The sequence below is a fragment of the Bombyx mori genome, chromosome 17, assembly GCF_030269925.1.
Source record: "Bombyx mori chromosome 17, ASM3026992v2".
NCBI classification, from domain to species: Eukaryota; Metazoa; Arthropoda; class Insecta; order Lepidoptera; family Bombycidae; genus Bombyx; species Bombyx mori.
The window spans coordinates 713,495-916,132 of NC_085123.1; the positions used below are offsets into that span (position 1 = coordinate 713,495).

The 202,638-nt window shown below is 39.7% G+C and overlaps 12 protein-coding genes, 2 long non-coding RNA genes and 1 other non-coding gene across 26 annotated transcripts; 7 read left to right on the forward strand and 8 right to left on the reverse strand.

Moving 5' to 3' along the window:
* Positions 1-11,798: 11,798 nt before the first annotated feature.
* LOC100862708 (ecdysone oxidase) lies at positions 11,799-26,453 on the reverse strand. 3 transcript variants are annotated; one of them, XM_038016629.2, is made up of 4 exons: positions 26,310-26,453; positions 16,282-16,413; positions 15,058-15,191; positions 11,799-13,971 (listed from the first exon to the last, which is right to left on the reverse strand). In XM_038016629.2, exons 2-4 carry the CDS (start codon positions 16,409-16,411, stop codon positions 12,229-12,231), a joined length of 2,007 nt encoding a protein of 668 aa, XP_037872557.1. In that variant the 5' UTR covers positions 16,412-16,413; positions 26,310-26,453; the 3' UTR covers positions 11,799-12,228.
* Positions 21,818-23,451, reverse strand: LOC134200398 (uncharacterized). The gene is made up of 3 exons (XR_009975294.1): positions 22,998-23,451; positions 22,481-22,558; positions 21,818-22,050 (listed from the first exon to the last, which is right to left on the reverse strand). It is a non-coding gene; the product is annotated as an uncharacterized LOC134200398 (long non-coding RNA).
* A 3,685-nt stretch (positions 26,454-30,138) lies between the features above and the next one.
* LOC101738110 (uncharacterized) lies at positions 30,139-38,091 on the reverse strand. The gene is made up of 9 exons (XM_004921962.5): positions 37,595-38,091; positions 36,802-36,950; positions 36,148-36,296; positions 35,873-36,021; positions 34,620-34,785; positions 33,529-33,792; positions 32,147-33,033; positions 31,649-31,754; positions 30,139-30,340 (listed from the first exon to the last, which is right to left on the reverse strand). The coding sequence occupies exons 1-9, from the start codon at positions 37,918-37,920 to the stop codon at positions 30,326-30,328; spliced, it is 2,211 nt and encodes a 736-aa protein (XP_004922019.1). The 5' UTR covers positions 37,921-38,091; the 3' UTR covers positions 30,139-30,325.
* Positions 38,092-39,927: 1,836 nt separating this feature from the next.
* On the forward strand, positions 39,928-48,322 carry LOC101737980 (beta-1,4-N-acetylgalactosaminyltransferase bre-4). Its single transcript, XM_021348318.3, has 4 exons — positions 39,928-40,276; positions 40,494-40,904; positions 42,532-42,888; positions 43,334-48,322. Exons 1-4 carry the CDS (start codon positions 40,251-40,253, stop codon positions 43,518-43,520), a joined length of 981 nt encoding a protein of 326 aa, XP_021203993.1. The 5' UTR covers positions 39,928-40,250; the 3' UTR covers positions 43,521-48,322.
* A 1,008-nt stretch (positions 48,323-49,330) lies between these two features.
* On the reverse strand, positions 49,331-64,160 carry LOC101737846 (DNA polymerase nu). The gene is made up of 14 exons (XM_062673237.1): positions 63,959-64,160; positions 62,345-62,411; positions 60,861-61,844; positions 60,504-60,617; positions 59,562-59,688; positions 58,518-58,752; positions 57,264-57,505; positions 55,964-56,094; positions 55,245-55,354; positions 53,946-54,090; positions 53,286-53,440; positions 52,057-52,230; positions 50,327-50,476; positions 49,331-49,637 (listed from the first exon to the last, which is right to left on the reverse strand). The coding sequence occupies exons 1-14, from the start codon at positions 64,110-64,112 to the stop codon at positions 49,519-49,521; spliced, it is 2,907 nt and encodes a 968-aa protein (XP_062529221.1). The 5' UTR covers positions 64,113-64,160; the 3' UTR covers positions 49,331-49,518.
* A 1,215-nt stretch (positions 64,161-65,375) lies between these two features.
* Positions 65,376-70,814, forward strand: LOC101737708 (vacuolar protein sorting-associated protein 41 homolog). Its single transcript, XM_004921959.4, has 2 exons — positions 65,376-66,033; positions 67,401-70,814. Exons 1-2 carry the CDS (start codon positions 65,601-65,603, stop codon positions 69,473-69,475), a joined length of 2,508 nt encoding a protein of 835 aa, XP_004922016.1. The 5' UTR covers positions 65,376-65,600; the 3' UTR covers positions 69,476-70,814.
* Positions 70,815-74,908: 4,094 nt separating this feature from the next.
* Positions 74,909-105,912, forward strand: rptor (regulatory-associated protein of TOR). Of its 3 annotated transcripts, none has more exons than XM_038016625.2 (27): positions 74,909-75,243; positions 75,831-75,933; positions 76,327-76,448; positions 81,049-81,168; positions 81,916-82,062; positions 82,462-82,688; positions 84,036-84,218; positions 84,569-84,774; positions 85,038-85,279; positions 85,470-85,544; positions 85,786-85,866; positions 85,965-86,141; positions 86,795-86,957; positions 87,182-87,260; positions 87,607-87,829; positions 88,343-88,448; positions 88,843-88,962; positions 89,873-90,040; positions 90,599-90,722; positions 94,824-94,970; positions 95,057-95,160; positions 97,348-97,434; positions 98,186-98,495; positions 99,040-99,156; positions 99,230-99,358; positions 100,327-100,445; positions 102,301-105,912. In XM_038016625.2, exons 1-26 carry the CDS (start codon positions 75,061-75,063, stop codon positions 100,391-100,393), a joined length of 3,810 nt encoding a protein of 1,269 aa, XP_037872553.1. In that variant the 5' UTR covers positions 74,909-75,060; the 3' UTR covers positions 100,394-100,445; positions 102,301-105,912.
* On the reverse strand, positions 100,517-107,288 carry LOC100101159 (Prpk-binding protein; the record flags this gene model as incomplete). Its single annotated transcript, NM_001099615.1, is given in 2 exon segments — positions 100,517-100,946; positions 106,485-107,288. A coding segment is annotated over 1 exon segment (534 nt). The 3' UTR covers positions 100,517-100,946; positions 106,485-106,691.
* A 1,687-nt stretch (positions 107,289-108,975) lies between these two features.
* On the forward strand, positions 108,976-111,730 carry LOC101737137 (enoyl-CoA hydratase domain-containing protein 2, mitochondrial). The gene is made up of 3 exons (XM_004921955.5): positions 108,976-110,657; positions 110,756-111,091; positions 111,303-111,730. Exons 1-3 carry the CDS (start codon positions 110,366-110,368, stop codon positions 111,566-111,568), a joined length of 894 nt encoding a protein of 297 aa, XP_004922012.1. The 5' UTR covers positions 108,976-110,365; the 3' UTR covers positions 111,569-111,730.
* Positions 111,731-113,627: 1,897 nt separating this feature from the next.
* LOC101737280 (phosphomannomutase 1) lies at positions 113,628-114,415 on the reverse strand. The gene has a single exon (XM_062673247.1). It carries the CDS (start codon positions 114,413-114,415, stop codon positions 113,663-113,665), a length of 753 nt encoding a protein of 250 aa, XP_062529231.1. The 3' UTR covers positions 113,628-113,662.
* Positions 114,416-114,534: 119 nt separating this feature from the next.
* On the forward strand, positions 114,535-123,882 carry LOC101737423 (N-sulphoglucosamine sulphohydrolase). 2 transcript variants are annotated; one of them, XR_009975305.1, is made up of 11 exons: positions 114,535-114,677; positions 115,959-116,088; positions 116,448-116,584; positions 118,444-118,600; positions 119,076-119,250; positions 119,566-119,629; positions 120,468-120,776; positions 121,574-121,746; positions 122,552-122,681; positions 123,159-123,403; positions 123,680-123,882. XR_009975305.1 is itself a non-coding variant. In XM_004921957.5 (10 exons), exons 1-10 carry the CDS (start codon positions 114,581-114,583, stop codon positions 123,329-123,331), a joined length of 1,545 nt encoding a protein of 514 aa, XP_004922014.2. In that variant the 5' UTR covers positions 114,535-114,580; the 3' UTR covers positions 123,332-123,882. The 2 variants fall into 2 exon arrangements, 1 of the variants encoding a protein (XP_004922014.2); XM_004921957.5 differs by having other exon boundaries at positions 123,159-123,882.
* A 1,199-nt stretch (positions 123,883-125,081) lies between these two features.
* On the forward strand, positions 125,082-125,881 carry LOC101736911 (28S ribosomal protein S33, mitochondrial). 2 transcript variants are annotated; one of them, XM_004921954.4, is made up of 2 exons: positions 125,082-125,204; positions 125,276-125,703. In XM_004921954.4, the coding sequence occupies exon 2, from the start codon at positions 125,289-125,291 to the stop codon at positions 125,643-125,645; it is 357 nt and encodes a 118-aa protein (XP_004922011.1). In that variant the 5' UTR covers positions 125,082-125,204; positions 125,276-125,288; the 3' UTR covers positions 125,646-125,703.
* A 1,608-nt stretch (positions 125,882-127,489) lies between these two features.
* LOC101745506 (tuberin) lies at positions 127,490-167,718 on the reverse strand. 6 transcript variants are annotated; one of them, XM_038016689.2, is made up of 39 exons: positions 167,464-167,718; positions 167,236-167,369; positions 165,020-165,277; positions 164,532-164,668; positions 163,726-163,900; positions 162,520-162,711; positions 161,858-161,999; positions 160,884-161,029; positions 159,828-160,000; positions 159,286-159,454; positions 158,281-158,508; positions 156,592-156,765; positions 155,095-155,280; positions 153,182-153,362; positions 152,956-153,111; positions 152,693-152,889; positions 151,988-152,101; positions 151,610-151,749; positions 151,409-151,534; positions 151,167-151,317; positions 150,602-150,684; positions 148,910-149,017; positions 145,436-145,529; positions 144,611-144,751; positions 143,663-143,833; positions 142,762-142,868; positions 142,037-142,133; positions 141,322-141,455; positions 140,511-140,656; positions 139,019-139,134; positions 138,245-138,378; positions 136,509-136,678; positions 136,074-136,189; positions 134,870-134,946; positions 133,738-133,882; positions 133,196-133,336; positions 132,546-132,728; positions 131,215-131,454; positions 127,490-130,912 (listed from the first exon to the last, which is right to left on the reverse strand). In XM_038016689.2, the coding sequence occupies exons 1-38, from the start codon at positions 167,534-167,536 to the stop codon at positions 131,242-131,244; spliced, it is 5,628 nt and encodes a 1,875-aa protein (XP_037872617.1). In that variant the 5' UTR covers positions 167,537-167,718; the 3' UTR covers positions 127,490-130,912; positions 131,215-131,241. The 6 variants fall into 6 exon arrangements, with proteins under 6 accessions (XP_037872617.1, XP_037872618.1, XP_037872616.1 ...); XM_038016690.2 differs by having other exon boundaries at positions 139,019-139,104; positions 155,095-155,292; XM_038016688.2 differs by having other exon boundaries at positions 155,095-155,292.
* Positions 133,262-134,219, forward strand: LOC134200407 (uncharacterized). Its single transcript, XR_009975311.1, has 2 exons — positions 133,262-133,397; positions 133,705-134,219. It is a non-coding gene; the product is annotated as an uncharacterized LOC134200407 (long non-coding RNA).
* Mir2774a-3 (microRNA mir-2774a-3) lies at positions 156,814-156,886 on the reverse strand. The gene has a single exon (NR_107346.1). It is a non-coding gene; the product is annotated as a microRNA mir-2774a-3 (primary transcript).
* Positions 167,719-202,638: the final 34,920 nt, after the last annotated feature.

The following is a 202,638-nucleotide window of genomic DNA, read 5'->3' on the forward strand; positions in this document are numbered from 1 at the left end:
AGCTAAGCAACAAAAAAAAAAAGATAGACGAGCATAAGGCCCGTCCTGTTAGCAATGAAAGGGCCACAGCTAAATCGTTGCCTTCTACTTAGGACTATCCGCAAACCTCGGTTGTAGAAAGTAATGTCATAGCGCACGGGAAATACCGTGAAGGGTTGGACACATTCCGGAGCCGGATGTCCATGGCAGAAAATATCTCTGGAAACGTACTGTGTATGAACGTAGCAGTCCCACATAGTATGGAAGTACTCTGCTACCAGATACCAGAAGGTGCGGTATGATACAGAGTTGAAGGCATCATCTCTAACAGTTCTTGAGAGCACCATTTATTGATCATCTGTTAAAATAACGCTTATTAATAAAATTCACAAGGTCTAGACTGGCTACGGAAGAGGTCAGTTTTTTTTTTTGTAGTTAGAAAGGTACATGAACTTTAGTTGTGCTTCTGATCTTTAACAAAGCATAGTCATTATGTGCTGGTGATAGAGGGAGCTGCGAATTACCATTGGTAGATAGCACTAATTTACCTGTTTCTGTGCTGATGCAGTTTACCTATAGACACAGCCCACTGAGTTTCCCATCCGGTGGTAAATTCTGCGAAGCACTGCTCTTCCTAGGGCCAGTGTTGCTACACTCCCGGTTTGAGCCCCGTGAGCTCACCTACACGTCAAGGAGAAGCTGAAATAGCCTCTCAAGCCTATCAGCATAGGTAGGAAAGAAAAAACTGTCTCTGTCGTATATGACATTGTCGTACGAGTGTTCATGTCTATATGCTTCGGTAACTGCGTAATATGAAGGATGCTGTGCTCAGCTATGTGTATTGTATTGTAAGTGTATTGAATGTATAAATTCCAATACATCTTTAGATCGTACACAGCGCACATCTGAGCACGCGCAGGTGAAAGCGCGGCCGACTCTCCGTTGCGGAAACCAGCCTGTCTCCGACACAACGGACATACCTTTCCAGTCTAAATATATTGTAGTAAACACATTTGAAATTTCATCTTCTTAGCTTAACTTTGACTTAATTAACTTTGCGTTTTTTTCGGAGGTGCATAGTTGATCGAAAGATGGATTCCCATTTTTTATCAAGCTTTTCCATTATTTTAGATTTGTCGTTAACTACTATTATAATACTATTATAATGACATGATTTTCAGTATATTTTAATAAAGCCCACTGCCTATTTTGTGGCAAATAAAAACGATAATTTACCTACATTTAACTTTAGAAGAATCATTCTTTGAACTCTGCGCTCAGACCACCACTTAACACCAGGCGGGCTGTCATCCACCCATCTAAGCAATAAAAAAAACACTATTTTGTAAATGCCCTACTTTAAACGTAAGGAATTACATATCGTCACGCATTAAACCTACTGCCACGACTATGCACTAGTTCATCGACGCCGCGACGCGACGTGCGTAACATAGATGTCACTCCACGCGGACTGTCAGTCACATGCTAGAAGTAAATAACCTGTCATTTGCTTTCTTATCAATAACCAACCGGACACTGTAAAAGGAAATTATAAATATGATATTTCAAATTACTTTTTGGCGGGAACGCGAGGAGTTAAATTGTGTGATTTGTTTTATTTTGCCTATTTAGTGTTTCTGCAAGTTTAAATGTGTAATAGCGGTGGTTTATTAACCGTTTAATATCTGTGAAAGTGCAAAAATGTGGGAAAATGAAACAAAGCTGCTGGATGTAGCTTCTCGGGACCCTAAAAAAGCCTTCTGAAAAACTCTCATTAAATAATCACCATTTTACTGAGATTATATTTTATCCCATATCATCTCATTTCACTTCATCTCAGTTGATTTTCACAGTCTCAAATTAATCATCTTCTTTTCATTTCACTCCATATTGTCATTCATAAAAATAAAAATATAAATTAAAATAAGACTTGACCTAAAGGTCTTAGTTACTAGGTCATAAAATCCCTTAAAAAAAAAGTATTTCAAATTATGGATATTTATTGTCCGTCCGTCAAGAGTTTGTATGTATGTCATCAGTTTAACATAAAACTTTATTTTTAGCTGACATAATGATTTATTTTTATTAAACTATCCGTTAGTGGGACAAATAAACAATAAAATTGTCTGATGTCGTATCCAGCTTATACTTATATATCAACTAGAATTTTTTTTAAATACATATTGTTCATCATATGAGCTCTTTATTCCGTTGCACTAGATGAAAGAGTTTTTTTTTTTTTTTTTTTTTTTTTTTTTTTTTTTTTTTTTTTTTTTTTTTTTTTATTGCCCTTGTAGGCAGACGAGCATACGGCCCACCTGATGGTGAGTGGTTACCGTCGCCCATGGACTTCAGCAATGCCAGGGGCAGAGCCAAGCCGCTGCCTACCGCTTAATACTCTCCACAAGCCTCGTTTGAAGAAGGACATGTCATAGCGCTCGGGAAACACCGTGGAGGGGAGCTCATTCCATAGCCGGATGGTACGTGGCAAAAAAGACCTCTGGAAACGCACTGTGGATGACCGCAGTGGCTCCAGGTAGTATGGATGAACTCTACTCCGGTGGCGGGCGGTGCGATGGTAAAAACGAGATGCCGGTATCATCTCGAACAATTCCTCAGAGCACTCCCCATGGAACATACGGTACAAAATACAGAGGGAACCGAAGTCCCTCCGCAGACCCAGAGGTTCCAAACGATCCGTGAGACCGGGATTATCGACAATCCGAACGGCCCTCCTCTGTATGGAGTCAAATGGAAGAAGCTGGTATTTGGGAGCCCCGGCCCAGAGATGGGAGCAGTACTCCACGCGAGGCCGGACTTGTGCTTTATAAAGCAAAAGCCTTTGTCCAGGCGTGAAGTACCGCTTCGCTCTGTTGAGGACTCCCAGCATTTTGGACGCCAACTTGGCTTTGCCTTCCAAATGACTCCGAAACTGGACATCGCTCGAAATGTCGACCCCAAGTATCCCAATACTCTCGGAAGGTTGCAGGGATACTCCTTGGAATTGCGGCGCCATGACAAAGGGGTCCTTCTTCGCAGTGAACGCGCAAACTTGTGTCTTTAACGGGTTGAATTGAACCAAGTTCAATTCACCCCATTTGGAGACTCGCCCCAGAGAGTTCTCCACTTCAGACACAAGTTTTGATCGTCTCTCTTGCACCAAGCTCCGAGAGAGACTCTGATGGCCGATATATCGCGCATCCCCCGTGCTGTCATCCGCATAGCAATGCATGCCATCAATAGACAGCATGTCATTGATATACAGGATGAAAAGCGTGGGGGAGAGCACCGAACCTTGTGGAACGCCAGCGTTAATGGTCATGGTATCAGAACAGTCACCGTCTACAACGACCGTGATGCTCCGCCCATCCAAAAAGCTAGCGATCCACTTGCAGAGACCCTCGGGGATTCCGTAAGATGGTAGCTTCGACAGAAGTGCCCTATGCCAGACCCTGTCGAAGGCCTTCGCAATATCAAGGCTCACAGCAAGAGCCTCGCCCTTGCTCTCCAAGGCTTCAGCCCACCTGTGAGTAAGGTATACAAGAAGATCGCCAGCTGAGCGACCGTGACGGAAACCGTACTGTCGGTCACTGATCAGCTGGCGATCCTCCAGATACTTCAGGAGTTGTATATTAATTATTCGCTCCATCACCTTGGAAAGCAAGGAAGTTATCGCGATAGGCCTGTAGCTCGATGGGTCCGACCGGTCACCCTTCTTGGGGATAGGGTGGACGTGGGCAGTCTTCCATGAAGACGGAACCCTGTTAGCGCAATAAGAGAGGCGATACAAACGCGTTAGCGCAGGCGTCAGCTCAGGGGCGCACGTTTTCAGAACCACTGCAGGGATGCCGTCTGGCCCGCTCGACTTATGGACGTCCAGGAGTCGGAGTTCCCGCCTGACTGCACACTGTGTAAAGCAGATCTCCGGCAGGGAACTATCACACCGGAGGATGTTCGGTGGTGTGGCACCCCCGTCGTCCACAGTCGAGTTCGAGGCGAAGAGTTTGACCAGAAGGTCAGCCTTCTCTTTCGCACTATGGGCCAGACTGTCATCGGACTTGCGTAGTGGTGGGAGACTAGACCTGCAAAAGTTACCTTCTGCAGCTTTGGCGAGCGACCAAAAAGCACGGCTCCCAGAGGGATAGCTCTTCAGTCGCTCGCCAATTCTAGCAACGTGCTCCGATTTCGCCCTGGCAATAACCTTCTTGTAGGACCTGGAAGCGGCGTTATATTTCCGCCTTTCCTCTGAGATGTTAGGATCCCGACGTCTCCTAGCATCATCCCATGCAACGTATGCGGACCGCTTGAGGTGTGCAGCATCCCTGCTGGCATTGTTATACCAGGGTCTGCTGCGACCCCCAACGGGCACTTCAGAGGAGGGAATAAACAATTCCATCCCCTGGAGCACCACGTCTTTAAGACGGTCCGCACAGACGTCAGGATCAGCAGAGGAAAAGCAGAACCGCCCCCATGGGTAGGATGCGTAAAACTCACGCAATCCATCCCAATCTGCTGACAAATGCTGCCAAACTCTTCGATACCTGGTCGTCGTTCGACGACTAGGACGAGAGAGTGGTGTGGCAGCACGGATAAGGCAGTGATCAGACGATCCAAGTGGAGCGTCGACCACCACATTGTATCCGGCTGGATCGGTGGTCAGCAGAAGGTCCAACAGAGAAGGCTCGTGCCCCTCAATATCTGGGACACGGGTGGGCTGTGTCACCAGCTGGGAGAGGCCGTAGGCCAAGGCGAAATCGTAGGCAGTCCGACCCGGGAGGTCAGTGGTTCTGGACCCCAACCACTCTTGGTGATGAGCGTTAAAGTCTCCAAGAACCACCACCTCCGCAGATGGGTACTGCTCAAGCACGCGGTTAGTCCCCTCTTGCACATGCTCTATCAGAGCTGAACCTGCATCACTGCTGTGGGACCTGTACAGGCACGCGTAGACTCGGGTACAGCCCCCGTGATCTACGCGCAGCCACAAGAGGGACAGGTCCCGTTGTTCGAGGCTTCGTAGACGGCGACAACAGACATCAGCCCGGACGAATACACACACCCCGGCTTTACGCAGGAAGTTGTGCTCCAATACGTAGCCGGGGTATTCAAGGTACGAAGTATCATCCGGAGCAGATATCTGCGTCTCCGTCAGAAAAAGAAGGGCAGGCTGCGCCGTCTCAAGATGGTGGTGTACGGCGTCGAGGTTGCTATGTAGACCCCTTACATTGCTGAAATCCACATTAAATGTGGAATGGGGAGTCGCCGACAAAACCCTTTTCCTTTTTCGAACTTTCATTTTTTAATATATTTTTTTATTTGGAGAGTGGGATTGGGCGGGGTAGGATGTTCGAGGCGAAATCGTGACAATACCTGAATAAAGCGCGGAGCACAGTACGTGCTCGACCACGGGTTGCGTGAGCGACTGACGCAGGGCATGGAAGGGCCCCCAGTCCACCCTGCGTGCGATCGCCGGGATCCACTCCGGTCTCCGACTCCGGCACGACGACCGCACGACAGGATTTTACACCGGTTGGCGGGACAGCTTCCCGGGGCGGAGTTTAGTAGTGACACCCGGGTTCAGGTCCCCAACTGACCGGCGGGCGGCGGCGAACACCGTTTCACTGGGTCTCCCTATACCCCCGTCAAACAATCACGTCCCGCGAGCTCACACGCACGTCTGCTCCGCATGTTCCAGGTATCGCCAAGATTCACCCCCAACAAGGAAGAGGAAAGGGTAGGAATAACACTGGCTCTCCAACCCACACGCCGGAACACAGCTAGGCTATTTGGCGGCGGACTCTAGTTGGAGGGTGGTCGCCAGCCAGTCGGACAAGTCCTACCACCGATTATGTATTCGGCTCCCGTTTTGCACCACCCAGGGGTTACTTGTAGGGAATCGCGGGTTAAACCTACGGAAGCGGGAAGCAATCAACCCCCAAAAGAGTTCATAGCGCATAACTCATACGTAGCGTGAAGCGGTTACCGAAGGCCATACATATGCCGCAATGTATGACTATAAGAGGTCTCAATTGCAACGGATACAATCGGAGCGTGGCCTGCGTGCTTAGTGCTAGTTTCAAATTTGTATGGAGTTGGAACAGCGCCCCTAGCGGCAAACGAAAGGAAGCTGTTTCAACTCCATACAAACTTGACTTAACTTTTACGCGATCGAGAAGTTAAAAAACTCTCTTTTTTATTTTATCGCCCTTGCAGGTATAGCATAGGCCAGAGGAGGCCACGACCCTCAGCATTGAGGATTATCGACGCAAGGAGGAGGCAGGCATACGAGCATACGGCCCACATGATGGTGAGTGGTTACCGTCGCCCATGGACTTCAGCAATGCCAGGGGCAGAGCCAAGCCTCTGCCTACCGTTAAATACTCTCCATAAGCCTCGTTTGAAGAAGGACATGTCATAGCGCTCGGGAAGCACAGTGGAGAGGAGCTCATTCCAAAGCCTAAGCACACTCGCACTAAACACACTGTTCGCGCCAGATATATATTGTTTAGATGGGTGGACGAGCTCACAGCCCACCTGGTGTTAAGGGGTTACTGGAGCCCATAGACATCTACAACGTAAATGCGCTACCCACCTTGAGATATAAGTTCTAAGGTCTCAGTATAGTTACAACGGCTACCCCACCCTTCAAACCGAAACGCATTACTGCTTCACGGCAGAAATAGGCAGGATGGTGGTACCTACCCGTGCGGTCTCACAAGAGGTCCTACCACCACTAATTATGCAAATTATAATGTGCGGGTTTGATTTTTATTACACGATGTTATTCCTTCACCGTGGAAGTCAATCGTGAACATTTGTTAAATACGTATTTCATTAGAAAAATTGGTACCCGCCTGCGGGATTTGAACACCGGTGCATCGCTCAACAACGAATGCACCGGACGTCTTATCCTTTAGGCCACGACGACTTCGAAATTCAAAATATCGAGATACGAGTACGTTTCTTACTTCGCAACTAGCGACCTCGCTATTGAGAAACTCGTAAGACACAACCACACCACGAGTGCAGTGGTTTTTTTCAACAATACCACAACACAACCGAATATCGCAATAGTTTCGCTGCTGCAACCGCTAGTTATCGTTCGAACAAAGTTCACGGAAATATCACAATGCTTTCAACGTTCTAAAATTAACCGTGGGTTGTAGAAAGGCAACATAAATAAATAAAACAGAAACATTAAAAAAAAAAATTACATACTGGATGAACTTCAACTTAAAATATTTCACACTGTGTACCCTTTTAGGAAATATGTTGTCAACTGTCGTCGTTGCGGATTGAACTCAAACTGCAGTATAGGAAGCACTTATTTATTCCACACGCACCTTAAAATCGTATACATTAACAATCAATTAGCTTTTTATCTTTGAACCTTTTAAAAACGTAGAACACAATTTCTTATCCATGACATTTTATCCTTCAATCCGACAGCCTGTCTTTTTTCTTAGGGATGACTCCCGTTGCTAGTGCTGTGTGTGAAAAAACCATTCACCACACCCTGTACCCTATAGTATGTCATCAAAAAAACCTGCTTTGCCAAAATGTATTTTAGAAAACATATTAAACATTTTAGTACCCTAGTTTTCTAAAATTTGATTAGTAGACGAGCACATTCACTTTTCTTAATCATAAACATGTTATTTATTAGACACCGTATCGATTTAGGCAGCAGTAGACGTTTTAAATCTCAAGCGGCCCAATATTTCCAGTATAATAATTTTAATATTACACTACCATTTACTATATTCCAAAAGAACTCAATCATTTTAAAAATGATTAAGTATATGTTTAATATTTGGTTAGAAGTTTCTAACTTGGGAAGTTTTAAACAAGGAAGTTTCCTTGAATCTAATTCTCAAAGATTCATTGGAGTGCATTTAATTTCAGGTTATGGTTTACTTCTGAGAGGACGAAAAACTTATTTAAGAATAAAAGGTTGCTCATACGTTTTATTTCAGGTCCGTTAATAATAATAAATACCACATCAGTGTACCTTATATAATCTATGTAATGTTTTATTTAGTGGATATTTTGGTAAACTGAATTTCTGATTCAATTCAAAAATTAATTATTTAGATTAATCCTTCGATGTTCATTGCACATCACAATATTTCGTATATTTATAACGACTATAGCTGAATGCACTGAAAGTGACGGTTTTATTTACGTTCTTTTTAAGGTTTAAAGTTGAAATCAAACCCGTAAAATTATAATGTGCGTAATTATTGGTGGCAGGACCTCTTGTGAGTCTGCACACGGTTGACGCCGGTGGCCACCACATGTTACATATACCACCACCCTGCCTATTTCTGCCGTGAAGCAGCAATGCGTTTCGGTATGAAGGTCGGGGCAGCCGTTGTAACTATAGTGAGACTTAGAGCTTATATCTCAAGGTGGGTGGCGCATTTACGTTGTAGATTTCTATGGGCTCCAATAACCACTTGACACCAGGTGGTCTGTGAGCTCGTCGACTAATCTATGCAATAAAAAAAAGTGTACTTGTGGATCGTAAGACCATCTTGCTGTAAACTTGCTTGTTTTAATGGAAATTTACAACAAAGTTGCAGCCTAAGAGAACAAACAGCAGTAGGTTGGACCGTTATCTACGGTGCGCGTCTAAATGTGTCATCTAAGCTCCAATTAGTCAAGATGTTAATACAAATTCACAAGACATGGTTTTTTTTTTTTTTGGTCAGGAGGAAATCGTTGGATTTCCGCCCTCCCCTGGGGATGAAGGGCGGGGCATGTCGGAGTCGAACTGACTAAAACCTCCTGTCGCTCAACAACCCGCGTCCGAACCTCGCATGAGACAGAACCCATGAAAAGGCAAAGGGGGGAAAGTGAAGCGTTTAGTGCGGAGCACATCTCTCCCATCACCCTCCCCCTCGGGACGCCGGACCGGTGGTCGTCGGCGCCACGACCACCAGCCCTCTCGGTCAGCAGGCTATCCGGAGCCCGCCTAGATGGCGCCGGTTAGAATGGGTTATCCTACGGAATACCCCGCTGGGTCAAAACCAGCGTGGGTCGAGGATAGCCGGCCTTCCATCACCCGGATGCTCTTGCGTAAAACGCGTGCAGAGCAGCTTGCACGTCGTCTTCTTAGGCCCCCTTTGCCGGTCCCCAGACCGACGTGTAAAGGGGCCCGAAACACTTAGAGGGCCAGGGCTTGGGCGAAATCCGCCTCCCTGGCCCCCGCTCGACGGCGGCGGGCTTGCGCGTCTCTCACGCGCCCCGCCGCCTCCTTCTGCGAGATGGTGCACTCGCAGAAGTCGAGCATCGCCTTCCACGACTCGTCGTCGCCGAGCATCGATGCCACAACACTTGGCAACGACAAGTCGTTTCCTATTTTTGCGACGAGGACACGGCGCCACCCCTCCCATGCGGGGCAGGCAACGAGCGTGTGCTCTGCCGTGTCCAAGTCGCAACCACAATGGTGGCACTCTGCCGTCGGCTCGGCTCCGATCCGGTGCAGGAACTCACCGAAGCAACCATGCCCAGCACAAGACATGGTAGGGCATATCTTACGTTGTTACTTCTGTAACCTAGAACCGTACTGCTTGTTTCTGCTGCTAAGCAGTTTTGTTCTCCGTTGTGAAGGTTATGATTATAATTGAGGTCTCTACTTTATGAGAACGACGGCATCTATGCCGTATAATAGACGGCGAGTCCCAGAAATCAAAGGGAAGACAAAAGGTAATTTCTGTAGGCAGCGGCTTGGCTCTGCCCCTTGCATTGCTGAAGTCCATGGGCGACGGTAACCATTCACCATTAGGTGGTCCGTACGCTAGTTGGCCAACTAGGGCAAAAATTTTTAACTGCCAAGAATTTTATTTCATAAAAACTGCTCATAAAATATGTAAATATTTTCGAACGAAGATGGGAGTAGACAGAAAGACAGCTGATCGACATGTGCTAATTTCCGTTCGCTTAGGAAGTCTGGGCTATAGCTTTATTGAACACCAAATGTTTTGATGTCTAAACAGTATCGATTACCAAACTTGAAATTGTTGATATTTGATACGACTCAGGATTATATCGACATGGATGGATGAATTAAAACTGTTCATAGTAGCGGCAGGGAATGTGTAACAGTTTCAATTGAAACTTACTGGTCTACTATATTATATTATCAAATATTTTTTAAAGAATACTGATGAGTAAGCAGTATTTTTTTCTACTTGTTTTAAAAAGTTGTTTTATCAATTTTCCTGCTCCTGTAAGCATTTTAATAGCAATGCTGCAAACGATGATTTCACACTAATTCCTTAACTAGGTACCTAAAAATAGCAATTGGTAACTTTTATCCCTTATTATGCACAACTAACTCTGAATTATGGTCTCGTTAAATTTATACAAATACTTTTTTTTTCAAAGAACACATAGGTATTTACATTTCATAATTGTAGCTCACGAAAAAAAGATCTTCAAACAAATTTGAGGAGGCGCTTTTTATCCTTTTAGGTGTGGAATTGTAACCCTCATTAGGAAATCTCTAATGATTTATCTTTTATTTATTTGTGATTCCGTTACTTTGTTCCGAGTTTAAAATGAATAACATTAAAACGCGAGAACGGTACCAAAAACAAAGACGCTAGCACCACGTTTTTTGGGCGCTGCTATTTACAACTCATAATATCTAGGGGTTAAAGCTTGTTTGGTTTATGCTACATTTCACTTAATACGCGACATTTATCTTTGTAATTAAAGGTGTGTTTTATTTGGTATCAGTACCAACAATATAACAATACTTTCTTTCGATGTTTTTAATTGAACTTCAATTAAGTTTAATCCATTTAAATACCTGAAGAAGTTATTTTATTATGTATTTTTTCCAAACTTTAAACTTGTAATGGCTCTCCTATAAAGTTGCAAAAATGTCGCTTTAACCTGTAAAAGTCTGTCACCCCTCAACATGTTTCGTATTAAACAAATGATTGTACAAGTCACGTACCTTGCTGTCTAATGTACGGTATTACATTACGATTACGTCGCGATTGTGTCGTAATATATAACCGGTGTTTTGTTCGCCATAGAAGGGGTGAAATTTAAACATATCAAGTTCCTTTTACTAATCATGCTCTGTAATAAACGGTTCGTATCAACGTGCACCTCTATAATTATCTATACTTATAATATTATAAAGAGGAAAGATTTGTTTGTTTGTTTTGAATAGGCTCCGAAACTACTGGACCGATTTGATTTCTTTCACTGTTTGGAAGCTACACTATTCCCGAGTGACATAGGCTATAATCTTTTTTGAAAAAAATTAGGGATCCTTCCTAAAACTCCAAAAATGTAACCCAAGGTGTAAAAAAGTTACCTAAATTATTCTTTACATCGCTTCCCCTGCGAAAACTATTGATGATGAATAAAATAATGTACTACGACTTTGTAGAACACATTATTCATTACAAAAAATGTCGCGACAACATATCTCTAACTATTGTAGTTATGCCGCATGTGTTCTTTTATTATAAAAAATAAAACACATCTCTGCCAGCGCAGTGGTAATATTTCAATGTCCTTCGTGAAGAAGTCAGGTCTGCGGTAGCCAATAAAATCTTCAAAAGCATTTTGTACTGCCTCTCGAGTATTGAATAATATAGGTATTTTCCCTACCAAGAAGTTGTTCAAGCTTTGAACAAGTCTGTCAGCGCAAGGTCTGGTAAGTACGATGGACAGAGCTAAGCTCCCAACCCTATCTCTTGTAACTCAGAGACCGTCTGTTGCCCCGTATTAGGTCGAGCTGTGTCGCGTTATTTTAGACCAATTAGTTTAGAGGTCGCTACAAAAAAAAAACTTAATTATCTTAAACTTTTATTCAGTCTAACAGTCATTCACTTATTTTATAATAATAAAATTCTAATAATTTTCTATTAAACAAAAACTCAGCTAAAATATACATTATTTATAATAATATTAATTATTTACAAAATCGAAAGCTCAATGTTGTTATAAAAATATTCTTAAAAACTATAGTATTCTGTAGCACGATCATTATTTTAATTAATTACCTAATTAAATAATAACAATTTTACTTATCAACTTTTGAAATTGACGAGTTCGTCAAAAGTGGTCTTGTCAAAAACGTGTCAAATTTTCAATGTCTCCAGCATTTTTTTCAATTGTTTACAACTTCTCCATTACTTCAGTCACAATATAGATATAACCATCACTTAAATTCAATATAGTTATTTTCTTGTCTTCGTTCAAATCTACGTCTGTTACATCACCTCATGCGACATTGACAGTATCATCTATGTCTGACTGCCTATCAGTAGTAGTGATAATTTCTACATTTGTTATCTCAACTTCTATCAGGCTAGAATTTATCATATCATTGTTTTCAATAACATCTGCTAAATTAATATTTGGTTGACTTATATTTGGCATGCTACTGGCAGTTAAATTACCGATTGTCATATTATTTAAATTTGTCCCTGTTCGACTAACAGAATAATGTTCTTTAATGAGGTCGGCTGCTATTTCCGCGATCATCACAACCGGTGCATTTGTGTTCCCTCTAATTATTTTTGGCATTACACTCGCGTCCACAACTCGTAAGCCATTAATACCTAACACCTTCAGGTCACCATCTACTACAGTGCCCATAGCGGCAGTACCCACGGAATGCCAAGCGGATGTCACCATCGCCCTTGACATACATTTAATCCATGCACTCTCTGTTAAATTACTGCAAGCTTCAACCCAAGGTTTTATCACTCGTGCATTTTTGCTTCTAAAGTAATTCGTATCAGCAATAGACCAAGCCATTTTGATCAACCGAGGAAAATGATCTAGATCTTGTTCTTCTGAAAAAGTACCGGCATATATTAGAGGATCGTCGAATGGATTTATGGAATTCAATTCCACTTTACCCCTGGATTTGGGTTTCAGCAGGACAGCAGCAATTGTAACCAGTTCATATTCCTGATTTAGATTGTGTAATTCCGTGCATAAATCTTCATTCAGGCCCAAAGTCAGACACCCGCTGCGAAACGGCGAGAACTGTGGTATACAAGTCGGGTACAGAGCAAACTCAGGTACGGTGGGCTCAGAGCTAGAGAGTGGCAAATACGCGGCCATGTTGTCGGCCTTGGCAAGAAAACCAGTTCTGTCGTAAAGATATTTTATTGCTTCCATTGAATTCTCTGCCTCATCCGACACGCATGTCCCGTTATCGGCGACAAGAAACGCCAATACCATAGCGTGGTCGTGGAGATTGCTCCCAACCGGCAAATCTGCAACTACATCGATTCCTAACGATCTCAAGTGCTCTGAGCGACCAACGCCAGAGAGCATCAGCAACTTCGGGGTATTAAATGTTCCGGCTGATAAAATGACTTCACGATCAGCGTAAAATAAAAACGTTTTGTCGTCTTTTACCGCCTCAATACCGATTGCAGTTCCGTTCTCGATAATAATCTTCGTTACAAAGGTATCCTTCAATATGTGTAGGCTTGTACTATTTGCGTTGTTAAGGAGAGCCCTCAGAGAGCTGTCGCGTTCGCCATTTCTGATGGTGTGCGAAAAACATCCTGCACCGATCGAGTTTGGGTAAGTCATATCAGGAACTGTCTTGAAACCAAGTTCCTCGAACGCCTGTAGAAATTTCTTAATGGAGAACATAACTTCATTCGTTCCAGAAACTTCTATAGCACCTCCTCGACCGTGGTACACCATCAATTCTGGATTGTTAACAATGTTCGTATCCGTCATGTGCTCGGTTTTCATGAAATATTTGAGCACGTTGGTCCAGTTCCAAGTTTCTCCGGCGATTGAGGCCCATTCGTGGTAGTCTGAAGGAAAACCCCTGGCATAGACCATGTGATTCAAGGAGCCGCTTCCACCCAGCATCTTCCCTCGAGGTTGTTGCTCTATTCCTCTTTTTAAGGCTTGGCTTGTAATATTGTTTTCCACGCTGGTAAAATTCCAATCGACCGAACTTGCTTTTAGAGTTTCTCTGAACGCTGGTATCTGAACAAAATGAAATTCGCTTGTAAAACTTGCATTTTTTGTCCTACGAAATGCCTTAATCTACAACCAACCTGATCGTAAAGCATCACTATTTTTAATGAGCACAGTTAAGTCATTATATCTCACTAGCACAATAGTGCTTTTGTGCAATTGTGTTTTATACGCCATGGTCCATGGGGAATGCTCTGAGGAATTATTCGAGATGATTCCCTCATCTCCTTTTTATCATCGCACCTTCCGCCATCGGAGCAGAATTCATCCATATTATCTGGAACCGCTGCGTTCATCGACAGTGCGTTTCCAAAGATCTTTTTTGCCACGTACCATCTGGCTTTGGAATGAACTCCCCTCCACGGTGTTTTCCGAGCGCTATGACATGTCCTTCTTCAAACGAGGCTTGTGGAGAGTACTTTATGGTAGGCAGCGGCTTGGCTCTGCCCCTAGCATTGCTGACGTCCATGAGCGACGGTGACCACTTACCATCAGGTGGGCCGTATTCTCGTCTGCCTACAAAGCCAATAAAAAAAAAAAAATTGTCAATTTTTTTTATTGCTTAGATGGCTAGACGATATCACCCACCACCCATCTGGCGTTAAACTGAGCCTATATACATCAAGAACGTTAATGGCGCCACCATTGAGGCGCGAGACATGAGTTCAAGTCTTAGTTTTACAGTACAACGGCTGCACCACCCATCAAATCGGAAAGCATTTCTGCTTTACGGCAGAAATGAGTGGTTTTACACCCCCCATGCGGACTCACAAGACGCCCTGACACCAGTAATTACGCAAATTATAATTTTTGTCGGTTTGAATTTTAAAACACGATGTTACTCCTTCACCGCGAATGTCATTCGTGAACATTAAGTACGTATTTCGATTCAGCCGTATCGCTTGATGCGAATTCACCAGGCTTAATATCCTTTAGGGCACAACAACTTTAAAATCTTAAATGGGCTAGAGCACTGCGGAACACCGTGGGGATATTAACTCTTCTCAGGGTAACAGAAGAGAAAATGGGACAGGAGAGTTTGAGTCTAGTTCGCGTCTTTTAGCACAGATCAAAGAACCCATGTTCTATACTAACAATAGCCTCTATCGGTGGATCTCCGCCCGCCTCCAGTAGGAGTACGCTGAAGTTGGCAACCTCGGAGAGTCTGGCGGCGAGCGCAGAGCCAGCGGTACCGGCACCCACGATGATGAAGTCGTATCTAGAGCCATCTGGGAATACACCTTATTGTTACTTTCCCTCATTACGTCACACGCATTACATTAGTTTCTACGGGTTTATTATAGTTAATAATTAACATAGTTTATGTAAGGAGTGTTTGGGGCTTACGACAAAGGGAAGATCTTCCACCGAGCCGGTGATATTGCTCGGTAGAACGACGGTCCGAATGTTGTTGTTCGGAACTTGTATATATGCGCTTTATCTTAAAAATTTCGCAAGCGAGATTCAGGCATCTGTCAATTATCTTGCGTTGTATGATGGCTACCCGCCACATCACTCCCCTCCGAGACCGGAGGTCGTGTCATTTTTAGTTAGCGTTGTCCGTGCTGAGATTAGCTTGCAAGGGCCAGTGCTGCTCGAAGTTTGCGGTGAGTCGAAACTGAGCTTGAATGCTGCGTGATTGTCGAAGTTCTTGATGCGCAGATGATGAATCAGAGGGTTGCGTGTTCACACCACGTCGGGGTCACCAGTTTGGTATTCCAGATATTCTCAGAATAGAGGTACAATTAAAAGAAAAATGTTTAGAAATCATCTTATTTGAATATAGTGGGCTTAAATTTATCCGTTCTACGGAGATCTACCACGAGTATGTATCTGCTATAAGCAAATATATGGAAAACAATTAAACACTGGTGGACTGGTGAAATATCTAACGACGGTGTATACGGACGGCCGGTGTGTTATGTAACCAGATTAGTAAATTGCGATTGCAGATCCCGTACAAAGCATAAGGTTAAAGAAGTTCAGTTATAATTTTAAAAACATTCTATCTTTACTCGTCAAATTAAATTTTACTTACACATAATCGCGAAAGCAACTACTTCTTACTGGTGGTAGGACCTCTTGTGAGTCCGCACGAGTAGGTACCACCACCCCACCTATTTCTGCCGTGAAGCAGTAATGCGTTTCAGTTTGAAGGGCGGGGCAGCCGTTGTAACTATACTGAGACCTTAGAACTGATATCTCGAGGTGGGTGGCGCATTTACGTTGTAGATGTCTATGGGCTTCAGTAACCACTTAACACCGGGTGGGCTGTGAGCTCGACCACCCATCAAAGCAATAAAAAAGAAAAAAAATTACTTTGCAGCACAGAATCTTTTGGCCAAGTTTCCCCGACCAGGCACTGCGTCGCCGCGAAGAACTGAACGGCGGATGAGAATAGGCCGCCGGCCGCGCCACTCCCAAGACACGAAGTCAACCCGCAAACCATTTCTGTAAACAAAAATATTAAGTATTTACGATACAGGGTATCGAAGATATCGACTTGGCCTTGTCTCTAAGCCACTTGATGTAATCGAAATGATAGTGGCTGTGCTCAAAATAGACACATTTTAATCTTCCTTAAAAATAAAAAAGTGTGTGCAAGTACCACACGGTAGAAGTGAAACTAATAAAAAATAACCGCAAGGGTGAACCACTCCACAATGCAATGGAGCAGCATAACTCTGGCTGGGGGGACCACCTGCATGATCACGGTATCCCTATTTCAGGAATTGTTGAATTTACGTGCAGCGACATCTGTTGTTAACAAACTATATATAAATAAGATATATGGACTTATTTTTTCGTTTCATCGAGTTTGAAATCACAACGATTCTAAAGAGGTTTCACTTCAATAAAGAGGTTTCTAGTTTCTATTGAAGAGATTCCACCCCCAGCCCAAGAATAATATTTAAGTAGCCATGATAGGCAGTTACGTGCCCCGCCAGAGCACGTGGTTCCCAGTGCCCACCTCCAAAGAAAGATAAAATTGTTTTCTCTTGCTTATACGATGTTATTCCTTCATCTTGGAAATTGATCATGAGCAACATTAGGTGCATTTCCTTACAAAAATTGTCTACGCGCTTAAAAGCTCAGCAATAGTCCTAGCTTCAGGACTTCAACATACCAGTATAAAACAAGTTTATTTTATAGATCTATATAAAAAAGGGTTGTCCAAGTTAATACCGTCATTTATTCTAAAAATCGCACCCGTGATCGAAGTTTGGTTCATTCCCATTTATTACCTAGAGCCATTCTTGTTATCTACAGCTCACTTCTAGACTGTCCTTTGTGGTAGACAGTCACCACTTACCTTCAGGTGGGCTATAAGCTCGTTTGCCTACGATATAAACTAAAAAGCTCGTCTGCAATCGACAACAAAGATAAGAAAAACGCACTGTACGGTCTGATATCAGCCAGGTAAAATATATATGAACCTAATTAATTTCTTATCTAAGATGAGTTCAGTCAACTCTCGCACCTTGAACGATAATTACTTGTCGCTAAGTAATTATCGTTCAAGTCGGTCAATGATACATATGCTATCTACGTGAAAACTTTGATTTAAATAATGACAAGCAATTGAACTCTTCGCCAACGTGCACGGAGTCTGATTATGATTCCCATTGTCCACCTTGAGGGGAATTGAGCGAAGAACCCTCCAAAACAAAACACAAAATTACTTCGTAGTATTAATGGGAATTGCAATGCTGGCTAATTCGGCTGTTTTACAAGTAGGGTATCTATACTAATCTATACTTCTATCTATACTAATATTATAAAGAGAAACGATTTGTTTGTTTGTTTGTATTGAATAGGCTCCGAAACTACTGAACCGGTTTGAAAAATTCTTTCACTGTTTGGAAGCTACATTATTCCCGAGTGACATAGGCTATAATCTTTTTTGAAAAAATTAGGAATCCTTACTAAACCTCTAATAATGTAACCCAAGGTGTAAAAAAAATACCAAAAATATTCTTTACATTGGGAGCACCGCGAAAACTATTGATGATAGAATAAAATAATGTACTACGACTTTGTAGAACACATTATTATTTACAAAAAGTGTCGCGACAGCATACGTCTAACTATTATAGTTATGCCGCAATAAGTGTTCTTATATTTAAAAAAATTAAACAACGTGAAATATCGTTGAAATTTTTGTTAACGACCCGAGCGGAGCCGGAGCGGGCCGCTAGTATAATATATTCCAATGTTGACATATTTTATTTATCACTGGTAGCACATAGAAATACAATTTTAAAATATTTTGGTAAGGTAGGTTAGATCCGACGCGTAGTGTCAGTATACAGTAAGTAGTATTTTGTTAGCTTTTTACGCTGTAAGCTTTAATTTATTAGACATTTATATGTAATCAGGGGTAATGATAATCGTGGAAACTTGTTCGATTTTTGTTTACCGCTTAGTGTTGTATTACGGACTTGGATAACAATTTTACATTAAGAGGGCTACGACACTCGTTCATCCAAAAAAATAACTATATAAAATAACACGTAAAAAAATAACATGTATAATCCCTCATTCATAGGTAACATTCATACAAAACAACTAACTAACACTAAGAAATGAAGATTAAAGTAAAAAATTAAGTATAAATGAAAAAATATTTTCAAATAAAACCGAATGCAGATTATACGAGGGTATTCGCAAGTTTTGTTTACCGCTTAGTGTTGTATTACGGACTTGGATAACAATTTTGCATTAAGTGGGCTACGCCACTCGTTCATCCAAAAAAATAACTATATAAAATAACATGTAAAAAAATAACATGTATAATCCCTCATTCATAGGTAACATTCATACAAAACAACTAACTAACACTAAGAAATGAAGATTAAAGTAAAAAATTAAGTATAAATGAAAAAATATTTTCAAATAAAACCGAATGCAGATTATACGAGGGTATTCGAGTAAAACTGCTGAAATCGCTTAGCTTAGGTGGGGGTCGCTGACGTCTGAGCTCGTCCCAACTGTGCCAATAATACAATTAATTCTATTTACCATTGTTTCTATTCAAATCGGTAACAACAATATTTACAAAATAATTCTTCTTGTTCAGACGCTAAATAAAGTAGATTATAGTAGTCTTTAAGAATTTTATGATATTACTAGCTGACCCGCAGACTTGTACTGCCTGAATCGATAAATAAAAGACCTAAGCTTTTGTATAAAATAAACTTCAAACAAACAAAAGGAATCTGTCCGACGGGGTGGGGGGGGGGGGGGAGGGGCTGGACATCAAAGGAAAAACAAAATTGTTATTTTTATTTAACTCCGAGCATTTTCATATTTATCTTTACCTTTTAAACCTTCTCTGGACTTCCACAAATAATTTAAGACCAAAATTAGCCAAATCGGTCCAGCCGTTCTCGAGTTTTAGCGAGACTAACGAACAGCAATTCATTTTTATATATATAAGATTTAAAAAAGAAAAAAATCGTTACACTTTATTGTATTAAGCTTTGTTGTATTTTGTTATTCTTTTATACAGAATAATCTTTTATACTGTCTGAATACATAATCGGACAACTAAAACTTATTTGAATAGAGGGTAATTAATAAACGATAAAAAAAATTATCAATAAAACAAATTACTTACCATGAATTCCTTTTATACGTTTACAAATAGCACCTTTGAATAATTGTAACAATTACTTTAAGTTTTATTTTTCTTTAACCGAATAATTGTGATTAAATCAAAGTGTGCGGCCGGCGTTTGTGACTGGGAATGCAGGTCTGGTATTGTGGACGTCAAATTATGAACTACCCACATAAGTAATGATCAATAGCCTTTGCAGTAGGCACTTGGAAGGAGAAAAAAAAAAAAAAAAGGTATAAAATGTATATAATGATAGTTATGTGTTAGTTTTTTTTTTTTTTTAGTTTACTAACATAGATTATAAGTAATTACTACTAACAAAATGTTATGGTTTAAAAAAAAAAAAACTGAAATAAAGTGTTAATAATAATTAATAATAATAAGTTAGTTGTAATAATTAAGGCTTCTACATCTATCTAACTGTTTAGTTCAAGTGCTAGTGTTTAGTAATTGCTGATTAAAATAATTAGTATTAAAAGTACAGTCAAACTAAGTTTCTATTGACTACGTATATTTCGACCAAAAGCGTCCCATTCTTGGACAAGCCTTGTCACAGACGATAACAATTTAAAAAGTATATTTCGGTAAATTATATTTGATCAACTATCCGATTTTGAACTGATCGTCAGCTCTAGCTCCGTTTAATATTTGAATGTTTATATATATATCTATTTTTGCCGTGAAGCACTTTTTTTTTTTTTTTTGGTCACGAGGAATTTGCCGGACTTCCGCCCTCCACTGGGGATAAAGGGCGGAGCATGTCAGAGTCGAACTGACTAAAACCTCCTGTCGCTCAACAACCAATGTCCAAACCTCGCATGAGACAGAACTCATGACGCCTCCAACCACGATATGGGCATCGACAGGTGGCACTCTCCGGGGCCTGTGGAACCACATGGCCTCGGATTTACTGAGCGCCACGTCGAGGCCCAATCTCCTGATTTTGCCGACGACATGCGCCACCCCAGCGGTAGCAAGACGGGCAGACTCAGCAAAACTCCCCCCCCCGGGCCACGACCAACGTGTCGTCTGCGTAACAGATTACGCTTAGGCCCGGGAGGAGGGCACCCCTCAGTACCCAGTCATACCCGATATTCCACAAAAGGGGGCTGAGCACCGACCCCTGTGGAACACCGCGCAAGACCGGGAACCGGTGCACGATCCCACCGTGTCCGGTACACGTGACGCCGTGAAGCACTAATGCGTTTCGGATTGAAGGGTGCGGCAGCCGTTGTAACTATACTGAGACCTTAGAACTTATATCTCAAGGTGGGTGGCGCATTTACGTTGTAGATGTCTATGGGCTCCACTAACCACTTAACACCAGGTTGGCTGTGAGGTCGTCCACAAATCTAAACAAAAAAAAAAAAAAAATATGTATATATATATATATGTTTCCCACTTTGTCGAGGCAAAAATCGAAATTCCTTCGCTTCGTGCTCGTGACTGAATCCAAGACTAATTAGATTCCCTTCGGCTCACGTGAACCACATCGTTGAGTCTTTGTTTGGCCGGCCGTGTGGATCTTGACAACACAGGAGTTATAGCAATGGGAGCGCATGGCAGAAAAATACCCAAAGAAGTGCAGATTAACGATGAAGGTTTGGCCTTAGTTGTAGTAGTAACATTTAAAGACTTGCGTGTTTGTGCGTGTAAAATGAAGGAGCATTAGCAACGAAATCTGAAACGGATTTTTAAAAAAGTCCTTTTTTTTTTTTATTGCCCTTGTAGGCAGACGAGCATACGGCCCACCTGATGGTGAGTGGTTACCGTCGCCCATGGACTTCAGCAATGCCAGGGGCAGAGCCAAGCCGCTGCCTACCATTTAGTCTGCCAGTCTAGTCATATTTAATAAAAATTTATTAGCTACTTTTTAACACGTTCGCTGCGGCAAGTAAAATCTTAAACCTTTGTCTGGTGCGGCGGCGGACCAAATTGTGCCCCCAATGATTTTTCCGCCAGTGCGTGGTAGGTCTTTTTCGACACGTCAGCACAAGGTTAGATTAAATTGCTATAACTTTGCGAAAACATAATGTAGGTGAACAGTTTTTGGACTTTTGGAAAAACCTTGAACCCAACTTCTTTAGATTTGATTCGCCCCGGGATCTGCCGAACAGAAAATGAGAAATAAACCAGGGAAAGTGGCGGGTCGATATCGACCAGAACCGCACTAGAAAGTATTTTTAGTAGTGATGGGAAAGACAAAAATAAGGGGATATCGAAAATAAAACAGAATTAAAGTAAAGAAATAAAAATTGTTTATTTAATTATTTATTAATGGCTGTCTTTAAAACATTTCGCACAAAGATTTTGCTTGCATATTCTGCAGTATGTTTTAATTTTTTTTACTTTCCTTTTCACCTCGGAACTCTTCATGGTTTCCCGCAGTTTTTCATAGCACCCTACACAATTTCGCCGTTTACCGCTCATCTCAAGGATATGATCGGCCGTAGGTGTTACTTGATTTCCTGAAATGATTTTTTAAATTCTGTTATTCATTTACCTTATGAATTTGACTACAGGGCTCTCTGTGTATTAAATAGATTCTCAAATAAAATGAAAAAGTTAACATAGGTCTTAAAATAGTCAAACAAACACATAAAAAAGTTACATGAAATTTTTTCAAATAGTCGTAACTTTTTGACAGCTTATTTTTTTTTTGTTTCATAATGAAAGTTGCTCTCTACTTAGTGGGCTACAAGTCAACATAGGTCTCGTTAGTAGTGGACATTTGGAACACTTATGGTCACTCTTATGGATGATTGTTGCTCTGTCACACAAAAACTACTGCACAGATTTAGATGAAACATTCATGTCAAAGTAAAAATTTAAATTTAACAGATGCTCAGCTTTTACCTTAACACTAAAAGCAAAAAACACACTTAAAGTAAGACCTACCGGTATTAGTTTCATTTAAAGACGAGACTGGTTTGAGAATATGAAATTTTCTTCCAGTGGGGCAACTGTAAATATGCTCTGTTGACAAAAAAAAAGTTTATTGTAATTTACTGCCATATTTATTGTGACTTACTCAGCGAGAATACCTAAACTTACACATGATTCGATGCCAGTGCACGGGAACCCACTGAATTCCTCCGCTTCTATTTTGATAATTGTTTTTTATTGAATAGGGTAGGTATACTTTGAGTAGATTAAAGTCACAAAAAAGAAGTTTTTATTATGTAAGAATGGTTCATTATTTTTGGTTTTTCAATATTCTTAAAAGCCATTTTATTGGCTAAAAATAACAAAAATAACTTGAGGTGATTATGCATGCAAATACGCGATATCTAGTGATAACGTGAAAGTATTCTTTAAAAACTTAATTTATAAATAATCGACCGTACATTTTCTAATATAATTGTAATAATATATTATACTGTAATAGTGTGTTTAAATAGCAAACAAAACTCACCACTTGTGCTTGGTTTTTTTTTTCTTGAAGGAAAATATCTCCTGACTGCTGTCACTATCACTATCTGCACCGCAAATTAATTTATTTTCCAAAATATTTATCTTTCTTTTGTTGCCTGACATCGTGCCTTTAATTTTAAGGAATAAAAAAAACGTGACGTACGTCAGTTCCGATAGCTTGCCCAACACTAACTGGCGAGGCGGGCGCTCTGTGCGGTATCGGGCCGCCAACAGCCTGTTGGGACGGCGGGCCACAATAGGCCTCCTCCCGCACCGAGTTGATATTTTTTACCGTCAGTGCGTGATAGGCCGATAAAGGCCTGCCGTGATATTTTTATAGGGAACACCTATACTTTTGACCACAATCTCAAATATATATTTGTCTTTGTCGTACCTTTACAAACACCTGAGATAATTGTTCCGCACCAGCGAGAGGGACATAGTTTTCTTCGTCCGCACCAGGTGAAATTCCGCGGCAGGCTGATTTGGGCCTGTTCCGCAGTGAACGTGTTAAAATGCTAATTATTCTTTATGTAAGAGAAATAAATGGAATTTTATAAGTTACTAGAAACTAAAGTTGTGGAAATTAGTTCTTTTCAAACGCTGTCTGGTACAGTTTCGGATTCTGTTTTGCTGTTATCAGAACTATTTTGCAGATCAGTCGCAAACTCAAAATCCAGATCAATATTTCAAGTATTCCTTTTCAATTTTTCCAACATAACCTGGGTGCTTAGTGCGAGTATTTTAACGTTCTCGAGTGAGCTCAAATTTGTATGGAATTGGAACGTTTGCCTACGTTTGCCGCTAGGGGCGCTGTTCCAACTGCATACAAATTTGAGTTAACTTTTACTCTATCGAAAACGTTAAAAAGCTCGCACTAAGCACACTGTTGCCATGTTGTTTTTTTTGTACTAAATTGTTTTCAAACGTTGAAGCAATTTTAAGCACTTACGAGATTATGATGTAATGTAACTTACCTTTCTACTTCAGCATGCCGACTTTTTCTTAGATTACCACCGAACGTATACATTTTAATACGCTTTTATTAGCTTCAGACGTATGTCATGTATGTTTGTAACGGAATCTTTGAAAATGATTTTGACCCCCTTCAAACGTCGGATTAACTCGAAATTCGGTATACTTATTAAGGACCGATGACAATTCAATATTATATATAAATTAAAAATAAATAATAGTTTAAAAAAACTAACAAAATACGCTTTTATGGAATGGTTTCAGTAGTTATAAATACTTAGTCTGGCCATAAATACTGTTACAAAGGAAAACAAAAAAAAAACTATGGCAAATAACATTTATTACTTTTACAGTGTGTTGGTTTAATACATAAATATAAAACAATTTAAAAGCTTATTCGAAGTGGTCTCCATTGGCTGCAATACAGTCCTTTAAACGTTGAGGCCAGTTATCAATAGAAGCACGCACTCTTTCCATGGGAAAAATTTTCACTGCCAATCGTACGGATTGATATAGGGACTCCAAATTATCATGGCGTTTAGAACAAGCCGTACTCTCTAAAACTGACCATAAATCATAATCCAGCGGATTAAGATCGGGACTAGACGACGGCCAGTCTTCAGCTCTGATGAAGTCCGAAACGTTCGTTTCCAACCAAGACTGCGTAGACCGAGCTTTATGACCTGGCGCCGAGTCTTGCTGGAAGGACCATTCTTGATTATTGAACATGGTGTTATTAAGGGGCTTCACTACCTTCTCAAGAATGGTATCTTGATACACTTGTGCCGATGTTTTGATACCTTTTGTACAAAAGTATGGCTCAGTCACTCCTTCATAGCTAATACCCCACCAAACCATCACTGAAGTCGGATAGTGCCCACGTTGCACTCTGTCGACTAATTGGGAAGCTTCCTTAGAGCTTTGAGCATAAACGGTCATTTTGTTTGTTAAAATATTGCTCAATTGTAAACATTTTCTCATCCGTAAACAAAATTTTTTTATGACCTCCCTTTGCGTACCGCTTCAGTAGTTGTTTAGATTTTACCACCCTATTCTCTTTTAAATTATCAGTTAAGAAATGACCAGTACTTCTCTTATAGGCTGCAAGTCCTAAGTCATCTTTTAAAATACGCGACATGGTTCTAGGTGCTATCTTCATCTCCCGAGATAAAATCTTTTGCTTTCGGACAGGATTTCTTCGAATTCTTTCCCTTACTGCTTTGACCACCTTTTTCGTACGAAAACTACGTGGGTGGCCAGATCTGTTTTCTGTCACAAACAGGCGGCAATGAGGTCTCATTGCACCTATTAATTGCCCGGTACACAAACATTTTACTAATACCAAGCATATGGAGTTTTAAAAATTGCATTTGGCTCCATACCTACTTTGTATAATGCAATCACAGCGATTCGGTTCTCTTTATCACCCCACTCCATTTTAATATCGCAAAATATTGTACAATGTATTGGCGCCAAAATGAGAAAACTCAATGACCAATCATATAAATCTGACAGATTCCAAATTCAAATGTAATATTTTGTTTATTTTTAATTGTAACAGTATTTATGGCCAGACTAAGTATTTTATAAGGGTTATAATATCCTGAAAAGCACCCCACGCTTTTTTACAATAAAAATATTTTTCCTTACACTATTTCTAATTAAAATTTATTTTCTATTTTTTAGTTGGATTTTCGATAAAAGCGTATTTTGTTAGTTTTTTTAAACTATTATTTATTTTGAAATTAATAGTAGCTGTAAATATAAATTGACGTTCTTTTTCTTTTCGCCCTAGGTGGCAAAGCATTAGTCTATGCTTTATGAGTCCCGGCATTGCGAAAAGCGATGCGTGGGGAAGGAGGAATATGAACCATGAGCATTCGTGATTACACTTCGTTTTGCGAACGAAAACAAATGGAGACGCTGATTTTAGTACGTACCGTAGTGCTAAACGATAGTACTTTGTTTTAGGTCGTCATAGAATACCCATCAACACGAAATATAGTTTGATTTGAAATAAATAGATAACTTACACTTATGGTAGGTAGCGGTTTGGCTCTGCTCCTGGTATTGCTGAAGTCGATGGGCGATGGTAACCACTTACCATCAGGTGGGCCGTATGCTCGTCTGCCTACTTTTTTTTACGAGTGTACATGCGCGAAAGTTCACCTGCGGCTATATTCAGACTCGCCAAGTTACGTCGGTCGTATTGTAATGAGCGATTTAGTGGGCAACTTCATTTCTGTTAATTTTGTGTCACGGTGCGCGCGCATCGTAAAATTTCACTCTCATCAATTTTTCATAACGCGTCTAAAGATGTATAACTTCAAAAACTTACATGCAGACGCGGGATGTTATTGGCGTCAGTTACAGAGACTGGCGACGACTGAAGATTCTGCGTCGGGCCACTTCACCTAATCTGTACGCTTTATCAGGTTTTATCGCGTTTTGCATAACATCTGAGTGTCTTTGTTGTGTCGTAATAATAGTAACATATTTAAAGGTAAGGCTTCTGACAACTTTTTTATCCCTGTCTTGTTTAATGTTATTTTTTTTCAATTCTTCTAGTAACTTCGAGGGGTTATACTAGATTCACCGTATTAGTAGATGAGCTCACGGGGCTCAAGCCTGACGACGTTGCTAACATTAAACATAGCAAGAGCCGTGCTTCGCAGAATCTACCACCGGTTCGGAAACGCGACCCACTGAGAAGATCCGACGAGAAATTCAGTGGGCTGTGTGTGTGGGTTAATTTACTCGCCGAGCCCTACGTCGCAAGCGACGGGTTCGACGAGAACGATGACCGGAGCTTGAGGTACCTAAAAGCATCGTTAGTGGATCGGGATTCAATGTTCAATGTTATAACTTCTCAGTGAACACAGAAAAGAATATGAATATATTAGCTACAGCGAAGACAGTCCATTGCAATTGTTTTAAACTGCATTACATGAAATCTAATATGTATTTATTATGTATTCGAAAGAAGATTGGAGAAAAGTGGCGTTCGTCTATCTATATATAAATAGATGTCGATGTGTGTGTATAATACAGCATGCTTTATTGTACACAAATATAAAATAAACACAAATGCAAAACTTCAAATATGAAAGTGCAGTCGGCGTTGTGATCGCTAAGAATGATCGCTTCCAGGCAGCCATCAGGTGGATAAGAATTATCTAAGAAAAGGAATCAACTGCGGTTTACTTGTTGATTGAAAATATCTTTATGTAGTTTTTTTTTTTCGGGCCGGGGGCCGAACCTCATATGAGGTCCCCGCGCCTAGGGGGCGCGCGGGGTATGTGGGACTCAACGATCTGCAGGTGTCGAGAGCAGACCGCGGGCCCAAGGAATTTTAGGGCCTACCCACTAAACGACTCCCCTGCACTCTTACACCCGACGTCCAATCTCCGTCCGGGGTCAAAACCCGGTCAGAGTAGGGGGGTTCCCGCTGTCAACACTACAACCAGACACGCGGCGTCAGCGCCACCCCGAGGACGCCCGACCGACGGGTCGTCGAGGTGTGGACTTCACTTAAGGTGAATTTTGCCGCGCTTTCGCTGTTTGAATGTCAATAAAACAGCGGTGACAGAGATGAATAAATATGAAGTTGTAATAGTAGTAGTTTAATTTTTCCAAATGGAAAAGCAAAGGCACCATACAGCCTAATATTTTATATATATTTTTTTAATGAAATGTGATATTATGAAATGAAATGAAATCAGATGATATAATATGGGATATTTTTATGAAAAATGATAATATGGAGTGTAATGAAATGAAGTATTTGAGACATTAATCATATGGGATGAAACACAGCACTGTGTCCATAAACATCGCAAATTTTTTTCGCGGCTTGCGTTGCATTTTTACCTTTTTTGTAGTAAAATTTTAAAATATATCGAATTTCTTCATTAGATTCACTCATCTTGACAGTACGAAAGATATATAAAAATCACACATTTTCCTAATTTGAATTTGGAATTATGTATCTTCTTTAAAATTTTAACTTTTAATGATACCAAAACCAGCCAGATACAAATAGTATAGCCAAAGAGATTTTATTACAAGTTCATACATACTATAATGCGAAAAGACTGTTCCCCAACCTATTATATATAGAAATTAATTTTGTAACAACTTCATACACTTTACTAAGATTATATTTCATCCCATATCATATCATCTCATTTCATTTAATTTCATCCCAGTTGATTAATGTCTCAAATTAATCATCTTCATTTCATTTCACTCCATATTATCATTTTTCATAAAAATAAGAATATAAATTGAAATAAGACATGACCTAAAGGTCTTAGTTACCAGGTCATAAAATACCTTAAAAAAAACTGTACTTTTATGCTATTAGAATACAATGAGAGTGATTTCAGCAGTATACACATTGGAACTACTATTGGTGACACACTAGCACGACAGCGGGCCAGGTCTATCCTCGTCATCGTCTACACAGACCGTTTTTTTTTTTCTTTCTTCCTACCTAAGCTGATAGCCTTGAGAGGCTATATCAGCGGAACCTTAACTAGTAGGTGAGCTCACGGGGCTCAAACCTGACGACGTTGCTAGCGCGAACCCTAGCAAGAGCCGTGCTTCGCAGAATCTACCACCGGATCGGAAACGCGACCCACTGAGAAGATCCGGCGAGAAACTCAGTGGGCTGTGTCTGAGGGTATAGACCGTGACATTTCGCCTCCAACCCTGTCATTTTGCATAATGATAATGTTGAAAAGAATGATGTGAATAAGCCTTTACGATCTACGTTACATTCGACACGCGTCCAACGATAAGGGATTTCGACGTCCTTTATTAGTTCCATGGTCGTTTTCCAAATGCGTTTTTAATCTCCCTCGATAGATAACACGAATACTTCGAAATTGTCATTCGATTATGTAACATTACCATCGCCTGCACTGTATACCGGTACGGTACCAGGATACTTTTCAATTTGACCACGCACTTCTAAATCTTACTATCGAAATAAATAACAAAAAATCTGGGAAAACCTCCTTATATTAAACTTAAGTTTTTAAGCTATTGCATAGATTTTATCGCGGGCTTTGAGCGCGTCGACCGAATCATGAAATTCCGTAACGAAAAAAACCTTACACCCCTCACTCCGCCTACCATGTAGCTCGCGTTTAACACATTTACACGTTGCGCTTGAGTAGTGTTTGTGAATAAGCGCGTGGCGTGACGTCACACTGCATGCGCATCATGAAATTATTGATTTCTTTTTGTTTTAGATATTTGATTTTTTTAAATTTTGTACCAGTGGTTGGATTCTTTGCCTATGCCGACTTCTTGAACTAATTTATACTTTTTTATTTGCATAGATGGGTGGACGAGCTCACGACCCACCTGATGTTAAGTGGTTACTGGAGCCCAGATACATTTACAACTTTTTTTCTTTGTTTTATTGCATAGATGGGTGAACGAGCTCACGGCCCACCTGATGTTAAGTGGTTACTGGAGCCCAGATACATTTACAATTTCTTTTTTTTGTTTGTTTTATTGCATAGATGGGTGAACGAGCTCAGGGCCCACCTGATGTTAAGTGGTTACTGGAGCCCAGATATATTTACAACTTATTAAAGTTTAATATAGCGTGGTCTTGTTTTATTATTGTTTCAATATTAAATTATCATTGTCTAATTATAATTGCATAAGTTGATAAAGAATGCTATGCAATAGCTTTACCGCGGCAGTTCCCGAGTGCCACGCGTTTTTTTAACAGAATGTTTGTGCAAAGCAATATAAAATAGGGGGGCTAAAAATAGTGTTATATTAAACGAATTAGCTAAACGAATTCTTTTTTATTTATATTTTTCTTCTACATTTATGAAAGTACAATAATTAATATGCTACGTTATTACTGCAAATTTCTACGAGTTGAAAGCATTTAAATATTCTATTTGACTAACACTTATTTAGAATTATTAAATATGTGTCAATTCAAACATTCAAACATTCAAAAGAAATAAAGAGTAAATTAAACAAAATTCACCCCAATCGGTTATTTGAAAATAAAGCTACTATCTAATTATAGATTGGCTTATAGTTGAAGTTGAGTTAAATACCTCAACTTCAACTATATACATTCTTGTTCTTTTAACCATATCTATTTTCATAATTTTATAATAAAAAAACAAGGGTAAGGTTAAATAAATTTATTTGCTCAGATATTAAAAAAATAATTATCATTGTGAGAATATTTGTCAACGTAGCGAACTACACTAAGTTCTAACGATATATTATTTTATATTTTAATATAATATTAGGTACATAACATGTTGATGTCTGTAAATCTCATGAGCTCTCAACTAGCTCACAAACGTGATCTCAAAGATCCGATTTCTGAAAAAAAAAGTAAATAGATCAATTAACAATTAGTTTAATAACATACATTATGGAGATCGTGACATCCGAGTCAAGGACTCTTGAGGATCTTATGGGTTCAGTTTGGAATAGTAAGATCGTGTATGCTAAAGAAATTACTTCTGATACTAATCCGATACTTGTCTCAATTTTGGACTCCGATGAGCAGGCAGTGCTGTGTGCGCCGTGAACTCTCCTACTTAAACTTAAACTCCTCGCTAAAAGTAAAACTAGATGGAGTAGAGACAGTTAGCATCTTTTGAAGCACAGTTCAATCTTCCCGAGTACAATGTACGTGCAAGTGACGTGAAATGTCCCGTGTTTAAAGGTTTGAAAAGGTTTATACTCTATTCCACCAGCTCACCGTCCTCGTCGAGCGAATTAACCCAGAGACACAGCCCACTGAGTTTCTCACCGGATCTTCTCGGTGGTAAATTCTGCGAAGAACTGCTCTTGCTAGGGTCAGTGTTAGCAACACTCCGGTTTGAGCCCCGCGAGCTCACCTACATGTTAGGACGAAGCTGAAATAGCCTCTCAAGACTATCAGCATAGGTAGGAGAAAAAAAAAACTATTCCAATTACGAAGTCCCTTTTGACACTTCTTAGAACGTAACTCTTCACGTTTCGCATACTTTGAAATAATAATAATTATTTTTTGGTTCATGGTCGTAAACATTATTTAAAAAATACACAATCAATCTAATCATTATAAAATTAATTAACACACAAAATAACATAATAATAACATCTGTCTCATGGAAATTCGTAATTGGAATAGAGTATAGTTGCATTCATTCAACTATACTGGTCTACAAATATAGTGGTCTTGTGAGCCCGCACAGGTACCACCGCCCTGCCCATTTCTTTCGTGAAGCAGTAATGCGTTTCGGTCTGAAGGGTGAGGGGGGCGGGGGTTCTACTATAGAACTGAAACTCAGGTCAGGTCTACAGCTAAGCGACGGCATTCACATTATTCCTGTCTATGGGCTCCGGTAAACACTTAACAACACCAGGACAGTGAGCTTTTTAAGACGTCTAAGCATTAAAAAATAGCTTCGAAATGCGATATCTACCCTACACCGATATATACACCCCAAAGATATTGAAACTTCACTTCAAAATACAAAACCTTAAGTATCGTATAACTTAAAACGCGCGTTGCACGACTTTTTTGTTGAGACTATCGCGGGATCGAAACCGGACGCGAACTTTGCTATATTTCCATTCCCGGAACGTCGCGCTCAGCGCCATGAGGCGACCAGCGCGGCGTCAGCCGTACGTACGTACCCTCGCGCAGAGCCCGAAGTGTCCCAGCAGAATGGGTCCCTCGGAGAAGGTGGTGCGAAGGTTAATTGAAGTTATCCGAGTGCCGGGTAACGATATTTCATAGTACCTTAAAAATGTTACATCAGGAACAACTTTAACCATAGCAATGAAACGTTTTTTTGAGTTGGAGATCACAGATTAACCAGAAGCAGAGCGCGTTGCGAGACCTCACGGGTTAGTACCACAATCCTGCCTGTCTTTGCTGCAAAGTTCTCATGTGTTCCGGTCTAAAAAGACATATCGCTATTATAAAGACTTCAGATTCATGTTGCGACCACATAATGTCAAGCAAGCCGTGAACTCATCCATTTACTTAAATAAATAAATGCCTTACAAGACTAACATTCGTCCTTTGGGTCCTGAAATTTCTGTTTAGTATGTATGCCATACCCATAACCCAGGTGAAGATGACAGCTTGCGGCCGTTTAATATAGAAGATTTATCATCACAAGAACCTACCTTACTCTCCAATTGTAAGCGTTATCCACTGGAACATAGAACTCTGGTTCGTTCAGCAATATGTACTTCTGAAGGTCCCTGAACCCCTCGTCCGACGACCCGTTCACGGGGTACAAATTGACTTTACTGCTTGAAGCAACACTCTGAGCAGCACGCGACAGACTTCGCCCCACCAGCACCACTTTCAAGTCCCTATCGTTTTGATCTTTCATAAACAATTTGACATTTAAATTTTGTTCTGGGTAGTTTTTCAAATTTTTCGTGACCACGCAAGCTATCAACTTTTCTTCACATGTGAAATCGCAATGGAACAACCTTATAAAGCGATGTTCAGACTGGGCTGCATCTGAAGGATTGACCTTCAGACACGACCCTCCTGTGAAACTGTCATCTAGGTACAACTCTAAGCATTCTAGCTCGCCAGGGACACAAGCTAGCGCGTACTGAGTCTTATCTACGGGCTTATTTATTTTTAAAGTGACAGTTGAATGGCTCGAAGAATTCACCGCGTTTTCTTTGACATCATAAAGTCTTGAAGCCTTCGCATTCGACTTCGAGGAGATCTGCAGTTTCCTCTTTATATCTTTAGAGCCGTTATCGGTATCGTCAAATTTCTCATCAGAAATAACATTGTCATCGTCATCTGTGAATTCGTCTATTGGTACATCGTCCCGCGCGTCGTCTGGTAGGTCCATACTCCTCACAGCCTCATCATCGTTTAAAAGTTTCCTCATTTTTTTCAGAGCGTCAGGGTCTTTCAGGAGATCATTTTTCGACATTCGTAAGATGTGCGGTAAAGCAGAGATGAAGTAGCCGTGGGCCCCGTGAGTTGAGTTCGGTTGGTACTGCATATGTCGCAGGTTGTACCACGGAACTGGACCAAGAACCTATATTTTTCAGTAAATATAATTTTGTATTACAACTAAACGTCTATAAAAGAGCATTGAGACTTCAATCTTTTGTCTTGATGTTGCCAGCCTTCTTAATGTTGCAAACATCTAACCATAGTCACAAAATATAATAAAATACTGAAAGAGGAGTTTATTGGGAGACAAACAATAATGAAATTATTGATATTGGTACTGGTAATATGTATTATAAATATTACTGGTGGTAGGACGTTTTGTGAGTCCGCACGGGTAGGTAGCACCGCCCTGCCTAATTCTGCCGTGAAGCAGTAATGCGTTTAGGTTTGAAGGGTGGGGCAATCGTTGCACTGTAAAAACTGAGACCTCAAAACTCACATCAATAAGGTGGGTGACGGCATTTACGTTGTACATGTCTATGGGCTTCGGTAACCACTTAAAACCAGGTGGACTGTGAGCTCGTCCACCAAAATATGCAAAAAAAACAAACCTTATACAGATCAACATCTCTCTCACCTCTCCATACAATCTTCGTTTTAATCCTTGCCCTCTGCAAAAGGAAGTTCGAAATGGTAATTCGCAAGGGAGCCTCGTGTTCAGATACGGCCAGATGGTGCCCCACAGCGCCCTGTCCCTGAGCAAGAACTGGCGGTACGTGTCCACGCCCTCCGTCATAGCCACTCTATTGATGTTGCAGTCTTCCAGACTCATGGCCTCGTGTGACCAGGCCGGAGCGAATATAGCCATGGAACAGCCATATTTATGTGCTATTTTGACGGCCTGTAGATTAACAACTAGTCGTTTAGTACAAAAGGATAATATCGTTTTTACCATCGCCCCAGCAGCATCGGAACAGAGTCTATTTGTACTTTTAGCAACTGTTTCATTAGACACACAGTTCGTTAGAGTGAATTCCCTTTTGGAGTGTTTCCTGGGTGCTATGATATTGCTATCGTCAAACGGAGTGACAAAAGAGTTCATAACGGCACAGAATAGCTTCACTAAGTCCCTTTTCTTAAGCATTGTTTATGATTATAAGCAATAAGTGATTCGACCTTTCAAGACCATAATAATATGAAAAAGTGAAAATGTTATTGTGACAGAGCGATGATAATCGTGTCATTTAGGTAGGTAGGAGCTTGCGGAGACCAGTGCCATTTATGCACATTTATTTCCGGAACAACAGCATGACTATACTATTATCATTCAAGACAATCCAACAGTTTATTTATTCAAATAAATGTGAATGACAAAACAGCATGACTTAGAAACAGTGCTTCATATAGCAACTGCTGCAAAAAGATCTTTTGTCTGTGCTCTGCAGACCTGTTTCTGCTAAGTGTGTCATTAATTTATTCATTTCTTATTTTTAATGTACATATTGCTATATACAAAAAAGAGCAATCCCTGAGTTGCCCTAAGAAAAATTTTTTTAACAAAGTTTTATGTCTGGTATTTTTGTCTCTTTTCCTTGGGGTCTCCGCTTCCCCTATCCTGCACCTTCTACCTGGCTACCTAACACACTTAGATAATTTACTTGAAATGTACAGTATGAGGAACAGAAATGACAGGCAAACTTATAGCTCCATTATTGAGAAATTTATTACCGATTGTGTATTCAACTGTCCCCCGCCATAGAAGTTCCTGCCCCACACATCGATCCCGATGTAGAGGTCTGTGAGTCGATCTCCCGCCTCCACGGCGCTAGAGGACACGTTCGCTTCTGACCACGAGTAATTCGTGAATATGCCGTCGCAGGCGTCGAAGAACGGCCTGAGAGATCCAGTTTAGCAAGCGTCACATTTACGTATGTGGTAAAAACTAACCAGATTTTTTATTACTGAGCAAAATTAAGTAGAAGCTTCTAATTTAGTAAGTAAGGGTGTTAGGTACCAAGAAATCATCCACTTTGAGACATGAGGTTGAAGCCCCAAATGTGTTATAGCTCATGCTAACTTTTAAATTGGAACGCATCAGTGCTTCGTGATAAAAATAGCCAAATTGGAACATTTCGCTTTACCAGTAATCACGCAAATTTATGAAATTTTTACGAGTACATTTTTAATTGCTTATTTAAAAGGACTATCTCAAGGCCCTCCTGATGTTATGTGGTTATCGAAGTCCATAGACATCGACAATATAAATTCCTCCACCCACCTTGACATTATTATGAATTCTGAGTCTCATTTTTTAGAGTACAACAGCCGCCCCACCCTTCAAACCCAAACGCATTACAGCTTCGCGGCAGAAATAGGCTGGGCAGCGGTGCCCACCTGTGCGGGCTCACAAAATGCCTTAACACCAGTAATTACACACTTTAGAATTTTTGAGGTTTTGATTTTTATTAGCCTGCTATTCGTTCGACGTGGAAGCCATTCGTAAACACTTGTATAGTACGTATTTCATTAGAAAAAGTTGTACCTGTTGGCGGGATTTGAACACCGACACAGTCGGATCGCTCGATACGAATGCACCGGGCGTCTTATCATGTACCTAGGCCACAACGACTTTAATATTTTAATTAATACGATATTTTAATAAACGATATTCTTTAATTGTGGAAGTCGCTCCTAAACGTATGTCTAGTGTGTATTTGCTTAGAAACATTGATCGATTTGAATCCCGGAGTGGGCACATCGCTCGATACAAATATACCGGTCGCTTACTCTTCAATCCACCAGTGTTTCTTTTCGTAAATGTGTTGTAATGTACGCGCAAGCATACTTTTGTTATATTGCGTGCAGTGAATAAATTAGGTTTTTTATCGATCAAAATAGTAAGATGACATTGATGATGTGCTTTTCAAAAAAACAAATACTAAGTAAATAGGGTACTTTTTTTTTAAATACTATCAACTAACCTATTCTTATGATTGAGACCATTCTGCCAGATTAATGTCCCTTGTATCGTCACACTGTCGTACCAGATCAGCACCGGATCGTCCAGTTCTTGGTGCAGAATTCGATGGAAATAACGGACAAAGTCCAGTAACATCTCCGGTTTGGCTATCTACAAGAAGAAAATGTTATTTTTAAAGACATAGATCATTAGAAGTACCAGACCTCACACATTACGAAACGGATTTATGTAGTTACTGATCATACCATGGGTTAATCATCTAAATAACCTTCTTACTTGATTCTCTATATTGAGAAGCCATCCATCAAACTTAAGGACCTTGGCGACGGAGACCAGAGCACTGGCGAAATATCGGTACACTGCTTCCGAGGCCAGCATTTTATTCCAAAACGCAACCCCATCGTTCCACTCCGTTATCACTGTACCTGCAATCGAAAACGTTAGTGTCAATCGTCCTATGTCTAAGTTGGGTTTTTTTACCTATTCTAGTGACCTCAAAGGGTCATACTAGATTTACCGGGTGAGTTCACGGAGCTCTAACCTGGCGAAGTTGCTAACATTAGCCCTAGCAAGAGCAGTGCTTCGCAGAATCTACCACCGGATCGGAAACGCGACCCACTGAGAAGATCCAACGAGAAACTCAGCGGGCTGCGTCTGAGGGTTAATTTACTCGCCAAACCCTTCGTCGCAAGCAACGGTTTCGACGAGAACGGTGACCGGTGCTTGTGGTACCCAAAAGCACCGATAGTGGATCCCGAGGATCCGAAACGATGTGAGGCTTTGTTAATGTACGAGTAAGAACCACCATTCTGCCTATAACTGTCGCGATGCAGTGCGTGCCAGTTTGAAGGGTACGATAGACCTGTCTGGGCGGCCTCAAATAGCACCGTTCCACTAATAGAATGAATTTAATTTCACGTCGAAACAAACCGATAACTTTGACGCCGTGCGCGTGGCCAACATTGATCCAGCTCAAAGGGGGTATCGTTATGAGATGATGACTAAAATAACAGAAGATATCGACAGCTGCCCAGTTGTAGAAAGTGTAGGCATGGTGACACCCCGTGCCGTCTACGGTACTGAAAGAAAAGTTAATACAAATGAGATTAGAGGGTTTGACTATCAGCGATGCGATCTAGTATGATAGTGGCCCCGTATACATCATTACTTCGCAGAAATGGACTAAACAGAAGTGCCAACTTTTTGCCTACTTAATCTTTTTTTTTCGGGCAGATGGCCAAACCTCCGACGAGTTTTCCGTGCCTAGATGGCACGCGGTGCATATGGGACTTCACGGTCTGCTGTCTGTTGTTGGGTGCAGACCGCGGGCCCAGGATATTTTAGGCTTTACCGCATCAAACGACTCTCCTTGCACCCAACGTCAGAGTAGGATGGTTCGGGCGGTAACCTAAGAAGTTATTCCAATTACGCGCGGACAAGTAGATGAACTCGCAGGGCTCAATTTGACAGAACTTGCTACCCCTAGAAAGAGGAGTGCTTCGCAGTATCTATCACCGCGGCATCGGATCATAATCGAGAAGATTCGGCGAGAAACTTAATGGGTTATATCGATGGTTACACGTCGAAGACTTCGTCGAAAAAAATACGTTTTTGGAACTTTTGCTGAAATTTGACGGAAATTACTGTTTTGCTCAAAGTGCTAAAATTATTAGGATTATGGAATTGGAATTGTTAAAACGGCCGTAAATTTTCTGACAATTACCTGTCATCGTGGTACCCGTTTGCCATATCATGACAAACTAAAGTTTTCGGTGTTTTTTTTTTATCGTGTCGCAATGTTTCGTTTTCCGTATCCGGGTTGAAATGACAGAAGTCTTCCGTTGTTTGGATTTGGAAAGAGGCTATTGTTGAATGAGGTTTACTTTTGTTTACCTCTGTGTTTTTTATCAGTGCTTTACTATGCGGAGTCATCTCTTTACACAAGGTGCTCCAAGCTGGAGGGTCCTCCAAAAATGATATTAATTCTTCATAACTATCGAGCGGTTTGCAGGTTAATTCACTGTCTGTTGAAATTGTTTTACTATTCATTTTTACTTCCTAAACAATTGCACACCACTACTTTAATATACAATAGAAAACAGTTATATATATACTAATTAATTACAATTAAAAATAATATTCGTCCCTCAGTATTAAGTCAAATCACAATTGTAGGTTATGTTTTGTTTACGTCCGCTTCTATCAGCTGACTAACTTTGACAATCAAAACAGCGCGTAATTTCAAACGAATGCAATTTATTAATTTAATAAATTTATTATCAATCGTAAAAACTAGGTTGCAGTAACATGTCAAGGCTGTAATTGCTTCATCAACTCAATTATTAGTACCCCTTTATCCAATAAAATTCAACAATGCGTTTGAAATATATACCACAAAACATTTAATCAATTTTTATTTTTATTCAAAAGTAAGATTTTATTAGCTAACTAGCTGACCCGGCAGACTTCGTAGTGCCTCAATCGATAAATAAAAGACCTAAGCTTTTGTACAAAATAAACTTAAAACAAACAAAAGGAATCCGTCCGACGGGGGACACATCAAAGGAAAAACAAAATTGTTATTTTCATTTAATTCCGAGTATTTTCATATTTATCTGCCTTTTAAACCTTCTCTGGACTTCCACAAATAATTCAAGACTAAAATTAGCCAAATCCGTCCAGCCTTTCTCGAGTTTTAGCGAGACTAACGAACAGTAATCATTTTTATATATATAGATAGATTTCAAAAATATGGGTAATATGTTCAATGAGTGGACAATTAAAGTCGATTTTTTATTCTTTAATTCAACGTTTTTCGATAAATACATATTAGTTTCTCAGCTTCGGAAAAAGTAACAGAACTTATTTTGAACCTAATATAATATATTGGGTATATTATGAGCACACATAAATTAAACGCTAAAAGAATGCACTTTGGAATTACATACTTTTAGTCAATAAATTATTAAACAACGGAATTTTTTATTCTGCGGTACTATTTTGCCCTATTTACTTCGATAAGCAAACGGAAATTCGACGATATCACAATTATTCAATTGACCCCAATTTCTGTGTTCTATTAAAATTAAATAAACAAATTATAAATACTATAAATTATTTAAGTTTTACATTAGCCTAGTGAAATACGGCCATACTTTATTTTGAGTGTAGCTCTTAAATAATTAGCTCGTGATTTTCGGTAAACATTCATTAGATAAAAGTGTTTGCACGCCATGTAGTGTATATACTTTGGTAGTGGTGTATGGTACTAACAAATCTACCCTCAAATTGGAAGTAATAATTATAAAAAGATATTTTACCGTCTACCGGCTAACCCGGATGAATTCGATACTTCAGAATCGCTGCTTAACAAAATTATCTCTAATGCCATTCAAACTTCATAAACTACTAGCTGTATCCATCCGCTTCGCTGAGCATTTAAAATTAACATTATTATTTCTCGCCCCTACAAAGATTCTCATCTTGAACGCCCCCGCAACTGGTGTAGGGAGTCCAACACTCATATAAATATTAGCCTATCCATTAATTACATGTATTTTTTACATGGATACCAAGTTATAAGTCAATCGGATGCATGGTTTAGTAATTATAACGGTACATCCGTAAAAACCACGGTAGATTTATATATTAGTATAGATTATTAAACATAAATTCATAGAACAAATTTAAGTAATACCTATTGTATCATCTACAATCAAATTATGTTATTTAAATAAAACGGTTGATTAAAACCGCATTTAGTTGCAGAAGTACTTAACGAAACTTTGGTTGGGTTGTTACCTATTAAGCGTACATTATGAATAAGACCATCGTTATCCGGCTTATTTGTATTTGTTTTACTTGAGTTTACGTGTTAATAGGATAATAGAACTTATGGTATTACGCAATTTGGCAGCTCACCGTACATAAAAAGCTAAGTGTTAATGTCATTCCTCGGTTTCAATTTCAGATTAAATTCTAATTAGTACCGTACATATCTGAGATTCTATGAAAATGAACTTATGCTCATAATTCCTACCGACTTGAAGATGTCAATTCATTCAGATTTGTCAATGTCATCCATAGGTTTTGGTCAAAGCTAGGGTAAACACTAAACAGTTTCTGCATTACAACTACAACATTTAATTTATATAAAATCTTATTAAATTTGCAGGATACATATAAAATAAGTTAGAGAAATCGTACCACACTTACTTAAAACACATGATAACCTATAAATAAAACAATTATGTGCACAGAGAGATATCTAAAGTAACATTAAAGACATTAAAAGTTTGATTTATATAATCAGATCTAAATAAGTACCATTCTGATGTACGTAAACCTTTACTTTTATTATAAGCGGTAACACTATCCAAATGCCCAAATGTTCATTGAAAAACCGGTGAGTATCCTTTTTAAAGATCAAATATTGTTTTGCTTGCAACGTGTACTGTGCGCCTAAATATTTACTCTGTAAAATATTTAAAATAACATTACTTGTAGTGAGCTTGTAAGTTTTATAAATAAGAAATAAAATTTGACATTATTTAGGTGAAACACATTGGGTATTTTAATCAATTTTATTAAAATCATCTAAATGATTTCCTATTGTCAAACAGACTACTGCAACTACGGCTGAGCACTTGTGTAACAACAGTACTATGTTTAGTGGCAATTATAAATTTCTTTTCATTCTACGGAAAATACAATTACTCTCATATAAATCCACAAGACATACCCAATCAATTGTATAAAGAAATAGCTTCAAACATAGTTTTGAAAAAGTCGAAACCAGACTGTGAGTTTGAGAATATTTTGAAAAGTACAAAAACTACAGACAGCTGGGATGCGCCGAAGAAGAATGAAAACTTCAAAGCCAACAATATTGTTAACGGTAGCTATGTTCCTGAAGAATGCAACCCAATGTTCAGTGTGGCCGTGATAGTTACATACAGGAACAGACAAAAACACCTGGATGTCTTTCTACCATACATGCACAACTTTTTGAGGAAGCAACAATTGCATTATAAGTGAGTAGAAAATATAATTATTATGTTTTATTATGAACTAAGCACACATCTTGGGTAACAAATCAGTTGAATGTATGCCTAAATTGTTTATATTGATAATTTCTATATTTATACACTTAGCAATCCTTTTATTAAAAGGAAAACAAATACCCTGACTAATACATTACAATAATGAAGATTTTAGATGAGGATTGAAACACTTGATCTAATCCAAATATTTTTGGCCAAATCGCTGTACTATAAATATGTACCTAACACATATATGTACATGAACAATTTCCTTGCAGAAGGAAATATTTCTCTAGATCAGAAAAGTAGTGGTGCCGTTGACATCATGTTGTTTTAGATCTCGAATAACTTACCAGTAGTAGAACCACAAACTCGTCTACCTATGTACACTGTAAAAACACCTAAAAGCTATGATTACGTAAACAAAATGTGTCTATGAGTAATTGCCATTCAGGTTATGTCAGTTGGGTGTTGTTAATTGTCATATTTATGGCAATATACTAGCTTATGCCTTATGGATCTTTCTGATGTCTTTTGGGTGCTGTTGGACACTGCCAATACTAACACTCGCAGGAGCTAAAGCATATGTCACTGTACTGGTCAAACTTGTCAAAGTGTTTGATGTGACACTTAGCTCATAGCCACTGTCATAGTACACTGAGTTTCTCGTAAGATCTTAGTGGGAATAATTGCTTTCAACTTTTAGGCCTCCATCAGCTGCGCTCATGTAGTTTCTAACAAAGTCTTCCCTCCCACCTCGGCCCTCAAACTCGTCTCTCTGTCTGGGTCATCTCTTGGCCACAAGCATGCTAAAACTAAACTAATAACATTTTTTATTTTCAGCTATTTTCCCATAAACTTGGTTTAGTAAAAAAACAATAAAATGTGTCAGAAAACCAAGAAATGATTATCGTTAGTAAATGTTCAATATAAATTTGTAGATTAGATAAGATATCCTGCAATTAAAGGCCGGTTTATGACTTTCTGTAAAAGTTTGATTGAGCGATTAGACTTTCCATTGTATTTAGTGTTAGAATTATGATTTGATTTGTACTGTATCATTATCTTGTAAGACAAAACCGCACTAGATCTTAGTTTGAATTTAAAATGTGTATTCAGATGGTGAAAGGAGGGACTTCAACTGTCCTATTTTATATCTCATACATTATATACCTTGTACAAAGATTTACCTTGTACTATTTAACTTTGAAATTAACTCAAAAATTTCGAAACCATATTGGCTCAGCTCTATGTCCCATAGATCCCCCCTCTATGTCCCATAGTACCCCATATGGAGGTAGAGCAATACTTTGAAGTTGTAAGAAGTGACTATCAGTGGACAGTGACCTCGCCATACTACTGGCATTTCTTCTCAGCGTCTGTCGCCATTTACTAATGACTGAGATATTGAAACAGAAATCATTTTAGATTATAAAATTTATAAAATAATTTCACACCATCATCTGTCACTATCGGACCTGAATGTGGTGGTAAATATTCGGGTTGTAGCAATATGAATAAATGAGGCAAGTTCATTATTCTCAGAATTTGCAATAAACTCCATTGTTTCTTATCAAATTACCTTAATTATGTATAAACCCGATAAATATTTTTCCAGAATATACTTAATTGAACAAGAAGATAAAAAACCATGGAACAAAGGCTTGCTTTACAATATCGGTGCCAAAAGGGCCATAGCCGAAAAATTCCCCTGCCTCATATTGCACGATGTGGATCTTCTACCATTAGATGAAAGCAATCTCTATGCCTGCCTGAACAACCCGCGACACATGAGCGCCAGCATAGACAAGTTCAGATACGTCCTGACTTACGATTATCTAGTCGGTGGAGTGTTGGCGATAACGGCGGACCAGTTCGTGAAGGTTAATGGGTTTTCTAACAGATTCGAAGGATGGGGCGGAGAAGATGATGACTTTTACGAAAGACTGTCTGCGCACGGATTCAACGTTGTGAGGTGAGTCGGAATTTGTGGCCGATTTGTCTCGTCACCTACAACCTAGCAGAAAAAAATTCAAACCGTCAAGCAGGTGCTGAGTTGGAATCAATCCAACTCAGCACCTGCCGTGACACGTCAGCCGCCAAGCAGTCATTTCTTTTGATTCAAGGGTCGGACAGCCCATACACAATACCATTGAGACAGACCTCACGTACCACGGAAATGAGCGGTGGTCACGTAGTGATGTCTATGAGCTCCCGTGACCACTTCACACTGCGTGGACCATGAGTTTTATCACCCACCTACTTACTAAATTAATACTTTTACCTTGGATTGGATTTCTGCAGAGGAGACTATGATCAATATAATAAATGTCTTTGCTAAATCTTGAAGTCACAATTTGAACAATGCATAACGCGAAACAATGCAAACTTTATGATGATGAATAGAATGAATGTTTCAGGTTCCCACCTCGCATGTCGCGATATACCATGTTGGTTCACCCTCAGGAGCCAAAGAACTCGAGAAGACATCAAATTATGGCCGAAAATCTCCATACGAAAAGTCACGACGGCTACGACTCCGTGCACTACCAGACTGTAGACGAAAGACAACAGAAACTGTTCACCCAACTGCGAGTCAAGTTATGATAATAGTTTTACATAATCGTAAATAGATAAATAAGTTAATGCGCGCACGAAGTGGCGGGAATACATTCAACTTTAAAATAAATATGTAACGGGGTTCGTGGTGATGCGTAACGCGAAATCCTTAAAAGGGGCGCAAATCAATAATTACTTTTTTTTCCTACCTATGCTGATAGCCTTGAGACGCTATTTCAGCTTCGCCTTGTGCAAAATGCACAAATGTGGTAAAATGACACAAAGCTGCTGGACGTAACTTCTCGGGATCCTCCAAAAAGTCCACTGAAAAAATCTCTGTAAATGATCACCATTTTACTGAGATTATATGTCATCCCATATCATATCATCTCATTTCATTTTATTACATTCCAGTTGATTAATGTCTCAAATTAATCATCTTCATTTCTTTTCACTCCTTAATATCATTTTTTTATAAAAATAAGAATATAAATTAAAACATGACAGTGAGACATCAAGACATGACCTAAAGGTCCTAGTTACCAGGTCATAAAATCACTTTAAAAAAAAGCAGTTTGGTTGTAGTGCGGGGTCAATGCCCCCTTGACACGTGCGATGCGCGCGAACTGCCCCGCTTGCAATACGACCGACGTAACTTGGCGAGTCCGAACTTCGCGCAGAAGGCTGCGCACAAACGTTTTTAGGAACCAAATGGTGGTATGAGCAACGTGCGCGGGGCGGAGGTCTAGGCTAGGGATTGACTCTATGTAAACTCAATCGTCCCTTTATTCAATCAAATATCGCAATCGATTTTTATCGATTTGGAATTTATTGATTTTTGTTTATATGATATACTGAATCAAATAGATTTACAAACATATTAAATGTTTAAACGAGATTTCGACTTTATATAAAAAAAAAACGAATAACATTTTATTTTCTTGGTTGAAAGACATGATTTAGTTAAATATTAGTTAGTTATATACGACTACTACAATAGGGACTGTTTGTGAATATTTTAAACCTCTTAAAAAATGGAACATAAATATATATTTTTATTTCAATTTCAACCATTTTGAAAATTAATCGATTAAACAATATCCTCAGACACGCATATTGTACATCCCTTTTTCTTGACATCGTTTATATTCGTGCATATTCGGTAATTCTCGGCATGCGGTAATGCATCTCAGTTACACGTTAGCATTGGTGTCGTGTTCGTGTCGCTATCTCTGTCTTGAGTACGGGCGGTTACAAAAGGTTTCATTGATCGTTGTTATTTGTTATTATTTTACTGTTAAGTTTTGTTTAGTGTTAAGTTTTTTGTTTAGTTTTAAGTTTGTTTTAGTATAAAGTGTCCCTCGGTATTTATATTATTTCGCAACAAAGATGCCACCAAAGCATAATAGTGTTTTAAATCGTCAGGCGAGAAAAAATATTTTTGATTTAACTCAGTATTTTAAAAAAAGAAAAAGAAGAAGGCGTAAAAGACGTTGACAAAGTTTTTTTAAAAGTTGCTAGCGCAACTGGTGTGTCGCAACGCACAGTACAGCGGATCGCAACTGAAGGCAATATTTCGGGCTTACTTTCGGTATTCCGCACGCCTGGCAAGAAAAGGTCTAAATCAAAGCCTATTACTGATATTGACAATTTTGACCAAGGTGTAATTAAAAGATGCATACACAAGTTCCACCATACCGAAAAAGAAATGCCAACAATAAATAAATTATTAGCGAAACTCAAACAAGACGTGAATTTTCAAGGAGCTAAAACGAGCTTACAGGCTATTGTTAAAAACTTGGGTTTCAAGTGGCGAAAGACCGAAACCAATAGAAAGATCCTTATAGAGAAGACCGACATTCGCCTAAAGAGGATATTGTACTTTAAAGCAATAAAAAAATACAGGCATGAAGGGCGACCAATCGTATACACTGACGAGTCTTATGCCCACTCATCTCATACAAAAAGTAAGGCATGGTCAGATGGTTCCGCTAAAGGACTAAAGTGTCCTATATCAAAAGGTCAGAGGATAGTTATGTTGCACGCTGGATCAGAAGCAGGATTTGTTCCGAATACCCTGCTGATGTTCAAATCTGGGAACAAAACTGGAGACTATCATGATGACATGAATTTTTCAAACTATGAGAAATGGTTACGGACTAAATTGATTCCAAATTTGAGCCCTAACTCGGTGGTTGTTATCGATAACGCTCCATACCACAACAACATTTTGAATCCTGCCCCTACATCCAATGACAAGAAAGCAAAAATGGAATCGTGGTTAGCAGAAAAGGGTATACCATATGAAAAAGACATGCGTAAACCGCGACTTTATGATTTAATAAAAAAAAACAAAGACGGGCATAAACAATACGTGATAGACGAAATGTTTAAAAAATACAACCATGATTCGATTACCGCCTTATCATCCAGATTTAAACCCCATCGAGATGGCGTGGGCTGCTATTAAAGGGCACGTAGCGGCTAAAAACGTCGGCTGGAACATAACCCGGACAATGGAGCTCATCCAAGAAAAAGTAAATTTAATGGGTCAGGAACAAGGGAGTGCTCTATGCAGAAAAGTGCAAAAGGTCGAAGATGAATATACGCAGAGCGATCATATTATTGACGAAATGACGGAACAATTCATCATTAATACAGGTTCAGACTCAGAAAATGAATCTGAAAGTGAGAGCGACGACAATTACGATGACGAACCTATATGCCTAGTACCTCACAAAGGACGCAAGAGGCAGATGACTTTATGTTAGGCATTTCCACCTTCAGCGATAGTGATAGTGAATAGCAAAACGTTTGACTGTAAATACTATTCCGTGTGATTGTGATGAAAATCTACTACTATCGAAAGGTGAGTGAATCCTTAATTTATTACGTTATTTTTATAGATTTGTGTCTCATAGCGTTATGATATTCATTTTATTTGTACTTGGTCCCTGTATAAGGAAATTTTAACTCGTATTTTAATTTTAAAAAATGAATGCCATTATCACTTTTTTTACGAGTGTACATGCGCGAAAGTTCACCTGCGGCTATATTCAGGCTCGCCAAGTTACGTCGGTCGTATTGTACATTGCGCAGTTCCGCCGTATGAACGAGCATTTTAATGCTTAGTTTATGAAACAGTACCGTTTCCCAGACACTGGGCGATTAACAAGGTACCATTATTGAAACGTGATAAACCCATTAAGGTATGATAATAAAGCCACTCACATAACTAGTGTTTCCCATTTGAGATTGCTATCGACTAGTGTTGCAGTTAATCGAAATTGTCTCGCATTCATTAATCAAAATATAAATTATGAATTTATTTTCAATTTTTACAAATATGTTATTGTACCTATATCATTTATTTTCAGTTGATATTAAGATGATAAAAGCACCTTATTGATGCTAAAAAAAAATTATACTGATGTACATACTTAATCAAATTTACTTACATTACTTGTGGTACGACTACATTGCTTTATTATTTTTAACATAAAACCATATTAAATTTGTGAACATGAAATGAGATATATTTATTCTTGTGAAATTTGAGGCTACAATCATTTGCGTAATTAATACTTTCCAATGCCAACAGCTTTAAATATAGTCACCTCTAGTAGTATTTTATAGAGGAATAGAGGAGTTGCAAAAATTAACCCAAAAATACGTGGCGAAGTCATCGTGACCTGCAGGATAACACGCCCGGTGCGTTTGTGCCGAGCGATGCGACGGAGTCGGTGTTCGAATCCCGCATATATAATTATGCATACCATGCACCCCACGCTTTTTTTACAATAAAATCTTTTTTTCTTACATTATTTTTAATTCAAATTTATTAAAATTTATTTTCTATATTGGTAATTTATTTTAAACTATTATTTAATTTTAATTTTTTCATTATTTTTTTTTATTTTTTTTTTTATTTTTTTTTAGTATTGAATTGTCATCGGTCCTTAATAAGTATACCAAATTTCTAGTTAATTCGACGTTTTGAAGGGGGTCAAAATCATGTTCAAAGATTCCATAACATACTATAATACATACGTCGGAAGCTAATAAAAGCATATTAAAATGTTCACGAGTGACCACCACAAGGAAGAAATAACATCATGTAAAAAATCAAACCTGCAAAATTATAATTTGCATAGTTACTTGTGGTAAGACGTCTTGTAAGCCTGCACGGGTAGGTACCACCGCCCTGCCTATTTCTGCCGTAAAGTAGTCAGTTTGAAGGGCGGGGCAGCCGTTGTAACTATATAAGACCTTAGAACTTATATCTCATGGTGGGTGGCAGCATTTACGTTGTAGATGTCTATGGGCTCCAGTAACCACTTAACATCAGGTGGGCTGTGAGCTCGTCCACCAAACTAAGCAATAAAAATAAAAATAAAAAAATACTAGAGACCGAAACTTTTTGTTTGTATTTCTGTTGTATACGTTCATTATTCAAATCCTTTATAGTAAATTGTTCGATTAAATATTATTAAAAATCTTATTAATTATACAATATTTCAAAATACATTATAAATTATTATTTATTATAACACGGATCAATGTATTTGCTTGCCGCTGACGGCGGTATCCGCGTCGAATCAGCCGACCTTGTTTTGTCGTTTATAATGTAAATTATAAATTAAAGACAATAGAAAAGTGAAAAGAGATTACATATTACAATTTAAACTGATTCTGTTAGATTTTACTCTAAGTCCAAATATTACAGAAGATAAATCTTGTACCGTTATAAGATAAGATATATGATGCTTCAATGCACCTATTTTTTTATAAATACAAGAAAAATGCCTTATGACATTTTTTTTTTAATAAAACGTAATTTTTTAATGTAATATGATTTTTTTATTCGTTCGTTATCTCCGAAATTACCGTTTAGTATACAGAAAGTGAAAATCGTTATACACAAAATATTTTTTATTTCTATCAATCAAAATATGCACCCTCGGTCTTCAAAGGCATTTTGGAGTGCCTCTCAACCATCGGAACTATTTCGCTGCTAAAAAGTTGTTTAAACTTGCAAAAAAGTAAGTCTGTTGGTGCAAGGTCTGGTGAGTACAGTGGTTGTGTATTATCTGTGTGCAAAACTTCCAACTGTAAGTTTTTGTAGCTTAGAGACTGTCCGTAGCGCCGCAGGAGGTCGAGCGTTGTCGTGTAGGAGGCGCGGGAATGAGCAATGCTATTTCTCAAGAAGCTGTCTGTGGTGAATTAATCCGGCACTAGACGACCAAACAATGACCATGACTTTTTTAGGGGTAAATTTTCGCTTAGAGCCTTGTTTAGGTGTAGCACTAGGGCTAACCAACATGATGATCGCTTACGATTATTAGATTAAAAGAATAACAATTTTTTAACAAAATTGACAACTTGGAAGAGGAAAAATATAGGGATATTTATTGAAAACTAGCTGACCCGGCAGATTTCGTAGTGCCTCAATCGATAAATAAAAGACCTAAACTTTTGTGTAAAATAAACTTAAAACAAACAAAAGGAATCCGTACGACGGGGGACATATCAAAGGAAAAAAAATTATATTTTTATTTAATTCCGAGCATTTTCATATTTATCTACCTTTTAAACCTTCTTTGGACTTCCACAAATAGTTCAAGACCAAAATCGGTCCAGCCGTTCTCGAGTTTTAGCGAGACTAACGAACAGCAATTCATTTTAAATATATATATGATTTAATAGAAGTTTTGGTTTATGTTCCAAGCATTGAAAATACATTGAAATTTTAATTAAAATGTACCTACGTACATACAACGGGCACCCTTCCTTAAATTAGTAAGAATTTGTAGTAACTCTTATTTATTATTAATATATGTACATTAAAAAAAAATATGTTTATGTTATAATAAAATTTATTTTATTAAAATTAACAATTAAATCAGACTGACTGTCGCATTGGCTTTGACGTTTGAAAGATGTTTACAATCTTTAAGTCACAAACATTCGACAATCAGTGGATATTATCCGAAAAGATATCCAATAGTAGTACACAGCAATAGTCTTGTCCACACATAATTGGATCTTAAAAGTCTTCAAACTCACTCATCTCGCCCCAGTTTTTCCCAACGGAAATTGACACCGGGAGTCTGATTGTTAAAAAGCAGTGTCGCCCACAATCTTCCATCACTTCTTTAATTATACCTAAATGGTAAATGAATAGCTCCAAGTATAGTTTTCGCCCAAAATAATGTGGAAAGATCACGTTGTACAAATTGTTAATAGGTAAAAATGTAATCGGTGCTTCTCAACTTTTTTATAGAATAGACTTTGATTAGTATACCTAGTATAGGTATATAATGGTAAACATTTGACATGATTTGATTTACATTCATCCAGAAATAAATGATTCATTGTCAGAGAATACGGAGAATAAAAATATATACTTAAAGACAAATTAATGTTCTCAAATATTTTTGATCGTGTAACGGATCACAAATGACAAAAAAACATAAATTGCTGTTTTACGAATAAAATATCAAATATTAATTAGATTGACGCATTAAAACAAGTTTCATTTACGAATCGTTCCACATAATTATTTTAACACTGTTGAATTAAAATAAGCTTAATTCAAAATCTTAAAAACATAAAAAACGAAATAATTATATAATAATATATCAATCGCGATGGCAACCCTTCGCTGTCCATGCGTATGAAAGCATCCACAAGTTGTCGATCTGTGTGCTGGTTGGAACAGCGCCCCTAGCGGCAAACGTAGGCAAACATTTCAACTACATACAAATTTGAGTTAACTTTTACGCTATCGAGAACGTTAAAAAGCTCGGACTAAGCACACAGATATCGCCTTTGTATTGTTTCACAATCGTTACCGGCTGCTCTTTTGATATCTTCATCGGCCACCTCCCAAACCAGCTCGTCGTGTATTTGAAGTAACAGTCGGGCTGATACAGGAGGGACCGCAGCTCGAAGCCGAGCTTCCGTCAGTACCATTGCCGTTTTGCATATGTCTGCGGCTGATCCTTGAAGCAATACAATTGAAACATGTTATTAGTCAGTGAGGTGCTATTTGATCGGTGGTTCGTTTCGGTTTGACGGCCTTGAATCGCAGTATTAAGATCTTGGTCGCTTGCTTTAGGGCAACCGTCGGCAACCCACGTCTCTCTGACCCCTCGACTCTATGACCCCTCGACTCTATGACCCCTCGACTCTATGACCCCTCGACTCTATGATCCCTCGACTCTATGACTCCTTGACTCTATGACCCCTCGACTCTATGACCCCTCGACTCTATGACCCCTCGACTCTATGACTCCTCGACTCTATGACTCCTTGACTCTATGACCCCTCGACTCTATGACCCCTCGACTCTATGACCCCTCGACTCTATGACTCCTTGACTCTATGACTCCTTGACTCTATGACCCCTCGGCTACGGCTCTTCCGAGAAATGCAATTCAGGCACGAAATATTACTCATTATCTTGCCTTATAAAGGACGAATACATTTTTGAAACACAAGACTATAATAAAATATTGTTACCGAGTCCTGGCAACCCCCGACCGAGAGCCAGCGCTAAAACTATAAAAACGATCCCTCGCTGCGCCTTGGCCTCTTTTTTGTGCGTGGCGTTCGTGTGTGCGGTTCTTGTTGAAACATGTGGACTTGTGTAATTTTAACAGTTTTCGTTAATAGTAAATTGAAATCATTTTGTTAGAAGTTTTGTTAATTCAGTGAAATGTAATTAGGCCAGTTCTGTGTTATTTATTTCTTTTTGTTAACTACCTCACTTCTGGTCGATAATAATATGTTAAAAAGAATGAAGAATTGAATCAATTTTAATTGTGTAAAGTATATTTGGCTCTTTTGGCTGACAAGGTTGCCGACCACTGCTCTAAGAGAAACATTTAATATCGTTATGTCGGGGCTCATATACAACACGGTCAACTTCCAACTCACCGAGCAATTTTAGCTGGCCTAGAATAAAGAAGAGATTGTGGTATTTTTTTTATTCATTAGATGGGTAGGTGAGCTCACGGCCCAACTGGTGCTAAGTGGTTACCGAAGCCTATAGACATCTACAACGTAAATGCGCCACCCACCTTGAGATATAAGTTCTAAGGTCTCAAGTATAGTTATAACGGCTGCCCCACCCTTCAAACCGAAACGCATTACCACCATTTTAACATTACAAAACTTCTGCATGTGTTTACCAATAAGCAATGCGACTTTGCTACAAATTTGCGTTGTAACTTTTCACTTTTTTTTTTTATTCCTACCTAAGCTGATAGCCTTGAGAGGCTATTTCAGCGTAATCTTAACTAGTAGGTGAGCTCGCGGGGCTCAAACCGGAGTGAAACTAGCACTAGCTAGGGCTAGAGCAGTGCTTCGCAGAATCTAGCACCGGATCGGAAACGTGACCAACTAAAAAGATCCGGCGAGAAACTCAGTGGGCTGTGTTTATGGGTTAATTCGCTCGTCCAGTCCTTCGTCGCAAGCGACGGGTTCGACGAGGACGGTGACTGGAACTTTTCACGCCACATCCCAAAATGTACCAAATTGAACTCCAAGCAAAAAATGGTGCTTAGTGTTAGAATCCAACCTTGTACTACAAAATTGACCGCCTGCCTCTCAGCCTGCGACCTCAAAGTAAAGTCTGCACTGCTGATGTTTCTGAAGTGCCTGACGCGGCCGCAGAGCGTGGCCAGCTTGCCGCCGTCCTGCGCGCAGCGGGACACTACGGAGCGCCCGAAACATTTCAAAGCGGGAAATGTTCCTGACAAAGGGATTAGATTTTATTTATTTATTGCTTATATGGGTGGACGAGCTCACAGCCCACCTGGTGTTAAGTGGTTACTGGAGCCCATAGACATCTACAACGTAAATGCGCCGCCCACCTTGAGATATAAGTTGTAAGGTCTCAGTATAGTTACAACGGCTGCCCCACCCTTCAGACCGAAACGCATTACTGCTTCACGGCAGAAATAGGCAGGGCGGTGGTACCTACCCGTGCGGACTCACAAGAGGTCCTACCACCAGTAATTACGCAAAGTATAATTTTGCGGGTTTCAATTTTATTACACGATGTTATTCCTTCACCGTGGAAGTCAATCGTGAACATTTGTTGAGTACATAATTCATTAGAAAAATTGGTACCCGCCTGAGATTCGAACACCGTCGCATCGCTCAACACGAATGCACCGGACGTCTTATCCCTTAGGCCACGACGACTTCAAAAACCGTGTATAGTTACAACGGCTGCCCCGCCCTTCAAACCGAAACGCATTGCTGCTTCACGGCAGAAATAGACCAGGTGGCGGTACCTATCCGTGTGGACTCACAAAAAGTCCTACCACCAGTAAGATATTTATGAACTGATGATATTTGTCCTGAGTTTTCTTATCTCGTGTTTTCCGCGCCCTTAACACAGGTGAAACACCCGATTCGAAGCGGCTTAATGTGAATGGTTGTTCGTTTCAACTTATTGTAAACATTAATTTTAAAAAAACATCCCAAAAGATAGACGGTAATGTCACAGAAACATCTGCTAACAAATAAATTAATTCTGGTTTGAAGGTGAAGAGAATAGTCTAGAATAGAACAGAGAATACAAGGAAGTAGACCGGAGGCATCACGTAGTGGACTGTGCGCTAGGGTTTGGTTATTGAAGGTATCAACAAGCAGGATATTAAACTGCTTTATGTACAATTTCACAATTAAATCTTTTAGATATATCGTAATCTGCGGTGCATGTGAATCCTGTGTAAGGAATGACAAATGAATGAGAACCGTGAACCCATGTCCACCCGAAAATTTAATTCAGTGACTTACTGTTGAAGCTGGCCGTGACGGTGAGCGTCTCCTCGTAGCTGATGTTGAGGATGTCCATCAGCTTCTTGGAGCCGGCTCCGTACAAGCTCGCGTACACTATACGCTTGGTGCGCTCTCTGTCGTCTGAGTTCACCTCGCTTTCCGGTTTATTTAACCTTCAAATCATATGAAAACTCACTTTTTTATCTTTTGTTAATGCACTGTCGATTGCACCTATTATTGAGGTGACATCTGCCATGAACTGCGCGTTTGGGATGATATGGACATGTGATGAGACGAAATGAAGATGAGGTTGGTCAGAGAGTGTTAACTATGAATGTGGAAGGATATAGAGGAAGAGGTAGACCTAAGAAGAAATAGATGGATTGCGTGAAAGACGATATGGGTAAGAAGGGAGTGAGTGAAGAAATGGTATATGATAGAAGAGTATGGAAGGAGAAAGCATGTTGCGCCGACCCCAGGTGATTGGTAGAAGGGCAGGATAATGAATGATGATGATGAATGATAGAAATAGGCAGAGTAGTGGTACCTATCCGTGCGGACTCACAAGATGTTCTACAACCAGTAAATGACACCAATGAATAAGGTATGACTTATGAAGATAATATGGTTAGCTAACCGCCTATCTGCCGATTCAATTTGGAGGCCCACGCGACTCACCAGCTGGCGGCGAGCACCTTGAACAGGTCCCTACTATTGAGTGCGCGCGTGAGGGCGGCGTCGGCGGCGGCGTGCGCGAACACGCGACACTCGACGTGCCGGAAGTCGGCGCCCAACAACGACCGGTCCGCGCCAGACACGTACACTGAACGAAAGCTCAGGGACGGACCGCCGTCGGAACAAAAGTTTTATTTAAATTATCTACATATACATACATACATACATACATACATACGTATGTGAAGCAAAAACTTTGAACCACTTTTTACGAAAATTGCGTCGGAAGCAGTATGAAATTCCTCACTTATAGTGTATATAGAGAAGGATAGATACGAGGATAGAATCGATCATAGAGTGGAATCGATTCATATTGTTTGTCTATCTATAGTGTAGTCTTGGCGAAAGCTGCGATTGTGGAAATATAATACCTAGTCTTTGAAAATAGGATTATAATAATATGCAAACTTATAATTTCGATTAATAATAGTCGAATTTCGACTACCGGGGGACCACTAGTTATTATAATATTGTGTTATCCTACTTTTAGTATGCTGTTCAGAATAACAAAAATAACGAACATTTTAAATATATTCAAAATGATTAAGTTATTGTTGCCTGGGAGCGTGCAATCTAAATGAGATTATTGCCACAGACGTCAAGTTAGTATTTTCTAGATCAACCTTAATTATTTAAATTCTAGACAAAAAAATTCAATTTTAATGAGATAGGTATTTATGTAGGCAATCAAACCAAATAATACTCAAATATTAAATGTATATCGAAGAGTGAAAGGCTTAAGCGACATTTATCGTTATAGTTAAAAGTGCGTTTTATTAGCATCGACAGTTTGATGTTTTTATTTGAACTTCAATTAAGTTTCAGAAGAAGAAGAATATCAGCCCACAGACGTCCACTGCTGGACATAGGCCTCCTCCAAGCCTCGCCACAAAGATCGGTCCTGCGCTGCCTGCATCCAGCGGATCCCCGCGAACCTCGATAGATCGTCGGTCCATCTTGTGGGAGGGCTACCCACGCTACGTCTTCCGGTACGCGGTCACCACTCTAGAACTTTCTGGCCCCAAGGGCTATCCGTTCTAAGAGGAATGTGCCCTGCCCACTAACACTTCAATTATTAATTAAGTTTACTCCATTCAAATACTTCAGGAAGTTTTTTTGTTATGATATTTTTTCCAAATTTTAACCTTTATATGGCTCTTCTGTAAAGTTGTAAACGCTAAATAACCTTTCACCTCTCGATATATTATATAATTCATTTAAATACCTAGTAGAATAGACTACCTTTTTTCGCATCATCCGGAAACATTGAAAGACTAAACGGTGTTTTAGGTATGGCTTGTAAATTTGGGTTATTGGAAGCTATGCGCCCCGTGGCCGCGGCTGTCTGCACCCTGGATGGAATCGTCAATCAAACAGGAGACTTTGACTTAAAAAAGTAATTTAGTAATCTTCATATCAGTTCAAGGCTTTTTTTATTGCTTAGATGGGTGGACAAGCTCACGGCCCACCTGGTGTTAAGTGGTTACCGGAGTCTATAGACACCTACAACGTAAAATGCGCCACCCACCTTGAGATATGAGTTCTAAAGTCACAGTAGGTATAGTTACAACGGCTGCCCCACCCTTCAAACCGAAATGCATTACTGGTTCACGGCGGAAATAGGCGGGGTGATGGTACCTACCCGTGCGGACTCACGCGAGGTCCTATCACCAGTAATTACGCCAAATATAATTTTGCGGGTTAGATTTTTATTACACGATGTTATTCCTTCACCGTGGAAGTCAATCGTGAATATTTGTTAAGTACGTATTTCATTAGGAAAATTAGTACCCGCCTGGGATTCGAACACCGGTGCATCGCTCGACACGAATGTACCGGACGTCTTATCCTTTAGACCACGAAGACTTTGACTTTTTGAAGACCCATAAGAGCTGCGTAGTGGCCATCAGGTGGTATCGCGTTTGTCGCGTGCGTATATTTTACCAGCAAGTAGGGCTCACCAAGTGGCGCGCACGAGCCCGTGGGCCGCATGCTGCGCCACCCCGGACAGGAACGTTGCGTGCGCCTTGTGTAAGCGCCGGTACTCCAAAATCAGCCTCGGGAGTGGGTGGACCGAAACTAGACTCCGTAACTAGAAGACACAGTTTAGCTTTATACAGATAATGTCATCATCTCATATTTTCACCTCAGCAGCTCAAACATGCCGCTTTTGCTGCGAGACAACAGTGAACAAAACGCGATTTTGATTCGAGCGTGGGTCAAAGTAGCTTTTTAATTTTTCAATCTTCAGTGCCACGAATTCACATTGTTCAGCCATAAATTTGAAACATTCTAATTTTACGGTGCTCTGTCTTTTTCACATCCACACACACACAAATCCGATTTTAGAATTGGACCACAAAGAAAACACGTTCGGAAACGCGTAATACCCTAAAATTTTAAGATATTTGTAATAGAGAAATAACGCTTTTTTTTTTTAAATAGTTATTTCAATCTATTCCTGTTCATTTCTATGACTCCTAAGTAATATGTGTTCTCACTGCTGAGGTGAAAAGTTATGTATGCTACACGAGAACAAAGCTTTTTGCTTCTCTTGCTGTTGAGTTCCGAGCAAGCGAAGGATTCTATGATTCATTCACGAGCGTAGCGAGTGATTCAATGTTAGAATCCTGAGCGTAGTGAGCGTAATCAGCACTCTAAACAAAAAACAACTTTGTTGCGCAAATAAATCTTGTATGAGTTATCGGCACACATCGACAGAACAGCTTATATCATTGACTTTCTTTGAGCCGAGGTCTGAGTCTCCAAGCGACCGAAAGCCACTGTCGCAAGCAGCCCCAGAGCGAAATAAAACAGTTTTATGCCAATGTCGCTACCAACATCGCCAAATGTTCATCCTCCTCCCGCTTAAAGGTGGATGTCGTGTGACTATCCTTTGATCTTTACTGTGATGTTTACTGACACTTGCTCGGACACTGGTGCACGATACCTAAATCGGCACCAAAAAGTCCCAATTCTGTCACTAATATTTATAACAAAGTAGCTGTGTGTATGTATGTATCTATGTTCCTTAGACTCTGAAGAAATGTCTCACTCGATTTCGATTAAAATACCAAGAAGTTACTGTAGGGTGGTCCAATATTAATAGCGATTAGGTTAAAGATTGACGACCAGCAAAGAATTCTGAGTTTGCTTTTCCGTATTGAAAATTAACCACAAAAGCAGACGAGCACTTGACACATTAACAAAACCTGTCAGGAACAAATATTATTGAATGAATAGATAGATGAAAATGTGTACCATGGCTTCAGATGTAGATTTAGCACCCTTAGAAACTGTCTCCCTGATCTTAACATGGCATTTCGTGTCTAGACCCAATTCGTCGTACAATATAGCCCGGACTTGCGCAGTGGAATTAATCTGAAACGACTTCCCGGCTGCGCTGTGACACTCCGCCTCTACTTCTTTGAGTTTATTCAAAATGACATCCTCCATGGATTTGAGCTTAACCATGTCTACTTTGATGCCATTGTGTTCCATTCCTACATGTGGTATTAATAAAAATAATGACCTAATTAAAATTCTATTTATTTTAATTTGAGGTAAATGAGCAGGTTAGCTGAAACCCGATTTGGTGATAATCAGCATCCGCGGCTCCTAACCACTATAACTGGGACAGCTGCCCGTCGTCGGACGTCGAAGTTTCCGTTATATTGGAATAAACGATATGAACCTTCACTTATCCTAATGATGGGGCTAGTTCGTCGCGAAGTACCCTTTTTTTTTTGGGCTGGGGGCCGAACCTCCTACGAGGTCCCTATGTGGGACTTGACGATCTGCAAGGTGTTGGGAGCAGACCGCGGACCCAAGGAATTTTAGGGCTCTACCCACTAAACGACTCCCCTGCACTCTTCGCCCAAGCGTCCGATCCCCTCCAAGGTCATAACCGGGATGAGGTAGGGGGGTTACCGCGGAGTACCTGATATAGTGCGTGGACATTTCGCTTGGAGGTGAAAGTTAGAAGCTTTAACAACACCTGTTGCTGAACACATTTCAGAGTTGGCTGTGCCCCGGACATTGTCCATGTCTATGCCGGTGACTGCTCACCATGAGGCGAATCGTATGCTTATCTGCCTAAAGTGACAATAAAAGTCCCTTAATGACGGTGCTACGTGTATTGTATCCGATTTGTTCCTCTGTGAGCAGACGAGCTCACGGTCCGGGCCATGCAACAGTAGGGCCGTAATGACGCTCTCCTGATGATGTCCGTGGGCTCCGGTATCCACTTAGCACCAGATGAACCCTGAGCTCATTTACCCCTTTATTCAGATATGGCATCATTATGTTAGATTCTTCTCCGCACTGAAACTGCATCCCCATCCGTTAGTAGTCATGATGCTTTAAAAGCTCCCCTCTGCAGGCCCGATCAAAGAAAAACCTTTTGTTATTTGAATGTTAGTGTAAAAAATCTATGTAGCAGTTTTATTCGTTAACACAAATTAACAATAGATTGTTAAAATTTAATAGGAACAAAATAAACTGTTAGTTACTTACCAGCAATAATAGGCAGAAGCTTCATTTCTATATTAACAAAAAGATTCCATAGGTCAGCTTTTGTTAAAGCTTCTAACAGCAACTCGGCTGACTCCTCTAAGATAGTAATGTACCAAGCAGCTTTTTGCAAGTTGCATTCCGTAGCTACAGTGTAGGTAGGTTTGAAAGAAAGAAGTTTTTGCACATCGGAAAAGTTTTCCGGTGGGTTATCCGGGTCCAGGAGACGTGACCCTATCTGTAATATTTTTGTGTTTCTGAGTACAATTGCAGGATCTATTCATAACATTCTGTTGTTCCCGGCATGCCGTATTGCAAGGATTTCTGCGCAGCTAAGGGAGGTATTTTTTCATACCGTCCGCGTTGTTCTTATTGAGAATTATCACACGGAAATTTGAAGTAGGTACAATTTTTAGTTTCACTTATATAAAATGAGGGAATTCTATTGAAAAACACAGCTATAAAATCAAGTGTGGACGTTGCGTTAAGGCAACATACTGCACTCCACGTGAATTATCCGAGCGCATTATATTGAATTTCACTGACATGAGATGGACAGTCTCACCGCCGTGGCCCAAAAGAAGTCTCATCTTACCCTAACACCAACCAGCTCTGTATTGAATTTCTAACCAGAAACAATGAACTTTATTTACGGTGCCTCTGCATGACCCTAACATTGCTGACACCCAGGGAAGGTGCTAGCCACATCACGCACAGGCGGGCCGCTTCCTAGTGTATGGGCATGCGCCACACAACAGTCTAGACTGTTCGCGGTTCGATAATGGGTCGACGTGAATGCGACCCTCCTGTGTGCTTAGTGCGAGTTTTTAACGTTCTGGATAGCGTAAAAGTTAACTCAAAGTATGCAGTTGGAACAGCGCCCCTAGCGGCAAACTTAGGCAAACCTTCATACAAATTTGAGTTAACTTTTACGCTATCGAAAACGTTAAAAAGCTCGCACTAGGCACTGAAGCTTTAGTTACGCAGAAATCCAATAGGACAGTAGCTACTAATTACATTATGAAGATAAAACACTATTTTCTTTACCTTCACATCTATAATATTGCAGTTTGTACATTCTGTACATTCGATCCCGTCATTAGCAAGATAAATAATTATGTCCTTGCCATCATAGCAGATTAGTTTGTTATTATTAAAAAAATCTTTTAAAATCCTATAGAAAAAAGTCTCAAGTTAAAAGTTTGAAGTCTCAAATATGTGTAATGTGGTTATGACACAGCACAGGTGGACCGACGACCTGCTGAAGGTCGCGTGGGTGCGGCCTGCACAGGACCGGGCGTAGTGACGACCCTAGGGGAAGGTGGTGCCCCGTGGTAGGCTGATGACGATGATGTCAGCAGGGCGACCTACTACACGTACAGAATCGTACCCGTTAATATTCTTGGACACGAGCGAAGCTGTGGTTTAAAAGAATTAAGATGTACATTTTACTCCAGAGTCAAACTATTTTATTACGATCTTGATTCGCGTGCCTCTCCCAAAAATTAAATGCTCATGTTGATCTTTTTACGATAGGTGTCCCGACGAGGTCTTCGTTCAACTAGTATTATGTGATTACTGGAGCTCATAGACATCACAAACGTAAATGCCGTCACCCACCTGGAGACATGGGTTGTAAGTCTCAGTTTAACAGTACAACGGCTGCCCCGCCCTTCAAACCGAAACGCATTACTGCTTCACGGCAGAAATAGGCAGGGTGGTGGTACCCACCCGCGCGGACTCACAAGACGTCCCAGCATCATTAAATATGCAAATTATATTTGTTCCGTATTTCATTTTAATTACAGGATTATTATTATTCTTCCTTTAACGTGGAATTCAATCGTGAACATTAATTAAGTACGTAATTCATTAGAAACATTGGTACCCGCCGGCGGGATTCGACCACTGCGTCAGTGGGACCGCGCGTCTCATCGAGGACTTCAAGTTTGAACGTATTACTATTGAGTGCCTAAATCTTAAACTCACTTTACGCCGACCTTTCTTTTGAAAACGTAAAATTTATCAACTAAATGGACTATAATACCAGTGGGCTGGCAAGTATCGTCTGTATAATGGAGGCTTAGCTGACAAAATCCGTTGCTGAAACAAACCATTGCAATTTTGTAATTAATTGTCATTTAATTCAGTTGGATTTAAATGTGTTAACACTGTAGGGGAATGCTACCCCGCCCCGCTTAGCTTACTATGCAGTTATTGTGACGCGAATAAACATGTAATTATAATACGACCGTTTATAGCTAATTGGTCTTTAAAAGTTACCCCCTGTGCCTACGAATTCCCTACGCTATTGTGATTGCGTTGAACTGCTTTCCTAAAACCTACCTGTAATACAACATGACCGTAGCTGTTTGATTATTAACTTCAGATAATTGAGTAATATCATTGGTGTTTTCATTGACATCAATCAGATTATAATAAATTTCTTTGACCGGTATCTGGGATTTAGTCGGAGCTACAAATTTCGATTTCATTTTTTTATTGTTTAATTCAGAATCCATTGCTTCTTCTTGATTATGTATATCTTCAATCAATTCTGTATTTAGCGGCTTACTAAATTTCATAATACCGTCTTTATTTGCTAGTTTTGCTTGAATCACTTTCTTCTTTGAATGTTTTTTTGAATCGATGTGTTCAATTTCACTTTCAAAATGATCAGGCTTTTCAGCAATCTCTACCGATTTTCTTGTGTTAATTAAATCAGTTATTCCTACATCTGAAACACTAACATTTTCAAGCCAATTCTTGACTGCCTTCGTATATTTTTGTTTTCGGAGATTAGCTTTCTCTGGTAAATATAAGGATTTTCTTTCTTTCTTTTTAAGCTTCATCTTAGATTTCGTTTTCTTTAGTGCAACTTCATCTTTATAATTTTTTAAATCACAGACAGCTCTATCAGTGTAGTCAAATGATCTTTCTTCCACTTGTTGATCCAGTGCCATTACCATATCACTTGTGGTGAGTACATCAATATCGAACATAGCATCCCAATTATTACAGTCCCTCGAGTTATTGTCTACTTTAGTAGAAACGCAACTATCCTTGACAGGTGTCCGTTTGGGATTTTCATAGACAGGACCATCAGTATAAGCTGCCTCGTTGACAATATTATTGTTACTGTCAGCAATTGAATCAATACTTATTATTAAAGATTGTTCGAGTTCATTGTGGTGAGTGCTATCCAAAATATTCCGTGTTGAAATTTCTTGTGGAAAACTAAATTTATTACTATCTGAATCGTTTTGAACACCTATAGTTGTGTCATTGTTTTGTAATTCTTTAGGTATTTTTTGGTTGTTTGTATCAAAACTGCAAAAAAAATACAATATGACAAGCTGTAACATGTTTGTTGTTATTTTTTTACATCAACTTCGCTAAAGCGCGAGACAATATGGACAGAAAACAGAATATAAGGTACAGTAATGCAATGCTAAAAAATCAGATCTAAGCTACGATGATATAGATATGATGTAAGTATAATTTGCTAATTGTTAATATTTTAAACTACCCCATTAAGCTTTCTATACGAAGTGTGTTATGGGTCACTAATCTTTTGAATCGATATTTCAAAAAGGTAAAAGTCGTGTGAACTTTAAAAAACTAATATAACGATACAAAGATCTTCCGCCGAGCGGGTGATATTGATCGGTAGACCGACGGTCCGAATGTTGTTGTTCGGATCTGGTATGTATCCAAGATTATCTTGAAAACGTCGTAAGTGAATTTCAGGCATCTGCTAATATCTTGCGTTGTATGATGGCTACATCTTCATAGACTATGTAATGGTAAAAACATAAGTGTTGACTTACTTTAATACTTTTTTGTTTTGAACGGGCTTACTTCGGCGAGTTACGTTGAGAACACCACGCTGACGCTCTGAGTAAAAAATAAAAATGTTATCGAACGTATAAAATCCAATAACAGCAGAATGGCGGGTTTTTTTTTTTGCTTAGATGGGTGGAGGCGCTCACAGCCCACCCGGTGTTAAGTGGTTACTGGAGCCCATAGACATCTACAACGTAAATGCGCCACCCACCTTGAGTGAGATATAAGTTCTAAGGTCTCAAGTATAGTTACAACGGTTGCCCCGCCCTTCAAACCGAAACGTATTACTGCTTCACGGCAGAAATAGGCAGAATGGTACCCTACCCTTGCGGACTCACAAGAGGTCCTACCACCAGTAATTACGCAAATTATAATTTTGCGGGTTTGATTTTTATTACACGATGTTATTCCTTCACCGTGGAAATCAATCGTGAACATTTGTTGAGTACGTATTTCATTAGAAAAATTGGTACCCGCCTGGGATTCGAACACCGGTGCATCGCTCGACACGAATGCACCAGGCGTCTTATCCTTTAGGCCATGACGACTTCAAAGTAACTTTAAGTTTACCGTTATGCATTTTTTTTTTAAACATTGAAACCACATTGAATAAACCACAACGATCGCTAAGCGCGATCGACATATCCACCTTGCTTAAGTAGCGGCCTCTTTGGAGAGAGTTCAGTTTAGTATGAAAATAGCATATTCACTAATTTTGTTTATATTCATTAATTTTAATCAATATACATATCGTTAGTAAACAACATTTAGAATAGATTCTATAAAACCGATGTATTTTTTCGATTTGAACGAGAGAACAAATAGACAAGTATCGAGTCACTAAGCGACAAGACAGGAAGGCGGGCAATGATAGCCTATTCTGAGTATTATAGGAGCAAAGTACGATCGCGAACCACTGGTAGGACGTATTGTGACTCCGCTTCACCATCTTTGCTCGTTCTGCCACGAAGAAATCTTACCATCTAATTTGAAAACTAATTTAAAGTGCTTTGGTCACATCTCCAAAAAGAGGACTCGGTGGAGGAGAGACTAGTGGTTCAAGGCCAGGTGGAAGGCAAGAGGTCACACGGTCGATCACCAACCCGCTGTACTGACCTAATGAAGAAAGTAACTGAGTCCAGTGTCCTCGAAACGCTCGAACCGCCAGATCTGAAAACGCATCGCCTGGACGACAATCCTTGAAACTAATGAGGACCTAACGAATGCAACACGTCTACATCGTCAACGCAACCACGACCACTCGGACAAGAATGTCGGACTTAGAAGTTTGAAAACCGGAACAACGCCTTCGCTAACAAACAAACTTCGAGTTCATGTTTAAAGTTAGGTGGCAGCATTCACGTTGTGATATCTATGTGCTCCGGCATACATTTAAAATAATTAGGAGGACTGTGAGCACGACCGCTAAATGAAGGCGACAAAGAAAATACCGTGGACATAAAAGTAAATGTCACAACCAACTTACCCTGAAATAGTATGTCTAGACTCAGTCGTATTGCATTAAAAGAGCTGCTTGCAAAAAACAGAAAAGAGGATATATCAACAACTATTTCAACAATAAATAATAAAAAATATACCTGTTGTGTATAAACATATTAGTGTTTTAAGAACTTTTTTACCAAACGATGTCAAATGCTTTTCATAAATAAAAGGATTAAATCTATTAATTCTATTAAATTGAGACTGCATGTTTACTGCTTTTCGGTTTCCCGCCAAATGTTTTTTTTTCATTCAACTGCTTTTTTTTAATTAAGACAAAAAAAATTTTTTGGAGCTTGTGGCCTGGTATAGCCTCGTTACCTTTAGGCCAAATTATGACAATTCTGGTGATGCTATTATTGCCAATGTCTATAAAAAATTTAAATGTTAAGTTTATAAAAATCTTCAATTAAAAAATAGATACATATTCTGATAAATGGAAAATGAAATGATGAAAAAATGAATTAAATTTGCTTTATTTGAAACTGTAATTAATTGGGATGAAATTAATTAACACGAAAAGAGAAGAGATGAAATAAAAACTCAGTAAAATAGTGGTTATAAGACTATTTTATCTGATCAATGAGAATTCAGTGGACCTTTTGGAAGAACGTGAGACAACGTCCAGCAAGTTACCATTATTATCGTTTATGCTTACAGAAACATTTTTAAATAATACAATTCACACAACCTCGCACCTTACGTATCGCTAAAAAGCTAATTAGATTCGAACCAAATAATATTGACGGATCTTATATATTCTGTTGATAGCGGTAAATACACATTTCATACTTTTCTAATACATATATAAATATATAAGTTAGACAACCAAATGATTTTTTAAATCTTGATAGGCTCGCTATGAGCGATGCTAGGTGAATTGTTTTATTTGTTTATTTAGTGTTCCTCTAAGGTTAAATGAATTACAATAGCGACTTAAAAACCATTTAGCATTTACGAAAATACATGCAATATATGTGCTGTAAGAGGTAATTTCCGGTTCTTCCATGAATTGATGTACTCATGTTATATTATTATCTACTTCATATAATTATGGAGCTGAATGATGCTACCATTGTGAACTTCTTTGGATTGGATTTTTCTGCTGGGTCTAATCCACTTAAAAGGATTAATTAAAGTCTAGTCTAAGTCTTTTGATTTTGTTATTTAATATTTGATTACGATGGTGGAACGGAACGGTGGTTTAATAGCTGTTTAGGATCTGTAAAAATGCACAAAAATGCGGGAAAATAAAAAAAAAACACTGAAATAAAAAAAAGACGAAGCATGTACTAAAAAGTCCACTAACATAATCTCAGTAAAGAAACTCCCATTTTACTACGACTATAATTCATCCCATCTGAATTCGATTTCTGTAATTTCATCCCAATCCATTACAGTATTAAATAAATCAATTTCACATCATTTCACCTATATTCTTTTTTTTTCATAACATTTTTAGATAACAGAATATATGTCATGTATAAAAGATTACAGTGTATGGTAATCGCCTTAACCTTCGCCAAACCTGATGGAAAATGGGACTTCTACTATAAGCTATCGTTTCACAAACCGTGCAAGCCACAATAAAAAAAAAACTTGTTTTGTCAAATTCAGTTAAATGTCAAAATCAGAAAGACAATAATCAAATTCAGAAAAGTGCAGAACAGAACAAACGAAAGAAGAATTACGTTTTTATTATTAAAATGTGATTTTTTTAAACGGTTGAAATTCAAAACAATGGCTGTTAATATTGAGAGCTGCGAAAGCTTGCCTCCCGATGAGGAGCCGAAGCTAAAATACGATAGAATGGAAAATGATTTATTGAATATTTTACTGAAAGACGCTGTCAGTTGTATTTGTGTTCACACCAAATTCATCTGTATCGGAACACGTTGGGGTGTGATACACCTGCTAGATCACGAAGGTAACATAGTTGCTATATCCCAGGACGGGAAGACTGAATTCCAGGCTCATACTATCGCTGTCAACCAAATATCTGTAGACCAAAATGGGGATTACATAGCGAGTTGTTCAGACGATGGTAAAGTTGTCGTATATGGATTGTACAGTAATGATAACACGCACAACCTAAATTTAGGCAGGGCAGTGAAATCAGTTGCATTGGATCCTTGCTACTTCAAGTCAGGTTCAGGAAGAAGATTTCTTACAGGTAAAAAACGTTGTACTTAGTATGAATAGAATATTTAGGAAATCCTTTAAACCTCATAACCAAGTCTTATGTAAAAAACTAGTACATAAATAGTCAATAAAATATATAAATGTCGAATTTAAAATGAATTTATTCTGTAGTAATAATTAAATAATTGAGAACGAATTACACACATCTGGCCCCAGATAAGGATGTCCTGAATTATGAATGTTAATTGTAAATGAATTATGAATGTGGCTGCCCCACCCTTCAAACTGAAATGCATTACCGCTTCACGGCAGAAATAGGCAGGGTGGTGGTACCTACCCATGCGGACTCACAAGAGGTCCCACCACCAGTAAAAAAGACAAATCTGAAATTATTCAAAATGAATCTATTGAAAATGAATGAATCTATAAAAATATTCTGTAAATATATGGTAGGTATACAATATCACTGTTTAAAATGAAACTATAGTTAGATAAAAAAACACAACTACATTTATGCCAGGTCATTACACATTAACCATATAACTTGTGTATAAATCCACCTACTCTGCCTAGTAAATTTTTATTGACTTGAATACATTGACTTTTTGCATTAAAAGTGTACAATTTCCAAAAATATTCGAAATTGAGTTAATATGCTTAAATATTTGGTATCACCAGTATTTTTCTCATAAATACTGTCAAAAGAGTGTAGTTTAGTTTTAGTTTTTTTTAGTTTACCTATGATTTTACTACTATTAATAAAATCAATACATAATTTTATCTTACTTTATAAGACAGATAATGTAACTGATAATAAAAAAAAAAATGTTGCAAAGATGATTAATATTAAAAATATTACATGTTAAACCTTTAAAACACTCTCCTATAAAATTAGTTAGTTTTGAAATTATACAGTTTTAATGCGAGAAGAGGACATGTGTTCAAAAGATTATAAAACTTGAAGCATACATGTGATTCTAGAGCTGATCATACATGGCTTGAACGTACAACTTCACTTCATTAAACAATATAAATATAAACAACATTCAGATCATAATTCAAATCGTTTTATTTTTTCGCAACTTTGCTTGTAAATTATGAAAAGGCAAACTCGGGCAGAAATTTTGTGGATGTTCCCTTCCCTTTCCCTAAACTCACCCATAGTACGTAACTTATGCTTCCCTTAATCGTTTTGTCCTTTCTCTGCTTATGATGCATTCGTGATTTCCAGTGTTAAAGGAAGGAACTTCCATATTACGATGCCATTAAGACTATTAACTCATGTCTTGAGGTACGACGATAGTGACATCGTGACATAGTTTCCAGTAAACACTAAATTACCAAGTGAGTTATGAGTTTGTTTGCTCATCCAAAATTATAACATGTGTATTCTTCCAGGTGATCACAGATTGACACTATATGAAAAATCATTCCTTAATCGAATACGAACTACAGTATTACATGAATGCAAGGGAAACGTACAAGCCATGTCCTGGCAAGACAGGTTTGTAGCATGGGCAAGTGAAGTTGGGGTCCGTGTTTATGACCTAGTTGCTAAATGCTCTCTAGGTCTCATCCAATGGGAAAAGAACCTAAATAGATCTATTGAAGACTACCGCTGCAATCTTCTCTGGTCTGCTCCTAAGACTCTAATGATCGGCTGGGTTGATACCATCAGGATATGTGTCATTAGAAAGCGAAGTCAAATTGAATTACAGACTCGTGATGTCACAGAATACCTCGTGGATCCAATATATACCTACCAAATAGATTATTTTATAGGAGGTCTGGGCCCTTTGGACGATCTATTAGTTTTATTAGCCGTTCCAAAAGAATGCGATCCTAAAACCGGAAAGTCGCAAATGCCCGTTTTAATAGTGGCGAATTATAAAGGCTGCGAATTCTGCGAGATATCTTGGGAGACTTTAGACATAAGGGGCTACCAAGAATATAACTGTAATGATTACCATTTAGATATGCTTATAGAAGAAAACAGATTTTTTATTGTTTCCCCCAAAGACATTATCATAGCGAGCCCTTACGACATTGACGATAGAGTCACTTGGTTGACCCAACATAGAAGGTTCGAAAAAGCTATTGCCGTGTTGGAAGAGGTCGGTGGTAAAACTTCTAAGCACTCCGTGATGACGGTGGGCGTACAGTATTTAGATCACTTGCTCTCTGAACATCTTTATCAAGAGGCTGCCATTCTCTGTGCCAGAATATTTAAAAACGATAAAGTTTTATTAGAAAATCAAATATTAAAGTTTGCCGGCGTCAAACAACTTAGAACTATAAGTCCCTACGTGCCGAAGACGCCTGAACAAGCTTTAAGTCCTTACATATACGAAATAATACTTTTCGAATACCTCGAAGTGGATTCGCGAGGATTTTTAAAAATAATTAAAGAATGGAATCCAACTCTATACAAAACGAGCGTCGTTATAAACAAAGTAATCGAACATTTGTTAAACACCGAAGTTGACACGAACGTGTATCTGGAAACCTTAGCTTTACTTTACTGCCACCAAAAGCAATACGATAAAGCGCTGACAACATTCTTAACATTGCAACACAAGGATGTATTCAAATTGATAACAGACCACGAAATCTACAACATCATACAGGACAAGATACTCGATCTAATGACGCTAGACTGCGACCAGGCTATATCGATACTCTTGAATAACACAAAAATCCCTGTTGAGGTCGTCGAACAACAACTGGCAAATCACGAAGAATATTTGTATAAGTACTTAGACGCGTACAGCAAGATGGAACCGAACGGTCGATACCATGGAAAACTGGTTCGTCTATACGCCAAATACAACAAAGAAAAACTGTTGCCTTTCTTAAGATGCAGCGATAATTATCCCATACAGGAAGCTTTAGACGTGTGTCAGGCCAACAATTTTTTCCCAGAAATGGTTTTTCTACTCGCGAGAATCGGCAACACCAAGGAGGCATTGCAGATAATTATCGAACAGTTAAACGACATAAACCAAGCCATAACTTTCTGTCAAGAACAAAACGATATGGAACTTTGGATAGATCTGATACAGCAGACGGTCGACAAGCCGGAATATGTCACTTTACTTCTGAAAAGGATAGGGAACTACGTGGACCCGAGGATGTTGATACAGAACATCAAACCGGGCTGCGAAATAAAAGACCTCAAAGAGTGCTTAGCCAAAATGATGTGCGACTATCATCTCCAGCTATCAGTGCAGGAGGCCTGTAAAGTCATTACGCTGAGGAACTATTTTGATTTGCATGAAAAGCAAGTGATGGCTCAACAACGAGGCATATCGGTGACCGACGACTTCCTCTGCTGCGTTTGTCACGGGCGGATCATAATAAGGGACATGTCGAATGCTTCTGACCTTCTAGTTTACAATTGCAGACATTCCTTCCACGCCGGCTGCCTCCCGGAAGGCGACCAGTGTGCTGTTTGTAATGCGGTCAGAATGTGACCCATATTTATTGAGCTCAATCATTTTGAAATCAAAATTTGACTAAACAAAGATAGAAGTGGTCTGAATACGAATATTTTTTTTCATTATATAGATTTATCTGACGCAATATATCGCCATCTGAATTATATAAAGCCCTAAGTCAACATTGTCTGATGGCGATGGGAGGTTTTACATTAAAAACCCCCTCAAATCACTAATATAATTTTAGTCGTAGTGATTGATATCCATAGACACCGATCGACAACCTCAATAGATAAAATAAGTACTTACATCTGTTCTTATTACACACACAATTGTGTAATAACAGAGACCGCTCTAAAATCTTAATAATATTTTTAATAATTGGTTTGATGTTTCGGACGCCCAGACTACGCTACTGTAAGGTATTGTCGTAAAATTGGATCGCTTCTAATCTTTGTTAGAAACATTTATATATACTCATGGTCCATTGTAATAAAATAATATTGTTATTTTTTTTTATTGTTAGCTGACAAGAATACGGCCCAACTGATGATGAGCGGTACCGTTGCTCATGGACGTCAGTAATGCTATTGGACAGTCAGGCCGCTGCCTAAATGTAAAGCCTCGCAGCAGTGAGGAGAAGAGAATTAGTTGCTCTTTGTTATTCTAATACATAATACTATAGTCTATTGTAATTTTATTTTAATCCTTCAACGAAACCTGTAAATTTTTGACTTGTATAATTTGTGTGTTAATGTCTAAAGTTTTCTGCCAATTTAAAAAATAATTAATTATAAAACATTAACTAAAGTAAATGATAAGCCTATTGATTAAGAATTCATTTGATTAGTGTACTTTGTAAATGTTTGTGTTTTATTCGGTATTCGCGAGTTGTAGATATTTAGTTTTCTTCCTCCTTCAGCACGGAGTCCGTCAAGTGTTCTAAACCTCAGAGATAAGGAGGCGATTTTTTTTTATTTTTTTTTGCCTTTCTAGGCAGACGACCGTACGGCCCACCTGATGGTGAGTGGTTACCGTCGCCCATGGACTTCAGCAATGCCAAGGGCAGAGCCAAGCCGCTGCCTAATAATAACCGTGGAAATGAGTTGTTTTAATTGTATATTATCAAACTTAAAATTTTCATTAAATTGTTTTGTGTAAGTTTCACTTGGTTATTTAATAGGTAAATTCCTGAGTTACCCTACAGATGATTGATGTGCTAAAATTTTGTACTGTATATTTATTGAATGATGAAATGAACACGTGATGTATGTATTAATTAAAACGTGTGGTGCTTTCCAAAATAAATGGCTTGTGTTTTCCTTGTATGTTATAATGGGTACTTAGTTCTAATTAAATGAATAGCCTATTTGTTCGATGTTGTTTAATTAGTTTAATTAGTCCAAGATAACAGGATAACGAGACCGCAGATCAGCGCGGGAGCTGGACGCGTGTTCTACTGGTGGGTTATTGCTTGTAGGAAGCTTGGTTTGCTGACTTTATGAGAAGATCAACCGAGGCGGTGCCTCTGGTATAAAATAGAGCCCAATGGAGCTTCGTATTTCTTCTACACTTCTTTAGATACACGAGTTGCGACCGTGACCTTTGCGCTATTATTTCTCACAATAACAATAATACAGTAATAGTAATTCCTGTAGCCGGTAGTAGCACAGTAGTACTGCATTAGGTACCTTTTAAATCTAATATATAAAATTCTCGTGTTACGGCGTGATTGAACTCCTCCGAAACGGCTGACCGATTTTCGTGAACCTTACTATACCTAACTAGGGTGGAGAATCGGACAACATCTATTTTTCATCCCCCTAAATTTATTTATTAATTTTTTAGACAAAAATTTTTGTTTTTATTTTTTTATGATACAGCATACAAAAATACATACAACCCTAAATTTTCACCCCTCTACGTTCAACCCTTATTTTTTATTTGTTAATTAAAAACTTTTTTTCTTTGCAAGATTTTCATTTTAATTTTTTATTTTGTCATGAATTCAAATAAAATATCTGGTTACTCTCAATTTTCATCCCTCTATGATCAACTATTCAATAGAATTCAATAGATATAATTCAATTGTAAAGGTTCTAATCTCACAAGAAAGTAGGTACTAAGTTTTGTAATGAAATACGTACTTAACAACTGTTCACGATGTACTTCCACGGTGAAGGAATAACATCGTGTAATAAAAATCAAACCCGCAAAATTATAATTTGCGTATAATATACTAGTGGTAGGACCTCGCGGAGTCCGCGCGAGTAGGTACCACCACCCGCCTATTTCTGCCGTGAAGCAGTATTGCGTTTCGGTTTGAAGGGCGGGGTAGGCGTTGTACTGTAAAACGGAGACTTAAAACTCATGTCTCAAGGTGGGTGGCGGCATTTGCGTTTGTGATGTCTATAGGTTCGGGTAACCACTTAACACCAGACGGGTGGTGGGTGATCTCGGCCACCCATCTAAGAAATAAACAGAAAAGTCTAAATATGCTCTGCGGTTTCTATCGAGTTAACACGCTGCATTTACAATGTTGACTATCATTATGTCAAATTAGATAAACATCCATTTTTGCGTGATTAATAGACAAACAAAAAATTTTTCACATTTAAAATCCTAATATGAGTATATAGTCGAGAACCACAGGTGGAAACCACTGTTCTGCCTATGGAGGGAGTGTGCGTTTCACTGTAAGAGTAGGGTAGCAGTTATTCTAAAACTGAATGTTTGGCATTCACTAGTAGGACCTCTTGTGAGTCCGCGCGGGTAGGTACCACCATCCTGCTTATTTCTGCCGTGAAGCAGTAATGCGTTTCGGTTTGAAGGGTGGGGCAGCCGTTGTAACTATATTTGAGATCTTAGAACTTATATCTCAAGGTGGGTGGCGCATTTACGTTGTAGATGTGGGCTCCAGTAACCACTTAACACCAGGTGGGCTGTGAGCTCGTCCACCCATCTAAGCAATAAAAAAACAAAATAAAAAAAAACATAATGCTACCCCCGATACATTCTTCGGATTGTAAGAGTTCGGTCTTCGCTCGTGTGGCTCACATTCAAAGACTAATGGGTCCAGCGAATACTTGTACATCCTACTCCTAGTCTTGGGACTAAATTATTAAGTTTGCTTGAACTCGATTAGCATGACGACACAATAAACAAATAATTTAGACTTTCTGATGGCTGGCTGCTTTCTCACTGGGGTTTAACTGTTTTTCACATTCCAATACAAAAATAATATGCTTTGCCCTTAAAAATGCAGATCGCATCGTCGATATTGAGTGATTACTTAATGTGGTTTAACCAGTGAGTGAGTATCTAGTTTAACCGGCTATTTATAAAAAAATATGATATTGAATAAATAAAATAAAAAACCAAAAGTATTTCATTGAAACAGGCTTTACAGGCGCTTTTAAAAAATGCAAAGGAAGCGACACGAATTTCACATAATAGTGTTTTTAACCAAAATCCGATGAAAGTAGATGTGACCCTGAACAGATTAGATTTCAAACAGTCATGAATCCAATCGAAATACAGTTTCACCACTCATAACGACCGGAAAGAAAACGGGGCCTTGTTTTTCTCCAAGGAACATCACAATTATGCTTACTTACATTTCCTTAACATCATATAGCACCTACTAGTAATAATATTGTAAATTGTAATTATATAGTTTGAACCTATCCCGAGTGGAGCCCTCTTCTTCAATATCGCGAAGGCGTTCGACAAAGTCTGGCACAACGGTTTGATCTAAAAACTGCGTAACATGGGATTGCCAGACAGACTCGTGGTGATCATACGAGACTTCTTGTCGAACCGTCCGTTTCGGTATCGAACTCGCTCTCGCCCCCGCCAACTAACGTCCGGAGTCCTGCAAGGCACCGCGCTCTCTCCGTTATTGCTTAGTTTGTATATCAACGATATACCCCGATTTCCGGAGACCTATCTAGCGCTCTTCACCGATGACACGGTTATCTACTACCCGTGAAGGAAGAAATCGTTAATGCATCGGCGACTCCAGATCACAGCAGCCATTTGGGACAGTGGTTCAGGAAGTGGCGCATTGACATCAACCCCACGAAAAGCACAGCGCTGCTCTTTAAAAGGGGTCGCCCTCCGAATACAACTCCAAGCAGCCCACCCCCTAATAGGCACGTTAACACCTCCGCTATTCGCCCCATCACCCTTTTCGACCAGCCCATGCCGTGAGCCTCGAAGGTCAAATACCAAGGCGTCACCCTCGACAGAGGGATGACATGCCGTCCCTATATTAAGACGGTACGCAACCGAGCCGCTTTCGTATTTGGACGCCTCTATCCAATGATTTGCAAGCGAAGTAAATTGTCCCTTCGTAATAAGGTGGCACTCTACAAAACGTGCACAAGTCCGGTCATGACGTATGCAAGTGTAGTGTTCGCACAAGCGGCCCGCACTAACTTGAAAAACCTTCGAATCAGTTAATCCCGTTTTGCAGGATAGCCGTCGGAGTACCGTGGTTCGTGAGGAACATGGATCTCCATAGAGGCATTTTTTTTATTGCTTAGATGGGTGGACGACCTCACAGCCCACCTGGTGTTAAGTGGTTACTGGAGCCCATAGACATCTACAACGTAAATGCGCCACCCACTTTGAGATATAAGTTCTAAGGTTTTAAGTATAGTTACAACGGCTGCCCCATCCTTCAAACCGAAACGGATTACTGCTTCACAGCTGAAATAGGCAGGGTGATGTTACCTACCCGTGTGTACTCACAAGTGGTACTACCACCAGTAATTACGCAAATTATAATTTTTCGGGTTTGATTTTTATTGTACGATGCTATTCCTTCACAGTGGAAGTCAATCGTGAACATTTGTTGAGTACGTATTTCATTAGAAAAATTGGTACCCGCCTGAGATTCGAACACCGGTGCATCGCAAAACACGAATGCACCGGACGTCTTATCCTTTAGGCCACGACGACATAGAGCTGGTCTCCATCAGTAAGTATCTTCAGTCGGCATCAGTGCGTCATTCTGAGAAGGCGGCACGACACGAAAACCCTCATGTCGTGGCCGCCGGTAACTACATACCCGATCCTGCATTTAGGTACCTCATGCACCGCTCACCATTCTTGTCGAACCCGGCGCTAGCGACGAAGGGCTCGGCTGGTAAATTAACACAGAGACACAGCCCACTGAGTTTCTCGCCGGATCTTCTCAGTGGGTCGGGTTTCCGTTCCGTGGTAGATTCTGCGAAGCACTGCTCTTGCTAGAGATAGTGTTGGCAATGTCCACAGGTTAGAGTCCCGTGAGCTTATCTACTCCCTCGGTTAAGCGGGCATAGCCTTTAAAGACTGCGAGCTTATGTAGAAGATAAAAAAAAAGTTTGTGAACAAAACTATACATTTTAAAGGAAAAAGGATTCTTTTCTCCTAATAAATTCCTAATAGACTCCTATATTCATTCTAATTTCTTGCAACATTTTGCGTTATACCGAATAAAAAATATTGTTTATTCCCATGTGGTAGAAAAATGGACGCGCACATGATTCTGTGAGGTTTTGAAAATGTTTTCCTCTATTATTCGAGTGTATTGAGTGTTAAAACTTATAAATTACGTGCAAAAGTGTAGTGTGAAAATGACAGAAATGCCTCCTTATCACGCTGTTAAAGATGAAGAGAAAACCAGTGGTCAGAGTGACAGTGATTCCTCTAGCGATACTGATGATTGGGATTTATCTCAATGTTTTGATAAGCCGCAGCACCTTGAGCCTATAAAAGGCGCAGAACGGGTAGAGCACTCTTGGAGAGTTAAAGAAAAGGTAAAGTAAAGAAGTCTTAAATGGTTTTTATTTATTTCAAAAGTGATGTTTGCGAAGTCAAAACAAACGCACATGGTGTTTCCGCCGTATGCAGGGTCTGGGTCGATGCCCTTTACAAAAAATGTTTGTATATATTACGACGTAGTTTGCTTCATTTAAGTCGCGTTTGAAAATGTTTCTCTAAAGTTTGTACATATTGTATTTTCTTGAAATAAGATTATGACTAAAGTCCAAATAGTTTAATTACACAGATGTGTAACCTTATTTTTTTTAATTAAAATAAATAACAACTCCATTTTCAACGCCAATCTACTAGACAAATAAGATAAACCACAAATCTTAATCTATATATTTGTAATACAAATTATTACAAAATTGTGGTCAGTTGTCATTTTTTTCATCAATTCATTTAGGATATTCAATCACTCAATTCATCAATTCATTTAGGATTATCCTTAGGTTACTATTTGTTTTATTGATATCAGAATAGATAAGATGTCAATTATATAGTACATATGGAATTTCTGGAGCATGTTCATTTAAAAAAGCTTCAAAATAATGACTACATTTAAACTAAATATTTACAGTACAAGACACATTGCGTGGCCCTAGTTCTATGCCTGAATGTTGGCGTGGACCCTCCTGATGTTGTTAAAACACAACCCTGTGCGAGGCTCGAGTGTTGGATTGGTATGAATCTTTAATTTTATCATGTTAATGTTTCAAAGCTTAGTTATTCTGTTTATTAAAATGCTCTAGCTCGGTGTATGATACTAAATAAATACTTTAATAACTCTGACTAATTGAATAAGAAATGTCCTTGCTCCCCTCTGAATCATTTAACGACATTTAGTTATGCCAACACAGCTGTTAGAAATAAATATGTCTTGTAACATTGAGACAAATTTAACATAAGATATACACACACATATACATACACATAACGCTATTGATAAACTTGAATATAATATCTCTTAGATAATGGAGAGAAGTTTAATATTTGCCAATTTTACTCTTACAGTGTTTAAAACTTGTTGTAAATGTTTATAGTTTAATTGCTTTTGTGTTTGTAAAATTTTACAGATCCTTTATCTTTATCACCGAGCAAGGCATTAGAAAGCATTGGTCATGCATTACAATCTCAGTATGAGAGATGGCAACCACGAGCCAGATACAAGCAATCTCTTGACCCCACTAGTGAAGAGGTAAGATAAACTACCAATTGCATGTAACAGTAATTGGTAGCTGAAAACTTCTAACAGCTATAAAACTGAGAATCATAAACTATGTAGAAATATTTAAATAGAAAAGAGACGTACAATAAATTTATATTTTTTTATATTTTTTTTATTGCCTATATATGTGGACGAGCTCACAGGCCACCTGGTGTTAAGTGGTTACTGGAACCCATAGACATCCACAACGTAAATGCGCCACACACCTTGAGATATAAGTTCTAAGGTCTCAGTATAGTTACTAAAAATTGAATTGATTGGTCTCAGTATAGTTACTAAGTTAATAAAAATTGAATTCTTATGTTATGTATGCTGACAATATTTATACAAACTTAATATTCACTTTTAAAATTAACAATTGTTATTTGCTCAAATGCATAGCAAATAACTACACATAACACTCATCAGAGATTGTTATGCAACTACAAATAATAGGACTCTATTAGAACAATAGTAGTAATAATCTTATTTGTAAAATAATCGCAAAAAAATAATGAAATAGATTGTCTCAATCAAAAAAAATCCTTGCCTTTGTGCCAAAATTTGATTGCAGTTAAGAGCAAGTTTAACACATTCCCTAAATTCAGTATTATACTGTATACTTACATTTGGATTCTGAGTTAAAAAGTTTATGCGAACTGCATTAACATTGGCATTATCAAGAAACTTTATCTGATTAATGACTACTTTTCTGATTACAGTTATGCATCTAATTCTGTGTACATAGTATACAACAGTATGCATAGAATAAAATTATATTGTCTTGACAATGATCTAAAAACTCTCATACTGTAATCTAAAAATTATCTAAAGGAGAACAGGGTAGTTGAGAATAAGCTGATAATTGGAGCTTCCATAATTTATACCAAAGACTAGTTAGACTGACCACATCATGATTAAGTAAAGCTAAGGATAAAATTTCTTTTTAATTAAATGACTAAAAAGGCCAGCAGGAATTTGTTTCAAGCCAATACAATTTCGGAAGCATGTGGGATGATGAATCTGTTTAATCGGAAAAGGAAATTTAATGCATCATCTAAGTAAAATTGAGAGCTATGAATGAGGAGAATGGCCATAAGAAGGTCTTTTGGCTCACATCACCTGGAGTGTGAGTTAATGCTAACAAAATGAGGTTTTAGGAAAAGATTATGTAATTAACTAAGAGCAATATTATGAAGACCATTTCAAAATATTATTATAATAATGCAACTAGGATTTAACAATACTACCAATAAGACATTTTAACAATACTGTTGATAAATCATTGAATGCCTATTTGATTAAATAAACATTGGACAAAGAAATTTGATAAGTGGCATAGTATCTTGTTTTAACAAGTCTACTAAATCACTGAAATTACTGAAGAAGAACATTAATAAAAAACATATAATAATAAAACATTTGTCTGTTTGATGACTTGAATAAAAACGACAAATATTATAATTAACAAGTAAACAAAAGGAAATCACCAAATAATAACAGTAATACTTAATAGATAATAGAGGTTGAAAGTTCAAAAAGTTTGAAGCTGTTGTGGCTTAAAGGATAAGACGCTCGGTGTACTCAAATCGAGCAATGCAACTGTGCCGGTGTTCAAATCTCCCAAATTGTATTTTAAAAAAAAAATTAATTACAAGCGTAACTCATGTTCTTGAATGAGTTCCACGATGTAGGAATACCATCGTGTAATAAAAATGAAACCCGCAAAAAAATATGCAAATTAGAATTGCGTAATTACTATTATAAATATTGATTAACATACATCAAGTCTAGAGCCGTAATAACACCATTTTCTTATGGTCGCATATCTGATTCCTGCTACATAAGAAGTATGGTGATGGGAGTCGCTCGCTTGAGGGAACATATCGGTACTTCGAATATTTAAAAAAATATTATCAGACGATTATCAAATTTATACATTTTGACCAAAACAATACCAAGTACTATAACCGGCTAAAACAGTTTATTAAAAATAATCCAAGTTGTTGGAGCCATAAAAACAGTAAAGTCATCTTTGATTGACGCAAATCTAAGAAAGTGCAATATGATCGTGATCATCTCATCGCAACAAGTTTATTATGCATCACTACGCCATTTGTATCCAAAGTAAACTGTATTTCGTGGAAAACGGGGAAGAACTTTAGCTAGTGTTTCATGTTTAATGTAACGAACTCATTAGTTTTACGTAAATTAGCTCGGTCAATCGAATTTATCGCGAGGTCGCGTGTTTCGTGTCAGCTAAGGTCGCTATGACCGCTCCCGCAATGAACCAAATGATGTTTTGGTACATGTTCTTATTAAGTTTAAGGCCAGCTCAAAACGCTCAGCTTGCTCCTACGTAATTACGAAAGTAGTTAAGTAGAAACATACTGTAGGTAAACAAGAAAATGGTCAATATTAATCGATCTCTTACTGGTGGTAGGATCACTTGTGAATCCGCGCGGGTAGGTACCACCACCTTGCCTATATCTGCCGTGAAGCAGTAATGCGTTTCGGTTTGAGGGTGGGGCAGCCGTTGTAATTATACTGAGATTTTAAAACTTATATCTCATGGTTGGTGGCACATTTACTTTGTAGATGTCTTTGGGCTCCAGTAACCACTTAACATCAGGTGGGCTGTGAGATCGTCCACCCAGCAAAGCAATAAAAAAAAATCCAATAAAAAAAAACTAAAGCGCTAATATACTTGAAATTTTCAGTTATAACAACATAATTTAAAAATATATTATACTGGTGTTTTAAGATTGAAAACATCAAAAATGAAATGCGATTTTAATTAGACCAGTTCGTAAATAATTTTAGACACTTTTGTCTCGGAAATCGTAAAATAAACGCGTGTTTGGTCTTTTTCAGGGTTTATTTTTATTTTTTTATTCCTTAGATACCCATCTAAGGACGAGCTCACAGCCCACCTGGTGTTAAGTGGTTACTGGAGCCCATAGACATCTACAACGTAAATGCGCCACCCACCTTGAGATATAAGTTCTAAGGTCTCAATATAGTTACAACGGCTGTCCCACCCTCAAACCGAAACGCATTAATGCTTCACGGCAGAAATAGGCAAGGCGGTGGTACCTACCCGTGCGGACCCACAAGAGGTGTGACAAGAGGTCACACGTGTACGTTTTGCAACACAGCAGGTGCTCTATTTACGTTTACGTCTTCTCTGTCATTACCGTAGTTTTTTGGACTTAATATCAGTACAAATGCAAAAAAAATTCATTGATTCTAATTGCGCTCTTCGTGTTTTTGTGAATCAACGTATGATTCACACCGTGACCGGCGTTTTATTTCGGTCTTTCCGATGTCACCTTCTGTTTATACAGACTTTATTTATGCGCGTTTCGTAGGTATTATATGAAATGACACGTTGCTATGATCATACACCTCCAATAAAAATAAGATTTTGCACCGATCGCGTGTTTTTTCATATATTTTTAATGCCGCAAAACTAGGAATTTATTCGTCACAAAAAAAAACTATTTTAACAACTTTATAATTTAATTCCAACCTTTTTATTAATAGTTTTATTGGTCAGGGACAACTATCGATAAGTGTGTTTAGTGCGAGTTTTTTAACTTTTCGATCGCGCAAAAGTTAACTCAAATTTGTATGGAGTTGGAACGTCTTCCCTTCGTTTGCTGCGAGAAGTTAAAAAACTCGCCCTAAACACACTGTACACATTTTCGCAGTGATGATTTAGATCATCGGGGACACAGTAATCGCTCGACTTGGATGCAGTACAGGTCGTTAGGGTTGTCAAGTCCGGTTAAGAGGGTATTACGCAGAAAAATTCTCGATTTATCAATCTCAAAAACCCAGTGTCGCTGAAAAAAAATGTCGTCATAAAAATTATAATTGTAAATAGATTAATGTATATTTTAAGTTAATTTTACCCAAAAAAACTTGCTTGTCAATCCAGTAACTGTGTTTCCAAGATTAAGAGTGCAAGCGCCTTCTAAGAGAAGTTTCGGATGTGCTGCCATCGCTCAATAATAATTATGATAGCAGACGCCGCGCCCGGCGAGCTTGTCGAAACTGTATAAGCATAAGCTTTAAATTAAAATATAACGTCTGATCTCCCGGATCCACTCTCGGCTCTTTTAGGCCCAACAAGCACTGGCTACTGTTCTCGTCATACGAAGAGTTCGAACTAACCCGCAGACATAGTTCAATGAGTTTCTCGGCGGATCTTCTTAGTAAGTCAGTTCAATGAGTTTCTCGGCGGATCTTCTTAGTAGGTCAGTTCAATGAGTTTCTCGGCGGATCTTCTTAGTAGGTCGCGATTCCGATCCAGTGATAGATTCAGCGAAGCACTTCCCTTGTTAGGGTTAGTGTTAGCAAATTCGCCAGGCTGAGTCCCGTGAGCTTACCTACACGTTTGGTGAAGCTAGTATAATTCTTCGAGGCTAGTAGCATATGTAAGAAAAAAAGCCTTTATTCAATATACGATTATCCGGATTAATTTATAAAATTGAATACGAACCTTTTTTTTCATCTTCATTTACGTCTATCGGTTGTAAGGTGGTCGTAAGTCGTACAAAAAGTAACTCATTGTTTGGTTTTACAGGTAAAAAAGTTGTGCTGCTCTCTGCGACGTAACGCGAAAGATGAACGCGTGCTTTTTCATTACAACGGACACGGCGTACCCAAGCCGACGGCGCAGGGAGAGATCTGGGTCTTTAATAGGGTGAGTTTTTAATTGTAATCAATTTAGACAGCGGCTTTAATTTTGTAGGCAGCGGCTTGGCTCTGCCCCTGGCATTGCTGAAATCCATGGGCGACGGTAACCACTCACCTTCAGGTGGGCCGTATGCTCGTCTACCTGCAAGGGCAATAAAAAAAAACTTAGTTTTTAATAATGAAAAAATGGCGATCACAATACGATACACACTTGAAAATTTTTAAGTACGCATTTGAAAAATGCATGGTTTCATTAGATTTGATATACAAAATAAAAGAAACCGCTCAATGTTACTGGTGGTAGAAAGTCTTGTGAGTCCGCACAGGTAGGTACAACCACCCCGCCTGTTTCTGCCATGAAGCAGTAATGCGTTTCGGAGACTTTAGAATTCATATCGCAAGGTGAGTGGTGGCATTTGATGACATTGTAGATATCTATTGGCTCCTGTAACCACTTAACACCAGGTGGGCCGTGAGCTCGTCCACCCATATAAGCAATAAATAAAAAGTTCAGAACTAGGCAAACTTGTGCAGATAACAGATGAGACAGTACACGTAAGTAGAAAGATGCCACTCATCTTGAAGTTTCAGATGAAAATCTCAACGTACCTATTTTAATGCTCACGCCATCCAGCGGAACCAGTTAACTTTAACTAATATTAGTTACTAAATAGTGACGTTGCGCCGACATCTTTAGATGTCACAAATTAATAAAAACCAAACTAAAAAATAAAACTAAGGTATTTGTCCCCAGACTTACACCCAGTACATCCCGCTGTCGATGTACGACCTGCAGACGTGGATGGGCGCGCCCTCGCTCTACGTGTACGACTGCTCCAACGCCGGCATCATTGTCGACAGCTTCAAGTTGTTTGCTGATCAACACGAGAGGGAGTACGAGGTATCTGCTATATGATATTTGTTAAACCAAGGGGGTGAAAGGCTAATTCGTTTGAACGATGTTTATCTTTGTAATTAAAAGTGTGTTTTATTTAGTAATAGCATCAACAGTTCGATGTTTTTAATTGACCTTGAATTAAGTTTAATTAGGATTTTTTTTCCAAATTTTAAACTTTAAGTGACTCTTCTTAAGGTTGCAAAAACTTCGTTTAAATATCTCTATAACCCGTCACCCTTCGATATTCATACTAAGTAAAACTAGAGCATTTGCTACAGAAACAATAATATGGTAATCTGTTTTATCAGTACTATGTAGGGTTCATGTGAACGCTTCATAGGGTGACAACATTGTAGGTGAAAAAGTTGAGATACACAGTTTTAATTCATCATTTGTGGACAGGCTCAGAAGAATGAAGAAGGCACTTCGAGCATCCCTCAGGTCTCGTACAAGAACTGCATCCAGCTGGCCGCCTGCGCCGCCGGACAGAGCCTGCCCATGAACCCGGAGCTGCCCGCGGACCTGTTCACGGCCTGCCTCACCACGCCGGTCAAGACTGCCATGAAGTGGTTCGTGCTGAGGACCCGGACCAGATACGCCGACAGGGACCTGCACGACCTCATCGATAAGTCAGTATCGTCTCTTAATCTCGTGTTGTGGTGGTGCTCGGTGATAACAGTTGCCTGTGGACATTCGCAGTTCCACTGTAGTATTCAAGTCATGTAAAAATCGAACAAGAGATTCATTTTATGGTGTAATTATCACAGTATAATATATTTTTACTATATAAAAATGATGAATAACTTTAAGAAAAATTTGTATTGGCCTAAGGCAAACAGGGTTGATCAATGACATGTTTGCAGGCTACAAGTACACTGGGCGTCTTATCTATTAGGCCATGTACGCTTCTAGCCATGAGTAGTCTTGCGTGAGTAATTGTGTTCGAATAGTTACAGAAGTCTGTGCAGTTGGGTGAAATATCAAGGGTAAAATATCGATTCACTGAATCGAGTCAGAACTACATATCGATTTAAAAATCGATATTTTTTTTGGTTCGAGAAATCGATCCTTCGATTAATCGATCTCGAATCGCCATCCCTACTGTGCAGTCGGTTATTGACAACAGATTTTTATCAGCTTGACCTGTATCGATATGTATGTCGGAGAAACCGCATTATTAACACCATCGTCAGACATCGTAGGGGCGAATAGGGTGATCGAGCTAAAAGAAATATTGAGTACATAAAACACGTTTGTTGTCTTAGAACAATTTAGAAATCTTCTCTTGACGTCAGCAAACGAAAACGAATGCCAGTTCTTAGAATGGAGGCATCGCTCTTCAAGAAGGCTGGTTGGTAGGTGTCAATGATGTCTATACGCGCCTCCATCGCGATCGTGCTGCCATCTCTCGGGAATCGTACTGCGTTTCGTTTAGCTACCAAACTAATGACAGTCTTCGACATGTATGTGAGTCGACTATTATCAAAGCCGGCAATGTGACTTTTGGACAATTATTGGTAAATCAGAAAAACGAATTATTGACTTTGTATTCCATTGGCAGTCACAAAACTCTTCTGAACGACATCTTAGATAAATAACAGGTTAAGTATTAACCTTTATTTAATGCAGGTTTTGAACCGTATTCTTTGAAGGAGACGATTGTATTCAAATCAATCTGTATTGACATATCAATAACATTTTTTTGTCCAAATGCACAGATTGCCACCTTTGATAATAGACGACTCATATATGTGATGAAACCTCAATGCAACGACCCGGCTCCACGACCTCAGATCAGCTTGGATAGTTACGCGCGCACCAAGGGGAGATAACGAGACTACAGTCTTGTTACTTTGATATCGGGATATGCTGACCAGGAGCACTGAACTAAAAAATTATTACTTAAATTTGTATTCAGTTTTTCATATGAAAGCGTGTGTAATTAGTTTTTAAAGTACATTGAATTTGTTGTCCAGGATCCCTGGCCAAGTGACGGACCGCCGCACCATGCTGGGCGAACTGAACTGGATCTTCACGGCCATCACCGACACCATCGCCTGGAGCTCGCTGCCCGCCGACCTCTTCCAGCAGCTGTTCAGGGCCGACTTGCTGACGGCCAGCCTCTGCAGGAACTTCTTACTCGCCGACAGGATTATGAGGTTGGTGCTTTTACAGCTGGTGGGGCCCACCACGATAGCATTGTGATGTCTCGTAACCGATCAGAACTAAGAACTCTGCGAGGCTGTATAAAACTTCTGAACTTTTAATTACAGTAGTAGATTAATATTTTTTTTGTTATTTTATATTGTTATATTATTGAGAATAAAGGACATTTGACATTTTTGGGTATTGTCCTTTGCATGTCATTGACACTTTGTAACAAACAACATTCTTCATTTAACTATTTGTTGCTGCGCCCAAAATGCAATATAGAAAATAATAAATACATATTTTACATTCCTATTAATATAATGTTTTGGAAAATCCACCCTTACTTGCATACTCCTAGATCATACAACTGCACCCCCGTGAGCAGTCCGGCGCTGCCGTCACTGGCCGCGCACCCGCTGTGGGCGGCGTGGGAGCAGACCCTGGACTCGGCGCTGGCCCAGCTGGTCACGTTATCTTCGGCTCCACATCCGCTGGATTACTCCCACTCGCCGTTCTTCAGGGATCAGCTCACCGCCTTCCAAGTCTGGCTAGATCTCGGTAAATGTGAGTGCTTACTAGAAACCGTGGTAACCGGCAGCACTTGGTAGCGCATGGACAGCAGCTCGCGGGGGCGGGCCGGCCTGCGGGGCCTGTAAACAATCCCAAAATAATACCGCAAGCGAGTATAATACGGCTCACTTGATGGTGAGTGGTTACCGGTGCTCATGGTCAGCAATAGCCAGGCCGTTGTCTATGACTGGTATAGTGTAGTTTAGGGGAGGGAGGGAGAGGGAGCGAGAGAGAGAGTGAGGGAGAGTGCGCTGCAGGGTGCGGCGGGCGCGGCGTGCCGGAGCAGCTGCCGATGGTGCTGCAGGTGCTGCTGAGCACGCTGCACCGGGTGCGCGCGCTGCAGCTGCTGTGCCGGTTCCTGGCGCTGGGCGCGTGGGCGGTGCGCGCCATGCTGGCCGTCGGGATATTCCCCTACATGCTCAAGCTGCTGCAGGCCTCCGCGCCGGTGCTGCGCGCCTCCATGGTCTACATCTGGGCCAGGATCATCGCGGTCGATCCGGTTTGTATTACTTATACATTTCGTTCATTTTATATTCCCTCGGCCAAAAAAACAAGTGCTGGCAATTTCAGCGAATCAAATAGTGTAAATGCAAATTAAACGGTATTAATGCTTTTACACATATTTTGAGTGCAGAACGAAACGAAATGGTATTTCTTAATTGTACTTAATTAATCATTAATTGTTTCAGAGCTGTCAAGCGGACCTAGTCAACGCTAAAGGGCACACGTACTTCCTGTCCGTACTGCAAGACCCTACAGTCGACGTAAGTACCCGCAGCAAGGTGCACGCCGCGCGGGGGGGAGGGTACGCAAGACAATGGGATTGAAAAGTACACTATACACTAAATTGATAGACGAGCTTATAGTTCATATGGGATTGATTGTCTATCAGAGCCCGTGGACTACACTTTCCAATTGTTTCAATCTTATAGCCTGCGACACTAGGGCCATGCACGTAGCATTCAATCAGGATCATCTTCCATTGAAATAGTTCCGTTTCTGCAGAGCGAGCACCGCACCCTGGCCGCCTACGTGCTGGCTGGCATCGTGGACGGCTACCCGGCGGGGCAGGAGGCCGCGCTGCAGGTGAGCCCTCGGACCGCATCGCATGTGTTGTGTATCTACGGTCAGCTGCTGCAAGACGTACGTAAGAAATGAAACTAAATGAAAATTTCGATTGGCAGGGCTCAATGATATCGATATGCCTCGAGCAGCTCGGCGACAGGGAGCCGGTACTGGCCCAGTGGATCTGCATCAGCCTGGGCCGGCTGTGGCGCGGGTTCGAGGCGGCGCGATGGACGGGAGTCAGAGATCTCGCGCACGAGAAACTGTTCCCGCTCCTTGAGCATTCTGAGCCTGAGGTACTGATACGTTACCCCCCTCGAGGGGGCCGTCACGGAGCAGCTGTCCATGCTCCTACACTATTGTGTGCCCGGGTAGACGAGCCCACGGCCCACGTGACGAACAAGGTTGACAAGGCTTATAAACATCACATGAATAGTTTCAGTGCTACTGTGACGGGGTCCTAGTATTGCTTGCTTATATTCATATTCGTCGGCCTGTAATGTAAAGCGTACTAACTCGCGACGTGCTTTTGTACGCTTTACAAGTCGTGCTCGTTTGTCAGCAACATTTTCGACTCTGTAAGCGATTTCTCTTTACCTTCTATTAGTTTATTTTTATTTTTTTATTAAGTTTTATTAAGGGGCTTTATTAAGTTTTAAAAGAACTTTATTGGTGGTAATTACTGGTTTTATTTACTGGTGGTAGTAAGTACCACCGCCCTGCCTATTTCTGTTGTGAAGCAGTAATGCGTTTCGGTTTGAAGGGTGGAGCAGCCATTGTAACTATACTTGAAACCTTAGAACTCATATCTCAAGGTGGGTGGCGCATTTACGTTGTAGATGTCTATAGGCTCCAGTAACCACTTAACAACCAGCTGGGCTGTGAGTTCGTCCACCCATTTAAGCAATAAAAAAAAAGAATAGTTGATGTGACGATGTTGCGGCGGCAGGTCCGCGCGGCGTGCGCCTTCGCGCTGGGCTCGTTCGTGTGGTGGTGCGGCGGCGCCGGGCGCTGCGAGCAGGCCAACGCGCTGGACCTGCAGGTGGGCGTGCAGCTGGCCGCGCGCCTGCCGCTCGACGCCAGCCCGCTCGTGCGCGCAGAGATACTGGCCGGTACGTACCCGCGTGTCTGCCTATGTCACTCGGGAATAGTATAACTTACAAACAGTGAAAGAATTTTCCAAATCGATTCAGTAGTTCCGGAGCTTATTCAATACAAACAAACAAATCTTTCCTCTTTATAATATTAGTATAGATTTCTAAATCAAATAGAACTTCTCTATTTGATTTGAAGAGGTTTGAGTCTACAGTTTTATAATAATAATTATTTTTTACAGCATTACAGTGGCTGGTGTTAATATTTGAACAACACTTCATCGCTGTTTACATACAAGAACGGGTCAGAAGAAATGATAGGTAAGAATTAATATGAAGATTGCACAATTTTTTATATTTTTTTATTGCTTATCTGGGTGGACGAACTCACAACCCAGCTGGTTGTTAAATAGTTACTGGAGCCCAAAGACATCAACAACGTAAATGCGCCACCCACCTTGAGATATAAGTAAGGTCTCAGTATAGTAACAACGGCTGCCCCGCCCTTCAAACTGAAACGCATTACTGCTTCACGGCAGAAATAGGCAGGGTGGTGGTACCTACCCGAGCGGACTCACAAGAAGGCCTACCACCAGGTAAAATTAAAACTTATTTCAAAAATGTACCACTTAATAACCCAATTCACCTAAATACCTAATATGCACAGGGGTGGCCCGTCCGGGCGCGTGGAGGCGGGGCAGGAGGCGCTGGCGGGGGGCGGCGGGGGCGCGGCGGGAGGTCGGTCCCGGCCCCCCCACTACTCGCTGCCGGCCATCGGGTTCGGCTCCGTGCCGGTCCGGCTGTTCTCCACGCTGTGCGCCATGGCCCGGGAGCCGCACCCCAGGGTCGCGCAGATGGCCACTGACATCCTCAATTACATCTCGAACCAGGTCAGCCTCTCGCTCCAGACGTTTGCCATAAAATTAATACGGTGCAGTCTTATAATGTAGCAATGAAGCAAATGGCAAAAAAACACATGGGGGACGGACCCTGATCTTAATGACATATATCTACATACTGTAGCATAAACAACCAAACACTGAAGTATAGAGTCGATAAGCTAACGTACACCGCCTACATAGAGCTTACATATAATAACTGTGCAACAAAGAAATAGTAGGCAGCGGCATGGCTTTACCCCTGGCATTGCTGAAGTCTACGGGTGATGGTAACCATTCACCATCAGGTGAGCCGTACTCTCGTCTGCCAACACTACAAGGGCTATAAAAAAATAATTATTATTATGTGATCATAAATTAAAATTAAAATTAACCTATTTGTTAAGGTGGAACAAAGTAAGAATCTGATTTTTTTTTTGTTTTAATCGAATTTTTTTTTTTTCGGAATTCTTTGCGGACAAATATAATGATAAATGAGTTTTATAAAATTAGAATTGTCAACAGAGCGCCCAAGTGGACAGCGTGGCGGAACCCGCGCGGAACTCCGCCAGCCTGCCGCCCTCGCCCGGGACCCGCCACCACGAGCACGCCCGGACCCTGCCCGGACACGGTGCGTGCACCTACACACACTAGCGAACCTCTATATAACTCACTATTATATTGTTACGCGCTGGGGTTCGGGATAAATAAAAATTTCACCAAAGTACAACTAAAAACTGTATTCAACACTTAAAACACTTTAAAACAGTCAACCAACACTTTAAAACTCTCAATTCGCTTGTTCCGCTTCGCTTCAGGTAATCCGTTCGCTGTTTCGCTTCGAGTAGTTCCGATTACTGACTGACTGCGTGCCATCTCTACAACGCTTTTATAGCCGATGATACCTCATCCCTAGAATTATCGAGAATATTCTACATGTCTTTAGTCGTAGTTTCCGCTATCTGTCAATAGATGGTGTTACTCTTACCGGCGTAACAATATTATAGCATTTATTGGATTTGCAGGCCATCGTCGCGGCAAGTCGGGGCTGCCACACACCATATCCGAGGAGTCTGTTGCGAACAGAGACCGCGACTCTGGAGGGGACCGAGAACGGCACAAAGATTCACTCTCATCTAATTCTAGTAAGTTTACCCTCCATGATGTGTCTACATCTTTTTTTTTTATTGCTTAGATGGGTGGACGCGCTCAGAGCCCACCTGGTGTTAAGTGATTACTGGAGCCCATAGACATCCACAACGTAAACGCACCACCCACCTTGAGATATAAGTTCTAAGGTCTCAAGTATAGTTACAACGGCTACCCCACCCTTCAAACCGAAACGCATTACTCCTTCACGGCAGAAACAGGCAGGGTGGTGGTACCCACCCGCGGACTTACCAGAGGTCCTACCACCAGTAAAACATCTTCATTAACTGGCACCTCTCTATGGTATTGAAAATTTATTGTACGTGCGTAAAAACATTGAAGAATTCCCCAGAGTCTGCGATTTGCACAATGTGAACACTAGGAACAAACATAGGCTTGCGTTGCCGGCGGCTCGAATTAAGAAAATAAGCAACTCTTTTAGGGAGCTGGGTGTACAGCTTTTCAACAAGATCCCACTAAACGTTCAACTACTACCTGTTCATAGATTTAAGAAAACTGTTAAGGAACGTTTGTGCAACAAGGCATATTATAAAGTTAAGGATTATTTACTAGATGGCACTACGTGGGAATGAGGCGCTCGCTCCTGGCCTTTTCATTTTTCATTATTATTAATTTTTTTTTAATTGTATTTTTTTTTGACTTGTTTTTTCTTTTATTGTGAATATTTCTATTTATTTAAAAAAAGAAAATATTTGAGAAAAAAACAAAAAAAAAGCCCGCTGAGTTTGTTTCGCCGGTTCTTCTCAGGACTGTGGCTTTTTTTGGAACCGGTGGTAGAGTTAACATTGTTATTTGTATTTTGACATTCAACAAGTGTGTCATACTGACATCTAAGTTGAAATAAATGATTTTGAATTTTGAATTTTGTATGTTGTCGCTGTCCAGGTCAGACATGTACGAGCAAGAAGGCGATAGTGAGCACCGAGTTCGTGGAGTGGGCGGGCGGCGCGTTCTCCCGGCCCGAGCCCGCGCGCCCGGACTGCGAGAGCCGCGAGCACCACCAGCGCCGCTGGACCCTCGCGCGCAACCGCGAGCTGCGCAGGGAGGCCAGAGGTACCGACCCTCACAGAGATCGAGAGGCGATCTGTAGGCAGCGGCTTGGCTCTGCCCCTGGCATTGCTGAAGTCCATGGGCGACGATAACCACTCACCATTAGGTGTTCCGTATGCTCGTCTGCAAGGGCAATAAAAAAAAAGGCGAACTCCCGAGTTACTGTTTAAACATTTATCTCATCATCATCATCATCATTCTCCTGCCCTTCTGACAGTCACCTGGAGTCGGCCCAACATATTTTCTCCTTCCATACTCTATCATATACTATTTCTTCGCTCACTCTCTTACACATATCGACTTTCACGTAATCCATCCATTTCCTCTTAGGTTTCCTCTTTCTCAATATCCTCATTCACAGTTAACTTTCTTACCAACCTTATTTTCATTTCGTCTCATCACATGTCCATACAATCCCAAACGCGCACTTCTCAACTTCTCTGTCACACGTGCCACTTTCAGACATCGTCTAACATTTAAACATTTATGAATGCGATTGAAAAGTATGAAACGTATCGAACACTGTGATGATTGCGTGATGCATGTGGCATGTGGGTGCAGCCGCGTGCCGCGTGTCCCGGCTGGAGACGCAGGCCTTCCACTCGCGCTGCCCGCTGCCGCCCGCCGTGGTGCTCTTCCACCCCTACGACCAGCATCTGGCCGTCGCCTCCAAGGATAACTTCGGGTACGTAATGTGTCACAACCGTGCTGTGATTACCTTCCATAAAGGTTGGATTATGCAAGAAGGGTACCCGTCGGTCGGGTGTCCTCGGGGTGGCGCCGCGTGTCTGGTTGTAGTGTTGACCGCGGGAATCCCCCTACTCTGACCGGGTTTGGACCCCGGATGGAGATCGGACATCGGGTCTAAGAATGTAGGGGAGTCGTTTAGTGGGTAGGGCCCTAAAATTCCTTGGGCCCGCGGTCTGCTCCCAAGACCTTGCAGATCGTCGAGTCCCACATACCCCGCGCCCCCCCTAGACGCGTGGACCTTGTAGGAGGCTAGGCCCCCAGCCCGAAAAAAAAATAATGCAAGATGTGTCCGTGGGGCTGGTAAATAATGTGAGGGACGAGGTGGTGACGTGCCGTACTTGTAACTTTATGAAGTGAAAACTTCTGTGGCGCCGTGGTCATTTGTCGATGAAAAGCGACCACACGAATCTGTTCGGTTACATATGATTAGATCTGCTTAACTAAATAAATTGAATTTGTCAAAGTACCAGGTTCACATAAACGTAAGGAGTTCTCTTTGAATTTGTTATTTCATTCAGTACTGCCAACAGTTACGAACTAAATATCTTAAAATTCATTGAAAGGAGAATGACCAAAAGTCGTCTAACAAAGTTGCATCTTGCAGAATCAAAATAACATTGAAATAGTTTTGTAATTTTTTACAATCAATTTCCCTTTTATTTTTTTTTTATTTTTTTTTGTCAGGAGGAAATCGCCGGACTTCCGCCCTCCACTGGGGATGGAGGGCGGGGCATGTCAGAGTCGAACTGACTAAAACCTCCTGTCGCTCAACAACCAACGTCCAAACCTCGCATGAGACAGAACTCATGAAGAGGCAGAGGGGGGAAAGTGAAGCGTTTAGTGCGGAGCACATCTCTCCCATCACCCTCCCCCTCGGGACGCCGGACCGGCGGTCGTCGGCGCCACGACCACCAGCCCTCTCGGTCGGCAGGCTATCCGAAGCCCGCCTAGATGGCGCCGGTTAGAGTGAGCTATCCTACGGAATACCCCGCTGGACCAGAACCAGCGTGAGTCGAGGATAGCCGGCCTTCCATCACCCGGATGCTCTTGCGTAAAACGCGTGCAGAGCAGCTTGCACGTCGTCTTCTTAGGCCCCCCTCGCCGGTCCCCAGACCGACATGTGAGGGGGACCCGAAATATTTAAAGGGCCAGGGCTTGGGCGAGATCCGCCTCCCTGGCCCCCGCTCGACGGCGGCGGGATTGTGCGTCTCTCACGCGCCCCGCCGCCTCCTTCTGCGAGATGGTGCACTTGCAGAAGTCGAGCATCGCCTTCCACGACTCGTCGTCGCCGAGCATCGATGCCACGACACTCGGCAACGACAAGTCGTTTCCTGTTTTTGCGACGAGGACACGGCGCCACCCCTCCCATGCGGGGCAGGCAACGAGCGTGTGCTCCGCCGTGTCCAAGTCGCAACCACAATGGTGGCACTCTGCCGTCGGCTCGGCTCCGATCCGGTGCAGGAACTCACCGAAGCAACCATGCCCAGTGAGCACCTGCGTGAGCCGGAAAGTGAGGCGTCCTCTGTCACGATTCACCCAATCCACAAGGACCGGGCGAATCGCCTCGAGGGTCCTACGACCGGCCGAAGGATCAGCCAGCCGTCTGGACCATGACTCCAGCACGGACCGCCGAGATTGGGCCCTCCGCGCTCTGACCACACAGGGGCTGGGACGCGCCACGCCCCGGGCACGAAGGTCAGCCCGCTGAAATTGATTCTGATAGTCAGAATCAATTTCACTACAGAAATGTTTTGCACAGGACGGGAATTATGATTTTAAGATTAATAGTAAATCAACAACATCATTTTCGTATTAAAGTCGGGACATGACGTTTTGTTCTCTCTATTTAGACAGATTACTCATGCATGAGTTTTTAGACTCAATCATCACAAAAATGATATCAAAATCTTGTCCAGTTAAATAACTAGGTATATTATATTATATTTTACAACGTATTGAATTATGATTTTATTATTAAGTTAAAATAATTATTTTTTCTGGTTCCGTTTCATCCAGACGCAACTGTCAAGCTATATGATATTATTGTCGATCGACGTAGACGAGCCGGCGGCTGTGACCCAGCAAGCGGCCATACGTTTTTATGTACCTAAAAGTGTTTTAAGACGTGTATATGTTTTGTTTATGAACTCTAGAGTCTCTGTAATTCTGTAATCATGCTGATGCTTGAGCCTCTGATAATCAGGAAAAGTCGGCTTAACATTACCTAGTCAGGTCATAAGTATTGTCACACAGTAAAAACTTTTCTTTTAGAATGCTGGCCACAAAAAAGTTCATTGAATTCGAATTTCGAATTGTTCATGAAAATAAAAATGTATACTTTTAGAATTTTACTCATTTTTACATATTGAGTGGACGCTTAAAGAAGACCGTGTTGCAGTTATTGCGTTGCATCTTTGCGGTTACGCGCTAATTCAAATTTTTAACATACTGAAAAATTTGAATATAACCAAAAGATTCGTTTATCGTACCATCAAACTATACAATGAAGACTCTAGTGTAGATGACAGGTCAAGAAGTGGTTGCCCTCGGTCTGTTAGGACTCCAGCAGTGATAAAAGCTGTGAAGGCGCGAATTCAAAGAAATCCCAAACGTAAGCAGAAACTGTTGGCCCTTCAGATGGGGTTAAGCAGAACCACGGTGAAAAGGGTGTTAAATGAAGACTTAGGGCTTCGGGCATATCGAAGAAAAACAGGACATCGTTTGAATGCTCGTCTAATGGACCTGAGACTGAAGAGATGCCGCGCTTTGTTGAAGCGGTACGCGGGAAAAAAATATCGGGAAATTCTTTTTTCGGATGAAAAAAGTTTTACCGTAGAAGAGAGCTACAACAAACAAAATGATAAGGTGTACCCACACAGTAGTGAAGAAGCGAGCAACCGTATTCCGCGTGTCCAACGAGGTCATTTTCCATCCTCGCTCATGGTATGGTTGGGAGTTTCTTATTGGGGCTTAACAGAGGTACATTTTTGTGAGAAAGCTGTAAAAATGAATGCAGTTGTGTATCAAAATACAGTCCTGACGAACCTTGTGGAACCTGTTTCTCATACCATGTTCAATAACAGGCACTGGGTATTCCAACAAGATTCGGCGCCAGCTTATAGAGCGAAGAGCACACAAGACTGGCTGGGGCGCGTGAAATCGACTTCATCCGGCACGAAGACTAGCCCTCCTCCAGTCCAGATTTGAATCCGTTAGATTACAAGATATGGCAACACTTGGAGGAAAAGGCGTGCTCAAAGCCTCATCCCAATTTGGAGTCACTCAAGACATCGTTGATTAAGGCAGCCGCCGATATTGACATGGACCTCGTTCGTGCTGCGATAGACGACTGGCCGCGCAGATTGAAGGCCTGTATTCAAAATCACGGAGGTCATTTTGAATAAACTTTAGTGTTATAAGAATATATGTTTTGTTAAGTTCATTTTGGTATATGAATGGTTACATAATGAATAAACTTGTTTCAATTATTTTACATTAAACATGTGACAGAATTTATGACCTGACTAGGTATTTATAGGTTATGTCCGTTTTGGTCTAATTACTTGAAAACCCGGTTAATTATGGGGAAGCGAACACTTTTATTCGATAATATATAAAGCGTAGTCTATAATAAATAAAGATTTATTGTGCAACAACATAAGACGGCATTCCATACATATGTGGTCATTGTCCTTTGGAACACAAACCTTTTATTTCCAATAAATATTATTGACAGAGCTCATGGTCGACCTGGGGTCAAGGCTCAACGGAGGGTTGGGCCTGCGCCCCCTGACGTTCTATCCGCCAGACCAAAAGCTGCCACTTCTATGATTTTCTACCTGATGTCGTTTGGTTCTGGAGCTTGGATATTGGATTAATATGAATGCCGCACCCCACGTGATCGTTGTCCATAGCTCAACTGTATTACATACCGGCTGTCTCGCCACACAAACCGGAACGAATCTTTGCTTCGAAGTACGCGGGTTCGCAACGCCCCTAGATGTAGACATTAACCACGTGGTGGTGCTCTCCGCAGTATCTGGGACTGGGGCACGGCGGCCAAGCTGTGCGTGGGCTCGTGGCGCCCGGCGTGGGGCCGCATCTCCTCGCTGGCCTACCTCAACGAGCACCAGCACGCGCTGCTGGCCGTGGCCTCGCACACCGGCAACCTGGCAGTCTACAGGTACCGGTCCCCAAGTGTCAGCTCCTGTAGCCGCTCTCAGCGACCCGTTGTATAAGAGTCCCCGTACATGTGGTGGTGCCACACAGGCCGTCGGGCAGCAGCACGGAGCCGGCGCTGGTGAGCGCGTGGCGCGCGCTGGACGTGTCCCCCCCGCCGCAGTACACCCCGCCGCGCGCGCAGCCCATCTACAGTACGTACCCGCAACCACCTGTCCCCTCAGCCACCTGTCCCCCCAGTCATCTGACCCCCTAGCCATCTGTCCCCCAATCGCCTGTCCCCCCAGCCATCTGTCCCCCAGTCACCTGTTCCCCCAACACCTGTCCCTCTAGACACCTGCCACCCTAGACATGTTACGGTCAAGTTGATATGAAAAGAACGCGACTGCAACGCACGTTTGCAGAGGGCTCCGACCTTCCTCAGAGTCACAGCACAAGAACTACTCATAGTATAGTATTAGAACGAATCTAGCGCCTGGGACACAGTACATTCAACATTGTCCCGTATACTACAAAACGCAACTTATTTACCTGTAACGTCATTTGGGGCCAAATGCAGTATCGTAATTTGGGGTAGTGTATTGTGGGGTATTGTAATTTGTAAGTGAGTTGGGGCAGCCGTTGTAACTATACTAAGACTAGAACTTATATCTTAAGATGTGTAGGCGCATTTACGTTGTAGATATCTATGGGCTCCAGTAACCAGTAAAAAAAAAGCGCTTATTAACTGACTCAGTGACGTAGTAGCTAATTAAGCCGAAAACCTTTATTATTTAAAACTCCTTAGGTTTTAAAAAGGGTTTTTCTTCAGTTTCATGTAGTGAAGTCAGTTATTCAATAAAAAGAGAGCTCAGTTTGGATAGTTCATTAATACAGTTTAATTTTGGTTATTAAATTTAAAAGAGATTAAGGGCTTTAAATGTTCTTTTCTTATTATATTACAGAGAACACAATTAAGTATTTTATTGTTTATTCATCCTGAAGTATAGTCCCCGGCACGTAACTTGGCAAGAGTCGTTAGATGCGCAGAAGTCATTTTTTAGGTCTCTTTGGTTGTCAAGCGGGACGCGGGGAAAGACGTAGCACCGTTCCGAGCGCGCGATTGGTGCGTCAGTCGACCCTCCCCTCCCGCACCGCGTCCGCGTTCCGTTCGCTCCCGGCTACACATTTGCCTACTAAGTTGTAGGATACCCTTTTTTTATATATTTTTTTTTGTTTGGAGTTGTTATTATTGTTTAAATTTAGTTTTTGTTACGAGTGTTATTGTTTTAAATTTGTTTGCAATGCCAGGACCAAATACCAATTACCATATAGTAGATTCAGTCACTGAGCGTTTTATTATTTACGCCAGTGACGACAGCGACTCTTCGTTATGTCGACGATGAGGAGCCAACTCCTTCCACCAGCTCAGGTGCTACAATAAATTTAATCCAAGGGGTAGCAATATTAGAAAATGATAGTGACGACGGCGACACATAATTTTTAATATTAAGTATATTACTAACAATTAAAATTTAATTATATAGTAACTTTTAATTGTATTTTATTTATAACACCTAATACACTTCACGAATTCCTCTCTTTTCTTTAACGTTCTTCAAAACACACAGGCTTAAAAATAAGTTATGGCAAATAAACAATAAAATAAAATTAAATTAAATTATATGCGGGCAATAAAAATGACCATTTTTTTGTTGCAATGTGCACTATGCGCGACATTACCCCCACTACACCAAAACCTTGCCAACTTACGTGCCGCTTACTATACCTACTCCATATTATTATATATATTTAAAGGCACGATATATAATCTATGTCAGTCTCTGATACGCTGACCAAAGGGACTTTTTGGCGGGAACGCGAGGAGTGAAGTTGTGTGATTTGTTGTGACAAAATAATTTGTCTATTTAGTGTTTCCTCGGGTTTAAATGTGTAATAATGGTAGTTTATTAACTGTTTAATATCTGTGAAAGTGCACAAATGTGGGAAAATGAAACAAAGCCGCTGGACGTAACTCCTCGGGATCCTCTAAAAAGTCCACTGAAAAAATCTTAGTAAATGACCACCATTTTACTGAGATTATATTTCATCTCAATTCATTTCATTTAATTTCATCCCAGTTGATTAGTGTCTCAAATTAATTATCTTCATTTTATTTCACTCCATAATATCATTTTTCATAAAAATATGAATAATATAAATGAAAATAAGACATGACTTCAAGGTCTCAGTTACCAGGTCATAAAATCTCTTAAAAAAAAATCCTGACCAAAGGGAATCCTAATCTGTGACCGTATGACCGGGCGTGATTTGTTCGCAGTAACTTTACCGCCGCAGCAATCTTTTCGTTACAAATGCAATGTAATCACAATCTATCCCAGGTATAGCTCAACTGGTCTCTGATCAGTTCTCCTCGAACGAAGACAAACTAGCGACGAACAAAAACAAGCAACAGGCCGACCCCAACTGTAAGTGGCACTTTAATCAACTCATCTCTATATCAACAGTCAATATTTTAAATATTAATTTGAGGAACAGCGGATGTATTAATGGCACATTTGCTCTATAGAAAGGGTGATCCTACGGTCCAATGAGCGAGTCCGATCGAACCCTTTCGTCAGGCGCTAATTCACGTCTAGTTAATAAAAGTAATGGTCTCATTTGTTGATCTATAATTTTTATTTGTTAAAGATATATATTTCTAAATTCTAATGAGAATTATTTTTAAAAAAAAAAATGGTTTTGACGTGACAACGTCTTATAATTCGATGGAGCCGGCTGCCCGCACGAAAAAACATGACTCATGCGGCGTTACCTCGCTCTGAGGCGTTCCATTTAAGGCTTGAAGTGCAAACGAGAGCGCGCAACGAGCGACAAAGAGGCACAATCGGCCTCCGCGTTCGGCAGCGTTCGACATCTGTCTCTCTCCTACTTGAGTGAGCGATGCATCCGTGTGGACAGCTGCTATACAATAATACATTTACATGTTGTCGTCAAGTATGAAGTTCAGTGAAAAGTGAATGTGGTGTCAATTGTTTATAGCAACGATAATTGCGAGAATTGAAAAATGAAACCATTCCATCAGTATTTTCTTATGACGTTGTCACGTTCAACATCTTTTAGAACTGATTTAATAGATAAATGAACTGTAGGACTCAATTTAAAAGGTGTTCATTTCCTACACTCAATTACAATGTGTTGGGGGGTACGTGTGCGCAGTGGGCGGCGGCACGGTGGTACGCTGGGTGGCGGCGCGGCGCTGGGTGGCGGCGGGCGGGCGCGCGCGCGGCGTGCGGCTGTGGGACGCGCGGCGCGAGCTGCGGGTGGGCGACCTGGCCGCGCCCGGGGACGCCGCCCTCACCGCGCTGGGGGCCGCGCGCCCCGACGTGCTGGCCGCCGGCTTCCAGGACGGCGCCGTGCGGCTGTGGGACCAGCGCACCCTGGCGCCCACGCACGACCTGCGCCGCCACGCCGCGCCCGTGCTGGCCGCCGCGCACTCGCTGCGCGCCGACCTGCTCGTCACCGGCTGGTACGTACTCTTGTGTGTATAGGCATCGTATATTGTCGCCTCAACAACACTCGTCCCTTATTGAGTTACTCACGCACGTGTAGGGAGCTGAATGTAGTTTCGATTTACTTATCTATATTGACATCTACCGGCAGGCGCAACCGCTTGAAACGCGCTCGACTTTGTGCAGAGTATAGGCAAAATTATAATTTGAGTAATTACTGGTGCTAGGACCTCTTGTGAGTCCGCACGGGTAGGTACCACCACTTTACCTATTTCTGTCGTGAAGCAGAAACAATTTTCGGTTTAAAGTGCGGGGCAGTCATTGTAACTTTACTGATACTTTAGAACTTATATCTCAAGTTGGGTGGTGCATTTACATTGCAGATGTCTATGGACTCCAGTAACCACTTAACACCAGGTGGACTGTAAGCTCGTCCACCCATCTAAGCAATAAAAATAAATAAATAAAAAGGACATTTGCATCAAACACTCTAACACTGCTCCCACGAATGGATTTGTCCGAAGATCGATAACCCTAACTGATATTTGTTGTTGAACGCAGCGCGAACGGCGAGATATGTATATACGACACCCGCAAGATGGCCGTGCTGGAGGAAATCCGCGCGCCCGGGCCGCTCGCCGCCGTGGACGTGCACCCGCTGTGCGACCTCGTGGCCTGGTCAGTACCGCGCCCGCCCCCCAACCCCCCGCCCGCCCCCGGCCCCGCGCCTAACCCGCCTGTCCCGTTGCAGTGGCTCGCTGAACCAGTGCATCAGCCTGTACGACCTGCGGGGGAACGCGCTCAACACCATCAAGTTCCACGAGGGCTTCATGGGGCCCCGCATCGGGCCCGTCTCCTGTCTGGCCTTCCACCCGCTCAGGTGGGCGCCCACCGCACGCCGCCTTACGTGGCGATCGTGGACTCATTTACATAGTTACTTTTGTGACGTTCTTAGTAGAAACTGGGCTAAGTACTCTCTCATGAAACTTAATTCAATTTGATAATCACTTTTTGTCATGACTTACGTAAACTTAAACACACAAATATGCCTTGTTAACAATTATTCATCATTAATTTGACAGTATGTAGCATTCTGTGTAGTAAAATGTATATGGTCAAATACAATCGAATAGTGGCGGTGTGGGGTCGAAGTGAACACAAATGGGTCGCCCTCTGCTCCTCTTGTTTACTACTTTGATTGTTTATTATTGCCATTATAAGCAGTTGGGCTTATGGCCCACCTAGTGGTGAGCGGTTACCGTCCCTCATGAACGTCAGCAAAATCAGGAACTCACCTAAGCCGCTGCCCACCGCCGAGCACTCTCCGCAAGCCTAGGCTGTGGTGGTGGGCAGACGACCATAGGGCATTCTTACGGATCGTTTGGAACCTCTGGGTCTGCGGAGGGACTTCGGTTTCCTCTGTATTTTGTACCGTATGTTCCATGGGGAGTGCTCTGAAGAATTGTTCGAGATGATACCCACGTCTCGTTTTTACCATCGCAATGCCCGCCACCGGAGTAGAGTTCATCCATACTACCTGGAGCCTCTGCGGTCATCCACAGTGCGTTTCCAGAGGTCTTTTTTGCCACGTACCATCCGGCTATGGAATGAGCTCCCCTCCACGGTGTTTCCCGAGCGCTATGACATGTCCTTCTTCAAACGAGGCTTGTGGAGAATATTAAGCGGTAGGCAGCGGCTTGGCTCTGCCCCTGGCATTGCTGAAGTCTATGGGCGACGGAAACCACTCACTATCAGGTATGCTCCGTATGGACCGTATGCTCGTCTGCTTACACGGCAATAAAAAAAAGGGCAGGTAGTACTGAACTGACCCCCGGCGGCTCTGTGCAGGTGCGCGATGGGCGTGGGCTCCAAGGACTCCACGGTGTCGGTGTACGTGGCGGAGTCGCGCCGGTGACCCTCGCTGTACGGCATCACGCTGCCCTTCCGCGCGGCGAGCGCCGGCCCAGGTACTCCACGTGCTCTTGACCCAGTACTCCTCTAAGTTATGGGTAACATCGTAGCTCTAAGTTCATGACCTATGCAAGTGTAGTGTTCGCTCACGCGGCCCGCATACACTTAAAATCCTTTCAAATTATTCAATCCCGTTTTTGCAGGATAGCCGTCGGAGCCCCGTGGTTCGTCAGGAACGTCGACCTCCATGACGACCTGGACTTAGAGTCCATCAGTAAGTATCTGCAGTCGGCGTCCATGCGCCACTTCGATAAAGCGGCACGACACGAGAACCCTCTCATCGTGGCCGCCGGTAACTACATTCCCGATCCTGCGGACAGAATGGAAAGCAGTCGACGTCGCCCTAAACACGTCATCTCGGATCCTCCTGATCCACTAACGGTGCTTTTAGGTACTTCAAGCACCGGTCACCGTTCTCGTCGAACCCGTCGCTTGCGACGAAGGGCTCGACGAGTAAATTAACTCTCAGACACAGCCCACTGAGTTTCTCGCCGGATCTTCTCAGTGGGTCGCGTTTCCGATCCGGTGGTAGATTCTGCGAAGCACGACTCTTGCTAGGGTTCGTGTTAGCAACATCGTCAGGTTTGAGCCCCGTGAGCTCACCTACTAAAGTTAAGGCTACGCTGAAATAGCCGCTAGGGCTATCAGCTTAGGTAGGAAAAAAAAAAAAAAAAAAAAAAAAAAAAAAAAAAAAAAAAAAAAAAAAAAAAAAAAAAAAAAAAAAGCTCTAAGTAAACTGGTGAAACGGGCCGGGCTCATCCGCTGTATGGTTGTCAGTGTTAAGAAGAAGCCCGGCCAAGAAAATACGATTTTTTTTAAGGGAATTTTAGACCTGGTAACTAAAACCTTTAAGTCATGTCTTATTTTAATTTATATATGGAGTGAAATGAAATGAAGATGATTAATTTGAGGCATTAATCAACTGAGATGAAATTAAATGAGATGATATTGGATGAAATATAATCTGAGTAAAATGGTAGTCATTTACTGAGATTTTTTCAGTGGACTTTTTGAAGGATCCCGAGAAGTTACGTCCAGTACATATTCAAACCTGAAGAAAAACTAAATAGGCAAAATAAAACAAATCACAAAACTTCACTCACTCCTTGCGTTCCCGCCAAAAAGTCCTTCAAAAAAAAATACGAGTACACTACTTTGCACAGAACACATTTATTATTATTATTATTATTATTCAATGCCCTGGAATCTGGTCCTTTAGCCAAATTTGCTCATTAAACTCTTCTGTATGAAAATTCATTTTAGAGAATGAAATGAAGCCAATTGAATCGGAACGGAATGAGGTTAAAGGAAAAGTGGACAATGTCCGATAAAATTTTGGGAATTTACTTAAATCTCAATGAACTTTTTGGAAAGACCTATGTTCCGGTATTTTATATTATTTTCCCACGCTTGTGCATATATACACATCGACGCTTGAAACGTAAACGTGACTAAGCGACAATAACTGCTTTGTACATAAATGATAGGCAATTACCATATTCGATGCGCAAAAAAAATATATTTCTAGGTCTATTAAAATCATTTCAATCCTACAGCTACTAGCTAGATTCTACTACAGCTAGATTCGTTAAAATATAATTTTTTTCAGGTATTTCAACTTTAAATTAGTCTAGTGTAAAGTTCACGCATTGTCGCTTAGTCACGTTTGCCTTTCAAGCGTCGATATGTTAAATCACTCACTGTTCATGCGCATTGAAACCTGAAGAAAGACAAGAAAAAGTGAACAAAAATATTTCCTTCTTCACGTTCCGCGCCAATAAGTCTTTAATGTATCTATGATTAAAAAAACCAACAGCCTTACAACATGTCGATCTCCCTGTAAACATCCAGGTAATTAGAAGCTTGAACGAAGGCGAGCAGCCGGCCGCCGACCCGCGCAGCTCTTGTAAATATTCCACTGCACTGTACATTGCTGGCTTCGTATGGCCGTCGCTTACACACGTTCGGAAATATATACTGTATATCTCTAGCGGCTCCGTACACAGCCGGAGACTTCGGATAGCTTAGTCTAGAGCGTGGACGACTGACAGCTAACAGTAAACATGAAATTTAACTGTGAAGACCTTGGAAATCTAAAATATAATGCAGTAAGACAATGTAAAATCTGTGAAATAAATTTGATAAGTTAAGAACTCTAAGCGGTCAATGAACATAGAGACAGTCACAGATAATTATTTATAGAGCGCTTAAAGCATTACGATGTCTATGATTTGTAAATTACAGATAATAAATGTTTGTCAGATTATAACAGATTGATGCCGATTGGTCTAGTTCTATTTATTTAAAGCAATATTTCGTATAACTTACAAGAAACTTGTATTGCATTAAGTAATAATCGTCATAATGTCGCTTGTGTCTGCGGTCACCGTCTCTTTGTGCTGTAAGAGCTTTAATGGCTCGACCTAAGGCCGTTTGAAACAAATTGATAATTCGCTCTTCATTATATCCGTCAGGAGATAAGTCGATCGGTACAGTAAGCTGATCGGAGATCGGGCGTGTAAACTGTCAGGCTGTCAATTGACCGTCTGTTGACAACTGTCAATATTTATTTGAAGATCTCGTTTCAACAGATACTATACGATCGACCCGGCCGTTCGCGTCACGTGAAGCCTTAGCAAATTGCGTATATACATATTAACAGCTGCTTGTAGAAACAGACTGAGTGAAACGAGATACTTGCGACAAAAGACATTTTGTTTGACGTAGTTTGGAAGTTCGACTTTAGATCACAAGTTAAATTGATTTTGCTGGGTCGAACACCGGCAGTGTGCTCGCAGGAATCTGACGACTCTGAAATGTAATTATTTATTCAATTGTACTGAACTATAACTATAATGCGTTTCAAATAAAAATGTGCATAGACCTGCGCCATATTGTGACGTCATAGCTGTCAAATCGAAAAATATAGGTAAAGTCAATAAAAAAGGTAGGAATTTTTTAATAATTATTTATAATCCAAATCTTCGAGTTTGCCGATTCCACTAATCCCACTGCTTGAGTAATCGTCATCATCGTCGCCTATTCATAAATTATAGGGTCCGACAGTGTTGCAGCCTTGATTTTTAAGTAGTTGGATTTTTTTTTTATATAATCGAAATTCATGTTTAATTTACCTCGACCAGTACTCAACATTTCAAGAAAATTATATAGTTGTGTATGATTCATTAAAAGATACATAATATTAATACATAGTCTTCATAAACAGGGCAAAAATTTCAAATAATAAAAAAAAGATATTTTTTTCTTTTGCTATCCATACTCTTTTTATCGAACTTTGACAGATCAAGGGCATTGACGTGCACATTCTTATTTGAAACTCACTATATCCCCGGACGCGTAGAGAGGCAGAGTGGGTAGTAACGTGATGTAGTGCCGCGGGGAGGGGGGTGTCTTACATTGCGGGCTAAAATGATCTTATAACCTATTTTATGCTTAGTTTATGAATGAACACGGCGTTTACTTTGGCTTTTTTATATAGTTTTTTATGGCCTGTAGGCGGTGAGCACACTGCTAGTGCGGCCTCTGGACAGCAACAACTTACATTATTATTACATATATTTGCCCGTTTGAGTGATTTTTTCCATATTTATTGGGAAATTATTAAAATCGTTTTGTCTTAGAGTTTTATAACTTTTATTCACATACATTTTAAAACGTAACACGTATCTGAAATTACTTGCGAAGACACTCACGATCCTTTAACTAATTCATTTGGCATTAAATATTATCGTTATAATATTTTAAAATAATATGCAAAGTAGTTTAATGAAATGCAAAATTGAAATGTAATGTTCTCTTCTTATACGTGTAAGAAAAACATACGAATTATTTTAAGCAATTCAAAAGTGTAAATGGTTAGCCAAATACATTTTTTTTCTGATTTATGAAATGTAATTATTATTCACAAAAATGTAACGCTTTAAGATATATATTGTAATTGTGTCTCTTGAATAATTTAATTATTTGATAAATTATTATAACGATTAATTCAATTTATTTATTTAGTATATAATAATATGTAAAAGGTTTATTTTGTTAATAGATGTGGCCGTAATGATTTTTCGAGTAATAAATGGTCTTTAAACGAAAAATTCACGTTAACGTCTGCGGCAAGAACCGCTCGTCACTTGCGGGGTGACCAGCGCCCGCTGTCAAAACATGGACGTACAATGTGCGTAGAGGGTTCGTCAAAACCCGCCCTCGAACTCATAAAAGACGAACAAACAAGTTTTCAATCAATATATAGCCATAATTTTATTAGAAAAAGTGCACATAACAACAAGAACATTATTGGCCACATCTTTTGCAACGTACGCCGTATATTCGCGGGAACAATGCTGCAGTGCTGTAATAATATAATTTTAAGTAATAGTTTAACATCGTTGTTGTGTTTTTAGTGAATGAGTCGGGCATCATTTTTCGCAGTTGGTAAATTCGAGAATGGGCACTCGGTATTGTTGATAAACTAGCGTGACGTCACGTGTACAGATTAACGGAGGTACTGTCCTATTTGAACAAAAGTACATAGTTATTAAATAAAGAGTTAACTTTAGCTTGTGTTGATTTTGTATATAATTTTTTTTGTTAACAAAATGTTAACGATGTATTTGCAGTGTACCGGAGTAGCACGTCTAATTGTGTTCAAGAGGTGCTACAGTTGTAATTAATATAATGTAAGACAAATTCGGGCTCTCAGTGGTGTGCAGTGTGCCCTAATAACGCACCGAATAGTGTCAAAAGGATCTTATAAAAAGTAGAAATATTCCATACTATTCATAAAGTTAAATATTTATAGCGAATATCCTCTGCATGCCGCTGTCTGCTTTAGCTTGGCGTTATAATATTAAAGCCTTAGCTGTGGAGTCTTGCATATATAATTTACAAATATGTAATTTCTATTTTTAACTGTACAAAACTTGTTTTATGTGTCAATCAATTATATGCAAATAATTTTCCAGTCAGCTTTTTAAACAGAAAGTTCCTAAACACCTTCATTTTAAAATAGATGCCATTTTTATTATTTTGTATAGATTTTTTATGTACGTAATAATAGTTTGTTGTGGAATAATTGAAACATTTTGTTCAAATTGATGTATAGGAAATTAAGTTGTTAATATAACATGCATTTAACTGTAATTAGTTTTTAGTGACGGATTCAGAACAAAATGCAAATGCAAAAAATAAATTTATTTTAAACGATAGATAAATGAGAATTCATCACCTAATGAAATTTGTGGCCATACAAAATGTAAACTAGTATGTAAGGAATAGATCAAAATGTAATGATCATGGGGAATTCGTTGGTTATTTGTTGTCAGATACAATTTGTATCAAACTACAGTTTGTCTATGGATATAATAGATTTATTCGCTTTTACGTAATTTGTAATTGAATGTACATTTAACATGATTGTTGTTGTTACAATAAAACACAATACATAAATTCTATCGTTTTATTTAGTTATATTTTTATAGTTAAGGCACAAGGTCTGGTATGGTGTTATGGGGTTACAGAGTTCATAGACGTCACCTAAAGATCCTTGAAACTAGAAGGAGAATATGCTACCTCTTAGTATTATTATATTGTTTTTGGTTTCACTGAATATTTCAGTGGACATTTTTATGTATTTATTTATTGCCCTATAGCTTAGGCTATTCAGCTTAGCTTGTCTTAAGGATCATCAAAGAGTATCCAGATTTAGTTTTATTAGAGGCATGAGAATCTCCTGTTATAAATATGAGTTTTAAATATGTAATTGGGTTACACAAAAATAACTGAACAGATTTGGATGAAATTGCACACAGAGACTATATAATGGATTAATACATAGAATACTGTTTATCATGGTAAATAACATGACTGGAGAGTGCTGGATGTCTATTAATAATTATATATACATCCAAATCTGCAAATTGACTAGTACAGCCTGGGTAAAGGCATTTCATTAGTTCTGAATTACATATAATGTGTGTGTAACTTTGGGGTGTAGGAGCCCACTGAGTTTCTCGCCGGATCTTCTCAGTGGGTCGCGTTTCCGATCCGGTGGTAGATTCAGCGAAGCACTGCTCTTGCTAGGGTCAGTGTTAGCAACTCTCCGGTTGAGCCCCGCGAGCTCACCTACTAACGTTAGGGTGAAGCTGAAATAGCCTCTCAAGGCTATCAGCATAGGTAGGGGAAAAAGGAAATTGGGGTGTAGGTAGTAAAAACTGCATGACTTAATTTTAATAAGAAACAAAATTTTTTGTTGTCATTCTGCTTACAATTATATCTAATAATCCTTCGTCACTTTTGAGGTTATTTAGTTTGTAGACAGATTTTACATCTTTCAGATTTGTAAAATTGCATAGTTCTGTAATAGAACACTGTTCACCTTTTATTTCGGGAAGTATTTCAGGTCTGCAATCTATTTCATTTGTAACTAAGAAGCATACGAGTAAATCATGGCTTTTTTCTATTCCAAACTTGCTTAAACTTTGTGTTATATTTTTGGTAAGCGATAAATTGTACAAAATTTCTCCGAACACAGTTCGCGTAACCATTGTACTAAATTTCGCTGCGACAACTGCTCTGTTCGCCGCCACAGCCACTTGAAATGGATCTAAGATCAAGCTAGGCTTAATAATTGCACAGTTCCACTCGCCGTTTGTAATGTGATTCCTAATTTCCTCGATGTTTTGCACATTTTTGTAAAGGTATATTTTTAATGTTGTTTTTGTTTCAGGATCTAAAACGCAAGTGAAATGTTCAAGTTTCATTTTATAGTTGTCTATTGTTTAAAAAAATTTAGCACAAACACTTCTAATTTCTAATGAAGTGATCTTCAGTTTGTTTATTTATTTATTTTTAAGGGATTTTATGACCTGGTAACTAAGACTTTTAGGTTATGTCTTATTTTAATTTATATTCTTATTTTTATGAAAAATGATAATATGGAAATGAAATGGAATGTGATGAGATGAGATAATATGAGTTGAAATATAATCTCAGTAATATGGTGGCCATTTACTGAGATTTTTTCAGTGGACTTTTTGGACAATCCCGAGAAGTTACGTCCAATGGCTTTATTTCATTTTCCCACATTTGTGCACTTTCACAGATATTAAATAGTTAACAAATCAACGTTAAATTTAAACCTCAAGAAACACTAAATAGAGACAATAAAACAAATCACACAACTTCTACACGCTTTCACACTCCATAATATCATTTTTCTTATAAAAGTATGAATTTAATTAAAATAAGGCATGACTTCAAAGTCTTAGTTACCAGGTCATAAAATCCCTAAAAAAATATACTTTTTGTTCTTTTGGCGGGAACGCAAGAAGTGAAGTTGTGTGGTTTTATTTCGTCTATGTAGTGCTTATTCAGGTTTAAATGTGTAATAACAGTGGTTTATTAACTGTTTAATATCTGTGAAAGTGCACAAATGTGAGAAAATAAAACAAAGCCGCTGGACGTAACTTCTCGGGATTTTCCAAAAAGTCCACTGAAATAATCTCAGTGAATTACCACCATTTTACTAAGATTATATATTTCATCTCACATCATCTCATCTCATTTCATATAATTTCATCCCAGTTGATTATTATCCAAATTAATCATCTTCATTTCATTTCATTTCCTTCCATATTATAATTTTTCATAAAATTAAGAATATAAATTAAAATAAGACATGACTTAAAAGACCAGGTTCTAAAATCCCTTAAAAAATATTTTTTGTTTCATTCACCTCCGTAAGGTACCATGACATGGGGTAAATTGGGATTCTGGGGTAAATTGGGACAAACCTGCGGAAGATTCTCAAAGTACTTGTAGCACGGAATCTACCTAATTTTCTTTAAGGTAATATTTATCAATGTATAGAAGAAAAACCAAGTTAACTATGGAAGTACTAAACATGAATTAAGTTGGTCCCAAAAATTCGTCAAATTAAATTTAAAATAGTGGTTGAAAAGTGCGTTTTAAAACAGCTTAAAGAACTTTTAAAAAAAGTTATATTATCGTTGTTTTTTCAATAAGATCACAGTATAAATAAGTTTTTAATACATCTGGAAATACCACAACAAACGGTAAGTTGCAATATTCATATTTTAAATACAATATTTCGACAAAATAAAAAATGTATATTTTTTCCTTTCTTTTTGGGGAAAATTGGGACGTATGTAGGGTAATTTGGAACGAGACTGGAAAAATTAGGGACGAGAAAACACAAAATTGGAGCGCCAAAAGACAAAATAGGGATGGCTTGTTAGAGTTGTCACTGATATCTTATAATAGATTTTTTAGCCTATACTATCACTTAATTGCGTGATGTAAAGAAGGTTAATGTGTTTATCAGTTAGTTTATGTAAGTATTATAGGTAAAAGAAAAGTATATATATAATTACTTTTTTTCGCGACATTTACCTTGTAATATCTGCCCAGTCGTATGTTTTTTATAGCAATAAAAAAAATTAAAAGTTAAAAGAATTCAAACGAATCAAAACTTTTGTTATTTCAGAATCTATTCACGCGTCGAATCATGATTTTGTTAACATTCACAACGAACACACACAAATAAAAACAGGCCTCAGATTTTAAATGTAACATTAATTAAAAATCCGAGATATCCAATTATGAGTGAGTGAATTAATTGAGTTTAGTTATTTCGCTTAGAAAGAATTTCTTTTATTTTTGTTATTATTGGCAGTAATCAGATAAAGCTGTTTTTTTATCTTATTCACCTGATATCTTACTCTTGCTCAAAGATTATTTTGAAAATGTTGATTAAATAAAATTGTATTGTTGCATTTCCAGTCCTTTTGTTTTCTATTTTTTATTCTATTTTATGATTTTGTTTCAGAGTTGTGATTTTTAAGGAAATTAAATAATAATTTTCTAAAATATAACATGCACATACTTTTTTTGATCATTGTATTGTTGATTATCATTCACGTCACATCGCTTCGGAATAGAAACCAGTTTAATTTACACTATGTTGTGTATTGTGCTTAAATTATGGATTGTATTCATCATTTCGGTCCATATAAATAATTATATGGCACCTACCTATTTATCGCAGTACTGCGAGTTGACAACCCTTACAAATATCCCAATTTAACCCTTAACCGTGTCAATTTACCCCGGACGCTGGGTAAATTGGGACGGCCATTATTTTACCGATTATTTCTTTAAAATTAATAATTAAAATAATGTAACGGTTTTTATCCCCTAGGTACGTTCAAGACTCAACTTATTTCTTTGGTTGAGCAGTGACTATTTAATTGGAACTATTTTAAAATTCAATCTGAAGGTCGATTTTGTCCCTATTTACCCCATTGTACGGTACCTATGTACTCGTTATCAGTGATAGGGATTCTCTTTTCCAACAGAAAAGGCGAAGATATCGAACCGTGCGGCCTTTTTTAGTTTACTGTATTTAATTATGATTAAATTATATCAAACGACATGAGATAGGATGAAATAAATCCTGCTCCTCGGTTGGTTAACGTTTTTGAAGAACTAGGAAGCCTTGTCGAGTGACTGGTTCATTTCCCCACATTTGTGCACTTGCACAGATGCTAAACGGTGAATAAACCACCATATTACAGGTTTAAACCTGGAGAAGTTCTAAATTAATAAAGTAAAACAATTCATAAAACTTCAGGCCGCGCATTCCCGCCAAAGTCTTAGAACATTTTTTGAAATTTTTGAGTTGTAATAATGCAGCATTGTACATTGTACAGATTCAGCATAAATTGTAACTAGGTACTACCGTACTGTAATAATCTGTGATGTTTATTTTCAATTTGATAACAAGTGAACTTAAGTTGATAAGATAATTTTGCTAATTAAAGTACAGGTTATTGCTAACTGTGATTACTGTAATTATAAATACCATTAGTATATTGCGAAAATGTTATTAAGTAAATTAAAATTGAGATCCTTCATTGTTAGAGTTGTAAATACCCGAAATCTAGCCACAAAGATACAACAACTGAACGAAAATGTGAATCCTGTTGTATTTGAGAAACTTACTGGGGTAGATAAGGGTATCGCATTATGCGGTCTCAACAGCCCTAAAGACAGGAACGCACTCGGATTTACCCTCATAGATGCGATGCGCGAGGTCAACCAGATCATTCGAGAAGATACCAAACTGTCTGTTGTTATCTTTCATAGTATGGTTCCGGGAATTTTCTGCGCTGGTGAGGATCTTACACATATTCTCTGTTCAATCTGTGCCCTAAGAGTCTAAAACTGTGTTTTATTACTAATGAACCAATTTTTGTTTATCAAAACTCAGGAGCTAACCTAAAAGAACGCTTAAAAATGTCCGATGAAGAGGTAGCCAAATTCGTTCGAGGGCTTAGAGAAACTTTTATTGAAATCGAAGACTTGCCCATGCCAACCATAGCTGCTGTGGAAGGAGTGGCTGTTGGTGGAGGGTTGGAATTAGCCTTGGCATGTGACATCAGGATAGCAGCAGATACTGCTAAACTAGGTCTTGTCGAGACTGGTAGAGGTCTTATTCCCGGTGCTGGAGGTACCCAGAGACTACCAAGAACTATTCAGCTACCAATTGCTAAAGAGTTGATATTTACATCAAGAATTGTTAGTGGAAAGGAAGCTAAAGCATTAGGTATGTATCTGATTATTTAACTAAACTATTTAGAAAAAAAATTCATAGCCTTTGAAGTAACATAGCTCTCCTGATGGTTAGTAATCACTGTTTCTTATTAACATCAACAACACCGAGGGCACAACTAAGATGTTGAAATAGCTATTCATGTTATCTACAATAAACCATACATTTTAAAAACAAATGATCAGGTTGTGTTTTCTACATTCAGGCATAGTGAATCATGTGGTCGCACAAGACACTGCAAACAAAGCAGCCTTTGAGAAGGCCTTGAGCATTGCACGAGAAATCATCCCGAATGCCCCCATAGCCCTCCGTTGTGCAAAACAAGCTATCAGTGAAGGCATACAGCTGAGTATCAAGGATGGTTATGAGATAGAACAGAAATGCTACGAAATAAATATTCCAACTAAAGACAGACAGGAAGGCATGATTTCATTTATGGAAAAAAGAAAACCTGTTTATGAGGGACATTAGCTAACATTTTTTTAAAAGAAATTTATCAATACTTATTCAAACTCTTCAATTTGTTTACATGTTGACTATTGATACAATTTTAAATTGTTTTTATTTTTTTATAACTTAAAAATATATAATTTGTTACTAAATGTTTATAAATATAACTTTGTTAATTTTAAATGAAACTACAGTCAAAATCTGTTATAACGACATCGAAGGGACTGCTCATATTCAGTCGTAAAAACCGATAGTCGTAACAACCGGTGATGTTTAATGTGTATCGTGCAAGTACAAACAAATCGATAGGGAATTATTGGAAAAATATATTTACATAATACGCGATTTTTCTTCAATATTAATTTGTTTTCTTTTTCATTGCGAAATTTTGAAAGTTTCACGAATAACTCCACAAAGTTTTGGTGCGTCTTGTGTATAGATAAGTAACAAACTAACTGAAGAGATATGAAGAAGCGCGCTTTGACTACCGCATGCACGTGTTTTGTTTCTAAGAATCAGAAAAGACCCTACACTGAACTAAATCCTATTGTTTTCTTTCTTGATTTTAAAAGCCATTGAAGACAAATGTGGATACCTATTCAAATTGTTTACAATACAGCTTAGCCGGTCGTTCTAACAGATCTAATTCTCCGAAATATTAGTTAAATGTGGTCGTTATATGAGGTATGTCGTTATTACCAATGTCGTAGAAAGCAATATTTTTAATAAGGCGGTCATATGGCATTCAGCCGGGACCTTTGTTCTAGGTTATTATAACCGGCATGTTGTATTAAACGATGTCGCAGTAAACGGTTTTGACTGTATTTTCATATTATAGCATTCACAAATCTATCAATGTGTTAGATCTACCTAGAATTTTAACCTAATAGTGATAACTACATTGTCTCAAAGTGATTTATTTATTTACATTGTACATAAAATTTTACTAGAATTTGTTGGTTAATTAATGTTAATTAATAAACATAAATTGCTTCTTCATAAATTTTATATTTTGTGATATTTGACAATTTTATATTGACATTTTTGGAAATATTTGACATTCCATATTATTACAATGTTACTACATATCAAATCAAGAATATTAAGTAGATACTTCTACTTCATATTCTACAGGTATTTGAATTCTAATTAAAACAACAATGGTTGTGTAATTAAAATTAATATTGAAAAACAAAATACAATAATATTTCCATGTTGTACGTTGTTCTGTGTATATATAATAAAGTATTTTATTCATTATGCAATAAAAATACCTATATATTTTTCCAAATAATAAATTTTATAGAAAAAATCTTTATCTTATTTCCTCTTCACTCGAAAATGTTCAAATAAATACATTAAAACAATTACAATCAAAGATTTAAGATCTATACATATTTGATTGTTGTTGTTATAACTAGTGATATATTTGTTTTTTATATAAATTAAACAATAAAGCAGATAAAACAAACACAGCCGTAATAGTATGTATAACGGGCATATTATTATTTAATTAATCTTCTAAAAGTCAATAACAAGACAATTTCAATTTAATAGGTGAATAGTCCCTTATTTTACTACACTGAAGTAGGTTAACATCAAAATATATTTATATATACTTCTTTCATTTAGATGGGTAAAGTTCATGGCACAACCTAGTATCAAGCAGTAAATATAACCCTTGAACGCTATTAGTTGCCACCCATCTCGAGACACAACAGTGGACTTTTTGTATTGTGATATAGTTGTCAAATAGAAACAAATAATGTCATCATCGCTAAAATATACAAGACACTTAACTACATGGGTTCAAAGTGTATCGTACATCATTAATTATGGACATTGATTGGTATCTGCCTAAAATTTCAATCATTTCATAGCTTTACTCATTTTATGCACACTGGGCAAATTAATCATTTGTGTCAATAAAGATGATTAATCTGTAATTTCTTCTTGCAGAATGTATATATTGGATTGCTACAAATAAGTTAATTTTCTTTTACCTATCTTTTCCTTTTAGATCCAATTGCTAAGTCCCTGAGTAGAAATAAACTGGAGGAAACTTATATACAAAATAAAATTTAAAATAATATTATATTTGTATATAAAATAACACTATTCCACATTAAGACATTTTTTTACTTGCATTTCAGTGTCACTTGGAGATGAGACTCTGTGTCCCACAGTCCTAGAGTCATTGTAAATTTCATGATCATTCCCACCAGGGTCTGTTTTGTCTCCAAAGAAGTGAATTTCAGCAAAATTCTCACTAGCTATGTGATTTAAGCAGTATGTCTTGTCCCATCCAATTGGGAACACATCAATACTGATTTGACCTCCTAGAGCAAACTTTAAACCCGAGTCTTTGAACTTGCTTTGAAGTGCTTCAACAAATTGGTGCCTAACTTTGTGTTTTGAATCATACTCAGAAAACTGATCTCGCTCTATTTGATTACATGATCTTCCAACAGGGCAAATATTAAGCATACTTGATCGGAATTCAATGAAATTACCTCTCTTGACTGGTAATTTGATGTTGGACATGTAACCCATGGCGAAGTTTATTACCTCTTGCAGTTTTTGTTCACCCAAATGGTTAACTATGCTCTCTGAACTTAATTTTTTTCCGTTCTTATGATGCACCAGTCCATTTTCACTGAATACGTAGTTGAAATTGGACACGACGTCCTCTCCGCCCATTTGTTCGGAAATCTTCATATAATCTGAACCACTGACCAATCCTACATCCACTTTTGATTTTACCTCGTCAAGAATGAACCTCCTGAATTCTTCTGTAATTTTTTGGCGCGGTTTTGTCAACGTTCCGTCAACATCGAACAAATACAAAACTTTCTTTTGACTAGTCATAATTGTCTCAAAAGGTGAAACTAGTTTGAATTTTGGTGGCAATTTTGGACCGGTCGATAAGTAGGACACCACCAGAGAACATCAAGTGCCAACACTTCACTCAGACACGTCAAACCGTAACAGTAAACACCAAACTTCAGTACAGAGAACTGATAAACTTTAATAATGCGAGTTACCGGCATCAAACTTGCCCTTATCTTTTATTTTTTCATTACTGAAACTGTATTATCTGATAAGGTCCGCAATGTTCTTTTACTATTAGGTGAGTCAGTTTAATATCTTACATTCCAACGTAAGCTTTTTAGTTCAGAGTTCGTGTTATTTATTGATTGGTTTTGGGTCAAGCGAATATTTGAAAGCTTCAACCACGTAGTTTGTAACATAGATAATACACATAGTCACATAATATTAATCTTTGGATTTTTCATTAAAAGTTTCACGCATCTGAATTAAATCTATGCACATTAAAATTATACTTCCTTATAAACGTTTTTAATGTGATGTGAATGCAACTTGTATTTTTTTTAGTTTGGCAAAGTCTTCTTCCGATACCATTGTTACCAGCGTAGTGTTTATAATACACTCAATTACTATACAGGGTGCCCTACAATGGGTTTTTCAAGCCGAAACATGGTTATATAGTTCATATAATATATAATTCATATAATTTAGTTCACTTTAAAATGTTAAAAACATTCTTACAAAAAACTAATTTACTAATTATTTCAACTGTTCGATGACAGCCCTGACAACAGAAGTACCGCTAGGTCGCTCATTCAGTTAAACGCGTCAAAACGAGATAGACCTTATCATGTTCGTTCAACTTATTTCAAACAATGACTACAAGCAAAATTCAGTTATCTTCTGAACCACAGATGTTTAGTTAGAGGTTAATGATGTTGTCAGAGGGAGATCCGAAGCTCAACAGTACATTAGCCAGGGTGACACCAGAGTTACGAAAAGTATTAACCTCTTTTTTGGGAGGGTTGTTTGTGGAGTTTTAACCTCGAGGGATGGACGAACTCATGGCCCACCCGATGTTAAGTGGTCACCAAACTCCACACATCGCATCAATGCCGCCGCCATATCGAGTTAGAACGGCTCTCTCACCTTTCAAAACGAAACGCATGACTGTTTCGTGGCATAAATATGCAGGGTAGTGGTGCCCACCCGTGCAGGCTCGGAAGACGTCCTACCATCAGTAATAACGTAAATTATAGTTTTTGTGGGTTTGATTCTTATTATATGATGTTATTCCATTACCGTCGATGTCATATGTGAGCATTTGTCGAATACCTACGTATTTCATCAGAAAAATTGGTACCCGCCTGCGGGGTTCGAACACCGGTACTGTCGTATCGCTCGACACGAATGCACCGGCAATCTTAACCTTTAAGCCACGATGACTTCCTAAAATAAGGGTGCCGTTTATAATAATTTATGATGTATTAGTACTAGTAGCAGTAGCTATGAGTAATATAAAATCGATGACAACGACAAGCTATGTTTTCTATGCTCAATGTTTTTTCTGTTTAATTTATAGCGGACGATGGCGGTTTTGAGATAGGCGCGTATCGCAACAAAATATGTCAAACGCCGAATATAGATGAATTAGCGCGAAACGGCCTGTTGTTCAACAATGCATTCACATCAGTGAGCAGTTGCTCCCCAAGGTAAGATACACGCGAGAAACGAAGCTCCTTCTAAAGTGTTAATATTTGGTGTCCAAGAAGCACAAATAAATATACAGCAATTTATGTAGCGTGTAACAGCAATACACAGACTGAAGCAGACCGATCTAATAGAATGTGATTACAGTCAATATACACACCCTTCAAACCGAAACGCATTACTGCTTCACGGCTGAAATAGGCAGAGTGGTGGTACCTACTCGTGCGGACTCACAAGAGGTTCTACCACCAGTAAACCTGCATGGATAAACACCGCTATTTATTTATAAAAACTTTCTGCAGGATATAAAAAACAAACAAAAGTTGTTTAATGGAGTTTTTTTTTCTCGACGGATTAACAGTCGGGCAGCACTCCTAACTGGGTCGCCGAGTCACCAGAATGGAATGTACGGGCTGCACCACGGCGTCCACCACTTCAACTCCTTCGACAACGTGACCAGTCTGCCGAACTTACTGCGCCAGAACGGAATTATGACGGGTGCGAATATTTCTTTTTGTTTTTTTTCCTACCTAAGCTGATAGCCCTGAGAGGATATTTCAGCGTAACCTTAACTAGTAGGTCAGCTTACGGGGCTCAAACCGGAGTTATGCTAACACTGACCCTAGCAAGAGCAGTGCTTCGTAGAATCTACCACCGGATCGGAAACGCGACCCACTTAGAAGATCCGACGAGAAACTCAGTGGGCTGTGTCTATGGGTTAATTCGCTCGTCGAGCCCTTCGTCGCAAGCGACGGGTTCGACAAGGACGGCGACCAGTGCTTGTGGTACCTAAAAGCACCGTTAATGGATCGGGAGGATCCGTAATGACGTGTTTTCGGCAACGTCGACTGTTTACCATTCGGTCTACAGGATCGGGTATGTTCGTATTGTAACTGCTCGATTATGTCACTACATAGTTTCTATAGGCCGTGTTATATACATAGACTTCGCTGTAAAGATTTCAAGTCTCCATTCTTTTTTTTATTTCTGTTAACACGGACATGTAAAACATTTTTTGTGTTTTAATAATAATAATTTATTTATTTATTGGATAATAATAATCCTAGAATGAAAAAAAAAACAAAATAAAATAAACGAACAAGTAGGCCTTCTCAACTTTAATTATAATATTATTTCTAAGCATTACTTACAATTTCTACTTTATTTTTATTTACAAGGGTATTATTCTTTTGTTAATCCGCAAGTGAACCATGGTACAATGGTTCAAGTTCTGACAGTCATAACGATGCCTTCAGGATACTGTTAGGGCTAACTGTTTTATGCATTTACAATTTGTAAAAACCTAAAAATTTATATTCCTTTCCATCCACAAAACAATCACATACTTTCTGGTTTGTATCAGACCATCCTTGTATGAATGTAATGGGGTCTTTCATCTTAAAAATGTTTCCAACAGGCCACCCCGCGTTTTATCGGCCGCCTGCAATACTAACAATGCGGTCCCCTGATTACCTTCCTGCTTATTCTATCGGGCTTTTAGAGAGGAATTTGATGTTGAACAAACCGTCGTCGTGAAAGTAACGCCCTTGCGCGGTGTCCTTCTAGTGTGCTTAGTGCGAGTTCCATGATGACCTGGAACTTAACTCAGTAAGTAAGTATCTATAGTCGGCATCATTGCGCCACTTTGAGAAGGCGGCACGACATGAGAACCCTCTTGTCGTGGCCGCTGGAAATTACATACCCGGTCCTGTAGACCTAAACTAAAACGTCGTGCTAAACAGTCGACGTCGCCTAAAACACTTCATTACAGATCCTCCCGATCCATTAACGGTGCTTTTAGGCACCACAAGCACCGGTCACCGTCCTCGCCGAAGAGCCCACTGAGTTTCTCGCCGTATCTTCTCAGTGGGTCACTTTTCCGATCCGGCGGTAGATTCTGGGAAGCATTGCTCTTGCTAGGGCCAGTGTTGGCAACACTCCGGTTTGAGCCCCGTGAGCTCACGTTAGGGTGAAGCTGATATACCTAGCCTCTCAAGGCTATCAGCATAGGTAGGAATAAAAAAAAAGTGCGAGTTTTTTAACTTCTCGATCACGTAAAAGTTAACCCACATTTGATGTAGTTGAAACAACTCCATCACGTTTGCCGCTAGGGGCGCTGTTCTAACGCCATATAAATTTGAGTTAACTTTAACGCGGTAGAGAAGTTAATAAACTCGCACTAAGCACACTGCGAGCCCGTTCCCGGTGGGCCTGATCTCAAAGAAGTGGTCACATTCACCAGGGAGCTATGATCCGCGAGCTCAGTAGCCCGTTGCTTACCAACAGTCACGGTTACTGGCACTAACGCATCCTCACGTGTAGTGTGAATTTAACTGCGTTTTACTCATTATGAACAGGTATAATTGGTAAAAAGCACGTCGGGCCTTCGAGCGTGTATCAGTTTGATTATGAGCAGACGGAGGAGAACAACCACATTAATCAGGTCGGTCGCAACATCACCCACATGAAGCTGCTCGCCCGGGAGTTCATCGCGAGTGCAAACAAGGAAAACAAGTAAGCAAACCTTAGTCAGGCCTAAAACATGTATTTGTATGCAGTCGCAAAACCCAATAAATGTATAATATTAAAGTATTAAACTTTGGCGTCAAATTTTAAACCTCTAACTGAATGCTTTTGGAAGAGTTATTTATTTATTTATTTATTCTATTCAATACAAAGTCAGGCTTACAGTTTGCACCAAAACGCGTAACTCGTTAGTACAAAAAACATTATTAAAATTATTAAGTACTATTATTATGCTAATAATAACATTATTTTGGAAAAAAGTATTCCCCAACTATCGGCAAACACGTCAGCATCCTGAATTTCGGACAGAAATTCGTTTAACAGCTTTTAATTAGCTTTGGGATCAATTTGTTTCATTAATGCAGATGCAGAATCTTTTTCAATAATACCGGATGTTTAGTAAACTGTTTCAGTCATACCGTCTTTTGTAATGTTGACGGTCGATGTTGATCCGATTTCTTAGGCCCTTCTTCTTGTACGTGGCCTTCCATGACCCGCACCGCTGCGGACACAGCGACCCGCAGTACGGGCCCTTCTGCGAGAGGTTCGGCTCCGGCGAAGAAGGAATGGGCACCATTCCAGACTGGCAGCCGTGGTACTATCAGTGGGACGAGATTCAACTACCTTACTTCATACAGGTAGGCAACGGCTTGGCTCTGCCCCTAGCATTGCTGAAGTCCATGGGCGACGGTAACCTCTCATCATCAGGTGGGCAGTCTGCTTGTCTGCCTACAAGGGAAATAAAAAAAACCCTTGTTTGGTTTAGTTGTACGGGAAAGCTCACATTCCACCTGATCTTGAATATTTACTGAATTGCCTATATTGCAAAATAGATGCTTTGCACTAGAAATATAAATATTAGTACTTCAACTGCTGCAGGGTATCAATGGCTCGTATTATCGTTCATTGGAGGCACGTAACGCAGGTTTTATAAGCATCATCGCAACTTGCAGGACACTGAGGCGGCCAGGAGGGACATTGCCGCCCAGTACACAACGATGTCGCGACTCGACCAAGGTGAACCGACTGTATATTACTGTATCTACGAGCTTTAATTAGATGATTTACTGGTGGTAGGACCTCTTGTGAGTCCGCACGAGTAGGTACCACCACCCTAACTATTTCTGCCGTGAATCAGTAATGCGTTTCGGTTTGAAGGGTGGGGCAGCCGTTGTATCTATACTGATGACTATACCTTAGGACTTATATCTCAAGGTGGGTGACGCAATTACGTTGTAGATGTCTATAGGCTCCAGTAACCACTTAACACCATGTGAGCTGTGAGATCGTCTACCCAATTAAGCATTAAAAAAAAGAGATCATATGTACACAGTTAAAAGTTTCGTATTCATCACAGCGAACTAAAATAGTTGTAATATTAATTAAAATCGGCGAAACTTAGTTATCGTCACATCACAAATATTATACATTACATATAAAATCTTTTTCGTACATGATACGTGTCTCAAGATGGCGGTCGCCGAAAGGGCTCATGGGGTAAAGCGGGAGACCCCGTATGGAGGCCGGGGTTACAGCAAATGAAAGGTGAACTTCGTAGCGTGGACGCTCCTGGCCAGACGCCAGTTTGCTCCACCGGGGCGGTATGCTGCCGCTTCTGGGACCAGTTCCAGTACATATTCTAAAATAGGTTGGTGGTTTACTGAGAAACAACCAACCCACTTTAGAATATGTATCGACTGACTGGGGGCTGAAGCTATCAATATATAAGTGAACAGTAGGTCTGGTGCTTCAAGAGTAATGCAATAATAAAATTTAAAACCTTCCTTTAGTTTCCTCAACTTGGGTAAATACTACTTAATATTGTTCTCATTACATTTTCACAAACTTCTTTCAGGGGTCGCCCTTATTCTGAAAGAACTGGAAAGCGCAGGGCACGCTGACGATACGTTAGTCATCTACACTTCAGACAACGGCATACCATTTCCATCGGGGAGAACTAATTTTTACGATCCGGGATTACGGGAGCCCCTCATCATTCGCTCACCTTCATCTTCAGCCAGAAAAAATGAGGCTTCAGGCGCCATGGTCAGCTTACTGGACATAATGCCAACCGTGCTAGACTGGTTTGGAATTGAGAAAGAAATGACAAATGACATTTGGGATGGAGATACACCAAAGAGTCTCTTACCTATACTGGAGAAAGGTCAGACCAATATTACCTTAATATGCTATAGTATGGTGTAATCGGAATGTCTTCGAGTCAGCCACAGAGATATAATCTGTTTGCTGCTTAATGCGTCAAAGATGTTTATAGCGACACTCAGGGCCGGAATTACCTTAAGGGCCACCCTGGGCACCGTGAAAAATACCACCTCATTATCACTACATAGTAAAAAACAAAATCGCTTTCTCTGTCCCTATGTCTGTCTGTCCCTATGTATGCTTAAATCTTTGAAACTACGCAACGGATTTTGATGCGTTTTTTTAATAGATAGAGTGATTGAAGAGAAAGGTTTATATGTATAATAACATCCATTAAATAATGGAGAAATCAATAATAAATTACAGTTTCCGAAGCGAAGCGAGGGCGGGTCGCTAGTTTACACATATAGTACATAAATTGAGTAAACATCAGAAAAAAAAGGTTCACAATTGGTACTGGAAATATTGCTTAAAGTTCGCTTCCAAACTTCCCAGGATCATATGCTAGGTTAATTTGAAGATTTCGTGAAAATTTTAGCGAAATCGGTTCAGCCGTTGCGGCGTCTATAGGGAACATACACGCATAAGTACATATTATGTATGTAATACATACATCGGCATATTATGTAGATATACTCTGAGAAATAAAAATGGTTTTGGGCAAGATTAACGCAAACTCACACTTTTAAAAATAAATATCGATAGCACAATGAAATGTTATTGCTACCCTGGGCACCAGTCCGCCACCAGCCCAGGGTCCAGTGGTTGCTACAAGGGGTGCTCCGTTGTGGGTTGCAGAGCCGCCGCCCTCGGACTCGGACGCGGTGTTCGCCTCCCAGACGCACCACGAGATCACGATGTACTACCCGATGCGCGCCGTGCGCACGCGCCGCTACAAGCTGCTGCACAACCTCAACTACGGGATGCCGTTCCCGATCGACCAAGATCTATACGTCTCGCCCACATTTCAGGTTATATTAGTGCATATTGAAAATATTTAATTTTTATTTAATGTAAAATGCCCCCTATTTTGAGATCTAACCTCAATTTCTCTGTTCTAATACAACAACTATCCCATCCTTCAGACCGGACGCTTGATTGCTTCGTGTGAGAACTAGACAGGATATTACTTGTGTGAGCTCGTAAACGCTCTACAGCCCATCTGGTGTTAAGTGGTTACTGGAGCTCATAGACATTTACAACGAAAATGCGCCACCCACCTTGAGATATGAGTTCTAAGGTCTCAGTAATTACAACGGCTGCCCCACCCTTCAAACCGAAACGTATTACTGCTTTACGGCAGAAACAGGCGGGGTGGTGGTACCTACCCGTGCCGACTCACAAGAGGTCCTACCACCAGTAAAAAGTAAGTAAAATTTGATAAAACAATTGAATTACATGAAAATAAACCACAGCTCAAACATGGCCTCCTAATATTTTAATAATCATAGACAAACTTAATCTAGTCGTCATGATTCAATATAAAATTTGAAACAAACATCATTATCCATTCTCTTAAAAACATGGAGACTAATTTACAGTAAATACTGACGGAACGTTAGTAAGACTTCCGAAAAACTAAAGTAATGAGATTAAAAATGCCTTTTTTGTGGAGTCTGTGATCTTTTGGATAAAGGGCCACTCACTTTTGTTTTTATTTATTTGAATATTCTCAAACTATCTCTGAAACGTTTCTTGTTTTCACTTTATCAGTCAATATAAAGGAAAGCACACGAAATCTAACAAGTCATTAATTTTATAATCTGTAATTCATAGGACCTATTAAACAGAACGCGCAGCAAGCAGCCTCTACCTTGGTACAAGACGCTGAAGCAATATTACTACCGGCCGCAGTGGGAGCTCTACGACCTTCGTAAGGATCCGGCAGAAACCAATAACTTACATGGTAACCTTAATATCCAATATCTATAGAATAAAATGGATACTTTGATCTCGCGTTACAAGGTAGTGACATGGCGATGTCTATGGGCTCTGTTTAACCTCCAAGAGTCGTAAATAAATCCATCCTAGAAGTGTATTGGACTAGTTTAAGCACAGGCCGCTCAAGACAACACAGGTGAAAAGAAAGTATAAACAAACCAGAGTAAATAGTGATAGTGTGGTGACGTCTCAGATGTGAACAGTATTAATTCAACAATATCATATTTAATCGACTTTATTCATCGGCCAAAATTCGATAACAGTAATTTTTTGGCATGTTTGATTAAATACCAATGCTACAGTAATTCACTTATAAAAAGACAAAAGACTTATCTCTCAAGATGATACGCGACGGCGATGATCTCTTACAAATCACCAACGATGTGATATGAAGATTGTTAGCAGTTTTATTTTCTGACCTTAACCTTCTTTGATGATCAAGGTAAACCATCCCTGGAGGAGGTGGAGTCGAATCTCCGAGAACGATTGTCGCGATGGCAGCGCTCCACCCGCGACCCGTGGCTGTGTTCGCCCGACGCCGTCATGGAACGCGACTCTGACAACGCCGTGTGCCGCAGTCTAGACAACGGACTCCTAAACTATCATACACTATAGCTTTCATTGCATTGAAATATCTATTGAGGAATTTAAATACCGTTAGGTTCATGTGAAACTGTAGATAGATGAGTCGACTATTATCAAAGGCGGCAATCTGACTTTTGGACAATGATTGGTAAATCAGAAAAACGAATTATTGACTTTGTATTCCATTGGCAGTCACAAAACTCTTCGGAACGACATCTTAGATAAATAACAGGTTAACTATTAACCTTTATTTAATGCAGGTTTTGAACCGTATTCTTTGAAGGAGACGATTATATTCAAATAAATCTGTATTGACATATCAATAAAAATGTTTTGTCCAAATGCACAGATTGCCACCTTTGATAATAGACGACTCAGATATTTTAAATGTTTTTAATATTAAAGAACAAAATTAAATATAAATCAAAGAAATATATTTTTTACAATAACGTTTAACTTTATTGCTACTTTTAAGAACAACTGTAAAATTTTCATAGCTTCACAAATAAAAGTAAGTTGAGATTTATTGTTATCAATTTTTTATTTGTTGTTATTAAGAATTAAAAAAATTGGTTCTATTAGTTTCGTTTTTTTCTTTGGATACAATTTCGTAAGTACGTAAATTACGGTATCTTGGTAGGCAGCGGCTTGGCTCTGCCATTGGCATTGCTGAAGTCCATGGGCGACGGTAACCATTCACCATCAGGTGGGCCGTATGCTCGTCTGTATATAAAGGCAATAAAAAAAAAAAAATCTACTCTATTGAAAAAATAAAAACAAACAGCCGATACGCTGATTATTTTACAACATTTTCCGGGCACATTTCTGCCAATGTAGCCAGAACACCAATACTTGGTTCTATGTTAATGTGGACAAGAATTTTGGTACTGACCGAAAAAGGACTTTTACTCTAACTCGTCCGACCTTATTGACCCTAATATTTTGGCTTGAGGATCTGACTGATATAAGCTACCATATTCCGATTCTGAAAATCAATCTTCTTTAAAAAGTACTTTAGTACTGAATATTTGATTAGCGGCTTAATAACACAACTAATTTTATATTTTGTCCGATAACACGATTCATTTTTTTAAACGTATTGTAAAAAGATGGTGAGAGTAGCTTTTACGTTACAAGTCATGAATTCGCGAAACAAAAATGTTCTTTTTTTGCGTTGCTACGTCGCTAAGTTGAGCCTTGACCTGGTCAATCCACCATACGGGAGACCTGCCGCGCAGTCTGACACACTATCCGGCCCTGCACGACCGTGCGCTCCACGGAAAGGTATCAACTCCGCGATACATGTTCAAAAAATGCCATGATATTGAGACAGCACCGTGCCGGAGAGATGCTTCACTATTTTCAATTCCTCAATAATGTACTCGTTGGTGCGATATTCAGTTGACCATATCCCAAGCGTTTTTCTCCAGTAAATTTCAAGTGCGTGTTTCCTGCGTTTCCCACTATCTTGCAGGGATTCTTAAAAACTGTTTTTAATTCATCTTCTTGGTGTTTTTCGGGTTTTAATGTATAATAACGGTGCTTAAAATAATAATTTTATGGAATGCCGTTTATTAAAAGTTGACTGTATCATTGATTGAAATATCAAGGAGAACTATTAGTTTTACAAATGAATCACTAGGAATATATTCTTTCAATAGCTGAATAATAATCATAAATGAATTTTCAATCTCATTTCACTCTCATAATAAATATTATCTTATGGGCTCGATCTCTTTGCCCGTCACATTACACCATTATTAACAAAATTATTCATTGGCCGTCTGTCAATAATGAATGTCAAATCATAGATAGACTATTAGGTAGGGATTTACATTTTAAAAGCTAAATCATACAGTTTTAATTTTAAATACCAAATTAAAACCTTTAAATTTATATTTCGGTAAACCATATAAACTATAAAATTTTGTGTTGGACATGATATTTTTTTATAACCTAAATTTTTTGTTTTAGTTGAAGGTAAACAATGGCCACAAATTATACAAAATATGCTCAACTAATTAATACGTCGACAACGTACGCGCGACGAATGAAGCGCCTGTCCAATAGGATCTTTGGCGAAGTTGCCCTACCTACCAACTCCAAGTCCATGAAGGTTGTCAAAATCTTCTCTGCTCGACCTCTGCACACAAATGAGGAAATTATACACTATTATCCTAGACACATGGAGACGCATAAACTGATGATGAATTTAAGAGATTATGGTCTATTCCGTGATGAGCATCAAGACTTCAAGGAGGAGATGAAGAGATTGCGAGAACTCCGAGGTAAAGTCAAGGTTTGGAGGCGGTTGCTTGATAAGAAGGCGGAAGCAAAAGAATAAGTGGCGTAGTATGTTTAGTATAATTAATATGTAAAATAAAAATCACTATTTAGTAACAGTTTAATAACAACTCATTACCTACACCTTATGTTAATAAAATACGTTATTATTGTTACCTTGCCTTACCTTATATTTAATGCACACCATATTAAATGTAGAGGCGTATTTTCAAATTTAATCTCAAGAACGTTATTCATATCTTAACTATAAAGTGGGATGCTTGAAAGTAAGGCAGTTAATTAAAATAAACCATCAATAATCTCAACAATGATTCAGATGAATGAAACAGGTTCTTAATGTATGTAGGTTTAGAGTGTTGTGATAGATTAAAGTGATGAACTCCCAGAACTGCTTATATTCTTTATTTAAAGAAATATACATTTATTGTTTGATGTGTACTTCAACATCCACCTTTCATGAAATTGACTTTGTGTTATATAAAAGAAGATTTGAAAAATTACATCTTAGTTATGGCAAAAAATTGCATGTGCAGTTTTTTTTTTTTTTTTTTTTTTTTTTTTTTTTTTTTTTTTTTTTTTTTTTTTTTTTTTTTTTTTTTTTTTTTTTTTTTTTTTTTATTGCCCTTGTAGGCAGACGAGCATACGGCCCACCTGATGGTGAGTGGTTACCGTTGCCCATGGACTTCAGCAATGCCAGGGGCAGAGCCAAGCCGCTGCCTACCGCTAATATATTATATTATATACAATAATTATATACAAGTCAATATTGTTAACTATAAATGGGATTTAGGGGCTGGGTGTTTGTTAGTCTTTATACCTTAGTAAGTGTACTACGTAAACTACGTATTTGTCTTCTTCTTTGGAATAGTTGTTAAGTGCATCTCACTTGTCATTTCTTAATATTGAGACAAATATTACTCATTTCTGCTCTCAAGCAGATAGCCTACAAACAAGTCGATGAAGAAAACTCTTTGGAATACTGATTCGTGTGTATAGAGGGAACAACTACCTACTGTTTATTGTGCCTAGGTTACACTTACGCCTGTACGGATAGGTGAGCTCACGGGCTCAACCTGAGAGAATTTGCTAACACTCGACCTAGTGAGAGCAGTGCTTTGCAGAATCTACCACCGGATAATCGCGACCCACAGAAGATCCGACGAGAAACTCAATGAGCTGTGAATATGGGTTAGTTCGCTCGTCGATTGACGAGTTCGATGAGGACGGTGAACGGTGCCCTAAAAGCACCGAGAGTGAATCTGGGAGATAAGGTTTTCACATCAGTTTGTTGAAGTAGCGTTCCGACGCTTTCTTAAGATATTCACGTATTGGTACTAGATTTAGGTCGTCATGAAGATCTACATTGCTCACATACCACGGTGCTTCGACGGCTACCCTACTGAAACGGGATTGGATGACCTGGAGTGCTTTACATCAGAATAGAAATGCAGAAGTAGAACAAACACCGGAATCGCGCTATCGAAATCTTAATTAAGACTGTAAATGTAAGTATAAAAGTTCAAATTTAACAGTCTTAGGACTGTCAGTCAACTGAGTAAATTCCACTCGACCTTTTGAAGATATTCATAATTGTCACTGCAAAGTATACACTACTACAGGTACATAAAAACTTGAATGCAATTACATATCATAGCTTGGATGAGTGAATGAGGTGACGACCTACCTGGTGTTAAGTTGTTACCACAGCTCATAGTTATCAACTTATAGTTTGAGGTTGACGTCACGCCAATAACGTGCGACACCTTTCATATCTACCAGCTACCATGCTCCTGTGTCTACCATCTGTGTGGGTTTACTATGCAGCCATTCCACAATAAATGCATAACTATTGTCAGTAGCGGACAAATAAATGAAACAAACGAGAAAATAGCCATTGTTTATTTGATTACAAAATCTTTCGTCAGGAAATAAATTGCTACATAAAATTATTTTTTAACAACATGTGCCTCGGGACTCGCTCACGGCGCACCGCTGCAGACATCGTCTCGTATCAGAGCCGCAGGCAAATACGCAGGCTATTTTTATATTAATTCATTTAAAAACTAGAAAAAAAAAAGACTTAAGAAATCAAATCTAAACATACGATTTTGGAATTTACCACAAAATATCGTTTTAATTTTTTTTTTCGACGTTTTCATTCTCATTACAAACGGTGTTTACTAATTATTGGCATGCTTGTGTAACTTGTCCATGGGCAACACTAACGCCATCTTTACAGCAACCATGGAAGTAGCAGCCACATTTACAAAATATAAGATTCTGCCATTTTACAATATAATCAGTCGATTCACGTTCATTACATTATTATTTAATGCTTGCTTCAGACGCGGGAATAATATTTAGATACGTGCTTAAACCTAGATTGTTTTGAAACAGTTAAATGAACCAAAATTTGTTTTTTTTAGAAATCAATTTGACTTTAGGCTTAAGGTTGTTTGAACATTTTCTACACCTGCGGCAATAACTAGGCATAGACCAAATTATGAAATCATACCGGTGACAATTATAATTATTAGCCGTCATTCCAGTGCTCGATTGTAGAGCAGGCCAGCGTATGACCATGTATTACGTGGATGTGTGACGACTTAAACTCATTTACGATACTAAACGTAACATTTAATGGCATTCAAATAGTGATTGATATTGGTTTAAAATGACTGCTTTATTTATTCAATTAAAAATGATAGGCTATCTTGGGTTGAAAATTTTAAGTACGATAATATAGAACGATTATATGAATAAATATGGTGTGGTTTAAGGTTATATTTTACGCGAAATTACTAATAGATGAGTTGCATTGTGTTTACATACACTGCTCTCTAATTTACTTTGAAATTGATGCATATCTTATAGTCTTAAACATTTGATATTATCTTTGGTTAGGGCTAGATTTAGTGGATTGTTCTACACAAGGGCGGGTAACCTTTTCCGTGAAGGGCACTATCATGGCAAATATAGTATTTTCAAGGGAGCTAGGATTATTTGAACGACTATTTTGGGCATGCGCATATTTATTTATTCGGATTCATGTCTCGGAAATTTATAGCTTCTACGCCCGCAGTAAGGAGTTGCTTCGGAAAGTGTCGTGGGAAGCCTGATTTGTTTGATGTTCACAATATTCTTTTGGTTAACTTCTTTTTAACCGACATCAAGAAGGGTGAAGGTTCTCAATTTGTATCATTATATTATGGATAAGAACATCCGCGGCGAGATCAGTAAATAGACAAGTTTAAAAGCTCAAAGGTTCATGGATAAATATTTTTTCAAAGTAGTATAATGATTAACTTAAATATTTCTAAAGAAGCATGTGAAATGGAGCAAATTTGAAATAAAAGGTTTGTTTAGAAGCAACATCGCATCTATGGTACTCTTTTTGTGAAGAAGTATCTAATAATTTGTTGCTATTCACAACAATTTTGTTGGACCGGTTTAAATCGATTCAGCAGATAAGGTTTACCCACGTTGCCCATATTTGATCTATATATGACGTGAAATGATATCTTTATGATTCCAAAGTAAAAATTAAAAGTTCTAAAAATATAATGTTTGAAGATGACATGAATCAAATTGATATAAATAGTTTTCGAAGTTTAATTCACTTTGAATGCCTAAACTTATTTGCCCAAAAGCTAGTGTCCTGAATCGATTCCGTTATTTTTGTTTTGGTAGCATGCATTTCCGATTAAGTAGTAAACGGAAATGCCAAAAAAAATTATCTAGCATTGATATTCTAGTCTTTTTGAAGTTTGACATATTGTTATCACACAGTAGCGAGACCTAATCTGTGGCTTATATTGCGAAAATGTCTCTACATCAAGCAGACTTGACAAGGGATCTGGGATATTACTAGTGTTGAATGCCATCAAATGGTACAGGCCACGGAATACATAAAGCACAGTGCGAGTTCGCTCGGTGCTCACACAAAACTGTGATTCAATTATTAATCTTTAATATAAAGGCGGATATTATTTAAAAACTACACGACGGACGCGGGGACCAGTAAGCGAAAGCGTATTCGTGAAGACCTTGCCGGCGTATCCAAAACATTATTACTATTTTATTCGTATTGTTTTTATTCTATTATCACGTTCCAAGAAAAAAGATTTTTATTCATAAAAAAAACTATAGTTAATTTTTTTCTTTTTCGTTTTTCATTACCGTGTTTCCTTTGCCGGTGTGAGGTATTGCCAGGTTTGTTAACATACCTTCGTTATTATTAGGTATTAGAAGAAATGTATTATAAAGTCGATACGATATATTTTTTTTTGTGAAAAATCACTACTTCATTTTGTGTTGACCGTATACAAAGTTGAAATTTTATAACCGTTTTTCTATATTCAGCTGCAAACGCATCACGATGTTAGTTCTTAGATGAACCTTTACATCTGTCTGTCGGAGTACGTCATCACACACACGGATGTGACGCGAAAGATGTCGTCAGAAAAAAAAACCAATCAATTGAAGGCAAGAAGAGTGTCCTAATTTAACTTTTTTTTAAACAACAACATTCTACGAAAAGCTCATCACGACAATTAAACTTACAACACTGACGTAACGCTAAGCTATCCTATAGAAAATTATATTGAACTCATTTTCAAACTGTCTGTTTCAAACACCATGTTACAAATATTGCAGCTACGTTATTAAAATGTAAGATTTGCTGTTGAATAAAACATAACCGTCGGTCGCAGATACAGCAATTTAGACCTAAGCTTTGTGAATTTTAAGCTCATAATTTAATACTCAGTCGGTAGATACGAGTTGGGTTGTAACGCAGGTCGGGCTCTTACTGTTGCGAGTTCATTAACAAATTAAACACTTTCAAAATTAAAGTGAATCGTTCAAGCAGCACATGTTGCATCGGTCCCGGGACTGACCCCGGACACACGGGTAGCCATCGCTTAGGTTACATCTTAAGTCCACAAAGTATTCCTCGGAACTTCATTCTCAGATAACCCAAGGAACAACGTACTAAATTTATTTGACTCATTACAATTGTGAAAGTGTAATTGCAGCCCGCGGGGAGGCCACCCCCCGCTGGGGTCTCCCGGCACACTCATCGATGGGAAGAAGCCAAATTCATCATCACGTTAAAACGAATTTTGTAATCCAAATTGTATTATTTTCAAATCAGTCGTTGTATGTGAGTTCACCCCCCTTTTTTAAATCGCAAAAAAGGGTGGGGACAGGCGCTCGCCGGCGACCAGTGGTACATTATCCGTCACTTATATTTAATGTTTTATTTGGTACATTCAGCACGCAGCCCACGATGCGCCGCCTCTCGCACTGGAATTACGAGATAATTACCTTTTAATTATTCGTTCGGAATTTATTCAAGGTGTGTGTATTTTTTTTATTGCTTATATGGGTGGACGAGCTCACAGTCCACCTGGTGTTAAGTGGTTACTGGAGCCCATAGACATCTACAACGTAAATGCGCCACCCACCTTGAGATATAAGCTCTAAGGTCTCAGTATAGTTACAACGGCTGCCCCACTCTTCAAACCGAAACCCATTACTGCTATATACACATACATACATATATCCGTAAATATACATACAGTTAATACACAATGTAACATGCGTACGTGCGTGTGCGCGGGGCTGGTTGCGCGCTAGGTGTAGTCGTTGAAGTCGTCGATGGCGACGCGCTGCGCCAGGTCGGGCGTGGAGGCGTAGGGCGCGGGGGCTCGCGCGGCGGCCGCCAGGCGGGAGGCCTGCACGCGCCCGCGCAGCATCTTGATGAGGCGCAGGCGCGCCAGCCAGTTGGACGCGTAGGGCTGCGAGCCGCCGCCAGAGCTCAGCGTCGCCGAGATCTGGGACGCCAGCTGCAAGCACCACACGCCACCCTCAGTGCACAGGTCGAACAGAACGCATTCATTTGTAAACAATAGATTGTTAACTTATTTTTGGAACGAACTTCCTAATGGGACGATGCGGAGGAGTACCCTAACCGGGAAAAAACGTCCGTAGCGTAAGATTATTATTAGTAATGTACCCAGTGTACGAATTAACTTTGTAATAACGTACAAAAAATAACATATTGTTTATTATATATTTTTTATAATTCATTGTAAATAAAATAAAGTTGATAACTTTGTAGTTCTTTTTTTTATTTTTATCAATAAAAAAATCATAGTAAAAAATGTATACCCGAATAATTATTTTCTTTATACCTCGAATAGAACTTAAGATTAATATTTTTACAATAAAGAACTTCATTTCTATCTGGTGTCCCACAAAACCACACATCTATTTTTTTTTATTCTTCTGCTATGTAAGTATACTATTTTAAATATGTAATTCATATTTAATAATTAATAGAACATGTTATCGTTTCTCAAGGTGATGAAGTCATCAATCTAATTATGAACATAACCATTACCTCAAAAAAATGATATTCTGTGAGGTGGCACTCATCTTTAAACCCTTCTCTCAACATCACCCCTTAACTTTTAAAAGTTTTAAAGGCATACCTACCTTGAGTTGAATTAATGTGCTTTGAAATTTTTAATAAAAATAAAATAAGAATGGCCAGTACCCAATTCTCCGGTGTTAAACTTATAAGACACTAGCGACCCGCCCTCGCTTCGCTTCGGAAACTGTAATTAATTATTGATTTCTCCACTATTTAATGGATGTTATTATACATATAAATCTTCCTCTTCGATCACTCTATCTATTAAAAAACCGCATCAAAATCCGTTGCGTAGTTTTAAAGATTTAAGCATACATAGAGACAGACAGATATAGGGACAGAGAAAGCGACTTTGTTTTATACATGTAGTGATGTCACCCAGAGATGAGATGCTATTTTAGGTTAATAATGAAATCGGATGTAGATCCTAAGGTAAACTATGGTAATTTTTCAGAATTAATCGGAAAAAAAATCGGTACAAAAAGTTATGGGAGCACGTACCGCGCAATGCAGAGCCATCTGGCGGGCGAGCAGCGCCACGTTGTGGTCGGACACGGCCACGTGCTGCGAGTCCAGGTGCGCCAGGAACTTGGTGCGGATGCGCTCGTCCTTGGTCTTCAGCAGCACGCGGTTCATGCCGTGCTCGTACGGCTCCACCACCACGATGCACAGATTGAACTGGCCCTGGCATCAATACAACATTCGCGCATACACTTGTAATTCGGCTCGAAGGACCAAAAATATGTGCGAGCACAGAGCGACGGTACAGTGGATGATTAGTGATGTTAATAAGTCCGAGATTTTACTAGCTGATTTTAATGTACACAATACTTACAAATGTTCTATATTATAAATATAAAATGTTACGAACGCAGGGACTGCATCTGACTTCCGCGAAAACAGATTGTCGATAATGATTCTTGTTAAAGTGCAGTTTTAAATAAACGCACTGTATGGGTTACTGCTCGCTAAGGTGTTCGGTCATATTACTTCGAACACCATCCATTCTAATAGAGAAACAAGCAAGACTAACGATTTTGATTTAATATCTTGTTTCACGGGGGAGCGCTTTGAGAACTTATTTGTGATGACCCCGTTACATTTCCCACGACCTCAGATCGCTGCGTTCTTGTACATTTGACGGCACTAACCTTGATGGTGTGGATGTTGAAGTCTGCTCCGGAGTCGTTGTACACGATGGACACGTAGTCGTTCCCGATGTACTTGCGCTTCTCGTTGCAGCTGGGGTCGCTGGCGCACGTGGGCATGGCCGTCGCCACGTGGAACAGCACCTGCGCAGCCGGACCGGACACTGGTGGATTACTGGTGGTAGGACCTCTTGAGTTCGCGCGGGTAGGTACCACCACCCCGCCTATTTCTGCCGTGAAGCAGTAATGCGTTTCGGTTTGAAGGGCGGGGCAGCCGTTGTAATTATGCTGAGACTTTGGAACTTATATCTCAAAGTGGGTGGCGCATTTACGTTGTAGATGTCTATGGGCTCCAGTAACCACTTAACACCAGGTGGGCTGTGAGCTCGTCCACTCCGAAGCGCCATGTAGCTTCACGGCAGAAATAACCAAGGCGGTGGTCATGTACACTTTGGAAAGTCCACTTGTAGATATCGTTAGCGCGATTCAGATATTGATCATATTTGTTGTAGTGTGCGTCGCGTTGTGAGCGGCGGCGGCGGTACCTGCATGATGTCGTCGGTCCACACGTAGGTGTACCGACCGTCCTTGCCGCCCTTCTCCAGGTTGAGGAACAGCTCCGGGTGCTCCTGCTCGTCCTCGCCTTCCAGCGACACCAGGGTGCCGAGCTGCGTCAGGAACTCGGAGTATCTGTAAACGAAAACCGTGTTTTATTCTACTACCCACCCTGATATATTCCTTAACAACGTTAGTAGAAATAAATTGCAATTTGACTTTGTGCGGGAGAAATGTTTTTTTTCTCCTACCTACGTCGAAAGTTCGTTTTTCCTCCCGCTGCTTTACAGGGAATAAAGTCTATCTTTTCCTCGCTGGGTACAATTGCGCATGCGCGTTAGTGTCTACGTCTGCTCTCACGCATCTAAAATTCTCCGCCATTGTTGTGCCCGGGTCATTTGCATTATTATGTTTAGTGTAAAAGTGAAATAAACAAAATGCAATAAAATTTGATACTAAAGTATTAAACAAAGATGAGTTCTTTTTATTTATTGCTTTTATCATCAGAGAGTTCTTATTCAATTAGAAGTAGTTTATTTAAAAAATTAAAATGTACTATTTCTACAATACGTTGTAAGAATGTGCAATGGTTATAAAAATATTAGTGGCAAATATTGTACAGTTTACCCTATGGATCGTAATTAATAAAAACAATTAGACATAAATCATATGATACGTTAATAAAATTTAGCACGTGTTTTATTTCTTAGGTTGTGTAGATGAACTTATCTATTTTCGTTTGAATAAACAAAATAATTCAATGACATTTCAATCCCATTAGAGTTTCATTTCTGCATTAAGTTAATGCCAATCAAAATATACACTGTATATGTATATTTTTAAAGTTAACCTCGAGATACATAACATGTAAGACTAGTTTCTTGCCAGTTCTCAGGACGGGGGCTAGTTTTTGTGAATTAGCGGTAATTCTTTTTGATGTTCAACACGTGTGTACTTTCATTTATGTTGAATAAAAAATTATTGATTTGATTTGATATAATGCGAGGTAAATATCAAGTTCCGTTAGGTGTGCGTCTGATAATAAGCAGTTATCTTTAAAAACTTAAAAAAAGATATTTAGGAGATCTGAGCAGTACAGCATGGCGCGTGCCGGGGACGTACCTGACGCTGCCGTACTCGTTCTGCAGGATGGCGTCCTCGCTGTCCTGCTGCCCCGGGGCCACGTAGAGCACGCCGATCTGTTCGCAACACTCTCACTGTAACATCCTGCCGCACACTACACGCCTTGTGAATAATGTTCCACTGTAAACCGCGACAGTTCCAATACTGTGTACCGTAAGGGGGGAGGAGGGTTGTCCACTTCTGAACATAGCTACTCATGTATATAACCGAATGGTAAACAGTCGACGTCGCCCCAAACACGTCATTACGGATCCTCCCGATCCATTCACGGTGCTTTTAGGTACCACAAGCACCGGTCATCGTTCTCGTCGAACCCGTCGCTTGCGACGAAGGGCTCGACGAGTAAATTAACCCTCAGACACAGCCCACTGAGTTTCTCGCCGGATCTTCTCAGTGGGTCGCGTTTCCGATCCGGTGGTAGATTCTGCGAAGCACTGCTCTTGCTAGGGCCAGTGTTAGCATTAGCAACACTTCCGGTTTGAGTCCCGTGAGCTCACTTACTAGATCAGTGAATTTAGAATAGCCCTTCAAGGAACAAACGAAGTTTTATAGTAATATCTTCGGTAAATAGTTCAGAACATTTTTTTAAGTTATTGGAATTAATGGCCGCTATTTTCAGCAACATGAGTTTAATGTAAATTTAATTATTGTCAGATCTCAATATATACGGTGCATATAAGCTTCGTTATGTTGCGATACTGATAACAACTCTGATGATTTGAGAGATTATTTATTGATAAGCTTGAGGTACCTGACAAATGACATAGTACAAATCGGCTCACGAAATGACTCTAATGCAAAATGCACCCGTATGCAATGTAACGTGCGCGCTTTTTTTTTTTTTTTTTTCCCTACCTCAGCTGGTAGCCTGGAGCGGCTATTCCAGCGTAACTGTGGCTAGTAGGTGAGCTCACGGGGCTCAAACCTGACGACGTTGCTAACACGAACCCTAGCAAGAGCCGTGCTACGCAGAATCTACCACCGGATCGGAAACGCGACCCACTGAGAAGATCCGGCGAGAAACTCAGTGGGCTGTGTCTATGGGTTAATTTACCCGTCGAGCCCTTCGTCGCAAGCGACGGGTTCGACGAGAACGGTGACCGGGGGCGCGCTTGTCCGTACACAATCTATTTGTATTGAACAAAGTACGATACAGTAGAGGGGGTGGAGAGGGGGGGCTCACCTTGTAGGTCTCGATGGGCGGCATGAGGTCCAGGTTCTTGATGGTGCGCTGGTCCTGCGCGCTGCTGACACGGAGCGGCCGCTGCGACAGCGGACTCAGGGTCGTCGGGCTCTCACCTGCCACACCGCGCCGCGCATCAGCACGCTACCAGTCTTACTCATAGTCTTACTGGTGGTAGGACCTCTTGTAAGTCTGCCCGGTACCACTACCCCGCCTATTTTTGCCGTGAAGCAGTAATGCGTTTCGCTTTGAAGGGTGGGGCGGCCGTTGTAACTATACTGAGACCTTAGAACTTATATCTCAAGGTGGGTGGCGCATTTACGCTGAAGATGTCTATGTGCTCCTGTAACCACTTAACACCGGTCCACCCATGTAAACAATAAAAAAAAAAAGACGCCCGGGAGGCGGTGGTAAGGACAGATCGTGGCGACTCACCAGGCACCGGGGGCGTTATGGGGTATGTGCTCATGTTGTGGTACAGCTGCAGGAAAACGAAGGAAGGAGTCAACCCGCCCCCGCTGGCGCCTGCGCACCCGCTCCCGCTGCTGCTCGTGGGCGCACCCGCCGGCCCGGTGTTTATCGGCGGGGCGTGGTTTGGAGTTTGCCTGTTTTCAAGTTTATGAGTTTTTAGCCAACTTCAAAAAAGGAGGAGATTCTCAGTTGGACTGTATGTTTTTTTTATGTTTGTTACCTCATAGCTTTTGACTGTGTGAATCGATTTTGAGGATTTTTTTTTATTAGAAACTTGCCGCTTCCCGTGTGGTCCCATTTCAATTAAGTTCAGTTCTGATAATGGCATCCATGAGAAAACCATATACGTCTTAAATTTACTGCATTAAGTACGTGCGCGACAAATAGACGAATAACTAAATAACTCAATATCACGCCAACCGATTTCGATGATTATTGTTTTTAGTGTATATTAATTTGTTTTGGAATATAATTTTTTTTTCTATTTGAAGTCGGTTTTTGTTAAAGCATGTCTATTTACAATTAGTGCCGTTAACGTCGACAAGGGCTTCGAAGTTGATGGTGTTCAAGGTACCTAGATACTACACCACCCTCGTTAAGAACGCGCCTCTCAACAACAGACTAGTTGGGGAATTAACTTATTTGCATAGCAAGTATTCTCTGGACGTTTTCGCTGGCACTGTTGACAGTATTAGACCTTGCTTTGTCAGTTATACAATAGCGTATTTGGTAGTAAATGTGTAATAATGTAAAATTTTCATACAATGTTATGTATAGTTTTTTTTCTTCTAGTATTATACAAAGAACCGCTTATTTACCAATGCACGTAATAAAATTGTGTTAGCATTTAGTGTGAGATCCATGTATATGTTACCCGTAATGTTCTGTGCTGATGTATAACATGTTGGTACCCAAATAAATAAAATAAAATGATTTAAGGCTTCTATTGATCCAACAGAATACGTGGTGGTGCAGATGTAAAATAAACATATTGTTACGCCGGTAAGACTAACGCTATCTATCGCCTTATAGCTGAACGAAAAATCTAAGGATTTAGTAACATCTAGAATGCTCGAGAAGTACAACGCCATCTATAGTCAGATAGCGGAAACACACATCGAAGGTACTCGACTTGTGTAGAATGTTCTCGATGATTCTAAGGATATCGTATCGACTATAAAAGCGTTGCAGAGATTGTATGTAGTCAGTCAGTAATCGGAACTACTCGCAGCGAAACAGCGAACGGATCACCTGAAGCGAAGCAGAAAAAGTGAAGTAAATATAGTGTTTTGAGTGTTCTAAGTGTTGAATACAGTTTTAATTTGTATTTTGGAGGAAATTTTTATTTATCCCGAACGCCAGCGCGTAACAATATGAATAAATGAGCTACCGCAGATGTGTGATTTGTAGAAAGCATTTGCCTTCATTACTAAACTAGCGACCCGGCCTCGCTTCGCTTCGGATACTGTAATTTATTATTGATTTCTCCAATATTTAATGGATGTTATTATACATATAAACCTCTTCAATCACTATCTGTTAAAAAAACCGCGTCAAAATCCGTTGCGTAGTTTTAAAGATTTAAGCATACATAGGGACAGATATAGGGACAGAGAAAGCGACTTTGTTTTATACTATGTAGTGATATTGTCCTGTTGTTTAAGGCGTCACAATTGCTTGATGTTGGTCGGTGTTGGTACCTGTGGCGGCGCGTGGGGCTCATGACGGAGATGGTGTTGGAGCGCTTGGAGCGCGCCAGCGGCGGCAGGTCGTCCCGCGCCGGCGCCCGCGGCGGCTTGCTGCGGGACTCCGGGACTGCGCCCTCGCTGGCGGTCTGCGCACACACCCCGACCACTACATTACAAGCTTGCACAACGTTTGTGTCCCCTACTGCAATTCGATTCATATTTGGAGCTTCGCACCAAAATCATATAGTTTATATTGATATGACATTTTCTAAATCTTACATAAATGTAAAGATCTGTGATATCTATATTATTAATACGTAAAGAAAAAACTTTGTACCCCTTTTTACGGAAATTGCGTGGGCGAAGGATTATGAAATTTCCCACACTTATAGAAAATATAGAGAAGGAGTGCACAATGTTAATATTTTTTTTAAATTATGCATAAATTATTATAATTGAATCCATTAAAAAATTTGACAGACACACGCATGCATATTTGTTTATTGTCAAACTTTTGTTATTGCGTATAGTCTGTGGTCAAACTGAGAATAGTTTAAATATTGTTTGCCTTTGTTAATATTTGTCTAAAGTGTACCTAATCTTGGCAAAATTTATTATTATAGTATATAATGGTCTTTGACAAAAGACCCTTAATAATGTTCAAACTTATAATTTAAATTTATTATAGTCGAATTTCGATTACCGAGCGACCACTAGTTTGTAATTATTTAGCCGAGTTCCCGCATTCCACACTGAGCATAGTAGTAGTACGAGCAGGCGCGTTACCTTCTGCAGCTGGTGGTGCGCGGTGTCGTCGGCGGCGGCGCGCTGCCCGCTGTCCGCGCCCGCTCCGCCCGCGGCGTGGCCCGTGCCTGCACACGACAGCGGCTCGCTCGTTACTGCTGCTCGCACACATGTTAGTGTTACCGTGTTAGTCCACTTAAAGAAGCGTTTAATACGAAATCTTCGTTAAGACATGCGCAAATTACACTAAAATTAAAATAGGTGATTTTGTGCAAAGGCTACTTTTCGTAGTTGAACGACAATGCACTTATTTGACGAGACTGGTTCAATTAAGCCTGACCGACTAAGCCCTTAAGAAAATATATCAAAAGGAAAAAAAATGAGCACCCTGTATCATTAATTTAACAAACAACAAAAAATATTACTTAAATATTCAAGAAAATGCTAACAATTTGTCTATATAAAATGTTTTTTTTTTACATACGAATTTCATGTTAAAAGCAAAAAAATCAATTGAACACCCTGTATCGTTAACTTGTTAATGATACAGGGTGTTCAATTGATAACAGGTTAACCAAGTTAACAGGTTAACAAAGAACACAAATAACTACATATTTAAATAATAAGAAATCACTGGCAACACAGTACTGTGAGCTCTAATGGGTATGTACCACCATTGCGTGATCCTATCGCACCACAGTGATAGGGTCGGGCATTGCAATTGGATACAATAACATGGGATTCAATGCTGAGAAAATAATAGCCACAAAAGAAATTCATAGTAAGGGCCCACACCGCGCAATGGAATACATAATGTTATAATAATCATTAATATTCAATAAGCAATAAGCCATTTGTTGTTTTGTAAAATATCGTATTGTTAAAGCAATAGTTTAAAGGGCATATGCATATAAATACTCCTGATAAATATTTATTATTATTTTTGTTAAGAGTTTTTTAAGGTGAAAGAATTAGGTTTTTTATTTTATTTAATTTTTTATTGCATAGATGGGTGGACGAGCTCACAGCCCACCTGGTGTTAAGTGGTTACCAGAGCCTATAGACATCTACAAGTAAATGCCAACCCACCCACCTTGGGTTACAAACCCACCTTGAGATATGAGTTCTAAGGTCTCAGTACAATTAAAATAGCTGCCCCACCTTTCAAATTGAAACGAATTACTGCTTCACGGCAGGAATAGGCAGGGTGGTCGTCCTATCCGTGCGGACTCACAAGAGGTCCTACCACCAGCAATTGCGCAAATTATATTTTTACGGGTTTCATTTTTATTACACGATGTTATTCCTTCACCGTGCAATTCAATCGTGAACATTTGTTGAGTACGTATCTCATTAGAAAAATTGGTACCCGCCTGCGGGATTCGAACACCGGTAATATCACTACATGCGAACGCACCGGACGTCTTATCTTATCTTATGACGACTTCAAACGATTTTTATTTTTTATTTTATTTTAAACCTTATGTTTTAAGGTGGAAGGTGGAATTTTCGTTGTTGATGTGTGTCTACTCACCAGGGTCCGACTTGTAGGTGACGAGGTGCGGGTGCGCGGCGAGCGGCGACGTGCCGCACATCTCCTCGGGGATGGCCTCGCACGACACGCGCATGTCGCTTTTCTTCGCCGCCTTCTTCGACGCGTGCATGGACGCGGCCGGCGTCCTGGGGGGGACCGCCGGTCAGTCGAGAGGGGGACCGAGGGGGGACGCACTCCTACATGATACCACGTTAACCCCACCCGCGATGCCAAAGCTCGGTGATAAGCTCCCAAGGTAATTCACATTGAAAAAAAAAATTTATAGTAAGAGAGTGCATTTGCTTTACATTGACTGTGGTGGGTAGCCATCATACCATACAAGATATTTGATAGATGCTTGAAACTCGCTTACGACATTTTCAAGACAAGCTTGCATATATACAAGTTCCGAACAACATTCGGACAATCGGTCTACCGAGCAATATCACCCGCCCGGTGGAAGATCGTCCCTCCGTAGTTAAGCATCCCACTCTGACTGTTTTGTTACACGTGCGAATACAAGGAGCACTAATAGAATATAGTACGGGGTCTCGTTGTGAGCACACGCCAACTAAAGGCGTGGTCTATAGATAGATAGTTAAGGCCAAAAACAATACAGACTATTTTCTGTAAAATAATTTACTAATTTATATGTTTCATTTAAGGTGGGGTTTCTGAAAATCTTTATTTATGTATAGCTGACTTCACATTAACTAACCGTTTCGCTGTTCACATTGTCTTAACCAGAGTATTTATTTTTTTAATAATTTTGAATTTTTGAAAGTAGTATACAGAGAGTAATGACACTAACGTGGGTTCGACTCCCGGGAGGAGGATCATCTCGTCTAGTTCTTCGTCCTGGAGCTTAGGCTGCGCACTCAGCTTCCACGAGGACGACATCTCCGGAGAAGAGTTCGAGCGACGCACCGGGTGGCGGGACTTCCCCTGGGCACAGACAACCGCACACGGTACTAGACTTGCCGACAGAGGCGGCGTTTAGTCTAATTACAATATTATATTGATGTTCTTTTTTAATTATTTTTATTGCTTATATGCGTGGACGAGCTCACAGCCCAGCTGATTGTTAAATGGTTACTGCAGCCCATAGATATCTACAACGTAAATGCGCCACCCACCTTGAGATATAGGTTCTAAGGTCTCACGTATACATTACATATACGTTACAACGGCTGCCCCACCCTTCAAGCCGAAACGCATTACTGCTTCACGGCAGAAATAGACAGGGCGGTGGTACCTACCCGCGCGGACTCACACGAGGTTCTACCACCAGTGATTACGCAAATTATAATTTTGCGGGTTTCATTTTTATTACACGATGTTATTCTTTCACCGTGGAAGTCAATCGTGAACATTTGTTGAGTACGTATTTCATTAGAAAAATTGGTACCCGCCTGCGGGATTCGAACTCCGGTGCATCGCTCGACACGAATGCACCGGACGTCTTATCCTTTAGGCTACGACGACCTCTAAGAATGTGTAAGGAATGATCTAGATGAGCGACTGACCTCCTGTGCGAGGAGCAGGATGTCGTCGTCGCCGGCGGCGCTGGTCGAGCCCTGTCTCTGCGGAGACCCGGGGATGTTGATCGGCTGCGTACTCATCCTGTGCCGCCGATACCAATACATCGTTACATATCGACGCTTGAAAAGCAAACGTGACTAAGCGACAATAATTGCTTTGTACATAAATGATAGGCAATAACCATATTCGATGCGCAAAAAATATATATTTCCAGGTCTATTAAAATCATTTCAATCCTACAGCTAGATTCGTTAAAATAAATTTTGCTTTCAGGTATTTCAACTTTAAATTAGTCTACTGTAAAGTTCACGCATTGTCGCTTAGTCTCGTTTGCCTTTCAAGCGTCGATATACATTTGTGTTCAGTCGCCCTTAGAATACGACAGGATTGTATGACACCGCTGTTGGGGTAAGACAAGAATGAGACCAGGGACCGATGACGAGACAACAATCTTATTACTGGCATTTTGACCAGGAGCAGTGTGAGTTTGTTATTTAAAGAATATCTTGATTAAAAATGTTTATTGTTAAATCATTAAGTAACTCAAAGAAATGTTAAAGTTATAAATACACCCAGGTTTGTGATCGTGCACTAACGATTTGTGGAAATAAAGTTAACGCGTCACGCGAATCATGCTGACAAAGGTGTTCGGTAATATATCACTGAACACGGTGAGATAAAAGTAGGTGTGTGCGTCACTAGTGGGTACCTGTGGGGCTGGTGCAGCAGCGGCTTGGACACGACGGTATCAGAGTTGGATTTGTGCAGGTCGAGGGCCGAGCGGCTCGGCGGTTCGATCTCCGCCCGGGACTGCGCCTGCCGGGAGAGACGGTAAAGAGTAAATAATCATTTAGTTTTAGACGAAAGGTAGTTATCTTGTTTTTTGGCGTATGGAAGACGTACGACGTTGCAAGTGCTCAGTGTGCTTAGTGCGAGTTTTTTTACTTACCTCTAGCGGTCGCCCCCTAGCGCCAAACGAAGGGAAGCTGTTCCAACGACATACGACTTTGAATTAACTTTTATGCGATCAAGAAATTAAAAAGCTAGAATTAAGCACACTGAACACAGTTCGGTCACATACGTGTCAAATGACAAGCTGATAAAGATAAAAGGTTAAGGACGAGTCACACTCAGTCATCTCGCACGAACTAGGATCCACTGTACCACGAGAACTACAGAGTGATATCCGTACTTATTTAGTTTAAAGCTTTTCTTTACACGACAGTTTGGTCGATACGGAATTCGAACCCATGATTTTTGATCCGAAAGTCACGGGCGCTAACTACTGTGTCACAGAGAAGCTCTATTAAGAAAGAGTGAAAAGAATGGAATGGAACCTGCTCGACTGTATTCATGACTAGTGGGTACAAATCGTATGGCACAATTATCAAGTGAGTTCGCAAAATAAATCAAAAATTTAATAATATACGAAATAAGTCAGAATATTGTTGTGCAATAAAAATAATAATAACAAAGCAATACCTAATTAATTGTTTTATCATTCCTGTTCTTTAAAATTATACCTTATGTTTATAATTATAAGCAAGACATTTTCAAAATAAGATACAAACCCAGTTACAAAGAATATAAACCTTTGCAATGTTACTTACCTGCTCTTGTTTGTTGTCGTCGTTAGATGGCGGTGGCGTGAAGGGCGCGGGGGGGTCGACACAGGACGCGGGGGGCGGCGCGGCGGGGGGCGGAGAGGGATGAAATATCATCGGGTTGAGTAGCGCCGCCACTTCTTGTAGCGGCGACTCTAGCTGGTAGTCCCAGTTCATCTGTATACATTTAAATAACTTATTATATTTTCATGTCATAAGCGCGTTAACGGCGCTGCGTAGTCATTACGGATCCTCCCGATCCATTAACGGTGCTTTTAGGTACCTCAAGCACCGGTCATGGTCCTCGCCAAATCCGTCGCTTGCGACGAGGGGCTCGACAAGTAAATTAACCCTCAGGACACAGCCCACTGAGTTTCTCGCCGGATCTTCTCAGTGGGTCGCGTTTCCGATCCGGTGGTAGATTCTGCGAAACACTGCTCTTGCTAGGGTCAGTGCTAGTAACACTCCAGTTAGAGCCCCGTGAGCTCACCTACACGTCAAGGAGAAGCTGAAATAGCCTCTCAAGGCTATCAGCATAGGTAGGGAAAAAAAAGAAACCCGCTGCGTGCCGTAAATTGGCGGGAATCGGGACTATTTCCAAATTCAACACAAATTTTCAATGGTTTTTCTTAGGGTAATAAAACCAATAAATTTGAGTTTAAAATGGTTCCGGAAGCTTACATTTTTATATACAATATGTTATTATACATAGTTGATTATAAAATATACACAAAAGCTGAAAGAACTAGAATATTTTATACGAAAAGGTTTTTACTCGTTAATACAAAATATAGTTTTTGCACATAGCAGATTTAGGTTTGACAGCGACAATTTGGAATATTGTTTAAAATTGTGTAAAATTTGGAATCAATGAACTGACGTAACGTGATGGATTCCATTTGTATTTGTGTGAGACCTCACCGTTATTATGTGTTAGAGATTGCGTTCCCTCACCTGGTTCTGCACCCGCATGACCCAGCTGACGTCGCCGGTGGGCGAGCGCACGTGTATCTCCGCCCACCCCCCGCACCAGCACGGGCACGCCCCCCCTCCCGCGAGCTCGCCCACGCGCGACCAGCTCGTGTCGTCCGTGTCCTGTACGGAGCGTGCCGGCTCATGATATTGTCGTCGCTGGCTCTCTGCACCATCAGACGTGCCTCTCGGTCGACATTGGAAACGAACACTGGTGGTACGACGTCTTGTGAGTCCGCACGGACCACACCCCACCTATTTCTGCCGTGAAGCAGTAACGCGTTTCGGTTTGAAGAGCGGGGCAGCCGATGTAACTATACTGAGACCTTAGAACTCATATCTCAAGGTGGGTGGCGGATGTCTATGGGCTCCAGTAACCACTTGATACCAGGTGGGCTGTGAGCTCGTCCACCTATCTAAGCAATAAAAAAAAGAACAGTGACGTCACAGGCGATAAAGTATAAAAGTTAAAATCATTTTATGCTTTAAACTATTATAAGTCGCTAATGTGGTCGTAATTTTATTGTCTTATCGACTTTAAAAGTAGACGAACATAATTAAAGCTCAACTCTGGTCATGAATGGTCAGCGATGATCATGAACTTCACCATGAGCGCTTAGGAGAGTATCCAAGCAGTGTTTGAATAAGAATACGTCACAACTAATAGTTTAAAAAAATACAATTTTTAAAAACAACTCACCTCCTGGTAGTTCCAGAAACTTTACCTGCAAAGTCTCAACTCAACCATAGAAGAGTGGGTAGTACCTTAAGCAGTCTGCTATTTACCTAATTTCAGTGAATGCTTACCACCTCCTTGGATATCCTTTCGAACCGCTGTGAGAATTGGTTGAGGACTTCGACTAGAGGATCTGTTGTCTTATTGTTCTCCGATGAATTTTGTCTGTGAAATAATTTACTTATACAGTTATATAACTCTTTTTCTACAATCAAACACGACATTATTTCTATGTTTTAAGTACAGAATAAGGATTGTCAATGAACGAAATTCTCGCTTTTTTGGAACGAAGTTCCTTATGGGACGATGCGGAGGGGAACCGGGAAAAAACGTCCGTAACGTAAGATTTTTATTAGTAATGCACACAGTGTTCGACTTAACTTTGTAATAACGTACAAATTAGTAATGCACACAGTGTACGATTTAGCTTTGTAATAACGTACAAATAATAACATATTTTTTATAAATCATTATGTAAACCCGAATAATTATTTTCTGTATACCTCGAATAGAACTTAAAATTAATATTTTTATAATAAGGAACTTCGTTTCTATCCGGTGTCCCACGACACCACACCTCTTTCTTTTAATTAGCAGTTCTAAAACATGAGTCGTAAAGGTAGCAGACAGTAGTGTAATATTTTTAGCGTTATTTTTAATGTAACATACAGCATTGTAAACGTTTATTGCATTGCAGTTATTTTATATACGTTCAAAACACAAATGTGACCAAGACGTCTTTAGCGGAGTATGTACTCACCTTCTTCAGTGCGCTCCTTGAAGTTTGATCGAGCTGGTTTTTTATTCGTTGCCTCATCTAATCGTGACTACTAGATAATTCCGTTTGTATACTGAATGAAGCGAGCGTGATTCACGATTTAATATTAGCCATTTCCAAAACTAACTGCACAAAAGCATGCAAAGCGTATTTGATGTCTAATGGAAACACTGTCTAGAACAATTATGTTTGTTTCGCATAGCTTTTTGTAGCTTAATTGCTAAAGAATTTTGCCAGCCCGACATAATATCGAGTTTGGCAACGGAAAATTTCTCTGCCTACGTTAGGACTATAGTAATACTCTTCTTAAATCTCGTTTGAGGATATTTCAACTTAATTATAAGTATTTTCAAACACCGTTTTAAGTTATGCATAAGTCAAATGGACTGGCTATATTTTTTTACATACGTCGTATGTAAAAGTATGATACCTTTAAAGTTTTTGTTTTAATTTTCATGTTTTAATACGAAAATATTAAGAATATTGGGAATCTTTACTATAAGGCACATCTTGAAAGCTGTTCCTCACGTTATTCCATTTTTGTTGTTAATTCTGGGCGTTGTAAACAGTATGTTGTGATTACTAAATTTGCGTTTATTTGCATGTCCCTTTTAAACTTTTCTTAGTACCTTTAAAGTTGTTTCCCGATATTTTCCGGCATATCTATAAGGTCGGCCGTGGTAAATCAACTGAGTCGTTTCAAAATTAATATTTAACTATATGGTGTATATATTTAGATATGTACTTTTTTGTATGGTATTTTAGGTATTTATATTTGTTAAATTCATATGCTTAATGTTTATATATTATATGTATTTATTTAAATTTATATTTAGTAAGACTATATTGTACAGCATTTATTTTTCCCTGAATTATCAACCGAAGTACCTATTACGTTCTTTTCTGTATCACCCTTTGTCGACTGGTAGATTATTTCTTAGGTACAGGGTGGCCCATAAGTCCTTTGAAAAGTAAAATTTGAATAAAACGAACAGGGCGCGCGTGAGCGGTGCAGGGGAAGCGGGGGGAGTAACTTCGGTTTCTGGGAATTTAGTCGCGATGGAGCGTTTTACCGGAGCGGACCGTGCGTTTTGTGTGCGCGAGTTTTATAAAAACGACAATTCGGCAACCGTTGCGCGGCGTAAATTTCGAGAACACAAAGGTTTACACAACTTTGACGACACTCCAACTCTTCAAACGATTAAGAACTGGGTTGCTAAGTTCGAGGAGACCGGTTCGACGTTAGATAAACCGCGGTTGGGTCGCCCAAGGACGTCACGTACGGAACAAAACATAGACACAGTGACACAGTCTATTCGCGAAAATCCGACACAGTCAACTCGTAAGCGCGCCAGAGCATTAAACGTATCCAGGACATCGTTACAACGGATTTTGAAGAAAGATTTACATATGCACCCTTACAAAATTCAGTTGGTTCAAGAATTAAAGGAAACTGACGGTATTCAAAGACAAAATTATGCGAATGAAATGTTGAATCGGTTTACTTCCTTCAATAACATAATGTTCTCTGACGAGGCTCATTTCCATCTTAACGGGCATGTTAGTAAACAAAATTGCCGCTATTGGAGCCCCATCAATCCAAAACTTAAGCATCAGAAGCCCTTACATAGTCCGAAAGTATGGTATGGTATGGTATGGTATCCTAGGGCCTTACTTCTTTGAGGATGGCAGAGGGCGCGCAGTTACTGTTACGTCGGAGCGATATGTGGCTATGATCGAAGAGTTTTTCATACCAGAATTGCCAAACTTTTCAGGCTTTAATGCCAGGACGTGGTTTCAACAGGATGGGGCCACTTCTCACACCTCTAACACTGCTATGCCCGTTATCCGTCAACTTTTTCCTGGCAAAGTTATCTCTAAGAGAGGAGACATTTCCTGGCCTCCACGTAGTCCAGATCTGACCCCGATGGATTTTTTTTTGTGGGGCTACCTTAAGGCTAAAGTATACGACACAAACCCGCGGTCAATTGAGGCCCTAAAAGAAAACATCCGCAGAGAAATGACAAGCATTTCAGCAGTGACGTGCCGCGCAGTCATCGACAATTTTAGACGTCGTTTGCAAGAGTGCCGTGATCGCAACGGATTACATTTAGGAGATGTTATTTTCAAAAAATAATTCCCGTTTTTTAAGCTTTTTATGTAAATAAAAATTTTATTCATAATGTAATTAGTTTTATTTTAATAAATTTTTTTTCATATCAAAGGACTTATGGGCCGCCCTGTATTAAGTCCGCAAACGCACATTAATATGCATGAAGTTTAATAAATAAATAAAAATTATTCCATTAGGTAATGTTATTGTATCATTGTGTAACAGCGCACTGAGTTTCTCGCCGGATCTTCTCAGTGAGTCGCGTTTCCGATCCGGTGGTAGATTCCGCGAAGCACTGCCCTTGTTAGGGCTAGTGTTAACAACGTCCTCAGGTTAGAGCTCCGTGAGCTCACCTACTCGTTCGGTGAATCTAGTATGACCTTTCAAGGTCACTAGAATAGGTCGGTAAAAAAAGTGTAACTAGACCCCTCGCATGGCACGGCTGGACTGTGAGGGGATGACAGAGTCCTCAGACCTACATACATCAATGTTACATAAAAAAAAAACTTTTCAAAAGCGAGCCAAAACCATACATGATTGGAGTCTCCTTTTAAGCGTACAAGCCTGTACTAGGAGTATACTTTCGCGTGGTGTTTCCATGAGCCGTCAAATAGTATGAAAGCATATTAGTCGTTTTAGTAGGGGCGCTTGGACCTGGTGGTGTGTCCGCTGGTGGGCGGCAGGAGGGGGGCGTCGCAGCATGACAGGGACGAGCAGCTGGTCTCCGTGGAGCGGCTGTGCTGCAGCGACCGCTTGCTGTAGCTACACACGCACACACACGCTGCCTCACACCGCACCCCGCCCACACCACGTGTACGCATTGACCAGTAGGACTTATTTTTTTATTGGCCTTGTAGGCAGACGAGCATGCGGCCCACCTGATGGTGAGTGGTTACCGTCGCCCATGGACTTCAGCAATGCCAGGGGCAGAGCCAAGCCGCTGCCTACCGCTTAGTACTCTCCACAAGCCTCGTTTGAAGAAGGACGTGTCGTCCACACTAATTGAGGCAAGGGTAGGGTAGCCACCGATCCAATATAAACGAGAGATGGACTTAATACCTCGCCGTGTGGCCACCCTGGCTTTGATTGACCGACGAGTGTACGAATAAACGCGATAAATCAATTTCATTAAATATTTATTCCAATTTTGAGCAAACCAAAAATCATTTTCATTTAAAATTTCAACTATGATGGTGCTAATGATTTTGTTGAATACGGCCGCGATTATGTTTTGAATTCATAATTTGATATAAATAGTCGGCCACATATGGAGTATTTTACGTGTGGTCATCAACGATTCACGAACGCGATTATTTATGTTAATTTACATTTCCATAAAAGACTTATTACTAAAAAAAAAAATTTTTATTTTCTTTTATTCTGTTTATAATATAATATAAGTGTAGCGTGCGGTGTAGGCGATAGTACCGGTTATAAAAAGCCCCTTGTTATTCACGAAGGAAACTCGGAAAACCTTAGTTTGGCGTCGACTGAAAACTCACAACTATTTTAAATTTTAAAATGTTTTTAGTTTATTTAGACGAACGAAGCGTACCCGCAAATTGTTCTGTTTCTCTCTAACGCGAGTGTTAGAAGAGGACGGATTATTAGTCTAGTTTTGCGTGGTCTAGTACAAATGCAGTCACAGGATAAAGACAGGATAATTCGGATATGATAAAATTGTTTTTTTAATGCTACTTTCGACGTTATGATTTTAGCTCTTACAGAGTGAATCATCGATAGATCGACTCTTTATTAATACGTATAAAGTGCGGAGAGTCGGAATATCGACTATTGCGCAGTTTAATTATAGGTATTAGGTATTGACCTTTAAGAACGTGTCTTATCGTCTTTTTAATAAGTCAATAACATTTATAAGTAAAATAATACTAAGTAGACAACAATATCATTGAAATTGAAAAAAAAAATAACACGATTTTAGAAGTATTGCAGAGTTTTCAGTCGCACGACTAACTTTTACCAACCCAGTTTCACAGAAATATAGACCTTATTGCGTGTTCTTAAGCGTTAGTTGGAGTCACCAAGAGAAAGCGTAAAGCTCAATCGTCTATCCCTTCCCCCAAAACCGGGCCAAGTTTATACCAACAAAAACCATTATATAGTGAAATTATCAATCAACAAACAAACAAATAGACAGACGGAAAAGTTCGATTTGGAATATCCGACCTCTTTCGAACTTATTTAGTTTCATATCACGGTCGAGGTCAGACAGAGCCGAGCTATCGAATTACAAATTTAAAATCACCAAAGTTATTGAAGATAAGTTTCTTTCAGTATTAGTAGATTTTGGAAGGCAACTTGCAAAAGCTAAGTAGTAAAGCTTACCGTTTTACTTCGGGCGGGTTTTGTGCTTGCGACGGGCTGTCCTCGGTTGTCTGGCTGTCGCTCGTCGACTCATTAAGCTGTGTCTGGAATGTCAGCAAATAAGTGACGTTTTTAAAAGAACTAGCTCTCTGAACTACCGGTACTGCGGGTTGTGTATGTCGACCGCTGGGTGACCGCGCTCTGACCTGGGACATGTGTAAACTAAACTACGGTAAGGGCCAATTAATTCTTATATTTATAATATAGATAGCTGACCCGGCAGACTTCGTCGTGCCTCAATCGATAAATAAAAGACCTAAGCTTTTGTATAAAATAAAATTAAAACAAAAGGAATCCGTCTGACGAGGGATACATCAAAGGAAAAACAAAATTGCTATTTTTATTTAATTCCGAGCATTTTTATATTTTTCTACCTTTTAAACCTTTTCTGGATTTCCACAAATAATTCAAGACCAAAATTAGCCAAATCGGTCCAGCCGCTTCCGAGTTTTGGCGAGACTAACGAACAGCAATTCATTTTTATATATATAGATTAACAAATTTACAATATGAGTGAGAACACTACCTGCGACGCGCCGGCGGATGCGGCGTTGGCGGCGAGCGCGGTGGGTGCGGCAGATGCGGCAGGCGCGGCGGGTGCGGCAGAGGCGGCGGGTCGCAGCGGCGGCAGCGGGCCGGCCGCGCTCTCCGCGTGCTGCTTGCACAGCGCCGCGCACCTGCGGGCCACGACAACCGTTTGTCACTACATCAACGACACTTGACAAACATTTATAATAATTTTATTAAATACTCATAATCGCTCGTCACCTGTCGCAAAGTCCCTGCTTGAGTGAGTTCTGCAAGCAGCCGGACGTGGTGATGGTGACGAGCTTGTGGCCCACCAGCCACGTCATCGACTGGCCGCCGTTGAACAGAAATTCCGCTAGATCGCTCCTGGAATTGAGATTGCATCGTGTATAAACGAACACAATATGTCGACGCGGCGTCCCGGGGGCGCGCGGCTCGTACCTCTGCGGCTTGACGGTGCAGGGCGTGGTGGCGTACCGCGCCAGCAGGTCCACGCACGTCTCCGTGAGCTCCACGTGGAAGGCGGCGGAGGCGGAGGGCCCGCCGCGCCCGATGGCCACCTGCGGCACGGCGCGGGAGCCCTGCGAGGGAGAGCGGTGTCAGCACCGGGGTCTCTGAGGACCATTCGCCCAACTGTTAAGGAAGTGTTGTAGCTCCAAAGGCAGCGTAGACCCGGACTAGGGTCTACATTTACAGATGGCGCAGCGGCGTCTCAAGCTGTACTGTTCAAATACTATTATAAGCACGGCTTAATATTATAGCACTTTAAGCTGGGACGACACTCTGGCGCCTCATCTGCCGCGGTGGAGGGGCACGTACCAGACTGGAGCTCCGCTGCCGGTTGGAGGAGTCCTCGTTGGCGGCGCCGTGCTGGAAGTTGCTCTTGTACTGCAGCTGCTCCTCGAACGGCATGATGATGTAGTTGTGCAGGCCCTGCGGAGCGGCGCGGGTCAGCCTGCGCTCTCTAATGCACGTCTCAGACAATACCACGACCAACCTTCAATCAGTACCTAGTACGTAATTGTAGGTTGAGATATAAACTCTGACATCCGTGGGTGAAAACGATTTATTTATAATAAGCAATCGTTTCAAAATGTTACGAATTGTAAAATGTAAAATTGTCTAGCTGCAACTCTGTCTGTCTGTCTTATATGGTACTTACTATTTACACAAATATTCACTTTAAATTTAATATTTATTTTTCACGACACTATAACGGGTTCGGATACAGAAATATTGCTTTATTGTGCACGTTGGATAGTTCAACATTAATTGGGAGCATCCTTTCTATTTCTGTATTAGTGTCATTTATGTTTAATAAAATTAAATACAGCTACAAATAATAGTACACGTTATATATCGGCGCGTACGCATATTTACCCCTAAAAGTGGTTATTTAGGTGTTGAAGGTTTATATGGGAAGCTCATCACATACAAAGGGAGAAGCACGAAACTCAATGTAATATTTATATAGAGTTTAGCATTAGATATTATTATTGTCCCCAACACTCGGGACGAACTCACGTGTATGATGAACCTGACGAAGTTCCTGCGGTAGGAGAGGCGGCACTTGAGGAACCAGGCCGCGATGACGTGGTGCGCCAGCGACACGGCGTAGTGGTTGTAGCGCGACGGGTTGGTGTACGGCAGCAGGATGGCGAACACCGACATGTACTGGTCCTCCACGAACGACGCGAACACCTTCGGCAGCCGCGTCAGCGCTGCAACACAGCCGGGGTCAGCCGGGGCCAGAGCGCGCACCGGGGGGCTGGGGGGAGAGCACTCACTCGACAGGAACTCCAGCATGGGGCTCGCTATGGCCTTCGTGTCCGAGATCTTGGACAGGTCCAGCAGCACCTCGGGCAGCATCTTCACCATCGTGTCGCGCGTCTCCAGCGTGAAGATGGTGAGCGCGTTGATGTAGGGCTGCGGCGAGCGCAGCACTGGCGACAACCACGAGCGGTTAGTTGGGAGTGGGCGGCGGGGCGGGGCGGCGCGCGGCGAGACACTGACCCATGCCGTACTTGAGCAGGCAGCGCACGATCCGCTGCTGCGTCTGCGGCTCGAGGCAGCTGTGGTAGGGCGCCAGCGCGGCCAGCGCGGGCAGCGCCGTGCCGTGGAACTCCGACACCAGCAGCTTGCCGCCTTTGCACGTGCGCAGACACTCCGGGAAGTTCAGGCTGCGGTCTGAGATCTGCACATTTTTTTTTTTTTTTTTTTCTCTTTCTATGCTGATAGCCTCTGAAGGCTATTTCAGCTTTACCCTGGCGTGTGTAGGTGAGCACACGGGGCTCAAACCGGAGTGTTGCTAACACTGACCCTAGCAAGAGCAGTGCTACGGAGAATCTACCACCGGATCGGAAACGCGACCCACTGAGAAATCTGGCGAGAAACTCAGTGGGTTGTGTCTATGGGGCTGCACATACAGTCGCATAGCCCACTAGATAATGCTAAATTAGACATAAAAAATTACATTTTTAATTATTTAGGGAGAGAGAAGGGATGTTTTCCATCTGTAAGCATCCTGCGTTATTAAATAAAAACCGTCACACTTCGTTGTGACTATGGCTAATTATATAAAGAACATAGATTTTTGGAAACTATTGACGCACTGTCTATTTTACGTAAAAGGATTAAACATTATGTAGCATAAAAAAGTTTAGATTTTCAATACATCGTCATCTATTATATAACCGGATATTAAAGCATCAAGTTGTTGTACACTGCCATCTTTTAAAAACCTGTAGAGCTCACAGATATTAATAATCATTTACCGTATGTGAATAAAAAAGTGCGGTCAAAAAAAGGTTGCGTATACTTATGTACGCGCGTAAGAAGTTATACTTTATTTTTATTAATTTTTTTTTTTTTTTTTTTATTTAAATTTTAATCAATTTGAAAAAAAATCGATTAAACATCCCCAAACACGCATATTGGACATCCCTTTTCTTGACATCGTATAAATTCGGTAATTCTCGGTACGGTTCGGAAAGTTCACCTGCGGCTATATTCAGACTCGCCAAGTTACGTCGGTCGTATTGTAATGAGCGATTTAGTGGGCAACTTCATTCTGTTAATTTTGTGTCACGGTGCGCGCGCATCGTAAAATTTCACTCTCACAATTTTTCCTAATGCGCCTAAAGAAGTATAACCTCAAAAAGTGTGATTATAAAGCGGGTTAAAAACTATCCTGTCTTCCAAATTGGACTAAAGTCCACAAGGTATCGGAATTTCCATTAAAATCGGTTCTCAGATGTTCATCACGGACAAACTTTTCATTTTTCTGTAAACACGACCACGGCTTACCTTTATTTTTAATTTTTTTTATTGCTTAGATGGGTGGACGAGCTCACGGCTCTCCTGGTGTTAAATGGTTACCGGAGCCCATCTTAACCGAATATCTACTCTAAATGAAAGTAAATGCCACCACCTTGAGATATTACTTCTAAGATTTCAGTACATTACAACGATATCACCACCCTTCAAACCGAAACGCATTACTGCTTCATGGCAGAAATAGGCGGGAAGGTGGTACCTACCCGCGCGGACTCACAAGACGACCTACCACCAGAAATTAGGCAAATTATAATTTTTGCGGGTTTGATTTTTATTACACGATGTTATTCCTATACCGTGGAAGTCAATCGTGAACATTTATTAAGTACGCATTTCGTTAGAAAAATTGGTACTTGCTTGCGGGATTCGAGTACCGGTGCATCGCTAGATATATAATGCACAGGATGTTTTATCTTTTAGGAGACGATGACTTCAAGTTGAATCAAGAGAATGCTATTAGCGCACCTTTTTGAAATATTATTTTTTTCCTTGAAGGCAGACGAGCGTACGGCCCACCTGATGGTGAGTGGTTACCGTCACCTGTTATAGCCTATTGTCAGCGTACAATAACGTGCAATAAGAGAGCTCACCATGGAGCAGAGCGTGGAGGCGAGCACGTCGAGGTCGTGCGCGCGGCGGCCCAGCGCCAGCGCGCGCGCGTGCAGCAGCGGCGGCAGCGCCCGCAGCACGCGCCCCACCACCGCCCACTCCGCGTCGCGCGTCAGTGCCGCACACAGCGCGCGCGCCGCGCGGGCCGCCGGCACCACGCACGCGCCCTGCGCACACGACTACTCAGCTTGTATCTGCATATCGACGCTTGAAAGGCAAACGTGACTAAGCGATAATAACTGCTTTGTAGATAAATGATAGGCGATAACCATATTCGATGCCCAAAAAAATATATTTCTAGGTCTATTAAAGTCATTTAAATCCTACAGCTAGAATCATTAAAAATTTTTTTTTCAGGTATTTCAACTTTATCTTAGTTTAATGTCAAATTCATGCATTGTCGCTTAGTCACGTGTGCTTTTCAAGCGTCGATATATAACTAGCAGACCCAGCCACGCGTTGCTGTGGCTAAGGTTTTTGTTTCTAAATAACACGCGGCGAGCTATGCGAATACCAAAAATTGACAAAGTAAGAACAATTCGATTTCACTGTATTGCGTTTACTACGAAATAAATTTCACTTATACTTTAGCCTCAGCAACACGTGGTGTTTATGCCATTACATTGTAGCTTATGTGAAACGTTGTTATTTTTAACACAGCGCCATCTATAAGATATTAACGTCAGACAGTATTACAATTAATTGTCTGTAAAAACAGATTTAATGCGCCATCTGTTTTAGACTTATGAAACTTACAATTAATAACAATAATCAACATAAGAAATAATTTTATTGTTAATTAATAAATCTTGCGACCATTAATCGAAATAAAAACCATCCTATCTTTCAAGTTGGAAAACTGCAGACGGTGTGCAAATTTAATTAAAAATTAGTTAAGTAGTTTAGGAGTCCATCGCGGACAAACAACGTGACACGTGATTTATATATATTAAGATATAGCGGCCCGCCCCGGCTTCGCTTGGCTAGTAACGCATGCGATGTAAAAAAAATTAGGTATTTTTAGCCGGAATTTTTTATAACCGGAAAAATATAGGTATTTTTTTACACATTGGGTTACATTATTGTAGTTTTAGTAAGAATCTCAATTTTTTTTTAAAATATAATAAATATAGCCTATGTCACCCGGGGATAGTGTAGCCTGCCATCAGTGAAAGAATTTTGTAAATCGTTTCAATAGTTTCGGAGACAATTCAATACAAACAAACAATCAAATCTTTCCTCTTTATAATATTAGTATAGAAATATAAATTAAGGCACTTGTGAAGACTAAAAAGTGTATTGTACTTTATAATTTTTCAGGTATTTTTCACAATTAAAAGAAGTCTCAATTAGTAAATAAAACTATTCATTGTACTAAGTAGACGAGAGGGTGCGGACTAAATTATTTTTTTAAAATCTAAAACTGTTAATTGGAAACTAAATAAATGATCAAGACAAACGTTCTGCTGAACACATACCGGAGGTACATCTCTGTGTTGATGGTTCTGATGTTGCTGTCCGCGCACTCCTAGGGGCTCGACCAGCAGGAACGGAGAACATACGACGCGGGTTCGACTCGAAAACTGACCTTCAGGCAGCAAGCCGACGAAGTTAAGCGTGTTCGCCCGTAAGCAGAATATCATTTCAAATATCTGTAATGTAGTTAGTACAAATAATTATAATTAATCCTGTAGGAGTACTTAACGACGGAGGGACGATCTTCCACCGAGCGGGTGATATTGCTCGGTAGACCGATGGTCCGAATGTTTTTTTTATTTTTTATTGCTTAGATGGAAGGACGAGCTCACAGCCCATCTGGTTTTAAGTGGTTTACTAGAGCCCATAGACATGTACAACGTAAATGCGTCACCCACCTCAAGATATAAGTTCTAAGGTCTCAGTATAGTTACAACGGCTGCCCCACCCGTACTGTAATTGTTCGGCACTTGTATATATGCAGACTTATCTTGAAAATGTCGTAAGCGAGGTTCAGGCATCTGACAAATATCTTGCGTTGTATGATGGCTACCCGCCACAAGTCCGAACGAGGTTAACAGTATGAATGTGAGTCTGGCATTGTCGGTGTCCGTTAGACACTTATAAGACGGTGGGTCGTCGTGTAGTGGTTGCTAGACATACGATCCGCAGTTACTCATCATTATCCTGCCCTTCTCCCAGTCACCTGGGGTTGGCGCAACATGTCTTCTCCTTCCATACTCCTCTACCATATACCATTTCTTCGCTCACCTCCCTCTTACACATATAGTCTTTCACACAATCCATCCATTTCTTCTTAGGTCTACCTCTTCCTCTATCCTCCACATTCACAGTTAACACTCTCTTACCAACCTCATTTTCATTTCGTCTCATCACATGTCCATACCATCCCAAACGCGCACTTCTCAACTTCTCTGTCACAGGTGCCAGTTTCAGATCCACAAGTCCGTAGCTACTATCGATGAATAATATGTATAACATAATATGTACATAAAATGTGTTTTATATTGCAGTGCATAACTGCTTCAAATCATAAATAGGTATCTCTCACTTTAACCTCATTCCGATTATAAAAGATGTTTCTGCATCGGACAATCTGTTTGTTGAGTATAACTACAAAATTAAGTAGCTCTAACCTGCAACTCAAATTTTAAATTGAACCCAAGTAGAGTCGCGGGATACATCTAGTATTGTATCTAGTAGTATTATATAAAAGGATTTTACGTTTGAAGTTGCGTTTTACAATACTGGCGTTAATAATATTGTTACGCCGGTAAGAGTAACGCCATCTATTGCCGATTAGTCGAACGAATATCGAAATATCCAGAATGCTCGAGAATTATAACGCCATCTATTGACAGATAGCGGAAAGTGCTACTAGAGAGGTGTGGAATATTTTCGATAATTCTAGGGTCAAGGTATCGGCTATAAAAGCGTTGTAGGGATGGCACGCAGTCAAGTCAGTAATCGGAACTACTCGAAGCGAAACAAGCGAATTGAGAGTTTTAAAGTGTTTGTGAAGTGTTTTAAGTGTTGAATACAGTTTTTAAGTTGTACTTTGGTGAAACTTTATTTATCCCGAACCCCAGCCCGTAACAATATTTATCAAGAAGACTAACTCTCTGTATAGTAAACGGCAAGTTCATAGGTAATATTAGAGGAAGGATCACCTTGAGGCGGATGTCGGGGTGGTGCAGGAAGAGCGCCGGGCGGCGGTAGTGGTGGTGCAGGTGGTCGAGCAGCACGATGAGGCAGCGCGCGGGCGCGGCGGGCGCGTGCAGCAGGCGCGCGCGCAGCACGTCCAGCAGCCCGCCCGCCGCCAGCCGCAGGTCGCACACCTCCGTGTCCGCCGGGATGGCCACGTCCGTCACGTACATCTCGAACGGACGGTTCAGGATCTGCAACCACCACACGAGCCTCACCAACCAACTGCTTACATTACACAATATATTTTTTTCATAAGGGATTTTATGACCCGGTAAGTAAGACCTTTAAGTCATGTTTTATTTTTAATTATATTCTTATTTTTATGAAAAATGATAATATGGAGTGAAATGAAACAAAATAAAAATGAGATGAGATGAGACGATATAGGATGAAAATCTTAGTAAAATGGTAGTCATTTACTGAGTTTTTTCAGTGAACTTTTTAGAGGATCCCGAGAACTAACCTTCAGCGGCTTTGTTTCATTTTCCCACATTTGTGCACTTTTACAGATATCAAACAGTTAATAAACCACCGTTATTACACATTTAAACCCGAAGAAACACTAAATAGACAACATAAAACAAATCACGCAACTTCACTCCTCGCGTTCCCACCAAAAAGTCTTTCTTACATATTACAATCAAACTTCTAACTTGAAAATAAAAGCTAAAAATATTATCCTGACTGTATTTAATTTTTTTTTTATTTCTTGGATTGGTGGACGAGCTCACAGCCTACTTGGTGTTAAGTGGTTACTGGAGCCCATAGACATCCACAACGTAAATACGCCACCCAGCTTGAGATATGAGTTCTAAGGTCTCAAGTAGTTACATCGGCTGCCCCGCCTTTCAAACCGAAACGCATTACTGCTTCACGGCAGAAATAGGCAGGGTAGTGGTACCTACCTGTACAGACTCACAAGAGGTATTACCAGTAATTACGCAAATTATAATTATTTAAAAGCTCACCTTTTCAAGGAGATCTATCAGGTCGGTGCAAGACTCGGAGGTGCCGTTGCGCGCCAGCAGCGCCAGGTTCTTGGCGGCGGCCGCGCGCATGGCCACGTCCGCGTCCAGCGCGCACCCGCTCAGCACCGGCACCCCCACCAGCTCCACCAGCTCCTCGCCGTATACGTAGCTGCAAAACAACAGCGTCACTCCGCATAGTCACTAAGGGCGAATTTACATTACGAAACTATTTACTTTTAATGGTGGTAGGTCCTCTTGAGAGTCCGCACGGGTAGGTACCACCACCCTGCCCATTTCTACCGTGAAGCAGTAATGCGTTTCGGTTTGAAGGGTGGGGCAGCCGATGTAACTATACTTGAGACCTTAGAACTCATATCTCAAGGTGGGTGGCGTATTTACGTTGTGGATGTCTATGGGCTCCAGTAACCACTTAACACCAGGTGGGCTGTGAAACCCATCTGGTGTTAATAAAAAAATTAAAAAACACAAATTTCGTAATGTAAATTCCGCATAAATGCGCCCGCAAGCGCTGGACGACGGACCCGTATCTGGTAATGAAGGCCATGATCTGGTGCAGGGCGTGCAGGCGCACGTTGAGGCGCGACTCGTTCCGGATGTACTTGTCGGCGAGGGCCAGCGCGCTCGCCACCCACTCGCTGCCCGTGGGGGACAGCGCGCCCGCCCGCTGGCTGATCAGCTGCATCGTGGACGATTCCTGAGGACAACCGCACACTAAACATGCAGCCATTTAAGGAGTAGTCCTTATATTCATCTATAACTAGATGATGACCGGTTTTTTTTTTATAACGCCATCTTGATGTGACTTTAAAGCGGTTAGTTGCCCTCAATTAAGAAAAATAGTATTATTATTCGCCAATAGATGTCGGGAAGAGTTGATTATTGAAAACACGAATAAAACAACATTTTCTGAAAATAAATCGTAGCTAGATCGATTTATAGCCCCCGAAATCCCCTGTATACTAAATTTTATGAAAATCGTTGGAGCCGTTTCCGAGATTCAGATTATATATATACAAGAATTACTCATTTAAAGGTATAAGATAAGATAATATATACTAGCTGACCCGGCAGCCTTCGTAGTGCCTCAATCGACAAATGAGAGACCTAAGCTTTTGTATAAAATAAACTTAAAACAAATAAAAGGAATTAGTCCGAAAGGGTACACATCAAAGGACAAAAGGACAAAATTGTTATTTTTATTTAATTCCGAGCATTTTCATATTTATCTACCTTTTAAACCTTCTCTGGACTTCCACAAATAATTCAAGACCAAAATTAGCCGAATCGGTTCAGCCGTTCTCGAGTTTTAGCGAGACTAACGAACAGCAATTTGTCACAGCGTTTTTCCTTTGATGTGTCCCCCTTTTGTTTGATTTAAGTTTATTTTATAAAAAAATTAACGTCTTTTATCTATCGATTGAGGTACTACGAAGTCTGAAGGGTCAACTAGTATGTGATTATAGAAAGTTTGATTATAGTCTTTGACAATAGAACTATAATAATGTTCAAACTTATAATTTTAATTAATACTAGTCGAATTTCGAGTACTGGGGAAACGCTAGTAGTACGCGACTGACCGGGCGCTCGTGTCCGCAGCTGTCCACGAGGTCCAGCAGGGCCTCCGCGTCGCCCTTGTACTGGCCGGACTCCTGGAGTTGTTCGATCGACGTTATGATGTTGTGCAGCCGGGAGTGCATCAAGTCGTTGGGGGGGTCGTACGATTCTGTTCGACACAAATTATTAATTTGGATTATATGTACGTATACCGGGTAATACAGAGCTCCCCTCATCAAGGTCCTCACTCTCAGTTATGAGAATTTAGTTTTCCTACCGTTCTGCTTCATTACTGAAAGTTTGTAGCTACGCGTTTTCAGTGCAGTCTCTACTATCACTAGTAATTATACAAATTAACAACTTCTATAAATTTGACGTTAACAAGATATTGTCTTCTGTCAAGAGGCATCCATAAACACATATGTTGTACATATTTAATTCATCTATATCTATACGTGAAGGAAGCACTTTGTATCCCTTTTTACGAAAATTGCGCAGACGGAGGAGTATGAAATTTCCCACAATTATAGAGAATATAGAGGAGTGCACAATGTTAATATTTTTTAAAATTATGCCTAAAAATACATTAAATCAATAAAAGAACATTACATACACTGCCATGTATTTGACGCACACACGCATGCATACTATTTATTTATTGTCAAACTTTGGTTCTTGACGTTTGAGGTCAAATTGAGAATAGATTAAATATTGTTTGTCTTTATTAATATTTTTCTATAGTGTAGTCTTGGCGTTCAAAATACAATCACAATAGTGTACAAACTTACAATTCCAACTAATTATAGTCGAATTTCGACTATCGTTCGACCACTAGTAAAAATAAAAATACAATTCGATCTCCGGAGATATGTTAATCTCTGATCACTATGTCACTATGTATCTTCCCATTAAGGCACGACGCCACCACTGCACGGCAGGTGTCGCGTGAGTAGAGTGTGCTACATTAATGAGTAAAGTAGGGTAGTCAGATATTAACTGTCGAGCTGCAGCAGGGTTCGCACGATCCTCAGCAGCACGTCCCAGGCCGGCTCGTACAGCTCGTGGGGGGCTCGCGTGACCACGCTGGCCACCCCCACCACCACCTCGTACGCCACCACCGCCTGGCGACCCTCCAGCGCCTGAAACATTTCTCTTATTACATGTCCTTAGCCCAACAATGTTTTTGTTTCTAGCAGCGCTGGAGCTAAATATTAACATTGTTAATGCTCTGTGCAATTTAGTCAATCAAAGAGTTCTACTGGCTATTTTTTGTTTTCACAAAAATAGCACTTGTTTCATTTCTATCAAAAAGTGTTTTTTTATCTATATTGCTTTATACTTTCTGATATTATTAAAATGAAATTACTTTTCATAGTAAAAGTTTTTTGGCCACGACAGCATAAATTTAAAGATGAATTTGAGAAAAGTTTTTTTGCCATAATTTCGTTTTTAAATAATGTTCTCTTTTATGATTTTCGGTTGAAACAAATTTTACTTCTGACACCTGTACTGAGTTGAAGAATTACATTGTTGGTTTGGTTTGATTGATGATTGGTTTACATTTCTAATTATTTTAATCAAATGTGGAATGGTACGAGTGATGACTAGCTCCCACTAAAAATTATTACATATATCAGTGGATGACAGCAAAATACAAACCTTCAGAAAGGCCGGTAGGACGGCCAGAAATGACACCTTGAGCGTGGGCACACGTTGCGGCCCCCACAGTGCCATGTTGATATAGAACACGGCGCCCCTGGCAGCCCCGGCCTCCGCCCCCGACTGCAGCAGCGACACCATCTGCTGCACGGCCGCCGGACCGATGTCTCCGCCCACCACGTACCGCATCAACTGACCGACATAATCATTTATTTATTACAAGAGATGGAATTTCTCTTGGATAGATATCTCAATTCGAAGCGCTTGTGAAAATTTTACTTGAAAAACTTAAATGCTTGCCAAATATTTTATGGGTACAAATAAAACGAATTAAAATATGACATTTATATGCAAGAAGGAAAACAATATGTTTTAGCAGTTACCCAATATCTCAGCTCAAATAAAATAGGGATCAGATTCTGTAGACCACAACGTCAATATTGTCATCACCTTGAGTTGTGACATGAACTGTTTTTCAATAGCACTTATATCATCCATCAAACATGCACGATTGCTTCGAAGCAGAAATAGGAATGCAAGATTAATAAAGGCAATGGACTCAAGATTGCGAGATCTCTTATGTAATGGGTAAGGGAGAAAGATACACATACCTACTGACCTACATAAACTGATTTCATTATTTATTTTTTTGCTTATATGGGTGGACGAGCTCACAGCTCACCTGGTGTTAAGTGGTTATTGGAGTCCATAGACATCTACAACGTAAATGCGCCATCCGCCTTGAGATATAAGTTCTAAGGTCTCAGTATAGTTACAACGGCTGCCCCACTTTTCAAACCGAAATGCGTTACTGCTTCACGGCAGATATAGAAACGCGACCCACTGAGAAGATCCGGCGAGAAACTCAGTGGGCTGTGTCTATGGGTTAATTCACTCGTCAAGCCCTTCGTCGCAAGCGACGGGTTCGTCGGTGACCGGAAAAGGCTAGTGATGCGCTTCACAAGACGTCATCATTCCTCGTAATGTATTTATATAACTAGTTAGGTCATAAGTATTGTCACACAGTAAAAACTTTTCTTTTAGAATGCTGGCCACAAAAAAGTTTATTGAATTCGAATTTCGAATTGTTCATGAAAATAAACTTCAACCGAAACGCATTACTGCTCCACGGCTGAAATGGCCAGGGTGGTGGTACCTATCCGTGCGGACTCACAAGAGGTACTACCACCAGTAAATCAAACGTACCTTCCAACTATTTTGACAGTAGTGTTCCATGTTGACAGTCCGGCACAGCGCACCGACAAACGTCGGCAGGGACGCCCGGGGCAACAGCGAGTACGACACGACAGCCTCGAGCAAGGAGAGGCACTGCTGCACAACTGTCACCTCCGGGGAATATACGCACAAGTGGCATGCGTTGCTGAGGAATTTCAACTTTAATTAGACTTTAAAATGTGAGCTTCTTCTTCTTCTATATCATTCCCTCACTACTGAGGATCGTACATCCTACCTATACCTATGACATATCCTTCTTCAAATGAGGTTTGTGAAGAGTACTTAACGGTAGGCAGTGGCTTGACGCTGTCCCAGGCATTGCTGAAGTCTATGGGCATCAGTAACCACTCACCATCAGGTGTGCCGTTCGTCTGCTTACACGGGCAATAAAAAATACCTATTCGCTGGTAGGCTAAGGGGCTATTCCAACTACGTTATGTCTGGTAGGTGAGCTCACGGTGCTTAACATAAGAGTGTGCTAATACTAGTCCTAACAAGAGCAGTGCTTTTCCCACTGAGAAGGTGCAGCGAGAAACTCAGTGAGTTGTATTTATAGGTTACAGACTCTATTAGAGATCTGGCCTCTTAGATGGTGTTTTAAAATTAAAGTATTATTTTCGAAAATTTTCTTAAATTAATCTTGATTCCAAAATAATTGATGAGTCCTTGAGAGATATTTCTGTTTATATATCAAACCAATTAAGACCTGATGAGCTGGGTTATCCATTTTACAATTTAAAATAAATGTAAATATTTCTTTATAGCAAGCTGCATACTTGACAATTCCATGTACAATGTGTTCGTCCAGATATGTAGCATTGAATTTTACTACATTTACGATTAGCTGTAAAAATTCAACTGTATTTGATGGTGTCTGAATTTGAGGCAGCCATTCCAATAAGAACTCTCCAATCTGAAATCAACGATTATCACTGGAAATTAGTGAAATGTTTACAAATATGTATTTGTAAATGTGTACTACAGCTGTTTTGAGTGTTGTTTCACTGAAATCATGCTCAGAGAAGCAAAAAATTGAAATATATATTCACACTGTCAATTTTTTAGATTCTCATCACTTTCTATTTAAATGTAGCAATGTGTATCTTTTTCTTTTTAGCCTAATAACAGCATCCAATGAAGCCCCTTTCTATAAAGAGAAATATCTGTGTAGGTTATATGGGATTTCCCCAAACACATAGTCACCGTTTTCCCTCAGCTAACTGCATTGATTGAACAAAAAGAATAAAGATTATTTTTTACTTACATCCACTTCAAAACAATTAATATTTTTCCCGCTATTAGTCAATGTATAGAGTAGTTTAAAGCGTAATTGATAGTCGTCTGGCGGATGAGACGGGTGTGTCTCCCTTAGGAATTTGAAGAAAATTGTCCTCATTATTTGTAGATCTTCTGCTTGTCCTTCAGCGATACATCTCATGAAACACAGGGCTGTGTGACGGGCTTCGGTATTATCCGTGTAGAGGAGGTCTCGAGTGCAAGACCATAACTTTTCAACACCACCCTATTGAGAAAATGTAAATGTTCTGGGCATCAAGTGTATATTCCTTACTGATGGTGGATATAATCTCCACACATATTACTCCCTTGCCTATCATTATTGGCAAGGGTGTTATTCTAATTTTTGTGCCTCTGTGGCTTTTTCATAGGCTCAGATAGTCACATCATTCAGATGATAAGGATTACATATTAAAGATGGAAAATTTCAGTAATGGCAATTCAACACAATATTTTCATTCAAATTTCACATTGAAATAAATACTGTTCAAATTATCAAACTGGAATACACAATCGATTTCTGGATTTTTGAACAACTAGACAAAACTTCAGTCACAACCCATATAGCATATCTTACCAGCAATTATGCAAATGACTATTAAATTCTATATATACTCATTGTACATAACAGGAAATACTATAGTCATTAAATACTAATAAGTCATCTGTGAGGGCCTTAACTATGGACTGGGGAAGGTATTATAGATGGTACTCTTTTCTGTTCATCTGGATAGCAAACTGCTTTCGATGAAAAAAAAAAACTTCTATTTTTAAATAATTTTAATTACAAAGTAATCAAATGCGTTCACTTTTTTTATTGCTTAGATGGGTGGACGAGCTCACAGCCCACCTGGTGTTAAGTGGTTACTGGAGCCCATCTACACGTATATGTGCCACTCACCTTGAGATATAAGTTCTAAGGTCTCAGTATAGTTACAACAGCTGTCCTACCCATCAAACCAAACACATTACTGCTTCTCGGCAGAAATAGGCAGGGTGGTGGTACCTATCCGTGCGAAATCACAAGAGGTCTTACCACCAGTAATTATGCAAATTTTAATTTTGCAGGTTTGATTTTTATTACACAATGTTAATCCTTCAAGTTGGAAGTCAATCGTGAACATTTGTTAAGTACGTATTTTATTAGAAAAATTGGTACAACCTGCAGATTTGAACACCGTTGCATTGATTGATACGAATGCATTCAATTTGCATTCAGTCCAATTTAGTGATGTTGTTAGTAGATATGTACTAACCTCTGCATATCTGTATGAGTTATAATAAAATTCATACAGAACTAACTTGGTCCTTACTGAGTGGCAACCTGACAAAACAGGTTGGTAAAGTACTAAGGTAAGTATTATTTCTTTTTTTAATTAGGGAGTTGTTTGTAAAAAGTGTCAATTGAGTGATTGTAAAAGCAAATAGCATGCTGCAATTAAATATTATTCAAGAAATTATTTATTTTATGATCAGTGACAAAGTTTCATTATTTTTCTTCCTTTTTAATAATGCAAACTAAAATTATGTTACAAATTACATAGTAATTAGTCATAAGGATGTGTACAACAAAATGTTGTGAACTGATTTATAGTGTTTGTTTCTCAATAAATTAATGTTTAATATGAGTCGTCTATTATCAAAGGCGGCAATCTGTACATTTGGACAAAAAAAATTTATTGATATGTCAATACAGATTTATTTGAATATAATCGTCTCCTTCAAAGAATACGGTTCAAAACCTGCATTAAATAAAGGTTAATAGTTAACCTGTTATTTATCTAAGATGTCGTTCCGAAGAGTTTTGTGACTGCCAATGGAATACAAAGTCAATAATTCGTTTTTCTGATTTACCAATCATTGTCCAAAAGTCAGATTGCCGCCTTTGATAATAGTCGACTCATATGAATTATTGGAATTTTTATTATTCACTATTTTATGGATGGGAAGTATATTTGTTATTTTATGGAGGAGTGCAGCAGTGGAACAATTTGATTTCAATATAACAATTTAGGGCCCTTAGTCATGTTATAAAAATAATGTAGGTGAATACCAAAATTAGCAATCTGTTTAAGTTGTTGTTTTTTTAAATAATTATGATGTTTTGATTCAACTAAAGTTGTTGCATAGGATAGAAAAGATTATATGAACAAAAACAAAATGAAGGTAGATTTAAGAACTCACGTCTTCCACGCGTCCCTGAATGACCTTGTCGCCAACATCCTTCATGGCACGGAGCCGTCGGTGCAGCGGCGTTTCGACGCTCAACTCATGAAGCACCTCCTTCGACACCAGCTCGCTGCGAGCCGCTAGCGGCGCTGTACATACGCCCAGATTCAACATATTACACCACAAAACCCGAAACACACCACGGCCACGTTCCGAATACCATAACACACGCGCAGTACTCACCCGATGCACCTTTCTTGAAGAACACTTTCAGCTTGTCCTGTAGCGATTTCGAGTCCCTGTCCCTAGACCCCATTTTGCATGGACACCGGTTTTGTATATAAACTCTTAATACACTACAGCTTACGGCTAGCCGCGGCGATTACCTAAGTGTTTGATAAAGCGAATAAAAAGACATATTTATTACAAAATATTCTCACTACCGCTCCTGCTTTGCTATTCACCATTTGACAGATTCTCAGCCGATGTACTTACAGCTGACAGGCGGCCATTCAACATAGACATGAGCCATTCTGAACGAAACACAAACAGTTTCAATTTCTGTTTTAAAATTTGCCAGTCAGTTTTACGTTAGATCTAAATATCATACTTAAATTATCAATTTGGACCAAGTTTGCGGATTAATGAAGAGCAACTATTAAATTCAAAGAAAAAAGTTACGTTAACAATTTGACCTAATTATTTCTGAACGAATCGCAGATGGAAAATTTCCTTTGTGTTTTGAGCTCGTTAGTAAAGACAAAAACAAAGGCATCGTTTGTATTTTGTGTTATCAACACGAGACATTACATCCTTTGATTTTTCATCCATATCACTAGTAAATTAAATTAACATTCTTCATTTCAACTTCACGCTGTAAGAGTTAGCGTGTATTTTGCAATAGATGGCACTACTAGTACCTAAAATAGGAAGGGCTAAATATAAATTGAGGATACGAGTATGTAGGCTATATTGCAAATATTTTGATTTCATATGAATCTCATTCTTTAAACGTAATTTTTAATAACTTTCAATTTCTCTCTCATATTCAATTTAATATCTTGTTGAAAAGATTTTTGTTCCCAAGTTTTTTATTTTCAAAATCTAATGTGCCGTATCCCCGAAAGAGATTGTATGATGGTAGCAAACGCCTTTTTTTTCGGGCAGTGGGTCGAACCACATACGAGCGGAGCACGCGGGATATGTGGGATTTGACGGTCTGCAGATATCGTGAGCAAGCCGCGGGCCCAAGGCTATGTTTAGGGCCCGCGAAACCCACCACGACTCCCCTTTCGCACTCACACCCGACGTCTGTTCTCCGTAGAAAGTTGAATGGTACAGTAGAGGGGTAAATGGTAGCCAACCCAACCTAACCATTTGTCATCAGGGGGACCGTAACTATACTTGAGACCTTAGAACTTATATCTCAAGATGGGTAGCGCATTTAGGTACGTTGTGGATGTCTATGGGCTCCAGTAACCACTTAACACAAGGTGGACTGTGAGCTCATCCACCCATCTAAGCAATAAAAATTAAATAAAAAAAAAACTCGTCAAATTAATAAAAGGCAAATTTGATATAAATTTCAAGTAAGCAATAGTATGGTATGGCAAGCAAAGGTATGGTATGGTATGTTGGCATATTGGAGCCCTCACCAAGTCGGGCCTCGTTTCTCGTGTCCTCTCAAGAAAAGTACATTAACGCATGTTGTATTGTTTATGAAATCGGGCAACAACTCACAATCAGATTAACCAAAACATCGTTTGCCCATCTTTGCTAATATGATACGTAGTAAAAATGTTTTAATGTACTTTTTTTGTTATTGACTATAATGAACGTGCAGACGACTCATTCAACGCTTACTGGAGCCAGTGATCATCACAAATAGCTAAGACGGTGGATTCGGTCAAAATAGAAAACCACTCACGCGGTCTTCTATCACGATCTATGAGAGGTCACTGCAGTCTATCGTAGTAAGATAATTATTTTTATTTTACATAAGAACGAACGAAACCGAATGGGAGACCCACAATTACGTACAAGTGCGTGTAATAGTTTGTAATCTGGCACGGGTGTGACGTGGGTCGGCAATATGCTCTCACCTGTGTGACACGGACAGGCGCTCACAATCAACGGGTTCGCCCCCCTAAATACTTGCTTGACGGCTATTTATTGTAAAAGAACTTATGCTTGAACAGGACCGGACTTGTAGTTAATATAAATGTAAGTAATAAAGGTTTTATTCAATTTGCAGATTACCAGTAAATCCATTTTGTATAACAGTAGTAAATTATCAGATTAATGAGTACTTGTGGGAGCAACTACATATCTCCCTCGCACGCCCTAAGTTGATCGAGTGGCCGTGACTTCAAAAGTTTCTTTGTTATTTGATAAACAACTACCCGCCCGCCAGTTTTGAAAAGTCTCTCCTTATTTATTGTTTTTTTAAATTATTTTAATTTCTCTTTATTACAGAAATATAAGGATTTTCATTAATAAAGTTGAGTAAGTGTACGTAATGTAATGATAATATTTTATACTAGGCTTTTTTTTATAATCATTAACTCATAGCTATTTGACTATTTATTACATTTTTTTTCTCCCAAGTGCCTGCCGCAAAGGCTGATTTAATTAGCAGTCCCTCGATCTTATTATTATGTTACCTATTCATTATATATTTTTAAATGATTTCTGTAGCTGAATTTTGGCACGAGTACATTATCGAGTTTTATATATTGAACACGTAAAATTCGCCTCCGCGTTCTGCGTCCAACCCTCAACCCCGTTCGACCGCACATATTGTTCACGAGCTCTCCACCAGCCGCTTTAGGTACCCGTAACAGCCCTTACAAATGGCGTAACACCTCAATTTGTCACGTAATTCTATTCGAAATATTGAAGCTACTGTATTGTACTCAAAATATTCGGACAGCAACATTCAATAGGTATTGAAAACGGTCCCAAAACTTTGCGTATAATGAAACGTGCCTGAAATATTCAAACAAGTTCGGTTGTATAATGTGAGAGTTGGTGACAGTCCGCGTCGGTAAATTCTTTTGAGGACATCTTTATAGTTGTTTTTGGAAAAGCTCTGTCTGTTACACTTTCATTCATTGTAGTGCATTCAGTTCTGTACTCTTCAGTTCAATACTGAAAAAGACGATAGAACTAAGTAATTTAATTTTAATTTCATTCTATTGTACACATCAAAAATGTTTGCATCAAAAGTTCCATCTCGCTGATTTGAGGGTAGCTGGAAAAAAACTCCTGTTGGAGATAAGCTCATCTTTGTGTATACTTTTTGCATTATAGATTATTTAAAACAAAAAAATACTGATTATTAGTAATAATTTTTCCTCTACTAAATCTCTGGTAGCCTAGAGGGCTATTCCAGCTACGCCCGGACGATCGACAGATGATCTTACGGGCTCAACCTGAGAGATTTCGCTCACAAAAGCCCGAGCAAGAGTAGTGCTTCGTTGAATCTACCACCGGATATTTAAAAAAGAACTGTATCTTATTACTAGATATTCGGATCCGCTTAATTTAACTTGGAAAAAAACCTATACCTTGGGAATGGAACTTTTTACTAGTGTTCTAGATAAAAGGTGTTTTTTTCTTTGCCCTTGACAACGTATATGCGAAATTTCATGCGGATCTGTTGAGTGGTTGAGACGTGAAAGTGTAACAAACAAGCAAAGTCACTTTCGCATTTATTGTATTGCTGTTTAAAGGTAGATACTATTGTAATTTGCGGAGATTACGCATCGGTAGGCAGCGATCTGGTTGTGGCCCTGAAGCTGCTGACTTCCTCGAGTGACGTAAGCCACTCGCTAACAGTTTGCTTAATGCGAGTTTTTAACGTTCTCGATAGCGTAAAAGTTAACTCAAATTTGTATGCACTTGGAACAGCGCCCCTAGCGGCAATCGTAACCAAACGTTCCACCTCCATGCAAATTTTAGTTAACTTTTACGCTATCGAGAAAGTTAAAAATCTCGCACTTGTTGGATGTATATAAATTCGATTTAGGGAACTTGCGTTTCCGACAAAGATTTGGGAACGACTGTCTGATCCCGTGTAGTGATGAGCAAAGCAAGAACAAAAGCAAATCTACTGCAACCTTTCTTGTTCGGCCTTAGTCATGATCATCTTTTCTTGATCTTGCGTATTCATTCTTGGTTTTACTCATTTGATATGATACTTGAGATTTTTTAAATAATTTTCCTAAATACATTATAACCACTTTTAAGGGCATAAATTGGAAATCGTATCCATGTAATCAATTTTGAAGTAATGAAAGACTATTCTATTGCTATCCAAAAATATTATAACTCAATCATCATTCATAAATTTTCTTCTATTTTTATAATATGCTTCTCAAATAGATGAATGTTTTATTTTTGTTATTGACGGCCATCGATTAATGCGTAATGACTATCGAGCCGACTTGTTATTCGAGAACATTCTTGTAGATCTTATTTTTCGAACAGTGGTAAAATTGTAACGTTTAGGCTGAAATGATAAAACAGCATACTTTAATTTATGATAAATATATTATAACTAAATTTCAATGAAATTTATATATTTTTGATTTATTTTACACATTTGGTCTTGCTTAATAAATGTCGACTTTAGTTTTGCTTGTGTAGAACAGTTTTACTAATCACTAATTCCGTTAATGATATAAATCAATGTCTTGTCTAATGTCTGATTATGCACCTCTCACGTACTTATTGATAGTAGGTACTAAATATTCACATAAATTGATCGAAGGAGATGTTGTTTCCGTGATAAACTATTCACTAAACGTTAAGCACAGGAGAATACAAAACCTGAATTATTTTTGAAATTAAGTTTACTTAATGAAATTAAACACGATGAATAAATCTAATCTATAAAAAAACTGTAGTCTGGTTCTTTTTGGTTTTTTAACTTCATGAATATGTAACATGTGCCAGTCTGGAGTTTTTTAACGGGTGCTGTCGAATACTGAAAATATTCAGGGATGTGTAAAAATAACTTTGGCTTCGCTGAGGTAATGATGCTTAATAGTTTGCTTGTTTTCAAAAGAGGAGACGGTAGACCAGACCTACCAGTTGGTGTTAGTATTCTATGTTATTGTTGTAATTTTGTGAACCAGATGTGGATAAGCTCATCTGTATGATGTCCAATGATCCTGGGTCCATAGACATCGCAACGTGATTTCCGCAGAGGTGGAAGTCCTAATGCCATTTGTTATACATCAAAGGAAAAGCAAAATTGCTATTTTTATTTAATTCCGAGCATTTTCATATTTATCTACATTTTAAACATTCTCTGGACTTCCACAACTAATTCAAGACCAAAATTAGCCAAATCGGGTCAGCTTTTCTCGAGTTTTAGCGAGACTAACGAACAGCAATTCATTTTTATATATATAGATAGACAGATAGATTGGTAGGTTGGTGCTACATACCCGTGCGATTCTGTAATGTGCCATACCACCGGTAATGTATATGAATGTATGGCTGTGGTATGAATGTTTTTTGTTTTTTTTCATAAGTTCTAAGGTATCAGTATTGTTACAACGTTTGTCCCACCCTTCAAACCGAAATGCATTCTGCATACTGCATGCATTGAAATGCATACTGCTTCACGGCAGAAACAGGCTTAATGGTGGTACCTACGCATGCGGTCTCACAAGAGGTCCTACCACCGGTGATAAAGTATGAATATAGTTGTTATACTATGTATGAAGGTATTTTCAAGGTTTAATTTTAATTTTGATGCATATAAAATTGTCAATTGTTCAATGACAGAGAAGATTCATAATGATGAAATTCAATTTGTTAAATAATATCGGTTAAATAGGTCTGCGAGATTACAATTCACTCTGGTTTTTACGACGAGAAATAAAGTTTAAAAGCGTTTCGGACATGGATTTGCGTTCTTTATGTGTCGGGCATGTTGTAGCGTATCTGGTACAGTGTGTTTGTTTTGTATCAGACTAGTGATCCCACAGTAGTCGAAATTCGACTATAATTAATTGGAATTGTAAGTTTGTACACTATTATGATTGTATTTTATACTTCTATAATCACAAATTTCGCCAAGACTACACTATAAAAAATATTAACAAACAATATTTAATCTATTATCAATTTGACAACAGACTTCAGGAACAAAAGTTTGACAATAAATAGTATGCATGCGTGTGTGCGTCAAATACATGGTATGTAGTGTGTGTAATGTTTTCTTTATTGATTTAATGTATCTTTTATGCATTACTCTAAAAAATTATTAGCATTGTGCACTTCTTCTCTATATTCTCTATAAGTGAGGAAAATTTCATACCCCTCCGTCCGCGCAATTTTCGTAAAAAGGGATACAAAGTTTTTGCTTCACGTATTAATGTATAGATATAGCGATTTGGTCTTTTTAGTTTACTTATGTGGCAAAGCAATCGTGCATTTGAAATCCAGATAAGAGTGATTGTAATTAATTTAGACTTCAACCTCCCGTTTGAAGATTGAATCGTTCACGTCCAGGAGTCCCGGCTGCTGTTTTCTACCAGACTTGCTGTTGTTATCTATAAATCTATACATATAAATAAAATTGGAGTGTCTGTTTGTAATATTGAAATAACCGCTTTTTACTACATGCATATGAATATATATACGGCACTTACAACAAAATAACATTTTTTACAATTTTTGTCTGTCTGTCTGTTTGGTCCAGCTAATCTCTGGAACGGCTGGACCGATTTTGATGAGGCTTTCACTAATAGGTAGCTGATGATATAAGGAGTAACTTAGGCTACTTTTTTTTTACTAGCTTCGCCCCGCGGCTTCACCCGCAGTTATTGTCGTACCGCGCGCAACATGGCTGGACGCGCCGATCAATAATAAAATTTAATGTTCCGAAGCGAAGCGAGGGCGGTTCACGAGTATTCATTAAATTTTAGAAAATAAAATTTTTTGTAATTTTTTTTTTCAGTAATTTCAAATTTTAGTTAATTGGAAACTAAATTTGAAATTGAAACGAATTTGAAATTTTAGTGAATTAATACTGGATCATTATCTCTATTTAATTCGTCGACCATGCTCTTAAACGCGCATAGATGTGAGACTTAAATTCATAATTAGGCCAGGGGAATTAATCTGGATTAATCTAATTAAATAAGGACTTGAGGCTGTAACTGCTCACGAGATGCCTTATGTAATCTTATGCTGTGGTATATAATGTATAATCTAAAGTCCCGTCCTAAGAGACAGTCTAAATGTCACATAACCACAGACAGCTGTTAGTGTGAAATTTGCCAGCGATATGTCGAAGCCAACTGTTGTCGCCTCCCCACTTCCCTCCATCCTAATTCCTACTTTAAGTACTCAGGTAATATGAACTATTACTGTCTGCACGAGTCAGTACAATCTCGTCAGTAGTCGCCTAAGCCAAAGAGACGATTTATTTGAAAAAAATATTCGTCAAAATTTTCTACTATACTAAAGTAGTCCCTCTTGAGTTTATTTTTATTTTTTATTGCTTACATGGGTGGACGAGCTCACAGCCCACCTGGTGTTAAGTGGTTACTGGAGCCCATAGACATCTACAACGTAAATGCGCCACCCACCTTGAGATATAAGTTCTAAGGTCTCAGTATAGTTACAACGGCTGCCCCACCCTTCAAACCGAAACGCATTACTGCTTCACGGCAGAAATAGGCAGGGTGGTGGTACCTACCCGCGCGGACACACAAGCGCTCCTACCACCAGTAAAAAAGTTGAGTTTTAGATTAGTTGACTTGTTGCCGAACAATTGCACTGCTGTAACCGGCGTTTATATTTCGAGAATCTAATGGATTTCCTATTGACAGTTATCTGCTTGAGAGCGCTTCTATGCGGAATCTGGGGGAGCAGGCCTTGTAAATTATGAAAGTGATTGCAATCCACGGGACGCCGCGCCGAAGGGCCGGTCGTTTATTGTTTCTTTTTATTGGCTTTCCTGTTAAATTACAGATTGAGAAGGGGACGATACCGTCTGACTGACCTATATTTTTTTAATCTTTACTTTAGTCTTGTTGTCCTTTGTTTGTCTTATTGAATCCGGGAATCGTTTGGCAATACATTCGTGCGGGTACGCTGAGACTAGATTCTGTTGTTATTGTAATAGTGTTGTAGTTACTATGGCCTCAATAATTATACTATGTTTTTCAAGTACCTACAGTAAATTTACTGGTGCTAGGACGTCTTGTGAGTCCGCGCGGGTATGTACCACCACTCTGCCATTTCTGTCGTGAAGCAGTAATGCGTTTCGGTTTGAAGGGCGGGGCAGCCGTTGTGACTATACTGAGACCGTAGAACTTTTTTTTTTTTATTGCTTAGATGTGTGGACGAGCTCACAGCCCACCTGGTGTTAAGTGGTTACTGGAGCCCATAGACATCTACAACGTAAATGCGCCACACACCTTGAGATATAGTTCTAAGGTCTCAGTATAGTCACAACGGCTGCCCCACCCTTCAAACCGAAACGCATTACTGCTTCACGGCAGAAATAAGCAGAGCGGTGGTACCTACCCGCGCGGACTCACAAGAGGTCCTACCACCAGTAATTACGCAAATGATAATTTTGCGGGTTTGATTTTTATTGCACGATGTTATTCCTTCACCGTGGAAGTCAATAATGAGCATTTGTTGAGTACGTATTTCATTAGAAAAATTGGTACCCGCCAGCGAGATTCGAACACCAGTGCATCGCTCGAGACGAATGCACCGGACGTCTTATCCTTTAGGCCACGACGACTTTATATATATATCTCAAGGTGGGTGGCGCATTTACGTCGTAGATGTCTATGAGCTCCAGTAACCACTTAATACTAGGTGGGCTGTGAGCTTGTCCACTCATCAAAGCAATAAAAAAAAAAGATTTTTAGGTAGAGCCAAGGTAAGGGTTCCTTCGATGTAGTCCTTAAATGTTTGAATAACAACCTTTGGTTGTAACTATACGCACACCACTTGTATTCGTTGATATGAAATAGATCAATATCTTGAAACTACACGCTCTTCACCTGGCGTACGTTGACGGTACACTTGCTCAATAGTTGATATTCAATAATATACGACAGTAATCCTCTCTGGAGTGTCAACATCGACCGATTAAAGTTTTATCACAACGATTCCGCATAGAATTCAAACATAGACATTTATTTTTACTATCGGATAATAGATAAACAAATTAATGCCTTTTTCACTTTCAAAAATCTAATTTTCCAAGGATTTTTCATACACGCGTTCCTGCATTTAGAATTACGCGTAATTTTATCATAAGGTGGCGTTTGATGCGGAGATTACGAGCAGTATAAATTAAGTTGAGATTTATAATATAAGGGTAGTTTTAAAAAACCGCTTCACTATGAAATTATTAAAAATAGAAGCGTTCGAGATGTGGTGTTGGCGAAGAATGCTCCGCATACCGGGGACCGCCAAGAGAACAAACAAATCGTCCTCGAGCAACTTCGTATAGAAACGAGACTGTCGACGATTTGCTACCAGAAGATTCTTGGTTACTTTGGTCATATTGCTCGGCGGCCACCAGACAACCTTGAAAGATTGATTGTGGTGGGCAAGGTAGAAGGGAAAGATCCGCCAGCCTGCCACCAAACCGTTGGTCGGATCAGATAACTCCGCTACACGTCCTTACGGATCCATCAGATCCAATAACCTTTGCATTAGACGCCTTCAGCTCTAACACTAGGAGCAGGCTTAGGGACCCCGGTAACCGTACTCGTCGAACTCGACAAAGAGTTCGCCGTGCAACCTAACCCATGAATCAGCTCGCTGAGTTTCTCGCCGGATCTTCTCAGCGGGTCGCGATTCCGATCCGGTGGTAGATTCATTCGCGAAGCAGCTGCTCTTGAGCTGTTAGGTCTCCTTCGGAGGCGCTCGGGTAGCTGTTAGCAAATCCCACCCCTCCTGGCTGAGCCTTTGCTCGCCCATCTGTCCTGGTGAAACTGGAAAGGCCTCCGGGCCAACAGTAATCCTTCAATCATAAAAAAAAAAGCTTAGGGTACAAAGAGCCACGAAGGGTTTTCTAGGACACGACCTTCAGCAATGAAGTATTCGACTAAGAAGAAGATGAAATTATTACTCGAAGCTGCCGTGGCCTAGCACATAAGACGACTTGTGTATTCCTATTAAGCGGTACAATTATGACCGTGCTCAAATCCCACATGCAGATATAAATTTTTGTGACGATAAAGAAGCAGTATTGTGTAATAAAAATACAATCCTAAAATTAAGACATAGACCTCAATGGTCAAGGTGTGCTGTGGCGGTCATGCTGTGACTCATGCGGGCTCTGGCACCATTTAACATCACGTGAGGCGTTTATGCGACTATCCAATAAAAACAAATTTTCATGTCCATACCAAAGGCGCCGCCAGGTCCAAGGCCATATGGGTGTGGCAAAATTAATGTTAAATTTTCCTGAACGTAAGAGTTTCAGCTAATTCAAATAACATTTAAATTCCTGGAATGGGAGAATGAGAAAAACGACATTAAATACAGAGCGAAATCGTAATTACATAGATTCAGAGTATTCCATACGATCGGCTCTTTCTTCTATACTTAATTAAAAGCGGTCCCTGTGATCAGATCTCATTCTTTGGATCTTGCTTTAATTTCCTCATTATTAAGCAACGGCTTAAGTCATTATTCGTAATAAATTGCTAAATGGAGACAGACAGCCAGAATCAAAATTAATTTTATGATAATTATCCGAATTCCAAAGAAGGTACTTAAATATTTCAATGGCGCGGAAATTTGGCACGGCTTAATTTGTAGACTTTTAGAATCTACAGGTGCCCCAATATTATGACCAAAGACACTTACTTAATAATGGTCTATCCGATTATTAGCGGTCTACCTATCTATCAAAGCAGTAGTATTCTCATTTAATTTTACCTTGAACTCCACTTCCTAATTTGAATCTTAAACACTGGTTGTAAAGCTTGTTTTAAGTCTGCACAGTTTGGTTCCATATACTCCAGAAGAGGTCTTATTTTACTCTGAAGTTATCTCAATGCAACTGAAACTTAATTGGCAAGCCTGTGTTTCGGCAGGTCCTTCCTAGTCTTCTAGACGTGTTGAAAAGAAAATTTGTAAGGTTATTTATGGCGTGAAGCTATGTCCAGTTCAGTATCATCATTACCGTCCCTTATTTATTCAAGGTCTTTATATTGTAGACTCTCAAAATGGCCACTGGAATGGGAACTGGATATGGCTTCCTCCTGCTATATGTCTTTCTAGCCCATATAGTGTCCGTATGCAATAAATACCCTAGAAGCCTCTAGTAACTGGTGGTAGGACATCTTAAGAGTCCGCAAGGGTAGGTACCAACACCTTGCCTATTCTACAGTGGAGCAGTAATGCATTTCGGTTTGAAGGGTGGGGCAGCCGTTGTACTGTTAAAACGGAGACCTTAGAACTCATATCTCAAGGTGGGTGGCGGCATTTACGCAGTAGATGTCTATGGGCTCCGGTGACCATTTAACACCAGGTGGGCCGTGAGTTCGTCCACCCAACTAAGCAATAAAAAAAAATTAAGTGCGCCGTCAAAATGCGTCCTCTAATGCCTACCGTTGCGCCCACACACTGCACCCACACCATAGGTGTGTCGCCTCTGCTTCCTGTATTGTATTTAATTTTCCTAAACGACCGCTGGTACCGAGGTGACTAGTACTGACGCGACTATGTCACTGTGAACCTTCAACAGCTCTTGACCAGTTTTCACTTGATGAGCCGTATGTATGCTCGACCTCCGCCATAATATCGTTATTCTATTCACGTTTTTAATGCAGTTAGGAAAACGAATTTATTTCGAGTATTAGATATAGAATTATACTTGGTACATAGGGTAATTTGTACTATATACATATATACTTGTAGTATATAGGTATACTTTGTTTAGTGATTCTAAATTTTTACGGCAGTACGATACAATAGAGACTCCTGTAGAATCGCTGTTAGCTTTGCTTTTGCACCACATCGTTGGACCCTAAAGCTCTGCGAGGTCTTCGAAGAATTATAAATACTTTATATTCCACAAACTGATCAGCACTCAGTCCTAATACTTGGCTTTGTTACTTCCAGAATATTTTTCAACGGTAATTTTAATATATATTTTTTTGTTTTATTGAACGTCGTCTTTTGCAACATACTCCTATTATATTTTGTTAATGCCTTTTTTTTATTGCTTAGATGGGTGGACGAGCTCACAGCCTACCTGGTGCTAAGTGGTTACTGGAGCCCATAGACATCTACAACGTAAATGCGCCACCCACCTCGAGATATAAGTTCTAAGGTCTCAGTATAGTTACAACGGCTACCCCACCCTTCGAACCGAAACGCATTACTGCTTCACGGCGGAAATAGGCGGGGTGGTGGTACCTACCCGTGCGGACTCCCAAGAGGTCCTACCGCCAGTGATTACGCAAATTATAATTTTGCGGGTTTGATTTTTATTACACGATGTTATTCCTTCACCGTGGAAGTCAATCGTGAACATTTGTTGAGTACGTATTTCATTAAAAAAATTGGTACCCGCCTGCGGGATTCGAACACCGGTGCATTGCTACATACGAATGCACCGGACGTCTTATCCTTTAGGCCACGACGACTTCCGAACTTACCTTCCGAATATCTAATTTTATTATGTTAAATTATTATTATTTTCTGGGTCGGAGGCCGATCCTCTTGATAGCTAGCCGCGCCTAAGGGTCGGACAGTACGCAAATGTTAGGAGCGGACCGTGGGCCCAAGGACGATATTTAAGGCTCTACTCAATAAACGACACCTGTGCAATTAAAAAAATTCCAATTAAAACAACCGAATTAAAGTATAAGTATTGCTTAATACTTTTAATTTTATCTTCAAGTAGAAAATAATTGAGAATAAAACAAATTTAGAACATTTCATTTATTAACACGATGACGCTAAGCAGGCTTTAAGCTCAGTTTGCATGGAGCTTTAAGAGAGAGCTCGCGATGTAAGTGCATCTGTAAGTGTCTAGGAGCGTCGGTGCTGCAGTTGCTTAGTATTTGCATCGTGGATTCTCGACTGGCGCCGTGCCAACGCCGCCGCCCCGCCGTGCTGTTGGCCAAAATACACATTCTAATTTTCTATTATGCAAATAAAAAAATTGAATCGAATTGTATTTTCTGAAGGTGTAATCTAAATTTTTGGCGAATTCAAATATTGTTGTCGTATTACTGATCATCATCGCAGAAGATTAGGATAATGAATCCGAGATTGAGTTTCCGTAATCTGCATGGCATAAATTTTATTTACAGCCTTGATATTTATTTCTACTTAAGTGTTTTCCGTAATGTATTGTTATTAGCAATATATCGTAGAAATATTGAAATCAGTTATAATCTAATCTTAAACATTATTTTTTATCTGATGAACCCAACTAAAAGACCACAAAGGCATGTTTAAGTATAATATTGCGAGAAAAAAAATTTAAATGAAACCCTTTCCTCAGAATCTCTTGTGACATGTCCTACTTCACGTTTAAAAAGAGTTCTCAGCGGTAGGATGTGCTTAGTAGATTCTAGTGCCGACGAAGGACTATATAATGACGCATTTCAAAGTAAGGACGTTGATATTTTTTTTAATTATCAATAAACTCACTTTGTTCAAAATAGGAAACTAGGAAGCTAGAATATTAATTAACAGTTTACTATCCTATTAACATTTGTAATCTCGAGGTAGAAACAGTGTTACGCGCTGATGTTTGGGATAAACATTCTGTTCTACCGAGAACCTTCTAGAGAAAATTCTACCGAGGTACATATTGAAACGGTATTAACACTTTAGAACACTTAAAGAACATTTTAAAATTCTTAATTCACTTCTTCCGCTTCACTTCAGGTGATCCATTCACTGTGTCGCTTCGAGTAAATCCGATTACTAGCTCCTCTACGTATCATCTCTGCAACGCTTTTATTGTCAATAGGACATCCCTAGATTTATCGAGAGCATTCTGGGAAATTCGAGTGGCTTCGATGTGTGTTTTCGCTATCTGACAATAGATGGCGTTTTACTTCTCGAGCGTTATCGATGTTACTAGTTCATTTGATATTCGGCGATAGATGGCGTTGCTCTTACCAACGTAACAATAGCAAAAAAGATGCTCCTAATATTAACCGTTACGCCTTCAAGTACAAAATGTAATGTCTATCGGCTTCCACTTGGCTTCTATAGAGTGCAATAATAATAATGATAGAAACTACTCATTCACTTTTAATTGTATCATCATGTAAACGCTAATTACCACGTCACTTTATAACGTAGGTATTATGCTGTTTCGACAAAAAGTGTGTTGATGGTTCTAGCCGCTGCGTTTAAAACGTAGTGAAATAGGAAAAATCTTTTTTTAAGATCACCATCGAGCGTGCCAAGAGCATTTCACGAAGTGCCAGTCTCGACTTTTGGTTGAAAGTGTGAAATTGCGCGGAACTTTTTTTTATTGTTTAGATGGGTGGACTACCTCACGGCCCTCCTGGTGTTAAGGGAGCACATAGACATCTATAATGTAAATGCCGCTACCCACCTTGAGATATGAATTCTAAGGTCTCAGTATAAGCAACGGCTGCTCCACCCCTCAAACTGAAACACATGACTGCTTCACGGCAGAAATAGACAGGGTGGTGGTGCCTACCCGTGCTGACTCACAAGACGTCCAACCACCAGTAATTACGCAAATTATAATTTTGCGGATTTGATTTTGACTACACGGATGTTATTGCTTCACCGTGGAAGTCAATCGTGAACATTGGTAGAGTACGTATTTCATTAGAAAGATTGGTACTTGCCAGCGGGATTCGAACACCGGTACATCGCTAGATACGAATGCACCGGATCTTATCCTTTAGGCCACGGCGACTTGACAATACCTAATGCGGGAGGAAATACGGCTTGAGTTCCCCTTTTGAAAAAGCATAGCGGTCTATTCCACTGGAGTAACGGGGGCTTCTATTTAACAAGTCACATCGCATTCATGAAGGCCACTAAGTTTCTTGCTCTTCTCGATCTTCTCAGTGGGTCGCGTTTCCGATCCGGTGGTAGATTCTGCGAAGCACGGCTCTTGCTAAGGCTAGTGTTAACAGCACTCTCAGCTTAAGCCCCGTGAGCTTACCAACTATTTCGGTGAATCAGAATAACGCCTCGAGGTTACCAGAAAGGTAGGAAAAAAAGGCATTCATTATTACTAACGTTACCAGAATGGGACCAAGAATATATTTGTAAATGTCCTCTAAGATTCTATAAGCTAAAGAAATGAAGATGTACCCTAAAACATGACAAGACATTTCGTATGTAGATTAACAAACAGCAATTAGTGTGATTTAGTAGATAATTCAAATCGCGCACCCGCGCTTTCGAGCTTTCCAGCCGGCCCTAGGGATATCTATATGCAAGTATTATTTCCTTGATCTAATATTGCTTGATCTAGTATTGTGATGCAGAACTAACTACTTTGGTTGTAATTCAGAAGTTCGCTAAATTATAATAATATGTAAATAAAGTAGGCTATTGCGTGTTGGACATCACACATTGGTTTCGTAGTCAGATGAATGTTAGTTAAATATTAATCCAAACCAAATATTAAAATGACTGATTTTAAAAACCAAAAAAAAACTGTTAGTAAAAGTAAAACTTTTTAAAATTAATGTACGAATTTATCTACGAATTCGAGGATCCCATCCTGCTTACAAAGCTGATTTTTTTCCGTTTCCCATTTTCGTGTTTACATAAAACGGTGCTTGGTATTTTTACTTAATGAAAACTCGGTTATTTTGAGATATATAATTTATTTTGTTAATATTTTAATCGATGATTTAATCGTAGATTATCGTGTTATTTCAATAACGATTAATCGTTTTTAATCAGACTAAATGGTAATTTTAATTCAGAGCGGGCAACACCGAACCGAGTTGCGTTTGTCATGGCGGTCGAACGTGGCGGTCATTCACAAACCATTTGCTCTAAATCACTAATTATTATTGTAATCTCTTATTGTTTACGCAATTTAGCCGTCTGTGTAATTAAAACAATTTAAAATCAACAGTACAGTCTACATATTTCAACGTTTTCGTAAGTTCAACGCACTCCTGCCCTGACGAGCTCACGAAGTAACAATCATAAGCGACGCTCCGATATGTATTTATTATTGTTATTGTAATACATTACATATCGTTGGAGGCAAAAATAAACCGTCTAATATCAACTTTTTCTGAACACACTCACTCTTAATATTGAACTTCATTAAAACGCGGTGAAATCTTACTCAGAACTATTCGTTCTGGGAAATATAACAGCTTTATAAATGGTATCAGTTTAAGCACTTTTAGTTTCGACGATATTTAGCATTTTTTTACGTACGGAAGGCTTACGATTTTGTAGGAGCAAAGTAGTCACTTTGAGAAGGCGGCACGACGTGAAAACCCTCTTGTCGTGGCCGCCGGTAATTACATACCCGATCCTGTCGACCGAATGGTAAACAGTCGACGTCGCCCTAAGCACGTCATTACGGATCCTCCCGATCCATTAACGGTGCTTTTAGGCACCACAAGCACCGGTCACCGTCCTCGCCGAACCCGTCGCTTGCGACAAAGGTCTCGACGAGTAAATTAATCCATAGACACAGCCACTTAGTTTCTTGTCGGGTCGCGTTTCCGATCCGGCGGTAGATTCTGCGAAGCACTGCTCTTGCTAGGGCCAGTGTTAGCATTAGCAACACTTCCGGTTTGAGCCCCGCGAAGCCCACCTACACGTCAAGGAGAAATAGCAGAAATAGCTGAAATAGCCTCTCAAGACCATCAGCATAGGTAGGAAAAAAGCATGCTCATTTTTTTGGAGTTGTTTTGCAATATAGTCTATTTACTTTTACCTTTCCTCGACTTACCGAAGACATAAAGTGAGATGGTCATATCTATAACTAGCGTGACGGCATTGAAATTGACAATATGCTAAACGCAACTCGAATCGTACGATATCGTAACGATATATCGTATTCTATAAACACGACTCGACCACAAGAACTCTCGGCGTTAAAAAGGCTCCTTCATGAGAACGTTAACAGGCAATCGAAGTTGAGTCTAGACTTCTTAAGAATTTAACAGCGGCCGTCGGAGCCAAATTGAAAAGTTAATGTTTATTTAGAACAATAGTGCCGACTCCCGCCAGTCTTAGCTTGCAGTGCAGAAATTATTTAACGCGCCTTTATTAGTTGAAGAATAAAGTTTTGTTCGAGCTTTTAGTTCATTTAGCCGGATCACGGCGGCTCTATGTGTGTTAAGTATACTGCGATAATGTTTAACTATTCGTTTTTTAACTACCAAACTGCATAACATAGTTTGCATGTGGCCATGTTTTCTGTTTCCTTATTTTATTTATTTATTTATTTATAACTTCTTATACTAGAAAGTATAAAGGCGGACTTAATGCCATAGGCATTCTCTAACAGTCTACCTTAGGGGAGTGCAGAGATGAAGCTTGGTAGGTGTAGTGTGAAGGTATATATTAAACATATGTGTATATATAACATACATAATACATAGTACTTAAATAAATAGATATACCTAAATATATACATAAATATATATATTTTGTGATTAATCAATTTGAAGTTGAATCAATTACTGGTGGTAGGACCTCTTGTGAGACTGTGCGGGTGGGTACCACCACCTTGCCTATTTCTGCCGTTAAGCAGTAATGCGTTTCGGTTTGAAGGGTGGGGCAGCCGTTTTGTTATACTTGAAACCTTAGAACTTATATCTCACGATGGGTGGCGCATTTACGTTGTGGATGTCTATGGACTCCAGTAACCACTTAACACCAGGTGGGCTGTGAGCTCGTCCACCCATCTAAGCATAAAAAAATTAAAAAAATACATACGTGACGTTTCTAGTGGACGCGGTAGTAAAAACCAAATACTTTAGTATTTATTTTAAAAAATACTATGTACTTAGTACATTACATTATTACATCATAAATAATGCATTGAGAATGTAGCGCTAAGCATAAGTTATGTAATTAAACTACATATTTGCGAATTAAATTAAAAGCAAATATATAATGTTTCGTAAGTGTATATCTATTACATTATTTCAGGGACTACAAAGAAAACGAAAAAAAGAAAAGTGTACAACATTAAAATGATTGATTCATTAAACCGTGAAAGCCTAAGAGGTTAGGAGAATTTTACTAAGCATTTTCTCTTGAGTATAACGTAAGGAGCTCACAGAATTTATTATTATCGCCACACTCGTGAAGATTAGAAGACTGTTCGCACGCTACCACCCTCCATGTTATTAACAGATTTAATGCATAGTCCACCAACTGTCAACCTTTACTTTCAATCTTATGACAATGTAAAAGTGAGTGCATCACAAATATGACATAGTGAATATGTACCTAACACTGAGCAAGTAATCACTACATGTACCTAAAGATGTGGTTTTATAACCTAAAGATGTGGTATTTATAAATTATTGTATCATAATTATGTCCAGTGGCAAATTTGCAGTCTCGGTCGCCCTAGGCCCCAAGCCATCAGCCGCCCCTTTCTCAGCATCCACCAGATAGACTACATAACGAAATTACTTTATTGCCAACTTTTATCTAAATAGATTTAAACATTTTGGAAAAAAAAAAATTGTTTTATTTCGCAAGAATATGGTACATAATGTGTTGTTACAACTAGTTATTGCTCTAACATACTCTGCCAACTTGGCATACTTGGTTATGATAACTTTTACACGAGTCTTATCAACTTTCAACACTTATTTGCGAGTTAAATATTTGAATATCTAATTAAACACAATTAATTTGTATGGAGCTACTTATTATCGCAAGTGCAGGTGGGAAGTGTGGGTAAAAGTAACCATAAGTTTAGTATAATGAATAACAATAGCTGAGATGATAATAGAGTATTTAAGGATGTGGTATAGATTGCACTATGCAGTGCAGTCCGCCCGCTATACGTTATAATAAGTTTTTTTGGACACGATTGGGGCCGCCCCTAATTCTGGCCGCCCTAGGCCCGGGCCTAGAGCAAGTCCGCCACTGATTATGTCTTCATCCGATATTAATTTGGTAGAAATATTTTTCGATTTAAGCGAAGAAAGGAGTTATTAATTTGATTTTATCACCGAAATCGATCGAAGACTTTACAAATTCCAAATCCTGTTCATAATTCAAAGCAGAGCTTATAAATTAGTCCATATACATGTACGTGAGTACTTGTGAATCATTTAAAGAGATTAAACACCACAATCTGGTCACTTATAAAGAAACTTTTACTACTATCAAATTATCACGTTGACTGCCATGTGGGTCACCGGTGCTTTACACGGCGCACTGAAGTAATATGTCGATTTCCATTACTAAGGCGCCAGGATCGCCTAACTTTGCCTTCTTTTATTTGCTATGTTTTAGTCTTTTTCGTTATCTAGAAATTTCTTTATCTAGAAATAGATTCACTCTCAGTATCTACGGATTCGCTTTTCCCGGAGCCTATTAGATATTCCGACCCCTTAGTAAAAAGATCGAAATCGATATAATTACTTCAGTGCGCCACGTAGGGCACCGGTGACCTATACGGCAGTCAATGCGTTAAAATAAGAAACACCGTATGTGTTCTCATACTTATTCATCACTAGCTGTCCCGGCAGACTTCGTAGTGCCTCAATCGTAAATTTTTGTATAAAATAAACTTAAAACAAACAAAAGGAATCCGTCCGACGGGGGACACATCAAAGGTAAAACAAAATTGTAATTTTTATTAAATTCCGAGCGTTTTCTTATTTATCTACCTTTTAAACCTTCTCTGGACTTCCACAAATAATTCAAGATCAAAATTAGCCAAATCGGTCCAGCCGTTCTCGAGTTTTAGCGAGACTAACGAACAGCAATTCATTTTTATATATAAAGAAGAAGAAAATAGAAGATAGATTATAAGTGCACAGACATCCACTGTTGGAGATGGGTCTCTGCCAAAGCTCGGCATAAAACCTTCCTGTGCTGGGGATCTAGCGGATTCTTGCGGCTGTCGTCGGTTAACCGTGTGGGGAGGTCTACGGGGTCTACCCCTGCCGAGTCTTCCGTTGAGGTCACCACTCGAAAACTTTTTGGCCCCAGCGGCCATCTGTTCATACTCCTTGAACGTAATTGAATTATTTACCAACTCAGAATTAACGAAATTTGCATTTTGATTAATATATAATTTTACTGATTAACAAAACGTACTTAAATCTCTTACAAAATCTTTACAATGTAACAAAATTATGTGTAGGTACCTTAAAAATACAAATCTCAAAAGCGCCAAAAATAAATTAAAACACCAGTATTGCTTGCGCAAACTATCCAGATCCTGTTGCACAACTCACATGGTTTTCTAATAACCAGTTCGAAGCGTATTCTTCTGATCTGGATTGGATGGATTACTGGTGGCCCTGAGGCCTTTCCAGTTTCACTAGGACAGGCGGGCGAGCAAAGGTTCAGCCAGGAGGGGTGGGATTTGCTAACAGCTGCAGCCTCCTAAGGAGACCGAACAACTCAAGAACTTCGCGAATGAATCTGCTACCGAATCGGAATCGACCATAGACCTGATGATACATGGTAATTACTGAAACGCTTTGACATAAATGCTGCCTTGTCAAGGGACGTCAGTCCTTAAAGTGTCCCAAGAACTATTATAATGCAATGGAGTTCTTGTGTCTTGAAGTGGGCGGTAAAATTTACCTTGTGTTAATTATAACCTCGCGATTGTTTCATTTTATTATTTACGATGTTACAAATCGACGCTTGAAAGGCAAATATGACTAAGCGACAATAACTGCTTTGTACATAAATGATAGGCAATAACCATATTCGATGCGCAAAAAATTTATATTTCTAGGTCTATTAAAATCATTTCAATCCTACAGCTACTAGCTAGATTCTACTACAGCTAGATTCGTTAAAATATAATTTTTTTTCAGGTATTTCAACTTTAAATTAGTCTACTGTAAAGTTCACGCATTGTCGCTTAGTCACGTTTGCCTTTCAAGCGTCGATATGTTTTGCGATTATTCTAAATTTCAATTCACCTTTTGCTGTCGTTAGACCTCAGTAGTCGCCTGAACTAGTCTGACTGTCCTAAGTAATAATAAATAAACAACACCGATATGCAATAAGCCCTGCGTTAGTTTGTAAGAATTGTAGGTTAAAGACTGTGGTGTTTTTAATTTTTCTGAAGTTGGTGCAATCAAAATGCCGTTACGGGCACTCATGGTAGCTGGCCTTTTAGTAATGCTCACAATTTTGTAAATAATGCTAGTAATTTTTACTGGTGGTAGGACCCCTTGTGAGTCCGCGCGGGTGGGTACCACCACCCTGCCTATTTCTGCCGTGAAGCAGTAATGCGTTTCGGTTTGAAGGGTGGGGCAGCTGTTGTAACTATACTTGAGATCTTAGAACTTGTATCTCAAGGTGGGTGGCGCATTTACGTTGTGGATGTCTATGGGCTCCAGTAACCACTTAACACCAGGTGGGTGTGAGCTCGTCCACCCATCTAAGCAATAAAAAAAAAAACAATCTTTCAGCGTTAGCCTCATATTGAAGAAATAACCGTTGTTGAATCCGGACATTGGTAAGACAATTGAAAATTATCTATATTATGGTATAACTAAGTTTCGCGGACTCACTAAGTTCTTATTACGAGTAAATGCCGGCTGGCCATCGCAATATTCCAATATAATATTCAGAGAACGTTGCTGCCTCTCTCAGTCGTCTTTTACGATCGCCACGGGAAGAGATGGGATAGTGTTATTCTATGCCGATACCGTATAGCCCAATAATAAAATTTGAGACGGATATTTCGGGTAATGGGTACCAAAATGAATATTGTTGTTAATAATTGATACGGAACACAAAGGCTTTGTTATAGTTACATGTGTGGGCTCTCAAAGGCGACTGTAATGCATTCCAGCGATAAGGTAATTATTAGCAGCTCTGTGGGAATGCAGTTGATTTAAATCAATCGAGGTCGATGTTAAATATTAAATTATTAAAAACCTTTTTAGTGAAGTAACGCAAAACAATTTAATATTATAAAAATACAAGAAAAAATAAATTAGCTATTTTCGGCTTAATCTCGAACGATTCTGTAAGCAAAAAAAACTGTAAATTTTTAACGAAACTAGCTTTTGCCCGCGACTTTGTCCGCGTGGAGAAGTTCAAAAATAATGCTTTATTTTAGAACAAATTTGGTTAGCATAAAAAAAGTTATAGTAAGCTAACCTTAACATATAGATATATGTTGTCGCGGACTTATTTTTAGATCCTTTAAAGGGAAACAATTCTGTCGTACATTATTTTAGCGAAACTTTAACCGTTTCTGCAGCGCACGCAGAAGATGCTCTCAAAAGGTAAAAACAACCCCGATTTTGAAACATTTTTTATTGGTGCTCCGCTTATATTGGTCTTAGCGTGATATAGCCTATAGCCTTCCTCGATAATTGGGTTATCTAACATGAAATAATTTTTTAAATCGGACCAGTACTTCCTGAGATTAGCGCGTTCAAACAAACAAACTCTTCAGCTTTATACTATTAGTATAGATCTATGAACCCGAGATTAAAAGGTGAAATTACTTATATTTATGTCAAAAATTCTACATTAAACAGTAATTTTCAAAGTGAAAATCATTAGCAAGTATTGATTATAAAGTAAATGAATGAATTGTTTATAGTGTCAAATGAGTGAAAGAATTGAAGCAACTTCAAGTTAGTCTAAGCACGCAATCCTTGATTCTATCACAGCTTCTTAGTTATTGTTAGACTGACAGCTGTTAATCCTGTACAAAGACTTAGGTACGTTGTGTAATTTTTATCGTTATTTTACTAGAAAAATGGAAATTAATGCGTTGTGAAAAGTTTTCTTAAAATCCTGTCCTTTTTTTATTGCTTAGATGGGTGGACGAGCTCACAGCCCACCTGGTGTTAAGTGGTTACTGGAGCCCATGGACATCCACAACGTAAATGCGCCACCGACCTTGAGATTCTAAGGTCTCAAGTATAGCTACAACGGCTGCCCCACCCTTCAAACCGAAACGCATTACTGCTTCACGGCAGAAATAGGCAGGGTGGTGGTACGTACCCGCGCGGACTCACAAGAAGTCCTACCACCAGTAAATAAATTCAAATAATTATTCTCTACAAATAATTCACACGGTCATCACTGTGGCTACCAATAAAATTTAAGAACGCGTGCCTTTTTAATTTTGCTTTGTCAACTTAAACGCATAAAAATATACAACATGAGATTAAAAGTCGTACAGTATTAAAAAAAAAAAAAACGTATCCATTTTCAAATTAGTAAGGAACGGAGTAAAATGTAAATGAAGTGAGCGCGCGATGCCTCGATTTCGGATGCGAGAGACAGGGATCAGGCGCGGATACGGCGCGGATATGAGTCGGATATCCGTTTATCTGACAATCCGGCGAGACAATGCCGGCGGGCCGCGTAAATCATAGCCGACACGACGCGGGCTCACTCGCCGTGAAAAAGATATCCGACGGAGAAACGAAAAGATAAAATTTACACGTGTTACACTCCTTACATGAAGAATTGTTTTATTTATTTCATTTGTCTATACCGATAAATAGGTTTTAAATGTTTGTTCTTGTTTTTTCTAGATTTTTACACATCTTCGATTAGATTAAAAAGTCTTATCAAAGGTTTTTGGAACGAAGTTCCTTATAAGACGATGCGGAGGGGTCGGGAAAAAGCGTCCGTAACGTAAATTTTTTTATTAGTAATGCACACAGTGTACGACTTAACTTTGTAATAACGTGCAAAAAATAACATTTTTTTATCATTAATTGACCATGATCTCAGAACGTTCATTTACGCAATACACTAACTCTTATGCAAACAACCGTGAATGAAGTGTACCACAATAAGTTCGCATGCTACCGAATGACCGTGGGCTGTTGCGAAACCTCCAGTTTTATTTTCTTTATACCTTTATACGAATAGAACTTAAAATTAATATTTTTATAATAAGGAAATTCGTTCCTATCCGGTATTCCACGACACCACACATCTTTTTTGTTAAAGACGAGTAGCAGTACACGCGTCTCTAGCTGAAGGACGCTGCCATCCATGACATCGGCGTTGTTCGGAGTGTAGCCGGCCCGTGATTTAAGATACTTTCGCTTTGTTCGAAATAACACATGTCGTGACGCTCGGAAGAACAGTTGAGAGGATGTTAGTTTTCCTTGAAAATCCCATTTGTGAAAGAAACATTTGATTTTGTTCGAAAAATAGTTCTCAACTCAAACTTGGCCGCCCCTGTTGTCTTCTTTTTGTTACAGATAATCGATTTTTTTCCCTACCTACGCTGATAGCCTTGAGAGACTATTTCAACTTCGCCCTCACGTGTAGGTAGGCTCACGGGGCTCAAACTGGTTGTGTTGCTAACACTGGCCCTAGCAAGAGCAGTGCTTCGCAGAATCTACAACCGGATCGTGAGCGCGGCCCACTGAGAAGATCCGGCGAGAAACTCAGTGGGCTGTGTCTATGGGTTGAAATTATCTTTGAGTTCCGTGGTGTTATATTTTTGTACTATACCTTGCCTATGTACTTACAAGAACGGTATTTTTTAATAGAAATATATCATTTAGTGATCGTAAAGTTTCTCGCCCACGGAAAATACGCTTACAATTATCTTGAGTACGCTCAGATTATGCAAATACATCATATCTTTGTCGACCAGCCTAATAGCGTAAAGAAACTATCAGACAACATTAATTTCCCGACTATGATAATGTATAGTGCGTATTATATGGATAATGTGCCATTCCACACAGAGGACCCCATAAACTTGGATTATCCCAGCCATTGGCTTTATGGCGTCAATGAAATTGTAACCGAAATCGCAATTTAGATTATTATGTAGTTTTTTTTGTAAATGACACGTACATTCTTTTTGATGGTTTCCTTGGTATTGTGAGCCCATAAACGCAGCTTCCACCGTCCTATTTTAAAGCGAAGAAGGAATATATTGCGGGATGAAGAGTGGGACAATTGAAATAATACTTCAACAATACTACTATATCAAGAAGCAAACGCAAGACAAGGTCAAATGGAGACAACTTGTGAGGGCCTTATGTATCAGCGGGGTACCCTAGGACAACAACAACAACTTCGACTCAATGCGTCTTGGTGAGTATTCACTTTTCAATAGTGACATTCATGTTTCTGGTGATATACATATTTTCATTACATTTTTGGGGGTTAGGACAAAGGAAAGATCTTCCACCGAGTTGGTGAAATTGTTCGGTAGACTGACGGCCAGAATTTTACTGTCCAGAACTTGAATATGCAAATAATACGCACATATATGCAAACTTAACTTGAAAATACAAGCATCTATCAAACATCTTGTTTTCTATGATAGCTGCTCTCTACATATTATTATTGGATATTATTTGATTTAGGTGAAACCGAGAATGTGCATATACACTGTCTGAGGGGGTCAATTACATTATCAGAATTAAAACATAAATTGTCGTAAACAAATCTCAAAAACGGTTGGTTTTCAAGTGAAAAGTAAAGGTTCTAAGCTGTGCTTTTATTTTGTGTTAAACTGTAAACCTTTATTTTTATCTAGTATCTACATTGAACAGAACACGTCAAGTATGTATGTAGTACATATACACGGCCTAAAGCCTTAGCTAATCTATGCAATTAAACTGTTTTTCAAACGACAAATCCTTTCACATACATCAGAATGCATCAAGCGACCGCAGAGCAGATAGGGCGCTCCACAATTTGTCAGGTTGTCTCTTTGAAGAGGGTCGCGGGCCGTCGCGGCTCAGCGCGGTAATAATCGATCAATTAACTACGGAACCAGGCTTAGGCATGTAAGTCGCTGCTATGTTTAAAAATAAATAAATAATAGTTTACAACAACTAGCAAAATACGCTTTTATAGAAAATATAATTTTCTCAAAAAAAAAAAAAAATTATTTTTTTTAATATTGAATTGTCACCGGTCCTTAATAATTATACCAAATTTCGAGTCGGTCAAAATCATGTTCAAAGATTCCGTTACATACTAACATACATACGTCTGAAGCTAATAAAAGCGTATTAATTAGATGTATTGGTATGATTAACCGATGAAGTGGACCGATGACCTGGTCAAAATAGCTGGTAAGGACTCGATGCGAAAGACAAGAGACCCAACAAAAATAGATTGCTTATGAAGGAACCTACACTCACTAATGGGTAAACTCAGGTAGAAGAAGAGAGGCGGCGAAATGATATTGCGAATAAGACAGCCCATAGGTTAAATGATGAAAATCCCTACCTATTCGGATCTTATTAATAATTTAAATCAGCTTATAAAGTTTTGAGATGAGCGTTTAAAGGTTTTGCAGGAGATTCAGGGAAAATTAGCTGTATCTTTTTCTCGTAAAAGGAGTTTTCGAGAAATTCACGGAACTATTGTACTGTGCGAGACTGTCACCAGTTAGGTAAACGAAAAATAGTTGGTTTGGTGTCATGGTGGTACTATTGGTATTGGTATGAAGTCGTGGCATAAAGGATAAGACGTCCGGTGCATTCGTATCGAGCGATGCACCGGTGTTTGAATCCCACAGGAGGGTATCAATTTTTCTAATGAAATACGTACTTAACAAATGTTCATGATTGACTTCCACAGGGACGGAATAACATCGCGTAAAAAAAATTAAGTTCACAAAATTATAATTTGCGTAATTTCTGATGGTAGGATGTTTTGTGAGTCCGCATGGGTAGGTACCACAGCCCTGCCTGTTTCTGCCGTGAAGAAGTAATGTGTTTCCGTTAGAAGGGTGGGGCAGCCGTTGTAACTATACTTGAGACCTTAGAACTCGTATCTCAAGGTGGGTGATGGAATTTACGTTGTAGATGTCTATGGGCCCCGGTAACCACTTAATACGTTTATCTGCTATGATTGAACTTCAGCTTATTAGCATCCGTCAATACAAATACAACGAAACACTAAAAAAACGAACGGTTGGTATTTCTTGTAGCTATGCAGTTCTGGTGGTGACTGACACTGATGTTTGCTATTGAAAACCTTACTGTGTTTATAAAAATTACAAAAAGTACAAAAATTCAACGCAGCCTTTATTTTGACAACTCAATTACAATAGCGCGGTATTTTAGATTTTTAATAAATTCAAAAATTGTGAATCCATTTGATTTTTAGTGTCAAGTTCCATAATCTGTAATATTGCCCTCACTAGTTCAAGGGAAAGGTCATCCCGCTTTTTCGTTATTAATTGCATTCGTTTCGTTTATCGGAAGGAGCCTTATATTGGTTTATTAAGTTCGCAATATCTTGGGCAGTACCTGTGTCATCAGTTTTGACTCCGATACAGTTCCTGAGATGACTACTTATTCTTCATTTTAACACGAAGCGAACTCAAAAGCTCATTCCGATAAAGCGGCACGACATGAGAACCCTCTTAACGTGGCCGCCGGTACATAGCGGATCCCGCGGACCAAATGGTAAACAGTCGACGTCGCCCAAAACACGTCATTTCGGATCCTCCCGATCCACAAACGGTGCTTTTAGGTACCTCAATCACCGGTCATCGTTCTCGTCGAACGCGTCGCTTGCGACGAAGGGCTCGGCGAGTAAATTAACCTACAGACACAGCCCACTGAGTTTCTCGCCGGATCTTCTCAGTGGGTCGCGTTTCCGATCCGGTGGTAGATTCTGCGAAGCACGGCTCTTGGTAGGTTTGAGCCCACCTACTAGCCCGGCTACGCTGACATGGTCTCTCTAGACCATCAGCGTAGGTAGGAAAAAAAACCTCAAAAGCTTCAAAGTAATATTTTAATTTGTGCAAGGTGGACACATCCGCAGTGTACATGTATTATTGAGCGGGAGCTATCAAAAAGCAGGTGCAGTCGGGGTCGAAGTTGGATACCGTTCAGCCAATCACACGGGTCATTAGCTGCGATCCGATGCGACGGATGACCCACGGCGCAACAAAATGTAAGTACAGATGTGTAACGTATCACGGTTATGTATTATTAAAACGAACATATTTCACTTTGGTCTTATATCAATGATTTTAACTATTCGAATTGTAAATTTTTAAAATCGAAATTGGTTTTAATGTTTTTATTACCTATAATCTATATAAATAGTTCTGGTAGTATGGAGCGAGCGTCTATTCACGTTGTCTTTTATAGACGACGACCAACTACCCACATTTAGAATTACAGATTAGGATTTATCGTCCAACTACAGTGTATCTGACTAGCGCCACTAGTGGATATGTTCATCTGTCTTCTTTATAAATAGCGTTTTAAAGACCTACCTCCTCGTTTTGCTGGTTGCGAGTAATTCTGAAGATGTATCTTTTTATTGCTCATCATTTAGTTGGTATTGTTGAGCGGTTACTTAGACATCAATTATGTTGTACAGAGTTGTAACCGAAAACCGTTTGCTACTTTGTTCTTGTTCTTTCTGTATTTTGTCTCATCAGGGATTCGATGCTGGGGCAACGAGCAGCAGACACCCACAATCCCACACGTGGGACGATCATACGTGATCTAGAGATCAGCGAAAGAAAATCGACATTATTGTTATTCAATGTATTCAAGAAACTGTCGCATTAGCATATAATAAGTTTATTGTAATAAGTATATTACAGTTTATTTAGGGTTAGAAACACATGCTATTAGTATATTCCGACTTCAGCGTTCCTAATCGTGTGTGTCTAGGGCTGCCTAATCTATTTTAAGTTAACAATATTTTTTTAGAAATGAGTTTTTGAATCTGTAATTCAAACGATGTTCGTGTTACAAATTCTTCTTTCTAAGTCGTTTTGTGCAAAAAATCTTTCTTGAACTACACACTTATATTGTAGAATAATATCAAAAGTTTATTAGAAGCAATTTATTGTTTAAAATACATATTTGCAGTTCCTACGCGGTAGAAGTAAACTCTTGAGGAGTATTTTATTCCATTCCCTCGGAGGCTATATGTATATATTTGTCTCTATTTTTAAAGAGCCTACCATAAAATTGATGTAGCAAATACTATCAGTTAGGATAAAGCGACAAGCATCATATAGCATGTTTGGTAATAAAAAGCCTATTACATAACATACATATTAGATAAGATTACACATTAGATTAGAGAATAACCAAAAAACAAATATTGTACCAACCCTACAGAAATTACCGAATAATTTCAGATTTTCCTGGATCCATAAATAATGAATCAGTCTGTGAGTGGTGACAGGTCGCGTGACCGAAATAATGGAATCATCGACCGGCTTCCAACGAAACCTTGACCTTACTCCTGCTTAGACGAATGTTACTAATGTCTTCATTATTATCAACATTGATTTCAGCATTTTATTATTTATTACATACTAGCTGACCCGGTAAACTTCGAAGTGCCTCAATCGATAAATAAAAGACCTAAACTTTTGCATAAAATAAACTTAAAAGAAATAAAATCCGTCCGACATCAAAGGAAAAACAAAATTGTTATTTTTATTTAATTTCAAGCATTTTCATACTTATATCTACCTTTTAAACCTTCTCTGGACCTCCACAAATAATCGGTCCAGTCGTTCTCGAGTTATAGCGAGACTAACGAACAGCAATTCATTTTTATATATATAGATAAATAGATAATTTAAGTCTTGAAGAAGGCTTCCACGCTAGGCTGCGGCTAAACTGTATTCCAGCCATTTCCAATGATTGTGTATATTGGTGACCACTTCCTAGTCTATGTAGGCAATATAACGAATGTCACTGATCACCCATAATTGTAGTGTTTGACACACACATGCATATATACTGTTTTTTTTTTTAAAAGTCTGGTCAAGTTGCCGTCTAGTCTTGGCGAATTCTGTGATTATAGAAGTTTAATAGCCTTTGACAATAGAACCCCAATAATGTTCAATTTATCATTTCAGTTAATTATAGTCGAATTTCAACTATTAGGGGACCACTAGTTCCAATAAATATGCTATGAACAATCAAAAATGCTGACTTTGCATTTGATTAGGGCTGTGGGCACTATTAGGTCAAGGGTAGGATGTATGCTTCAAATTCTTACTTAGAAACAGATCGGGCTTCACAGGCACATTATTCTAAAAAGCCGAGATTCAACATACGGCCTATTTTTGCAAAAGCTCGTGAGACCGCTTCGCCACGAATAGCCGACAATTTATTTAGGGCTCACTGATGGTGCTGGGTCAATCGTGCAAGACGGAAACGAAAACGCGTCCAGTAATATTTGTATAGGAAATCCATTAGTCGCAATGTTGTAGCTGTTAATTTAGCTCACACGGGACCTATCTGTTTGTTGTCAAATTGAATGACAGTACTGTGTATGTTTTTGCTGATGGAAATGGCTAATTGAATTAAGTATTACAAAAAGTTAAGATTGCTAATCACAGTAAGCCAGTTACCTTTTTTTTTTTTTTTGGAGTTTACTCCTTTAGAATCGATTTACATATATAGGCCCGGGGTATGAAAATTATGGGGACCAAAATCGTACTAGCATGTCACACGAAATGCGTTATGCGCCTGATTGGCTCCTGATTGCGTGATGCGTGCGCGCGCCAATCAAAATCGTACTAGCATGTCACACGAAATGCGTTATGCGCCTGATTGGCTCCTGATTGCGTGATGCGTGCGCGCGCCAATCAAAATCGTACTAGCATGTCACACGAAATGCGTTATGCGCCTGATTGGCTCCTGATTGCGTGATGCGTGCGCGCGCCAATCAGGAGCCAACGCGCGGCCGCGTTATTGCAGGTGACGCCGGGCTGCTGCGCCGGCAGTCCGCCACAAAGCCTCGTACTGATCGCGCGTTTCTCTCATTATTGTATTTTCATATATTTGTTAGTCGTTTGTTTTGTGTCTCGTTAATTTGTTAATAATCTGTAGTGTATCGTGTTGTCGTAATATAGAACTATTTCTCGTATTGTTTCGTTTAATTTTTTATATCCAGTAAACTCCAGTCGTGCGTCGGAGCGGACACAGACACTTTTTTTTTTTTTTTTTTTTTTTTTTCGGTTAGAGGGCCGAACCTCCTACGAGGTCCCCGCGCCTAGGGGGCGCGCGGGGTATGTGAGACTCAACGATCTGCAGGTGTTGAGAGCAGATCGCGGGCCCAAGGGTTTTAGGGCCCACCCACTAAACGACTCCCCTGCACTCTTACACCCGACGTCCGATCTCCGTCCGGGGTCTGAACCCGTTCAGAGTAGGGGGGTTCCCGCGGTCAACACTACAACCAACAAGCCAGTTACCTAACGTATCTCGCACCGGCAGGAATCAACTGTGTCTATATTCAACTCGATTTTAATATAAAAATGAGAATGTTTAAATACAGTATCAGTGAGTGGAGGGCACAGGGCGTGTGGTCCCGGACATCACCGGGTACGCGGGTGCCCGTGACTCTCTGAGGCAACTGACCAAAGGTAGCTTGAAACTAGTAATACTGTATGATGTCAATATATGCCGCGTAACTATACATTCTGCCTTGAAGGATGGGACTATCGTTATATAATGAGATAGCAACTTCGATCTAATACCGTGACCAGCATTCACGTGTTGATGTCTATGGGCTTCGCTAACGAATGAAAACCACGTGGACCATGAGTTTCTGCATCAAGCTAGAGTAAATAAAAAGAATGAAGATGAACGCGGAGAGTCGGAAAGAAGCCTGGGATCAGTGGTGTAAATTGAGGAAATAGTATATGTCTACTATGGGTGACGATAGACTGATGGTGATATTGCTGGTTACATATCAGGGATTTCATGTTCTTAGAATGTAGAATGTGAAACGCAGTCAGAACTGTTGCGTACTATACCAGAATTTTTTAAGTTTTCGGATATGCTGTGTATCATTAATACAGTGGTTAAGGACAGACATAAGCAAATCGACAACATCTTGTAAATAAAAAAGCAGCAATAGGATTTCCTTCCAAAAGGGTTTTAGTTGTTTTCAATTTGACAAAAAAATCCTAAAGAGTTAGTCTCCGACAACCTTAACACGAAGGCAGCTTTAAAACGAAACAACAGTTTTGCTCAACGTGAAAATTCCCCAATAACAATTAAACTTTGCACTTTAACTAACAAGTAACCCTTCTGGCGCACAAAATTTAGCAATGAATCGTAAAAGTCAAAATGTCGTGCGCAATGTTATTCGTGACTCGTTTCTGAGGTGATTTAACTAGCGGAAATATATTTACAATTGCACCAATAGATAGCGTAGTGCAGTCCGTGTCTACCTGAGACGTCTCCGTATTAGTACAGGGAGCTTTTATACGTCACGATACGACTTAAAGTACGATACGATTTTATAATACAATACGTTTTGCATATAAGCTAAATTGGTTCCAATTTGTATGTGGATTTCTTTGCTAAAGATAGCAATTGCGTATTGTGAGTGACGGAGAATTAGAAGATCTTGTGTGTAGAACGGTGAGTCGATAAAGTTCTGCATAATTACTATAAAATGGTTAGGATAGTTGAGTTGAGATTTACCTAGTGTTAAGCGGCTACCTTTTGATAGGTCACCCAAAGACTAATGGAGAAGGCTATGCTCGGAGTTTCCCTGGGAGATCAAATCATAAATGAGGAGATTCGCAGGAAAACCATGGTAACCAACATGGCCCAAAGGATTGCGACGTTGAAGTGACAGTGGACGGGGCACATTGCTCGTAGAATAGATGCTGGAGTCAACAAGTTCTCGAGTGGCGACAAGTGGGAAGGCCTCCAGTGGACCGGTGACCTGTTGAGACTCGCGGAATTCCGCTGGATGCAAAGCAGCGGAGAACCGATTGTTTTTGCAAGGCTTGGGGGAGGCCTATGTCCAACAGTAGACGTTTGTGGGCTGAAAAATAGAAATGGCTACCAGGAAGAGAAGAATCTACAAACCTATGAAAAGATTTTGGACCGTATAAATTTTTCTTCTTCTTTTCATTCTTTTAAAACAATTATTTTCTTACTGTTACACAGTTTGAATAAAATATTAAGTCTGTACAACTGTTAATTTTTTTTTGCCTGAAAATCATTTAATGTTTCTTTTGGGAAAAAAATCGGAATTCGCAAATTTTTGACAACCATTTTATCACAAATGACTCTTTTACCTCAGCGTAAGTTTATAAAAATAATATTTAGAAAATCGTATCGTTCGCTGTAAAACTGAAACGAATATTAGATATCAATCTAACGGAAACTTTAACTGAACTCCTTCCCGGTGAGTCGATAGTTCTGTCTTTGGGAATGTAATTTAAAAACGATTTAGTTTTATAATTGGTTCAAGTCTTAATCGTGATTATTGTTTTACATTTTTATCTTTATTTTTTACTAGCTGACCCGGCAGACTTCGTAGTGCCTCAATCGATAAATAAAAGATCTAAACTTTTGTATAAAATAAACTTAAAATAAACAAAAGGAATCCGTCCGATGTGGGGACCCCAAAGGTTTTTACTGGGGTTTTTACTGGTGGTAGGACCTCTTGTGAGTCCGCACGGGTAGGTACCACCGCCCCGCCTATTTCTGCCGTGAAGCAATAATGCGTTTCGGTTTGAAGGGTGGGGCAGCCGTTGTAACTATACTGAGATCTTAGAACTTATATCTGAAGGTGTGTGGCGCATTTACGCGGTAGATGTCTATGGGCTCCAGTAACCACTTAACACCAGGTGGGCTGTGAGCTCGTCCACACATCTAAGCAATAAAAAAAAAAAAATTATTATTTTTATTTAATTCCGAGCATTTTCATATTTATCTACCTTTTAAACCTTCTCTGGACTTCCACAAATAATTCAAGACTAAAATTAACCAAATCGGCCCAGCCGTTCTCGAGTTGTAGCGAGACTAACGAACAGCAATTCATTTTTATATATAGAAGAAGAAGAAGATAGAAGACTACTTGAAACCACTGCGTTTATCCATAGTGCGCTTCCAGAGATATTTCTTGCCATGTACCATCCGCCTTTGGAATAAGCTCCCTCCACGGTGTTTCCCGAGCGCTATGATATATCCTTCTTCAAACGAGGCTTGTGGAGAGTACTTAAAGGTAGGCAGCGGCTTCGCTCTGCCCCTGGCATTGCTGAAGTCCATGGGCCATCAGTCACCATCCGGTGGGCCGTATGCTCGTCTGCCTACAAGAGTAATAAAATAAAAAAATACTCGCCTTGTAAGAGACAAGTAAACATTTTTGAAACGGCTTCAAAAATATAATAATAAGTTAAAAAGAATGGCTCTTTGAATAAATAACGATTGTGTGTTATCTATACTTATATTTGGCTCTTTTGGTTAACATTGATAGATCTCGAATGGGTTCTTTATGTTCTGGTTGTTACCGTGAAATATTATGAAAATTGGCACACTTTTACTATGATCTGATAACTTTTGAAATTATACCAGATACGAATAGTCACGTTTGTTCGTGCATTTACCCAACCTCACTGCTATGTTTCACAGGCTGCGGTCTAGCTACGACTGTATTCCATTTTATGTCTGAATGAAGACACACACACACACATACACGCACACACACACACGCACACACACACACGCACACACACACACGCACACACACACACACACACACACACACACACGCACGCACGCACGCACACACGCACACACGCACACACACGCACACGCACACACACACACACACAAGCGCGCGCGCGCAGGCACAAGCACGCACACACTTTGTTTATTGTCAAAGTTTTGTTATTGCTATGGTCAAATTAAGAATAGGTTATTATTGTTTATCTTTAATATAATTTTTTTATGGTGTAGTCTTGGCGAAGCCTGTGATTATACTCGTAGAAGTCTTCGACAATAGAACCTTTATAATGGTCATACTTATAATTTCAATTAGTTATAGTCGGATTTCGACTACTGCGGGATCACTAGTGACAATAAAAACGCGAAATTAAGCCGTAATAAGAATTTTTTATAGACTAACGAAAACGGAAGACAGTAGTACTATTAATTTTAATTTAAGTAGTGTACCTAATTGAACATAGGAATATTATAATAAACTAACCCATTTCGACGTATGTTGTACAAGACTCGCTCTACTGGTTACCTCATATTGTCGACCGCAGTATTTCATTTAGTTGATGTGGGCCCACCTTGATATTACCGAGAAAATGGAAAATCCACTAGCGCATAACGCCGCCAGGTGGCGCACGGTGCTGCGGAATAATATTCCCACTTTTAGGAAAGTTGATTCGCTGCGAATTGGTTTTACGTCCGTGAGCTTGGCGGTTCCTTTACGGGATCTTTTGAAAGATGGCCTTTTTATTAGAGCATTGAAAAGCTTAAAGTGTTTCAGAATAAA

Excerpts from the sequence above, each read along its gene's own strand:
- rptor (XM_038016625.2), top strand. The coding sequence starts at position 75,061 with ATGACAGAAATGCCTCCTTATCACGCTGTTAAAGATGAAGAGAAAACC. Across the intron at positions 90,041-90,598 it reads GCTGCGCAGGGAGGCCAGAG|CCGCGTGCCGCGTGTCCCGG; the intron begins GTACCGACCCTC and ends ATGTGGGTGCAG. Across the intron at positions 94,971-95,056 it reads GGCAACCTGGCAGTCTACAG|GCCGTCGGGCAGCAGCACGG; the intron begins GTACCGGTCCCC and ends GGTGCCACACAG.
- LOC101738110 (XM_004921962.5), bottom strand. The coding sequence starts at position 37,920 with ATGAATAGTAAAACAATTTCAACAGACAGTGAATTAACCTGCAAACCG. Across the intron at positions 36,951-37,594 it reads AACGGGTACCACGATGACAG|TACCGTAGACGGCACGGGGT; the intron begins GTAATTGTCAGA and ends CTTTTCTTTCAG. Across the intron at positions 33,793-34,619 it reads GACAGTTGAATACACAATCG|GCCGTCAAAATAGCACATAA; the intron begins GTAATAAATTTC and ends GTTAATCTACAG.
- LOC101737980 (XM_021348318.3), top strand. The coding sequence starts at position 40,251 with ATGCCCAAATGTTCATTGAAAAACCG. Across the intron at positions 40,905-42,531 it reads AAGCAACAATTGCATTATAA|AATATACTTAATTGAACAAG; the intron begins GTGAGTAGAAAA and ends ATATTTTTCCAG. Across the intron at positions 42,889-43,333 it reads CACGGATTCAACGTTGTGAG|GTTCCCACCTCGCATGTCGC; the intron begins GTGAGTCGGAAT and ends TGAATGTTTCAG.
- LOC101737423 (XM_004921957.5), top strand. The coding sequence starts at position 114,581 with ATGCGAGTTACCGGCATCAAACTTGCCCTTATCTTTTATTTTTTCATT. Across the intron at positions 114,678-115,958 it reads CAATGTTCTTTTACTATTAG|CGGACGATGGCGGTTTTGAG; the intron begins GTGAGTCAGTTT and ends TTTAATTTATAG. Across the intron at positions 116,585-118,443 it reads CCAGAACGGAATTATGACGG|GTATAATTGGTAAAAAGCAC; the intron begins GTGCGAATATTT and ends CATTATGAACAG.
- LOC101737846 (XM_062673237.1), bottom strand. The coding sequence starts at position 64,112 with ATGAAAAAAAAACATTTGGCGGGAAACCGAAAAGCAGTAAACATGCAG. Across the intron at positions 61,845-62,344 it reads CAAAACAAAAAAGTATTAAA|TTTTGATACAAACAACCAAA; the intron begins GTAAGTCAACAC and ends TTTTTTTTGCAG. Across the intron at positions 57,506-58,517 it reads GCTTCTGCCTATTATTGCTG|GAATGGAACACAATGGCATC; the intron begins GTAAGTAACTAA and ends TACCACATGTAG.
- LOC101745506 (XM_038016688.2), bottom strand. The coding sequence starts at position 167,536 with ATGGGGTCTAGGGACAGGGACTCGAAATCGCTACAGGACAAGCTGAAA. Across the intron at positions 160,001-160,883 it reads GCTGCGGACACGAGCGCCCG|GAATCGTCCACGATGCAGCT; the intron begins GTCAGTCGCGTA and ends GGTTGTCCTCAG. Across the intron at positions 159,455-159,827 it reads GCCTTCATTACCAGATACGG|CTACGTATACGGCGAGGAGC; the intron begins GTCCGTCGTCCA and ends GTTGTTTTGCAG.
- LOC101737137 (XM_004921955.5), top strand. The coding sequence starts at position 110,366 with ATGTTATTAAGTAAATTAAAATTGAGATCCTTCATTGTTAGAGTTGTA. Across the intron at positions 110,658-110,755 it reads TCCGGGAATTTTCTGCGCTG|GAGCTAACCTAAAAGAACGC; the intron begins GTGAGGATCTTA and ends ATCAAAACTCAG. Across the intron at positions 111,092-111,302 it reads AAAGGAAGCTAAAGCATTAG|GCATAGTGAATCATGTGGTC; the intron begins GTATGTATCTGA and ends TTCTACATTCAG.
- LOC100862708 (XM_038016629.2), bottom strand. The coding sequence starts at position 16,411 with ATGGTTTGCGGGTTGACTTCGTGTCTTGGGAGTGGCGCGGCCGGCGGC. Across the intron at positions 15,192-16,281 it reads AAAAGATTCTGTGCTGCAAA|ATGGCTCTAGATACGACTTC; the intron begins GTAATTTTTTTT and ends GTGTATTCCCAG. Across the intron at positions 13,972-15,057 it reads ATCCACCGATAGAGGCTATT|ATACCAGCGTTCAGAGAAAC; the intron begins GTTAGTATAGAA and ends CATTTTGTTCAG.
- LOC101737280 (XM_062673247.1), bottom strand. The coding sequence starts at position 114,415 with ATGACTAGTCAAAAGAAAGTTTTGTATTTGTTCGATGTTGACGGAACG.
- LOC101736911 (XM_004921954.4), top strand. The coding sequence starts at position 125,289 with ATGGCCACAAATTATACAAAATATGCTCAACTAATTAATACGTCGACA.
- LOC101737708 (XM_004921959.4), top strand. The coding sequence starts at position 65,601 with ATGGCTGTTAATATTGAGAGCTGCGAAAGCTTGCCTCCCGATGAGGAG. Across the intron at positions 66,034-67,400 it reads AGGAAGAAGATTTCTTACAG|GTGATCACAGATTGACACTA; the intron begins GTAAAAAACGTT and ends GTATTCTTCCAG.